Source organism: Schistocerca americana, chromosome 4 (assembly GCF_021461395.2).
Source record: "Schistocerca americana isolate TAMUIC-IGC-003095 chromosome 4, iqSchAmer2.1, whole genome shotgun sequence".
Lineage (NCBI taxonomy): Eukaryota > Metazoa > Arthropoda > Insecta > Orthoptera > Acrididae > Schistocerca > Schistocerca americana.
The window spans coordinates 612,013,086-612,301,443 of NC_060122.1; the positions used below are offsets into that span (position 1 = coordinate 612,013,086).

The window sequence follows — 288,358 nt, forward strand, 5'->3', positions numbered from 1 at the left end:
CCATTCACTGATTGAGAATCAATCCTGCCTAATGCCTCGTTTGTTGAACCCGTGGGGATTTCATCGGCCCACACATGCTGATTATGGACATTTACAATGCCATTTCTTGTAAATCATACCTAATCAGTAAACAAAAACTTGGAGGAAAATTGTGGATCTGCATCACAATGCCACAATAACCATTGGCGGAACTGCACTCTGGCAGAATGGTCTTGTGCCCTAAGGGCCTGGGCGTGGAGAACATGATACAACAACCGCTCATGAAGTACGGTCCAGACCAGAGGACGGATAACACCTTCAGCTGCTACTATTCGTCGCACACTGGTTCCAAGATCGCCGCCCATTGCACCTAGAACTCGTTCCTCCATTTCAGTCAAGCGAAATTAACGAGGCCTTCACTGCCTCATTTGTAGGGTGCTGCGGAACCTGTTTCTCCAAGACGCTAGAACAATCGACTGAACAGCTTAAAAGATGGTATCCTGCGTACTGGAAATCGTTCAGTGGACAGGTTACAGACTCTCAGACTAATTACATCTGCTGAAACATAGCAGTAAAACATGTCTGCCCATTCCCTTGCGGAATAAAAGGTTTCATTGCTAGGTTATGTCAGAGTATCTGCAAGAGAGAAAAAGTATTGTACCGCACCACAAATATCACAATAACATGTACATTAAAAGCGACCTGTAGGTAAGCCAAACAACACGGTACGCACTCAGAGTTAGGAGAAATATACGCGAACGTAAAATGCGAACGTAAACAGATGTAACAATACTACAGTACGACCACAGCAAGTAAACGGGACCACTTACTGCAGACCACTGTGCCAACTATTGTTTACATCGATACTGCACGGCTATAGCCCAGCACGCTGTTGACCCTGTTATGACACGGAGCTCCAATACAAGAACAATGCTTATATCCGCAACTACAAGTTCGTGACGCCTTCTTACCTCGCAGTATTCCATGTCAGGGTTCGTAATTAACGTGTATTATGGGGTAGTCGTCGTAGTAGGACAAGTATCTATTGCTATGGATGACATCACAAGAGCACCTCTTATGAACACATGTAAATATATCATACATTATGTCGGAACATATGCTTTATAGGACCCATGGTCATAAGACATCTTTGTCTTGTTCTGATGCATCCTACCATCCCCTGAAATATTGGATAGAGAGAATTTTTTAATTAGTCGGCTTAAAGAACTCTACCGTGACCCACTCTTCAGTACAGTTCGAGAGTTTGCGATCCACGACAGGCTGGATTAAAGGAAGAATCGCAGCAATTCGTAGGTGTGCTGCTACATTTGTTACCGATAGGTTCAGTCAGCAAGCGTTACGGGGATGTTTCATGAACTCAAATGGGAATGCCTGGAGGAAAGACGAGGCTCTTTTCACGATTCACTGTTGCGGAAATTTAGAGGTCGACTGCATATCGATTCTGCTATCGCCAACGTAAGGACCACGAAGATGCACAAAATTACGGCTCGTTTGGAAGCTTCTGAACAGGCCTTTTTCCCTCACTATATTTGCGAGTGGAGCAGGAAATGAGCTGACTGGTAGTGGTGCGTGGTACTGTAACGCCTCTAAATGGACAGAAATTTCTCTATAAAATCTTTGCTTATGAATACTGCATTGGACGGTGATAATTATTAGATTGATGATAATTCCCAAACATGAATTTTAATTCTATGAAAATCAAAGGTAGGATGTGATTGATCTAGTATTAGTATACTTTATAATGTCTTTGAAATACGGTAAAAAGCTAATGCCAACTATTGTTCTCTCCCTTTTGGCATCTTGAACTAAGGGTGCAAGCATCTGCTTTAATCCGCTAGTGTAATTTCAGTAGTTGAACAATAATTAGTTCATATAATCACTTGTTTTATTTCAAGGAGTATGACACTACATCATATTGATAAACATTAACAAGAATCCCTTTGAAGTTCATCAGTATTTGGTAGCATTATTTTGACTAGAATATTAGGTGTGTCAACAACGGCCACAGATCGAATCTTCTTAAATTATGAATCTTGTTCAAAAAGTAACTTTACTTTATATGCAGCAAATAATAATCAGATCTTTTCAAAGTCAATGCTCATTCATCACGGCAGATAAATTTTCCGCTCGTTGTCAATTACGTATTGATAAGGATATATTTTATGCCCGGGATGGCATAACTGGATAAAACTATAGAGACTTCTCATTCTAACTTCCAATGAAAATAATCAGCTGAAGAATCATTTTAAATTTTAGCGTTTCTGTGTCTAACTGAAGCGAAATTACATACTTTGAACTTACGTAACAGGACTGCTAATTATAACATTATTGTCCTCCCATATCTTAAATATAAATTTAAACATTGCTGAAAGAAAGGTTTATTTCTCCATTCTTCTACTTACCGAAACGTTAAAAGTGGCGCCCGAACGCGTAGCACCCTTGAGATAGGTAATTTTGTGTAATTATGTATGTATAAAGTTTTATCCGGTCTTTGTACTAAAACTTGCTCCCAATTTTCATGGTCTTCGACTGTAACCACAACCGGAGAAAATATTCACAGTATTGTTACAAGAATAGATAATAAGAAGCTGAGCAACTGACATAATTTTGACGGTTTGTAAGAGTTTGACTCAAACAGAAAATTTGTCGGGCTACAACATCGCGGCACACCGTGAAGGTAAGAATAAACTTTATCCTCGTTTTTCTTTGGTATCGCATTTGCTGCTTTTCCCGTCATGAGAATGTGTTAGAAAAATAATTTGTCAGTGCTTGTACTGTCTGTGTACAAAATTTTATTGTTTCAAAATATGTTTATTTTCCACAATATGGCGGAAATACTAATTTGCAGCAAGTGGTCAGAGATATTGTTTCTGTGCCCACCCAGAGAGTGTATTTCAGTAGTTGATTTTCATGTCGATAGAGGGGTAAATGTCTGTGAATTGGTTGACATACCAAACATGTAACCTGAAGTGATAAATATTTGTGTACTGGTGTTGTGTTTATGAGTACAGTAAGGACGCGTAGGCAATTAATAGCAACGGTGTCTCAAGTGTCGAATGTTGGTCATCTTGAAGCAACAGATGGTGAATTCACCGAAGATAGAAACGAAAACATGAACACTACCGACTGCGATCACGTAGCAATAGCAAACACCGATCTCAGTTTTGGCTTACCTGAAGATATTTCGAAGGCCGAACAGGCTTCTCCTTTGGTAATAGTCATGGGAATGATGAGACAGGAGTTGGATCAGATAAGACAGCAGCTGTACCATCTCAGAAATGGAAATAAACAGCAGGTGGATCATTTCAGAAATAAAAATAAACAGCACTTGGATCATTTTAAAACTGAAGTCTCTGCAAGTTTGGATTCTCAGTTGAACCAAATAAAAGATGAGCTAACCGAACTTGTAGCTAACCAGGTTACTGGATATCTACGTTCTGAACTGGTTCCAGTAACAGTCGAACAGAAAGGCAATTGTTATACACGGTTACATATGAAATCATACGAAAACCACAAGGTAACAGCTACCTGATGACTTTACCGAAAACCAAGAAAATAAAAGAGCTATATCACTTTCAGGATCGTAAGAGATATTTCTCAAAATATAATGCTAGGCATCTCATTAGCGGAAATTAACAAGGAACAACAGACTATATCAGCATAAACGACTTAAGCCTCAGAATTTGTCAGACTCACGGTCAGGGAAGATACAGTAGAAACTGATATGTGTAATTTCTAAGTTGCTTACCGTGAAGTTCCTGAAACAGAAAATTTTCAGAAGAGTGAGTACTATACAAACCGAACAACAATCGATGAAAACTAATATTCAGGAATGTAGCGACGCGCTAGAGCGGCTTGTTGCAATTGATGAACGAAAATTTAATCAATTCTTGACGCAGAAAGAAAAACAGTTCACGAGGTTGTTGCTTCAGAGGTAAAGCAAGCTGTATGCAATTCTGTTAATGACATACTCACAGAACAGAAAGAAGCACAGCAGTCACGTAGAACCGAACTCAATCACATTAGGCAAACTCGAAACAGATACTGGAATGGTCAGATAGAGTTAATATCAAACTCGGTAACTTACAAAAGGAATTATCCGGTGTTAGAGAAATAGGTCTGGATAGTCCCAATTTAGCAAATGTAAATGATCATGTGATACCAAGGGAGCGTTTTCCAAGGGGAACAGCAAACGATTACTATGTGGCCTCTGCTTTCTCTATATGTAGTATAGGGTCAGAGCCAACATTGTCTTCTTTGCTAAGGGAAGAAGTTCTTTTAAGAATCGACAATCACCGATTTTCATTCCGCAGTGTTCATATGATCGTTTAGGGGTATTTTACCAAATTCATGATCAGATCAACAAAAGATACACTACGTGGCTGGACTTATCCAAGGCGATGGGCCCTATGGGCAACTGAAACCATTGAATACTATCAAACATTTGAACAGTTTAGGCAAGCTGTTCTTGCTAAATACTGGACGCAAGGTATTCAGCAGCGATTGTATCAACAGGTTTTCAACCCTGAGAGCTACATTAGCAAGAATGATAATTTACGGAAATATTTTGAGCAGTATTTGAACAAGATGAAGTATTCATGTGAACCGGTTTCTCAACGAGATGTATTGGGGATACTAAAAAATAATTCTTCTTCTGCTATTAGGGAAAAGCTCATCAATGTACCCGTAACCAATGTGGAAAATGTTCTTTCTTTGCTTGATTGTCTTGATGGGTATTATAAAGATATCAGACCTGTTCACGATGGTGAATATACTAATGGCAATGGTTAAGGTTTCAAAATGTTCCATGCCCACCACGTAACAGCCAAGATAGGTCATCTTTCCCCAGTGTGAACGGTGGTGGATAAGTTTTCAATCCTGCGTGGGAAAATTCAGACCCCCTCAATTTAATCTAAGGGTTCCTAGGAAAAAACGTAAATCTCACATTAGATTTCAACCAGGATATCGCAACACTATGTTCATGGTATAGCAGTAGTAACAACAGTGATTACAGGTAAAAAGTTGGGTCTTCCTGGAGGAAATACACCATGTAACAACAATAATAGTAGAAATGTTCACCTGGTGCATAAGCCAGTGACGAGCAACAATTACAGTCACCAATGGTGGCAACCTCTCAGAGCGCCCGTGAACGTAATTGAAGTGTATGAGCAGTCATGTCTTCATGTGAGAAATTCGACAAACTAAGGTTGGCAACGTCTTGCCCTAACATGTTGGCCGAGGAATGGAGCGAGGGCGAAATTTTTAATGAAGCTAATCTTTTGCGATATAATGAATACCGATATGAGACAAGAATTACTGGAAGGATATGATGACTGTGTAGACAAACGCAAAAGTGTTGTGCAAGGAAAAATCAATGCAGTGGTAGGCAATATCCCTACAGCTGTCGTTCTCGATACAGATGCAGCTATCAGTGTAATTTCCTAGAGCCTATCTGACCAAATAAATAATATTAATGAAGTCCCTGAGTATTATGTACGGAACTGTCGAGTAGTTGGTGCTTTTGGCAGCAGGTCACAACCTATAAAGTGGAAAGCCTGGATCAAAATAGAACTTGGAGTAACTGAATGCCCATTCCTTGTAGTAGACAAACTGATTACAGGCTTGATTTTCTTCGAGAAAGAGATGGAAAAATTGACCTTTCTTCAGATAAATGCTACTTTTGGGCTTATGACCAAGAAATTGTAGTAGAACTTTTATGTACTGAGGCTTTACAAGGGGATTATTGTCAAGGTATGGAGACAATTTATAAAAACTGAAACGATATCACATGGGGATATAACTGGTGGCAGCTATGAGTTAGAGGACTTAAAAATGACTTTTATGTACTGAGGCTTTACAAGGGGATTATTGTCAAGGTATGAAGACAATTTATAAAAACTGAAACGATATCACATGGGGATATAACTGGTGGCAGCTATGAGTTAGAGGACTTAAAAATGACAATTAAAGGGAAAGTTTCCGAAATTGGAGAGATTGATAGGACCCAACAGAATGATTTAGAGCGCGTGTTGTTGAAATATTTGCAACTGTTTGAGAAAAAAAAACCGGCTGTCATCAAAACTTATGTGTATCATATATATGGAATTCCACAGCACGCATATTGGAAAACACACTACTACATTCCTTGGTCGAAAGGTGAAGAAGTAGGTAAAGAAATTAAACAAATGATAAGTAGCAATTATTATACACATTTCCATGTGAAATCATATGAAAATCACATCGTAACAGCTAACTGCTGGCTTTACCGAAAACCAATAAAATAAAAGAGCTATATCACTTTCAGGATCGTAAGAGATATTTCTCAAAAGATAGTGCCAAGCAATCAATATTTATTAATCTTATGTTTTGTATTTGTATTTTTTCAGTGATTTACATTGCTCCAAGTGAACTGTTTATCTATTCTAGTAATCAATGATGTGGCAGAAATAAGCCATAGTATGGAAATATTCCTTGTAGAATAGATTTTTTATTATGCGTGTAATAGCATTCTCTTTAGTCTTAAGATTTTTTTTTTCACAACAGTAGGGGAATATTCAGGAAAATCATGGTCCTCACTGGACGCTGTGTAGTAATTTTACAAAGTAGTCATAGATTTGAACATAACTCAAACTATGTCATAGAAGTCAATGTTCCTGAACTAGGTTATTTTGTATGCTTGAACCTTACTCTTAGGTATTCTGTAAAAGATACATACTTGAGAGGCTTAGTGAAAGAACACCATAATATTTTGTAAATATATACATGACAGGAGATTATTTTCCTTAGTTATTAAATGAATGTGAGGTGGATGTAGAGATGTATCTGATGAATTTAGCCATCTGCTGTCCATGCTTAGCACTACTGTGATAAGAAGTATTACTTCATGTCACAATGCGTTTGTTTGTGGTAGGCAGTTTGTTTGTAAGCAAATATCTGAGAGTGAAAGGGTCAAAGGCCAATCGGCATATAATCTTGGGGATACCAACATGAAGTTATTCTTGCCTTCCTCCAGCACAGCCCATGATTAATGCTGGCGAAAAACACCGATTACACTGATGAGTTTGATGATCATTAACGTCCTCTGTGAAGCTGATATAATAGAGAAAAATGAATCAGCACTGATCGCTATTTATAGAGTGAAATTGTATGTAAATATTGTTAATATGTAGGATTTTGCCTATAGCTTGATCACAAGTATGAAGACAGTAAACCAGTAATATACTGAACAGTAAACGATCTGGACCAGTTTGTGAGCGTGAGTAAAGTGAGACATTGTAGACGTGCTAGACAGAAGATAATATATGAGTACCCGACACATACAGTTAGTCTAATACCAGGTAAACGAATATGAAAATTGCTGCAACGACATTTTTCGTTCTAATGTGTCAGTGAGTATGTTATCTGTAGCGGTGCTTACAGCGCGCTACACTTTTGATGGGTATAAGCAGATGGTGACGAAGTACAGCGAAGTTTAAGTGATTGTTGGCGGACTGTTTCCGGAGAGCTCTAGGAGGAATAATTCAACTTCATGGCCAGCCCGCTGGGGATCGACTCACACTTTACGATATAACCTGATGTACATGTCTGGATGAGCGTGCATATTATCATGTAATGAAGTGTTCTTAATGCATAATTATATTTGTAATGCAGTCTAAAATATAGATAACTACGATCCTCAAGCTAGTACAGACTATGCCAGGAATTACGTAAATTAGTGATGTCATATATTGTGTCTATGGACTTAAGGTGATAGCACATGATCTCGTTCAGATTATAATATGTTGTAAAAATGTAGTACATACACTATTGCTCTTGCGTAATTTTACATGTATTCTACGGCTGATGGCGAGCAGTGATGGCAACTAGTCATAACCTGAATAAATATGCTGAGACGAGAGATTATGAGTGGGAGGAAAACCCATTGTAGCCCATGGTACGTGCAGATTCCTGAGCCTTCACCCCACTTGACTTCGGACGCCAGTTACCATGACGCACGGCTCCAAGCGACTATCAACATGCTCCATTCATTAGCCTGAGAAACTTTCCGTTCAGTGCAATCCAATTCAAAAAGGTAAACTGGTGAACGTATTATGTTAAAATTATGTACTCATAAGTGTATACACCTGAACAGAAGCTATTAGAGGATCGTTAATCATATAGATATTTGTAGAAATTTTCTGAACACTTTCCTGTGATGCAAATTTGATCTGTTTGGTGAACGAAATTGTTAAACACTTGTGGTAAATTTGGCTTTGCATAACCGTGTTATTAAAGTAAAATGCTTAATACCGAATTTCAGAAAGTTCTGGTCAAAACAGATCAATGAGATAAATTAACATGACTTTCAACTTATCAAAGTAAATTGATGAATGTGTAACGAATGAAATTAGTACTATCATATCTGGAAGAAACTTTACTGCTCTATAAAAATTGCTTCTTTAAATCTACCTATCTCTGTTGGTGAAAGCGCAATATGTAAAATTTTCCTTGAGTCCACAAGCTTAATTACTGTGTACAACCAGACCAAAATTCACTGATTTCTGTATGTTGTGATTATTATAAATGCACTAACTCACCCCATATAATCTAATGATCGGTGATGAATGATTTCTTACTTGGAGAAAGAAAAACGCTAACACAGTAAACCCTTGTGGATTTTATAAATAATTTTGGATAACAAAGATACTAAATTATTAAAATGAGCCACAGTTACATTTTCAGTATAGTATTGTACTGACTTTTACTTCAGCTGTAAGGGACTATAAAGGGACTATACCTATCGATATTTGTACACTTTTTTGAGCAAACCAATCGGCAAATTATAGTAACTGTCCCTTGTTAATTTGTAGTAAGTGTTACGATAACTTTTATGCCTCCAAACACTAGTAGAGAAGTGATGATATGTGCCAGGATGTACTCAGTTGGTTTTTCATATTGTGATTATGAAGCAGCTATCAGACTGTGACTTGTACAATGATAGTAATACAACTAGCAGCTCCAAAGACATTATGATCGTGTATAGTCGCTGCCATTCAGGGGGATGTGTAATGCCTCCAAACGGACTTAGAAATTTCTCTATGAAATCATGGTTTATGAATACTGCATTGGACAGTGATAATTATTAGTTCATTGATTTTTCCAAAAGATGAATTGCAGTTCTAAGAAAATGAAAGGAAGGATGTGATTGATGTGGTATCAGTGAACTTTCTAATATTTTTGAAGAGCGATAAAAAGCGTTACCGACTATTGTCCTCTTCACTTTGGTATCTTAAGTCAAGTATGTAAGCAACAGCTTTAATCCACCAACGTAATTTCATTGACTGAGTAATAATTAATTCATATAATAACTTGTTTTATATCAAGGAGTATGAAACTATATCATATTGATAAATGTTAACAAGAATCGCTTTGCAGCTCATCAGTATTTGGTAGCATTACATTGACTACAATATTCGGTCAGATGACAGCAGTCACAGATTGAAACTCATTAACCATAAATCTTGTTCAAAAAGTAACCTTGCTTCTTATGCAGCTGGTAATAATCAGATCTTTTCAAATCAATGTTCATACAGTGCAACAGTTTAAATTTCCCGCACGTAATTATTTACTGAAGCCTGCTAACAATGTATTTTACGCCCGGGCAGACATGGCTGGATGAAAGTGTACCGAGTTTCCACTCTACCTTTCAATGGAAATAATCCTGTGAAGAATCATTTTAATTTTAGCAGTTCTGTGTGTCTAACTGAAGCGAAATTAGGTACTTTGAACTTACGTAACGGGGTTGCTAAATATAATGTTTCTGCTGTCCCATCTTAAATGCTGATCCAAACGTTACTGAAAGAAAAATTTGTTTCCCCTTCTCCTACTTACGGAAATTTTATAGTTCCCTCCCCCATGCACCATACGGTAGCTTGCAGAGTATGTATGTAGATGTAGATGTAGGGATAATTTTCAACGTCGCACGACTTGGTCTCTCTCATTCGGGTTACTTTTAACGTGAACCGCGACGTTTATTTCAAAATTCTTGGTGTTGTCCCTTGTTCTGCATTCTCACAGGGATGTATGCATACGTTCACGGTTTGGAAAACACTCATACCTCCACTAACTGGCCCATCAAATAGCCTTATCTTAATTGCAAAAAAATATGGGGATATGCTAGATTGAGTACTGGGTGAAATGCAGCAATCAACATCCTCGCAGTCTGGTTGCTGTGCGGGATCGCATAGTCAGTGGTTGGCATCAGCTGGATATTGACATACCTGAAGAAAGTGGTAGACTCTCTCACTCACAGAACGCACATAATTATAAAGGCTTACGACAGTGTTGCGCGGTATTAGCAGCATGTCTCCTGGGTAGTGACTAGTTGTGTGACTGGCGTGCTTATGTGACTGGTTTTTTAATCATTTCGGACCAAGCTGATATTTGTCAAGATTTGACTGGATATTTTCTACAATTTATGGTATCACAGGCACATGTTTTACATTCACAGGTCATAACACTATAGAAAAAAGTACCAAGTTTAAAAGAACAAGAAATCTCCGAGACTGGAGAAGTTTTACCGAAGTCCGAAATTTAGCTCAGGTTTGAATGCGAGATTCTTTTAATAGCTTCCAAAACTTTGCCTCGAACACTGTCACTAAAGCGGAGTTACCAAACACGTTTTTTTTTAAATTCCTTCGCTAAAGAAGAGGAACTAAATATTCCAGAATTCGAACCAACAACAACAGCCAACATGAGTAACATAGAAGGAGATATCGTCAGTGTAGCAAAGCAGCTTAAAGCGCTTAATGAAGGCAAGTCTTCCAGTCTACACAACATACCAATTACGTTCCTTTCAGAGTATGCAGATACAATAGCCCCGTAGTTAGTAATCACGCTCGGCGAAAGATGCGTACCAAAAGAGTAGAAAGTTGCACAGCTCACACTAGTGTTCAGGAAAGGAAATAGGAGCACTTCGATAACAACTGACAGGCCCATGTTACTGACGTCGGTTTACAATAGGATTTTGAGAATATATTAATTATTTCGAAGGTAATGGTATATTGACACATAGTCAGCACGGATTCGAGAAATATCGCTCTTGTGGAACACAACAAGCTCTTTATTCGCTCGAAGTAATGACTGCTATCGATAGGAGACGTCAAATTGATTCCCTATTTTGGGATTTCCAGAAGGATTTTGACGCCATTCCTCACAAGAGACTCCTAAACAAAGTGCTTGTCTGTGGATCATCGTTTCAGTTGTGCGTCTGGATTAGTGATTTCCTGTCAGAAACGTTAAAGTACGTAGTAATCGATGGAAAATCCTCTAGTAAAACAGATATGATACCTGGCACTACTCAAGGAAGGTTATAGGCCTTTTACTGTTCCGTAATCTGTATAAACGACTTAGAAATCATAGTGAGCAGTCGTCTGAGATCGTTCGTATATGATGCTGTAAATTATCGTCTAGAAAAGTCATCAGAAGATCGAAACCAATTTCATAATGACTTAGAGACGATGTCTGTAAGGTGCGGATAGTGGCAATCGTCTCTGAACAAGATAAATCGTGAGATCACCCACATCAGTAAAAAAAAAAAAAAAAATAAAAAAATAAAAAAAAAAAAAAAAAATCCGTTAAATTTCGTGTTACACGATAAATCACATAAATTTAAATGCTGTCAATTCAACTAAATACCTGGGAATTGCATTAACGGCCAGCTTAAGTTAGAGTGATCACATAGATAATGTTATGGGGAAGCCAAACCAAAGACTGCGTTTTATTGGCAGAACACTTAGCAGATGCAACAGGTCTACTATAGTGACGTCCTACATTACGCTTGTTCGTCCTCTGATACAGTACTAGTGTCCGGAGTGGATCCTACCAGACATGATTGACGCAGTATATCGGAAAACTTCAGAGGAGGGCAGCTCGTTTCCGATTATAGCGACGTAATGGAAATTGTGTCAGGGATATAATGAGCAAGTTAAGGTGGCGATCATTGAAACAAAGGCGTTTTTCTTTGCGGCGAGGTCTTTTCACGAAATTTCAGTCGCTAACTTTCTTGTCTGAATATGAAAATATTTTACTATCAGCAGCCTACATAGGGAGAAATGAAGTAAGAGGAATTAGAGTTCGTAAAGAAAGATGTGAGTGTTCATTTTTCTCTCGCACTTTTAGATAGTGGAGCGGTAGTGATTATGGCGGTTGTTCGGAAAACCCTGTGCCAGGCAGTTAAGTGTGAATTACAGAGTACTGATGAACATGTAGATGCAGGTTCCGAGGAGTTCCATCCTCCTTGGAATCATCAAAATTCATTCAAATTAATGTAAACACATTCTACATATCCTACTACTTTCTCGATTCAAAAAACTTTGCCAACATCCGTATACTTTGGGTTATTTTATTTTATATATTAAATGCTACCAGTTTCGGCCACTCAATGTTTCCATCTTCAGACCCCTGCACAGTAAAGGAGTATACATGCAGCGATATAAGGGTGTAAAAGTCAAGTTTACAAGCGACAGGTAGTCATAATACCGCTTAAACTTAAATAATGGAAGTATTAGCGTTAAATCAATAACCATAAGCAAAGGAGCTTAGCATAGAGAGAAATAGACTCAATGTGCTATGCATCCCACGAACTAAAGTCGAAATTACTATTACCGAAATCCCATTCCAGTGTTGATTTCGTCACTAGATACCTCTTCGTTCTCTGTATTTGTATGAAGATTTAAATTTCCATATTATCAGTCGTGTACTTAGGGTTCAATACCGTAAACATGTACTCTCACCAACTGTCTCCTTCAGTTGCTTTGAAAAGTGTCAGCAGTAAAGACTTCAAGGTACACAAAAAGGAAATCCTTTTTGGAACGGGTATACCCCCCCCCCCCCCCAAAAAAAAAATCGTACTACAACACAACCGTGTAGCTGTGTTCCTCCTCGCTACACTCTTTCGTTGAAACATTTACAGCTTCAAACTACCGCAGACTTCCTCACAGTGCCACCCCCCCCCCCCCCCCCCCGCTCAACAGACATTGTTTTTCAATCTGATAATACCTGGCCATTTTCAGCTTACCTCACAACAGCCGCAGACTTCCATTCAAGCCTATGATAACATAACATTTGACCAGTTGGACATGTGTGTCCGACCAACATACACTGCCTGATAAAAAAAAGTGGAGCGCCCAGAAGCGGAGCATAAAACGAAATGAAAGGTTGAGAATAAGAGGCGTTATTTCATTTATTACAAAATCGTGTCAAATTTACTAACCACTAGGCAGCAGAAGCCCACTTAACAGTGTCGTTGCACCCCTTCTGGTTTGGATGCATGCACTGATTCTGTTGCGCAAAGGGTGTCATAAAGCCTTAAGGTGCCCGTTCATATTCATACGCCGACCTGCTGGCCGACCCATCCGAGAGTGTGTAGACATTGCAATTGCTCTGTGAACCATAATTGCCTGCACTGACAGATTGAAGGCTGGCAGGTAGCATTCGGGAAAGCAGGCAGAGATCCACCAGAATGAGATTTTCACTCCTTTCTTTCAGGAGTGCTACGAGGGGTGTCCAGAAAGTAGCTTCTTACTAAATAAATAGAGAAAAAATAAGAGTAGCAGCAGTTCTCTAAACTAGAGGTATATAGCAAATTATTTAACGTATCATTTAACTTGTTTGTTAACATTTACACTTATAAATCTGAAAGCATAAGAAAACCATAGAAATGATGGTTTATAAATAAACTATGGTAGACTAAAGAACACTAATAACAGCACAACATTTCTCGGAAAATTTCCGTTTGATCTGATGTATCACATGTGTATAAAAGGTTAAAATTACGAATTTCATGAATTTTCACGTTCAGTAGTTTAACTGACTTCAGTGGTGTTTGATCGAGCTATCCTGAGTGAACAGCGGCAATTTCTAAGGGAGTCTAGGTTCGGATACCGTTGGAGGCGGTCGGGGTGTCTCAGGAAAAAGTTTCATGTGATGAGCGGTGAGATAGCTACTAGTTCGCGTGTGTGAATTATTGAGATTACTTTCAGACATAGATATTTTTTGGCACCTGATGAAACTGTTACTTTTCGGGTTGTGAGTGATACAACCCGCACGTATGGTGATTGTCAATCCACAGCTCGTGGAAGTGTGCCTCAGAGCACACAGAAATAGGAAAAAGTAGGCGATACAACCATGGACTACCACATTATTATATTTCCTGAACGTTGGAAAAATTCTCCGTACGAAGACATGGACCTGCCACTAGGCAGAATACTACTTAGTAATAATAATAATAAATATACAACCATGATGGACATGCTTGGGTCATTCATGAGCGAGACTGGAAATCTGAGAACGGATTAAATGTGGAGAGATTAAAAGATGAACTGGGTGGTAAAATTGAGGCATTAACTTGTCAAGTGAAGGGTTTACCCATAAAATTTTGGTAGATGGAAAACAGTGTGTTCTCGAGAATTGATACAGTTGAGGCTGAATTGAGGGCTGAGATTGGTTCAGGCAGGCAGCTACGTAACGCAAGGATTGAGGAGAGAAGGCAAGCTCTTGTTGAGGTGGACAGAAAAATTGTGGCTGGCTGTGAGGAAACAAAAACTTTATTTGTGGTTTAATTGGGAGTCACACCTGGCAATCTGAGAAGAGAAAATGATGGAGAACTTAGTTGCTGCTAATAATAATGAAATTAAAAAGGTAAATAATAGGATAAGAAATTTATAATTATGTAGTGCATATGGAAATGTGGGGTGGCTTATGATGCAGGTACCCAGTGGTAAAACCTTTCCATGGAGAGTAAATACCATGATGTTTATTTTCTTGCAGCATGCAAAGACTGTTTCATACGTGGAGTGAGAGATAACAGTAGAAAATGGTTCAAATGGCTCTGAGCACTATGGGACTTAACTTTTGAGGTCATCAGTCCCCTAGAACTTAGAACTACTTAAACCTTACTAACCTAAGGACATCACACACGTCCATGCCAGAGGCAGGATTCGAACCTGCGACGCAGCGGTCGCGCACTTCCAAACTGTAGCGCCTAGAACCGCTCGGCCACCACGGCCAGCGATAACAGTAAAATTAAATTTATTAATAGACTGTTGGACGGTGCTACTCAGGCAAGGGCAAACCAGTCTGCTGAACCGTTCAACGCATATGAAATATTTGAACGAAAGTTTTTAAAGATACTGCAGCCAAGCAAGGCAGAGTAGGCTACAGAACGAATTTCCATATTGGACGAGTGTAAGAGGCTGGTAAATATACAACGAAGGAATTTTGTCAGGAAGAATTAAGGAAGTTAGTACATTTAGACAGTTCAATGGGAGTAACAACTGAAATCTCTACTTTAAGGAGGAGATTACCAGAGAACTTGCAGTGGAAACTTCCACTGATTCTATTGAAAACTTTCAGGATTTCATTGAAATGATGGATCAAGCCAGGCCCAGGGGGATATGATAAAGGAAATAATCATAGGGAGCATTGGGAGAAAAGAAACAATATGAGCTGGGCGTAACAATCACCAAAATTCAAACAGAGTAGAAATCAAAACGAAAACTGGAGGGAGTACAGTAATTGGGATAGAAATCAAAATGAAAATTGGGGAGAAAACAGATTAACATACAGTGATAAAAATAGGAACGAAAGGGACCCAGGGGGAGTGAACACCATAATGAACAAAGCCCAGTGTAGGAAGGTAGAGATAGGATACGGGAGATGAATAACAGAGGGCAACAGGAACAGAGTTCTTTAAACCAGGATATGTTTCAACTGGGGTCCAATTTGGAACAGGTCACAATGACAGTATCAGGAAAATACTTATAGGAAAAACAATGGGGGGATTTCAAAATAAGTAAGAAGTAAGGCAGTAAGGGAAGAAAGAATATGCGGTATGGAGGCCGTCTTAGGCCAAGAATAGCTATTGGGGGGGGGGGGGGGCGGTGTAATCAGTATGGTAAGAAATATTTTTAACAGAAAACCCAAGAATCTAGGAGTGGCGATTAATGTTGGAGGTTTGTTTAATGATCAAAATGTGGCAGACAGTGAAATAAATAGTGTTGGATTGGAGATATATTAAGTAATGAAAATGTATCAGCTGTGTAGCTAAACAAGGTGAATGTGTGCTGTGAGGAAGAGAATGAGTGTGTGAATGAAGACATGAAAGTCATTGAATTGGGTGAAGTTGAGATTACTCCAGTGGAAGGTGATATTCATTAAGTGAAGGCAGCAATGCCTGTTTCTGGTGTCGTTATGATTGAAAATGTGGAGGAAAGAACATGTATTAACAGTGTGAATGATGATAATGATGAGCATGCTGGAGACCCTGTATTAAATATGATCACTAATAGAGGCTATGATGTGCAGAATAGGACTGCAAAGGATAATGTTGTGATACGCGCTGTGAGTAGTTCTACTGATTCCAGTGACGTATTTCTGTTGCAATTGGTGTGAATGGAAAAGCGAAGCAGACAAATTCATTTGAAGAATCTTAGGAGAATAAAAAGGAAAGTGATTTTGATATAAATGATTGAGTAAGCAGGGCCAAGTGGTTTCAGAAGTGGGCACCTGAGGACTAGTCTCTAATCAAGCATGATTTTAGTAGGCAATTTAGGGAATTAAATGAAATGAATCATGAGCATAAAACTGCAATTAAGGAGATATTCAGTGGGGATAAAGATTTTGAGCTAGTGGGGAAAAATGTGTGTCTGTGATGGGAAAAGGCAGTGTGTGCAATGATGATCCGGAATGTAATGGTTTAATTAGTGTTAGTGGTCAGGATGAGGATGTAATTAAAGCTTTTCTCTTTCCTAGTGATAAACAGCAAACGGCTATAGATGATAATTGATGAGGAAGGGATGGGGAAGGGATGGGGAAGGGAGAGTGTGATTACGATGCTGATAACAGGACTAACTTCGCAAAATTTCATCAGCAGTTAATACCAGATATATTGGAGGAAGAGAAATATAGCGTTGCCATGAAGCTAGGGAGATTCAGTGAAGGACGTTTAAAATTTAGAGAGGCTTTTGAAGTAATATTTGTAGGGGTTTGATGATATAGAAGCTTTTAGTGAAGATCATATGTTTACTATGACTAAAGTCTGTATACATGAGATTGAGAAAGAGCCATTAGTTAAAACAGAATTGAAGCACAAGTTTATGTAAAAAGTACAGCCAAAAGTAAATACTAAATTAGAAGTGACCCGTGAAACTGCTCTAGTGGACACTGGTAGTTCTATATATGGGGTGACAGAGGGTATTTATGGACACATTAAGAATCAGAAAACTGTTGAATTTTCCGTCACAGGGGTGAGAACTAAAAATGACATGGGGAATCACAGTAAGCCTATAAGAAAAGAGGTGACGTCAAATGTAATTATCGGTGGAGAATTATTTAGTCCTTAATTTCTTGTGGCCCCAAATTTGAGTTTAAATCTGGTGTCTGAGACTAATTTTTTGAGTAAATATGAGACACATGTAGACTGTAAGGATCAGGTGTTGGAGCTGAAGTCTGTAGAGGTAAGAATAAGGGTAAAATTTAAAATTGCACTTGATGATGATTTAGTGGTTTGCATGGGGCATAGTGCTTAATGGATGAAATGGAGGTTGAGGAGGACAAGGAAAAAATCAGTAATACTAACAGGGTTTCTGAAATTGAGAAGGCAGCCGACCTGATAACTCAGGCAGTGAGTTTTCCGTCAGGCACATCATTCTCTGAACAGGAGAGTCGGAAATTAATCGTGGAGCAAATGGCAATTCCTGGTACATAATTTTGATCATAAATTGTATAAATTTAGGTTAATATTTAGGGTTATTTTGTCATGTGAATGTTCGTTTAATATTTTTGTGGTAGTCACTTTAGTGTATATATGTGTGTTTAGCTTAAGAATTTTGGAAGGTTCATTTTTCATATTGGTAACTGTTTGTTTATTAGAGGGATAATAATTACTGTCTAACCTAAATTTAAGGATTTTGGGATATATATGAGAACTGTGGGATAACAGATGAGATACAGCTAGTGAAGAGCTTAAGACTGGTTTGCTGCAACCTACAGCAATAGTGTTTACTGTGCAGCGTATGAGTATGATAGGATTTTCAGAAGGTGGAGGAACTTTGTAGATGAAGTTTTACTTACTGTTATTTTGGAATATGACACAAAGAGTTGCATTCTTGCATATATGGTTGTCTTAATCACACATACCTAGTTTCTTTTTGGTGCGTACGAGTGAAGTTCGTAGTTCAGATGGGATTGACTGGTCAGAGGATGGCAATGAACCAATGTACAATAAGTTATATTAATTTATGAAAATATTTTTGTAGTACATAGTTTTCTGTTCACTTGTTTGTAGGTTACTTTATTCAGTGAGGATAGAATGAGATACTGTACTGTGTTGTAATGGGATATTTATCACTTTTTACTTTTACACATTTGCATAAAATTTACGTCAAATAGTAACGAACAGCTGTCAACTTAATGTTTGCGAAAGGAGTAGCCAAGACTGTAGCTGACAACTATACCGTACTGTGTCTAGACATTCTGAGTACCGTAGTCGTCACATTTTCATTTCCCTTTGATTGGAGAAACTTTGTCACTGTGTTGTATAATTGCAATGATTTGGGCTTTTCTATCCTTGAATACAACAAATTGTCGCTACCGATATGAAAAATATCTACGTATCATGCATTTCTTGCACACTTGTTCATATGTTTTTCTGTGTTAGTTATCGCCTTGAAATTTAGTCTGATCGTGTCAAGGTTGGATGGCAAAGGGGCTCGGCCCTTAATCGGGCTGATCCTTGGTACCTACATGCTTTTGATGATAGGAAATTTATTGGGTGATTTACATTTTTAACTAGTGTTTTGCCAATTGGCTGGCAGGAGAGCTCGGAAAACTATATAAGCTGCATCACAGTTACGACGAAGCATATGTGAAGATAGTAAAAGGCGTTATGTGGTATTTGTGCAAATTGTTTACAATGAAATAAATAAGTGAAAATGCAACGTTAAACTGATGGTGGAACATTACATTTGTTCACTTATTGTTGGTCAGACAGTATAATGTTCTTCATATCTGTCCAGGATAATTATGACAAGATTAAGGTAGAAGGTGCTACCACATAATTTCGTTCATTGGTACATTTTCTTTTGGGTTCCGTGTGCGACTTTTTGGAGTAAATTATTTATAATAATACAGTACTGTGTTCGATACTACTTTCGTCACAGTTTACTATTATATGGTGTAGCCAGTGGGAGTATTGTAACACGACAGCCTATTGCAAAGTAAAGAGACACTTTATTCATTCACAAACACACGACTGCAGATGCACAGGCACCGGCTAATATCTGGTCACATTCGTGTTGGTAGCTCAAATCAGCTTGACAGGATCACGTGGAGGGCCAGTTACATACTGTGCTCCACAGATGGGGTGTCTCTGTACTTCCACCAGCCGCTAAGGTGACCGCGTGACCGGGAAAACTCGTCCGTGGGCAGCAGAATCGTTGCTCATTTCTCATGGCCGCTTTTTGAGTTGTTGTTGTTGTGGTATTCAGTCCTGAGACTGGTTTGATGCAACTCTCCATGCTACTCTATCCTGTGCAAGCTTTTTCATCTCCCAGTACCTACTGCAACCCACATCCTTCCGAATCTGCTTAGTGTATTCATCTCTTGGTCTCCCTCTACGATTTTTACCCTCCACGCTGCCCTCCAATACTAAATTGGTGATCCCTTGATGCCTCAGAACATGTCCTACCAACCGAACCTTTCTTCTGGTCAGGTTGTGCCACAAACTTCTCTTCTCCCCAATCCTATTCAATACTTCCTCATTGGGTATGTGATCTACCCATCTAATCTTCAGCATTCTTCTGTAGCACAACATTTCGAAAGCTTCTATTCTCTTCTTGTCCAAACTATTTATCGTCCATGTTTCACTTCCATACATGGCTACACTCCATACGAATACTTTCAGAAATGACTTCCTGACACTTAAATGAATACTGGATGTTAACAAATTTCTCTTCTTCAGAAACGCTATCCTTGCCATTGCCAGCCTACATTTTATATCCTCTCTACTTCGACCATCATCAGTTATTTTGCTCCCCAAATAGCAAAACTCCTTTACTACTTTAAGTGCCTCATTTCCTAATCTAATTCCCTCAGCATCACCCGACTTAATTAGACTACATTCCATTATTCTTGTTTTGCTTTTGTTGATGTTCATCTTATATCCTCCTTTCAAGACACTGTCCATTCCATTCAACTGCTCTTCCAAGTCCTTTGCTGTCTCTGACAGAATTACAATGTCATCGGCGAACCTCAAAGTTTTTATTTCTTCTCCATGAATTTTAATACCTACTCCGAATTTTTCCTTTGTTTCCTTTACTGCTTGCTCAATATACAGATTGAACAACATCGGGGAGAGGCTACAACCCTGTGTTACTCCCTTCCCAACCACTGCTTCCCTTTCATGTCCCTCGACTCTTATAAGTGCCATCTGATTTCTGTACAAATTGTAAATAGCCTTTCGCTCCCTGTATTTTACCCCTGCCACCTTTAGAATTTGAAAGAGAGTATTCCAGTCATCATTGTCAAAAGCTTTCTCTAAGTCTACAAATGCTAGAAACGTAGGTTTGCCTTTCCTTAATCTTTCTTCTAAGATAAGTTGTAAGGTCAGTATTGCCTCACGCGTTCCAGTGTTTCTACGGAATCCAAACTGATCTTCCCCGAGGTTGGCTTCTACTAGCTTTTCCATTCGTCTGTAAAGAATTCGTGTTAGTATTTTGCAGCTGTGACTTATTAAACTGATAGTTCGGTAATTTTCACATCTGTCAACACCTGCTTTCTTTGGGATTGGAATTATTACATTCTTCTTGAAGTCTGAGGGTATCTCGCCTGTTTCATACATCTTGCTCACCAGATGATAGAGTTTTGTCAGGACTGGCTCTCCCAAGGCCGTCAGTAGTTCCAATGGAATGTTGTCTACTCCGGGGGCCTTGTTTCGACTCAGGTCTTTCAGTGCTCTGTCAAACTCTTCACGCAGTATCATATCTCCCATTTCATGTTCATCTACATCCTCTTCCATTTCCATAATATTGTCCTCAAGTACATCGCCCTTGTATAGACCCTCTATGTACTCCTTCCACCTTTCTGCTTTCCCTTCTTTGCTTAGAACTGGGTTTCCATCTGAGCTCTTGATATTCGTACAAGTCGTTCTCTTATGTCCAAAGGTCTCTTTAATTTTCCTGTAGGCAGTATCTATCTTATCCCTAGTGAGATAGGCCTCTACATCCTTAGATTTGTCCTCTAGCCATCCCTGCTTAGCCATTTTGCACTTCCTGTCGATCTCATTTTATAGACGTTTGTATTCCTTTTTGCCTGCTTCATTTACTGCATTTTTATATTTTCTCCTTTCATCAATTAAATTCAATATTTCTTCTGTTACCCAAGTATTTCTACTAGCCCTCGTCTTTTTACCTACTTGATCCTCTGCTGCCTTCGCTACTTCATCCCTCAAAGCTACCCATTCTTCTTCTACTGTATTTATTTCCCCCATTCCTGTCAATTGTTCCCTTATGCTCTCCCTGAAACTCTGTACAACCTCTGGTTCTTTCAGTTTATCCAGGTCCCATCTCCTTAAATTCCCACCTTTTTACAGTTTCTTCAGTTTTAATCTACAGGTCATAACCAATAGATTGTGGTCAGAGTCCACATCTGCTCATGGAAATGTCTTACAATTCAAAACCTGGTTCCTAAATCTCTGTCTTACCATTATATAATCTATCTCATACCTTTTAGTATCTCCAGGGTTCTTCCATGTATACAACCTTCTTTCATGATTCTTAAACCAAGTGTTAGTCATGATTATGTTGTGCTCTGTGCAAAATTCTACCAGGCGGCTTCCTCTTTCATTTCTTAGCTCCAATCCATATTCACCTACTATGTTTCCTTCTCTCCCTTTTCCTGTACTCGAATTCCAGTCACCTATGACTATTAAATTTTCGTCTCCCTTCACAATCTGAATAATTTCTTTTATTTCATCATACATTTCTTCAATTTCTTCGTCATCTGCAGAGCCAGTTGGCACATAAACTTGTACTACTGTAGTAGGTGTGGGCTTCGTATCTATCTTGGCCACAATAATGCGTTCACTATGCTGTTTGTAGTAGCTTACCCGCATTCCTATTTTCCTATTCATTATTAAACCTACTCCTGCATTCCCCTATTTGATTTTGTGTTTATAACCCTGTAGTCACCTGACCAGAAGTCTTGTTCCTCCTGCCACCGAACTTCACTAATTCCCACTATATCTAACTTCAACCTATCCATTTCCCTTTTTAAATTTTCTAACCTACCTGCCCGATTAAGGGATCTGATATTCCACGCTCCGATCCGTAGAACGCCAGTTTTCTTTCTCCTGATAACGACATCCTCTTGAGTAGTCTCCGCCCGGAGATCCGAATGGGGGACTATTTTACCTCCGGAATATTTTACCCAAGAGGACGCCATCATCATTTAATCATACAGTAAAGCTGCATGCCCTCGGGAAAAATTACGGCTGTAGTTTCCTCTTGCTTTCAGCCGTTCGCAGTACCAGCACAGCAAGGCCGTTTTGGTTATTGTTACAAGGCCAGATCAGTCAATCATCCAGACTGTTGCCCTTGCAACTACTGAAAAGGCTGCTGCCCCTCTTCAGGAACCACACGTTTGTCTGGCCTCTAAACAGATACCCCTCCGTTGTGGTTGCACCTACGGTACGGCTATCTGTATCGCTGAGGCACGCAAGCCTGCCCACCAACGGCAAGGTCCATGATTCATGGGGGGGGGGGGGGGGGGCTTTTTGAGTCCAGTGCAAAATTAAATCTTACCTCAAAATTTATAAACAGTGAACCATATGTGTCACTGAAGAGCCAGTAGGCTCATCTGAAGCGGAAAAGATGGACAATTACGTGTGTTAACACGCGCTTTGGATATCCATATTAGTTTACAAGTAATTGTAAGTTAAGTGTTAAAATTAATGAAGTGAATATCTCGGCGTTCTGTTTCTTTTTTTTTTTTTTTGCTGTTATTTGTAATTTTTTCTTTCCTTTTCTTTAAATATTTGTGTTTTTCCTTTTTTCCTATTTTCATTAATTTTTAAATTTCTTATTCTTGTTCCTAAAAGTTTTATTCTTGCTTGTTTATTCAGTTTTTCTTTGTGTTATATGTAAGTTTTGTTAAACTAAATGTTCTTTTTGCTGTAATTTCATTTAATTATCAAGTGATTTTGGATTTTAAATTGATTTAGTATCGGCATAAAAATGTAATTGCAACAAACGAGGTGTCTGTTCCCGCGTAACACAAGCGCCGACACAGAGATAAAGAACGATTCAGCACAGAGGGCTGTGAGGCGACGTCAGCCATAGCACGCCTACTGGGACGTCATCACGATAGTAGCGGCCTCCACACGAAGAGAATAAAAGCGATGCGCCGCCTAGCCTTGGCCGCACTAGAAGACAGGCACCAGCAGACCCAAACTTGGAGAGTCACACTAGAAGAGCGGCACTAGAACAGCCGGATTAGAAGACGAACACTGAAATTAACGATAGCAGTGACCTATGAACTTGTGTGATTAGCTTGCATAGAAAATTTATATTCCGAAACATGCTGAATATTTGCATGTCGCCAATTGCTTGCAACCCAAAGTTAAGTATTGTCAATTCAATAACTTTAATAAACTGAATTAATGTGATTTTCTTGCATGCTGTCTAACTATCCGAGAAAACAGCTTCCTAGGCACCCTATAAGAGACGAGTAGGCAGGATTCCACAGTGTCTATAGATACAGCTAGTAAAACTGTATCGGACTGATATAGTCGATTCACTGAAATTATTCACATGTTTAAATGAGAGACCGAAAGGTGAATTTCGCGTAATTAAAAACAGCTTTTCTTACCAAATAAATAGAGAAACACTAAAAGTAGCGGTAGTACTGTAAACTTTAGATATATAGCTAGTTATTTAATGTATAATTTAAATCGTTTGATGATATTTACACTTATAAATCCAGACTCGCGTGTGACAGGATGGATCATATGAATATAAATGAAAGCTCCGTCAATGCAGTGCTGTTTTATGCCTTGTGAACGCTATACTGCCGCCATCTACATATCTTCATATCGCTATCCGACGACTTTTGTTACCTCAGTGTATACCAGGTATCTCTCCTAAGTCATCCTGTAAATCTACAGTGGTGTTTTGGCCTATATTTTAGATTTAGTTTTGCCATATGTAGATGGAGTGAGCCCAAACATATTGCACGCATCACTTCTTTTATGTGATGCCCAGTGTCGACGGAAAGTATTTGTTTGCTTACCATTAAAAAAAAAAAAAAAAAGAAAATTAAAGCGGAATCTCACGTGGCCAGTCGATAGCGCGATCCTTAGTTAGTCTACTGCGATATTCGGTTTAGCGATGTGTGGAAATGGGATAGTAAAACACAAAGAAGCTGTCCCACCTCACGTGCCGCCCTGCCCCTTGTTGTCTGCAACCCCCATAAAGCAGCATTACTCCGTCGTGGTTACTAGCTAACATCTGATTGTAATCAGGGGTAATGTTCTCAGAAAGGATGGAAATCACTGTGTTAGGTGGTTTGACATGACAACAACGTTGAATGTCGTAGAGAACACGTTGGTTAGTTATTTTCCCTTTATTCTACAGCTTTGATGGTGGTTCACGTTGAACCGAAACTACTCATTTCAAAAAACTCTAGCGCTCTAGATGGACAATAACAAATCTGTGTCACCATTTTCTCGAGATTCCTCTCTACAAGACTTTTCTTCCAAATCAGTTACCGATCTCCATCAACCTCAGCCACTTCTGAGAGCCTGCAATTAAGATGTAGTATTCCTCTTCTCCTACCAAACTTTTATAAATTACCTCTAAGCATCCTATTAGTACGCATCACTCCAAAGCCGCCATCTCCTGAATAACTTCCCGTCTTAATTCGATTTCCATATTAATGTATAAAATGGTCTCGAGGTTTCATCCGTCTCAATCTAGAATTTAAACTCAAGTTTTCCACGGTAGCTTCTGCCTTTTTCGCCTTAGAAAGTCGTCGCTGCTACAGAATTAAGAGTATTCAGATTGAATAAATGCTGATACCAAAGATTAACGTGCAAGAAGTTAGGTATGACTTTAGGGTTAATGATAAGCTTAACGCAGTAACGTCTAGCACAAGGTTCTCATAGCTGTTAGGCCATCATGATTTAACTTTTCAACCATTTCAGCAATAACTTCTACGACGCCTTCATTTTCATGGGCTGGAGATGAACTGCGCTTTGAGGGTCAAATATTAAAAAGACATAGGATGGTTTATGAAGGTTCCACTTTTATTACAGAGATGGCCGCATGACAATGAATCATCAGAGGCTGCATATTAACTGCAAACAAATATGCTATATTCAACTACAGTGTGTAGCAGTTAAGAGATGCCACTCCATCGACAACAGTTAACTATACTGAGGTAACGATTCGCGAAGTTATAGCACATAACATTATTTTAACAATTATGTCTCTGAATTTAGACGCCAACATTTCTTAAATTGAACTCTTTACATTTTTGTGGCCTTGCAAAGACTCTATGAAGATTTATTGAACAATGTAACAAGTACAGGACTTTATCAAATAGTAACAAGATAACAGCACCGCAAACCAGCATCATCAGCAGAATAGGTCTCACAAACGACCTCATCAAACGTTAGCAAATACGCAGTTCGGGTACGGTTGTACAGTTCGTGCGTTCATCTGTTCGCTTGAGTCACATCATTCTGTGCTCATGAGACTTTTAAGTGAGAACTTTTAACATTGCAGCGCGTCAGCAATCGTGAATAATTTAATGATCATGCCTCTTTAGGCATTTTGTAGTTTTAGTGTGCTTTGAAGAAGGCGTGGTTATCCGTGCCGAAACCTAGGTCAACATCCAGTTTCAATTTGCAATCGAGGCGGATTCCTTATAATCATTAGACTTTTAAGTCTTAAAATTCACTTTTTATTGGAGGGGGGGGGCGGGGGAGGGGCGAAGGATTCATCAGTCTTCTGACTAGTTTGATGCGATCTCCCACAAATTCCTCTCCTGCGCTAATCTCGTCATCTCACAGTAGCATTTGCTTCCTACGTCCTTAATTATTCGTTGGATCTATTCCTCTATTCCAATATCTGTATTCTCTTACAGTAGTTACACTTTACAAGTCCCTCTACCATCAGATAAGCTATTCTCTGATCTTTTTACACCGGTATTATCGTCCTGTCCGTTCTTCTTGACGCTCTTTTACATATGGCCCTTTCTTCACCGATCTCGTTGAGGACCTCCTCATTCCTTATCTTATCAGTCGAAATAATTTTCAACGTCCTTCTGTAGCATCACATCTCAAACGCTTCCTCTCTTCCTTTCTGCTTGCTCCAGAGTCAATGGTGTCGAAGTTAGCTTCGTGATATGACCACACCACACGAAATGCTAATTTATAGTCAGCAGTACCAGCACAAGCAATTTATGCGTAATTTTGGCCGCTTTCTGAGTAACAGATTTTTAGTAGTCATACAATGCTGTAGTGCTCTTCGGAGTCCCCGCCCATTCTGCACGCATAATTACAGGCCATCTAACAGAATATTTAAGGTCTTTGGATCAGTCGCAGGAAACAATGAAAAGTTTTGATGCTCAGCACCATTGACTATTATCTCTGTGGTAACACTGACAATATATCTACAAGGAAATACCGACGAGTCCCAGACGCATGAAATTCCACATAACACGGGGCTGAGCTGTTATACGTACAGATGAAGATCACCGTGCACTATTATCTGTCGGGAGTCGCTTTGTAGTATATACACTACTGGTCATTAAAATTGCTACACCACGAAGATGACGTGCTACAGACGCGAAATTTAACATATAGGGGGAAGATGCTGTGATAAGAAAATGATTAGCTTTTCAGAGCATTCACACTAGGTTGGCGCCGGTGGCGACACCTACAACGTGCTGACATGAGGAAAGTTTCCAACCGATTTCTCATACACAAACAGCAGTTGACCGGCGTTGCCTGGTGAAACGTTGTTGTGATGCCTCGTGTAAGGAGGTGAAATGCGTTCCATCACGTTTCCGACTTTGATAAAGGTCGGATTGTAGCCTATCGCGATTGCGGTTTATCGTATCGCGACATTGCTGCTCGCGTTGGTCGAGATCCAATGACTGTTAGCAGAATATGGAATCGGTGGGTTCAGGAGGGTAATACGGAACGCGTGCTGGATCCCAACGGCCTCGTTTCACTAGCAGTCGTGATGACAGGCATCTTATCCGCATGGCTGTAACGGATCGTGCAGCCACGTCTCGATCCCTGAGTCAACAGCTGGGGACGTTTGCAAGACAACAACCATCTGCACGAACAGTTCGACGACGTTTGCAGCAGCATGGTCTATCAGCTCGGAGACCATGGCTGCGGTTACCCTTGACGCTGCATCACAGACAGGAGCGACTGCGATGGTGTACTCAACGACGAACCTGGGTGCACGAATAGAGGAACGTCATTTTTCGGATGAATCCAGGTTTTGTTCACAGCATCATGATGGTAGCATCCGAGTTTGGCGACATCGCGGTGAATGCACATAAGAAGCGTGTATTTGTCATCGCCATACTGGCGTATCACCCGGCGTCATGGTATGGGGTGCGACTGATTACACGTCTCGGTCACCTCTTGTTCGCATTGACGGCACTTTGAACAGTGGACGCTACATTTCAGATGTGTTACGACGCGTGGCTCTACCCTTGATTCGATACCTTCGAAACCCTACATTTCTGCAGGATAATGCACGACCGCATATTGCAGGTCCTGTACGGGCCTTTCTTGGATACAGAAAATGTTCGACTGCTGCACTGGACAGCACATTCTCCAGATCTCTCACCAATTGAAAACGTCTTGTTAACGTTGGCCGAGCAACTGGCTCGTTACAATACGCCAGTCGCTATTCTTGATGAACTGTGGTATCGTGTTGAAGCTGCATGGGCAGCTGTACCTGTACACGCCACCCAAGCTCTGTCTGACTCAATGCCCAGGCGTATCAAGGCCATTATTACGGCCAGAGGTGGTTGTCCTGGGTACTGATTTCTCAGGATCCGTGCACCCAAACTGCGTGAAAATGTAATCACATGTCAGTTCTAGTACAGTATATCTGTCCAATGAATACCCGTTTATGATCTGCGTTTTTTTAATGGTGCAGCAATTTTAATGGCCAGTAGTAAATATATCGGTGCTGGAGGTCACACTTGATGTGACACTCAAAATAATAAACACCCGAACCGTACCATAAGTCAGACGTCTGTGTGGCCTCTTCTCCTGCTGGCGGGTCAGAGATATGCGGTGCTGTTATCTTGTTACTGTCTGATCATGTTTCACACATATTACCTTGTTGAACTCCCCTTTGAAGGACCTCTCCAAGGCCGCAGAACAAAGTATGTTCTTCCGTTTAAAAAATATCGACCTCGTAATTTGGGAATTACAAACGTTAAAAATTACTTCCTTACATTGTTAAATTCGTCATACAGTATCTGATCGACCGTATCCGGGAAATTATTAGTGGTCATTAACATGTGGTCATAAATACTGTTTGAACAAGCTGGGCACACCTTCATTGAGGTGTCGTAATACCTGTGGAGGAATGGCAGTCCCAGAGCAGAAAACGAAGAAGATACTGATTTTGGACGCTGATGTTTGGACCGAGGTCGACGTTCTAACTCATTCTAAAGGTGTTACATTGCGTGAAGTTGGGGACTCTGTGCATGCCAGACTGTTTCAGGAATGTTGCAGTCCACACATTGTCTCATAGATGCTTCTTTATTACAGTGTGCACTGTCGTGTAAATACGAGCAATAATTGTCTCTAAACTGTTTTTCACCTGTACACAGCAAACTTTGATGTGAAAAGTGTGTGTGTTTTTTTAAAAATTCAGTTCTTTTTAATCGTCAGTCTTTTCACTGGTTTGACCCACCACGAATTTCTCTCCTGTATCAACCTCTCCCTATCCCAGTAGCACTTGCACACAATATCTACAATTATTTGCTGGATTTATTCCAATCTCTATCTTCCCCTGCAGCTTTCACCACATACAGTTCCCTTTAGTACCAGTGAGGTTATTTCCTGATGCCTTAACACATGTTCTATAATCCTGTCCCTTCTACTTGTCAGTGTTTCCCATGTGTTATTACTTTCCCCAATTCTTCGCAGAACCTCCTCATTCCTTATGTTGTCGGTCCATCTGATTTTCAAAAGTCGTCTTCAGCACCACGTTTCTCTTCTGTTCCGGTTTTACCCACTGTCAATGATTCACTACCCTACAATGCAATGGTCCAAACGTACATTCTCAGAAACTTCTTCCCCAAATTAAAAACGTATGTCTCATACCAGTAGACTTCTCTAGTCCAGGAATGCCCTCTTTGCCTTCTTTTTATGTCGTCCTTGCTTCGTCTAGCATGGGTTGTTTTACTTACAAGGCAGAAAAATTTCTTAACTTCGTCGACTTCGTGACTACCAATTTTGATGTTAAATTTCTCGCTATTCTCATTTCTGCTTCTTCTTCTCTTTACGATTTACGAGGTGTGTAAGGAAAGTAAAGACACAGATTTTTTATCCAACAAAGTTTTTATTTGTTTCAAACAACAATATTCTATGCTTCAAAGTAGTTCCCTTCGGCAGCTGCATATCGGCGGAGTCGTTGTTCCCAGTCCTGGTAGCAGCACTGGCGTCAACTGGTAAGACGTTTAACATGTCGGTCATATTCTTTTGAATGTAATCCAGAGTCGCAAAATGAGGTTTTGTTGAGACTTTTTTCTGTTTCGAGAAAAGAAAAAAGTCACAACACTTAAATCAGGTGTAACAGGAGGCTGTGGAACAACAGAAATACCCGAATGAAATTTTCAGGTCACAGCGGAGTGTGCACTGATATGAAACTTCGTGGCGGATTGAAACTGTGTGCCGTGCCGAGACTCGAAATCGGGACCTTTGCCATTCGTGGACAAGTGCTCTACAAACTGAGCTGTCCAACCACGACATACGACCCCTCCTCACAGCTTTACTTCCACCAGTACCTCGTCTCCTACCTTCCAAACTTCACAGATTCTCTTCTGCGAAACTTGCAAAACTAGTACTCCTGGAAGAAAGGATATTGCGGAGACATGGCTTTGCCTCAGCCTGGGGGATCTGCCGGGGAGTTTCATGTCAGCGCACACTCCGCTGTAGAGTGAAAATTTCATTCTGGAAACATCCCCCACGCTGCGGCAAAGACATGTCTCCACAATATCCTTTCTTCCAGGAGTGCTAGTTTTGCAAGTTTCGCAGAAGAGATTCTGTTTTTGAAAGGTAGGAGACGAGGTACTGGCGAAAGTATAGCTGTGAGGAGGGATCGTGAGTCGTGCTTGGGCAGCTCAGTTGGTAGAGCACTTGCCTGTAAAAGGCAAAGGTACCAAGTTCGAGTCTCCGTTCAGCACACAGTTTTAATCTGGCAGGAAGTTTCATAACAGAAAAACATTTTGAGGTAAGAAATTCTGTGACAGAACTGGCCGCGTGACGTGGGGAATTGTCAAATGCAGATTCCACTTGTCTGCAATGTCTGGTCTCACTCTGTTCATACATTTCCTGAGTCTTTCTAGGACATCTTTGTAAAACATGTGGTTGAAAAATAATTTTTCCAGCGAAAAACTTGTGCTCTTGGCGAGGAGTGTTCCCCATAGAGCAACTTCTTCTTTTCAACGTTCACACTTGCCGATTCCTCAAGTTCAAAACGAAACTGAGTTACATAATGCCGTTCTTAACTCTGCTCTTCCTTTTTCGTAGCACACAACAAAAACACATCTTCACTGACGGCGCTCTCAAAAACGACGTGATGGCTGTATGGGGCTAAAACCAGGACTGAGGATCTCGAAGGGATGAACACACCGGTATACACAAGTAGAGCAATACAGCATTGCGAGATAGCTCGCGGTGTTGTCATTCTCATTACTTTTCTCACACAACTCGTACTCTCAATCCATATTCTGTGCTTATTAGCCTATTTATTCTATCGAATAGATCCTGAAATATTCTTCTTCATGTGCCCTGAGGATAGCGATGTCACCAGCAAATCCTAGCACTGACATCTTTTCACCTTGAATTTTAATCCTTCTCTCGTACCTTATTCTTATTTCTATCGTCACTTCTTCATTGTATAGAGTGAAGAGTTGGGGCGAAAGACTGCGTTCCTGTCTTAAATTCTTTTCAGTTCGAGCTCTTCACTTTTAGCTTTCCACCCTTATGGTTCCCTCTTGGGTCATGTACATATTGTGTATCACCTGTCATTCCCGGTAGCTTACGTCTATTTTTTCAGAATTTCGAACTCGCTGCATCATTTCACATTGTCTAACGCTTTTTCGATATCGACAAATCCTATCAGCAAACCTCAATTTTCCTTCAGCCTTGATTCCATTATAAAGGACATTGTCAGAACTGCCTCTCTGGTGCCTTTATCTTTCCTAGAGTCAAAACCATCGCCATGTAAAAGCTCCTGAACTTTTTTCCCTTCCTTCTGTATATTATTCCTGTCATCAGCTTGGATCCATGGGATGTTAAGCTAATTGTGCGGTAATTTTCTCACATAGCTGGCCGTACAATTTTTCCGAATATTTGATGGTACATCACCAGTCTCACAGATACTACACACCAACTTAAAGAGTCATTTGGTTGCCAATCTCCCCCCCCCCCCCCCCCATCAATGCTGTTAGAAATTCTGACGGAATTTCCTTCTGCTTTATTTAATCACATTTCGTCCAAATCTGTTTTGAATTTTGATTCTAATGTTTGAGTCCTATCCTCTTCCCTATCGACTCCTGTTTCTTCTTCTATCAAGTCCTTCGCTCACAGAGACCTTCGGTGTAGTCTTTCTACCTATCCTCTCTTTCCTCTACATTTGAAAGTGGAAATCCCATTGCATTCTTAATATTGCCACCCTTGCTTCTAATTTCACCAAAGGTTGTTTTGATTTTTCTATAAGGTGAGTTTGTCCTACCAACGACCATTTCCTCTTCGATTTTTTCACATTTTTCCTGCAACAATTTCTCCTGGGGTCTCCTGAACTTCCTGTTTATATTATTCCTACGTAATTTATATTTCTCTTTTCCTCCATTTTCCTGAACGTTTTTTTACTTGCTCCTTTCGTAGTCAATTCAAATATTTCTTCTGTTGCCCAATGTTTGACCGTCCAACGTCTGTGACTGACATTTTTACAGATGTCCGCGCCTTTTCAGCTGATCTACCTACCGTGATAATCCTTATCGCAGTATCCACATCTTTAGCGAAATTTAAACGTCTCTGATCGTTCCTCAGTACTTCAGTATACCACTTCCTTCCACGCTAATTCTTCCTAACGATTCTACTGTACGCCAGTCTACTTTTAAACATTACTAAATTATGATCTGAGTTTGTATCTCCTCCACTGGATGCCTTAAAATCCAAAAGCTGATTTCAGATTCTCTGTCCGACTATTAAGTAATCCAGCTGGAGTCTTCCGGTGTCTCCGGGTCTTTTCCAAGTATACCTCCTCCTCCTGACGTCCTTGAACAGTGTAGTTGCTGTTACCATCTCAAAGTTATTGCAGGAACTTTACCCTACCTCCTTTCCGTTGCTACTACCTAGCCCATACTCTCCCGTAATACTTTCTTCTATTTCTTTTCCTACAACCGCGTTCCAAAACGCCATGACGATTATGACATATACATACTAAATTACCCGTTCAACATCCTCATATACTTTCTCTGTGTCTTCGTCTTTTGCTTGCGACGTAGCTGTGTATACCTTAAATATCACTGATGGCGTTCGTTTCCTATCGAATCCGAAGAGAATATCCCCCTCGATGAACTGTTCCCGGTAAATTACTCGCTGCATTACTTTCCCACTCATAACAAATCCTCTTCCCGTTACACGATTTTCTTCTGCTATCGAATTTACCCTAGATTCGTCTGGTCAGAAGTCTTTGTCTTATTTTCATTTCGTTTTACTGACCCCAACTATATCTAGATTTTCTACTGGTTCCAGAATTCTGCCATTCCATGCTCTGACTCGTAGAACACTATTACTTCCTTGATTATTCCATATTTTTCTCCAATGGTTATCTCCCCCTCGGCTGTCGCTTCCCAAAATATCAGTATGGGGGACTAATTCGGAATCTTTTGCCAATACAGAGATCATCATGACACCTTTTCATTTACAAGCTACATGTCGTGTGAATACACATTATTTGCCTTTAATGCAGTGGTTTCCTTTGTCTTCTGAATCTCATGGCGTTGGTCGTTGCCGATTCTTCCACCTTTTTGGGGAAGGCAGTTTCGCGCCACAACAGCGACAGAGTGACCCGAACCTCTGGTAGCTCCTCAGTCGACTTTGACAAGGAAACTGGCAGAACGAGGGTGACTTCTTATGGTGGAAGTCTTCGTCACTGCTGATAATTTTTATTCAGGATTTAAGTAGCGATTAGGTTCGAACTCGAGCCCAAGGCGTTTTGTTTACTGGTCAAAGAAGTTACCACTTTTTTTCCGTGATTTGCACTCGGCATTTGGTGTGGGCGGATGTCACCTGTCCAAGTTGATCGTTGAATACTTCTCTTATTTTTTTATTACGGAGGGCACCCAGTCCTCTGACCGAACACGCGCAGATACCGTGCCGCCACCTATGTAACACTGGTGATGTGATCATATCCTTCACCATTTATCATTGTCGTAACTCAGTTCGGTGACGACATCCTAAGCAAGAAAAACTGCCCCTACTGTAACACCATCTCCTCCTTACTTCATCGTTGTTTCTACACATGAAGGCAGGTAGCGCTCTCCAGGCGTTTGCCAAACGCAAACGCTTCCACCGGATTGCCACAGGGTACGATTGTGGCAGTTTCAGCGCGTTTCCACTTCACACTCATATCACTAACAATCGATTTGGCTACCATGTGTCCGCAGCTCGTGGTCGTGCGGTAGCGTTCTCGCTTCCCACGCCCGGGTTCCCGGGTTCGATTCCCGGCGGGGTCAGGGATTTTCTCTGCCTCGTGATGAGTGGGTGTTGTGTGATGTCCTTAGGTTAGTTAGGTTTAAGTAGTTCTAAGTTCTAGGGGACTGATGACCATAGATGTTAAGTCCCATAGTGCTCAGAGCCATTTTGGCTACCATGAGAAAGACTGAGAAGCATTTTATACATTTGTCACTTAGGTTCATCCAATGATTAGTCCACGTTCGAAGTTACTGGTCTCTCCCGATCGACCCATTGTGGTGTCACTGCTTCTCTACTGGCTACACAGTACTCCCTGCCTCCTTTTATACAGACAGGCCGGACTCTCTTTACATCTGGTGGTCAATTATTCAGCATTTCATGTGGGTGTCTCAGATAGTGTATACAACTCAACGAAAACCGCAGTACATCCTATGTACATATTCAAGAGTAAGTTTTCCTCACTCACGTGCGAGCTGATGCCGATGATTGGAGAATAGATGAAAATAATTGTTTTACTTGTGTTATTCGACGAACGGGTGTTATATGACTAATTTTCACATATTCCTGAATAGCTTCCCAGATGACCAGTATGAAAGAATAAATAAATAATAACCTCCAAAATTTAAATGAGGCGTGACTTGTAAGTATAAAACAGTGTAACAACTTCAGCCTCATGCTATGATAGATCCATTGGCACACCATGATCGCTTAATTCGCCATCCTGCTTTAACTGACTATTTTCTGAACCATAATGAGCGCCATAACCTTCACTTCTTTCAGTAACGCCTCACCTCTCTGTATTATCCAACAGCTTGAGGTCTGTTTTGCTATAGAGGCGAAAGGCGAAAAATTTCAGTTGGTCTCTCAGGAGAAATTATCAAAGTACTGCTGTCTGAAGAACAATGTGGGAAAAATACGAATTTTATAATCATTGCAGATCCATGCTTTGATATTCTTCACTGTGTAATGTCATTCTCAGCTGTTGTGTACCATTGTCTTCAAGCGAATAAAGCTTGTTACCTGAGTTCACTTTCACACTCGTAGTATTTAAGGATTCAAACCTGTATCAGTTATTGAAATATTGGTGTTATTACGACAAAAAGGATAAACCTAGTGTCTCTGGTATGCATGGTGATCATTAGCGATCGAGCACTAGCTTAACTGGCCTACAACACGTGGGAGGTGAAAATGACTCGAGCTCGGACGCAACCATACAAAGTGTATGGTCGAGGTGGCGGCGGCGGTGGCGGTGGTGGTGGTGGTGGTATTTGCCTCTAGTGGAGCTCACAGCTTCCACCAGCTCCACGATGACTGGCCAGCGACGTCTGCGAGCTGTGCCAGTGGGTGGAAGGCGTGCGACGCGGGTAGTAGATGCTGCAGGGGATGTGCTATCGCGGCACGCGTTGCGTGCAGTAGAACTGGCTTTGGCTGTAAAATGTTGCCGCTGACGCGGCTGTTCAACACTTGTGTCGCCTACTAAGTTAATACTCACAGTCTACTGCTGTATTTATAAGCCATGTGTATCACTTTGGCGTGTATCTTGCGAATCAAAATAGGCGCCTAATACACCTTGTAGGGTACAATGTTAAAGAACTTCTTCAGTTGTAAATTAGGAATCGAATGCGGTTTAACGAGCCAGTAGCTCGCGTCGCCTGCAGAGGTGAACAGAATATTGGCCTGGACAGAAGTTGTATCGACTTCTAGTGAATACTGAATGTGGGATAAATGCTGACGGGAGTTAAGAAGCGGAAGTGCTTGAAAGGGAAGAACATTAATTAAGAAACCAGACAAAGCTTAACGGGAAGTCGTTAAAGAAGTTGCTTCCCGATAAAACTGGTTTAAGTATTTAAGGTTAACAATAAAGAGTGCATTACGAGAAACCGTAAATGCCCTGTTAGGGGCTTCATCAAAACTTCAGTAATTTTCATAGGGAAATTTTCAAAACGGCACTAACCTGTGTGAAATACTATTTTTGATAAAAAAAAAACAAACAGCCACAAGAGCGCATTAGTGATGTTTGTTTTCAGTATTGTTACCAAGCATGGTAGGGTTTACCAGGTAGGTGGAAAGCTTCAGATGTTGAGTGATCATTGTGAAAGGCAAAGACATGCCGCACACTCCTGTGAGATAACGTCATCAGCATCTGAAAGAGAAAGAAAAGTGCATCATTGTGGGTCTCCAGTATGACGGCTGGTCGAGTTGTGCAATATCCAGATTTTTGGGCAGGCATACTGGCAGGCATACTCTTTGTCAAGATTCTGACCGACCACGTCTGACCACCGGGGAAGAGGGATAGGGGATCCACAACATTGTGAACTAAGCATATCATAACCCCTTTGCATCTGCGCCTGCCATCCAAGATCAAATAATGGACTATACTCCCTGCGATATTCTGTCATACCGTATTGGACGGAGACTACCGATAACTGAACTAGGGAATTACCATCCCATGCGTAGGATGCTGTAAACAGTACAAAAAGAAACGGCTGCGTTTGAAGTGATGACATGATGGAGAAGCCTCGACTGCTGATGAGTAGTGTCGTATACTTCTGCACTGCCTCGAATGACAGTTGGCGAGTGTGGTGGCAACTTATTTTGCTAGTATCAGATCGAATGTAAGCACTCGATGACTATCTAATCGACTGTTTCAGGAAGAAAGCTCTCTATCGAAGATCACTAGTGTTTCATGTAATAGAAGTTATCTCTGATGTAACATGACAGACAGTTACGGCTACAGGATAAAATTGTCCATCCATATTCATACCCATATTTTACTGATTCTTAGTTGAGCAGCTCTCAATATGTGATTCACGTTATCGTTTTTCTCTTTATAAATTATGTCCATCACTAGTAACATACGTTGAAAGCCAGCTCCACCTTATTCGTAATGGCGTAATAAATTTTGTGGCAGTCAGACCAAGTACAAAGGTCTTTTTTTGCCTTTCCAGAATAAGTACGAAGCTACTCTAACCTTGGACTAAATACAAATAAAATTTACCAAATGTGCGGTATATGGTAATTACTATACACCACCTGTCGAAAGTTTAGAGACTGGAGTAATAAAAAATAGAGAACAATTAAGATGGCGGTTTTAATCATTCATGTGTTGTACATAGTCTCCTTCACTCGGGTACAATGCACGTAACAATCGTATAACCAAGTGAAAATCTCAGAAAAGTCGTTCTTTGGAATGTTGTACAGATCACGAATCACATCGGTAGCTTTTTCAGTTTTGCTGAACCATCTGAGATCCATTTTGCACTTTGTCCTTTTTTGGTAGGTTCGTATTTATAAGTGCAAGTCTCATTACCTGAGAAGATTTTTCCAAAAACGAATTGTCTGCATTTTTTATTTCAGTCAAATGACGCCAAGCATCAGTAATACGTCTAAGGTAACGTTGATACACATTTGAAGCGATTATCACTAATCAGTATTGTAGCTGCTCAAATCCGACATGATGGCGGCGAAAAATTAACAAATCCAGGTAGGTGGCGTTGTGAAATTTAGAAATGTAGCGTGGGACAGGTGGGAAATTTAAAAAAAAAAAGCAAGATAGTAGGGTTGGAAATTGAAAAATGCAAGATGGCGAAACTAGATCAGTTGTACTTTCTCTCCTCTCATCGCATCTACCCTCCTCCTCCCCCCTCACCTCAAGCCATACATAGAATAGTATTATAGTCGGTACTAAAGTGAGGCAGCCAATCACTTGAATTGCGTAAAAATGGCGTCATATTCAAAGACATGCAGTATTTACATATTAAAATATATGTGAGTTTGAAGCACACACACACACTCATTATGTATATATACGTATCTGCACAAAAAATGCTGCCAAAAACATGTCAACCCTCAGATGAAGTGCCCCAATGACATTCTCATACTTAAATATTTGCAAAATACATATGGGTAAAAAATGATGTGCTAAAAAGACAGTTGATATGCTTAGGTGAAAATGAGGTAAAGCATCAAAACATACCTTATGAAGCTTACAGCTGTCCAGAACACATGTTTGCTTAAGTACTACGCTAAGCAGCCAAGGACACGTACCAATAGGCAGTCTGAATTACTTCCAGCTACTGGAAGAAACTAATAAATTTCAATTTGAGGTCCACGCTAGGTGTATCGCAAAGGGGCCGCAAAAATTAGATACTTCCAAATCTAAATTGTTCTGTGTGGCTTATCAGGTGTGACAGTGTTAATTTAATTACTAAAATATCTGCAAAAATCGTCAGATTCGCAATGTTTGTGTCAATGTTCTTTCCTGATGACGTAGAAACGAAAAAAATATGTTAGCAATTAACAACTTTCGTGTCAAATGTTGCGGTTTTAAAGGTTTTCAGTAATGTTTCAAATGTGGAAGCAACATTTTAGGGGGAAAGAATTTAATGCATCATGTTCTGCACTTGAAAAATAAAATCGATGATATTAATACTTTAATATGCTTTTTATTTGCGTTTGATCTACATCTAGATAAGGTCGTGTGCAAAACGTACTTTTGAGGAAGGCTGCAATATTTGCCAACCAAGAACTATTGCTCAAAGGTTATCTAGAACGTCTACAGTCTGTATTTCTCATAATAAACTATTAAAAAACACCGAAAATTTAATCACCGAAATAAACAATGTTATTCCCACAGTAATCACAAAAATCAGTTTCATCTATTTCACAATTTATTCGTACATATTTTCATGTTTGGAGTGTATTTACAGCAGCATTGCAATATGATCATGTTGCCTAAAAATAGCAAATGATTTCGTTGATATGCCATGTCGATTATCCACATCAGTAACAAACACCCCTGTGAAAGTGGTGAGTTGAAACAATTTTCCCAGTATCGTGATTTTACACAGTCTTGGTTCAATGGGAAACTTAACAATGATCTGGCTGAATTATTTATCGAAGCACATCAATTTTCTAATTAGCACTTTAGTGATATAGCATAAGTAACGGTACTAACACACACCCTTTTAGGTAAAAAACGGGGGTTGCTGTATTTCCAAAGTCAGCCAAGCATTATAGCGACTCCATACTAGAGTATTAACATTATTCTGGAAAAGAAAACGTTTGCCATCTTCTGCTGATAATACCAGACACTACAGGAACCGAAATAAAATAATAGTTGGATCTTTTTACCGATCTCCCAATTCAGATGACACCACAGTTGAAAGATTCAAAGAAAACTTGAGTTTAATTTCGAACACGTATCCTACTCATACAATTATAGTTGATGGTGACTTTAATTTACCCTCGATACTTTGGTGAAAATACATGTTTAAATCCGGAGGTATGCATAAAACATAATCCGCAATTGTACTAATCGTATTCTCTGAAAATAATTTCGAGCATTCCGTTCATGAGCCCATGCAAATAGTAAACGATTGTGAAAACACACTTGATCTCTTAGCAACAGATAATCCTCCAAAAATAAACGAAAAATATACCTATTCAAAAAAGCAGATACAAATTCACTTGATGCCTTAAGAGACAATCTCCACTCCTTCGAAATTAATAATGTAGACCAAATTAAGTTGAATTTATAAAATTAAAATCGACAGCAATTGAGAGATTTATACCAAATAAAGCTGATCGCCCTTGGTACACAAAACGGGTCAGAATAATTTCGAAGAAACAGCGAAAAAAGCATGCTAAATTTAAACGAACGCAAAATCTTCAAAACTACCGATCTTTTGCACAAGCTCGAAATTTAGCGCGGACTTAAATGCGACATGCTTGTAATAGTTTCCAGAAAGAAACTTGTCCTCGAAATCTGGCAGAAAATCGAAAGAGATTCTAGTAGTATGTAAAGTATGCTAGTGGCAGGACACAATAGACGCATTCTCTGCTCGACAGAAGTGGAAATACTATCGACGACAGTGCTGCTAGAGCACAGTTACTAAAAACAGACTTCCGAAATTCCTTCACCACATGAGACGAAGTAAATAGTCCAGAATTCGAATCAAGAACAGCTGTCACCGTGATTGACTTAAAAGTAGATATCATCGGAGTAGTGAAGCAACTTTAAATCACTCAATAAAAGTAAGCCTTCCGGTTCAGACTGTATACCAATTAGGTTCCTTTCAGAGTATGCTGACACAATAGATCCATATTTAATCATAAAATAGTGCTCGTTACACGAAATATTCATACCCAAAGACTGGAAAGTTGCTCACATCACACCAAGAGTCAAGAAAGGTAGTAAGGGTAATCCGCTAAATTACAGACCCATATCATTAACGTCAATATGCAGCAGGATTTTGGAACATATATCGTTTTCGAACATTATGTGTTAATTCGAAGAGCACCGTCTATTGACACACAGTCAACATGTATTTAGAAAACATCGTTCTTGTGAAACACAGCTATCTCTTTCCTCAAACGAAGTGTTCAGTGCTATTGTCAAGGGATTTCAAATTGATTCTGTATTTCTAGATTTCCAGAAAGCTTTTGACACTGTACAACACAAGAGTCCTGTAGGGAAATAGCATGCTTATAGAATATTGTCTCAGTTATTCGATATCAGAAAGGTCATAATTCGTAGTAATTGACGGAAAGTAATTAAGTAAACCACTAGTGATTTCTGGCGTACCCCAAGGTAGTGTTATAGGCTCTATGCTGTTACTTATTATATAAACGATTTAGGAGACGAACTGAGCAGCCGTCTTAGGTTATTTTCAGATGATGCTGTCGTTTCTCGTCTCGTGAAGTTATCAGAAGATCAAAAATTTCAAACCGATTTAGAAAAGATACAGTATCTGTATGGTGCGAAACTTCGGTTACACGATAAATCAATCAAATCTAAAGGCCGTAAATTTAACTAAATACCTAGGAAAGAGCAGTAAGCTTTGTATTATCGCGAAATAGGGGAGAGAGTGCCACGGACACAATACAGGTTTTGGTGTGGACATCATTAAAAGAAAGACGGCTTTCGTTGCGGCAAAATCTTCTCACGAAATTTTGATCACCGACTTTCTCCTCCGAATGCGAAAATATATTTTTGACGCCGACTCACGAAGGGAGAAATGATCATCCTAATAAAATTGGATATCTGAGATCGCACGGAAAGATATTTGTGTTAGTTTTTTCTGCGCGCTGTTCGAGGTTCAGACAGAGAATTATTGTGAAAGTGGTTCAATGAACCCTCTGGCATTGGCTCATTCTTGGCATTCTGGCACGGTTTGACCCCTGAATTCCGTCATTGACCTTTTCAAGGACATCACATGATCATAAAGTTAATACATGATTATGAACCTGAATTCATGACATCATCTCTCTATGAGTGATATAATCCTAATCAGTTGAATGCCATCCCCCTTCCTTATCTCCAGCCAGTTATAGCGCAATATTAAAACTAGAAGAGCCTATGGAAGACCCAAGATGGCTAAAATGGCCCAACTGTGTCAGTGGAAAGTTGAAAGCCTCTCCCCTCCATATCTCCAGACAGTTACAGTGCTGTATCCTATAGTTCCAGTAAATCACACTGAAAAACACAGCCCAATTGACCTAGTGAAAAATTTAAAACCCTTTCCCGTTTCCCTTACCTCCTAATCTCCAAATAGTCACAGTATAGCGTTAAAAGTCGAAGCTGATGGAAAGATATTAAATGTGTGCTTTTTACTCCCTGCCCTCTTCCCTCTATCCCCAAATAATCAGAGTTTAGTATAAGAAAATAGCCCAGATGTGTAAATGGGAAAGCAAAAACCCTTTCCCCCTCCCTCTACCTACAGAAAATCATAGCACAGTATAAAATAACCAAGATGGCGGAAATAGCCCAGTTGTCTTACTGTTGAATTTAAAACACCAACCAACAGTATTAAAATTATGCGTAAAATGGTGCACGTTAGACAATTACCGAGCTCCACATCAATTATGCCCTCTCGTCTTCTCCCCTTTTTTTGTCTCCAGCCAATAAAAATTGTGGAAATGGATCAATTGTATGCTTTATATCTCCCTCCTGCCGATCAGAGCATATTATTAAAATGATGTGCTAGATATGCAGTAAGAAGTAAGATAACCCTCAATATAAAGTCAAAGTTGTTCACTACTTCTGTGAATGTCACATACCTCTGGCTGAACACTGAAGTGAAGCCAAGATCAAGTTATGCATTATATAGATACACATATGTACATCTACATTTCGTAAATCAAAAAAATTCTGTGCTCCTTAAATACATATGTGATAAAATAATAATTTTTCTCTGTTATCTCTGACTAAATATTAAAATTGACCAGGTCAGGGCAATGCATTATTCACCTACACATACATACCTCTGGCGTAACATTAAAATAATTCCAATGGCGAAAGATATGCATTATACACACAAAATGCTGCACACACACACACACACACACACACACACACACACACACATACACATACACACACACACACACACACACACACACACACACACACACACACACAAACACACACACAGCTCTGTATTTATTAAGTCAAATTCTGTACTCCTTATAAATATATGATCTCTCCATATTTTATACCTCATATTATATATTACTGACAAACATATGATCTGTCTCATGCAAAGGAAGCATTCTCCCTCTTTCACACCCACCTCCAAAAATGTGACCTCTCACACAAAAGTAAACATTTCTTCTCTCACACAAACATATCTCTGCATTTCGTTCGCCAAACACTGTAATCCTGAAACCCAAGTGTGATTCCAATTCTCAGCACATTAAAAAAATTCTTCAACAAATGGTTCAAATGGCTTTGAGCACTATGGGACTTAACATTGATGTCTTCAGTCCCCAGTCCCAGGATTCAAACCTACGACCGCAGCGGTCGCTCGGCTCCAGACTGTAGCGCCTAGAACCGCTCGGCCACAACGGCCGGGAATACTTCATCTTTTCTGTGTCATGTTTGAAATGTCAGTGGACGCCTCAGGATAAAGGAACAACTAAGCCGGCATGAAAAGTTGGCCGGCCGTTGTGGCCGAGCGGTTCTAGGCGTTTCGGTTCGGAACAGCTCAGCTGCTACGCTCACCAGTTCGAATCCTTCCTCGGGCATGGATGTGTGTGATGTCCTTAGGTTAGTAAGGTTTAAGTAGTTCTAAGTTCTAGGAGATTGATGACCTCAGATGTTGAGTCCCATAGTGCTCAGAGCCATTTCAACCATATTAGGCAAAACACGTTTCTTGTTCCATCTTATTACCATAAATATAGATCATTTCTCAAAAATAAATTGAAAAATGCAAACTCCTCAATTCAGATTTACACACAAAAGGTTCACTATAAATAAATAAAAAACAAAATTTCTTACAACCCTGGCCAAAGTGAATTTAAAAACATTCAATTAATTCAACCTACTGGCGTGGAATAATAATAAAATACTATTTAACAACTGAGTATTACATCAGTATTATACTTGTTATGTTAAAAACACCAAATTTCACACAGGGGAATCGTGGAAGGGGCAGATGCGGCAAGCCAGGTCTGAATAATAAAAAAAAATGGCTGAACTGGGTAAATTAACGCCCGATTGCTTCTAAAGAGGAACTCAACTTATATTGGATGCAGCAAACCAGGAGGCCGTTACGTCTCAGAGGCTACGGTGAAACGGGAAGCAACGCGCCGGCCGCGCCCACGCACACAGCCAACGGGAACGGTTGTGCCCGGTGGACCGGCAGTAATAAACTAGGCCTCGCAGCAGCGCCTCCAAACGCTACGAACAGCTCGGGAGGCCGAGAGAAAACAAACAAACATATAAATCATGCACAATAATTATGGAACATATGAAAATGCTCGGACCAAGACCAAAGCTCAACGTGAACGTGGCCCCAAGCCCTGACCAAACCTTACGTGTAACAACCAGAATTTTACGAAAGAATTATCTGTTATTAACTGTTTAATCTTACAATGATATACAACAACTTAAAGTAATAATCACTCACACAACCCTCAGTCACATCAACTTGAGTGGCTTAGAAGATAACAGGCAAATAATGACTGCTAGCACTCAAACAACTACATTGAAACAAATTTTAATTTTCTTGAAAGGGTAAATCCGACCAGAATGAAGGAAACCAATTACGCAAAGGGCCAAGATTCACTGGCCGCTGGCGTTTGCTTACCACATCTGTAGGCAATTTTATAATCACTACATCAGTCAGGGAAACAACAACTTCCATTACAAATCAGACATAATTTCGACCTCACTGGTCATTAACACACGTGGCGGCCCAGACCATATGACAACTTCAGACACAGGTGATAAATAAGCAGACATTGAACAAATTGTAATTAAAGGGAATTTGAAAACACGAATGTGGAGCTCAAATAATGTTAAACAGCGGTACCAAAACGTAACCTGAGTTGTTGAAACAGAGTGATGGAGAAACACAGGCAATCCAGCGTAGCGGTAGCAACTTCAACACGGGAGCGCATGCGGCAATCAAGTAACGAGCACCTTAAGCGCAAGGGCAGAATAGACGCCATTAGAAAATGAACAGCTCTCCAACACCCACATCAGCAACTATGCATCCTTAATGCATTAGACCCAAGTACAGCAGACCAACACGACTTTAGCGACGACCGGCCGCTTAGACACTCGTGCGCTCGTAGCCTGAGGCGACCAGGTAGAAAAGGATCGCGCCATTATCCAAGGATGTGAAACATAGAACCAGCCAACACGGCTCAATGTTCAGAAAAAACTATAAATAGTCCGATCTCTCAAGGTTTTTCGTCGTAGACATATACGGAATGTATAAGTCAGTGCAGTGTACTCCCGCTGTTGTGAGGCCGAGGAAGGCCCAGTTCTATGAGGCATCATGTCACGGACTGCGCCGCCCCTTCCGCCGAAGGTTCGAGTCCTCCCTCGGGCAAGGGTGTGTGTGTTGTCCTTAGCATAAGTTAGTTTAAGTAGTGTGTAAGTCTAGGGACCGATGACTTAACCAGTTTGGTCCCTTAGGAATTCACACACATCTGAACATTTTTGAAGGCCCAGTTCATGCGTCTCAACTAGCTGAATAAGACACAACTCAACCAAGAGACAGATAGACATTCACTAACGTTTTGTGTCAGCTACTTGTCACAAACCATAAAGAGAGTAGGAAAGATAACAAAAAAGAACTGAAACACAAAATATGATACACACCAAATGCAGTAAATTTTTTTCGCACAATGTTTGTGTGTATAATGTGATGACAAAAGCCATGGGGTAGCGATATGCGCTTGTACAGATCGTGGTAGTGTCTCGTACACAAGGTATAAAAGGGCTGTGCATTGATGGAGCTGTTATTTGTAATCAGTTGATTCATGTGAAAAGATTTCCGACGTGATTAGGGGAACACGATGGAAATTAACAGACTTTGACCGTGGAATGGTAGTTGGAGCTAGAACAACGGGACATTCCATTTGGAAATGGTTATGGAATTCAATATTCCACGATACACAGCGCCAAGAGTGTGGCGAGAATATCCAATTCCAGGCATTACCATTCACGATAGGCAATGCAGTGACAGACGGAATTAAATTGACGACTGAGTGCAGCAGTGCATGCGTCGAGCTATCAGTTCTACGTGAAATAAAATCAGAAATCAATGTGGGACGTACGACACACCACCCTTCAGGACAACCGGCAAAATTAAGTGCTAATGGGCTTCGGCAGAAACAACATGACAGCGCCTTCAGCGCATCTTTTGGGCTCGTCACCATATTGGCTGGACCGTAGATGGCTGGGAAACCGTGGTCTGGCCAGATGAGTCCCGATTTCAGTTGGTAAGACCGCAGACGCACGAAGCCATGGACACGTCAATTACGCACTGTGTAGGCTGGTGACCCCTGCATAATGCAGTGGGCTGTGTTCACATGGAACGGATGGTGTCCTCTGGTCCAACTGAATGGATTATTGACTGGAAAGGGTCTAGAAGTGGTTATGTTCGGCAACCTGGAGACAATTTTCAGCCATTCATGGACTTTATAGTCTCAAACGACAATGGAATTTTTATGGATGACAATACGGTATTTCACAGGACCACCATTGTTCTCGATTTGTTTGAAGAATAGTCTGAGCAGTTCGAGCGAATGAATTGGCCACCCATCGAAAACACACACATCAAAAAGAGTTTCGCATTATCTCCGTTCCGAGAGTTCAGGAACCTGTACAGAAAATTGGAATAGAGATAAACGTAAACATCATTTCTGCTCTTTTTATTGCTCATGAAAACCACGCGTTGAATGTTGTACCACCATACAGAGAGACCTTCAGATGTGATGGTCCAAACTGCTGTGCACACCAGTACCAGTAGCATGTCCTCTTGCATTGATGCATGCCTGTACTCGTCGTGGCATACTATCCACAAGTTCATCAAGGTGCTGTTGGTCCAGATTGTCGCACTACTCAACGGAGATTTGGCACACATCCCTAAGAGTGATTGGTGGGTCCCGTTGTACATAAACAGCCCTTTTCAGTCTGTCTCCGAAAAGTTCGATAGGATTCATGTCTAGAGAACATGCTGACCACTCTAGTTGAACGATGTCGCTATCCTGAAGGAAGTCATTCACAAAACGTGCACAATGGGGGCGTGAATTGTCGTCCATGACGACGAATGCCTCGCCATTATGTTGCCGATATGGTTGCATTATCGGTCGGAGGATGGCATTCACGTATCGTACAGCCGTTATGGCGCCTTCTATGACCACCAGCTGCGTACGTCGGCCGCACATAATGCCACCCCAAAACAGCAGGGAGCCTCCACCTTTCTGCACTTACTGGACAGTGTGTCTAAGGCGTTCAGCCTGACTGGGATGCCTCCAAATACATCTCCGACGATTTTCTGGTTGAAGGCCTAAGCGAAGAGAACGTGAGTGGTCCCTTCGGCATGTTGTTGAGACCATCTGTACCGCGCAGCATGGTGTCGTGGTTGCAAAGATGGACGTCGCCATGGACGTCGGGAGTGAAGATGTGAATCATGCAGCCTATTGCTCACAGTTTGAGTCGTAACGCGACGTCCTGTGGCTGCACGAGAAGCATTATTCAACACGGTGGCGTTGCTGTCAGTGTTCCTCCGAGCCATAATCCATAGGTAGCGGTCATCCAAAGCAATAGTAGCCCTTGGGCGGCCTGAGCGCGGCATGTCATCGACTATTCCTGTATCTTCTCCATGTCGGAACAACATCGCTTTGTTTCACTCCGAGACGCCTGGGGACTTCCCTTGGAGATCTGTGGTAATGTTTTACGTGACCAAATTCCTGAGGTCATCGGTCCCTAAGCTTACGCATTACTTAATCTAACTTAAACTAACTTACGCTAAGGAAAACACACACCCATGCCCGAGCGAGGATTCGAACCTCCGTCGCGGAGAGCCGCGCGGACCGTGACAATGCGCCTAAGACCAGGCGGCTACACCGCGAAGCCCTTGTTGAGAGCCCTTCCTGGCACAACGTAACAATGCTGACGTGATCGAACCGCGGTATTGACCGTCTAGGCATGGTTGAACTACAGACAACACGAGCCGTCTACTTCCTTTCTGGTGGAATGACTGGAACGGATCGGCTGTCGGATCCTCTCCGTCTAATTGGCGCTTCTCATGCATGGTTGTTTACATCTTTGGGCGGGTTTAGTGACATCTCTGAACAGTCAAAGAGACTGTGTCTGTGAAAAAAATATCCAAAGTCAACGTCTGTTTTCAGGAGTTCTGGGAACCTGGACGAGGCAAAACCTTTTTTGATGTTTGTGTATGGGACATAATCGAGAGGTTAGTTCGTCCACAAAATCCTCCACTGGCAAACTTTCGCAATTATGCCCGGCTATAAAGACAGCATACCTCAATATTTTTGCAGAGGACTTCTAACGGCTTGTTGAGTCCATTCCACGTCGAGTTGCTGCACTATGCCTTGCAAAAGGAGGTCCGACATGATATTAGGAGGCATCCCATGACTTTTGTCAACTCAGTGTTCACATTCAATGCTTTTATATTAAGTTGGTAGTGAGATTTTTTCTCGACAAATTGCGCATTTAAATTTCTTTGGAATAAAAATAGCGTAGCCAGTATTGCACATACTGATGAGTAGAAGCAATGATACTCCCTGTAACTTCGACAATTGTATGTGTAATAGAAATGACATGTCTTTTTATTATCAGTACCCTCCAAGATTAACACATTCACGTGAATATGGTGTTTTGTAATATACAGTGGTAAAATTAAAAACTCTTTTTCTCTTCTCTTATCTTCTATAGTCATCCATTCATAATTTGAACACTGGATGCTATAGACGTTTATAGAAACGTCTTCGTTCTGGTTTTCGAAAACACGAACATGTTCGAGCTATGAAGAGAACGGCATGTTGATAACGTTTAATCTGCCAGAGTATAGAATATATTTGGAAACACACTACTTTCAGGATATTATCCCGCTGAAATAGGCCTCTTGAAACGTGCATTATCCTTTTCCCAGATGTTTATTATTACGCTTTTATTTGCTGTTACCTTGGGCAGTTTGTACTCCTGTATAAAATCCCTCTTCTTCAGTAACTTTGGCGCACAGTAGAATTATTCCCTTCAGTGTACACCCAAAACCAGGAGTTTGGGAAGTTCTCAGTTTCTTCAAACGTCGCTCTGTGCCACTGGTTGATTACGAGTCACTGATGTCATCACAGGGTGACAGAAGCGTACTCTTTGTGTTCATCTATATTGCTCTGTTCTTACCAGTCTTTGGAAGAAGGTATCTATAGAGAAGACATTTATCTTAACTGATCGAATCATATCTCGCACTCTGTTGGTGAAAACTGGAAGACATGCGGCAATAAACGGTTTGGCATCTTTGGACCTATCGTAATTGACAATTACGCTAGTACATACTCACTTTTTAAAAGCTGAATCCACAGAAAAACTTTCTATACTTGTAATTGATTTTAACATGCTTTGTAGATGGCTCTCACATCGTTTATAGTTATACATAAAGTACTACTTTACTTGGTCTCAAGTTGAGGGTGACACCAGTGGCAATGTGGAGGATGTGATGTCCACAATGATCAGGTGGTCTTTTTCTTCATCTACATCTTTTTGCAGATTTTTCCACAGCTGCTCAATTAGAGCGCTGATTGTTTGCTGCTCGATCAGTAGGACCACAGATTCTGTAACATTCAAGGGAAAAAGAAACATGTACTCACAGATGTGACGAACAAATTATTTAAATGACAGAGTGGATAAACCGAAGACGAATATTAATATATTCAGTTTTTTTGTCGGGCTTCCAACTCTGCTCTCTCAACTCACAACTGATTCCACAATGTTGACAGTTGGACTGTCAAAACATAAATGATTTTTGCGAGTTTGAAGACCTCCCTGTTATACCCTTGCCTCACTGCTGAGTCAGCAGAGGTTTCTTATCTCGTGTGCTGAGTCTGAGATTGCGCTCTCACAATCTCAGAAATTCCAGTTTCCCACAAAGACCAACCTTGAGGAAATAGATATGTTTTCTCTGTCACAAGCGAGTTGATGCTTGCTCCAATAGGTTTTATAAGCCTTATTGTACTTAGATTCTTCTCCAAACTGCAGTGCTGTAGACAAACATAGGTGAAATTCTGCGTCAAAAACAAAAAAAGTGCCATCAACCAGTTTTAAAAGAAGAATATTTATTTTTATCGCCGAAAGGGGAATCCCATTAATACACACATAATAATTCAACGCAGCAGCTTGTGTCTCAGCAGCGAAAGTGAGCCCAGTGGCATCCTTGCAAGAGATAAGATTGCGTGGATCTGCAATCCTGCAGGCTGCCCTCTGGAGCACTCTTTCTTGCCTCGCCACACACTCTTAGAGTATTACTGACTCTAATACTTTTAATCGTTGTGTGAAGCCAATAATACAGTGTTTGCTATTCTGTCTGAATCAGTCGTTAGGTGGACTGTTTCTGAATATACTCTTTCACTCTAGTATTTTCGCCAGCCATCATAAAGTTTTAGGCAACAATCAAAGCTTCGCTAAATTCTTTTTTAATAGAGGATATATCATTTCGTGCGAATTTTTGCCCATTGCTTTCAAATCTAGCAACAATGTTAATCGCTCAACAAACTTATTCGGATTCAAATCTGCTGGTGATTTGTTGGATGGAAATCATGTCGCAGTAGTCAATTTCGTCATCTTCTTTTTCTTTTTTTCTTCTGCAACGTAATGTTCATCTTTCTTTCTTTTTCTTCTTTTCTTCGATGTACTCTTCGCCTTTCTTGTCAAAATAATATTCTTCTTATTAATATTCGTCTCTTTCTTCACTTTATCACTTCGTAAATCTACACAGATACTCTGCAAATCACATTTAAGTGCCTGGCAGAGGGTTCATGGATCCACGTTCACAATTTTCTATTATTTCAATATCGTCTTGCGCGCGGAAAGAAGGAACACCTATATCTTTCCGTACTAGCTCTGATTTGCCTTATTTTATCGTGGTGATAGTTTCTCCTTATGTAGGTCGCTGTCAACAAAATATGGTGACTGGAATTTCGTGAGAAGATTACATCGCAACGACGAACGCCTTTGCTTTAATTACGTCCAGCCCAAACCCTGTATCATTTCAATGACACTATCTCCCATATTTCGCGATAATACAAAACGTGCTGCCCTTCTTTGAACTTTTTCAATGTACTCCGTCAATCCTATCTGGTAAGGATGTCACACCGCGCAACAGTATTCTAAAAGAGGACGGACAAGCGTAGTGCAGGCAGTCTTCTTAGTAGGTCTCTTACATTTTCTAAGCGTACTGCCAATAAAACGCAGTCTTTGGTTAGCCTTCCCCACAACATTTTATGTGTGTTTCTTCCAATTTAAGTTGTTCGTAACTGTAATTCCTAGGTATATTACAGAGTTATCGTGTAAGCGAAGTTTAACGAATTCCTTTTGGCACTCATGTGGATGACCTCAGACTTTTCGTTATTTGGGGTCAACTGCCAATTTTCGCACCATTCAAATATCTTTTCTAAATCGTTTTTCAATTTGTTTTGATCTTCTGATGACTTTATTAGTCGATAAACGACAGCGTCCTTTGCAAACAACCTAAGACGGCTGCGCAGATTGTCTCCCAAATCGATTATATAGGTAAGGAACGGTAAAGGGGCTATAACACTACCCTGGAGAACGCTAGTAATCACTTCTGTTTTACTCGAAGACTGTCCGTCAGTTACTACGAACTGTGACCTCTCTGCCAGGAAATCACAAATCCAGAGAGTGCAATCTCAGACGATATTCCACAAGCACGCAGTTTCACTACAAGCCGCTTGTGTGGTACAGTGTCAAAAGCCTTCTGGAAATCCAGAAATACGGAATAAATCTGAAATCCCTTGTCAATAGCACCCAACACTTCATGCGAATAAAGAGCTAGTTGTGTTTGACAAGGACGATGTTTTCTAAATACTTGTTGACTGTGTGTCAATAGACCGTTTTCTTCGAGGTAACTTATAATGTTCGAACCCAATATATGTTCCAAAATCCTGCTGAATATCGACATTAATGATATGGGCCTGTAATTTAATGGATTACTCCTACTACCTTTCTTGAATATTAGTGTGATCTGTGCAACTTTTCAGTCCTTGTGCACGGATCTTTTGTCGAGCGAATGGTTGTATATGATTGTTAAGTATGGAGCTAATACATCAGCATACTCTGAAAGGAACCTAATTGGTACACAGTCTGGACCAGAAGACTTGCTTTTATTAAGTGATTTAAGTTGCTTCATTACTCTGAGGATATTTACTTCTACGTTATTCGTGTTGGCAGCTGTTCTCCATTCGAATTCTAGAATATTTACTTCTGACTGCTTTCAGCATAGGCGTCCCAATCTCTAAGAAATGGATCTGATGCGAAGTTGAAGTGTATGCTTGTTGATTTGCGTCTTCTTCTTCTTCATCTTCTCCTCTGACAACACATGGTGAGATATTATAGGCACAAATGTATTAGGGTCTGGAGTTGCGTTGTCTTCCATGCTGATATTGTCTAATGTAGCCTCAATGATGTGTTCGTATTTATAACTTGTGTTGGAATTCACTTGTCTGTAGGTGAGATAGCTTTCCTTATGAGTGTTGGTAGCCTTGGGAATTCTACCGAAATTTTGGAGATCTTGTGCTGTACGTTAATTCCCTGATATTTTACAATGTGAAGTACGAGGTGCGGCTAGAAAAAAACCGGACTGATGCTGGAAAAAACATTTATTTACAATTATTTACAATTTCATGTTATCTCCTTCAATGTACTCTCCTCCTCGGTCTCTACACCGCTCCATACGAATTTTCCACTGTTCATAGCAATGCTGCAGATCATTTTCGGTAAGTCCACACATTACTTCCGTCGCTTTTTCTTTTACTGCTTCAACAGTCTCAAATCTAGTTCCTTTCAAAGCTGACTTGACTTTAGGGAAAAGAAAAAAGTCACAGGGGGCCAAATCATGTGAGTAGGGTGGATGATCTAAGATGGGAATGTTGTGTTTTGCCAAAAAAAGTCTTCACTGACAACGCACTGTGAGCTGGGGCATTGTCTTGGTGAAGGATCCATGACTTTTTTCTCCACAAATCGTTCCGTTTTCTCCGTACTCGCTCACGTAGGGTAGCCAGGACGCTAATGTAGTAATGCTGATTCACTGTTTGTCCCTCTGGTACCCAATCAATGTGCACAATCCCTTTGATGTCAAAAAAAACAATCATCATTGCCTTGAATTTCGATTTTGACATTCGTGCTTTTTTTGTCGTGGAGAACCAGGAGTTTTCCAATGCATTGATTGGCGTTTAGTTTCGGGATCGTAAGTAAAAAACCACGATTCATCGCAAGTAATAACATTTTCTAAGAAGGTGGGATCACTTTCAATGTTTTCCAGGATGTCAGAACAAATCATTCTTCGGCGTTCCTTCTGTTCAATTGTGAGACACTTTGGAATCATTTTTGAACACACTTTGTTCATGTTGAAACTTTCATGAAGAATCTGCCTAACACTTTCCTTGTCAATTCCTGTTAACTCAGACACTGCTCTGATTGTTAAACGGCGATCTTGTCGAACAAGTTTACCGATTTTTTCAATGTTTGCATCAGTTTTTGCTGACAATGGTCTGCCAGTGCGGGTGTCATCACTGGTGTCTTCGCGGCCATCTTTAAATCGTTTAAACCACTCAAACACTTGTGTTCGCGATAAACAATCATCGCCGTACACTTGTTGTAACATTAAAAACGTTTCACTTGCAGATTTTCCTAGTTTGAAACAAAATTTGATGTTAACACGCTGTTCTTTCTGTACACTCAACATTTTCCGACGCACAGACAAAACGTCAACTACTTAAAACAGACGCCACAGGCAGACTGAGTGCAGGAGGCAGATGAAACTCGAGCAGTAGGCGGAGCGAGAGTCACGTGACAGGCCACGCGACTTTCAGCCTTATTGCATTCGTTTTATTGTTTCACCAGTACTAGTCCGGTTTTTTTCTAGCCACACCTCGTATGAAATTATCTACATTGACAGCTAACGGTGAATCGCCAATGGTATTCGATTTTCCTGTTGGTTAAAATCTAATGTAGTTTACAGTATTACATGTTTTGTCTTTTGGTCCAGCAAAAAGATGCTGTCAGTTATCCCTTTGTCTCTTCTTCACCTCTATCAGCATCCTCCACATCATATTCATCTTCTTTCTCTGCTTTCATAAAGATATTGTTTTCTTTGGCTTCAAAAAAAAAAATGGTTCAAATGGCCCCGAGCACTATGGGACTTAACATCTAGGTCATCAGTCCCCTAGAACTTAGAACTACTTAAACTCAACTAAACTAAGGACATCACACAACACCCAGTCATCACGAGGCAGAGAAAATCCCTGACCCCACCGGGAATCGAATCCGGGAACTTCTTTGGCTTCATCTTGGTCTTTTATCTTTCGGGAGAAACATTCCAATCTCTGTAACAGTTGAGAAACAGGTTTAAATACAGTTTCCAGTACAGACTTAGAAGCCTTGGCTTGTCTTCCTTGAAGCAATTCCAGTTTTCTTCGGATAATTCCTAGTGATTTCAACACCTGTCTGTTAAGACTAAGCTTTCGTCCAATCAAATTGTGAGACATTTTGAAAACTGCAGTTCTCAATCACAGCTTGACTGATTACAAACAAACATTTCAACTCATACCACCTCTTACAGAGTTAGACGTTAGGTGTTACTAGATCTTGAATGGTATTCTAACACCAAATGGATGTCAGCTAATGGAAGGGATATTTGTACCCTTCTATAATACATTATAATGTTGTTGCCTGGAGGCATTATGTGTTGAGCTGTACTCCCTATGTAATATAGTAGAATGTCGCCACCTGGAGAAATAATGTGTTCTGTATTAAGTGTTAGGTATTAGGTGTTATGTATAAGGTGTTAGTAAATCGTAAGAAGTATTCTAACATAAGATAGATGTCAGCTATGGAAGGAGCAGAAACTGTACTCCTTCTAAAGTAGGTTATAATTTTGTTGCCTGGGGGTGTAATGCTTATGTGTCAGTCATTAAGCATTAGATGTTACTGGTTCTTACAAACACTGGATGGATCTCAGTTACTGAGGGGGGGGGGGGAGAGAACATTGTATGTTATAATGTTGTTGCCTGAAGAAATTAAGCATTATGCATTACCCATTAAGCATCAGGTATTACTGGGTCTTAAATACTATTGTAACATGAGATATTTGTCAGTTACTGGAGGGAAAACTTCAGTCCCTCTGTAATATATTAGAATGCTGTTACCTTGAGGCATTATACATTAGTCATTAGGTATAGGCATTAGACAATAGGTATTAGATGCAGGTATCATAATGCTGTATGTGTGTGTTTGTGTTCATGTTCCATTAAAACATCTTCTAATTGCCTCATACACACCCATCTAAAATACAGCATATATATATATATATATATATATATATATATATATATATATATATATTTGTGTGTGTGTGTGTGTGTGTGTTTGTGTGTGCATGTGTGTTTGTGTCTGTGTCTGTGTGTGTGTGTGTGTGTGTGTGTGTGTGTGTGTGTGTGTGTGTGTGTGTGTTCGTGTTCGTGTATAAACGGTGATTTTTTCCACTGTATACAAACATACAAACTCCAGGGATTGATCGATGAGAGGACATGGTACAATAAACGTCTAATGCACTTATGTTCGGAAATGTATGGTTTCCATGCTGGAGACCATTTATTCAATCATACATTGTAATAGAAATTGCGGTCTAATAAGTGCTGTATGACGCAGGGATTGACACAGTATGTTTTGAAAATGGTTTCCATGTGCCTGAATGCATGCATGTACATGCCATAGAATGTTCTGTCTCACACATTCACACTGACCAAGCTGCATACGAACAGTGTCAAAGGCAGCTTGAATATGCTGCTCCACTGTCTCCACATCTGGAATGGTCTCTGCATATACGATACTTGTGCGATGGCCCCACAAACATAATTCGCACAGGTTGAGATCCAGTGAACGAGATGGCCATGTAACTGGATCCCCTTGTCTGACCTGTTGACTAGAGAAGCCACAATTGAGATGCATTCACACATTAACAGCGATGTGGGTTGGAGCACCATCATGTAGCAACCATAAAACCCTACGAATCATCAGTGTCACTTCTTTCAGCTGGGGATGCAAAGTCACCTGCAAGAAACGTCGAGAGTTCCGGCCTGTTAGACAATGTGGAAGGAAAACTAGCCCCAACTATTCCAGCCCACACGGTCTGGCTGCACCAATGGTGATGATTCGCTGTCACTACACCATGGGTGCTCTGCTTACTATCCCTTACATGACCGTTATGAAAGTTGAAGATACCATTCTGCACCAAGGTGGCCTCATCTGTGAGTAAGCTGGATGACACGAATCCCAGTACTGTGCTTGCCTGGTGAACAAACCAGTGACCAAACTACTCTTAATGAGGCAAGTCTGTCACTAGTAAGCCCTGCACGCACTATAAGTGATAAGGATAATAATGATTGTCATGGAGAATGTTCCACATGTTCATCTGGCCTACCCTGTACTGTCGGGCTAGCTGCCAGGTACTGACACAGCAGTGGCCTTCCACAGTGTTAACTAGATTTTCCTTCAAGGCTGGTGTCTGAACATTTCAGGTATGTCTTTCATGTTTTCCTGATTCCTAAAACGACCCCGTCTCAGACAAGTAGCGAAACACTATTGCAAACATAGAATGCTGTGGTTATTGTTAGTGGGGATAGGTCTCGTGGTACAACCTTGCTAACTGCCGGCCATTGCCATTTGCCTTTCCATAAATAAACATGTTGGCAAGCTCTCAATTCTAATTTGGAATCATTGTGTACAACGCTGTACCACATCAACTACAAGGTGGGTCAGCAAGAGAAATCAGTCTGACTTTACATAACCAACTACCACGGCAGGAGAGGGCGCTAGGGTATGATGTATGAGGAACACTACCACCCTCTAGGAGGAAACCATGCATACTGTAACTGTGGCTGCATTGTGCATCGCATATTAAACCACAGTCTCTGTAATAGATGGTCTATAGCGTGGAAACCAGTCACTAACTATTTCCACCTAGAATACCTCCGAAAGTATGATAGCGGCTGAAAAGTTTGTGGAATAAATGTTACGTGGGAGGATGGGGGCCATAATGCGACGTTGGTTTTTTGTTGTTAGGTGGGGTCGCATCAGAGATATGAAGGTCAACTTTGTTTTTTGTTTTTTTTTAATGGGATGCTATAGTTTGGTACTTATTTCCTGACAGCGGCTATCGAGACGAATCCAATGATGTGTAACAGTAAGGTATTTGAAGGTCAACGAAGGTAAAAAAGGCGGCATGAACTTCCATTTACAGAAGGTGTTCGAAGTGATGACCATCGGTATCAGTGCAGTGCTGAAACGTTCTTATCATGGATTGAGTGGTAGTCCTTATCACATCAGCACTTATCGAAGCACATGCTCTGACAATTCTCTCTAGCGTATCTTTAGGTGTAGTTGGAACGTCTTTATAAACAATGTCTTTTATGAATCCCCACAAGAAAAAATCCAGAGGCATTAAGTCTGGCGAACGAGCCGGCCACGTCACATCTCCTCCGCGTCCGATCCAACGATTTGGGAATTGTCTCTGAAATTCATTTCTAGCCATTAACGAAAAATGTGTTGGACACCCATCGTGTCGATACCACACTCTGTTCCTTGTTCCTAAAGGTATTTCTTCCAATAACAGACCTATTGTTTCTTGCGGGAATGTGGTGTACTTCCTACCATGAAGATTTCCTTTGATGAAACAGGGGTCTATAACTCTGTCCTCCAGAATCCCACTCCGTACATCCACCGACTATGGATTTCTGAGAGCAACCTGCCGCAGCCAGCATGGAGCCCAACAATGTATGTTATCCAAATTAACATTTCCATGGTATGTGAATGTAGCCTCGTCAGTAAATAAAATCAAATTAATAAATGTGTCATCCCTCTGAATCTGAAGTTGAGCCCATCGGCAGATTCAATGCAACACATACAATCCGTTCCAGTTACTTCTTGGTGGAGACTGATATGGTAAGGATAATATTTATGACGATGCAGAACACGAACAACACTACTCTGGCTTATGCCAGACTCCCTTACGATTCGATGCGAACTAACACAAGGATCTCGAACCACAGTGGCAAGAGTACCAATTTCCGTTTCCTCGTTAGTAACTTTCCTTTGCCGGATATGTTTCCGATGCGTTAAAGATCCATTTGTTCTCAATTTATCATACACGTATTTAAATGTATGACGTGTAGCGTGAGTACGTTGAGAATTTTTTTCAGTGTATAAGTCTGTAGCTCTCACTGAATTTCGTCGGTATTCTCTGTAAATGAGAAGCATATCGACTTGTTCTTTGAGGGAATATATCATTCAAATTCGCTTAATTCGACGATACTACTCTTACCATTCCTATTAGTGTTGTATTGCGAAACTGCCGAATGGTGTTTACATCTCAATGGCACGTTAGATGGATGCGACGTTTTCGGCGAATATTTACTACTTGCACGATATATGAGCAGATCGACGTGTATGTGTATGGAGAGAACCTCATGAATCCATAGATCTTGGATGTTAGCAGGGGACTGTTCAGGGTGGTGGAGGTTCTGTAATGGTGTGGAGCGTGTGCAGTTGGAGTGATATGGGACCCCTGATGCGTCTAGATACCACTCTGACAGGTGACACGTATGTACGTATCCTGTCTGATTACCTGCATCCATTCACGTCCATTGTGCATTCCTACGGATTTGGGGAATTCCAGCAGGACAATGAGACACCCCACACGTCTACAGAGTAGCTCCAGGAACACTATTCTGGGTTTAAACACTTCCGCTGGCCGCCAAACTCCCCAGACATGAACATTATAGAGCATATCTACGATGTCTTGCAACGTGCTGTTCAGAAGAGATCTCCAACCCCTCGCACTCTTACGGATTTATGGACAGCCCTGCAGGATCCATGGCACAGTTCCCACCATCACTACTTCAGACATTAGTTGAGTTCATACCACGTCGTGTTGCGATACTTTTGCGTGCTAGTGGGGGCCCTGCATGATATTACGCAGGTGTTCCAGTTTGTTTGGCTCTTCAGTTTATATTGTGGAGTAAGTTATGCTTCCTTAGCAACTGGTATACAAAGCCGAAGTTCCTGTCGCGAGGAATGAATGACGACTCCTGACGACGAAGTAGTGTTGTACGTTCTGAAACCGACTTGTGCCAGAGAAGCGCTCTAGGTCATTCATGGTTGTTTTCTGCCTCCCATAAATATCGAAGAACACTTTACAACATCGTGTGACTAACACCAATAATGGATTGCCCACAAGGTACCGAATTAGAGAGAAGAGAGAAAGTAAACAGGCGAGACAACTGTCTTCTGTGGCCATTGACATACATGCAAAAGTCCTCGGTCGTGGACTGAGACCCTTTCTCTGTGGTGTTACGAAACGGATGTATCGATTTCTCAGCTTTATGACCCTGAGAGCGAGTTCCTTTCGTTATACCACATCAGGTTAGGACCCTTCTGGCAATAACTCATTTTCCCGATTCGTGTAACAGAGGTCCTCTCAACAAGATCCAATTCGAATGTCACTGCCATCGAAGAAACGGATCGGTCGGTATTGGGGACTATATTCGGACACAACATCTAAATCGCTATCCGCATACGAAGAAGATGAGAAGAACCGTATTCTCCGAAGGAATAATTTAATTTTATTGCCCAGAATAGTCACCTGAAATTTTATGTTCATAAATCACAAATGGAGACCCGCGATTAACCAAGAACACCTTCAACATCACGAATGGGACTCGCCAAACTAAACTAAAATGGCTTACCAACTTCCACATGGATCGCTTTTGACCCACTGCTAACTTCTCGAACGACATACGGAGGCAATATCGCCTCTCCTGACAGACAGAAATTAGGAAATAAAAAAGGCACGGACACTAGAACGAGATTGTGAATCGAGGAAAACGTTTTGGGAAGAGAAGAAGACCAGGAATACTCAAGCAAGCTAGCGGTTACTCTTTAAAGAACCAAACGAAATAATTTTAAAATTTGGATAGGGACATGGAATGGACACATGGTCACAACTGTTAACCTTCGCGTCTTTACTTGAACCCCATCCTTCGAATAAATAAAGTCCGGTTGATTAAATTAAACTTGGGACAGCTGAGAACCTTGATTTACAGGATTTGGGTGGTCGTGGATGATACCATACAGCAGGAACAAATTACCGCACAATATCAGCGCACTGCTTTTATTACGGTCCAAACACTGGCAAGAACTAGGTTGTTTACAATTTATTTGGATCTTAGTTCAACAAATGTGACGCCTGTCATATTGTTAACTCTCTCTTAGATAATTAACCGTGCACAACATAATAGTCACCTCCTTCAGAAACTCCGATAGTCATCTCTGGCAGGCACCTAGAAGCAGCTATCGCCCCGTAATGCACTGTTGCACTTCCACTATGGTTCCACCAGTAATTACACTTTGGAGGAATCGTTCAAGAGAAGTCTGGCCACGTTTAAATACAGCCACTCATCTCTTAACGGTCAATGGTGAAGAATCTTCACTAACATCAATTGATTTTCATTTGGCGATAAAATTATTCAAAACCGAGTGTGCTAAAATGATATCGTATCCTAGTTCATCCCTTCTCATACAGTGAAGATCAAATTGACGCTTAACACCTGTAACTACACAGCTTTTACCAACACACTAAAAGCGAAATTACGTTAATATCAGCGCCCCCTGTGTGCCAAGGGGAGAGTTTTAACGTTGCCTTATTCCCCATGCTCTCTATCTATGTTTAGTGATTATGTCCATTTTATTACAGCTTGTTATACACACCATACAACCATGAGAACATTACACATGTAGTGCATTCAACGCCTGAAACAGATATATATAACTGTGTACTGTGGCAAAATTCTTGCGTATTAGTGTTCGTAAATGCTGTCTTATTATGGTTGTACACACGGCTTCCGTAAGCTGCGAAATTCGACGGACCAAGATATGCTTTGTGTTGCTAAAGTACTATTGACCCTGCCTATATAACTTCATCTCTCTGTCCTGTCCTACAAAAAATACATCCAACATGCAGCATGTGCAGTAACGTGAGCAGGAACTAATAAAAACGCCAAGGTCGTCACAGGATTTCCGACCTGGAATAAACAAAGGTAAATCTGGGTACGTATTAGAACTGTAACATATTAGAAATGTAACACCCCACGACAATATATTTAGATTAACATATCATAAAAATAATTTATCGCTGATGCTAATTATATACACTGAAACGGGTAGACCAAGAAATGCTTCTGGATAGAGAAAACCAATGACAACAATACGCATCGTCACTAAACTTACCTACCAGATCACGACTGTAGAGGAGAAAGTCTTGCACATCGGCCGCTCATAAGTGCCCAGGATGTAGTACCTTCTTCCAGGAGTATTGTTTCCAGAGCAGCTCGCGCAATGGATGTTTGTACCAGCTAATGAAGCCCCGATACCTTCTTCCTACCTACTATAGCTTTTAATGTCACTTTATATTTTCTGTGGCTTTAAAGGAATAATTAGTATTACCAGATGACTTGGATGGAGACCGATTCCTTTTGCCTATATGTCAAGAATTCTAGAAGCAGTTTTCATCAACAAAAACCACTTTGATTACAAGGTCCATCATTTCGAATAAAATACTCAACCTTTCGATAGCTGTCTCCGCCATCGTCATGAGGAGTTCACTAACACCTGGGCTGGCACGATGTTCTGCTTAAGTGGATGTAATGGCAGCGTCTGGAGCCTTCCAGAGAGCGTTAAAGCGGCCCATGCGCGGAAGGCAATTTGAGTATGTCCTAACGATTCTACATCTACATCTACATCTACATCTACATTGATACTCCGCAAGCCACCCAACGATGTGTGGCGGAGGGCACTTTACGTGCCACTGTCATTACCTCCCTTTCCTGTTCCAGTCGCGTATGCTTCGCGGGAAGAACGACTGTCTGAAAGCCTCCGTGCGTGCTCTAATCTCTCTAATTTTACATTCGTGATCTCCTCGGGAGGTATAAGTAGGGGGAAGCAATATATTCGATACCTCATCCAGAAACGCACCCTCTCGAAACCTGGACAGCAAGCTACACCGCGATGCAGAGAGCCTCTCTTGCAGAGTCTGCCACTTGAGTTTATTAAACATCTCCGTAACGCTATCACGGTTACCAAATAACCCGGTGACGAAACGCGCCGCTCTTCTTTGGATCTTTTCTATCTCCTCCGTCAACCCGACCTGGTACGGATCCCACACTGATGAGCAATACTCAAGTATAGGTCGAACGAGTGTTTTGTAAGCCACCTCCTTTGTTGATGGACTACATTTTCTAAGCACTCTCCCAATGAATCTCAACCTGGTACCCGCCTTACCAACAATTAATTTTATATGATCATTCCACTTCAAATCGTTCCGTACGCATACTCCCAGATATTTTACAGAAGTAACTGCTACCAGTGTTTGTTCCGCTATCATATAATCATACAATAAAGGATCCTTCTTTCTATGTATTCGCAATACATTACATTTGTCTATGTTAAGGGTCAGTTGCCACTCCCTGCACCAAGTGCCTATCCGCTGCAGATCTTCCTGTATTTCGCTACAATTTTCTAATGCAGCAACTTCTCTGTATACTACAGCATCATCCGCGAAAAGCCGCTGTTTTGCGTGCTCTGGCCTGGTTGGACTGTTTATTGCCTTCAAGACCGATAGACGTTTTCGTCTGTTCCTGCTCCGTCGGTAAAATCCGTTGGGCAACGTTCCACTTTCACTTTCACAAAGGGCTGTTGTGACCCTTGAAACCCCCGGCCAACCTGTCTGTTCGACTCTCCTGCTCCGTCGGTAAAATCCGTTGGGCAACGTTCCATCTCCACTTTCACAATGACGTCACATGACACGAGCGGGTGGTACCACGTTTGAAACTGTTGCTTCGCGTCCCTAAAAGAGTCAAGGCCACATACTTACGTTCCCTTCAACGTCCAAGCGCGGCGCCTGCCAATCGTGCTTTGTGACTTCACTAGGTACCGCGACGGGACGGAGCCGCTAGGAGCTTCCCAAATTGTCTTCTGTGCGTGCTCCACTCTGGCCCTCCTTGTAAGGTTCCAGACGATGCCATCACGTCTACATAAGTAGAGCACCGTGACAGCCTCGGCTATCAGGGACTTCAACTGATGACGATGGTGGAGACGGCTATCCCAGGCGCGAGTATTTTTTTCGAAATAACGGGGCTTGTGAACCGAGAAATTTTTATTGAAGATGTCATCGCGAAAGACTCCAAGAAAGCAGTTTACATATAAAATAACATGTATTCAATTTAAATACAAGGACTGATTCGTTGGTTCCGTTTCTGGCCGACTCTGGTTAATTGTTTTGCGTGCTCTGGCCTGGTTGAACTGTTTATTGCCTTCAGGACCGATAGACGTTTTCGTCTGTTCCTGCTCCGTCGGTAAAATCCGTTGGGCAACGTTCCACTTTCACTTTCACAAAGGGCTGTTGTGACCCTTGAAACCCCCGGCCAACCTGTCTGTTCGACTCTCCTGCTCCGTCGGTAAAATCCGTTGGGCAACGTTCCATCTCCACTTTCACAATGACGTCACATGACACGAGCGGGTGGTACCACGTTTGAAACTGTTGCTTCGCGTCCCTAAAAGAGTCAAGGCCACATACTTACGTTCCCTTCAACGTCCAAGCGCGGCGCCTGCCAATCGTGCTTTGTGACTTCACTAGGTACCGCGACGGGACGGAGCCGCTAGGAGCTTCCCAAATTGTCTTCTGTGCGTGCTCCACTCTGGCCCTCCTTGTAAGGTTCCAGACGATGCCATCACGTCTACATAAGTAGAGCACCGTGACAGCCTCGGCTATCAGGGACTTCAACTGATGACGATGGTGGAGACGGCTATCCCAGGCGCGAGTATTTTTTTCGAAATAACGGGGCTTGTGAACCGAGAAATTTTTATTGAAGATGTCATCGCGAAAGACTCCAAGAAAGCAGTTTACATATAAAATAACATGTATTCAATTTAAATACAAGGACTGATTCGTTGGTTCCGTTTCTGGCCGACTCTGGTTAATTGTTTTGCGTGCTCTGGCCTGGTTGAACTGTTTATTGCCTTCAGGACCGATAGACGTTTTCGTCTGTTCCTGCTCCGTCGGTAAAATCCGTTGGGCAACGTTCCACTTTCACTTTCACAAAGGGCTGTTGTGACCCTTGAAACCCCCGGCCAACCTGTCTGTTCGACTCTCCTGCTCCGTCGGTAAAATCCGTTGGGCAACGTTCCATCTCCACTTTCACAATGACGTCACATGACACGAGCGGGTGGTACCACGTTTGAAACTGTTGCTTCGCGTCCCTAAAAGAGTCAAGGCCACATACTTACGTTCCCTTCAACGTCCAAGCGCGGCGCCTGCCAATCGTGCTTTGTGACTTCACTAGGTACCGCGACGGGACGGAGCCGCTAGGAGCTTCCCAAATTGTCTTCTGTGCGTGCTCCACTCTGGCCCTCCTTGTAAGGTTCCAGACGATGCCATCACGTCTACATAAGTAGAGCACCGTGACAGCCTCGGCTATCAGGGACTTCAACTGATGACGATGGTGGAGACGGCTATCCCAGGCGCGAGTATTTTTTTCGAAATAACGGGGCTTGTGAACCGAGAAATTTTTATTGAAGATGTCATCGCGAAAGACTCCAAGAAAGCAGTTTACATATAAAATAACATGTATTCAATTTAAATACAAGGACTGATTCGTTGGTTCCGTTTCTGGCCGACTCTGGTTAATTGTTTTGCGTGCTCTGGCCTGGTTGAACTGTTTATTGCCTTCAGGACCGATAGACGTTTTCGTCTGTTCCTGCTCCGTCGGTAAAATCCGTTGGGCAACGTTCCACTTTCACTTTCACAAAGGGCTGTTGTGACCCTTGAAACCCCCGGCCAACCTGTCTGTTCGACTCTCCTGCTCCGTCGGTAAAATCCGTTGGGCAACGTTCCATCTCCACTTTCACAATGACGTCACATGACACGAGCGGGTGGTACCACGTTTGAAACTGTTGCTTCGCGTCCCTAAAAGAGTCAAGGCCACATACTTACGTTCCCTTCAACGTCCAAGCGCGGCGCCTGCCAATCGTGCTTTGTGACTTCACTAGGTACCGCGACGGGACGGAGCCGCTAGGAGCTTCCCAAATTGTCTTCTGTGCGTGCTCCACTCTGGCCCTCCTTGTAAGGTTCCAGACGATGCCATCACGTCTACATAAGTAGAGCACCGTGACAGCCTCGGCTATCAGGGACTTCAACTGATGACGATGGTGGAGACGGCTATCCCAGGCGCGAGTATTTTTTTCGAAATAACGGGGCTTGTGAACCGAGAAATTTTTATTGAAGATGTCATCGCGAAAGACTCCAAGAAAGCAGTTTACATATAAAATAACATGTATTCAATTTAAATACAAGTACTGATTCGTTGGTTCCGTTTTTGACCGACTCTGGTTAATTGTTTTGCGTGCTCTGGCCTGGTTGGACTGTTTATTGCCTTCAAGACCGATAGACGTTTTCGTCTGTTCCTGCTCCGTCGGTAAAATACGTTGGGCAACGTTCCACCTCCACTTTCACAACGGGCTGTTGTGACCCTTGAAACCCCCGGCCAACCTGTCTGTTCGACTCTCCTGCTCCGTCGGTAAAATCCGTTGGGCAACGTTCCATCTCCACTTTCACAATGACGTCACATGACACGAGCGGGTGGTACCACGTTTGAAACTGTTGCTTCGCGTCCCTAAAAGAGTCAAGGCCACATACTTACGTTCCCTTCAACGTCCAAGCGCGGCGCCTGCCAATCGTGCTTTGTGACTTCACTAGGTACCGCGACGGGACGGAGCCGCTAGGAGCTTCCCAAATTGTCTTCTGTGCGTGCTCCACTCTGGCCCTCCTTGTAAGGTTCCAGACGATGCCATCACGTCTACATAAGTAGAGCACCGTGACAGCCTCGGCTATCAGGGACTTCAACTGATGACGATGGTGGAGACGGCTATCCCAGGCGCGAGTATTTTTTTCGAAATAACGGGGCTTGTGAACCGAGAAATTTTTATTGAAGATGTCATCGCGAAAGACTCCAAGAAAGCAGTTTACATATAAAATAACATGTATTCAATTTAAATACAAGGACTGATTCGTTGGTTCCGTTTCTGGCCGACTCTGGTTAATTGTTTTGCGTGCTCTGGCCTGGTTGAACTGTTTATTACCTTCAGGACCGATAGACGTTTTCGTCTGTTCCTGCTCCGTCGGTAAAATCCGTTGGGCAACGTTCCACTTTCACTTTCACAAAGGGCTGTTGTGACCCTTGAAACCCCCGGCCAACCTGTCTGTTCGACTCTCCTGCTCCGTCGGTAAAATCCGTTGGGCAACGTTCCATCTCCACTTTCACAATGACGTCACATGACACGAGCGGGTGGTACCACGTTTGAAACTGTTGCTTCGCGTCCCTAAAAGAGTCAAGGCCACATACTTACGTTCCCTTCAACGTCCAAGCGCGGCGCCTGCCAATCGTGCTTTGTGACTTCACTAGGTACCGCGACGGGACGGAGCCGCTAGGAGCTTCCCAAATTGTCTTCTGTGCGTGCTCCACTCTGGCCCTCCTTGTAAGGTTCCAGACGATGCCATCACGTCTACATAAGTAGAGCACCGTGACAGCCTCGGCTATCAGGGACTTCAACTGATGACGATGGTGGAGACGGCTATCCCAGGCGCGAGTATTTTTTTCGAAATAACGGGGCTTGTGAACCGAGAAATTTTTATTGAAGATGTCATCGCGAAAGACTCCAAGAAAGCAGTTTACATATAAAATAACATGTATTCAATTTAAATACAAGGACTGATTCGTTGGTTCCGTTTTTGGCCGACTCTGGTTAATTGTTTTGCGTGCTCTGGCCTGGTTGAACTGTTTATTGCCTTCAAGACCGATAGACGTTTTCGTCTGTTCCTGCTCCGCCGGTAAAATCCGTTGGGCAACGTTCCACCTCCACTTTCACAAAGGGCTGTTGTGACCCTTGAAACCCCCGGCCAACCTGTCTGTTCGACTCTCCTCTTCTGCATCCACCCTCGGACTATATGTAAGCGTAACTATACGACCTGATACTAATCTCGTTATTTACTTAGATATATGCTACGTTCCTTTAGTGTTCAGAGCAAATAACAGCCGACAAAAGATCACAGTAACACATCAATATAACGGGTAGCAAATATCGTACTTGCACTCAATTGAGGCCAAAAGTGAAGAGCATTACAATTATCTAATTTGTTCTGGTGTGAAATTGCGACATCATCTTATAGTTGTACTGTGGCTTACGCAAGATGAAGAAACTAGGACTATAGAATATACAGCACTCAGCCACAAGCTTTTTTAAAAAATGATTTCATTGTACAATTACTAGTTTCGAGCCTGAGTCCATCGTCAGATAGTAGCGTTGACTTCTTTGCAGGTTTTACGTTTGCGTCCTAAAATATAACAACGTTTTTGTGATTCATAGTTTATAAAAGGGTTTACATTTGCGTCCTAACCTTTTGTAAACTAAGCACAACAAAAACTTTGTTATATTTTAGGACACAAAGTAAAACTTGCAAAAATGTCAACGCTCAACGCTACCATCTAACTATAGACTCAGGCCCGAAACTAATATTGGTACAATAAAATCATTTTAAAAACGCTTGTGATACGGTACAGTATTTCCTACAGCGAAATTTACGAAAACAACTGCGCTGTTCTTCAACAGAAATGGATAAAATAATGAAGAAACTTGCTTTAAACGAGAATTTTTATTTAGGCATTGCTGTTAATAGTTACAGTAAACTTGTTGTTCCATTGGAAGGAATTTGCCTTTCTTCCTGTCACCACCATGTGATCTTTGAATGAATAGATAAAAAATAGTTTAGAGTGTACTTCTTTGACTAGATATGAATAACTGAACATTCAGGCAGGACAAACTACTTACTGGAAATACCATTGTATTTATGGAAAAATCAGCTGGTATCGGATCAATAACTGTTGCACGGAAAAACTGTACTGTTCCACATTACGTCCGCTGAAGAAGTCTTTAATATAAAAAGTGAAATGCGTCAGGAAGATAAATAAGTATTAGGTTGCAGCTAGTACAAAGCATTTAGATTCATAAAAAAATTGGCCAGGTGCGAGAACGACTCACGCTCTGAGGGTTCCGTACAAACTTAGTTATGTATATAGATTGTTCATCCATCCTGGGAACCTAGAATCTCGACGATTTTTGCCTGTTACCGACGTTGATACTGGCAAGATACCGGTTTCGGAATTCCAAGACTTTCGAAAATGTTTTAATTATAAGTTTGAAGTCGGATAACAAATGACAGAATACATTTATTTTTCAAGCGATACAGTTACAATTTAACAATTTCGGGGTTTTCCCTTTGCTTGTACTATGAAACATTTCTTCCTGGTAAATATCGTGATTCTAGGCCAATGGGAAATACCCAAAAACTTTGGATCAGTCAGATTCCCGAGTACAAAAATATGTGTTGTAAATGGCACTATTTCTACCGCTCGGACTTAGAAGCTGAAATTTATTACACCGCCGAGGAACTACAGACATAAGTATGTGACATAAATTTCAATCTGACGTGTCCACCCATATCTGAGAAAAGGAGGTCTTGACAGACGGTCGGCCAGACATTCAGTCGGTTCCCAAATGACCAAAAATTTTGCTTCGTGTGATATAACTAGAAATTCGCAATTTTCGGATTTTTTCCTTTCGCTGTACTGCGAAACCTCGCTTCTTGCCAAACATATCATAATTCTAGGTCAAGGGGAAGTACCCCATGGGTTCTAATGAGTGAGTTTGCGAGTGTCAAAATATGTGACATAAATGGCCGTATCTTTTGTTTACCATAGACCCGCTGCTGAAAGAAAGAGTTTTTGAGAGTCGGACAGATAGACAGGGAGAAGAATAAGAAAGTAATCCTTTCAGGGTTCCTTTCTTACCGATTGACGTACAGAACCCTTAAGAGCGAATATTTATACTTGCTTCGTAATGTAGTCGCATCAGTTGACCTGTTATATGAAAGAGAATTTCCCGATGCTGAAAAATATGGCAGGTGGCGATGTAGCCTACTAAAAAAAAAAAAAGGTAATGCATTTAAGACGGAGAAACAATAACCGACATATTTGGTTTGTTCAATTGGTCAATGACTTATCCGTCATGTTGCTGTGTTAGGAAAGGACTTCTGTATTCGCTGTGTCGCTATCCTCCTCGCGCAAACACGTATTTTCGGTGCCCGCAGCTGCTACCGCAGCGCGTATTTCTCGGGGAACGTCGGGCGAAACCACACCTTTATCCATTCTGCAGACGGTCTGCGTTTATAGGACCCTGGGCATCGCCACTGAAATATTGCAGCAGCGCGCTGGTGGCAGCGCAAACTAGTTTGGTAACTTGATTAATGAAATGTGCTTTGTTCCATCTGATCCCCGTGGCGTAATTTCTTCCACCAAACGAACTGATTTCTATCCTAACAGTTGCAGCAGATAGAAATACGTATTTTCCTTCTAGATAAGAACAAATTTTACTCTACTTCCGCAAATGAATTTTTAACATCGTTTATACTCAGACATGTTTCATCCTTACTGATAAGCTTCTTCACTGGTCTACAAAGAAATGAAAGAGGCAATTGGTTGCTGAACTGTAAAAATTTTGTTTTCATGTACGTAGTGTTTTGCAATATCACTTATATGTTTACGTCATGATCAAGAATAAGATTATGGTTAAGCACTCACTTGTTGCTTTATGTGTGACCACAACATCGCGCCAATACCCCTGCACCTACTATCGTCTGCAGACCCCATGAATCCTCAGCTAATCTAGCAGCAAGATCAAATACAGTGTACAGAAAGACCATAGCAGAGATGTTATATGCTGGGAAGTGGTAAATAGTGAGGTGTTGATGAATCTAAAAATTGTACACAGAAATTAACAGACTCACAAATCCTATACTTGATGATACAATATATATCAACATACGTGGTATAAAAATGATGCCATGTGAGCACTATCTAAAAAAAAAAAGTATTTGTAGCCTAGGAAACGCTTATCTCTTTTACTTCTTTGTAGACTACCTAAAATGTCTAATACGGTTAGATAAAGCATGTCGCAATAAGAGAAATATTACGAGGGCATGCTGAAAAGTAATGCCTCCGAATTTTTTATTCTATTCTCAATATTGGTTGAGGTATTACGTCTCATGCATCTTACTCGGTGGCCTTTCCCGCTCCGCTAACGCAAGTTGCAACCCTTTGCCGCTAGAGGGCTCCAAATTGCAGTGTATAACACAGCTGTGTGTAACGTAACTACGTTGGCTAGTGAGATACGGCTCAGAAAACTGAAAGCGTTAATTCTAAGATTTCGTCTACACTTGGAACACCTTCTCCTTTAGCATGAGAATGCGAGACGACAAGCAAGCACTGCGACATCTGTAACAAAAGACGTCTGGTTCACTTCATCGATCATTTTCCATACAATGCCGACTTGGCCCCATCCCATTTTTATCTGTTTCCAAATCTTCAAGAACACATTCGACGAATTCAGTTTAATAGCGATGAAGCGATGCAAGTAGAGGTGAGATTGTGGTTTCGTCAAAAAAGTCAAAAATTTTACAGGGACGGTATCAACATATTGGTCTTTCATTGGGAAAAATCTGTTCGTCCCAGAGTGACTATGTAGAGAAATAATTATGTAGAGATGGAGACTGAAGGTGGAAAATTTAATGATTTTTTTAAAAAAAAGAGCTTCTAGAATTTTCACATAAACAACTCTGATTCATTTCTTTCAACACGGCCTCGAAATAATTAAGACGCAAAAGATAAGTAAAGATTACTACTTCTTACCATAAAAATAGCATTAAGTAGCAACTGAGGAAGTCTGTCAGTATTAACACTACACATAGTTGAACGTAAGCAAATCTGAAAGAAAAAAATAGATCACTATCGGCTATCCGTTGAAATTAAAAATTCCGTTGCAATATATACTGACGAAAATTGAAAGTATCCATTACGGTATGAAGTACGAGTCCAACGTCTGACAAACTTTACAAAACTGTTCAGCACATAACGGATATGAAATAATTAAACTTTCACTCCATTTTGAACTGAAGACCGTCATCAACGTCAGTATGAGATGTAACCCCAATGAGACCCGAATACACTCACATATTTTTTATGGCGTGGAGAAAAAGATTTTCTGAAAGCCATCGTGAGGAATTTCACGCCATTTCTTAAACACGTACGGTGCCCATTCACGCTACTTGTTGATGGAGACTGGTTTGGAAGTGTACGTATTTCAGTGGAATGGCGGACATTTTCTATGGAGGACAAATCAGGTGACCGAGCGGGCCAGTCAAGGATCGATGTGTTCGTCTAGCCGTTTTTGGTGTGAATTGCAGTGAGCTATGCATTATTCTGTTGGAATATGCAATTTAGCCGCCATGTTGTGAAGGGTATGACAACAAGAGTTGCCCTTCTTATCACATACTGACGAGTGTGCAGACTCCACTCACATATATTACCAAACCAGTGCTTTGGCCATATCAAATTGCTGCCTGCACCATTGTTCCAGTAGTTGGAGAGGTACGGGTCTCGACAAATGTTGCTTCTTATGACCTTTCATTAGGTCGTCTTTGGACACGCTGCGGCCTATCTGAGCTCCAAAAACTATAGCAAGACCCGTCGCTGAACAGCGTGGCATATTATGTCAGTTGAAGGAGGAGGCGCTAGAAAGGAGAGGAAAGGTAAGGGACTATTGATTGATGTCAGCTGCATCGGGACTTTATACAGAATCAGTGGCGACGGTGAAAGTGTTTGCCAGACTGGCATTCGAAGAAGGGATATCCTACTTACAGTTGAGTTAACCACTGCACCACCCGTACACAGTGTTTATTATATGAATGTGTGGTATCTGTTCGTTTGGAATACTGGTCGGCCGCGAGGCGTGCTGAGATAGTCCGCACAGCTGCCGTAATCATTAGGTCCAGGTGGCGGAGTGGTTAGCACAACTGCCTAGAAAGCGAGAGATCCCTGGTTTGAATCCCGGTCTGTAGTCGTCGCTGATTCCGAAAGAAGTCCTGATGCATCTGGGATCAATATTCCTTTCCCCTTTCTTTCCTTTCTCCTTCCTCCTCCCCAATTACATAACGTGTGTCACATCTACGGATTCCGCGTGGTGTATGTTTTTTGGACGTGTCCGAAAGAACAGAGACACTCATTCATATAATGCAAGATACCGCTTAATGTCCCTCTGAAACCCTGAAGCATTTTTTGTCGTTTATGGTGTGGTCTAAACAGTAAACGACGCATAAGAACTCGAAATCCAAACCGAGATTCAAATAATCCATTCCCAACGATCCGTAGTGACTGTTTCTGACCTCCAACCGGATTTCAGCTGTCGTCATCCTTCTATACAACAGATCCAACAGAACAATGCTACGATATTCTCGTCGTGTGGTCCTTTTGGAAGGACCGGTGCCTACTGTCCTTGCCACACTCTTGTCGAGTCCACCTCGTCACGACACGTTATCCATTCATCGACTACAGCCAACTGTCCGTGCCATCTGTCACCATAGTGCTACAATATCTGTCACGACAAAATTAGACTTTCTCAACCTCCTATAGATGGCAATGAGCTGAACGTGATGTCATCTGGGTGTGCTGTTTTGCCATCCCCATTTGATAAGTACCAGCAATATTAGACACAGTAAATAGCCTTCGAATACGCACGCCATTGTTCATCCGTAGGAAAGATTTTTTTCTGTACTACAGATCCTGAAAATAAGCTCGCATTAGCCATGGAAAACTGCAGCGTCAGTTTCGTAGCCTTCTTGCATACTGTTGATGGTGTATCTTCTCTACTTTGTTTTTACTTTTCTGACCCAATTACAAATCTCATATATCATTTTTACTGTCACATTTCCTCAGCAAAATCCCTTGGCATCGCCGGATTTATTTCGACAACATTCCATCGCCCTTTGGTTGATATTCATCTTATAATATCTTTTCAAGATGCTATTCATTCTTTCAACTGCTCTTCAAAGTCTGTTTGCAATACCTGACGGAATTACAATGATACTAGCAAAACTCAAAGTTTTTATTTCCTTTCTTCAGTTTTTATTTCCTATACCTTAACTTTAATTCCCTTTCCCAACGTCTTCTTTGTTTCCTTCACAACTTCCTCGATATACGGACTGAATTACATAGAGGATAACAACTCTCTCCCTTTTCAGGTACGGTTTCTCTTTCATGTCCTTAGACTCTTAGAATTACGGTCTCGGTCTGTGAATAACCTCTCAAACCTTGTACTTTATCGCTGCTTTCTTCAAAATGTCGTAGAGTATAATGCAGTCCATCAAAAAAGCTTTCCCTGAATTTGCAAATGTCTTAAATATAGGGTCGCCTTTCTTCAACCTATCTTCTAAGATAACTTGTAGGGTCAGTCAGTACAGCCTTGCGTGTTCCTCAATTTCTCCCGACACCAAACTGATCTTCCCCGAGGTTGGGCTCTATCGCTTTTTCCACTCTTCGTAAATAATTAGCGTCAATATTTTGTAATCATGACTTATTAAGCTGATAGGTCTGTAGTATTCACAATCTTCCTGAAGTCTTGTATCTTTCGCAGCAGTTGGAATAACTTTTGCATGACATACTCTCCCTAGGATCTCAAAAATTCTGAGAGAAAGTCGTCTCCTCCATGTGCCTTGTTCCGACTCATATCTTTCGACGTCTGTCAAATTCTTTTCGTATTATCATCCTTTCCATAACATGTACACATACTTCCTCTTCTGTTTATGTACTGTTCGCCTCAAGTTGATTTACCTAGACCCTCAATATATGCTTTTCACATTTCAGCTCTCTCATCTATAATTAGCAGTGGCTTTTCATCTAATCTTTTGATATTCATACAGCTGCTTCTCTTTTCTCTTTAATTTTCCTAAGACGACTTCTATCTTTTCCCTCCTTGTGCTTGCTTCTACAGCCCTGCATTTGTCCTCTAGCTATTCCCAATTAGCTGTTTTGCACTTTTTGTCAATCTATTTGTTTAGATATCTGTATTCACTTTCGCGTGTTTCATTTGCTGCTGTGTATTTCCTGCTTTTGTCAGTTAAAATCAATATCTCCTACGTTATCCAAAGACTTTTACATGGCGTTTTTCTTACGTGTGTGATCCTCCGATACCTCCGATAGCCCATAGTTAAAAGTTATCAGTTCGTCTTTTATTGTATTCCTCTCCCCTATTTAAGTCCAACATTATCTAATGTTCCCTTTCAAAAGTCTTTGGGTCTTTCAGCATATTTAGTTCCCATTTTCTTATATACAAAGCTTTCTGCAGTTCCTTCAGTTTTCATCTACAGTTCATAACAAATAAATTATAATCATAGTCCACTCCTGATCCTGGAAATGTCTTGTATCTCACCTCCGCATATTTAATAAGGTATCTAAAATGTAGAATCAATATTTTACAAATCAAGCAAAAATACATTTTCCAAGACGATCATGTTGCAATAAAAATTAAATGTATAATATTATTTCACTGTTTATTGAGACGGGATGGCCTCGTCCTTCCCAAGGCGTGTTCTGTCAGACAAACTGTTCAGATTTCTGCCCCTCTGCTTGTGAGCTCCAGAAAAAGTTCTGGCATTGTAAACTCCATTTCAGATCACCAACTTGGTCCTGCGTTCACTCGGACTGCTCGTCAGATAATATGTGAATTAGCATTCATCCGTTCGCCTACTACAATGGTTTTCTTGATGGTATACTAATCAAAATTTTCAATAGGCCTAATACTTCAATAATCAATCTAGAAGTTGAGGGTACTCAGAGTTTCATAAAAGTATGGGTGTGAAAAATAGCTGTAGGACTAACACACTATGTTGGAAAGAAATGCAACGGCGATGAGTGACACCATTTAGTGAAATGTATAATGTTAGTGACATGTTATCAAAGGTATAATTATGGGTTTAAGTTTTACAGCTTCAATTGAAATACTGTTCTTACAACTTTTATACAATATTTTCAGAACGTTTGTTAAACTTCTTATTGTTGCTGCATACAGGGCGTCCATAAATATTCTATACAACTCGAGTCTTTAACAGTAAAATTGTACTACATAATAACAACCGGTCTTGGATGTATGACAAAGTAATTCATATAGTTTGTTTATTTCCTAGGTGCAGTGTATTTTCTTACAAATGGAAAAAATGCAGATGCCACAGGAGGAAGTTCATTGGTTCATGGAAACAGAATTCGGTAATCAAGTGCAACCAAATTTTTTGACACAATATGCAAATGAACCACCATCTCGACCATTTATTCAGGCTTTGATACTCAAAATTTCAAAAATTTTATCGTTCTTTACTCTATAAACTGTCCTTTATCATCATTCGAAAACGGAGTTTACATTCTATTTCTGGTTATTCTGCCTGTAGGATACTGTTCTAACACCAAATTGAGGAGCAAAGCTTTTCAGTAATTCTCCTTTGTCCATCATATGCACTGTATCAAGCGTTTTGTTCATTCACATTGGGAGTAATGTAGTACGCGTAGCTCAAAACAATGTTAATGTTTCAACGTACACTGTTTTTGGCTGTATTACAATCGGATGATCGTTATCAGCGATTGCTGCAACTGCCGTTTCCTGAGTATCAAATGCCATATTGTTACTGTACTAAAACCAGTAAGTTGATCAGATGTACAGATTAATGAGGGCCGCATAAAAGAAGTTCCACTGTATTAAAATATAAAGCAGTGGAGATAATTATAGACACCTAACATTTAATGTAAATTCTATCTGAGAAACCTGGCGTTGCCCAGGTATTTACTGACAGCTGTGCTTGAAACTTTGTACGCGTGTAATTTAATTTTGACTTAAACGCCGATGAGCCAAAACATTATTAACACTTACTTAGTAGCTTGTCTGTCCATCTTTGGAACTAAATACATCACCGATTCTGCGTGTCAGGTATCCGACCGTTTATTGGTAGGTTTGTGAAAGTAATTAGATGTCTACGCACAGGTCATGTAAATCACATAATAACGGGCACCTGATTTGCGTACGCGTTGATGGCGCCCATAGCAACCCAGATGGGTTCCATAGGATTTAGATTAGGCGAATTTCTCAGCCGAGAGATCATCATGCATTAACTATAATTCCTCTCAAACCACTGTAGTACGGTTCTGGCTCCGAGACACGGACAATTACACTCCTGGAAGATGACATCGCCGCCTGGGAAGACATCAAGCTTGAAGGGATGCAGCTATCAGCGTGTCTTCGATTACTACCACAGGTCCCATACAAGCGCAGGAGAATGTCTCCCATAGCATAACATTGCTCCCACCAGCCTGCGTCCGTGGCGCGCTGCACGTTTCGAGCCGTCGTTCATCTCGATGACGGCGTTTGCGGAGACGACCATCAACCTAGTGTAGCAAAAATGTGATTCACCCGAAGAGCTGACACGTTTCCATTGATCGACGATCGAAACCCGATGGTCCCGTGCGCACTGCAGTCGTAATTGACAACGTCGTTGGGTCAACGTATGAACACGTAGGGGTGGTCTGCTGCGGAGCTCCATGTTCAACAACGTTCGATGAAGATGGACTGCCCTAGCCACAATACATCCACCATACAGCACTCAAAACTATCCTACGGCCACTCTCCACTTTCTGCCACCTGCTGCTCCCTCCCCACCTAATTTTCGAGTTTCGGCTGCTTCTTTGGAGGCACTGTCAGAGTGAAAAATTCAGAGTTCTACAGTTACTGTAGTGTTCGTCAATTTTCTGAAACGTTGGGTGAGCTTAGTTTATATTTGCTGCTGGAATCAGAGATGTTAAGGCATTCATTTTTAATTTCTTCACTTTTCGAGGCACAGTTCTACAATAGAATACCCTTATTGGTTTCTAAGCACAGACAGGAAAATCAGAACAATTACATACCTAATAGTTCATGACATATTTCGAAACCTACAACAGATCATGAAAAGAACACAGACACACAGCAAATTAGATGTCCAAAAGATTCTCCTTGAATTACAAACAATGTACTATAGCTAAGAAAAATGACTGGAACTCTCATGAATTTTCAATGTCCACAATGTTGGTCTGGAGAGGCTCTAAAGAAACAATGGCGGGTTGGGGAGTGCATGCTACATGTCCAAACCAGATGAGGTTGGTCTCCCTGAACTTGTCTCCGAGGGTCGGGCGTTGTGGCCGAGCGGTTCTAGGCGCTTCAGTCTGGACCCGCGCGACCGCTACGGTCGCAGATTCGAATCCTGTCTCGGGCGTGGATGTGTGTGATGTCCTTAGGCTACTTAGGTTTAAGTAGTTCTAAGTTCTAGGGGACTGATGACCTCAGATGTTAAGTCTCATAGCGCTCAGAGCCATTTGAACCATTTGAACTGGTCTCCGAACATTCGAATGAAAAAGACACCACGTGAATCTCTGACATCACAGAACTTTCAGTAGATACCTTCTTCTTCCCCTGTCTTAGACATTCCTACGCCCCCAACAAAGTATTCCTTTTGACACTCTGACGTTGCGGCACTTACTGTGAATGGAGCATGCTGATTGGTTCTTACCGAATTTACTCGCCAAAATGCTGCTTGCGGTGTCGGACCACTGTCTGCCACTTTCTACCCATGGACCAATTGCGAGAATGTCAGAGGAAAATTATGTCCCGATCGGAAAAAAAACATATAGCAGTCGCATTGCACTGACAGTTAAGCCCTGAAAAAGCGGTCTACGGATCATGAAATACGGAAACTATTGTCAAAGACACTTATTCAGTTACACTGCTCTGCTACTGTCGAGGAAAGTTCGAATTTTTCGACGTGAAATCGATCTATAATCATGTTATATCACCACAAATTATTGTACCATCACGCCAAATCACTACGTTGCTGTAGGAAACACAATCCATATCCTGCTCCATACAAAATCATCACCTCTGAATCCTGCATATAGTTACCGACCGCCACATATACCGTGAAGACACACAGGTCCAAAAACAGAAGCATATGTGCCATATATAATCGCAGTGGTAGACATGCCTGGTTGGTCATCCTCTGCGGGCAATGGTCAAGTGGCAACCCCTCCCCCTCTCCACCACGATCAGGACTGTTGCTTGATTGGGGCACACTACAGAGACAGTGGCCACTCTCCAAACACATGTACAAAGCCTATGATGGTTCCTCTGACTCAAAGGCGTCCGCTAATGTTACTGTTTTCTGGTTGGACCTGCTTGTTGCCGTGCTTTCAGCAACATGCCGCATCCGTCTCCAAACTCTGGGATTGCAAGAATATTTACTTTCTGAGCTACATCGATGATAAATGTTTCATAACTTCGAATTAAATTAACGATCTGAAACCAATATTAGCTGCAATATCCGATTTTACATGCCGAAAGACGACCATATTTGTGACACTTTTATGCTGAAATGTTCGAGTAGAATCTGAAAATTTTCAGAATTTGATTTATTTGCATATGTCTTGCCGAAATATCATACCATTTTCGCGACTATTCTCGATATCAATCACATAGTAGTATGCTAACGATCGACTAAACAGTATAATTCTAAAGATAAGAATTGGAAATTGTATCTATAGAGAGCCTAAACTTTAAAGAGGTGATTACGTAGGACGAGCTGCAAACTGTTGAGTAACTGCAAACTTATCTCGTCCACGAAGATTTTTACGTGAAAACTCGAAAATAGAGGAAACTGGCCATCCCATTCATTTTTTTTTTTTTTTTTTTTACGAGTACAAATGTCAATGGTACAACACATTCCAGATCATCTTTGTACTTTACAAAGTCAATTAAAGTTTTGATATTCATAATCATTTGTGTTTCTCACGTCTAGGGAATAGGAAAATGTCTATTCTGCTGGTGTTTCACCATCTCGATGCAAACAAGACTTCGCAATCTATGTTCTCTCAACCAAATGAAGATGGGAAATGTGTGGAATGCATTATACCTCACAGTCGAACAAGATGCTTCTGGAAGTTTCGAAGCAGCCAGACCGACGACACACAAAGACAGAGAAGAAAGAGGCTTCTAACTATTTGTCCCACTACAGTCCCGACAGAGAAGAGTGACGTCACTCACTACACCACCTCATAGTCGAACAAGAGGCTTCTGTTTCCAGTCTGCAGAAATCAGTCACAGATGAACAAAAGGCTCAAGAACTGGACACGTCCTACAAGCCATTAAACGTGTCTGTCGGGAAGACCACCCCCGGCCTCCTGAAATAATAGCGATATACCTGACTATTCGTCAAGGATAAAGAACTGAATGGTCAACAGTGGAATACTTTCAAACGTTATGAATGTGCGGGCACTGTCTGAAAGGTGCCCTCGGCTGAGTAAAATCAGGCTCATGCAGAAATAACATTAGGCTAGTCAAAGCTGCTGATACCTTCATACTTATAGTCGCTGGAACTTTGTAGCACTGCAATGTGGTCTCCTGTGTGGTATTCCATCAGAAGGCTTTTCCAGAACAGTTTCTCTGAACCTTGACACCTCTTTAGTTATCGTGTTAGACTGGTCAAAGCTAATCTTTGACGCTTCTCACTGCTGATACCTATATCCACTGGGTATTCTCCAATGACAGCTATCAAAAACCTCGGTTTTGTAACAAAGTTGTCACGATAAAATTCTTCGGAAAAACCGATCATCTACTCCACTAAACACTCTACAGCCCTGGTTCTCTAAATTGTGTTCTCTTGCGACTTCGTCCTGTTCCAATGTCCCAGAGGGCTCGTGGAGAGTTAGTTCACAATACAGCCTTCGAAAACCTCACCCACTAGGAAAAGCTCTAAAATTACAGACTCAAGAAAATTTAGAGCTAGAAACACATAGATTACGGAAAATGCACCATGAAGATCTTTTAAAACAACCACCTCTCTTAATTGTCATGAGAATCCATTCATATCATTATACGCACGGTTGATACCTGAAGTCGACAAAAACATAAAAAGTAACGAAAAATCACTTAATAAAAAAACAAACTTCAGCCTAAACAGACTCGGCGGCTGTGAGTGTTCACCTAGGCGTCAGAGGACCAACTAAGTATGTTCACAATTCGACCTGTAGAGGGCGCTGGGTGAAACAATCTCCCATCCTCCTCGGTCCCTCCACTGCACAAACCCTCCTGCTGGTTTCTCTGGTGACGTGGTCCATTCGGCAGGATCCGAACACAAAGATGCTCTTAGCCTCACGTGTATAGATGGACGAAAGCAAACAGCACCTGGCGCTGCTCGGGAACTGTAGCGTATTTCTACCTGTGTGTGAGGTATGTGGCCAATGGTACCAAACAGTTCTTTGTGAAGCAAATTTCTACCTATAATATCCCAAAAAACCTACAACCGTTTGGCTTCAAAGCCATTCGTCTTGGTTAAAGGGAAATGCTTTCTGTAAACGGAGACCTGCCTGCCTTGTGAACAACAGCAAAATATCTGTCTCCTGACTACCCGTTCCCAAAAAAACGTCTTCACATCGTTATAGTATCGTGAAAATCACATCTGTATGTGTATTCCACAAACCACTGCTCAGTGTGGACTACCTCGTAGCAGTATTATCAATTTCTTCGTTCCTTTTCCAGTCACATATGTAATTCTCGAGTACAAATCAATGGCTGTATGCCTCAGCATACACTCTAAATCTCGTTTACAATCACCATGGCATATATATGGATTTTAGTGACCAATAAAGCCTTACTGCTTCAGCTTTGGTGCACGAAGACTGCATGAAGAAAATGTAATACCTCTGCGATTCATCGATATCGAATGATTACTACTCTAGAAATACGACAGTGTAATGACGTCAGAGACTTACGAAACGCCTGTCAGGGCTATTTAAGGAAATTGTCGTACACGTTATCGGAGAGTAGCCACTGTCTGTGGAGGGTGCGTCAATCATGCATCAGTTCTGAACGTCGTGGGGGGGGGGGGGGGGGGGCATTGGCCTCGTGAACGTTGGCCACAATAGATGACTGACCATGGATATCTAGCACTGCGGCCATATAGGGCACATATGCTTCTGGTTTTCGATCTGTGTGTCTTCACGGTATATGCAGGAGTGTCTGGCGGTCGATAGCTATATGCAGGATGCGGAAGTGATGATTTTGTATGGTGCAGGATATGGATTGAGATAACTACAAAGACGTAGTGATATGGCATGACGGTACAATAGTTTGTGGTGATATAGTCTGTTTGGAGATCGGTTTCACGCCGAGAAATTCAAGAATTCCTCGACAATAGCAGAGCAGTGTAACTGACTAAGTGTCTTTGACAACAGTTTCCGTATTTCATGGTCTGTAGACTACTTTTGCAGAGTTCAACTGTCAGTGCAACATAACTGCTATGTGTGTTTTTTTCTCGATCGGCACAAATATATTTTTCCGCAGAAATTCTCGTAATTTGCCCATGTGTATAATGTGGCAGACAGTGTTCTGACACCACCACCAGCATTTTGGTGAGTAAATTTAGTAAGAACCAATCAGGATGCTCCATTCACAGAAAGTGCCATGGTGTCAGAGAGTCACAAGACAATCTCTGTGATGGAAGTCTCTAAGAGAGGCAGAAGAAGGCATCTACTGTGGTCAGAGAGTCACATGATGTCTTCTTCATTCGAGTGTTCGGAGATAAGTTCAGGCAGACCACCTCAACTGGTTTGGACAACTGGGATGGACTCCCACATCCGCCATTGTAGCTTTAGAGCATCTCCAGAGCAGCAGCTGTAGGACATCGAAAATTCAGTGAAAATTCCAGACATTTCTTTTCTGTAGGGCACTCCTTCGAATTCTAGGAGAATCTTTTAGACATCCGACCTGCTGTGTGTCTGAGTTTCTTTCACGATCTGTTGTGGGTCGTCAAATATGTCATTAACTTTCAGATATGCAAACTTTCTGCCTAGCCCATCTGTACTTAGACACCTATATGGGTCTTCCATTCCAGAACTGTGCTTCAAAAAGTGAATAAAATAAAAAATAAATACCGTATCATCTCTGGATCCAGCAGCAAATGTAAAATATGCTCACTCAGTGATTCAGAAATGTGATAAGCACCACAGTAACTATATAACTTTGAAGTTTTTCCCCTCTCTCATAGTACCCCGAAACCAGCAGCTGAAACTCGAAACCTGTGTGTCGTGTGTCTGTGTGCGTGTGTGTGGGAGGGGGGGGGGGGGAATTGGCAGCGGAAAGAGGGGTGGCTGCAGGATAGTTTCTAGCACTCTCTGGTGGCGGTATTGTCGACTGGGGCAGTTCGGATTCTAGATTTGAGGCCAACATACAGACGTGCCAATGGGAAAAGTGGAGGTGAAGGGTGGCGGAAAGTGGGGGTGAGTTCAGCAGGATAACACCACCCAGAACACGTTTCTCTCAACAACAAAATGAAGTACTCTCACCTAACCTCCTTGTCCAGCAGCTGGACAGAGACTGACCATTTCCTGCCATTTCCAGGGGCAGGCTGGTGTTGGAGGTTTGGAGTCAGAGGAGGGTTTGGAGGATTTAGTTTAGTGGAGATATCTCAATAGCACTATTTTCTGCCAAAATTTGATTTTCCCACCATGACATCAGTGCAATGTTACCGCATCTACGGCCGCCATATTGGACCCGACATCTGGTATAAATTTGGCAACAATGCAAGCTGTGCCAGGACCCACCCAGCTCCACTGTTCTCGCCTGTCGCCCTCCACCCTTCTTTCCATCTACATCTTTCCTTGTTTTAGTGAGAGTGCACAGTATTCCATCTTTTCTGTCATGTTCAGAAATTTTCAGATGTTTTTAACTATGCTGTCTGTTCAACTTTTTATCATTGTTTTTAAACAGTCCATGAGGAAGTCATTATATTATTCATATTTCTTCCAATTTATGTAACCTTTTAACATCATTTTAAATTCATAGTACATATGTCTCTTTCTTTTGTTTTAACATCTGAGGTACAGGAAAGTTCTACTGGCTGAAAAGCGGTTTTTTTTTACCTCTGTTAGCCCAAACCTCCACCAATAAGGGTTAAGAGGGCACGAAATATTAAAACCCCATGAAAATTAGTCTTGTAGTTACACACGACTGTGTTATAGTGCTGTCGTTAACATAGATATAGATGTGCGCAGAAAGATATTTAAATGTTCAAATGATCTAATAGCAATGAAGAAAGAATCAATTAGTAATGAAACAGCGCTTTAACAAACACAGCAGTATCTGTGCATAACGTCGGAATTAGCAATTTCAAACAGTACTGAAGTCTCAAGCTATTAGTTAAGCCAGCACAACCTGGACAGACACTCAGATCTGTTGGGGCCCTGTAGCTAATGGGTCGGGCAGCTTCCGTCCTCCGGGGACACTTGTGTCGAACCTCCAGTTTCAGCACTCCTGCTATCCTGGCCGCAAACTTCGCCCGTTAGTCTGTTGCTAAATCCGCCTAGCTGCCCTTAGGCACCAACAGTTGTCACTGCGAGTGCTCGACTTGAAACGCGACTCGGGAATATCGTCCAGACTGTCCTCAACTTGTGCGCTGTAGCAAATGGCCGAATGACTGTCTGTACGGAGGTGTGTGAAAAATTGGTGCTTTATTTACAGTATTTACGGAGGAAATATTAGGGGTATAAGAAGCTCTGTTCCGTCTAACAAGCCATTTTCCACTTTCACCTGTACACTAAAAAAATACACATAGATAAACACACTTTCGGCTCCACTATGCTCTCTGCATTTAGTCGGGGACATATTCTTCTAGAAATAAATTAAAAACAGTTCCTTTCTGCCTCCTATGCCCACGAATTATGAAAGGCTTCCCTTGGCAGTTAAGCAAATGGAGAACTGGAAATCTCTTCCCAAAAAATCTCAGTAACGCCTCTTTCTGCCACACTATCAGGCACCCTGGTTATTGACTGAAAATATCCTGACCCAACAGTGAATGAGAACCTGAACAGAGTATTCTGTCTTTAGAAAAGTACAAAAATATTTCATGAATATCATGAATGGTCTTACATCTAGCAGGGAATCCAATGCGTAGGAGATGGCACAGACTAAAAACAGTAACGCGCCAAAAAAATCGTACTTTTCTTCGTGAAAAGTGGAATACACAGTAGTAGTAGTAATTTTTAAAAATACAATCGACATGCCACTTATGACAGTTCCAGAACAACAAAAATAATGTAATTCATATGTACAGGCATTTCCATACTTAAAGGTCTAATTTCGCAAGGATGGGCTCTAAAGCAGAAACTATCCCGGCATTTGCACGCGTGAATAGGAGAAATCACGGAAAACCTTATTGGTGACAAACTACTGGAAACAGTAACCACGGTAAAAAATCTCGAAGTACCTACCCAGACACACCTTAAGTGGAATGACCACATGCACTATATGATCAAAATCATCAGGACACCCCCAGAAACATACATTTTTCATATTAGGTGCATTGTGATGCCACCTACTGACAGGTACTCCATATCAGCGACCTCAGTAGTCATTAGACATCGTGAGAGAGCACAATGGGGCGCTCTGCGAAACACACAGATTTCGAATCGAACGTGGTCAGGTGTCTGCGTGTCACTTGTGTCATAAGCCTGTACGCGTGATTTCCACACTCCTAAACATCCCCAGGTCCACTGTTTCCGATGTGATAGTGAAGTGGAAACATGAAGGGGCTCGTACAGCACAAAAGCGTACAGGCCGACCTCGTCTTTTGACTGACAGAGACCCCCGACAGTTGAAGAGGGTCGTTATGTGTAATAGGCAGACATCTATCTAGACCGTCACACAGGAATTCCAAATTGCTCCAGTCTCCACTGAAAGTACTATGACAGGTAGGCGGAAGGTGAGAAAACTACTCATAAGCCACACATCAGGCCGGTAAATGCTAACGACGCCTCGCTTGGTGTAAGGAGCGCAAACATTGGACGATTGAACAGTGGAAAACGTTGTGTGGAGTGACGAGTCACGGTACACAATCTGGCGATCCGATGGCATGGTGTGGATATGGCGATTGCCCAGTGAGGGTCGTCTGCCAGCGTGCGTAGTGCCAACAGTAAAAATCGGAGGTGGTGGTGTTATGTTGTGGTCATGTTTTTCATGGAGGGGGCTTGCACCCCTTGTTGTTTTGCGTGGCACTATCACAGCACAAGCGTACATTGATGTCTTAACCACCTTCTTGCTTCCCACTGTTGAAGAGCAACTCGGGTATGGCGATTGCATTTTTCAACACGATCGAGCACCTGTTGATAATGCACGGACTGTGGCGGAGTGGTTACACGACGATAACATCCCTGTAATGGACTTGCCTGCACAGAGTTCTGCCCTGAAACCTATAGAACACCGAATTCGTGCCAGGCCTCACCGACCGACATCGATACCTCTCTTCAGTGCAGCACTCCGTGAAGAATGGACTGCCATTCCCCAAGAACGTATGCCTGTGAGAGTGGAAGCTGTCATCAAGGCTATGGGTGGGCCAGTACCAATAAAATTCCAGCATTGCCGATGGAGGGCGCCATGAACTTGTAAGTCATTTTCTGCCAGGTGTCCGGATACTTTTGATCAGATTGTAAATAACTAATAGTAGTAAAAGCAGACACCAGACTGTGCTTCATACGAAGAATATTAAGGAAATGTAATTTATCCACTAAAAAAATGGCTTACAATCCGCTTATTCGACCGATCTTTGAGTACTGTTCGTCAATCTGTGACCCTTACACATAGACGTGACAGGCGAGATAGAAAAGGTCCAACGAACAGCTGCGCGTTTCGTCACGGTATCCTTTAGTCGGCGCTTGTACTTTGCAGAGATGCTCAACAATCTCCAGCGGCAAGCGCTACAAAGGAAGTGTTGGGCATCACAGAGGTATTTACTACTGACGTTTCGAGAGAATACTTTCAGAGAGGAGTCGGACAACATATTACTTCCTTCGACGTATGCCTCGTGATACGACCACAACGATAAAATTCGAGAAATTAGAATTAATACAGCGGTTTACTGACAATCATACTTCCCACGCGCCATTTGTGTGTGGAAGAAGGAAGGGGAGATAATTTATTGGTAACAGAAGAACCCTCCGCCACTCACCGTCAGGTCGCTTGCAGCATAATGGTGTAGATATAGACTTAAAAAGCGCAAATCAGAATGGGCGGATGAAGATTGGAGCGTCCACCCTCTCAAACTCAAGGGCAGTCTATTTAAAACAGTTCTATCTCATTCGTTTCTCCCTGGTATACAATAGTGTTCTACCAAGAAGTTACTTATTAATGTAAATGGCATCTATTTTGGAATTTTGTTTGTAGTTTTTCGTTTCACATATTTTGTTTATTTCTTTATTTAAGCCAAGGGTGGTCTGACAATGATATAGGAGTTCTCAAGGTAATAGAATGAAAATTAGTAGCTCAAAATACAGAGACCACTGGTATGGCCCGATTGGCAGATATTCTCCAGACCTGAAAACATGCGACTCCTTTTTTTGGGGGGGGGGGGCTATTTTAGAGACAATGTGTACAGCAATAACCCCAAAACCATAGCCGAGCTGAAAAAAGTCATTCAGGAGGTCATCGTCGGCATCGATATTCCGACACTTCAGCAGGTCATGCAGAATTTCGGTATTCGTCTGCGCCACATCATCGCTAATGATGGTAGGCATATCGAACATGTCAAACCTAAATCCGAATATCTGTAGTGACGTTTACGTGTTGAATAAAGTGTGTGCACGCTGTAGTCTGCAACTAATTTATGTGTCTTTTTTCTTTTTCTTAAGGCTCAATAATTGTCATCTCGTACATACTGCAATGCAGTTGAAAGTCAACCTGTCGCCCCATACCAACAAATGGTTCATCTGTGAAGATGGAATCGGAACCCTTCCACATTCAGAATGTTAACTTTTGTGTTTGAGTGTGTAGATGAGTATTTAGTTATAAATAGTGGATATGTATGTCTCTCTCTCTCTCTCTCTCTCTCTCTGTGTGTGTGTGTGTGTGTGTGTGTGTGTGTGTGTGTGTTGAGCAAGTATATGTGAAATAGATGGATTTACTGTTTGCCCCAAGTACCTGTGTGTACCTGTGTCTGAGTTCATTGATTACACAATAATTATGCATGCCAGTTGTCTATACTATTATGAGTACAAATCAAAGTTGCACACTATATAGTGTGCAAGGTTTCTTATGTTCACCTACCACAATAGATTTTCGCGGCACCTATTAATATGAAGTATATATATATATATATATACACTCCTGGAAATTGAAATAAGAACACCGTGAATTCATTGTTCCAGAAAGGGGAAACTTTATTGACACATTCCTGGGGTCAGATACATCACATGATCACACTGAGAGAACCACAGGCACATAGACACAGGCAACAGAGCATGCACAATGTCGGCACTAGTACAGTGTATATCCACCTTTTGCAGCAATGCAGGCTGCTATTCTCCCATGGAGACGATCGTAGAGATGCTGGATGTAATCCTGTGGAACGGCTTGCCATGCCATTTCCACCTGGCGCCTCAGTTGGACCAGCGTTCGTGCTGGACGTGCAGACCGCGTAAGACGACGCTTCGTCCAGTCCCAAACATGCTCAATGGGGGACAGATCCGGAGATCTTGCTGGCCAGGGTAGTTGACTTACACCTTCTAGAGCACGTTGGGTGGCACGGGATACAAGCGGACGTCTATTGTCCTGTTGGAACAGCAAGTTCCCTTGCCGGTCTAGGAATGGTAGAACGATGGGTTCGATGACGGTTTGGATGTACCGTGCACTATTCAGTGTCCTCTCGACGATCACCAGTGGTGTACGGCCAGTGTAGGAGATCGCTCCCCACACCATGATGCCGGGTGTTGGCCCTGTGTGCCTCGGTCGTATGCAGTCCTGATTGTGGCGCTCACCTGCACGGCGCCAAAACGCATACGACCATCATTGGCACCAAGGCAGAAGCGACTCTCATCGCTGAAGACGACACGTCTCCATTCGTCCCTCCATTCGCGCCTGTCGCGACACCACTGGAGGCGGGCTGCACGATGTTGGGGCGTGAGCGGAAGACGGCCTAACGGTGTGCGGGACTGTAGCCCAGCGTCATGGAGACGGTTGCGAATGGTCCTCGCCGATACCCCAGGAGCAACAGTGTCCCTAATTTGCTGGGAAGTGGCGGTGCGGTCCCCTACGGCACTGCGTAGGATCCTATGGTCTTGGCGTGCATCCGTGCGTCGCTGCGGTCCGGTCCCAGGTCGACGGGCACGTGCACCTTCCGCCGACCACTGGCGACAACATCGATGTACTGTGGAGACCTCACGCCCCACGTGTTGAGCAGTTCGGCGGTACGTCCACCCGGCCTCCCGCATGCCCACTATACGCCCTCGCTCAAAGTCCGTCAACTGCACATACGGTTCACGTCCACGCTGTCGCGGCATGCTACCAGTGTTAAAGACTGCGATGGAGCTCCGTATGCCACGGCAAACTGGCTGACACTGACGGCGGCGGTGCACAAATGCTGCGCAGCTAGCGTCATTCGACGGCCAACACCGCGGTTCCTGGTGTGTCCGCTGTGCCGTGCGTGTGATCATTGCTTGTACAGCCCTCTCGCAGTGTCCGGAGCAAGTATGGTGGGTCTGACACACCGGTGTCAATGTGTTCTTTTTTCCATTTCCAGGAGTATATATATATATATATATATATATATATATATATATATATATATATAGTGAATGTGTTCGCTTGTGTAACTTACAAAGAATAGGTGGCGGGAAAATTTATTTTGGTAGGTCAACATAAGAAACCTTAGACATTTTGCAGAGCTATGAACACAGTTCACTGTGTTATTTTCCAAAGAGTTACAGCAAAGAGATACAATTTTTTAAATGGAGAAATAGTTGTTTCAATTAAGCGATGAAATTATTTAAACCTATTGTCTACAAATCATTTTAGATCAAATTCTTATTACGTCTAGTTTCAGGAGAGGAGCGGATACCACCCGCTGTGCATAAAGCAGTGCTCCCTCTAAAGTGGTGCGAACGAGATGTAACGTTCTCGGTGTCACGAAGCGACAAGCTTCCTTGATGCGCTGTTGGACTGCGACTGTCGCCGTACACGGCCATATATGCGACAGGTTGAACCACACAAGCAAACGGTTCAGTATGCCCCAGTTACTGACATCGGATGAAGATGGCATGCTCGTATAACGATTACGTTGACATGTTGCTGGTGCTTGGTGGATGCCGACACGATGTCACTGAAACAGCCATCGCATATGCTGTGGGATATCCTAGTGAAGACCGTCGGCAGCCATTACCTTCTTACATGCTGAACAACAACTTCGGGAAACAGGTAGCTTGGGAGGGCGCAGCAGTAACAGACGAAGACCTGAAAGAAGTGTGGAGACGGAAGTGTTTGTTTTAGCTGCAATACACCACGATATCCATGTCAGTTTACGAGACGTTGCTGCAGTCGCTGGTATCAGACTTACATCTGTGTGACGTATAGCAGTAGGTCACACGTTTCACCCAGGAGCTACATGACAACGATTATAATTGGAGAGTTACTTTCTGCGAATGGGCCATGCGTAATTTCGCTCTGGCCTTCTTACAGAGTGTTATGTTCTCTGATGTGTCCACTTTCACAATTTATGGTACAGTGAAACGTCATAACATACACTACTGGTTCACAGGCAGTTCTCAGTGGGTAAGACCTGTCGAACATCTACGTCTGTAAATGTACGATGTGCAATCCTTGGGGCTGAAATTACCAGTCTACACTACAATCACAGGTGCACTGTCAGGTGAGATGCATCGGGCTTCTATAGCCGACAGCTTGGGCACTCTCCTTCAACATGTGTGTCCACATGTGGATGCAGAGCGATGGTCACCGAGCGCATTGTGCACATGCTGTTGTGGAATAACTGAACAATAGGTTCCCTGGAAGATGGTTGGGGCGCTGTGGTCCTCCCTCACGAATGGTCTGCACAGTCGCTCCATTTAACACTAGTAGATTTATTTTTTTGCAGATATGTAAAGGACCGTGTTTATGTCACTGAGCCCCAGATGACCTAAAATGGCGCGTCAAAGAAACATGTCGCTACGTGACACTGGCTAAGTTACATCCAGTCAGATGCTTTGGAAGGCGCATTGCATTATGCATTCAGGAAGATGGACGCACATTTGAACGCCACATTTAAATCAACATCCCGCCGCCAGGATATTCCATCACCACACATAATATACAGCACGTGGTATCCACCCCTGAAACTTTGAAGTGTTGTAGCTCCCAAACTAAATGTGACAGGAATTTGATTTGAACAGATTTGTACACAGCTGGTTTAAATGATTCCATTGCGCGATAGGGACAACTATAGTTCCTTTTAAAAAATTGTAAGTCTTTGGAAAATAACACAATGAACTACGTTCATAGCTCCATAGAAAGTATAACGTTTCTTATGTTTACCTACTGCAATATATTTTACCATCACCTACTACTTTGTAAATTAAAAGCAAACGCAATTACAGAAACGCCCTGCTGCTACTGCTAATCCCTGTGTCCTATGCATTTTAAATACAGTATGATAGATTGAGACCTGGATATAGAAAGGAAAACTGAACTGCATTATAAACAATCAGAAAGTAATGATTATACATAAATACTGCATAAAAATGAGCAAAAACCATGTAAAAAAAGATATTTGAATTGTAAAAAAATAAGAAAGGACTGATTGAATGGGAAACACCGTATACAGTTTCTTCTTCCTCTTCTTTACTAGTTTTAGCTTAAATAAGTAGCATTTCTGCATATATATCTGCACCTGACAGCATTTGTTCGAAAATTTTATCTGAAAGTTACAATGAAATGTAAATACTGTATGAAAAAATTAAAACTGAGTATAGAAACAATTTGAATTGTATAGAAAAAGGAAAATAATGATTAAGTGGGAAACTAGGAACTTCCGTCATGTCCAATGTTTCTCTTTGACTGTGTAAAGCAATTATATGTGGCACAGAAGAAGAACTCTCACTGCACTGGAGGGTGGAAGTGCGAATGGAATAACGACATTTCCGATGTGAGGAAACAGCACACCTGTTGGTAAGAAACAACTTTTAACGCACCTAATGTGGTATTTCTTCTTTCTCTTTTTTACTAGTTTTAGACTAAATAAATAGTATCTCTTTGTATATGTATCTTGTACCTGATATTAGCTTTAAACATGTAAAAATAAGAAAACATTAAAGTCAAAAAAACTTATTGTAAAAGAACCTTGCAAATGTTAGTAAACAAACCATGAGTATAAAAAATTTTTAAAAAGTTATTGTTACTAAATATACAAAAAATTATTAACAAAAAGAAAAAATATTGCCAATAAACCATAAATTGTTTTGTTGCATCAGTGTTAGTGGTTATGACAGAATCTGATCCTTTCACTATAATGTACAAAAGTGACTAGCCTTATACAATTGAACTACAGATAGAGAAGGTTGAATATTATTGTTAATAATCCAGAAATTAATTTGTTGTTTTTTATATAAAAAAACTGACATCTTTCATTGTGGTGAACAGACCTCGAATGGCAAGGTTCCTATAACTAAACTAGAGGGAAAAATGGGTCCTGAGAGGGATGGGGAGACAGAGGGTGACCTTTCTTTTACCGTCAGTTCTATGTCACACTCTTGCCTAAGATGTATTGGCGGGTTATCAGGTTACATACTGATCCTGTCTACATCACACACGGGAGTTCTGTATTCGGGGGCGATCAAGTAACCAGTATCAGGTTATATCCTGACCTCCAACGTACCAAATACAAATGCCTCGCGTGTGTGGGCAGGGCATAGGGTCCCCAGGGGAAGGGGGTGACCTGAAATACACTGACCTGAAATATACCTCATATAAGTGAATGAGGTGCGTGGGCAGGGTTCCCGGAAGCCTTATCGTGTCTTCGTTCCGTGCTATAAGAAACAATTTTGACTTTCATACACTCGAATAAACGTTTCCGGAAATTTGCGACAGATTTGATTCATATAGCTCGAAGTAGCGCCGCTGTGAAGCTTGCCTCATAACTTACATTTGCTCGAACAAGCCAGCTCACTGTCGATGCACACTTTGGCATCCTGGCACCAACTTACTTAGCTGAAAATCTAGGAAGCTCCAAGCATCTAGAACGGTCAGAATCCCTGTGCAGAATTACTCTACAGACGATTAAGCATAGCTGCACAAAGTCTTTGCACATGTATGCTTGTCAAGCTTGCCGTACAGGCAGCCACACATCTAAATGCAAGACTGATACGCATGCATGATAAAGCGCTGTATGCAAGCGTGTTGGATCGATCTTAGCGCAATTTTGTGCGAGCATTAGGTCTGTTTAAACCCCTTAACAACTGATCGATTTTCAATGACGCATGCTTGTGCATACATACTAAATTACGAAGGATCCGTTCCCTAAGAGGCATCTTCGTAGCACTCTTATGTAGAGCGATATGAAGCAAATCTATAGGAACTTTCTGGAGCTTATATACACTGACGGAAAAAAATCACAACACCAAAAAATAATTCATGAAGAGTGACGAAATTTCGGGAGTACATTTGTCCTGGTAATATATTAACACGTTACGTGATTAACATGTTAAGATTGTTGACTGCAAGAATGCAAGCGTGCCTTGGTGAATGCAAGCATCCAAATGTGCATTTCACTGGAAAGGCGCCGGATGACAGTTTATGGGATGGAATTCCATGTCTGTTGCACTTGGTCATTCAACATAGGGACAGTTAATGCTGTTTGGGGATGAAGCTAGAGTTGCCGTCCTATGATGTCTGATGTATCCTCTGTTGGAGACAGATCTGGCGATCGAGCAAGCCAACGCAAAATGTCGAGAAAGCAACAGCGGTACTTGGGCGAGCGTTATCCTATTGGAAAAGACCTTCTAGAATGCTGTTCATGAATGGCAGCACAACAGATCGAATCACCAGACTGACGTACAAATTTGCTGCGAAGGAAAATAACAACTCAGACAATTACTCCAGGTGTAGCTCCAGTGTGTCTAGCACTAACACAGGTTGGTTATAGGCCCTCAATTGGCCTCCTTTCAATCAACCACGGGAACGATGCAGAAACAGCTCTCATCAGAAAACACAACAGCCCTCCAACTTTCCCTCCAATGAGTTCTCCCTTGACACCACTGAAATCTCAAATGGTGGTGGTCTGGGGTAAGTGGAACGCACGCTACACGGTGTCTGGCTTGGAGCTGTCCTTTAAGTAACCAATCTGCAATAGTACGTTGTGTCACTGTTGTACCAACTGCTGCTCAGGTTGCTGCTGCAGATGCAGTACGATGCGCCAGAGCCATAGCCGAATAGAGCAGTCTTCCCTCTCGATAGTGCCACGTCTCCGTCCAGAGACCGGTCTTGTTGCGATCGTACATTCTCCCGACCACCGCTGCCAGCAATCATGTACAGTGGCCACGTTCCTGCCCACTCTTTCTACAGTGGGAACATCCAGCTTCTGGTAGCCGTACTACACGACGACGTTCTAACTCAGTGAGGTCTTTTCCGTGATTTATCTAAATCGCTTAAGGCAAATGCCGGGATGGCTCCTTCGAAAGGGCACGTCCTTCCCTAATCCGAGCGTGTGCTCCCACACTATTGAAGTTGTTGTCGACGGGACGTTAAACAATGATCTCCTCCTCGTCCTCCTCCTCCTCCTCCTCGAGTGAGCTCTTGATAGTGACGTCTTTGTCGCCTTAAGGCATTCTTGACTGACATCAACCCCTGTCTCCTGTCTCAAAGGTAACTAACGCTCTCGACCATTACAGCGTGTTTTTAAAGCAAACCTGATTTGCATCCTCATAGTGGCGCTACTAACGCCCTTCCTATGCGACTGACGTGAAATCTGAAAAAAATATCATTACAGACGTGTATACATGCGTATTTTAAATTGCCATAGCCCCTTCAGAGCAAGGAAAATCGTGATACTGCTGTCAGCCGTTCATGTGGAGTTACGGTTTCTCTCACAATTGTATCGAGCTTTTTAATCAAAGATGTCGCGAGTAATAGGAGTATCAAATACGTCCCTCTGTTTATCGCGAAATAATTATACCTATCACGTGAATACATCTACAGCTCAGAGTAACTTATCGTTAGAATACGCTTTTCGTTTCGTTAACCAGTCTTTATCCAAAACATCGCGTTTTCTCATGCATTTTTTTTTGCATCATTACATTAAATTACATTACATGTAACGCATCTTAAAGACAAAGCTGCCACAAGCAGCAAATCGTCTTCATTCGAAGTCCACATAGGCAAAACACGAACTGGTGCTTGTACAAGAATGGTTACACTGTTTGAGGGCGATGAGTATATGTACATGCTTGCACAAACCGCTTGATCATTGATCATACTTGCTTGTCGACCTTACTGGCCCACCTTAGTGCAGCATCGTAAGAGGCTTATGCCAGACAACTCTGTGCTATAAAGACGATCTGATTTGTTGCCACGATCGGGCAGATTTTCTCGGGTCAGGCTCAGTGGCGAGTCTTGTCGTATAGTTGCGCCATCCGACCGCCCGATCAGATGTGTTCGTCTGTGGCGCTGTCGGGTCGGAAAGCTCGTCAGTCGTGTTGTGGAAGTCCTACCGCAAAACATCACCAACTACTATCGTTGCAGACTGTGAACGTATGGTTGAGTTCGTAGAACTTTACAAATTTCTCAACTCTTTGTGAGATCCAAACGATAATGTGCTAGGAAGACTAGCAGCGAAGTTGGAGCAGTGAAACCTACTGCCAATGCATCAACAGAGATAAAGAAAATAGAAAATTTGAGGGTTGCATACAAGAGAGAATGGAGAAATATAATTAAAATTAAAATTGACTGATGTTGGTGTTTATTATCAGCAATAATGCTCCTTACAGTAGATATAAATGCTACAAAAGATTTTTCTATTCATGGTAGTTATAACAAAGTAAACTTTATGGAGCCGGTACCAATAATACATGGGTCCCATCCATATGGTACAATGAGTATTTGACTTTCTTATGTTGGAAGGACAGAATCGTCAGAGGTAATGAAGACACATGTGGTGGTGATGACGACGATGAGGTAAGAGAAATTTTATGCTCATATAACACCCAACTACTTACCAGTACCCAACAAATTCATCATCTTTTTCTTGGAAAGGTTTATTTCCAATGTCATTGAAGTATTCAGTAAATATTTGTTTAACATAATAGTCTGGTTTGCTTGCCGCCTATGTCCGTTCCGGAATGTTCTATTATCAATATCTTTGTAGTCTACACAATGACTTGTAATGTACACTATGTAATCAAAAGTGTCCAGACACCCTCAAAAACATACGTTTTTCATATTGGGTGCATTGTGCTGCCACCTACTTGCAGGTACTCCATAACAGCGACCTCAGTAGTCATTATACATCGCGAGAGAGAGGAAGCCATTGACTTCGAACGTGGTCAGGTGACTGGGTGTCACTTGTGTCATACGTCTGTAGGTGAGATTTCCACACTCCTAAACATCCCTAGGTCCACTGTTTCCGATGTGATAGTCAAATGGAAACGTGAAGGAACACGTACAACACAAAAGCGTGCAGGCCGAGCTGGTCTGTTGGCTGACAGAGACCGCTAACAGTTGAAGAGGGTCGTAATGTGTAATAGGCAGACATCTATCCAGATCATCACACAGGAATTCCAAATTGCTTGCGTAAACTATTATGTAAAATCACATGTATGCAAGCATTTGTATTCCTTACTGTATTTTTATATATTAGGTTATTGAAGGGTCAGTGCAAAGCCAAAATTTATTTAGTTATGTAATATTTACTTATTAATATCATCTTTTATTTTTGTCTGTGTTTTTTGGACGAATTTGGTGGCATTTTCACCTCCAGTGCTGGAAAAATACCACCAAATTCTAGCCCGTGGAGGAGGGGCATATGAAAGGTGGCTACACTGAGTCACAGCGCCTTGCGGCCGCCTCCACTGGCGCAGTGGTAGTTCAGAGGTTGCCGTGGGCGGTACTTGTTGAGAAGATGTCGAGGCCAGTACTAGTTCAGAGGATGTCGAGTGCAGTTGTTGTTCTGTTGGGCGAGAGGGTAGATGCTGTTCGGTTGGTGTAATGTATAGATGGAATATGTTGCAATGATCACAGTGTATTTTTCGTCAATATATATTGAGGTAAAAAAAATTATTTCACATTTCTTTAATGACAATGCCTCTTGGTCACAGGTTCAGTCAACAAAGCATCTGGCTCCTGTTCATGTATTAGACTTTTAATTCTGGTTTCTATGTGGAATTATAGTATTTCTGGTTTTTCAATTAGTTCATTGTAAATGGTGTTGAAAATATCTTGTCGTATTGAGGAAGAACCGTGCCAGATACACGTACGTTGAATCACACTACCACACACAGAACAGTTACACTTGTGCTTTGTTGTTTCGTAGCTTTTATAGTTGCAGGGGACTTAATTAATCAACTGTGTTAACGAAAATTTCTTGTCTTTCTTTATTGTTATTTTATGCAGTCAGATTGCGTACTAATACTACTCTAGGGCGAACTGGTTACGAGACTTCGTAACCGGACACACAGCTACTAAAATTATTGCATTTTAATTAAGCCCCCATGCAACAGTATAACATGATTCTGAAATACTCGTAAACGTGCAGACAAAATTTGGAACTTATTTTCCTCTACTGATGCTGCTCGTGACAAGCTGCAATTACAAATATTCATTTCGTGTTTTAACTTCGTCTGTGAAAATGGTTTCAATAGATGGTCACTCATTGCAGGCGCACTGCCGTCTAGGAAAATATTACGGGCTGTGACGTTTGTATCAGGCAATAACGATGGACTAGCAAACTTTAATGTTCCGGGCTGTAGTTTCGCATATAACGCTATTTCTTAGAACCCCACCACCAGAAATACTTCCTACCGCAAGAGTGTGAACGTACACGAATTCGTAATTAATAATAACCATTGAAAATAAAACTACACTAAACGTCACTTTATAATTACAATAAGAAACTCCTGTTCCTGGTGGTTTCTTTATTAATTCACGTTTACCATCCAGAGCGGTGGTGTCATTGTTGGGGTGCCACAATGCTTCGGAATGCTTTACTGTTTCTAGCCATTCATTCTCTGTTGCATGAATCTTTAACACAGAGACAGAGACCTGTCGTACGTGGCAGAAAGAGGTGCGCCGGAATTAATGAGGAAACAGGAGGAACTTATAGACGCAGCACACGCATTCCTCTCCATGGAAGAGAAGCCTGCTGATGCTTTCGCGTGGTGTGTGGGACAAGTTTTATTGCGAAAAAACTAGCATCCGACGTCATATTTTGATGGAATGTTCGGCAGTTTGACACTGCAGTCGTCAGTTACTAACATTAACTAGTGAAACTTTACTGAGCATTAGTTCACCAATTCCTCTTATTATTATCAATGCTTCCTTACAACGAGAAGATCAAGAAAATTAATAGGGAAGACACATACATATTCAGTGGAAGGAGGAGGAGATTAGTGTTTTACGTCCCGTCGACAACGAGGTCATTAGAGACGGGGTGCAAGCTCGGGTGGGGGAAGGATGGGGAAGGAAATCGGCCGTGCCCTTTCAAAGGAACCATCCCGGCATTTGCCTGAAGCGATTTAGGGAAATCACGGAAAACCTAAATCAGGATGGCCGGAGGCAGGATTGAACCGTCGTCCTCCCGAATGCGAGTCCATATTCAGTGGAAGAATAAAAATGTATAGCAACGTAATTTCAGATTTAATAAAATATTTTGGTTGCTGTATCACTTTTAATTGAAACATGTGTCTAAGTATCTAACCAAACTATTCTTACGTGGTTCTTCAGGACTTCACATATAGATTCACCCATATCTGTAATCATTTGGGAAAGTAACTGTGGTAAATCTACAGTCGAATGTATTATATCTACATAGTTACATCCAACAGCCAAAAATCTATTTTTTTAATTTTCACTTTTTCTTCTTAAGCGAGGAGTATCTTGCAATGCTACCACAACAATGTCGATTGTCATATGTTTCCATATATCATCAGCCATGGCGCTCGAGCTCATGTTTTTTCCACAGAAGCCAAGAGCCGACTGACAAACTCGATTGTTACGTCAGTTATTGCGGATGCCGCACGAGACTACATCGGATCCGCTGTCGAACCGACAAATCCGATCGTCTGGAGGCGCCTTACGCCCCTACACACCCACCAATTCATCGACCAATTTTGTGGGAGCCTGTACACGTCCCGACAGACTGCACTCAGTGATTACAGCGCAGTCCTGTTGTTGGGATTTGCTTCAGTTAATTAAGTTTACTATCACACCACGATATCATTGCACTCGGCCTCTTGTGGCCGTTATCGGAAACACGCGGTGACTTTACAGTAAAGAAGCATAGTAGTGGTGACTGGGGAAAACGCATTGCATTATCGATGATATCAAGGCAGTTGTGCAGGTACTATCACGTGTGTCAGCGAATCTTCGTTAAATATCGCCATAAAAACCCGCGATAAGCCGACAGAAGTGCCCTTACTCTCAGGTGCAATAATATCGTGGTCGATTAATATGTTCCCTGAGATCCTGCATGGGTTTACATAGAAACAAAAACTGGGGTTTGCGTTGGCTGTTTCGGACGTAACAACGTCAAAAAAATTCGAGAGAAAGCTGTGGGTAAAGAAATGGCTCTGTTACTTAAGGAGATGGGAGCCGATGATTTTCGTAATAACCTAAGAAGAGGTGAATCATGCATTTCAGAGCTGCTGAGCATCATCAAACCATTTTTAAGGAAAAAGAATACTCTTAAGAGAGAGGCTGTAGGTTGCAAGCAGAGGCTGTTAGTTACTTTACGGTTTCTAGACACTGACATAAATTCAGTGCTGTTGTATCATCACAATAATTACCTAAAATAATTCTTGAAACCTATAACGTGATTTATAGTTACCTGAGAAAATTTATCACAGTGAAAAAAATTAATAAAACAGAAGACCTTCATGTAAACTTTATTAATTTATTCATTTATGAAGGGTAAATGATTCCTCTGGAAGTTTAGGAAACTCATTTCTTGCCGAAGACCTTGCAGTTGGGGCAGCTGCAGCCTGGATACGTGATCATGAAGATCAAACCGCTTCATTTGTAAGTACTTTAGCCAGCCGGTGTGGCCGTGCGGTTCTAGGTGCTTCAGTCTGGAACCGCGTGTCCGCTACGGTCGCAGGTTCGAATCCTGCCTCGGGCATGGATGTGTGTGATGTCCCTAGGTTAGTTAGGTTTAAGTAGTTCTAAGTTCTAGGGGACTGATGACCACAGATGTTAAGTCCCATAGTGCTCAGAGCCATTTGAACCATGTTTTTTGTAAGTACTTTATTCATAAGCACTTTCGCAGCATTCCAGCTGCATCTCCAGGTAGAGTGAAATCAAGTCATATTCTGATCGAGAAAAGAAAATGGGACGACCAAGTGTTTATAGTCAGTAATTTCACGATAAGTAGTGGACACAAATTACAAAACAGCATAAAACAACATGGAACGCTCCCATGATACCAGGTGTACCACTCAGATGAGAAGAAGAAAGAGCGCAAACGGTGGTGGCGCACATCATCTAATAAATATAATAGATACAAATAAAGAAAACATTCAGCAACCAGAAAAAAATAAAAAATAATAAAACAACCACACTTTGCTCTTCGTAGCAGAAGGCTTGGGTATGTGGTTTTTTAATACTTATAACAATGAAACAATGATATTTTATGAAAAATCATCCACTGATGTCTGTATTTCGGTTTTTAGGTTTTACATCCAATGCATACTGGAAAAGAAATCTAAGACCTAATTCATCCGTATTTCGGATTTTAGATTTCATTTCCAATATGTATCAAAAATAAAACCTAATATTCGAAATACAGAAAGTCGACAGAGTGTTACATATATTTCACTCTCTATGAGCCACATGAAACCATTACGGATTTGTTAAAAATGAAAGAAGTGGTTCAAATGGCTCTGAGCACTATGGGACCTAACATCGATGGTCATCAGTCCCCTAGAACTTAGAACTACTTAAACCTAACTAACCTAAGGACATCACACAACACCCAGCCATCACGAGGCAGAGAAAATCCCTGACCCCGCCGGGAATCGAACCCGGGAACCCGGGCTCGGAAAGCGAGAACGCTACCGCACGACCACGAGATGCGGGCATGAAAGAAGTGCTTTATTTCTTGCATCTCTGTTGCTCTACTTCTCACATGACGAGTCCAAAATCATTTTCAGTATAAATTTCCCCACAAACACTGTCAAATAAGTTTCTCCACTCCCGGTCATGTTTTCTTAGAACAGCAGCTCATCCCGCGCATAGTGATATAAGGCGAACTTTTGTTGGTCGTTTGGCACGACAACGCTTCACACTACACCTACAAGTTGTTGGGTGGAGTGCTGGGGTGTTGTGTTGGCTGTCGGGTGGTAGTACCCTACTGACATTCCTACAAGGGAAATTGGTTGGTCTGTTGGATAAAGCACCTATACACGTCCAATTTGTCGGTATGTCGTTGGGTCGGTCGGTCGATCGCTATCTACGTAGGGGCATTTAGGCCAGGTACCTCCCTCATTCTCAGCCTATGGTGAGCGATCGATTGACCGACAAATAGTACCGGTGTAGGCGTTTTGGCCGACAGACCGACGAACCTTCCTTGTCGGGCGGTAGGACCACCCGACAGGAGACGCCCCCACCACTCCACCCAACAGTGTGCCGTGTGTAGCGCTGTTGGGCCAGCATCCCCACAAAATTCGCCTTCTGTCACTGTGCGAGAACTTAAATGCTGTTCTAATATAATATGACAGACTTCGAAGGACTGCAGATGTTTGTACGATACATCATGCGAGGAGTATAACTATATAGATGCGAGAAATGACGCACGTGTTTTAAAAATTCATAATGGTGTCGCATGGCCATAGAGAGAGCAAAAGTCCGTTGATCTTCTGTATTTCCGTTTTTATGTTTCATTTCCAATACTTATCCGAAATTCAATCTAAAAACCAAAAAGCGATCGGGAATTAACGTTCATTAGTAAAACATACTTTCTTCATTGTTATAAGTGTTAAAAAAAGTCCATCCTATATCCAAGCACTCTGATATGAAAAGTGTGGGATTGTTGTTCACAGTTCAGACAGCTGCTAAATGCTTCATTTCTTATGTATTTGATGTGTTTGTTAGGTGATGTGCACCACGACAATGTATAGTCTTTCTTCTTCGAATATGAAATGAGTTTCTTAAACTTATGCGTCAATATTTGTGCTGCGTACATAAATTGATAACATTTACTTATACGTCTTTTGTTTTATTTATTTTGTTTTGCAGTGACGTATTTCTTCAGTCAGCTATAAATCACGTTTCAGATTTCAGGAATATTTTAGTTAATAAATGTGGGGATACAGTAGCAATAAATTTAAGATTCTCTTAACGGCTAGAAATCATAATGTAGCTAACAACATCTCGCAGCTACAGCTTCTCTCATCACCGTATTCTCTTCCACTAAGAATTATTTGATGATATTCAGCAGCTCCGAAATCCACGATTCATCCACTCTTAGATAATTACGAAAATCATCGAATACCAGCTGCTGAAGTAACAGAACCTTAGTGAATTCCTTCCATTACATTAACCACTCCTTTACCCACACTTTTTCTCGGCTTTTTCGCCTTGTTACCTTTAAAGCAGCTAAGATAAACCCTCGTTTTTGTTGCTGTGTAGCCGGCCGGAGTGGCCGTGCGGTTCTAGGCGCTTCAGTCTGGAACCGCGTGACCGCTACGGTAGCAGGTTCGAATCCTGCCTCGGGCATGGATGTGTGTGATGTCCTTAGATTAGTTAGGTTTAAGTAGTCCTAAGTTCTAGGGGACTGATGACCATAGATGTTAAGTCCCATAGTGCTCAGAGCCATTTGAACCATTGTTACTGTGTAAAACCAAGCGGGATTTCGTAGAACATAAACACAATGAACTTAAGATAAACACATCACTGCCGGAGCTGCAACCGCTGATGGCTGTCGGTTGGGACGTGTGTAGGCTACGACGAAATTGGTCGGTCGGCCGATAAATTGGTGCGTGCGTAGTGGCCTGTAGAGTGAAGGAAGAGCTGCGGTTCCGCATTACGTGACGTCACGTGACCGCTGGCCAACCGCTTGTGCACCTACGCCACGCCCTCTTCTCTGCCCACTTGCTGTTAGTCAGGGCAGACTAGAGCAGAACATCCGCTCTACAGTGCTGTGGCCGAGTCCTCACCGTCTGGGTACGTAGAGCTAGGTTGGAGCTCATTAACTGTTTCCCACTCATAGATAAAGAATTCACTGCTACATCATTAATAGTGGTTTAGCTGGATCTGTATACATCATGTCCACCATCTCTTCCGAGCGGACGTTGACACCGAAGCGTAATGAGCAAGTAGTAGCGAAAAAAGTCGCGTTCGTTTAATTTGTGTAAATTTCACGCTTTCGCGGCATAAGAGCAAGAACATGTTTTTCAGGGGGTGATATGTGCCTAGCTGCAGTAAATACATTGACTGCTGGCAACTTTGTTCCACTCATAGGTTCACGCAAACTTTTCATTCTTTCCAGTTCCTACTATAGCTAATAAGTTTATAGCCTGTGTATTTCTTGAGGAAATTGTTGAAGAATGCTTGATTAAATGTTATGACATTGTCGAATAATATCATAAATAATCCCTAATTATTAAGCTTTGTCGAGTTTTCTGACTTAGGTTTAAACTGTTTTTTGTAATTCATAAAGCGAACTGTTGCTAGGTTACCGATACCAGACAGTTTGACTGCTGCTGTAATGGTACTACGTGACAATAATTTACTTGTATAGTTTCCGGATTATAGGTTGTGATGAGGCAAATGTGTAGCCTAGACAGCGGTGTAGATTAGGTTGGGAGTCACGTCTGGTAGTGATTTAGCGAATCTAATGCCACGAGAATAATCATTAGTGTTACAGCGCGTATTTTGCGCTTATTGGATTTAGAGAGGTGTTACTAACATTTTGACGACATGAGTTAAAGCAGACGAATCTATCTGTAGTCTCAATGCGTGTCACTTTTTTTCAATACGAAACTAAAACTTTCGAAAGTAAAATTTTGGGAGCTGAATTTAGTCTTCCACAGGTACGTGCACAAGGTGACGGGGGATCTAGGAATGAGTTATTAAATTTAGTATCTTCTGTTAAGGAATCTGTGGTTATGTGGACGTCTTTAAGTATTGCATTACAGAACTCTTCTGGTACTTCCCTGCTTAACTCAGTGAATAAGGCCCAAATAGGAAATAAGTAAATATCCATCGATCACAGACCGGCGGAAATTTCCCAGCGGGCGTTGCAGACTGTAAACTGAAAGCATACTGAAATCTGTTAAATAACCAGAATTCTTAGAGGTGGTGCACAGATTTCACTGTTTTCCTTACATTCCGTTTCCCGCCGATTATACGGTGAATCTCATTTCCTACCAGCCTACTTTGTCAGTTTTATGCGTAGCGTCTCAAAAACTTAAATTACCTTTACCGGGTTTTCCACAGTGCATGATTCATTTGCATGCAGTTGTGCTCCAGACAAATATCAGATACTTATTTTGCAAGTAAAGGTCACTTTTCTACGTTAATAAGCTGCTTTTGTCGAGAAATGCTTTGTTCCCTCTGCCAACAGGCATATTTCTCTTTGAAATTTGACTTTTAAGCATGTGTACCACAGAACAAGTATTTACAAAATATATCTTAAAGTTCTCTGCCGTCTAATAGTTTATAAAACTGCTTTCATTTAGTTTTCATCGGAAAAAGCTGTTGTAGTACCACCGGTAGGCGTTAAGCTAAGTACCGATAAGACGAATATCAAATTTTTTGAGATGTAATTCATAGTTTTTTGTAAGTTTTTTACTGTTATGTGGTTTACACATCTGCCTTTTATATTCGTAGATTTTAGTTTAATATTTCTAATTCCTTTTTCTGCTCCACCTTAATGTGCAAAAACGCTCTTCAAGTACCGGTCACCATATTCAAAGATACGAAATAAGTCTTTCAAAATGTTAGGCCGTCCCATTTCCACAAAATTTGTTCGTAAGAATTTAAATTTAAAATTTTGACTATGGCCTATTAATGCTTTAGCGTTCCCAGGGCAGTTATTTTATACAATTTCTACTTTATAAGTATGGAGGATACATTTGCTACTCCTGCCATTGGTAATGGCAACTGCGGAAAGCCTAGAATTAGTAGCTAACAGCATCCGCTGACTTGCGTGATCAGCAACAGTTCCACTGAACTTCCCTGGGGTGATAGTATAATATTGGTGTTTCCCTACTGTGTTGCACAGATCGCCACGCCACTTGTGTCACGTAAACAACTTCTGACGAATGGTATCATTAATTTGGGACTGTGACGGCTGTTCTCTGGAGGGCTAAGTTTGTGACGTTAATGTATCGTTCCCATTCACATTACCGTAGACTACCGCTTATACACTTAAGTTTTCATCTTCGACAGTTTCATTAAAATCAATGTATCATCGTCTGGCACTTACGTCTAGAGCAATTTGAAACCTAATGAAAAGTCCAGAGAGACGAGATAGAATATAATAATTTCTAAATGTGAAGTGTATTTTGAGTCTTTTAAAGCGGTTTAATTACCTTTCCAGAAAGCACCCAGTCAGCGACCAATCATGGACGCCTCTCCTCTCCAGCCTCAGGTTCCGAGAGCGGTAAGATACGGAGCGCTCGTACCGGCTCTGATGTTTGTGTACTAAGTCTTTCAGTTAGTAGAAAAGTATTAACTCTGCTTTCATAGTGTGATCTGTCGCGTGCTGGTGGCTATAGTATTTCCCTACATTTTAAGATTAAGTTACTTAACATAAAGTTCCTATGAAATGTAGGGTGATGAAGTAACAAATAGCATGGCATGTCATCAGCACAAAACCATTTAAATCTGAAGTTGTTAGCCGCTTGACTGCAGAGTGCTTTGGGATAAGATTCGGGTGTCTGTAATATACACGGAGTCGTATGAATGAAATTGAAGACTGTTGCGGAAAGGTACAGCCAAGTTACGGACAGTAGTTGTGGAATGAATTATTTCGCATCCAAGAAGGGGTATTAAAATTGCCAGTCGTAATGTGGCAAATGTGAACGGGTTAAAAGCATACTAGGGGGCACGAAGATACTCAGATAGACCAACCATTACGATCAGCAGTCTAAACTTCTCGTAAACCAACGGAAATTTAAAGATTTTCAAAGTAGCTAATTTTGACCCGCTAAGTAAAATAGTCAGTTTTTACCAATACAATATAGAAACCTTACGTAGCAATTAACTTTAAATGTGATCATTTCGGGTTATACTTCACCTTGATTTTTGATATGGCATGAAAAACGTTCTGTTAAAATACACTGCTTCATTCTTATCCACAACGCGTTTCGAAGCTTTTAATCTCCATCAGGTAATGGAGACTTAAACCTTCGAAATGTCTTGTGAGTATAAATAACTCAGCGACTGGTAACAGTACACATACTGTTTCATTCGTTTACGTACCACGTTAATGAAAAAGAACGAAAACGACGCACCCTCAGTGTTCCAAGGTTCTACGACCAAAGTTAAGTTTTCCTGGAGCAAATCATTTGACTCAGTATAAACAATAAACCAGGGAAAATCTATCAACTTTTGTCCTAGTCCTAAACAAATACGTAACACTGTTATTAGTAACATTTACACATCATGGGTAAGAGCCAAAATTCTTACAATCAAAAGCAAGCAAATTCACATGAAAACAGTACTACTGTTTGTTAGTAACGTATAGAAAATTAAGGTTCAGCTTATCTCGCGTAAACAAAATTGAACTATCGACCAGTCAGCAATATAGTAGGAATCCTCTCAGCAATTGTTTGCTCTTAAGCCAACTACATAATTCTTGTATCTCCTTCTTAAAGTGCATCTTTATTTTCTTGCAAATAAACGTTAGAATTCTAGTAGTGATTAATATAAATCTGATTGGCGTGAACGAAAACTGCCCCACTTTCAGGTCGTCCAGATCAAGGCAAAAGTTCGTCTAGCAAAAGCAGATAGGGTTCATTAAAACACACGTATGAAACCGAAGAGCTGGCGACACACACATCGCGCGGGGCATTTGAATATACAGAGGAACGTATGTCACCCCACACTACCTAGCAGCCATCGTAGCTCACTAAATAGACGGCAGGGGCATAAAACCTGCATCCACGGTGGAACTATGGCTCCCAATCTCGTCAGGGCCATTGCTTATTCTTTAGACAAGAGTTTCCTAGCTCTCGTTTATAATCAGGACATTTTGTCACATGACTATAGCGTATAACATGACAGTGGATCCTTTGAACTACATGCATGTGTCTACTAGTATTCGCACTGCACAATCACCATTGGTCCTATAAAGTTCATGTAGGGCGGCTACCCGATGGAGTGCACGATGAGTACATAAATATGCTTGTGTTACTGGGTGCATTCGGTAACAAAGTTGTTTTTCGTGCGTATGTTGAACGGTACCCTCGAAGGTGCCATCCTTATAAGAAAAGCAAAGTCTTTGGGAAACGGGAAATCTTCGTCCCCAAGTAATGAACAGACATCGTCCAAGGACTAGATATACTACACAGAGGACACGATTCTTGGTAGGAGGGACCATTCACTTCGGCGAAGCAAAACTGATATTGCAAGGGAGTTGCAAGTATCTGACGAATTTTTGAAATGTTGCACGATGAACAGCAAAAGTATCATTTCATTCTGATGCATCAGCTGCCAGAAGATCGCATTAGACAGGTACAGTTTTGTGAATGGTTCTTGCACCAAGTGGAAGATAACTTACATTTTATAAGTAACGTGACATGGACTGCCGAATCTAGCTTCACTCGTGAAGATATTTTCCACATTCACAGTATCCATTATTGGTCGGAACAAACTCACCTCACCCGTTAACGCCGCTTTCAGGCACGCTTTAGCATAAAACTGGGTTCGAGTCGTGGGAGGAGTGCCCTTGGGTCCTTAACTACTACCGGAGAAGTTGAAAGCAGCCTTGCATCGTAAGCGTCTAATACCTTGCCTTAAGCATTAGAAAACTCTTCACCTGATGGGTGATAGCTATGGTTTCAGCATGATGGTTCAGCACCACACTTCGGAATGAATGTGCGTGTTTCAGGGAAACGGGATGATCATGGAGGTCCAGCGTTCGGCCTCCACATTCCCTTGACCTTAAGCCACAAATTTTTGGTGGGGCGCTTAGAGCAACCAGTTTATAGTACTCTGCCCATCGGTGTACACGACCTAATAGCTCTCATGGCTACCTCTTCAGCGATCGTGGATGCACGTTGTAGCGTACGGTTCAGCACAGTACAAACCAGCGAGTGGCGAAGTGTTCGCTAATGCAAGGGGTCGCTTTGAACATCTTCCCTAATATGAACGTTGCTCGTACGTCAAACATACAGACCGGAATTATTGGGCGTAGCACATGTGAAATCCAGGGTAACCTTCCTATTATTTCTGTACCTCATTAGATAAAGATGTTATTTCATCCACAATTTTAGTCACGGACGAAACTGTGATTTCAATTTCATGTTATATCTTAATGTTTAAATAACGGTAACAGTAACAGAAATAGCAAGATGCCGCACTGTGGAGCTGTAAACTGGTTAAATTTTCATGCTTTAAGTGAAAAAGCTTTGGCACGAACGCGACTCGAGCTTCAGCGCGTCCGCATATCCGTTCCTCCCTAGCACTGCCCTGTCTCACTGAGCTGATGGGACAGCTCCGGTACAGTGCAGAGATCATGCTGCCTGTCCTCGATCACGTTGCACACAGTGACAGCGTTTCCAGGATCGATTTTCTATTATCTGTTGGCAGGATAAGGTTTTGCGAAAGACATGTTTGTCTTGAATTTGGAGGAGTCACCGACGGAAAATTGCGGCACTTTCTCTTAACTTTGCTTCTCACTTGTCTTTAATTTTCCTAAATATAATTATCTTTGGAAGGCTATTTTGCTAAACTCTAAAAGCGATCAAATTCGTGAATAATGAAGTATTAGGCTAATGTTTTTCCTTTTTATGTCTGATACATAAGTAATTTTGAGGAACTGCTTTAAATAAGACGGGGCTCCAGTTATCCTTTTTAAATATCCACGTAAAGATAGGTTTATTTGTAAAAAGCCACAGATAAATAATGCATCGCTGCGTAAGAGTGCCAGAGTTTCCGCAAACCTTACTTAGCTGTCCTATTTATATAGGAAAAAATACTAATTTCCACTTTGATCCTAAATTAAAGATTACGTTAAAACTGAGCCCCATCGGGTTATGTTTATATGGACACTCGCAGCAGATATTTTGTGATTACTAAAACTGTGCTTTAGGTAGTAGTTCAATATTACTCAGACAACAGGCTTAGATGTTCGCTAGTGGGCAGGCAATGCGGTATCACGGAGCCAAATTCCAGCGCTACTTACCTAGTGCCTACCAAATTCAACAGTTGTCATCCTGTCTCACGTCTACCATACACCATTACACTGAAGTAGCTAACGTAAAGTGCTGGTATAAAAAATTGTAAACCAGTAGGAAATGTTTTTACAATGACCATATGTGGTACACTTAGTCACTAAACGAAGCTTTTTATTCAATTGTATAGCAGATAACTTGTTTGAATTCTTCAGATCGAGGCGACGGAAGACTACAGATTGGTGCCGTCTGTGGTGCTGACTGGACACGGGAGGATGAAGAGAATAAAGGTACGACAGTGACATGTCGCTGAACGTAGTTCCCTTAATACTTAAAGGATAAACCATTTACCGGTAGTTGACTAACGAAAACAGTAAAAGTTACTGTAGTGCCACATACTTGATATTAACCAGGGATAGGGTAAATACCATACGTCCTCTTTACAGAAGAAAACTGTCGAAATGAAGACCAATAACTGTAATTACCATACACTGTTGCTATCTTCTCCCACACGTAACTAAGATATTGAAATGTCTCTTTAGTCTCCAGTAATTTGCTGTTAGCTCTGAAAAATTTGAGCTCCTTGCAATAAGACATTAGCGATGTCAAAATCTTTCTCTCAGAAAGCAATAACAATCTGTTGGAAAATAAAATACACACCCCATATAAAAACAAATAGTTTCTGTAGCTAGTTACCATCTTGGCTAAGACAGTCTTCGAAAATATTTCGGCCACAGTTTAATAATTGTCTGCTTGGATGGTTGTTTATATCAGTAAACTAATAATTTGTAACCTATTAAATCTAGAGTAATGTGCATTCAGTCTCCTATCTTCGCCACTTCATCTATTTCATATCCAGCTTCCTACAGATTAGAATCCCCCTCCAGGGGGTCCACAACTCTTTCGTGGATACGTGCGTGGCGAGCACGGGGCCCCGAGCCATTGCAGCCTTCTTTCTCTCCCGGGCTGCATTTCCTTTCCCTTCCCCTCCTTTCCCCTCCATACCCCTTTCCCCTCGCCATCACCTCTCCCTCTATTGGTGTCATTGCTTATGTTGGCCCCCGCTATCCTCCTGGTTCTGTTGGTTTTACACTCTGGCTTTGTTGCGTAATCATCTCCTCCTTTTGGCATTCCTTGGTCCCCCTCTGGGGTTTGACCTCCATTCCAAAATTTCTCTTCCGTAGTGTGAGCCATTTGGGGAAGAGCACCTTACCTAGTGTCTCCTAGTATATTCCACCTTTTCTTCTACGTCGTTGTCTGATGCTAGGGTGCATAGCCAGCACGGTAGCCAGCCCGTGTGGTGGGGTCGCTATGTACCCTTTTGGTTGAGCCCCCTGAACACACAGGGATCACACTTCTGATACCTGAGCTGTGACCTCCTCGTGCATGCCTTGGAGTGGTTGCTCGTCATCCTGGAGCATCGGAACTCCCGGCAATGGCCGCCGTGCCAGACGGCCCTTGCTGTGGCTGGGTGGCGCCCGTGAGGAGAGCCCCTGATCGGAGTGGGTGGTATCAGGGCGGACGCTATGCAGATGAAACGCATAAGGGTCCAAACCTCTGGCCGCTCTTCTGCGGCCGTCTCTCTGCGTGGTACTGATTCCTCAAGTGCTGCTTCTCTTGCCCTTTCGCCCTTCCCTTCCGTGGCTACCCCCTGGGAGGAGGGTCAGGCCCGTCGTCTAGGGGCAAAACCTTTCCCCCGTTATCTAGTTTGCACCAGGACTGATGGAGATACTTTCACCAGTGTCAAACCTTTATTCTTTGTGGAACATATTGAAGACAAGTTCGGCGAAGTGGACTCCCTGAGCAAGATGCGGTCGGGTTCATTACTGATAAAAACTGCTTCGGCTGCCCAATCTGCGGCCCTTCGTGCCTGTACCCATCTTGGCACAATTCCCGTGTCCATTACCCCTCACCAGTCTCTAAATATGGTACAAGGTGTGATTTTTCACAGAGACCTCATCCTTCAAACCGATGAGGAACTTCGGGACAATCTCGGACGGCGGGGTGTTCACTTTGTTCGGCGTGTTCAGAAGGGTCCTAAAGATAATCGTATTGATACTGGTGCCTTTATCCTGGCCTTTGAAGGGGATACCCTTCCTGAGAAAGTTAAGATTATGGTCTATCGCTGTGATGTGAAGCCGTACATCCCACCTCCTATGCGGTGTTTCAAGTGCTTGCGTTTTGGTCACATGTCTTCTCGCTGTACCCAGGACCCTCTCTGTGGTGACTGTGGACGTCCATTCCATGAGGGGAGTCCCTGTGTTCCCCCTCCTGTATGTGTAAATTGTCATGGTAGTCATTCTCCACGTTCAGCAGATTGCCCAGTCTATAAGAAAGAAAAAAAGATACAGGAGTATAAGTCTCTTGATCGTTTAAGCTACACAGAGGCCCGTAAGAAATATGCACGATTGCACCCTGTGTCCATGACATCTAGTTACGCCTTGGTTACATCTTCATCCCTTCCTCCCCCTTCCTTACCCCCATCCCGGACCCCTCTCCTTCCCCCCTCCCCTGCGGCTCCCACACCTTCTCCTCTGGGCGCCGCTCCCCCTCCCCAGCCGGAGAAGTGTCCCACTCCTTCGGCGTCTGCCGGTCAAGGGCGCCTCTCCCGGGATGCCCCTCCCCGGCACCTTCCAGGTCAAGGGTCTGCTGCAGCGCGGCGACCGCGAGAGCCGCGGTCTATCGGCCCCCAGGTCGCCCGGTCTCTTTCTGTTCCTGATCTTGCTGCAGCTGGCTCCATTATGCCACACAGCCCTCCTCGATCTCAGCCTGAAAAGAAGAAGAAACATAAGTCCCGGGACAGAGAGCCTCTGGTGTCACCGGAGGTCCCTTCCCCGGCTTCACAACCGGATTCTGACCTGTCGTTTATGGATGTCGCCCCCTCCTTGTCGGTGACGGGTGGGGACCCGGCGGTATGACTGGATTTAGCGTGTTCAGCCCTCATTTAAACCATCGTTCTGTGGTTCTCCAATGGAATTGTAATGGCTACTATCGTCACCTTCCGGAATTGAAATCCCTTCTTTCGTCCTACTCAGCAGCTTGTGTGGTTCTCCAGGAATCTCATTTTACTGATGCTCACTCACCGACCCTCCGTGGGTTCCGTGTTTTCTGTCGAAATCGGGTCGGACCCTTGCGGGCTTCTGGTGGCGTTTGTACGTTGGTCCGTACAGACATTGCTAGCACGTGGATTCCTCTCCAAACTACATTGGAAGCAGTTGCTGTTAGGGTCCACCTAGACTCTGCAGTCACAGTATGCAATCTTTATCTCCCTCCTGACAGGACTCTTACACCTGCTGCCTTAACCACCCTTCTTCAGCAACTTCCTCCTCCCTTCCTCCTCCTTGGGGATTTTAATGCTCATCATCCTTTGTGGGGCAGTGCCTTTCCATCTAGACGAGGTCTTCTTATCGACCAATTTATTGCAGACCACGACCTGTGCCTTCTTAATGATGGCTCCCCTACTCATTCCAGTGCTGGTTATGGTACCTTTTCTGCCATTGATCTTTCTCTTTCTTCTCCCTCTCTCCTCCCTTCATTACACTGGTCGCCACACGACGACCTTTGTGATAGTGACCATTTCCCGTTGATTATCACGCTCCCTTCCCGCTCCCCGATGGAGAGGTTACCTCGTTGGTCTTTCCACCGCGCCGATTGGCCTCTATATATTGCACAGGTCGAGTTTTCTCCCTCTTTGTCGGGTTGTATTGATGACGTCCTACGTGACGTGTCTGACGCGATTGTTCGCGCTGCTAACCTTGCTGTCCCGCGCTCATCTGGACAATTTCGTCGTCGGCAAGTCCCGTGGTGGAGTACGGCCATTGCCATTGCCATCCGTGATCGCCGTCGAGCTTTGCAACACTTTAAGAGGCACCCATCTGTAGCCAGCCTTTCTACCTTTAAGCGCCTTCGCGCTAAAGCCCGTTATTTAATCAAACAGAGCAAGCGGATATGTTGGGAACGATTCGTTTCTTCCCTTGGTTCCACTGTCTCTCTGTCACGGGTATGGGCTACACTTCGCTCTCTCCAAGGTTGCCATCGGCAGTCCACCCTCCCAGGCCTTCACCTCCCAGATGGCATTTGTACGGACCCATTAGTTCTCGCAGAACATCTTGCGACCCATTTTGCAGTGGCATCAGCGTCGGCCTCCTATCCAGCTGCTTTCCTTCATCAAAAACAGCAGGCTGAAGCTGTCACCTTATGTTTCACCACTTGTGAGTCAGAATCTTACAACGAACCTTTCACTGAATGGGAATTTCTTTCTGCTCTATCTGCTTCTCATGATACGGCTCCTGGCCCAGATTCCATTCATAACCAGCTGCTTCAACATCTCAGTGCTCCACAACGGCACCATCTTCTTCGGGTGTTTAACCGTATCTGGCTCCAGGGTGACTTCCCTTCTCAGTGGAGGGATAGCATTGTGGTTCCTGTCCTTAAGCCTGGCCAGAACCCCCTATCTGTTGACAGATTAGTTTGACCAATGTTGGTTGTAAGTTACTTGAACGGCTGGTAGCCCGTCGGCTCACTTGGGTCCTCAAATCTCGGGATCTATTGTCCCCTTACCAGTGTGGCTTTCGAGAGGGACGATCTCCAATCGATCATTTGCTTCGCTTGGAATCCGCAGTTCGGCAGGCTTTTTCCCAGCGCCGCCATTTGGTTGCAGTGTTTTTTGACCTTCGCAAGGCCTATGACACGGCCTGGCGCCATCACATCTTACTAACCCTTCATCAGTGGGGTCTTCGGGGCCCACTCCCGATTTTTATCCGCCAGTTCCTGATCCATCGGTCATTCAGAGTTCGAGTTGGTACTGCTTTTAGTTCTCCACGGCCCCAGGAGACGGGCATCCCACAGGGTTCTGTCTTGAGTGTCCTTCTTTTCCTCATTGCTATCGATGGACTTGTGGCCTCTGTCGGTCCCTTGTTCGCCCCTGCCCTGTATGTGGATGATTTCTGCATTTGGGTTAGTTCCTCCTCGATGCCATCTGCAGAACGGCAGCTCCAGGTGGCTATACGGCGTGCCTCTGCATGGACCCTCTCCCACGGGTTTCAATTCTCTCCTTTAAAATCGCGGGTGGTCCACTTCTGTCGCCGTACTACGGTCCACCCTGATCCAGAGCTCTATCTCGCTGCACAAAGATTGCCTGTGGTTCCACAGTTTCGTTTCCTAGGTCTTCTTTTCGACAACAAGCTCACTTGGCTGCCCCATATCAGACTCCTGAAGGTAGGATGTTTCTGTAAACTCAATGTCCTTCGCTTCCTTGCCCACTCCTCCTGGGGTGCGGACCGTTCCCTCCTCCTCCGTCTTTATCGTGCTCTAGTTCTGTCCCGTTTGGACTATGGTTGTCAAGTTTATGGTTCAGCTGCTCCTTCCACGCTGCACGTGCTGGATCCAGTCCACCATCGTGGTATCCGTTTGGCCACCGGTGCCTTCCCTACTAGCCCTGTTGATAGTCTCCTGGTTGAAGCTGGGATCCCCCCCTTTCTGTTCGGCGGTCCCAGCTTCTGGTGTCTTATGCCCTTACTATCCGTTCTTCTCCCGCTCATCCTTCCTATTCTATCCTATTCCCAGACCATGGACGTCGCCCGCCTGACTCCCGCCCTCGGGCGGGTTTACCGGTTGGGCTGCGCCTTGCGTCTCTTACCCGTGATTTTCGGCTTCCTTCTTTGTCCTGTCTTCCTCGCTCCCTCCCCTCCACCCCTCCTTGGTTAGTTCCTCGGCCTCGAATTCGGATGGATCTCCGCCGCGGTCCGAAAGATTCCATCCCCCCGGTGGTGTTCCGTTCCTTTTTCCGCCAAATTTTATGGGAGTTTCGGGATGCTGTTGTTTTTTACACTGATGGCTCTAAATCTGCTGATCATGTTGGGTATGCCTTCACGTCCTTTGTTGGAACGGAAAATCATCTACTGCCACCCTCATGTGGGGTGTTTACTGCGGAATTGATGGCAATTTCCCGGGCCCTTACCTTTATTAAACAATCCCAACACAACCGCGTTTTGTTATGTACGGACTCGATGAGTGGCCTTCTTGCTATTGACCGGTGTTTTTCGCGCCATCCCTTGGTCTCTGCCATCCATGACCATCTCGCTGATCTTCACCGTGCTGCTTGTTCCATTGACTTCCTATGGGTCCCGGGCCATGTGGGTATCCTGGGTAATGAGCTCGCTGATCGTTTGGCTGGGGGAGCAGTTACTTACCCCCCGTTTTCTGTAACCCCTCCTGCAGCGGATTTACGGCTTCACATCAAATCCCACTTTGCACAGTCATGGGCCAATTCTTGGGAGGCTACTCCACTGTCTAATAAACTTCGTGCCATTAAGGTGAATACAGGCCCATGGCGTTCTTCCTTTAGCCTCTCCCGCAAGGACTCGACCACACTGTGTCGTCTCCGCATTGGCCATACCAGGCTGACCCATGGTTTCCTTTTGCGTGATGAGCCACCCCCGCTATGTGGTTGTGGAGCCTTCCAGTCAGTGGCCCACATTTTGGTTGAATGCCCCCTTCTTTTGGCTCTGCGTGCTAAGTACAGACTCCCCCACACTTTACCTTTGATGTTGGCTGACGATTCCCGGATGGTCTCTCTGGTTCTAGGTTTCCTCCGGGAGAGTGGTTTTTATTCTCAGTTTTAAAGTTTTTAATCTCCCTCTGGTGTTGGGGCAGGGCGGTGAGTGTTTGGGTGTCTCCCACTGTAGGCAGTGTTCAGAGATTCCCGATTCACCTCCCTGACCGGAATCCTCTTTTCTTTCCCTTTTACTCTGTTTTCACCCCTTCTTTTTAAGGCTTGGTTAGTTTTTCTATTCCCATACGTACTTTCTGCATTATAGCAGTCGTACCTTTCAAGTCACAGGTGGTCTTGCCTATGCTGCTTCAGCATAGTGTTGGGTTCGTTCTCTTGCCAACTTCCCTCATTTGTTTTTACTAATGACAACGTGACTGCCATTTTACGTTTCCCCTTTATCCGTTTTATTTTTCTGACTATACTGAGATGTCCCGTTAGCAGAATGGAGTCTATTTGAAACAAGGGACTGATGACCTTGCTGTTTGGTCCCTTTAACCTCAAACAACCAACCAACCAACCAACCAACCAGATTAGAATCGTTAAACTTGACGTAACAGACCAGTTCCCGCCTTGAGAGAATGTTTTCGAGTAATTCATGTACATTCACGAGCGTGTGCGTCAAAACAATTCCGTCTGTGCACGGACTTTAAATTTGCCAAACCTGTACTTCCACTAAATAATCGTAGTTATTCAACTAAGGCGCTGTAAAATACATTACTTACGAACAGGACTGAGATACCTTTCGCTGGAACCAATGCCCAGTCAAGAGAGACAGTGCAGCTTTGACAATGCATTCATTCGGAGGGTCCCCGGTTTATACGTCTATCCAAATTTTTCTCCACTATCCCTAAATAATTTAAATACCAACATGGTTGCTTTGAGATATAGCTGGTCCCCTCGCTATGCTTAAATTGTCTGTCCCTGGCACTGTCGACGGGTGTTAACTCCTACTGTTGCTCCGTTAGTGTGTACTGTGTTCCCTGATGAAGTATATTTTCAGAATTAGCCATTAAATAGCGTCTAGGGTTACCTGCGTAGACCGTTACGTTTCGAAATTCATTCAAAATTGGAGAAGGCAGAAAATGACTCCAATAACTTAATAGCGACTGGATCCACACGTACAGATTAACACTCAGAAGTTAGCTGTTCATAGTTAGACGAACAGATTCAGAGCACACTCTTCATGTCAAGCAATATTTTACTTCGTCTCTCGTACACAAGGTGACTCAAAAAGAACAAATATCAGTTCTTTATTGCGAACTATAAAAGATGGAAACACGCTGCGCATGTCACTGGATAGAGTAGTTCAGATTTTGACGCAGCTGCGCTGTTCGTAGCAACATGCAGACTAAAACACAAGAGAAATTTTGTGTTCAAATTTATTCCGTCGTCGATTCAGCAAGTAGGCGCCAATGCAAAAAGATTTGAGTGGCACAAATAATGCTTGGAAGTTGGTCTGCATATGCAAAGGTAAGAGCACCAGTTAACCACACGTCGGATGAAAACTGAAGAGGCGACGGAAAGATGTTAACTGCTTTTGGCCACCAGACCTCAAGTGTTCCCCACTGCGGGCTCGGGGGTTGTAATAGGTCCGAGGTATTGCTGCTTGTCGTAAGAGGCGGCTAAAAGGTCTCACCTTTCGGCCTTTGTGTTGGTTCCCTGTAGGGTTCGACCCCATTTTTGAAAATTTTCCCGAAGAGCGAATCAATTGGGGAAGGGCGCCTTACAGAGTGCAGAGAGATCTTTAGCCCACTTCCTCGTCGTGGCATTGCAGTCCTGCTCATGACATTTTCTGCCCCGACGATGACCATGGAATTCTTGGCACCTCACATCCAGCACCATAGCCAGTCCGTTGTGGTGGGGCCACCATGTACCATGTTGGTTGTAGCCCCCAGACTACACAGGGATCGCTCTCCTGATGTCTGCGCCGTTAACTCCCCACATATGCCAAAGGGTAGATGCCTCTCATCCTGGGGCATCGGAACTCCTGGCAATGGCCATTCTGACAGGTGGCCTTTGCAGCGGCTGGGTGGCGCGTGTGGGGAGGGCCCCCAGTCAGTGGGTGGCATCAGGGTGGATGACCTGCAATGAAGTGTACCACTTCATAACTTACTGCTGATCAAACGCCAGCAGTCTCTAAGCGTACAAAGTCTCAGTACAACGCAAGGAAGTACGATCCTAAATCGTTCCCCTCCCTAGCCACACCGAGGGAGGAATGCCAGGCTAAGGATGGCAAGGAGCCTTTTACATCCTGGTACCTCGTATGTAAGAGAGTTGATTGGAACTCCTTTGTGTCGAAGTCTCCTTTTTGTAGAGCATTTAGAAGACAAGTTAGAGGAGGTGGAGGGCGTGTCCAAAATGCGGCCAGGGTCAGTCCTGATAAAAACAGCATCCTCTGCCCAGTAGTGAGCATTATCTGCATGTGACAAGCTGGGGGATATTTCTGTTGCTATCACGCCTCATAAGGGCTTAAATATGGTCCAGGGTATTATATTCCATAGAGACATTATTTTGCAGTGTGACGACGAGCTGCGCGCCACATAGGGCGATGAAGGGTTCATTTCGTCCAGCGTGTCCATCGGGATCTGAGGGATGATCATGTTGCCACTGGGGCCTTTATCTTGACCTTCGATGGTGGCACATTACCCAACAGTCATAGTGATGGTATACCACTGTAATGTCAAGCCATGTATCCTCCCCCCAGTGTGGTTCTTAAAGTGGTGGAAGTTCGGCCACATGTCTTCCCACGGTACTTCCAGCATCACACGTAGAGATAGCGGATATCCGTCCCATCCAAATACTCCATGCGCCACGCTTCCCATCTTTGCCAATTGCAGGTAGCATCATTCCCCTTGCTCACCAGACCACAGGATTTTACAGCGAGAGATCATGAAATAAGACACTGGACTGACATACACCGAGGCTAAGAGGACATATGAGCAAATCATGTGGCTATGACCAGCTCTTAGGCTGCTGCTATGAGAACAGTTGTAGCCCCATCAGTTCTGGGAGTTCCAGTTGGTTCTGAGCCAGAAGACTACACCTACTCCCTCGATGGTAGGGGCACTTCGCTCCATGTTGCTCCTGCACCACCTACCTTAGAAGCACTGTCTCCCCACCCCCATCCATCAGGGACACCAGTCCCCATTTATCACCTGGAGAAGCGTAAGTCTTCTTCGGTTCCTCTCGCTATGAAAGGGTCCCTTGGGTCACTCCCTTCCCAAGTTTCTGCTAGTGGAAAAGATGACATCTGCCAGTGGCTGAAGTGCCCAAAAGCAGCTGGTTGTAGGGTTTTATCATCCTCAGTCCTACAGACTGAATCAGTAAAGCCCTCCCAGCCAGAGAAACCCAATAATCAGAGAGAAATCCAGAAAGAAGACCTCAAGACCAAGGGAATTGCGGTGGCCCCCACACCACTGCTCCCTGTAAGATCTCTAAGGATGAAGATTCTGGCCTCTGCTGAGATCCTAGATCTCGCCAAACCCTCACACACAATGGATATAGCCTGGTCAGGAAATAAGTCGGTGGCAGCAGGTGACCGTGAGGCGTAGACTACCTCAGTGTTTCGTGCCTTCCCAGTCTGAGCAGGTCATCCTCCAGTGGAATTGCGGCGGTTTTTCCACCACTTGGCTGAGCTACAACAATTGTTAAGCTTTCCGCCTGCTTTCCACATTGCCCTAAAGGAACCTGGTTTACAGCAATGTGGACCCCTGCCCTTCAATGTCAGGAGTTTGATTTTGCCCTGAACTCAGTATGTATGTATGTATGTAGTGAACTTGTCTCCTCCTCCCCCCCCTACTCTTCAAGCTATGGCTGTCAGGAGACAGGCGATGGAGGAAATAACTGTTTGCAACGTAATCTCCCTCCAGAATGTGCAGTACCCCTGAATGTGTTGGCTGCACTGATTACCTCTCGAAACGTTTCCTACTTGTGGGATATTCAAACGCCCACAACACCTTGTGGGGTAGCAGCATTCTTGCTGGCTGTGGCAGAGGTCGAAAACTTACTGTCCCAACTCTACCTCTACCTCTTAAATACTGGGGCTGCCACACATTTTAGCGTGGGTCATGGTAGTTACTCGGCCATCGATTTATCAATTTGCAGCCCAGGGCTTCCCCCATCAATCCACTGGAGAGCACATGATCTGTGTGGTAGTGACCACTTCCCCATCTTCCTGCCACTCCCCTGGTGTCAAGCCCATGGGCGCCACCAGATGGGCTTTAAACAAGGCAGACTGCTGGGTAGCCTTCACCTCTGCTTTCGTCGTTGAATTTGCTCACGTGGTGCCATAGATGCTGTGATTGGGCAGGTCACAACGGTGATTTCTGCGGGGGAAAACGCGATCCCTCGTTCTCTAGGGTGCCCGCAGCGAAAGACAGTCCCTTGGTGGTAGCTGAAAGTTGCTGAGGGAATTAGAGCGTCGATGAGCTCTGCAGCGACATAAGTGGGACCCTTCCTTAGAGTTCCTAATAGCCTGTAAGCAGCTCTGTGCCCGTATTCGCGAGCTTATAGAACGACAGAAACAGGAGTGTTGGGAGAGGTAGATGTCAACCATTGGGTGCCATACGTCACCTTCCAAAGTCTGGACGAAGATCGGAAGTCCTTTTTGGTACAGACCGCAACAGATGTCCATGGCGTTAACATCAATGACGTGCTACCTACCGACGCAGACAAGAGTACCAAGAACTTTGCTGAGCACTATGCTGCAGCCTCTGCATCGGAGAGCTACCCCCAAGGCATCGCACCCTCCAATGGCGGATGGAAGCGTAAGTCCCCTCGTTCACTACACGCCACAGTGGACCCTGTAATGACCCATTTATAGAGTGGGAGCTACTCAGCGCCCTTGCGCATTGCCCTACACTGATCCTGGGCCAGATCAGGTCCATTGTCGGATTAAACATTTCTCGTCTGACTCCAAGCGATATCTCATCTTCAACCGGATCTAGTGCAGTAGCGTCTTCCCTGTGCAATGGCGGGAGAGCATCACCATTCCGGTGCTACAACCCGGTAACAATCCGCTTGATGTGGATGGCTATCAGCTCATCAGCCTCATCAACGTTCTCTGTAAGCTGCTGTAATGTATGGTGTGTTGGCGGTTGGGTTGGGTCTTGGAGTCACGTGGCTTACAGGCTCCATGTCAGGGCAGCTTTTTCCATTGTCTCTCTACCACTGATAATCGGGTATCCCTCAAGTCTGCCATCCGAACAGCCTTCTCCAGACGCCAACACCTTCTTGCTGTCTTTTTTGACTTACGTAAAGCATAGGACACGACCTGACATCGTATCCTTGCCACATAGTATGAGTGGCGTCTCCCAGCAGCAGCTTCCCTTCTCTGTATGCAGAGGACTTCTGCATTTTGTATTGCTGCTATAGTACCGGCGATGCTGAGCGACGCCTACAGGGAGTCATTCACAAGGTGCAGTCGTGACCTGAAGCATTCGGCTACCACTTTTCAGCCATGAAGTCGTGTCATGCACTTCTGTTGGAGTCGTACCGTTCATCTGGAACCTAAACTTCATCTTAATGACAATCCACTCACTGTAGTGGAGATCTATCGATTCTTAGGCCTGGTTTCCGATGCCCAATTCACTTGCCTACCTCACCTTCATCAGCTTAAGCGGGAGTGCTGGCAGCACCTCAATGCTCTCAGCTGCCTGAGCAACACCAACTGGGGTGCAGATAGCTCTACGCTACTGGTCTACAGAGCCCTTGTTTAATCCCGCCTTTACTATGGGAGTCTGGTTTACGGTTTGGAGGCGCCCTCAGCGTTGCTTTTTACTCGACCCAGTGCACCATTGTGGCGTTCGCCTAGCGATGATAGCTTTTAGCCGTGACCAGTGTTCTGGTGGAGGCAGGAGTCCCTCCATTGCGGATCTGACATGCATAAGTGCTCGCCAGTTACGTTGCACACATTAGTAGTTCTGAGCATCCGAACTGCCGTCACAATTTCCCACGCGTGACAGTTCATCTCTCGCATCGGCGGCCCAGGTCAAGGCTCGGGATTTCGGTTCGTGTGCGATCCCTTCTCTCCCAACTGGAATCTTTTCCTGTACCACCTACTTGAGGTCCGTTCACGTACACTTCCAAAGTGTACACCTCGGCCGAAGCTTCGTCTGGAATTTCTGCATGGCCCTAAGGACTCGGTTAAACCCGCCGCTCTGCTGTCCCTTCCTCTCAGTTCTTGACTTCTTCTGCGGCTCTGAAGTTGTTTACACCGGCGGCTCGATGGCTGATGGTAGTTTTGGCTTCGCCTATGTCCACAGAGTTCATATTGAACAGCATTCCTTAGCCGCTGGCTGCAGTGTATTCACTGCAGAGCTTGTGGCCATATCTCGTGCACATCAGTACATCCGTTCCTGTTCTGGTGAGTCGTTTCTTCTGTTCTGACTCCCTGAGCAGCTTACAAGCTATCGACTAGTGCTACCCTCGGCATCCTTGGGTAGCGAACACCCAGGAGTCCATCTCTGCCCTGGAACGGTCCAGCTGTTCGTTGGTGTTTGTGAGGACCGCAGGACATGTCTGAGTCCCAGGCAACGAACTTGACAGGCTGGCCAAACAGGCCACGCATAAACCGGTCATGAAGATGAGTGTCTGTGAAACTGACCTGTGTTCTGTCCTACGCCGCAGGGTTCTCTGGCTTTGGTAGATGGAGTGGTATAACAGTATACACAACAAACTGTCATTAAGGAGACTGTGAATGTGTGGATGTCTTCCCTGTAGGCTTCTTGTAGGGAATCAGTTGTCCTTTGTCGGCTCCGCATTGGCCATACGTGGCTTTAACATGGTTACCTCCTCTGTGGCGAGGACCCCCCTCAGTGTCGCTGTGGCTCTCAAATAAGTCGTCCACTTCTTGCTGGACTGTCCACTTCTAGCTGCTCTGCGGCGGCTTTTAACTTTCCCAGCACTCTACCTTCGGTGTTGGGTGACAATGCCTCAACAACATCTTTAGTTTTACGTTTAATTCGTGAGTCGGTTTTATCTCGTGTCGTCCCTCTGTGCTCCATCATAGGGCTTTTAGGGTGGAGGTTTTAATGTGTTGCAGGGAGGTTGTCTTCTTCATTCTCATGGTCAGCCAGCCATGGTAATATTTCTTGTTTTACTCTCTTCTTTGTTTCTCACGTCTCTGCGGTTTTCTTGTCCTGTTTTATCCACTGTATTGACCTGCCTTTGTGACCTGTCTTTGTTCTGGTTGTTCTGGTTGTTCATTTCTCCTGTTATTGTGCCATGTCTCCTTTGATTTCTATTTTCCCTTGGGTAGTTGTTCTACTGCAGTTCGCCAGTTTCCAATGCTCTCTCAGCACATTTACAATATGGAGAATGTACTTTCCGGTGTCCATTGCACTTTCTAAGTACAGATTTCCGTTGGTTTTATAGTGGAGGGTACATGGCTTAGTTCCTCTTCCTACTGCAGTCGAAATGCATGTGCTACGAAATGTCACAATCAAGCATTGTTCAAGAAACTCTGAAGTGGTAAGACTTCCACACATAAACCAACAGGTCGTCAGATCGGCCAGCGCAAAGATCGCCCGTTCAACCTCACCACATTCGCCTGCCCACTCTATGGCTCACCCTTCATCGGGTTCTGCTAAATCTCGAGCCCAAAAGTCAGACACCCGGACTTCCAAAAAAGCATAATCTTGAAGATTTTTTAAGTACCCCAACTTCACAACCATCGGTTCCTCCTCCATCTAAACATCATATTTCCAAGAAGACTACTAAGAAACCCAGTTCATCTCCTTCTCCGCCAAGGCGTGTCTCATCTACAGCACCACCTGGCGCAAATCGCCCTCGGCCGTCTTCTGTGTCGCCAAGGTGCACTGCTGGCGGCCGATCTACCGGCCGATCGCTGGTGGCAGGAGCTGCTCCAGAACAACCTATGGATCAGGATCTTCTGCCTTCGGCTGAATGCCATTCCATGCTGTCGGTCGCAAGCTCTGAGCAGTCGATGAGTTGACAGCAACCTTGATCACATTCCTCCATTTTCTGTTCACCCTATGTCCATTATTCACTGGAATATCCGCGGCATTCGAGCCAATCAGGATGAATTGTCGATCCTCTTACGTTCCTACTCGCCGGTCATCTTCTGTCTTCAGGAAATAAAGCTGTGTCCCCATGACCACTTTCTTCTCCCACATTTTCAGTCTGTCCGATTTGATCTCCCTTCTGTTGAAGGCACTCCAGCCCATAGAGGACTCATGATTCTTCTCCATGATACTCTCCATTATCACCCAATGCACTTAACTTCCTTCCAAGCTGTTGCTGTCCGTCTTTCCCTTTCTGGATATACCTTTTCTCTTTGTACTGTATACATTCCATCGTCCACACCAATGGCACGAGCTGATCTCCTTCATCTTCCTGGTCATCTTCCACTCCCCTATTTGCTGGTTGGGGACTTCAATGCCCACCACCCGCTTTGGGGATCTCCACATCCTTGTCCACGTGGTTCACTATTGCTAGACGTCTTCCACCAAGCGGATCTAGTTTGCCTCAACACTGGGGCCCCTACATTTTTGTCTGCCTCCACGACAAATTTCTCTCACTTGGACGTATCGGTCGGTACTGTTCCGCTAGCTCGGCGCTTCGAATGGTACGCCCTTGGCGATACACATTCGAGTGACCACTTTCCATGTGTCCTTAGATTGCAGCGTCAACTGCCATATATGCTCCGACGACGCTGGAAGTTTGCCCAAGCCGATTGGACACTTTTTTCGTCTCTAGCGACATTCGATGACCGTCGCTTTCCCAGCGACGACGATGTCATACATACTAGCGACGGTATTCTTACAGCTGCGGAACGTTCAATAGCACGCACCTCCGAATTGCCACGGCGCCCCTCCAGTTCCTTGGTGGAACGAGGCGTGCCGTGACACAATACGCGAGCGGCGACGTGCTCTTCGCTTTTTCCGCCACCATCCTACTTTGGCCAACTGTACCCGCTATAAGCAGTTCCGTGCGCGATGCTGTCGCGTCATCAGCGATAGCAAGAAGGCAAGCTGGAAATTCTTTATTAGCTCATTTAACACCTTCACTCCCTCCTCAGAAGTTTGGAGTCGAATTCGCCGGTTATTTTGCGCGCCTAGTTTCTCCCTGGTCTCTGGGCTCACTGTCGCACGTGATACGTTAGTGGACCCCGTCGCAATTTCTAACTCCTTGGGTAAACACTTTGCTGAGATTTCGAGCTCTTCAAATTGCCCGCCAGCGTTTCTCCCGAAGAAACGTGCAGCGGAAGTGCAACCTCTTGCTTTCTCCTCCCAAAATCGCGAAAGCTATTATACTCTTTTCTCCATGCAGGAACTCAAACATGCACTCTTCTTCTCGCTCCTACGCCCAAGGACCGGATGGTATCCACATCCAAATGTTGCTGCATTTATCAATCCATAGTCTGCGTTACCTCCTTCGCCTTTATAAACTAATTTGGACCGACAGTACTTTTCCCAGACGATGGCGGGAAGCTATCGTCGTTCCTGTTCCAAAACCTGGAAAGGACAAACGTCTCCCCTGTAGTTATCGCCCCATTTCTCTCACGAGTAGTGTATGTAAGGTTTTGGAGCATATGGTGAACTGCCGTTTAGCTTGGTGGCTGGAGTCCCGCAGTCTTTTAACGCCTGCCGAATGCGGTTTCCGAAAGCATCGTTCTGCAGTTGACCATCTTGTTGCTATCTCCACTTATATCACGAACAACTCTCTCCGGAAACGCCAAACAGTAGCAATATTTTTTGATCTGGAGAGAGCATACGATACCTGTTGGAGGACAGGCATCCTCCGCACACTATTCTCTTGGGGCTTTCGAGGTCGGCTGCCCCTTTTTCTTCGCCAATTTATGGCAGAGCGCACATCTAGAGTGCGGGTGAACACTACTCTCTCCCGTACTTACTCCCAAGAAAACGGGGTACCCCAGGGATCTGTGCGGAGTGTTGTACTGTTTGCCATTGCCACAAATCCAATTATGGATTGTCTCCTTCCTGATGTCTCGGGCTCCCTCTTTGTGGACGATTTTGTGATCTACTACAGCTCTCAACGGACCAGCCTTCTTGAACGACGTCTTCATAGACGTCTCGATCGCCTCCACTCTTGGAGCATTGCAACAGGCTTCCGCTTTTCTCCCAGTAAGACCGTTCGTGTTAATTTTTGGCGTCGTACGGAGTTTCTTCCACCTTCCCTAAATCTAGAACCTGTCAACCTTCCGTTTTCGGACGTCGCTAAATTCTTGGGTCTTATGTTTGACAGAAAACTGTGCTGGTCCTCCCACGTTTCCTATCTTTCGGCTCGCTGTCTGTGATCCCTCAACACCCTCAGTGTCCTGAATGGTACCTCCTGGGGAGAGAGGACCGAGTGGTCCTTCTCCGGCTCTATTTCGCCTTAGTGCGCTCGAAATTGGACTATGGAAGCATAGTTTACTCCTCTGCTCGGGCGTCTATTCTTCGGCGTCTCGACTCTATCTACCACTGTGAATTATGTTTAGTGTCTGGAGCTTTTTACACAAGCCCTGTGGAAAGCCTTTATGATGAGACTGCTGAACCTCCGCTGTCCAATCGGCGAGCAGTTCTGAGTCGTTATGCTAGGCATCTGTCTACTATGCCTACTAGTCCAGCCCATGACATTTTTTTCGACGCCTCCTTTGATGTAGGGTATGCAGCCCGCTCCTCCTCCCTACTACCACCGGCAGTCCGCTTCCGTCAACTGCTCCATTCTCCTTCCTTCCGCTTTCCTAAAACCTTCTTGACAACTTGGGGTATAGCACTGCCTTGGCTCCGTCCCCAGATCTGCCTGCTCCGTGACCTTTGTCAGTTTCCCAAGGATGGTACCCCTTCACTTGTTTATCGTCGGGCATTTTCTGCTCTGTGCACAAATGACGGAAGCCACATTTATTTACACTGATTGCTCAAAAACATCGTTTGGTGTAGGGAGTGCCTATATTGTTGGCGACACCCCAAATCAATTTCGGCTTCCCGACCAGTGTTCAGTGTATACTGCGGAGCTTTACGCTGTTCTTCAGGCTGTTCACTTCATCCACCGCCATCAGCGGATACAGTATGTTATCTGCTCAGATTCTCTAAGCTCTCTCCTCAGTCTCCAAGCTCTTTACTCTGTCCACCCTCTGGTCCACCGGATTCAGGACTGTCTGCGCTTGCTCCACCTGGGGGGCCTCTCGGTGGCGTTCCTCTGGCTCCCGGGACACGTTGGTATATGTGGAAATGAGGCGGCCGATATGGCTTCCAAGTCTGCAGTCTCTTCTTCAGCCAGCTATTCAATCGATTCCCTTCGCCGATCTACGGAGCGTTTTATGTCGTCGTGTTGTTCTTCTATGGCACGCACATTGGTAGACACTTACCCGTAATAAATTGCGGGACGTGAAAGCTCTTCCTTGTGCTTCGACCTCTTCCTCCCGAACGCGTCGTCGGGAGGAGGTAATTTTAACTCGACTCCGGATAGGGCACCGTCGTTTTAGCCATCGACATCTATTGCTCTGCGATCCTCCCCCACTCTGTCCCCACTGCTCTCAGCTGTGGACGGTAAGACACCTTTTGAGTGCCCCTATTTTACTCCGTTACGCGCCCGTCTACAGCTGTCGCCTGATATATCGTCAATTTTAGCAGATGACACGCGCTCGGCCGATCGCGTTCTCGAGTTTATTAGTGCCAGTGAAATGTCAGTCATTTGAAGCTTTTTTTGGGGACAACCAACCCCTTTCTGTAGTGGATTTTTAAGCCTTCCTTCTGCTTTTAGTTTCTCAAATTTTTTGAGTTTCGTTCCCATTGCTGCTAGTTTCCATTTTCGGTTTTTTACTGTTTCCTAAGTCACTGTCCGGGCGCTAATGACCATAGCAGTTTTGCGCCCTAAAACCAAAACAAAAAAAGACAGTGCAGCGAAATTTCTCACTGACGCTATGACGACAGACAACCGAAGCGAATGCCTTTGCTAACAGCACGACATCGCCTGCAGCTCTACTCTGGGCTCGTAAATATAACGGCTGGATCCGAGAAGACTAAAAGACCGCGACCTACTCGGATTAGTCCAGATTTCAGTGCGTAAGCGCTGGTAGTAGGGTCAGTGTGTGGCGGTATCCACAAGGCACTGTGAAAGCTGGTGGTGGCTCCATGATGGTGCGGCTGCATTTACATGGAATGAACTGGATTTTCTGGTCTAACTGAACCGATCATTGACTGCAAATGGTAAATACTTGGTAAGCGAACCGATATGGAGAAGACTCCGCTTGAAAAACGAGCCCTCGTGAGCGGCGGACCCACAGAACTCTCATCGATAGGTTCACTGAGGCGTATATCAAATACGTTGATCGTCTGGCCTTCGGTCCTGACCATTCACCGTAAATAATTAGAAAATGAATTGGCAAATCAATATAGCGTTGTAAATGGGGTGTAAGTACCGTAATAATTTCTTAATAATTAATATATGTTTATTCTGTGTTAGGACTGGTAGTGATTTTGGCAATTCAACAGTTGCACCTGCTGTAAGCAGGATTGAGTGAATACATTGAACGTAGAAACTGGGAACACTTCGAAGCATTACAAAGCAGATGTGTCCAATGGGTTCCGCAGTTGTCGAAATGACTGTATCCACTAGCACATTTGGCGTTTCGCATCCCGCAATGCTAATCTCAAAATACACACTGTAGCAATATCAGACTATTCAGAATTGTATTCACTGTGCTGGAGCCACCTGCTGCCTTACAGTGGTATTTTAGATTGCCAAAAGGCTTTAGATATCGTCCCTTACAAGCGGATTCTAATCAAATTGATTGCTTACGGAGAATCGCTTCAACTGCTGCTGAATTCCCGATTTCCTCTCCGAAAGGTCACGGTTCGTAATAGCTGACGTGACTCCTCGCACTGCCCGAGGAATTATAGGTTGTCAGCTGCTCGTGTAAACGGTTTAGGAAGATGTTTTATTGTCGGAACCCTTAAAAGATGCAGCATACGTACTATAGAGGTTGTATACACTACGCTTGTCAGTCTCTTACTAAATACTGCTGTATGGTATGTGACGCTTACCAAGTAAGACTGATGTTGGATACCGCAAAAAGTTAAAAGGGCAGCTCTTTGTGTATAACTGGCGAAATACGGGAGTGTACCATAAAGAGGTAGGGGTGCAATCATTAAAACAAGGGCGTTTCTCGTTGCAGAGATTTTTCGCGAAATTTCTGTATCCAATGTTCTCCGAATGCGAAAACAATTTGAAACCCACATACATAGCAAGAAGTAGACACCCTATTGCAATACATCAGAGCTCGTACTGAAGCATTTCTTTTTAACCGTACAACGCTTGTATGGAACGGTAGAGAAATAACGTTAAAATTATTCGATGAATCCTCTCCAAGGCACTTACGAATTGCATGGTAGTAACGCCGATCTAGACACTGTAGGAACGACCAGGCACTTCAGAACCGACGGTACTGTTGATAGGTACTTTGATCGGTAAATAGCCGATGTGAATGACAATGTAAAACCAAACACGAACATAGTTCAGAGCATGAAAATCAATACGCGACACAGCTGAATTCCCTTCTAACCACAAGGAGTTGCCTTACTGATTAGGCTGATAGATACTTCATTGTTACTAAAGTTTGCACCATTGGTTTTAGAGTAAGAGGTTCTCCAAAGGTGTAGGAATAGAAGTAACGGATGTAGATGATCGTGGCCTATCCGATCACAAGGACATCAAACAGATTTGTTAAAATGAACTCGATGTAGCAACAGAGGTGCAATCAGTAAAAAAAGGGCACTACACTGTAGATCCAGCGTTTCCACTCATGTAATTGGAGTTCGATTTATTGAACCGTTCGAACCTCTTAAACACGACACGCTCAGACTTCCATTTCTACATACGAAAAGAAATATTGAGAAGCAGTGAGTAGTTCATGCCAGTCATTGATAGGTACTCAGACTGAATTCGCCCTTAAGTGTATCGTGCGTTGTTTTGAAACTTTCTGGCAGATTAAAACTGTCGGACCAGAATACTTGCAACCTTTCATTTTGAGGGGAAACACCTTACAGACTCAAGTCTACCTAAGACATTCCATCCCCCCCCCTCCCCCCCCCCCCCCCCCCCACACACACCCTGCCCCACAATAGCCTTTCCACTTACAGCTTTACTGCGTGGAACAAATCGCCTGGGCTTTGGCTAAGCCATTTGTCAGATATACTCGTTCTTCGTAGAATGCTGGTTCAGCAAGATACGCAGGAGAACTTCTGTTAGTTTAGTCGTGTAGGAGAGGTAATGGCGGAAGCAATGCTGAGGGTCGCGTCTGGTATGGGGGCCGTAAACGCTGTGCCAGCGTTCCCTGGCAGTATTTCCTGGAGTAAGATACTTCAAGAAAGCGCAAGGAGCATAACACAAAAGATCTTCAGAATGTATCGACCTTCAGATTTAACACCGTCAAATTATATCGATCCAGAGTACAAAATTTAGATGTCTGCATCTACTACACAGAAACAAATAACCAATTTGTTCACAAGCAGAATAGCGAATTCTGAGAGGAGTGCGAGGAGCGGAACAAGGAACACTCTCTCAGCACTTTGTCTGCTCAGGGGTGAGGGGTAGTGCAGGGTGAAGTCTGTGCCAACGTAATGTGCAGGTAACACACGTTCGTTTACAATTCTTGCCTTATGGCGTCGGCACACGGACCGTGCATCCGAGCGTTGAGCGTGCCGAGTTTCTGACGTCATAGCGTGCAACAGCACATTCGGGCGTCTTTCCGAACGTGCAGAGCAATATCTGGCATGTCAGATATTCTGAGCGTGCGTCTGAGTGTTGACCAATGAGATGGCACAACGCCACCTAAGTCACACGCACGCCGTCTCCCTTCAGTACGGAGTTGTGAGGCGCCATATTGGCATTCATTTCAATCCTACATGTATATATGCCGTTTCTGAGCACCAGCTAATTGAGAATCACTGGAAAACCCGTTGTTAATTGTGATTCGTTCCAATAAAACAATGAGAAACATACCCGTGGAAAATAATTATTGTAACTTGCGTAATATGAGAGTAGGCTATTTGAAGGCAGCGCCACACTGAAGATCCACCCAAAACGCATTGTTCTTGGTACAATTTGTTATAATTAAATTTCAATTCGTAACGTATCTACGATTAAGGTTTTCAGAAAGGCGCAAAAATATGAATAGATAAAAGCGCTGTGGTGTTGGTTTAGCGCAATTAGTAGTGTCACTGTCGTGCGTTAAGTTGTTTGTTGGGGCGGAGGTTCGCGACTTTACACGTCCAAATTTTTTTCCTGACATTCGCGTTTTTATTAGGTTCTGATTCTTTATTACTAGTTTAATATAAGTATATACTATAATAGTTATGTGAATATAAGTTCACCTTTTTTTGAGAGGTGACTTTGTTCGATTGGCTTAATCTAAAGGACAGCTTGCGCTACTTGTATAACAATATTTTGCTCATTTTTCTTTTACGCTTCATAATTCACATGTTGCAAAGATTCTGCTACTGGCCAGGAACAGTGAACAAGTAAGGCTGACCTTTCTTTTTACTAAAATGTGGGAATGATGAAATGTTTCTTATGCGGAGAAGTATTCCAAATTTGTTCCGCACTGTTTGTAATGGAACTTCTATAAGTCTCTGTCCTTGTTGATTGGACATGGTACTTTCCTTGCGTTTTAATAGAGGTAACGTGGGAATTTTACGCGCACCCGTTGAGTAAATAGTGTGATTTACGAACTAGAAACATCCCTCAACTGCAGCTGGTGTGCGTTGCGATCGCGTATACCACGTTGGGTCCCACGTACCGTATGCACAAGTAGCATCGTTCCTGAGCGTTCAGCAGCACGTTGAACTTGGTACGCTCAACGTTAACGTTAGACAGTACGGTCAGTGTGCCGACGGCTTTAGGCAGCGCTGACAGCCATCTATTAGCCGCCGCCGTAACCGCTGTCAACTGCAATATTTTGCATCTCTAAGAAAGGAGAAACTGAGATCAGCGTAATAACAGTTAGCAAGATTCGTGGGACAGAAATTGACAATTTCGTGTTCAATGATAGTGCTTATGACTACTAACTCTGTATCAGTTCTCAGACATTACAGAATTAAAGACGCTGTAGTAAAACTCACATTTTCACAACAAAAATACAGTAAAATTTTGAGCATTTATCCACATGTGTAATGCTGAATTGTATGTTCACATAAATCACTCCTGAAATACTTCGTTCGTGCATGATGCATTATTGTTGCTTCTGTCTGATTCAGCAGTAAGGGTATAATTTTTGTCTGAGAGTTCGACGACACCGTCGCGCCTCCAGTTGCTGGGCCTTCTCGCAGTACCCTTTCCAGTCATCGGCAGTTTGACAGAAAGGATTCACCCCCCAGGGGGTCCACAACTCTTTTGTGGATACGTGCGTAGCGAGCACGGGACCCCAAGCTAATGTGTCCTTCCTTCCTTTCTGGGCTGCATACCTTCCTTTTCCGCATCCTTCCCCATCCTCCATCTTTGCCCCCCCCCCCCCTCACCTCCGTCTATTTCGTTCCCTTTCTCCCCCTCTGGGAGTATGTTTTGTGCCTACGTCCGGAGACGGACGCTCAAAAATGTAACGCATTCTTCGCTTTCTCTGGTTGTAAGTCCTCGTCCTCCCTTTGTCCTTCTCTTTTCGTTACCTCTTCTCTTTACCCTTTCTCCGCTGCGGCATTTGAGACCGCTCTTCTTTCCTTTCCCTTTCTTTGTTTTTCCCTTTCTTTGTTTTTCCTCTCTGTGCGTGTCGGAAGGCGGATCCACGCATTTCCATGTGTAGCCAGTGACTGGGTAATGCGTAATGCCCCACACCGGGTAGACAGGTAGAACGCATACATACACCCTGGTAACGGCCAGGCCCAGGGAGGGGCGATTACCCGAGCTGATAACTTCCGAAAGCGCCGATTGGTCCCTCTGTCCGTTTCTCGGGAGGTGTGGCCTGAGGTGTGAACAATCACCTAAGGCGGGAGTGCCCTCAGAGAGGGCCCCCCAAAGAAGGAACGCGCCATCGGAGACGCCGGTAATCATGGGGGGATACTTTTGTAGTGGTTTCCTCATCTTCTACTATGTCTGCTCACAAGGGTAAGTTAAGAGTCTCAGCCACACAGTTCTTCCATCGTTGCCACAGTTCCTTGTTGTTTCTCAGTCTGACGAAGGTCACGACTTCTCCACAGTCAACCCTTTCATTATTCAGTAAGGTGTCAATGCAATTGCAGGTCCTGTAAAGTCTTGTTCCAGATTACGAAATGGCACCTTGTTAGAAACAGTGCCCTCCAGGCGCACAAATTGCTGCATACTTAACTGCTACACACCTTCCCTGTCTGGGTGCAAGCACACCGCACTTTAAATTCCTCACGTGGGGTTGTTTATACACGTTCCCTCGACGGATTGTCTGATGAGGAAATTAAACACTACCTGTCTGACTAGGGTGTAACGGCTGTTCATAGTCATGAAAAGGGTTGACACAAACATCGTTCCAACCCGTACTGTCTTATTGACATTTGACAAAGTTCAACTCCCATCGAAAATCAAAGTGGGCTATGAGACAATTTCCGTTCGCCCTTACATCCCAAACCCTATGCGTTGCTATCGGTGTCAGCGGTTCAATCACACCAGCCAGTCCTGTTCCAATCCGGCCAAATGTGTTACGTGTGGCAAGGATGCCCATGAAGGTGCTTGTCCACCTCCATCCCCTCATTGTATCAACTGTATGGGTGACCACGCTGGTTCCTCTGGAGATTGCCCCATTTTTAAAGACGGAAAGCTCATCCAGGAAATCAGAGTGAAGGAAAAGGTGTTGACCTTTGCTGCTCGAAAATTATTCGCCAGTCGAAAGCCCACTGTGCCTCAGACCGGAAAATACAGCACTGTCCTTGCCTCTCCTCGGCCAACAAATGAGGTGGCCATGCAGACTTGTGATCTCACCTTTTCTGCCACAGTCGTCAGATCGGCCAGCGCAAAGATCGCCCGTTCAACCTCACCACTTTCGCCTGCCCACTCTGTGGCTCACCCTTCGTCGGGTTCTGCTAAATCTCGGGCTCAAAAGTCAGACGCCATGTCTTCGAAAAAAGAGCATTCTCGTGAAGAGTTTTTACGTACCGCAACTTCACAACCATCGGTTCCTCCTTCATCTAAACATCATACTTCCAAGAAGGCTACGAAAAAACACAGCTCTTCTCCTTCTCCACCAAGGCGTGTCTCATCTACAGCAAAACCTGGTGGTAACTGCCCTAGGCCATCTTCTGTGTCGCCGAGGCGCACTGCTGGCGGCCGATCAACCAGCCGATCGCTGGTGGCAGGAGCTACTCCTGAGCAACTCCCCTATGGATCAGGATCTTCTCCCTTCGTCTGAATGCCCTCCATGCTGTCGGTCGCAAGCTCTAAGCAGTCGTTGAGTTAACGGCAACCTTGGTCACATTCCTCCCTTTTCTGTTCACCCTAAGTCCATTATCCACTGGAATATCCGCGGCATTCGAGCCAATCGGGATGAATTGTCGAGCCTCTTACGATCCTACTCGCCAGTCATCTTCTGTCTTCAGGAAACAAAGCTGCGTCCCCATGACCGCTTTGTTCTCCCCCATTTTCAGTCTGTCCGATTTGATCTCCCCTATGTTGAATGCACTCCAGCACATGAGGGACTCATGATTCTTCTCCATGATACTCTCCATTATCACTCAATCCCCTTAAACAGTTCCTTCCAAGCTGTCGCCGTCCGTCTTTCACTTTGTGGATACACCTTCTCTCTTTGTACTGTATAAATTCCATCGTCCACACCAATGGCACGAGCTGATCTCCATGTTCTTGGTCAGCTTCCACCCCCCTATTTGCTGGTTGGGGTCTTTAATGCCCACCACCCGCTTTGGGGCTCTCCCCATCCTTGTCAGCATGGCTCACTATTGATAGAAGTCTTCCACCAAGTGGATCTTGTTTGCCTCAACACTGGGGTCCCCACATTCTTGTCTGCCTCCACGACAAATTTCTCATTTGGATCTTTCGGTCGGTACTGTTCCGCTAGCTCGGCGCTTAGAATAGTTCGCCCTTGATGATACACACTCGAGTGACCACTTTCCGTGTATCCTTACACTGCAGCCTCAACTGCCATATATGCGCCCGCGACGCTGGAAGTTTGCCCAAGCCGATTGGACACTTTTTTCGTCTCTAGCGACATTCGATGACCGTCACTTTCTTAGCGTCGACGATGAGGTCACTCATATTACAGACGTTATTCCTACAGCTGCGGAACGTTGAATACCTCGCACCTCCGAATTGTCCCGGCGCAACCCAGCTCCTTGGTGGAACGAGGCATGCCATGACGCAATACGTGAGCGGCGACGTGCTCTTGGCGTTTTCCGCCACCATCCTACTTTGGCCAACTGTATCCGCTATAAGCAGTTCCGTGCGCGATGCCGTCGCGTCATCCGCGATAGCAAGAAGGCAAGCTGGGACTTCTTTATTAGCTCATTTAACACCTTCACTCCCTCCTCGGAAGTTTGGAGTCTGATTCGACGGTTATCTGGCGCGCCTAGTTTCTCCCCGGTTTCTGGGCTCTGTCGCGCATGATACATTAGTGGACCCCGTCGCTATTTCTAACTCATTGGGTCAGCACTTTGCTGAGATTTCGAGCTCTTCAAATTACCCGCCAGCGCTTCTCCCGAAGAAACGTGCAGCGGAAGTGCAACCTCTTGCTTTCTCCTCCCAAAATCGCGAAAGCTATAATACTCTTTTGGCCATGCGGGAACTCCAACATGCACTCTTCTCGCTCCTACGCCCCAGGACCGGATGGTATCCACATCCAAATGTTGCTGCTTTTATCAACCCATAGTCTGCGTTAACTCCTTCGCCTTTATAATCTAATTTGGACGGACAGTACTTTCCCAGACGATGGCGGGAAGCTATCGTCGTTCTTGTTCCAAAACCTGGAAAGGACAAACGTCTCCCCTCTAGTTATCGCCCCATTTCTCTCAAGAGTAGTGTATGTAAGATTTTGGAGCGTATGGTGAACTGCCGTTTAGCTTGGTGGCTGGAGTTCCGCAGCCTTTTAACGCCTGCCGAATGCGGTTTCCGAAAGCATCGTTCTGCAGTTGACCATCTTGTTGCTCTCTCCACTTATATCATGAACAATTTTCTCCGGAAACGCCAAACAGTAGCAATATTTTTTGATCTAGAGAGAGCATACGATACCTGTTGGAGGACAGGCATCCTCCGCACACTATTCTCTTGGGGCTTTCGAGGTCGGCTGTCCCTTTTTCTTCGCGAATTTGTGGCAGAGCGCACGTTTAGAGTGCGGGTGAACACTACTCTCTCCCGTACTTACTCCCAAGAAAACGGGGTACCCGAGGGCTCCGTGCTAAGTGTTGTACTGTTTGCCATTGCCATAAATCCAATTATGGGCTGTCTCCTTCCCGATGTCTCGGGCTCCCTCTTTGTGGACGATTTTGCGATCTACTACAGCTCTCAACGGACAAGCCTTCTTGAACGTCGTCTTCATAGACGTCTCGATCGCCTCCACTCTTGGAGCATTGCAACAGGCTTCCGCTTTTCTCTCAGTAAGACCGTTTGTGTTAATTTTTGGCGTCGTACGGAGTTTCTTCCACCTTCCCTAAATCTAGGACCTGTCAACCTTCCGTTTTCGGACGTCGCTAAATTCTTGGGTCTTATGTTTGACAGAAAACTGTGCTGGTCCTCCCACGTTTCCTATCTTTCGGCTCGCTGTCTGCGATCCCTCAACACCCTCCGTGTCCTGAATGGTATCTCCTGGGGAGAGAGGACCGAGTGGTCCTTCTCCGGCTCTATTTCGCCTTAGTGCGCTCGAAATTGGACTATGGAAGCATAGTTTACTCCTCTGCTCGGGCGTCTATTCTTTGGCGTCTCGACTCTATCTACCACTGTGAATTATGTTTAGTGTCTGGAGCTTTTTACACCAGCCCTGTGGAAAGCCTTTATGCTGAGACTGCTGAACCTCCGCTGTCCAATCGGCGAGCTGTCCTGAGTCGTTATGCTAGCCATCTCTTCCATGCCTGCTAATCCGGCCCATGACATTCTCTTTCCTTCCGCTTTCCTAAAATCTTCTTGACAACTTGGGGTACAGCACCGCCTTGGCTCCGTCCTCGGACCTGCCTGCTCCGTGACCTTTGTCAGTTTCCTAAGGATGGTACCCCTTCTCTTGTTTATCGTCGGACATTTGCTGCTCTAAGTGCACAAATGAAGGAAGCCACATTTATTTACACTGATGGCTTGAAAACATCGTTAGGTATAGGGAGTGCCTATATTGTTGGCAACACCCCAAATCGATTTTGTCTTCCCGACCAGTGATCGGTTTATACTGCGGAGCTTTACGCTGTTCTCCAGGCTGTCCAATACATCCGTCGCCATCAGCGGATACAGTATGTTTGTGTTCAGATTCTCTCAGCTCTCTCCTCAGTCTCCAAGCTCTTTACCCTGTCCACCCTCTGGTCCACCGGTTTCAGGGCTGCCTCCACTTGCTCCACTTGGAGGACGTCTCGGTGGCGTTCCTCTGGATCCCAGGACACGTTGGTATCTGTGGAAATGAGGCGGTCGATATAGCGGCCAAGGCTGCAGTCACTTCTTCAGCCAGCTATTCAATCGATTCCCTTCGCCGATCTACGGAGCGTTTTATGTTGTCGTGTTCTTTTATGGCACGCACATTCGTCGACACTTCCCAATAATAAATTGCGGGACGTGAAAGCTCTTCCCTGTGCTTGGACATCTTCCTCCCGAACGCGTCGTCGGGAGGAGGTAATTTTAACTAGACTCTGGATAGGGCACTGCCTTTTTAGCCATCGACATCTTTTAAGTGGTGATCCTCCCCCACTCTGTCCCCACTGCTCTCAGCTGTGGACGGTAGGACACCTTTTACTTGAGTGTCCCTATTTTACTCCGTTACGCGTCCGACTACAGCTGTCGTCTGATAAACCTTCCATTTTAGCAGATGACACGCTCTCAGCCGATCGCGTTGCCAGTGAGATGTCAGTCATTTGAAGCTCTTTTTGGGGACAACCAACCCCCTTCTATAGGGGCTTTTAAGCTTTCCTTCTATTTTAGTTTCTGAAATTTTTTGAGTTTCGTTCCCATTTCTGCTGGTTTCCAGTTTCGTTTTTTACCTTTTCCTCGTCACAGACCGGGCGCTAATGACCGTAGCAGTTTTGCGCCCTAAAACCATAACAAAAAGAAAGGATTCAATTACAATCTTACAGATTAGTTATGGACATGATCCCTGAAGTGATGCCCTCTTACGTTCGCCCAAACCATTTGTATCGCACTAGAATCAGAAATACTTGATGGCAAATGAACAACTATATGGCATTTTTCTTTCGCCATTTCGTAGATTTCACACTTCGAAGGTCCGTGTTCTTGGATTACAGGGAATAGACTACTTACCCATGCTCTCATTACAGGCAACACGCCTGTTGGAGCCATTCCAACATCCTCGCTTTGGTACATGTATGGATGTTATTTCCCCATCTGTCATGGTGTTGTCCATCGCAGCGACTTACTTTAGAGGAAGAATTTTGAAGAACTATATTTGGAAACCACCTTCAAAAGTTTACATAACTCATTTCACCATAGCAATCGCTTTTTGTGGATCTAGACCAGAATTTATGGACCTCCCTGACGAACAGCTACATCGATCCGACACTTCTTATTGGAAGCTCTTTAGAGGAGAGTCCTCTCCACAACGCTGACATCATGCATCTAACATTTACCAACCGTTGTATTACTGCCTATCCAAGTTAAATTTAGATAGAATATTTCTGTGGCTACTTCCCGAATATTTTTCAGCTATGAAAGGCGGCCTTAATTCTGTTGCAGTAAGCACCTCTTATTCTGCACTTTTTCCGTGTAAATGCCATTGATAACAAAACATTCCGTAGAGGTGTAATAACCAGTCCACCCAATTTGTCGAGTAAACGAAGTTTTCGCAAACTGAGAGAAATCTTCAGCACCACGTAGAAGTCGCAGCTTCTGTTTAGACAATCGTGTCGAAGTTACACTAGAATTTCTCAGATCTTGACCTAAGTAAAAGCGAATTTTAAAAAATAAAGTAAAATTAAATTTTATGTGGAATATTACGCCAAAAGTATCAAGGGCAGGACCCAACGGAAAGGAATGATTTTTTAATCACTTGCACAGTAGTGTAGGTTATGGTTCATGTGATCATCCCACAATTGACAATAGTAGCAGTCATTTGTTAGAACAGATCAAATAGGGCGATCACAGCCGTGAATCTGCATCTTGGAAAATAGAAAACCACTTCAGTTGAGCGAATCCTTTTTCACTGGACTCATATACTCCACTGGGCAGTCACACATCTGCTAAGTCATAACCGATTAATCATTTGATGGTATCGAAATACTTAGTTACTGTGAACACAAATGCAGTTGTTCATAAGTACCTACAGGGTTTCAGAAGACTCTGAAAACTGAGACGTACAGAAAATACCGCAAGTGGACAGTGTCCCTCCAATCCTTCAACACAACACAGGTGCTCAGTACTGACGTCACTTCTGACACGCAATGCGCACGACTAATATGCAGTTCACAATTAAGTGCCCGGCAGAGGGTTCACTCAACCACATTCAACCTACTTCTCTACCGTTCTACTCGCGAACAGCTCGCGAGAGAAAACAACACTTCAATCTTTCCGTGTGAGCTCTGATTTCTCTTTATCATTTCTCTATGTACGTGAACGCCAATGAAATGTTTTCGCATACGGAGGAGAAAGTAGGTGACTGAAATTTCGGGAGAAGATTCTGTCGCAACGAAAAACGCCTGTTTTAATGATTGCCGTCCCAACTCCCATATCACTTACGTGATATTCTTCTGTATTTCGAGATAGTAATAAACAAGCTGCCCTTTGAACTTTTTCGATGTTCCCAGTTAGCCACATCTTATGCGGATCCCACACCACACTGCAGTGTTCCAGTAGAGAGCGAACAAACGTATTGTAAGCAGTCGCTTTAGTAGGCCTGTTGCATTTTCAAAGTGTTCTGCCAAGAAAACGGTCTTCGATTTGCTTTCCGCCACACATTGACAGATAGTTACAAATTAACTCGTAATCCTAATCCCTAAGTATTTAGTTGAATTTACAGCAGTGAGATTGGTGATTCGTGTAACCGAAACATAACGAGTTCCTCTTAGAACTCCTGTGAATGACCTCACGCTTTACACTATTTAAACTGCCACTTTAGCTGAATGTAGATCTTTCCTGAATCATTTTACAACTGATTTGATCTGAAGTCTTAAGAAGACGGCAGATAAGCCTTATCTGCAAGCAGTCTGAGAGCTGCTCACTTCCTCTCTTAAATCGTTTGTATAGCTTACGAACACCAGAAGACCAGTAGCATTTCCTTGAGGACTTTCCGTCAGCTACTACGAACATTTAACTTCGACAGAGAATCTCGAATCCAATCGTACAGCTGAGACGATAGTCCATCACGTAATTTTATCAGGCGTCGCACGCCAAATACGAAATTGCCCAGTAAGGCATGACAATAGTAAGATTTTGAAATGTGTAGCCGTGAACTAATTACACAGTATGTAACGGCTGATATGTGTAAATATTATGGCATGCCTGTCCTAGTGCAACTACACCGCGCAGTTTTAGAAATAGGTTTGAGATGTTCTGTCATCCGATGGGCCTGTTACCGGTATGTCTTAGTTCTCGTGCAGTTTGCATTCACTCGTAACCCATTACATTTAACATGTTTCATAAATTCCATTTGCACTCCTGTGTATTAAGATTCGTGGAAACTTACGTACAGGTTATATCATGGGTTTTCCGCTTTTGGTATGTAGTATGAGACGTACCTTTAGAGAAATTTAGGAATGTTTCTCGATTTTCAATAGCAACAATGCAAACCAGCCACAGACAGCACACAGCACAGCCAGTGATTTTCATACAGAGCGCTACGTGGCGTTACATAACTTAAACAGCCTACTTACTGTAGAAGTCGCACGACACTGGAAGTTTGTACAGTGAAACTCACCCCCCCCTGCGGGTCCGAGGTAAGAATAGGCCCGAGGTATTCCTGCCTCTCACCCTGCGGCTCCGGGGTAAGAATAGGCCCGAGGTATTCCTGCCTCTCACCCTGCGGCTCCGGGGTAAGAATAGGCCCGAGGTATTCCTGCCTCTCACCCTGCGGCTCCGGGGTAAGAATAGGCCCGAGGTATTCCTGCCTCTCACCCTGCGGCTCCGGGGTAAGAACAGGCCCGAGGTATTCCTGCCTCTCACCCTGCGGCTCCGGGGTAAGAACAGGCCCGAGGTATTCCTGCCTCTCACCCTGCGGCTCCGGGGTAAGAACAGGCCCGAGGTATTCCTGCCTCTCACCCTGCGGCTCCGGGGTAAGAACAGGCCCGAGGTATTCCTGCCTCTCACCCTGCGGCTCCGGGGTAAGAACAGGCCCGAGGTATTCCTGCCTCTCACCCTGCGGCTCCGGGGTAAGAACAGGCCCGAGGTATTCCTGCCTCTCACCCTGCGGCTCCGGGGTAAGAATAGGCCCGAGGTATTCCTGCCTCTCACCCTGCGGCTCCGGGGTAAGAATAGGCCCGAGGTATTCCTGCCTCTCACCCTGCGGCTCCGGGGTAAGAATAGGCCCGAGGTATTCCTGCCTCTCACCCTGCGGCTCCGGGGTAAGAATAGGCCCGAGGTATTCCTGCCTCTCACCCTGCGGCTCCGGGGTAAGAATAGGCCCGAGGTATTTCTGCCTCTCACCCTGCGGCTCCGGGGTAAGAATAGGCCCGAGGTATTCCTGCCTCTCACCCTGCGGCTCCGGGGTAAGAATAGGCCCGAGGTATTCCTGCCTCTCACCCTGCGGCTCCGGGGTAAGAATAGGCCCGAGGTATTCCTGCCTCTCACCCTGCGGCTCCGGGGTAAGAATAGGCCCGAGGTATTCCTGCCTCTCACCCTGCGGCTCCGGGGTAAGAACAGGCCCGAGGTATTCCTGCCTCTCACCCTGCGGCTCCGGGGTAAGAACAGGCCCGAGGTATTCCTGCCTCTCACCCTGCGGCTCCGGGGTAAGAACAGGCCCGAGGTATTCCTGCCTCTCACCCTGCGGCTCCGGGGTAAGAACAGGCCCGAGGTATTCCTGCCTCTCACCCTGCGGCTCCGGGGTAAGAACAGGCCAGAGGTATTCCTGCCTCTCACCCTGCGGCTCCGGGGTAAGAATAGGCCCGAGGTATTCCTGCCTCTCACCCTGCGGCTCCGGGGTAAGAATAGGCCCGAGGTATTCCTGCCTGTCGTAAGAGGCGACTAAAAGGAGTTTCAACCGTTTTGGCCTTCCATGCGATGGTCCCCCTTGAGGTTTGACCTCCACTTTTCAAAATTCTACACAAGTACGAGCCTTTTGGGGAAGGTAACCTTATGTGGTGTACCACTGGTCCTAAGTGCACTAAGACCTTGGCACTCAGCATTGTACCGGCGTTGTAACCATACCCACTATTCCTCAAATTGGGCCTAATCGCCTGATGGGTTGTACAAGTTACGCCCAGAGTGTCCCATCCGCACCAGCGATCATCCCCCCCAGGGGGTCCTCAACTCTTTTGTGGATACGTGCGTGGCGAGCACGAGGCCCCCATACCCCTTTCCCCTCGCCCTCTCCTCTCCCTCTATTGGTGTCATTGCTTATGTTGGCGCCCGCTATCCTCCTGGTTCTGTTGGTTTTACACTCCGGCTTTGTTGCGTAATCATCTCCTCCTTTTGGCATTCCTTGGTCCCCCTCTGGGGTTTGACCTCCATACCAAAATTTCTCTTCCGTAGTGTGAGCCATTTGGGGAAGAGCACCTTACCTAGTGTCTCCGACGTACGCCCTCCTAGTACATTCCACCTTTTCTTTTACGTCGTTGTCTGATGCTAGGGTGCATAGCCAGCACGGTAGCCAGCCTGTGTGGTGGGGTCGCTATGTACCCTTTTGGTTGAGCCCCCTGAACACACAGGGATCACACTTCTGATACCTGAGCTGTGACCACCTCATGCATGCCTTGGAGTGGTTGCTCGTCATCCTGGAGCATCGGAACTCCCGACAATGGCCGCCGTGCCAGACGGCCATTGCTGTGGCTGGGTGGCGCCCGTGAGGAGAGCCCCTGATCGGAGTGGGTGGTATCAGGGCGGATGCTATGCAGATGAAACGCATACGTGTCCAAAACTCTGGCCGCTCTTCTGCGGCCATCTCTCTGCGTGGTACTGATTCCTCAAGTGCTGCTTCTCTTGCCCCTTCGGCCTTCCCTTCCATGGCTACCCCCTGGGAGGAGGGTCAGGCCCGTCGTCTAGGGGCAAAACCTTTCCCCCGTTATCTAGTTTGCACCAGGACTGATGGAGATACTTTCACCAGTGTCAAACCTTTATTCTTTGTGGAACACATTGAAGACAAGTTCGGCGAAGTGGACTCCTTGAGCAATATGCGGGCAGGTTCGTTGCTGATAAAAACTGCTTCGGCTGCCCAATCTGCGGCCCTTCGTGCCTGTACCCATCTTGGCACAATTCCCGTGTCCATTACCCCTCACCAGTCTCTAAATATGGTGCAAGGTGTGATTTTTCACAGGGACCTCATCCTTCAAACTGATGAGGAACTTCGGGACAATCTCGGATGGCGGGGTGTTCACTTTGTTCGGCGTGTTCAGAAGGGTCCTGAAGATAATCGTATTGATAATGGTGCCTTTATCCTGGCCTTTGAAGGGGATACCCTTCCTGAGAAAGTTAAGATTATGGTCTATCACTGTGATATGAAGCCGTACATCCCACCTCATATGCGGTGTTTTAAGTGCTTGCGTTTTGGCCACATGTCTTCTCGCTGTTCCCAGAACCCTCTCTGTGGTGACTGTGGACGTCCACTCCATGAGGGGAGTCCCTGTGTTCCCCCTCCTGTATGTGTAAATTGTCATGGTAGTCATTCTCCACGTTCAGCAGATTGCCCAGTCTATAAGAAAGAAAAAAAGATACAGGAGTATAAGTCTCTTGATCGTTTAAGCTACACAGAGGCCCGTAAGAAATATGTACGATTGCACCCTGTGTCCATGACATCTAGTTACGCCTTGGTTACATCTTCATCCCTTCCTCCCCCTTCCTTACCCCCATCCCGGACCCCTCTCCTCTCCCCCTCCCCAGCGGCTCCCACACCTTCTCTGGGCGCTGCTCCCCCTCCCCAGCCGGAGAAGTGTCCCACTCCTTCGGCGTCTGCTGGTCAAGGGCACCTCTCCCGGGATGCCCCTTCCCGGCACCTTCCAGGTCAAAAGTCTGCTGCCGCGCGGCGACCGCGAGAGCCGCGGTCTCTCGGCCCCCAGGTCGCCCAGTTTCTTTCTGTTCCTGATCTTGCTGCAGCTGGCTCCTTTATGCCACACAGCCCTCCTCGATCTCAGCCTGAAAAGAAGAAGAAACATAAGTCCCGGGACAAAGAGCCTCTGGTGTCACTGGAGGTCCCTTCCCCGACTTCACAACCGCACTCTGCCCTGTCGTTTATGGATGTCGCCCCCTCCTTGTCGGTGACGGGTGGGGACCCGGCGGTATGACTGGATTTAGCGTGTTCAGCCCTCATTTAAACCATCGTTCTGTGGTTCTCCAATGGAATTGTAATGGCTACTATCGTCACCTTCCGGAATTGAAATCCCTTCTTTCGTCCTACTCAGCAGCTTTTGTGGTTCTCCAGGAATCTCATTTTACTGATGCTCACTCACCGACCCTCCGTGGGTTCCGTGTTTTCTGTCGAAATCGGGTCGGACCCTTGTGGGCTCCTGGTGGCGTTTGTACGTTGGTCCGTACAGACATTGCTAGCACGTGGATTCCTCTCCAAACTACATTGGAAGCGGTTGCTGTTAGGGCCCACTTAGACTCTGCAGTCACAGTTTGCAATCTTTATCTCCCTCCTGACAGGACTCTTACACCTGCTGCCTTAGCCACCCTTCTTCAGCAACTTCCTCCTCCCTTCCTCCTCCTTGGGGATTTTAATGCTCATCATCCTTTGTGGGGCAGTGCTTTTCCATCTAGATGAGGTCTTCTTATAGACCAGTTTATTGCAGACCACGACTAGTGCCTACTTAATGATGGCTCCCCTACTCATTTCAGTGCCGGTCATGGTACCTTTTCTGCCATTGATCTTTCTCTTTCTTCTCCCTCTCTCCTCCCTTCATTACACTGGTCGCCACACGACGACCTTTGTGATAGTGACCATTTCCCGTTGGTTATCACGCTCCCTTCCCGCTCCCCGATGGACAGGTTACCTCGTTGGTCTTTCCACCGCGCCGATTGGCCTCTATATACTGGACAGGTCGAGTTTTCTCCCTCTTTGTCGGGTTGTATTGATGACGACCTACGTGACGTGTCTGACGCGATTGTTCGCGCTGCTAACCTTGCTGTCCCGCGCTCATCTGGACAATTTCGTCGTCGGCAAGTCCCGTGGTGGAGTACGGCCATTGCCATTGCCATCCGTGATCGCCGTCGAGCTTTGCAACACTTTGAGGCACCCATCCGTAGCCAGCCTTTCTACCTTTAAGCGCCTTCGCGCTAAAGCCCGTTATTTAATCAAACAGAGCAAGCGGATATGTTGGGAACGATTCGTTTCTTCCCTTGGTTCCACTGTCCCTCTGTCACGGGTATGGGCTACACTTCGCTCTCTCCAAGGTTGCCATCGGCAGTCCACCCTCCCAGGCCTTCACCTCCCAGATGGCATTTGTACGGACCCATTAGTTCTCGCAGAACATCTTGCGACCCATTTTGCAGTGGCATCAGCGTCGGCCTCCTATCCAGCTGCTTTCCTTCATCAAAAACAGCAGGCTGAAGCTGTCACCTTATGTTTCACCACTTGTGAGTCAGAATCTTACAACGAACCTTTCACTGAATGGGAATTTCTTTCTGCTCTATCTTCTTCTCATGATACGGCCCCTGGCCCAGATTCCATTCATAACCAGCTGCTTCAACATCTCAGTGCTCCACAACGGCACCATCTTCTTCGGGTGTTTAACTGTATCTGGCTCCAGGGTGACTTCCCTTCTCGGTGGAGGGATAGCATTGTGGTTCCAGTCCTTAAGCCTGGTCAGAACCCCCTATCTGTTGACAGCTATCGGCCAATTAGTTTGACCAATGTTGGTTGTAAGTTACTTGAACGGCTGGTAGCCCGTCGGCTCACTTGGGTCCTCGAATCTCGGGATCTATTGTCCCCTTACCAGTGTGACTTTCGAGAGGGACGATCTCCAATCGATCATTTACTTCGCTTGGAATCCGCAGTTCGGCAGGCTTTTTCCCAGCGCTGCCATTTGGTTGCAGTGTTTTTTGACCTTCGCAAGGCCTATGACACGGCCTGGCACCATCACATCTTACTAACCCTTCATCAGTGGGGTCTTCGGGGCCCACTCCCGATTTTTATCCGCCAGTCCCTGATCCATCGGTCATTCAGAGTTCGAGTTGGTACTGCTTTTAGTTCTCCATGGAGCCAGGAGACGGGCATCCCACAGGGTTCTGTCTTGAGTGTCCTTCTTTTCCTCATTGCTATCGATGGACTTGTGGCCTCTGTCGGTCCCTTGGTCACCCCTGCCCTGTATGTGGATGATTTCTGCATTTGGGTTAGTTCCTCCTCGATGGCATCTGCAGAACGGCAGCTCCAGGTAGCTATACGGCGTGCCTCTGCAGGGACCCACTCACACGGGTTTCAATTCTCTCCTTTAACATCGCGGGTGGTCCACTTCTGTCGCCGTACTACGGTCCACCCTGATCCAGAGCTCTATCTCGCTGCACAAAGATTGCCTGTGGTTCCACAGTTTCGTTTCCTGGGTCTTCTTTTCGACAACAAGCTCACTTGGCTGCCCCATATCAGACTCCTGAAGGTAGGATGTTTCTGTAAACTCAATGTCCTTCGCTTCCTTGCCCACTCCTCTTGGGGTGCGGACTGATCCCTCCTCCTCCGTCTTTATCGTGCTCTAGTTCTGTCACGTTTGGACTATGGTTGTCAAGTTTATGGTTCAGCTGCTGCTTCCACACTGCACATGCTGGATCCAGTCCACCATCGTGGTATCCGTTTGGCCACCGGTGCCTTCCCTACTAGCCCTGTTGATAGTCTCCTGGTTGAAGCTGGGATCCCCCCCCTTTCTGTTCGGCGGTCCCAGCTTCTGGTGTCTTATGCCCTTACTATCCGTTCTTCTCCCACTCATCCTTCCTATTCTATCCTATTCCCAGACCATGGACGTCGCCCGCCCGACTCCCGCCCTCGGGCGGGTTTACCGGTTGGGCTGCGCCTTGCGTCCCTTAACCGTGATTTTCAGCTTCCTTCTTTGTCCTGTCTTCCTCGCTCCCTCCCCTTCACCCCTCCTTGGTTAGTTCCTCGGCCTCGAATTCGGATGGATCTCCGCCGCGGTCCGAAAGATTCCATCCCCCCCGGTGGTGTTCCGTTCCTTTTTCCGCCAAATTTTATGGGAGTTTGGGGATGCTGTTGTTTTTTACACTGATGGCTCTAAATCTGCTGATCATGTGGGGTATGCCTTCACGTCCTTTGTTGGAACGGAAAATCATCTGCTGCCACCCTCATGTGGGGTGTTTACTGCGGAATTGATGGCAATTTCCCGGGCCCTTACCTTTATTAAACAATCCCAACACAACCGCGTTTTGTTATGTACAGACTCGATGAGTGGCCTTCTTGCTATTGACCGGTGTTTTTCGCGCCATCCCTTGGTCTCTGCCATCCATGACCATCTCGCTGATCTTCACCGTGCTGCTTGTTCCATTGATTTCCTATGGGTCCCGGGCCATGTGGGTATCCCGGGTAATGAGCTCGCTGATCGTTTGGCTGGGGGAGCAGTTACTTACCCCCCGTTTTCTGTAACCCCTCCTGCAGCGGATTTACGGCTTCACATCAAATCCCACGTTGCACAGTCATGGGCCAATTCTTGGGAGGCTACTCCACTGTCTAATAAACTTCGTGCAATTAAGGTGAATCCAGGCCCATGGCGTTCTTCCTTTCGCCTCTCCCGCAAGGACTCGACCACACTGTGTCGTCTCCGCATTGGCCATACCAGGCTGACCCATGGTTTCCTTTTGCGTGATGAGCCACCCCCGCTATGTGGTTGTGGAGCCTTCCAGTCAGTGGCCCACATTTTGGTTGAATGCCCCCTTCTTTTGGCTCTGCGTGCTAAGTACAGACTCCCCCACACTTTACCTTTGATGTTGGCTGACGATTCCCGGATGGTCTCTCTGGTTCTCGGTTTCCTCCGGGAGAGTGGTTTTTATTCTCAGTTTTAAAGTTTTTAATCTCTCTCTGGTGTTGGGGCAGGGCGGTGAGTGTTTGGGTGTCTCCCACTGTAGGCAGTGTACAGAGATTCCCGATTCACCTCCCTGACCAGAATCCTCTTTTCTTCCCCTTTTACTCTGTTTTTACCCCTTCTTTTTAAGGCTTGGTTAGTTTTTCTATTCCCATACGTACTTTCTGCATTATAGCAGTTGTACCTTTTAAGTCACAGGTGGTATTGCCTATGCTGCTTCAGCATAGTGTTGGGTTCGTTCTCTTGCCAACTTCCCTCATTTGTTTTTACTAATGACAACGTGACCGCCCTTTTACGTTTCCCCTTTTTCCGATTTATTGTTCTGACTTTTCTGAGATGTCCCGTTAGCAGAATGGAGTCTATTTGAAACAAGGGACTGATGACCTTGCTGTTTGGTCCCTTTAACCTCAAACAACCAACCAACCTCCTCTCCCCCCGCCACCTGAGAAGCGATCCTCTTCTCAGGCGTCCATCGGGGAAATGTTCCGGACCGAAGATTCCGAGGTCCGGCGTTCCAAAACGGACCCCGCATGTGAGGACCTTCTTCGGGTCCAGCCCACCATCCCTGTGCCTCCTCGGCCTTCCAAGAAGGCCTCCAAGAAGTAGTCTCTATCCCCCTCTCCACCCTGGCGCGTTTCGTCTGACGCTCCATCCGTGAGTCGCTGCTCCCGGCCGTCCTCAGTTTTGCCGGGACTCTCTGCTGCAAGACGCTCAGCTGGCCTCTCGTCGGCAAATGATGCTGCCCCTCCTACACAACCAGGGACAGCAGCTGCAGCTGGCGACGACTCGATGGAACCGGATCCGCCTCCAGCCGGTTGTAGCGTTGTTCCCTCGCAACTTGGCCCACTGCAGCCGTCGAGGTGACCAGCTCTTCCCCGTCTCGTTCCCCAAACTTTTTGACTAGCGATGGCCTTGTTACATTGGAACATAAGAGGTATTCGATCTAATCGGGAGGAATTAAAACTGCTCCTCTGCCTGCACTGTCCGCTCGTCCTTGGTCTCCAGGAAACAAAGTTGCGCCCGACTGACTGTATTGCCTTTACCCACTATACATCGAAGCGGTATGACCTCACCCCTGTGGACGGTATCCCAGCTCATGGTGGGGTCATGTTGCTCGTTCGGGACGATGTCTATTACCATCCCATCCCATTGACCACCCCACTCCAAGCAATAGCTGTCTGTATTACTCTTTCTGCTTTTACTTTTTCAGTTTGTACCATCTACACTCCACCGTCATCTGCTGTTAGTCGGGCTGACATGATGCACTTGATCGTTCAGCTTCCCCCGCCGTTTTTGTTGTTTGGCGACTTCAATGCCCATCATCCCCTTTGGGGCTCTCCTGCATCCTGTCAAAGAGGCTCACTCTTGGCGGATGTCTTCAACCATCTCAATCTTGTCTGCCACAATACCGGCGCCCCGACTTTCCTCTCGAACTCTACTCAAACCTACTCCCACTTGGACCTCTCGATCTGTTCTACCACTCTTGCCTGTCGGTTCGAGTGTTATGTCCTTTCTGACACCTATTCGAGCGACCACTTCCCCTGTGTCGTTCGTCTCCTGCACCACACCCCATCCCCACGTCCTTCACGCTGGAACATACCGAAAGCTGACTGGGGACTTTACTCCTCCCTGGCGACCTTTCCGGACCACGATTTTCTCAGTTGTGACAGTCAGGTCGAATACCTCACGGCTGTTATCATCAATGCTGCCGAACATTCCATTTCTCGTACTACCTCTTCTTCACGTCGCGTTTCCGTCCCCTGGTGGAACGAGGCTTGTAGGGACGCTATCCGTGCTCGACGACGTGCTTTACGCACCTTTCGCCGCCATCCTACGTTGGCGAATTGTATTGAATACAAACGACTCCGAGCGCAATGCCGTAGAGTCATCAAAGACAGCAAAAAAGCTTGTTGGGCCTCTTTCACCAGCTCCTTTAACAGTTTTACTCCGTCTTCTGTCGTTTGGGGTGGCCTGCGCCGGCTGTCGGGCATTAAGGCCCACTCCTCGGTACCTGGCCTGACCTCAGGTAATGGGGTCCTTGTTGATCCTGTGGCTGTCTCCGACGCCTTGAATCAGTACTCAGCTTTGCAGCTAGCACGTGGGCACGTAGACTGAACGTGGTCACCAACAAAGCATCCGTCAGACGAGGGCAGAGAAGTGTCCTACTTAGGCTATCTGGAGCCTTCGGTACCACCTCAGCAGATGCACTGTGTGTGGTGCTTGGAATATGCCCCATAGATATCACGATCAAATACAGAGCTGCAAGGTACTGGTTAAAGGTGGGGAGACTAGATAAGGTACACACAATAACCGGTGTGCCCATAGAGACGATACGTCACCTTAAAAGTTGGCGTTTGGATACATGGCAAGGTGAGTGGGATGTAAGTGATAAGGGACGTAGACTGCACAACTTCCTCCCTGACATAAGGGAGCGGTTGAGAATGAGACATATCGATCCCAGCCGCGGTATGGTACATTTCTTAACCGGGCACGGACCTTATCCCACGCACTTAAACCGCGTGAGTCTGAGGCAGACACCTACATGCACATGCGGGGAAGAAGGTTCCCCAGAACACACTGTCTTTTTCTGCGGGCAATACGCGAAGAATAGACATACACTACACTTAGATTACACAGATACAGGCATAGATATATACACAGCAATAAGAGACGAAGAACAATGGGCACAATTAAACGCACTAACAAACAGTATTTCAAAAACAACACATGAGGAGTACATGCGGACACGACATCACAGACATGCCTATGTGCAGCGTAACAGAAATCTCCAGAGGATGGACAGCGATACCCACAGTGACAGCGAAAATAGTGACAATGAGGAGGAACAGGAGGAGGAAGCTGAGATGTGACAGTAAATAAGCAAATTGCTGGCAATCTAGCCAAGAAAACACCAAATGCTGTACACGGATGCGCACCTAATGTAGTTAATACATAGGATTAGTAACAAATAGGATAAGAAACATTTCTCTACTAATAACCATTTGTGTGTGTGTGTGTGTGTGTGTGTGTGTGTGTGTGTGTGTGTGTGTGTGTGTGTGTGTGTGACAGGCGGTCAACGGCTCGGTGAAACCATTCCGAGGTATTCACCGTCAGTCACACTCGGTGATGGTGCTAACAAATCTCTCATCTATACTATCTTCTTTTTATATTCTTCTTAAAAACAACAAAATTTTATTTATATTTCAACCTCAAATTATTTTTATTTTGAATAATTCTTTATAAATTTTGTAGATAAAACAAAAGGAAAGAAAACTGTAAAAAGATGAAAAACGAAAATTGTAAGATGTACGACCTGTTTTAAACATCAGGTAACAGGTCTATAATTTGGCAATAAATAAATAAATAAATAAATAAATTAAGTGTCTCCGACGCCTTCGGCCGCTTTTTCGCGGAGGTTTCAAGCTCCGCCCATTACCACCCTGCCTTCCCTCCCAGGAAAGAGGCAGAAGAGGCTCGGCGACCTTCCTTCCACTCGCTGAATCTGGAAACTTATAATGTCCCCTTCACTATGCGGGAACTCGAACGTGCGCTTGGTCTGTCCCGGTCCTCTGCTCCGGAGCCAGATGCCATTCACGTTCAGATGCTGGCACACCTATCTCCGGCGGGCAAAAGCTTCCTTCTTCGTACCTACAATCGCGTCTGGACCGGAGGTCAGGTCCCCATGCGTTGGCGTGACGCCGTCGTTGTTCGTACACCCAAACCCGGGAAGGATAGACACCTTCCTTCTAGTTACCGCCCCATTTCTCTTACAAGCTGTGTCTGTAAGGTGATGGAGCGCATGGTTATGCTCGGTTAGTCTGGATTCTTGAATCTCGACGGCTGCTTACTAATGTCCAATGCGGCTTTCGTCGCCGCCGCTCCGCTGTTGACCACCTTGTGACCTTGTCGACATTTATCGTGAACAACTTTTTGCGAAGGCGCCAAACGGTAGCCGTGTTCTTCGACTTGGAGAAGGCTTATGATGCCTGTTGGAGAGGAGGTGTCCTCCGCACTATGCACAGGTGGGGCCTACGCGGTCGCCTGCCCCTTTTTATTGATTCCTTTCTAACGGATCGAAAGTTTAGGGTACGTGTGGGTTCTGTATTGTCCGACGTCTTCCTCCAGGAGAACGGAGTGCCTCAGGGCTCCGTCTTGAGCGTAGCCCTTTTTGCCATCGCGATCAATCCAATTATGGATTGTATTCCACCTAACGTCTCAGGCTCTCTCTTTGTCGATGACTTCGCTATCTACTGCAGTGCCCAGAGAACATGCCTCCTGGAGCGCTGCCTTCAGCGTTGTCTAGACAGCCTCTACTCATGGAGTGTGGCAAATGGCTTCCGGTTCTCTGAAGAGAAGACGGTTTGTATCAACTTTTGGCGATATAAAGCGTTCCTTCCGCCATCCTTACATTTAGGTCCCGTTGTTCTCCCATTCGTGGAAACAATTAAGTTTCTAGGGCTCACGTTGGACAGGAAACTGTGTTGCTCTCCACATGTCTCTTATTTGGCGGCTCGTTGTACACGTTCCCTTAATGTCCTCAGTTCTTAGCGGTTCATCTTGGGGAGCGGATCGCACTGTCCTGCTTCGCTTGTATCGGTCCATAGTCCGATCGAAGCTGGATTATGGGAGCTTCGTCTACTCGTCCACTCGGCCATCCCTCTTACGCCGGCTCAACTCCATCCACCATCGGGGGATACGTCTTGCGACCGGAGCCTTCTACACTAGCTGCCGAATTACCATTGACCTACCGGCGCGACGTACTGCTGTGTTGGTATGCCTGCCGGCTGTTGTCTATGCCCGACCACCCCTCTTACCAGTCCTTCTTAGCCGATTCTCTCGACCGTCAGTACGGGTTGTATGTGTCTGCCCTGCTGCCCCCCGGAGTCCGCTTCCGTCGCCTGCTTCGACAATTGGATTTTGCCCTCCCTACCACCTTCAGAGAGGGTGAGAGCCCGACACCACCTTGGCTCCAGGCTCCGGTTCATATTTATCTCGACCTCAGCTCACTCCCGAAGGAGGGTACTCCGGCTGCAGTGTATTGCTCACGGTTTGTCGAACTTCGTGCTCGACTTGCCGGTCACACCTTTATTTACACCGATGGCTCCAAAACTGACGATGGTGCCGCCACCTTTAAATACCGGCTCCTCGACCAATGTTCGAGCTTTACGGCCGAGCTTTTTGCTCTCCATCAGGCCGTTCAGTATGCCCGCCGCCACCGCCATTCATCGTATGTACTCTGCTCTGACTCACTCAGTGCTCTTAAGAGCCTTGGAGCTCCCTATCCGGTTCATCCCTTGATTCAACGGATACAGCAGTCCCTCCATTCTTTCGCTGATAATGGTTCTCCTGTCAGCTTTCTGTGGGTTCCCGGACATGTAGGAGTGCCTGGGAATGAGGCTGCGGATGCTGCAGCCAAGGCTGCAGTCCTCCTTCCTCGGCCAGCCTCCTATTGTCCCGTCATCTGACGTTCGTGGGGATGTATGTAAGAGGCTTGTGTCGTTGTGGTGGGATGCTTGGTCATCCCTCCAAGGAAACAAGCTCCGGGCAGTAAAACCGCTCCCAACTGCTTGGACAACCTCCTCCCGACCATCTCGGCGCGAGGAGGTCCTTCTGACCAGGTTGCGGATTTGGCATTGCCGGTTTAGCCACCGCTACCTGCTCTCGGTGACCCAACCCCGCAATGCCCTTGTGGTCAGGCATTAACAGTGCGCCATGTTTTATTGTGTCCCCGCTTTAGTCAATCTCGTGTTGTCCTGTCCCTGCCATCTACTTTACCGGATATTTTAGCTGATGACGCTCGAGCAGCAGCTCGTGTTCTTAGTTTCATTGCTTTGACTGGCTTCTCCAAAGACATCTAACTCCTTCACTTATTTTATCTGCATCTTTGTAAGAACTTTCTGCCCCCCACCCTCTTGAGTTTTACTAGATTCTGTGTGTTCTAACAATTGACTGGGCGCTAATGACCTCAGTAGTTGAGCGCCCTTAAACCCCAAACAAAAAAAGTGGAACTCACTATTTCAGGTCATCGTCGACATCAAAACGATTTCCCTGTAACTTGTCTTTCCAGGTTGTGAATACACCGCTGCCACAAGCCCTGAAAGACGACCACGTCGAAGTGGAGGTTTTTTACTGCGGCCTTAATTTTACGGATAATTACCTGAGACTGGGCATCATCAGAAGCGAGGCCTTTCCAATCGTCATGGGAAGCGAGTGTTGCGGGGTAGTCAGGCGAGTGGGTGCTGGAGTGGACGATCTCGAGGTAAGAGGACTGTAACTTTAGGAGAATGTCGTGCTGCTTGTAAACCCAGAGCACTGAGGTAGCGCGCTGGCTGCGGCAGGCGGGCCGCAAGGTGCTGTGCCTTTGGATGCAGGGCGGGCTGTTCCGGCGCGTGGTGCAGGTGCCGCGCGGCCACTGCTTCGCGCTGCCCGCCAGCGCCACCCTCACGCACTCCGCCGCGCTCGGCCTCGACTGCCTCGTCGCCTACCTCTGCCTGTTCGACCTGGGCAGGCTGCGCAAGGCGGGCGTCGTCTTCATGCAGTCTCTCGCAGGTACAGTACGGCAGCCGTAAATGCTAGCAGCAAGTTTCGATACGTGCCTGTGGCTTGCACACCACAAACATCGATAAACTGTAAAAGCAGTACTACTAAACCCTACCCCAGAACCTCGTATCCGTTGCTGGTTGCCTCTATAACTGCTTCCAGGGCAATAAAAATCTGATTTTCAGAGTTTCGTGTAACTATTGCTTCAATTAAAATTTTGGTAATATAATTAAACCTTTCAGTACCAGGTGTGTCTGAAACTTTTCAAAATGATCAATGCCTTTAGGATGAGACCGATGCTATGGTAAGACAGTACACCGAGGGACCTTTACGAATGAACTGGACTGCAGCAATTACTGCGTTCGAAGCAACAGTAGGCGTGAAGCTGTGCTCCGTGATTGTAAGAGACTGACTGTCTATCACTGCTGTCAAGTGGCTTCGAAATGTAACCATTGGAGCAGTATGTACCTTTCGTATGAATTTATATTTTAGACCCATATTTGGGTACTACGAGGGTGAGCCAAATGAAAACCTTAAACTCGTAATTCATTGAAATCTCGCGCCGTTATCCTGTAAGTTCGTAAGCGTGCTGCAAACAGCGTGCAGAATGGCCTGTAGGTGGCAGCATAGTGCAGATGCACACATACCGCCGCAGTATCAGTATAGCGACTTTCACCAGGCAAATGCATGACGTGTCTGCAAGATGGGTGCCACGGCAGCTCGCTCCTGAAATGACAGAACGACGTGTTGATGCTTGTGAAAAACTTCTTCGGCGCTTTGAACGAGAAGGTGACGGATTCCTTGCAAGAATCGTTACTGGGGACGAAATCTGGATTCACTTCCACCAACCGGAAACGAAGAGGAATGGCGCCTTTCTTTAAGACCAAAACCAAAGTAGTTTCGAACAGAACCATCAGCAGGGAAGGTTATAGTGACTCTTTTGAGACGAAAAAGGCGTCATTTTGGAGCATTACATGCCTAGAGGGACCACTGTCACCAGTGCATCATACACAGATATCTTACAAAAAAATTTGCGCCCTTCAATCAAATCAAAGCGACGTTGATTGCCGTCAGCAGGCGTCCTTCTGCAACATGACAATGCACGGCCCCACACTGCCCGTACAACAGTTGCAATATTCACACACGTGCATTTTGAGTGTCTTCCTCAATCACCATACCCACCAGACCTTGCCCCCCAAGTGATTCCCATATGTTTGGACGATTCAGAGACGCAATGGGGGGAAAAAAGATCCATTCTGATAAAGAGGTACGACACGCGGTGCACGAGTGGTTGCGCGCACTACCAAAAGAATTTTTTTCCAAAAAAATTTATTCATTTCGTAAGCGCTGGAGGACTTGCATTGAGCGTGGGGAGATCATGTTGAAAAATGATACAGCTTTATACCACTTCTGCACAATAAATTTTCAAAAAAAAATTTAAGGTTTTCATTTGACTCACAACTACAACCACTACACTACACTTTACCACTACAACTTAAGACCTCACGGAAGTTGAAATATGGGACAAGGTATAGAGAAATTGCGAAATTTGTAAAATATATTTCACAAAAGATGACTGTTGGAAATTTTATAACCCTGTGGTTCCAAAGTGAAGCCGTGACTGTAAAAAGATGGATTGTTCAATTTTTGCCAGCTTCCTGTATTCGTTGCTTACTACGATAAAGGTCAATTCTGCGAAAATTTTTAAAATGGTTTTATATTGTTGGAACTCAAAGCATTAAAATGTTCACACACTGACGCGTTTTACCGTCAGAAACAATTCTTCCCAAGTGGCGATGTGCAAATAACAGGATTACATTCCTCAAGTATTAAAAGATGGCACTTAGCGAGTCCTAGATAACTTCACACAGCATTTCACAGCTGTACTGAACTTGTCTCTCACTCACCCTCCCAAATGAAAGCAAAAGGGTTATCGCTTACTACATTTCTGCTGTTACTGCAGGCATACTTAAACATCGGGCATGCCAGATAAATTACTGCTTCACCGATTATTCTCAACACAACTGGCAGTGTCCAGATATCACTAACTCTTCAAAATTGTCACTGTTCCATGTATAGTTAGGGAGATAGGAAGTCACAAACGTTCAGATGCGTGAAAAACTAAAGTTTCTTCAAATTGCAGGCAAATTACCCAGACTACATTCATGAAATATTTCATTACAGCAATTTGCGACTTTCAAAAAATTTAAATCATAATTTCAAAACTTATCTACACGTTTCATCGCTTACAGGCTTCGTCAAATATTTGACAAACATCGGAAATTCGGTGTTGAAACTGCTTTATACATGGGAGGTAGATTCTTTAAGTAATCGGGGGTAAAACCTAAAACCTAAGTCAGCTTCTCTTCAAATGCAAAACCTTCGTCTACACTAACAATAAAATTTTAAAGCTCGCGTGTCTGAACACACTACTCTCCAACACTGCTAGAGGACTTTCATGGGGTTTTCACAGGTAACAGCATCGCCTAGTAATATATGGGCTTTTTTATGAAAATCGAAACACGTTAAAGCAAACGGCATAATATAAAGTTCTATCTAAAATCGTCTCCTCGTCTTCGTAGTTCGGATGTTTAATCACAGCATGGTATTCTAAAGAACCAGAGGGAGCTCTTTCGTAATACGTTAAAGAATTAACAGGTGGAGGTATTTGTTTCTTAATCCAGTGACGTATTTTCAGAAGTTTACGCCAGTAAACAGAATTTAGCACCACAAGCTTATCTTCATGAATGTTAAGAGCGAATTTACTTGGCTAGTATCTACGGATGTACTGATTCCGCCTTGAGTATTACAAATATGTTCTTCTTTCGATAACTTTTATTTTTATTCTTTGCTAGGAAAACGAATTCATGAAGTTTGATTTAAAATTTGGGTGCCTACTGATTAAATTTTCGTTTCGTTTGCGAATATAAATGCCTAGAAAACTTTCTGGTCCTTTCGAAAAAACCAGAATGGCTAAAAAGTCTGAAGACTATGGTCTCTGCAATCGATGAAGGTAACGAGGCAACTTACTGTGATCCCATCATCAGGCGTCCTCGCTCTTCAGGAAGTCCTCCCAAAAGCTAGGCGCAATATAGCTCCCAAGTGTCGTACATTATCTCGCTCCTCAGAACCCTTCTCGGTTACTTCTAACTCCATAAAAACGGAAATTATGACGAGAGGTGGCAAAGGAGAGTTTTAATAGGCTGAATTCTAACAATTTACCATTTCGCTTTAAGCTTGTAATATTTCCGGTGAAGTTATGACTACACGCACAGCACAATACCAGATGTGTGTTATGTACGTGGATTATAGTATCAGCTGCTTTTCATACATCCAGTTCTACGTGGATCTCCCGCGTTAGTGAAGCAAATAACCCTTTCCTTCATGTCACCAATCACACTACTAACGCTTCAAGTATTCCATATGCATGAAGTGCTGGGCAAAGCTAAAAATAACCGGACAACGCCGGTTTTCTCAGATTGTTTCAAATAAAACCACCAGATGCCGTAAAATTAAATGTGGACAACAAATAACACCATAAAAGACAATTATCTTGAACTGATTGCAGATATTAAATATCGTGGAGTCTAAATCAACATGCGTCTGTCCCGATGGCTAACCAAAATTCGACGCAGAATCAAGAATCGCAAGAATCGGCTAAAACACGTAACACACTCTCCAAACAACGCAATATGAAACATCTAATGAGACACTTAAAACTCACAGCACTTATTGGTAAAATCGAGCTGAAGACAACGTATAAAATCCTTGACGGATCTATTACAGGATGAAAGAACTTTAAATTGTGCAAGACTTCGTAAGTCAGATACAGTTCAGTGCACAAAGGAACAGGCGAATAATGCAACGAAAGAGAATTGCAAGCCAGGAGTATCAATCACCTCTCACAAGAAACACGAACTAGGAAATGTCTATCAAACAGTTACAGGTGAGGTGCCTTGGAGAGCTTTACTTTCTCTGGCAGATAAATGCCGGGGCTATAATGTTCGCTTCTCCCACCACCACCACCACCACCACCACCAAAATCCAAACCAACCGGATCTAGAATAGAAAATATCCCGTCCATTTTTGGTAGTCTAAAACTATTGCCAAGACAGAAAAAATTAAGGCCTGAAAAGAACATAATGACTAGCCGCACATTCTGTATTCAGTAGAAATCATATGAGAAAAGCCACCTAGCCTGCACCTTAGTATCGTGTAGGTTACACCAGAAACGACACGTGGTTGGAATTCCACGTTAAACAGTAGGTCCTGTCTCCCAATAGTGTTACTAGGGTTTCTTACAGTTGTAAAAGTTACCCAGGAGGAACACATTTGCCATTTTACGGAAGTTTCCAGCTCTTCACACTATCACCCTCGCTTCCTCCATCGGAAACGAGCGGAGGCGGCTTGGGTAATTCTCTTCCCTTATCCGAATCAGTAGAGCAAAGCCGCCTTTACTGTGGGAGGGGGGGGGGGGGCTGGATCATGCTCTCAGTTCATCCCGATCCTCAGCAGCCACAGGGCCAGATGCCATCCACATTCTGATGTTGCAGCACCTTTCTCTTGTGGGTACGCATTTTCCACTTAACCACATCTGGGCAGAATGCACATTTACTGAACGCTAGCGTGAAGCAACCGTCATACCCATCCCCAAGCCCGGTAAGGACAAAAACCTTCCTTCTAGCTAGCGCCCAATCTCTCACCAGCTGCGTTTGCAAGGTGGTAGAACGTATGATTCATGCCTGGCTGGTGTGGTGGCTCGAGTCTCGCCATTCACTCACGAAAGCACAGTGTAGATTGAGTGCGGCGTTCTGCAGTTGTACACCTCGTTACTTTGTCCACCCATGTCATGAATAGTTTTCTGCGGAAATACCAAACTGTAGCCGTGTTTTTTCGATTTGCAGAAACCATAAGACACCTGCTGGAGAACTGGTATCCTCCGTACTCCTTACACATGGGGCTTCTATCGGCGCCTGTCCCGTTTCCTTTGGTCAGTTTTAAGACAGTTTTCAAGGTGCGTGTTTCTTACACCTTGTCGGACGCCTTCATTCAGGAAAATGGTGTGCCTCAGCGTTCTGTCCTGAGTGTCATCAGCTCTATCCCCCCCTGCGGGTCCGGGGATTAGAATAGGCCCGAGGTATTCCTGCCTGTCGTAAGAGGCGACTAAAAGGAGTCCCACCCCCTCAAGGGGGTCGTTAGCGCCTGCGTCCGGAGACGGACGGTTCCACGACCTCTATTTGCGGTCATTTTGCTTTTTCACTTCATTTCTTCCTTCCTTTGGTTGGTTCCTTTCTTTGCTCTTCTCCACCTCACTGTCTTCCTTACTCTTTCCCTTCTCTTCTTCTCCTTGCCTTCTCATTGCCTTCTTCTCCCTGCCTTCTCTGGTCTCCGCCTCGGCGTTTGAGACAGTCTGTCCTCTCTCTCCCTCTCTCTCCCTCTCCCTCTCTCTCTTCTTTTTTCTCTTCTTCCTTCATCCCTGTGCGTGCCTGAAGGCCGACCCACGCGTTCGCACGCGTAGCCGGTGACGGGGTAACGCGTAATTCCCCGCCCTGGGTAGACATGTAAGGCACGCACGTACCCCCTGGTAAAGGCCAGGCCCAGGGAGGGGTGATTGCCTGAGCTGATACCTTCTGACCATGCCGATTGGTCCCTCCGTCTGTTTCTCGGGAGGTGTGACCTGAGGTGTAAACATTCACCTAAGGCGGGAGTGCCCTCTGAGAGGGTCCCCACAAGGAAGGAGCGCGCCATCGGAGACGCTGGCAATCATGGGGGAGTCCTCCGCAATGGATTTCACTCGATCTCTCTCGACTTCTGCCCAAAAACGGAAACATGACCAGCCACCAGTGACAAAAGTACTACCGCCTGCCCCACAGTTCCTCGTAGTTTCTCGAACTGAGGACGGAAAGGATTTTTCCTCTGTCAACCCTTTCGTTATCCAGAAGGGCGTAGATGCCATAGCCGGATCTGTCAAATCTTGTACCAGGTTGCGTAACGGTACCTTATTACTAGAAACTGAGAGCACCTTTCAGGCACAAAAACTGCTTCAGGCCACACTCCTGTACACGTTCCCCGTCCGGGTGGAGGCTCACCGAACTTTGAATTCGTCTCGTGGTGTAGTCTATACTAGCTCCCTCGACGGATTGACTGACGAGGAGATTCAATCTTTCCTCGCTGAGCAGGGCGTGACGGCTGTCCATAGGGTCATGAAAAAGGTCAACAATGACCTTGTACCGACCCGGACACTTTTCTTGACCTTCAATAGTGTTAAGCTGCCATCGCGCATCAAGGCGGGCTACGAGGTTATTTCTGTTCGCCCCTATGTCCCGACACCTACGCGCTGCTACCAGTGTCAGCGTTTCAATCACACTCGACAGTCTTGTTCCAATGCGGATAAATGTCACTTGTGGCAGGGATGCCCATGAGGGTCACTGTCCACCTCTCTCTCCTCGTTGTGTGAACTGTCAGGGTGACCATGCCGCATCCTCCCGCGACTGTCCTGTCTATAAGGAAGAACACTGTATCCAAGAAATTTGGGTCAAAGAGAAAGTGTCCACCTCGGCTGCTCGCAAGCTATTGGCTAGTAGGAAGCCCACGCTGTTCCCAGTGGGGAAATACAGTACTGTCCTCGCCTCTCCTCGGACTACCAGGGAGGTGGCAACCCAGACATGCGATCTGACCTTCAGCATCACGGTCGTCCGTTCGGCCAGTGCTAAGATGGCGCGGTCGACGTCTCCTCTCCCTCCCATCACCCCAGTCACCAGCCCCTTCATCAGCTTCTGCTAAGACGAAGACCCAGAAGTCAGATGCACGGGCTTTCAAGAAGGAACCGTCCCGTGCAGACTTCCTACGTACCTCGACCTCCCAGCCTTCGACCGGTACTTCCACCAAACGTCCTTCCAAGAAGGCTCATAGGAAGCACAGTTCTCCTTCTCCGCCACGGCGCATTTCTTCTCCTGCGCCACCCAGCGGTTGCCGCCCCAGGCCGTCATCCGTTTCGCCTGGCCGCACCGCTGGTAGCCGAACATCTGGCCGTTCACCGGCGGAGGAAGCTCCCCCTCCCGGCCATCTTCCCAAGATGGCCGATGAACCTATAGACCGAATGGACGATGACTGTCCGCCTACTGATAGCGGCGGCAGTGCTCGCTCGAAGCCAGGCCCTCAGCGGCCTTCGAGGTGACCCCTTCTTTCATCTTCCTTTTTTTTCTTACGATGGCACTTACTCATTGGAACATTCGCAGCATTCGCTCCAACCGAGAGGACTTGAAGTTGCTGCTCCGCTTGCACCGTCCGCTCGTCGTAGCCCTCCAGGAAACGAAGCTACGCCCATGCGATCAAATTGCCTTGGCACACTACACCTCTGTGCGTTTTGACCTACCCCCTGTGGCAGGTATCGCGGCTCATGGAGGGGTTATGTTGCTGGTCCGGGATGATATTTACTACGATCCCATCACGTTGCACACCGGCCTTCAGGCAGTTGCCATCCGCATTACTCTCCCCACTTTTACATTTTCCATTTGTACCGTTTACACTCCATCGTCATCTGCCGTTACCAGGGCAGACATGATGCAACTTATTGCTCACCTACCTTTGGGGCTCTCCAGCATCCTGCCTGAGGGGCTCCCTGTTAGCAGCTCAATCTTGTCTGCTTCAATACTGGCGCCCCTACTTTTCTTTCGGACACATCTCACACCTATTCCCATTTAGACCTCTCTATATGTACTACCCAACTTGCACGCCGGTTTGAGTGGTATGCACTTTCTGATACATATTCGAGCGACCACTTCCCGTGTGTTATCCATCTCCTGCAGCATACCCCCTCTCTGTGCTCAACTAGTTGGACCATCTCCAAAGCAAACTGGGGGCTCTTCTCTTCCAGGGCGAAGTTTCAGGATCAAACCTTCACAAGCTGCGATCTTCAGGTCGCACACCTCACGGAAGTCATTCTCGCTGCTGCTGAATATTCCATCCCTCACCCTACTTCTTCTCCACGTCGCGTACCGGTCCCCTGGTGGACCGCAGCATGTAGAGACGCTTTACGTGCTCGTCGACGTGCTTTACGCACCTTTAAATGCCAACCTACAGTGGCGAATTGTATCAATTATAAACGATTACGTGCACAGTGTCGTCGTATTATTAAAGAAAGCAAGAAAGCCAGCTGGGCTGCTTTCACAAGCACCTTCAACAGGTTCACTCCTTCTGTTGTCTGGGGTAGCCTGCGCCGGCTATCTGGCACTAAGGTCCACTCACCAGTTTCTGGCTTGACGGTCGCGAATGACGTCCTTGTGGCTCCTGAGGATGTCTCCAATGCCTTCGGCCGCTTTTTCGCCGAGGTTTCGAGCTCCGCTCATTACCACCCTGCCTTCCTCCCCCGCAAACAGGCAGAGGAGGCTAGGCCACCTAACTTCCGCTCCTCGAATCGTGAAAGTTATAATGCCCCATTCACCATGCGGGAACTCGAAAACGCACTTGGCCGATCACGGTCCTCCGCTCCAGGGCCTGATTCTATTCATATTCAGATGCTGAAGAACCTTTCTCCTGCGGGTAAAGGTTTTCTTCTTCGTACTTACAATCGTATCTGGATTGAGGGACATGTTCCCGCATGCTGGCGCGAGTCTATTGTTGTCCCGATTCCTAAACCAGGGAAGGACAAGCACTTGCCTTCCAGTTAACGACCCATCTCGCTTACCAGCTGTGTCTGTAAAGTGATGGAGCGAATGGTTAACTCTCGATTGGTTTGGCTGCTCGAGTCTCGACGCCTACTTACCAATGTACAATGTGGATTTCGTAGGCGCCGCTCTGCTGTTGACCATCTGGTTACCTTGTCGACCTTCATTATGAATAACTTCTTGCGGAAGCGCCCGACCGCGGCTGTGTTCTTTGATTTGGAGAAGGCTTACGACACCTGTTGGAGGGCGGGCATTCTCCGCACCATGCATACATGGGGCCTTGGCGGTCGCCTCCCTCTTTTTATTGGTTCCTTTTTAATGGATCGACAGTTCAGGGTACGTGTGGGTTCTGTCCTGTCAGACACCTTTCACCAGGAGAATGGGGTGCCACAGGGCTCAGTTTTGAGCGTCGCTCTCTTCGCCATCGCGATCAATCCAATGATGGATTGCCTCCCAGCTGATGTATCAGGCTCCTTTTTCGTGGACGATTTTACCATCTATTGCAGCGCGCAGTGTACACGTGTCCTGGAGCGCTGTCTTCAGCGTTCTCTTGACCGTCTTTATTCCTGGAGTGTCGCCAATGGCTTCCGTTTTTCTGCCGAGAAGACGGTCTGTATTAACTTCTGGCGCTACAAAGAGTTTCTCCCACCGTCCTTACGACTCGGTCCTGTTGCTCTCCCAATCGTGGAGACAACAATTTTTAGGTCTTACATTTGACAGGAAACTTAGCTGGTCTCCACATGTCATATTTGGCTGCCCGTTGTACCCGTTCTTTAAATGTCCTCCGTGTTCTCAGTGGTATGTCGTGGGGAGCGGATCGAACCGTGCTGCTTCGTCTATATCGGTCGATCGTCCGCTCGAAGCTGGATTATGGGAGCTTCGTATACTCCACTGCACGGCCATCTATCTTACGCCGCCTCAACCTCATTCAACATCGGGGTTTACGACTTGCGATCGGAGCGTTTTATACTAGTCCCGTAGTCTTCATGCTGACGCTGGCGAATTGCCACTCACCTACTGGCGCGATATACTGCTTTGTCGGTATGTCTGTCAGCTACTGTCAATGCCCGACCACCCGTCTTATCGTTCCTTTTTTGACGACTCTCTCGACTGTCAATACGGGTTGTATGTCTCTGCCCTGCTACCCCCTGGAGTTCGCTTTCGTCGCCTCCTTCAACACCTTAATTTTTCACTCCCTGCAACCTTTAGAGTGGGCGAGAGCCACACGCCACCTTGGCTCCAGGCTCAGGTCCGCGTTCACCTTGACCTCAGCTCGCTCCCAAAAGAGGTTACCCCTGGTTCGGTCTACCACTCCCGTTTTGTTGAACTTCGTTCGAAGTTCATCAATATGACCTTCATTTATACAGATGGCTCAAAGACCAATGACGGGGTCGGGTGTTATTTTATTGTCGGGGCAATACCGGCTCCATGACCATTGTTCGGTCTTCACAGCTGAGCTCTTTGCCCTCTACCAGGCTGTTCTTTACATCTGCCGCCACAGACATTCTGCTTATGTCATCTGCTCCGATTCCCTGAGCGCCATCCACAGCCTCAGTGATCCGTATCCGGTTCACCCTTTCGTGCACCGGATCCAACGCTCTCTTCAGCAGCTGGTGGACGTCGGTTCTCCAGTTAGCTTATGTGGGTCCCTGGCCATGTCGGTATCCCTGGGAACGGAGCTGCAGATGCCGCGGCCAAGGCTGCGGTCCTCCAGCCTCGGACAGCTTCTTGTTGTGTCCCTTCGTCAGATTGTAGCAGGGTAATTTGTCGGCGCATTTTATCGCTGTGGCATGCCGATTGGGCTGCACTTAGACAACAAGCTTCGGGCCTTGAAACCTCTTCCCGCGGCTTGGACGTCGTCCTCCCACCCTACTCGGCGGGAGGAGGTCGTTTCGGCCCGGTTACGCATTGGACACTGCCGGTTCAGCCATCGCCATCTGCTGACGGCTGCGCCGGCGCCGTTCTGCCCATGTGGGCAATTGCTGACGGTCCGGCACATTTTAATGTCCTGTCCGGATTTTAACACACTGCGTCTAGATCTTAACCTGCCATGTACTCTAGATGCCATTTTAGCGGATGACCCACGAGCAGCTGCTCGCGTTCTTCGTTTTATCAATTTGACAAACCTCTCTAAGTACATTTGATGATGCTGTTTTTAATCCTATGCCTGTCAGTCTCTTTCATCGTGTTTTCCCTTTTAGTTGTTGTTTTAGACTTCTGCCTCGCGGTGCATTCTTAACGTAGTCAGGGCGCTAATGACCAATGAAGTTGTGCGCCCTAAAACCACAAAAAAACAACTCTGCAATCGCCATCAACCCTATAATGGTCTGTCCCCCGTCGGGCATATCCGGCTCGCTTTCTCTCCACGGGCCTGTCTCACTGGGTGGCGTCTTCAGCGCAGTCTTGGTCTTCACTCCTGGAGCATCGCCAATGACTTTAGCTTTTCCACTGACAAAACTGTATGAATTTCTGGCTGCGCAAATAGTTTCCTCCACCATCTCATCTTGAGCCTGTTACGCTTCCATTCGTTCACACTGCGAAATGCACTATAGGAAACACTCTTGATCCTCCCATGTCTCGTATCTGGCAGGCCACTGTATGCAGTCCCTCAGTGTCTTAGGTGTCCTCAATGGTACTTACTGGGGTGCCGATTGAACCACCCTCCTCCGTTTGTACCGGTCCCTTGTCAGTTCTAAACTCGACTATGGGTACTTCATTTATGCATCTGCACGCCCATCAACACTATACATCATGGCATCTGTTTGGTCATGGGCGCCTTTTACACCAGTCTGGTTGAGTCTGTATGCTAAAGCAGCTGAACTACCACTGTCCTACCGCCGTCACTTTCTCCTCAGCAGGTATGCATGCCGTTTGTATAAAATGCGTAGCCACCCGTCGTAAGCCGCCTTCTTTGGTGATTCCTTAGATCGTCTGTTACCTCTTGGAGTCCACTTTCGCCACTTGATACGGCGGCTTAACTTCACGCTACCTGCAACCTTCCCAGTGGGTGTGAACCCTTCACGACTTGGCTTCGTGAAGCGGCCCATGTTAACCTTGGCCTCTATTCGCTTCCTAAGAACACTACTCCAGGCTCGGTCTATTACCTTCAGTTTCACGACCTTCGCATGGAACTTAGGGATAGTACCTTCGTGTTCACTAATGGCTCTGACTGTGGGATCGGGTGTGCTTTCGCCATTGGCCCCCGTGTCTTTCAATACCGGCTTCAGGCACACTCCTTAGTTCTTACAGCCAAGGTTTCCGCCTTGTATCAGGCCAAGGAGTACATCCGGCGACACAGCCTTCCCAATTGTGTTCTCTGCTCAGACGCACTCAAGCGCCCTCCAAAGTATCTTTGCTGTACACTGCTCATCCCTTAGTGCAGCGGGTCCAGGAAAACTGTCAGTTGCTCACTCTTCGTGGAGCCAATGTCATGGTTCTGTGGCGTCCCTGGTCATGTTGGTCTGAAAGGAAACGAGGCTGCTGACGTTACTGTCAATGCAGCAGTCCTCGTACCTCTGCCCGTGAGTTCCTCTATTTCCTCCTATGATCTCTGCGTTGCGTCTATCAGGAGGTAGTGTCCCTTTGGCACATCGCCAATGGTTCCACCTTCACGGAAAGAAGCTTCGGCTTATTAAGCCTCTCCCGTCGCCTTGCAGGAACTCCTCTCGGCTCTCCCCGCTGGGAGGAGATTTTAACTCGGCTGGGTATTGGGCACTGCCTTTTTAGCCATCATTTGCTCATTGGCGCTGCCCCACCACTTTGTACGCATTGCACCCAAACTTTCACTGTCCGCAACTTCCTGCTGGAATGCCTTTTTACCAAATTACGTTCTAGCTTGGGTTTTCCATAGGATTTCAGACGTTTTAGCAAATGACGCGCGGGCTGTCCACCGCATTTTATCTGCCGAAGCAATATGGCGAAGACCAATCAATGTTTAGTTTTGGGCCTCCATTTTCGTATGGTATTTCTTACCTTTTTCCATGTGCCTTGTTTAGCTCTCCTATTCTGTCCGTTGGGAATGAAGTATAGTCGTTTCCCTCTCTAATTTTGACTTTGGCGCGTATGACTCCAGTTGTTTTTTGCGCCCTAAAACAAAATAAACTAAAGGCCTTTTTTGAGGGACCAAACGTGTGATAGGATTGACAGAGCTGCGCAGTGGATGCTCGAGCCGTCTCCCACTTGAACTGCACAGCTTGCACATAACGTTTTCTACATGGGGATGTGCATTATCATGAAGCAGCGCACTTGCTGCAATTTTCTCGGAATTGCCGCCATAACTGCTAGCAGTGATGTATTCTGCGTTCCCCAGTAATGGCGACACCTGGTTCTTTGAAATTAATAAGCAATGGGCTCTGATAATCGAACAGGATGAGAATCACCTTAGCAGCGAGTGGCTTGCTCTTGAACTCGTTGGGATGAAGGGACGATGGACGACACCCCTACATCGTCATTGGATTAGGCTGATTCACAGTGGTGGCACCAGGTTTCACCGCCGGAAAAAAATTCACTCGAGGACCTTGTTGCGTTCAAAACTTACATATCTGGTGCTTCAGTCACACAGCTGTAAGGTTTGCTTTTTGTTAGATGTTCAACACTCCGGGTATCCACTGGCTGCAAACCTGATGGCATCCTAACATCTGTTGGGTACAGTATTGCACGCTACCGACGCTGATGTGAGGATCCTCTGCTAGCGCACGAATGGTTACGCGTCGGTCAACCCTAATCGCTCTATCAACCGTCAGATCGTTTTTCGTAATGGATGACGCTGACCACCCAGTTCGGCTGGCGTCTTGTCTGTGACCAGCATGGAATTGGCGCACCATTTCACAACAGTGGTTTCAGACACAGTGAACACAGTCTTCATTCTCTGGTGTTTGCCCTTCGGCAGCCAAGAACAGAATAACAGTAAGCTGATCCTGTTTCAAAGCATTTGGTAATAACGTCGCCGTAGTTGATTTCCGCATTATGGTATCTGTACTGACACCGCAGTCGCAATACGTTGTATACACGCTGCAATGACGCTCTCAAACGGAAACTTATTGGTCGTCCCTTACCTCTAGTAAGCCACACCCTGAGCAACTCCGTCTTTTACCTTTTCATGCTTACTGTTTTTGTCGTTATTGCGCTGTCAAAACCCTTTCTACTATCCAAGGTTTGCAACACGAATTTCATCGTTAATATCTGCACCAAAATTTCTTCGCCAATAATTCCAGAATAAACCTTAATACCTTTGAGAATTCCTAGCAAATTAACTGTTGCACTGGGACTAGAATCTGGAGCTCACCATTCTATCACTGGTCTTACTGACTGCTCTATTCAGGCCAGACGAAGAGCTCACTCACAGCTCCAGCTGCTATATCATATCCAAACTCGAGTACCTTCTGGTATGTTTTGCTAGACTAGCGCTTCCGAAAAAAAGATAGTCGCATCCTATGGCGTTCCAAACGCAATAAGTCACGCCTCCACTTCTTACTGGAGAGATTAATCCAACGACGTGTGGAAAAGAGCTTCACTGATCTGCAGGAAGGAAGGGGAGGTATTGGCAACAGTGAAACTGAGAGGGTGGTTTGTCATTTATGCCTTCAGAACTCTCAGTATCATTGTCTGCAAAAGGCAAGGTTACCAGTCAGATCTGGTCTAGCACACAGTTTCAAATGATTTTTCACGATAATTACTACTTACCGAGAGCCTTGTAAGCCGAAAACCGGTTCACAAGATTAGCAATGATGCCGGTCGTCCACCTTCCACTTCCGTACAGCGCTAAATTCCAGACAAAATCTTTAGTCATCCCTGCTCTTCAATTTGCTTCGTCCACACGGGGGTGTACTCGTTCCTAACACCGCAATGAAGGGCATTTAGGGATGTTTGTGTACCAGGTTTGTGACACTCGAGCTGTTCCCAAGTTTCGTCGGTATCCGATTTGTGTTCTAGATGTAGGACTGATATTTAATCGAATCAGCTCTCCTCACGGTAAGCAGTGGGATTCGGGTACTTCTTACAACTGGGATTGATAGTCAAATTTCTAGAATTACCGGGAGCCCCTAGAAGATCCTTCCTATAGCTTGCACGGGTGTGCCTGTTGCTCCACGTGTAAAGGAGGTTACGTCAGGTGTCAGAACTGTTGGGCTCTTATAACTGTTATCTGGTTTGTGTAAGAGTTGTAAAAAAACCTTTCGGTTTGCTGCGTTTTATCTCTAACATCAAAATGTCTGTTTCAAAATCAACATTGTCAAAAGCCTTTCTCTAAATCTACAATTGACAGACTTAGAATCGCCTTTAATCAATCTATCTTCTAAGATAAGTCGGTGGATCAGTATTGCCTTGGATGTTAGTGTATTATTACGAAACCCAAATTGATCTCAAAGGCAGTCTCTAAAGTTTTATTCTTCTATGAATGATTCGTGTTACAAAATAGTGACTGACTGATACATAAAACTAATGGTTAGATAATATTCACACAAGTCAGTATTTGCTTTAGTTTGAACTGGAATTACTACACCATTTTACCTGTCTCACATGTACTGCGCAGCACCTGGAATACACTTATCATACGTGGCTCTCCCAAGGATTATAATTATTGCCCATTAGGTCTTAGAATACTCTGTCAAATACTTCTTGCAGTATCATCTCATCTTTACCTTCTTCGTTTCTTCTCATTTTATGATTCTGTCCTTAGTTTTCCCTTATAGCGACGCTTTATATTTCCTTCAACCTATTTTCCGCTTTGCTTAGTACTGGCTTACCATCTGAGCTTTTGATATTCATGAAGTTACTTGTTTCCATCAACGGGCTCTTTAATTTTCGTGTAAACGGAGTTTCTTTTCGTTAGTTATGCATGCTTTTGTGGCCTATCATTCCTCCTCTATCCATTCCTGCTTAACTGTTTTGCACTGGATACCATTTTGGGCGACCTAACAGGAACTGAATAATCGACTAAAATTTTTAGACAGGAAGAAATTGTCAGCGGTATAAAATCTGTTGAAAATGTGCTTAAGTGAAAAACACCATCTACCGTTACTATCATATGTCTGGGTAGATCGCCTCCGTCAGAAGTTCTCATCTTGCCATCAATTTCTCCAGTTCATTTAAATGAAGATAGTTTTCTTCTATTGTACACGTCTTCCCTACAATTTCTTTCAGCGGGTGTCATTCGTGCATCAGATTCTTCAGAAGATTTATGTCGATATTTACTGACCTCAGGCAATGATTCTCTATTAACTTGCGTTGGAACTGAAGGTAAGCAGTAGTTTACAAAAAAGTTCCACAGGCATTGCTCATTGAAGACCTCGTGATACCTGAGACATCAATCTCCCTTCCCTTAAAGTTCCTTTACAGCCCTCTTCCGTCTGTATAGTTTCCACCCTCAAGCCTTGGATCACCGTATGTAGTGCTAGAGACGCGCAGCCTGAAGACAACCAGGCACCAGTTAAATTTGCGCGTTGATGGGTTTTTTGCCTGTTGTTTCCCCTAGCGTGAGAGTTTCACGCAAACAGTAATTTACTCTTAATTGTACTTAGTCACAGAAATGTCTCTTAACATAGCAAGCAGTGAATTGTCATTCTCGAGACTGAGGGAGAGTGACACGCTTCGTAGGTGGCGTGGGCACGGCCGTGGCGCAGCTGGCTCGGACGGTGCCGCTGGTCACGGTGCTGGGGACGGCCTCTGAGTCAAAGCACGACAAGCTGTGGCGCCTGGGGGTGAACGGCGTGTACCGCCACGAGGAGGACTACGTGGAGCGCATCCTGAGCCTCTACCCTGAGGGCGTCGATGTCGCCATCGTCCGCAGTGGAGGGGCGGAGACCGAAAAATTCCTGAGGCTGCTCAAGCCTTGCGGAAGACTGATCACTATCGGTGAGTACGCGAATTGCTGGTCTGTCACTAAATTGTTCTTAAGACAGTTCTAAGATGTTAATCCACTTAATCGTTTACTCTGGCAAGATTTAAACACCATTTTAACACTGTTACTCCATTGCAAAACGGCAGTTCATGCCTCACTGATTGGTCTGTAAAGTCGAATCATTTGTGCTAATTTTTGAACGAAATCTTAACAATGTAATTACTCTCGCGTCAGTATTAGGTTGGTGTGTAAGTTCCTAGCGTTTTTGTATTGAACACTGGTATTCTGGTTACAATGTCTTATCGATCACTTTTTATTTGCGCTTCACTTTTTATTTGCGCTTCACTTTTTATTTGCGCTTCACTTTTTATTTGCGCTTCACTTTTTATTTGCGCTTCACTTTTTATTTGCGCTTCACTTTTTATTTGCGCTTCACTTTTTATTTGCGCTTCACTTTTTATTTGCGCTTCACTTTTTATTTGCGCTTCACTTTTTATTTGCGCTTCACTTTTTATTTGCGCTTCACTTTTTATTTGCGCTTCACTTTTTATTTGCGCTTCACTTTTTATTTGCGCTTCACTTTTTATTTGCGCCTCACTTTTTATTTGCGCCTCACTTTTTATTTGCTCCTCACTTTTTATTTGCGCCTCACTTTTTATTTGCGCCTCACTTTTTATTTGCGCCTCACTTTTTATTTGCGCCTCACTTTTTATTTGCGCCTCACTTTTTATTTGCGCCTCACTTTTTATTTGCGCCTCACTTTTTATTTGCGCCTCACTTTTTATTTGCGCCTCACTTTTTATTTGCGCCTCACTTTTTATTTGCGCCTCACTTTTTATTTGCGCCTCACTTTTTATTTGCGCCTCACTTTTTATTTGCGCCTCACTTTTTATTTGCGCCTCACTTTTTATTTGCGCCTCACTTTTTATTTGCGCCTCACTTTTTATTTGCGCCTCACTTTTTATTTGCGCCTCACTTTTTATTTGCGCCTCACTTTTTATTTGCGCCTCACTTTTTATTTGCGCCTCACTTTTTATTTGCGCCTCACTTTTTATTTGCGCCTCACTTTTTATTTGCGCCTCACTTTTTATTTGCGCCTCACTTTTTATTTGCGCCTCACTTTTTATTTGCGCCTCACTTTTTATTTGCGCCTCACTTTTTATTTGCGCCTCACTTTTTATTTGCGCCTCACTTTTTATTTGCGCCTCACTCTTGATATTTGAGTTTATATTTTGGCATTTCCACTTAGAGGTATAATGGAGGTGTGGAAGCTACAAAATGGAGTGTCAAAAGAAGATATTGGAACATTTTAGACATATTCTTCTGTTTTCCAATAGATAGATGATAGCAGTTAAGGGAGCCAGAAACATTCGTAACGTGTATGGGGATAATTCCATTGGACAGGGCAGGGCGAGAAAATGGATTCCTCGTTTTGAGGAGGGGCATTTCGATCTCCCTAGACATGCAAGACGACTTCAAAAGATATCAAGATCGTTCAAACGCATTAATCTACAATGATCCACATCAGTCTATTCCAAAAGTAGCAAATGTGATGAACTACGATCATTCCACTATCGTGCGATGTGTGCATGCTTTGGGGTCCATAAATCGGGCGTATGGATACCGCATGTTCTAAGCCAAAATCACAAAAATCACTGGATATGTGAATCTGCTCTTAAGCCACAGACCGTCCCTATCCTGTATAGTTACTGGTGGCAAGAAATGTCTTCATGCCGACATAAGGAAAGGAATAATTGAGGCCAAAGCAGCAACTCCTCGTACAAAGAACTGCGCACATGCACAAAAAATGTAATCTAGTGGAACAGGTGCAGTGTGGTTTACTAAGAGTTGCTTCCACAAGGTATAGACGTCTTTCACACGCTATCTGAGAACAGCCAGGAAGACTGTGTCGAGTGATGCTACCCCACGTAAACGCCCGCCCGCATTCTGCTACACTGACAAACTCTATAGAGGAGTTGGCTTGGGAAGTCATACCGCGCTCACCTTATTCACTGATCTTGCGACCTCGAATTTTCACATTTCCGGCTTTCTATCGAACAGCCTTCCTTTCCGGATGGATATGCGCTCCGAACATGGCTCAACGAGTTCTTCATACCTAAAGCATGTGACATCTACAGTCGCAGAATAGGAAAATGATACCAGCGTTAGCAAACTATGATAAATAGTGAAAGAGTATGTTAAGAGTAAAGTCTCTGTTGTGTATCTGTCAACTTACGGAAAAAACGCTACGAATTTATGCACCAACCCAATACTTACGGCAGTGCAGAAGTCACGTTTCGACTGGATTAAAACTGTATAGATGGCAACAATTTTTCGGTAGTGATCTGTTCAGACTTTACGTAGTCATCTTAAGGAAATGAGCGTCTGGCTGCTACTGCTGGCGGCTCCTCGGATGCTCAGGCGGCAACAAGATCGTAAGGATCGCTTCTACATAAAGTCTAAAACTGTTATTAATAAAATATTTTTGCTTCTTAGAATGTTAGTTTAACCCATCTGTGTCAACATATCGCTGTTACTCCCCCGGACCATGTTGACCAAAGTTACATTAAGGTTTGACTAGCACACAAATGGTCGCAAATGATAAGTCATATTTTTAGGCTGAATTTCTTACACTGCCGTGAGCCCTTGACTCCTCTTTGGTCACTAAATTCGTTTCTCACGGATAGCCAAAACTACATACACCCTAGACTTTGGGATCAAGGTGAAATCACACTTCCATTTAATTTCCTCTGGCCGTTTTCAATTGCTGATTTAGATTCACATCTCATTTAAAACCAAACTGTCATAAAAGTTGGATGGAATTTGTTCACGACAAGTCCGAATTCCTCGTTCAATACTGGTGTTACCCCAAGTTGCAATGGGATCCTGAAATAATTCATAGAAAAACCCTGCTGTTGATACTGCTGCAACTGATGTCTAATTTACCTTCATATAGCAGATATATGTATTGGTTTCAGGCTCGGACAGCACGGCTACATACCCAAGAACTATTACGATGACACTGCAAAGACCAACTTGGGACACAAAATACGTATCTTCCGCTGAGTTAGTGAACAAGAATGTTATCGTGGCTGGTCTGAACGTTGGAGATATGATTAAGAATCATTCATACGATGTACAAATAATGCTGGACAATGTATTTGACTTATATTTCCAGGAGAAGATAAAACCTCAAATTCATTCCGTTTTACCATTTGAGAAGGTGAGTAACTCCGAAATGAAACAACCAATTTGCGTTAAACGTTATTGCATGAAAAGCCCTGAAACAGGTGGGATAAAATAAAATGGGTTAATGTTAAGAAATTTTATTATTGTTACTATTCTCACCGTTAAATTACTGGTAACATTTAAAAATAACCTCAAAAATTGTAGCTAAGACAGTCAGCAGTTGCACGCGCACGCGCTCACGCGCGCACACGCGCACAAGTTTGAGGCTCATAACGAATTGCTAACGACTGCAAGCGACATTTTGTGTGCATTTTAAAGTCTTGGATTTCTATGTGTTTGTTTCTTCCCCTTTACCTCTCCTTTCAGTGGGCAGGATATTATTCACTGATGATGCTTTAACAGATGTCCTGTCATCCTGTTCTAAGCTTTATCCGCAAGTTTCTTCCTCCACAGATTCTGCTTAGAGCCACCGCATTCCTTACCTTAACAATCTACCCGATACTAAAGATCCTTCTGTAGCAATACATCTCAGTGCTTGGATTCTCTGCTGTTCCGGTTTTTCCCAATTTCCGTGATCCCCTACCATAAAATTCTGTGTTCAGAACGTATGTTCTCACAAGGGAACCTTCCCATCGCGCCCCCCCCCCCCCCCCCCCCTCAGATTTTAGTTGTAAGTTGGCACAGTGGATAGGCCTTCAAAAACTGAACACAGATCACTCGAGAAAACAGGAAGTTGTGTGTAACTATGAAAAAATACGCAAAATATACAAACTGAGTAGTCCATGAGCAAGATACGTAACAGCAAGGAGTATTTCACCTCAAAAGTGCCATGGTTCCGTGGTTAGTGTGAGCAGCTGCGGATCGAAAGGTGCTCAGTTCAAGTCTTCCCTCATGTGAGAATTTTAACTTTTTTATTTTCGCAAAATTCTGATTTGTCCGTTCATTGACGTCTCTGTTCACTGAAATAAGTTTCGTGTCTGTGTTTTGCGACCGCACCGCAAAACTGTGCGATTAGTAGACGAAAGAACGTGCCTCTCCAAAGGGAACCGAAAACATTTGATCGCAAGGTCATAGGTCAACCTATTCCTCAACTGGAAAACGTCTGATATATTCTATACGACACTGGTGACAGCATGTGTGTCACATGACAGGAATATGTCGACCCACCTAACTTGTACACTTGGCGAATGCGTAAAAAGATTCTTCTACCTTGCCCGATTTCGGTTGTCTTGTGGATGTGATAATCACTCCCAAAAAGTGATGAAAACATAAGAGTTTGTCACATAAACTGCAACAAATGAATGAAACAGTTTGTCTTCCCTGTGCTCTGTCAAAACATACGTTTTTAACGTTTTCAAATATTTTCGTGTGTAGACCGTCAAATCCTGCATATGTCCAAGCAAATCTGAAAATGTCCTGGAATTTTGGAGGGCGAAGTTGATTGTGTCAGTGCCTGAACTTTGATAGTTGACACACGATCACGTAAACAATACTGCTCTGTGTACCTGTGCAGCTTCGCAAAATAACTGTCTGAAAATAAAAAATTAAACTTGTCACTCGAGGGAATACTTGAACCAAAGACCTCGATTCGCAGCTGCTCACGCTAACTACGGGACCACGGCCCTCCTTAGGGCAGGTTCTCCTTGATGTTGCCAATCATGCGCATGGACTACTCAGTTTGTATATTTTGCTTATTTTTTCATAGTTCCACACAACTTCTTCCTGTTTTCTCGAGTGATCAGTGTTCAGTTTTTCGAGGCCTGTCCACTGTGCCAACTTACAACTAAATCTGAGAGGGGTGCGATGGGGAGGTTCCCTTGTAAGAAATTTCTTCCGCAAATTAAGGCCTATGTTTGATAATGGTATTTTCTTGGCGGAATGCCTCTTTGCCTGTGCTAGTCCGCCTTTTGTCCTTGCATTGCCCGTCATAAGTAATTCTGCTTCCAGGGTACAATAATTCCTGAACCTCTATTTCATGACCCAGTTTCGTGTTCAGCTTTTGCTATTCTCGTCACTTGTTAGCAACATCGGGGACTATCACAATTATTCCTCTCGTCCTAAATTTTAATCCCGCTCTTGAACCCTTCTATTTACGTAATTACTACTTCGATGTACGGAAGTAGGGGGCGAAAGACTGTGCTCATTTCTAAGCCCAGCACTTCGTTTTTGGTCTGTCGCGTTATTACCTTTTGTTTCGTGTACATACCGGTACCCGTCTTTCCCCATAGCTTCCTCCTATTCTCAGAATTTCGAGCATCTTGCTGAATTTTACTATGTAGGGCGCTTTTACTAGGTTGACAAATGCAATGAACGTGTTGATATTTTTCTTCAGTCTCGCTCCCATTATCAACCGCAACGTCAGAACTTCCTCCCTTGCCATTACCTTTCCTAAATCCAAACTGATGATTTAAGAGATCACTTTTCTTTTTCCATTCTGTTTATTGCTCTTCTCAGCAGCTTGGACGTTTGAGATGTTAAGCTGATAGTGCGATAGTTTTCGTACTTAACAGCCCATGCTGCCTACGGAACTTCGTAGATATTTTCAGAGAGTATGACGGTACATCGCAGGTCTCATAGATTCTACACACTAACTAGAATAGTTATATAGTTGCCACTTCCCTTAATGAGTTCAGAAATTCCAATAGAATGTTACCTAACACATTTGCTTGGAGCTGAAGTTGCCCCGAGCTCCTTCAAATTCTAACTCCAACACCCGATACCCTTGTCATCCACATAATCTCCAATTTCTTCCTCTGTCACGACATCAAAGTCCCCATAGAGGAGACGGAGGAGAAATACAGAATTGGGGGAATGTGCTCCACCCGGGGAACAGCTCAGGTCCCACAGGGGAAAAGTTTCCGTGTATTTATGATGCAGCTCCAAATAATTCTGTAGCTGTCTCGCAATGCAAATTGTGTAGAAAGTTACTTATTCGGGAACCCAGAGGATTAGATTAGTTGTTCCACAGATCATGAATAACACACTTCGGAATGATGTGGAACGTGTCGGGTTAATAAAAGGTGTCTATACAAGATATTAAATTACAAAAAAATATTACATGACCCTTGACTTTTTGGGGGGGGGGGGGGGGGTTGGGGAAATGACCCACTTACTATATCCAAAATTCATCTAATGAGTAAGAGTTAACATTAAATTCTTTAAATTTCCTTTTAAATGCTATATGGCTACAAGACTTTTGATACTATTAGGTAAGTGACCAAAGACTTTTGTAGCAGCATAATTTACCCCCTTCTGAGCCAAAGTTACATTTAACCTTGAGTAGTGAAGATCATCCTTTCTCCTAGTGTTGTAGCCATTTTAAGACGCGTTTGTAAATTGACCAGCAGTTCCCTCACTCCATAAGAATTCGAAAGAGGACGAAAACTTACAGGGAGCCAAGTGTGTGGTAACTTGTGCTAAGGACATGAGGCCATTCAGTAGTATACAGGCTTTATGAATTCAGGGCAAACATTGATTGATTGTATTTTAATCCATCGCCAATTGTCGGAAGTGTATGGTGAGTCGTGTATGGATGTCAAAAATGTTCGTAAGTGGTGTAGTGTTTGCAGCTGGTCGGACCGAAATTCACGGACAAAGGAGCGGGAGACCGTCAATTTCTGAGGAGACAGTGTTGAAAGTTGAGCAAAGCATGCGTGAAGATAGGCGGATCACCCTGGTTGATCTTTGCACGTTAATTCCTGGTGTTTCCCGAAACACCGGTCACACAATTTTAACGGAAACATTGAACTACCGGAAGGTGTGCGCAAGATGGGTGCCACACATGCTTGACTTTCTGAACAGCATGGCGGCGAGCTGGTATGACATGGGCATACAAAAACTGCCACAGCGCCTACAAAAATGCGTCGACAGAAATGACTGTCGAAAAATAGCTAAATATTGAAGCTGTAAACTGATGTAAACCATTGTCGAAATAAACAGGTCTATGTACTTACAAAAATAGACCTTACTTATGGGATTACCCTCGTATATTTGGCTGAAACACTAAAACGTACATAAACCAGAATTCTAAGACCTTACTTTACTTGCTGTTGCAGTGTAATAGAGGTCTTTAGGTTCTTAGGAGCAAAGGGTCTCGACTTTGGTGATTCTGGTTACTACAGAAAGCATATATTACAGATGATCTGATAACAGTTCGAAATGGGAATAGCGAGTATGTCGAAAGAGTTAAGTTGCAGAAAAAACCGTTCATATCGAAATAAACTCCAAATAAGCGGAAAAGGAGACTAATAAAATCCACTATTTTACTGCCTACAATCACCCAAAATTGTTTTCCATAAACGTGCGAATCCTACTCATGACACTATGATGAAAGCGTACAGGATAAACTGTCATGTAGTGAAGCGGTGCGGGTAGACAGGCAGTCCATAAGGACTCTCTTGTCCTGCTTGGGTTAGGACATAGCGTGGATTGGATGGGATTAAAACAGCCTGCCCATTCTGCTGCTAATGTGCAGCAACTTGCCTGCCTGGCTAACATAAACACGGACAGGTTAAAAGCTGACTGCTGACTGCGATTATAGCGCTGTCGTGGAAAGAAACTGCTACCTCGTATCATCTAATCATTTTATTGCGTGTTCTGGCAATGAAGGTGGAAGACCATTTACGTACGAGGCGTTTTTTAAGTACCGTTTTGAAATTAAGAACAAGACCTGCTAAAATATCTCAATTTTATTTTTACATAGTAGCCTGTGCCTTAATCTACGCACTGACTCCATTGCAGTCTGATTCTTCCTTGTTTACGTTGTGTACTGAGTGTCAAGATGCCTCCGATAACCGTGAGTCCCGCAGACTGAAGTACTGGCTGTTATAAGGTTTCTTAGTGCTAAAGGCCTAAAAACGATCGATATTCATTGAGATCTGTGCAGTTTACGGAGAAAACATTGAGTGATGGAATGGTAAGAAAGTGGGTGAGGGCATTTAAAGATACCCAAACAAATGTGCATGATGAACAAAGGAGTGGGCGTCCTTCGGTTAATGGGTTTGGTGCGGGAAGTGGACAAGGTGAGAGAAAACTGACGCTTTATGATTTCCACCTTGCGGGATGACTTTCCTAATGTTTCTCGTAGTATTTTGTATGGCATTGTGACCGAGCATTTGAATTACCGAAAATTGCGCGCACGTTGGGTACCGAAAATGCTGGCGGATGCGCACAAAACCAAACGCTTAGACAGTGCATTGACTCTTTTTGAGCGGTACCGCAACGACGGTGATTATTTCGTAAGCGAAATTGTTACGGGCGATGAAACGTGGGTGGCCTACGTCACACCAGAATCAGAGCAGCAGCCCATGGAAGTTGAGCAAGACAATGTCCGTCCGCATGTGGCGAGTCAGACCAAAGATCTCATCACATCTTTTCGATGGGAAACTAGATCATCCTCCGTAAAGCCCCGATCTTTCGCCCAGTGACTACCATCTGTGCATTTAAAGAAACACCTGGGCGGTCAGCATCTTACACGATGACGAAGTCAAAACAGTGATTATGCAGTGGTTAACAAGTCAGGCGGCAGACTTGTAGGAGGAGAATATTCAAAAACTGGTACAACTTTGACAAGTGCCTCAGTATTGGCGGAAATTACATAGAAAAGTAGATTAAGGTACAGGCTTCGAAGCACCCCCGTTTTGTGGGGTGTTGGGTTTTGTGTGATTTACCGAAGCCGCCAAACAGTTAATTATGATTATATGACCGTGTGCTTAATGGATGAAAGGCTATCGGTTTTTCTTCTGTGGTTTCGGTGGTATTTCAACAGAGTGCGGCTGTTCTGAGATGAAATAGTTAATGACTGAAAGTTTGTCTATTATTAAAGACCATAACTGTTGCGATGTACAAACACATAGGTATTTTCTACTAACACAAATTCTGAGGCAGTTGCTACCTTCGCCTTACAGTCTAATTACGGTTATCCTTTTATTGGTTGCTGATTTTAAGTACTTCGTCACACGCAATGATGGTTAAGTCACAACAATCTTCACTGCAATCCATAGTTGTTTCTGGCCGACGCGGTTGACGCGAAACACGTAAATCGGCACTTGTCACTTTCGGTTTCATATCACTCGCGAATCGGTATTAGTGAGGGTCAAACCCACAACGATCAGGGGGACGCGGTCACTCGTCATACTCCGGTGAACGTACCCTTTACTACTCACTCGACAGCCATTCTTGCTCGTCTCTCCAGTACCATACTCACTAGACACTCGTCTCACTGCCTCCTGCAGCGCTCGACAATCGACTCCTGTGCACTATCGACCTGGATGTCGGATACTAATATCTGTGGGATCACAGATCCCTTACAGCTTTCATGTAAAAATTATATTATTGATACCTTAGCACGTCTATTTTGATTTCAAAACGTTACTTATTTAAAAAAACACGCCTCGTATATTAACAGAAGACCCAAAATAGAATCCAGTGGAGTAGAGCAGTAGTATTCGGTTCCGGCCGCACATCGACTGCTCTGTTCTCAGATGACGGACGGCCTCGAGCTGCTGTGCAGAAGGGAGAACTTCGGGAAGGTCCTGCTGGTCGTCCAGGACGAGCCGGACCAGCCGGCGGCGCTCGGCTGGCGGGTGCCCAGTCCCCCGAAACCTATCCCCGGCGCCTTGACGTGGGACAGACTCCAGCGGAGGGTCGAGGCGAAAGTAATCTGCAAGAGGAAGCTGAAGTACTGGGAGAGGCAAGCGGAGATGGCAGCCGCTGGGGCGCTGGAGGAGACGGAGGAAGAGGATGCTGGCGATAAAGACGACGACGACGAGGACGACGACTCTATGTTCACGGAGCTGGAGGCGAGTGTGGCCGCAGAAATGGTTAAAGCGATCAGCGAGTCTGAAGCTGAAGGGAACGCGAGTTTCTGAAATTTTAGTCTCTTCCAGTAGAGCCTTTCGCGAAATCGTACAGAGATCTCCGGAATATTTTATTTTACGACATTAGTAAGTCTTTTATTGTTAGATAAGGAGATAATAAAAATGTACCTTAAGCATCTCTGCCAAATGTTACCATTCAGTATTTCGTTTTAAATGTTGCTTGTATGGTTTTTATGAGCATGCAACAAATAAAATATTTTGCATGCTGTAATGCATTCGTCCATTACTTTCATATTTTCTGGCTCCTTAAAAGTACTACTTAATACCTTACAGAAGAAGCTTGTGGCTAGTTTCGTATCTACAGCCAAACACTTTGAGCGTGCAGAGTGTATAGTGAGGCGACATTCTCTTTGCATGGTGCACGTAGCAAAAGCACGTTTTCGAGAAGCAACTCTTACCCAGAAATGGATAATTAGGCCTGCTCACCGTACCGTAGGTTCACTATTCATATTAAGCATTGTTCACACAGGCAACAGGTGATGTCACAGCGATTGCCGTGACAGTTAATACGGAAGTGGCGCAGTGGCCCGCTGTTGACTCGCGTTCCTTCAGTCCTCCAGTGGCAAAGCGTGTAAGACGGTGTCACTGTATTAATTCGTAGCTCAAATTGTAGCTCAAGAACTCAGTGCACCATTCACAAAACATGCTGTTCATTTTTGGAACACAACCTACGACCAGCTTAGAGACAGAAGTGACACTTTCTGCAGGACCTGACCATTTTGCAGGACAATGCTCAAGCATGTACAGTGCAAGTTGTTACTGATTCTATTGACTTATGGGGCTGCCAAGTGTTATACCACGTACTGCACATCCCCTGACTTAAGCCCATGAGTTCGGCTCGACTTCTAAACTGAAGAAAACACTTCACGGCATTCGCTTCAGAACTGCTGCAAATTCGTCGGGCAATAGACCGCGTCGCTCGAACTGTCAACACGACTGGCACTGCTGAGAGATGTGTTAAGACTTCGACATCGCTGGCAACGGGTTATACACAATACTGGTGACTACTTTGAAGGTCAGGAAAACTTTGAAACACGTATCTACACTCCTGGAAATGGAAAAAAGAACACATTCACACCGGTGTGTCAGACCCACCATACTTGCTCCGGACACTGCGAGAGGGCTGTACAAGCAATGATCACACGCACGGCACAGCGGACACACCAGGAACCGCGGTGTTGGCCGTCGAATGGCGCTAGCTGCGCAGCATTTGTGCACCGCCGCCGTCAGTGTCAGCCAGTTTGCCGTGGCATACGGAGCTCCATCGCAGTCTTTAACACTGGTAGCATGCCGCGACAGCGTGGACGTGAACCGTATGTGCAGTTGACGGACTTTGAGCGAGGGCGTATAGTGGGCATGCGGGAGGCCGGGTGGACGTACCGCCGAATTGCTCAACACGTGGGGCGTGAGGTCTCCACAGTACATCGATGTTGTCGCCAGTGGTCGGCGGAAGGTGCACGTGCCCGTCGACCTGGGACCGGACCGCAGCGACGCACGGATGCACGCCAAGACCGTAGGATCCTACGCAGTGCCGTAGGGGACCGCACCGCCACTTCCCAGCAAATTAGGGACGCTGTTGCTCCTGGAGTATCGGCGAGGACCATTCGCAACCGTCTCCATGAAGCTGGGCTACGGTCCCGCACACCGTTAGGCCGTCTTCCGCTCACGCCCCAACATCGTGCAGCCCGCCTCCAGTGGTGTCGCGATAGGCGTGAATGGAGGGACGAATGGAGACGTGTCGTCTTCAGCGATGAGAGTCGCTTCTGCCTTGGTGCCAATGATGGTCGTATGCGTGTTTGGCGCCGTGCAGGTGAGCGCCACAATCAGGACTGCATACGACAGAGGCACACAGGGCCAACACCCGGCATCATGGTGTGGGGAGCGATCTCCTACACTGGCCGTACACCACTGGTGACCGTCGAGGGGACACTGAATAGTGCACGGTACATCCAAACCGTCATCGAACCCATCGTTCTACCATTCCTAGACCGGCAAGGGAACTTGCTGTTCCAACAGGGCAATGCACGTCCGAATGTATCCCGTGCCACCCAACGTGCTCTAGAAGGTGTAAGTCAACTACCCTGGCCAGCAAGATCTCCGGATCTGTCCCCCATTGAGCATGTTTGGGACTGGATGAAGCGTCGTCTCACGCGGTCTGCACGTCCAGCACGAACGCTGGTCCCACTGAGGCGCCAGGTGGAAATGGCATGGCAAGCCGTTCCACAGGACTACATCCAACATCTCTACGATCGTCTCCATGGGAGAATAGCAGCCTGCATTGCTGCGAAAGGTGGATATACACTGTACTAGTGCCGACATTGTGCATGCTCTGTTGCCTGTGTCTATGTGCCTGTGGTTCTGTCAGTGTGATCATGTGATGTATCTGACCCCAGGAATGTGTCAATAAAGTTTCCCCTTCCTGGGACAATGAATTCACGGTGTTCTTATTTCAATTTCCAGGAGTGTATTTTGTACGAGCTGTAAATGAATAGTTGCCAGTATTAGTTACAACCCTCGTATATGTTAGGAAAAATGAAAATTATAAATTTTTGTTATAAAGGTTCATTTTTCCTCTAAGTATGACTTCATAATTATAATACATACAGGATGGTAAAATGTTAATTTTTGGTGTTCACAACTGTGAAGCGAAATTTCTAACTATCCGAAAGTTCTTTAACAGTGAGATGGTTGATGTCTATATCCGGAACTCGATAAAATGCAAACAAATACAGTTGGTGCCAGAGATACCTATTAACACACTCACTTATAAGCGTTTCCGCGAGCAAGAAGCCAGTGCGGGTAACGTTTACAAGCGGCGCGTTCGCTGGCTGAGTATTCAGTTTAGTTTGTTGCGCTGTGCACTCGTGTTAGTACAAGTAACCAACGAAATATCACGTAACGGTTTCCTGCCTGCAGTTGTATTTCTTTTCTTTAGTCGTCTGTGTTGTGGACTGTTTGCAGCGGCGGCGAATCAACCGACAGCGGGGCCTTCTAACCCGAAAAGAATACGAAGAGCGAACTTCGTCACGTACAAGGTGTAATTAAATGAACGACGAACACTCACTTCACTTAACAAAGGTTTATTCAGCACTTGCACATACAAGAGCGCGGAGCGAACTGCCTCCGACCAGAACACACACGGCGTGTGTGTGTGTGTGTGTGTGTGTGTGTGTGTGTGTGTGTGTGTGTGTGTGTGTGTGTGTCAGTCAGAACATTGGAATGCCATGATTCTTGACGTTTTGGATACTTCTAGAATGTACTCGAACCTAATACACAAATTAAAATTTTAGATTTCAGGTGAGTTTTGAACTCACGACCCCCTCGCATCCGTCGGCCGTCGTAATTTAATATGTTGTTGTTGATGCCAACTTACGTGGTGGGCCTAAATAAAAATATTTTATTTTGATTTACAATTAAATGCTTTTGTGAAGGTCTCCTTTTTAACAATATTAATCTTAAATTATTTGTTACGTTAATGAATGTTATTCGCTGAATCTTAAAACATGAGCATATAAGTTGAGCATTGGAATAAACTCTTCATATTTTCTCGGCTAGTCAGCTCACTTTAAAGCAAAAATCTTTAGTTATTAAAATTGCGGCCCACACACGCGCGAGAGTATTTCTTCTTACCTCCGTTAACCATTGCATTGTAGTAGTAGTCCTGGCTCGTTCTCGGCTGTTGTAGTGAAAATAGGAATCTTAGTTACGTATTTTCTGCAGCGTCGGGTGGCTGGAGAGAAAAATAAATATTACGTTAATAGCAGGCGAGTTTTCTCTTCAGCTAATTTTTTATAAGTTAATATCGCCACGTAATGGCGTCGTTGGCTGCATCGGCCCCTGCGATTGTTGCACTGTAAATTACTCGAATGCAGGTTAATTCAAGGAAGGCGGACATGAAATCCGGATCACTTCTTACAAATTAAGTGAACAATAATATTAAATCAATATATTATCCGCTTAATTAGTACAAATATGCTTACATTTGCCAGCACTCGCAAGATGTCTGTCTACACGCAACCAAGACAAGAGAAGTGAAGAAAACTAAAAAATTAACAAAAGTGCGTATCTTGTCTCTTTAGATCATTCTGTTATATTTCTTTGCCCTCGAAACTTAGAGAAATTATTATAATACGGGTACATGATAAAAATGTATATTATTCAATTTTAAAATGTCTCTTTATAAACACTGTTTTTAAGTCTCTAATTATTATTTCGTTGGGGACGCTATAGACCCTCCATGCAACAGTCTAGCATCATAACCACTTTTTAATCTCATTTTGTTCGTTTTCGTTCGTTGCATCTGCTCGTGACGGACGTCGCAAGATTTCCGTTTCAGTTCGTCGTTATCCATTAACTCGTGACCGAACACGCTGAGTTACCGTGCCGGTATGATTAAAACGTGGTGAGCGCTACTCGGCTTCTTCTGCGACAATATACTGACCATGAGTACTGCGTCTGTTAGACACTGATGTTGAGTTCAGAGGGGACGAAGCAGAGGAGGGTGGCTGGAATTCGGAGACTTCAGAAACATACCATAGTGACGACAGCGTGGAAGCAGAAATGTCGAATATGTTTCGCGACAGTTCGGAATCGGACGATACGGACGACGATGAGGAGGAAATCGCCGACGACAAAGGAACACGCGCTCGCGGAAGCAAGCAAACCAGGTGCGACTTGGCTTGAAGAACCACATGGGATGCAGTATCATCAGTTTAACAAAGCAAAATGATTCTCAGATAAATCCTGCTGGTAATACACCAATGGGTTTTTTCAGGCTACTGGTTGCAGATGACATACTGCAGCTCGTAGTTGATAAAACGAATGCTAACGCACGCAATATATTTGCGAGTGAAAATACGAAAGCAAGCTCTAGGATTAGTAATTGGAAACCTTTAAGCACAGGAGAAATACTAGTCTTCCTGGATATTTCATTACATATGAGTAATGTCAAATGTGCTCGATTACAAGACTACTGGAAGAAAGAAACGCAGTTGGAAAATAGGACTAAGGTCGAGTATGGGCAGAGACAGGTATTTTCTCATCTTAGGTTCACAGCATTTTGCGAAAAATCCGGTCAGGAAACCCGAAAACAGATGATCGACTATACAGGGTACGACCTATATTGAATTCTTTTAATAACAGGATGTCAGGTGTATTATCCAGGTAGCGATACATCTTTAGATGAATCAATTATTTTTTGGAGCGGACGAGTCATTTAGAGAATATATACAAAAGGAATAAATATGGCATCAAATTGTACATGCTAAATAATCCAGACGGTTTCGTAAATAAATCCGCTGTGTACACGGGGATGCGTGGTATGGGGGAAAGGGTATGCTGAAAAGGTTGTAGTACATTTGTTGGAAGAGAAGCTGCATGTTGGCCATCACGTATACACGGAAAATTTTTACAAGAGTTTTGCTTTAGCTAAAACCCTGTTTAATGCAAAAACATTGCACCAGGTCACTAAGGGTAAAAAGATAAATACTCCGTAAGACGTGGTATGCGCAAAACTGGGGAAAGGAGGCGCTATTACACGATATTGAGACGGTGTAATGATAGGCAGATGGAAGGATAAACGAGAAGTCTCCTACATTTCCGCAGAAAGTCCTAATACGATGGGATGTTTGCCGAATGCACGCCAGCAAATAGCCTCGAAACCATTGCCTATCATCAAATATAGTAGTTATGTCTGGGACCGATCGGCAGGACCAGTTGTTTATGTGAACGAAAAAATATCCGATGGTCAAAGAAACTATTCTTCCATGTAGCTGACATGCTAATGTTAAATTAACATTCACTATATAATACTCAGGGCATAAAATAACGTAAAATGATGTAGAATACAATTAATAAAGTATTTCCACCAATGGGCGTTACAAAAGGTGTGCGTCACAAACATTGTAAAGACCCACATGTTGTGCAAAAGCGGGACGCAACTGAAGGTAAGAAGCAAGTTACGAGGAAGCGATGAACGTGTGCGGAACGGGGCAAGCTTACGGCTACACCATACGTGTGCATAACGTGTCCAATCAAACCTGGATTCTGTTTGAACTGCTGCACAATTACGCATCTGTAATGTAATGGAATATCGTACCTTCAGAGGAAGACCTGTTCGTGTTTGATTTGTAAAGTGTTTTATTTGATAGCCAAGTAAAATGTTACATTGATTGTTCAGAACATAAGTTTTCTGTACAGTATATGGACTTACTTGTGGTTTGCTGTAAAAAAAAAATCACATCTACACCTTGCAAACTTGTTATATGGGATTTGGTTTCCATAGCACATTGCAGATGAGTCTTGTTCCTTTTTCTCTGTTTCATAAATCTGTCGGTGTTGTCAGACTCCAATTCTTTCTCAGTGGGGCGGATTTATCGCTTGTTTTCATTGCATTTTCTTTCCAGTTTGCAATAAAATCAATAAATCAGAGGCGTTGTTAGAACTGTTTGCAATAAATGCATATAACGCTTAAAAGCGTCAGAGCATGCAGCATTTATCACGTGATCGGCATGCAGCTAAAACGTAGTTGTATCTCTATACTAGCACCGCCTTAGGCGCAGACGTTATATTCCCTGTTAATATTACCTACGTGCACAGCATGAACTTACAGGTTTCGCAGGGTTATGATTTCAGCTCTCAGCTCACGTGCGCTTACAAGCGTCCGCTTAAAGCGGTAGCGGCCCGCACTGGGGACCGCAGCGAACGCGTTAAGCTACAATGCACAGTTAAAATAACTAGATAATTGAGTTTGGTAAAGAGCGATCAGAAAGTAAAAAATTAAAACAATTCCATAAATTACAAAGTATAAAGCATTTTTACACTGGCTGATCAATTCATTTCATTAAATGGGATATCTCGTGTTTCTGCTTCAATTAAGCCCAACGATCTTGAAAATGTTTGTTATGCTTGAATGTACAAAAAATAGATGGAGACGAACGCAGTTCAGTGTCAATTTGAATAGCTCTTGCTGGTGGGCCGCGCGTGTTTATCTTTAGTCGGCGGCGGTAGTGGCGGCTGTCGTCGCGGGATGTGAACCTGAGAATCTCTCTCTCGACTGTGGAACACCAGTCTGATACTTTCCCTATGTCTACGGCGAAGCTGACACTCCGTTACTCCCTAGCTACTTTTTTTGGCTGGACTAGTGCGTACGTTGTTTCCCTCAAATCTCTGAAGTGTTAACTGTCAACGCTGGGTGCAATTCTCAATACTAAAGTCTGCATCACGTTGAAAGACGGCCCAGTTTTCAGCCGTTCTGCGCATCCATCACCACTAGCCACTGGCAGCCAATAATATTCATTCTCTTTCCGAGCGGCTAGCAGAGAGTTAGAGCGAGACAGCGAGAATCTCGCTCCTACATGCTGCTGCTGTTGTTGTGGTCTTCAGTCCTGAGACTGGTTTGATGCAGCTCTCCATGCTACTCTATCCTGTGCAAGCTCCTTCACCTTCTAGTACCTACTGCAACCTACATCCTTCTGAATCTGCTCAGTGTATTCATCTCTTGGTCTCCCTCCATGATTTTTACCCTCCACGCTGCCCTCCAATACTAAATTGGTGATCCCTCGATGTCTCAAACATGTCCCACCACCCAATCCCTTCTTCTAGTCAAGTTGGGCCACAAACTTCTCTTCTCCCCAATCCTATTCAGTACCTCATTAGTTACATGATCTACCCATCTAATCTTCAGCATTCTTCTGTAGCACCACATTTCGAAAGCTTCTATCCGCTTCTTGTCCAAACTGGTTATCATCGATGTTTCACTTCCATACATGGCTACGCTCCATACAAATACTTTCAGAAACGACTTCCTGACACTTGACTCTATACTCGATGTTAACAAATATCTTTTCTTCAGAAACGCTTTCCTTGCCATTCCCAGTCTACATTTTATATCCTCTCTGCTTCCACAATCATCAATTATTTTGCTCCCTAAATAGCAAAACTCCTTTACTACTTTGTCTCATTTCCTAATCTAATTCCCTCAGCATCACCCGGCTTAATTCGACCAAATTCCATTATCCTCGTTTTGCTTTTGTTGATGTTCGTCTTATACCCTCCTTTCAAGACAATGTCCATTCCGTTCAACTGCTCTTCCAAGTCCACTAATGTCTGACAGAATTACAATGTCATCGGCGAACCTCAAAGTTTCTATTTCTTCTCCATGGATTTTAATACCTACTCCGAACTTTTCTTTTGTTTCCTTAACTGCTTGCTCAATATACAGATTGAATAACATCAGGGAGAGACTACAACCCTGTCTCACTCTCTTCCCAACCGCTACTTCCCTTTCAAGCCCCTCTACTCTCATAACTGCCATCTGGTTTCTGTACAAATTGTAAATAGCCTTTCGCTCCCTGTATTTTACCCCTGCCACCTTCAGAATTTGAAAGAGAGTATTCCAATCAACATTGTCAAAAGCTTTCTCTAAGTCTACACATGCTAGAAACGTAGGTTTGCCTTTTCTTAATCTTTCTTCTAAGATAAGTAGTAGGGTCAGTATTGCCTCACGTGTTCCAGTGTTTCTACGGAATCCAAACTGATCTTCCTCGAGGTCAGCTTCTACCAGTTTTTCCATTCGTCTGTAAAGAATTAGCGTTAGTATTTTGCAGCTGTGACTTAGTAAACTGATAGTTCGGTAATTTTCACATCTGTCAACACCTGCTTTCTTTGGGATTGGAATTATTATATTCTTCTTGAAGTCTGAGGGTATTTCGCCTGTCTCATACATCTTGCTCACCAGATGGTAGAGTTTCGTCAGGACTGGCTGTCCCAAGGCCATCAGTAGTTCTAATGGAATGTTGTCTACTCCCGGGGCCTTGTTTCGACTCAGGTCTTTCAGTGCTGTGTCAAACTCTTCACACAGTATTGTATCTCCCATTTCATCTTCATCTACATCCTCTTCCATTTCCATAATATTGTCCTCAAGTACATCGCCCCTGTATAGACCCTCTATATTCTCCTTCCACCTTTCTGCTTTCCCTTCTTTGCTTAGAACTGGGTTTCCATCTGAGCTCTTGATATTCATACAAGTGGTTCTCTGTTCTCCAAAGGTCTCTTTAATGTTCCTGTAGGCAGTATCTATCTTACCCCTAGTGAGACAAGCCTCTACATCCCTACATTTGTCCTCTACCCATCCCTGTTAGCCATTTTGCACTTTCTGTCGATGTCATTTTTGAGACGTTTGTATTCCTTTTTGCCTGAATCATTTACATGCTGCACTGATGCCATATTTCATAACCGAATTATTCAACTGTCACTTTTTTCTTGTGACAGTATGGGTGTAAATGTGTATCTGTACATGTTTAAGTGTGATCAAAAAATCCAGGTGACAGCAATAAATGTGATTTACAAGCATGGAAGAGGATTATTTACCGCATTTATAACTTTTTGAAACCTGAATTGGAAAGCAGGCCTATTACTATTGACATATGAAGACACAAGAACGGACTCTAGAACCATAAGGTGTCGGCAAGAGAACTGTAAAGACAATTGTTAACGAAAGTGCCAGAGCTGTAGGAACAGTCTAAAAAGCTGGTTTCGTGTCGCCTGGAAAGTATAGAAATCGCAAGGAAGGTTTTAACGACGATGATTTGGAGTGTCTCATGTGAATGCTGAATGCCCAACATCAAAAAAACGTTACAGTTATGCAGGAGAAATAGTTTCAATGGTGATTCGTCAATGTAAAGAATTAATTTTAAAACGTTGGTTCCTGAAATGTTAAGAGGAGAGATTTTAGTTCAAATAAGTGACATAAGTGTAGCACGAACTACATCCCATATAGATTCAAGACAGAAGAGCGTGTAGTTCAACCTTGATGAAACATGTCAATTAGAATCATTCCAGGAAGGTCTGCTGGAAAATTAGTGATGGTACGGTGATTTTAAAGTTTCCATAGGAATCGGTTCATGGATAATTATGCTGCACGCTGACTATTCTTCTGGTTTTCCTTCTGAGAGTAAACTAGTATTTACGTGTAAGAAAAACAGTGACTACCATTCGGAAACGAATGCTGTCAGTTTCGTGACGTGATTCACAGTTCTTGTCATATCTTGCTTCTAAATCGGTCATTGCCAGTTATAACTCAACTGTTATAGAGAAAACACAAAGTATAAACACCAGAGAAGCGGATATTTCTCCCAGGCTTAAAAATAAAAATGTTAGGCACAGCGTAAAGCCGACTTGTGATCTCCTGCAGTTCGTTAATTTATACGTCACATGATAGAACTTACAAACTTGACTTCCTTGCATGTGAATGGGGTCACACAGTTTTGCGTTTACTGACGTGTCAGTCTAGCCCTACTGAATTAATTTGGGTAAAGGATAAGGCCACGTGGGAGAGGAAAAACATTCAAGACAACGTTCACTGAATCGCTTGTGCATCAGGCAGTAAGCAACAACCCACCTGTAGCGTGGGCACAGTCTGTGTGGCGTGCTCAAAAGCTTCAGAAAGAATAATTTGACAGGGTAATGATGGATATAAGCCTTGAATCTACCATTGTAAATTTACAATCAAGTTGTTCGGAAACACATCCAAGTGGAAGTGACGGTATCGTGATGTAGACTTTGGAACAAAGTAATATTTCTTAGTTTTAAAGACTCGTGGTGTAAAAAAAGTGGCCAGCCGGTGTAGCAGAGCGGTTCTAGGCGCTACGGTCCCAGGTTCGAATGCTGGCTCGGGCATGGATGTGTGATTTCCTTAGGTTGGTTAGGTTTAATTAGTTCTAAGATCTAGGGGACCGATGACCTCAGATATTAAGTCCCATAGTGCTCAGAGCCATTTGAACCATTTTTTGTAAAAAAAGTTCCTGTCAACGTCAGTTGCGCACTGAGTAATGAGAACTTCCTCGCCTTTTTGATTAGGACTTTGAACTGTGCTGACCATAATGTTAAACGTATTGCCCAAGGAGAAGTTAAGTTTCTCTCAACATGTTGTACGCTCTAATAATACACGAGAATGTAGCGGGATAAATTCGTCAGAAGTCCTAATTTCCACATGTAAACCCTTGTCATTTTCAAGGTACGAAATGGATACGACCCTAAAATGACAGTACCTGTTACTTGTCTAGATACCAGTGATTTTCGATGGTATCGGTCATCATTCCCCGGAGTCACTAGCAGATGTTTAATTGTTTGCTTGTCCAATGGATTATAAGTGCGGTCTCTGACAGTAATGTCGAACGAGTTAGTTTTTTTGCTCAGTGACAATACACAAATACATATTTTTACACTATTGGCCATTAAAATTGCTACACCACGAAGATGACGTGCAAGAGACGCGAAATTTAACCGACAGGAAGTAGATGCTGTGATACGCAAATGATTAGCTTTTCAGAGCATTCACACAAGGCTGACGCCGGTGGCGACACCTACAACGTGCTGACATGAGGAAAGTTTCCAACCGATTTCTCATACACAAACAGCAGCTGACCGGCGTTGTCCGGTGAAACGTTATGATGCCTCGTGTGAGGAGGAGATATGCGAACCATCACGTTTCCGACTTTGATAAAGGTCGGATTGTAGCCTATCGCGATTGCGGTTTATCGTATCGCGACATTGATGCTCGCGTTGGTTGAGATCCAATGACTGTTAGCGGAATATGGAATCGGTGGGTTGAGGAGGGTAATACGGAACGCCGTGCTGGATCCCAACGGCCTCGTATCACTAGCACTCGGGATGACAGGCATGTTATCCGCATGGCTGTAACGAATCGTACAGCCGCGTCTCGATCCCTGAGTCAAAAGATGGGGACGTGTGCAAGAAAACAACGAACAGTTGGACGACATTTGCCGCAGCATGGACTATCAGCTCGGAGACCATGGCTGCAGGATAATATGCACGACCGCATGTTGCAGGTCCCGTACGGGCCTTTCTGGATACAGAAAATGTTCGACCACTACTCTTGATGAACTGTGGTATCGTGTTGAAGCTGCATGGTCAACTGTACCTGTACACGCCATCCAAGCTTTGTTTGACTCAATGCCCAGGCATATCAAGGCCGTTATTACGGCCAGAGGTGGTTGTTCTAGGTACTGATTTCTCAGAATCTATGCACCCAAATTGCGTGAAAATGTAATCACATGTCAGTTCTAGTGTAATATCTGTCCAATGAATACCCATTTATCATCTGCATTTCTTTTTGGTGTAGTAATTTTAATGGCCAGTAGTGTAATAGTTGTCGACTAGAAGCAGTTGTCAAGCAAATATGATTTCGGTTAGTGCTTGAAGTCAATTTTGTAGTTCTAAATTTTTACTGATAATACGGTTCAAATTGCAATAAGCGAAAATTATTGCAAGCAGTTCCAGTGATCTTACCGTTAGACAATTGTCATTTTGAGAAAAATTGTACTTCATGTCTTCACAAAGCTGTGTCAGCTGTTCGCCTCCCGACTTCACATAAGAGTAAATCTGTGAAGCAGTGGACACAACGTCGTGAAGACCAGAATTGATATTTCTCTCATGACTGATCGAAATGGGTTTTAATATTTACTATCCCCCTTACATATTTGAACGTGTAATACGATGTACCGTAAGCGAATGCGCCTGGCTGTTGTCCGCAGCAACGCAGTTCGGCAACGTGGACTTCGTTTGCCAGCTCTCTGCTGCGGCGCATGCGTAGTTCTCATCCCTTCACTGCTCCGTCTCTATGCGTGGAAGCACCGTACTTCGAACATGGATACTAGTAGACTGGCCTTGCTGTGCAGAAGCTATAGGGCTGGTGTGGCTCAAACATAAACCACGTGACTGTTGGCAAAACGTGGCGGGATTTCAAATCAGCGGTCTGCCATTCTATGTATCGTATTTTACCCACTTTTCTCAGTTGGCTGTCAAACGCTTCCCACAAAAATTACTTTTTTATTTGCGAAAAACTGTCAGAACTACATTTGACCTTGATTTGTTCACAGTACCATTTATAAAATCTAACAAATACATCGAACGCCCCTCTGGTGGGCAGCGGGACGAAATTACTATAAACTATCAATTAAAGCAAAATGTCGTTAAAATTCTTTTAAAGAGTAAGAGTGGGCTCGTGTCAAAACTTTCAACATTGGATTCGCCGCGTTTTGAGCTCTAGTCACTTACAAAAGAAAATGGGATTTGGGAATTATGTGAACTATAGGTGCCAAAATTGTCGACTTCAGGAGCAGGTCCATTTTAGAGTATCAGTTTTAGGTGCACTTCAAAGGTTGTTGCAACTATTTTTACAAAAGTTTAAACTATCAGTTTAAAAAAATATTTTAGATGAAAGATGAGACTTTGAAGTTTCAGAAAACAATTTTGGAGCCTACATTTAATAGTATTGGAAGGTAGAAAAAAATCTCTTCATGTGTCGACTATAGGTGCTCTTACCTTATTATAATTTCACTTGTATGTACAGAACGCGCGTATGTGCAGATGGCTTAAAGTTTTTCCGTTTCAGGGCCTGTATCCAAAGCTGCCTTCGGTTTTCATCCTTGGGGAATCTGAGTAGGAACGAGAAAGTTATACTTACCTCTGTAACCGAATTATCACAGATACTCTCCAAAATGTAATATGAGTCTGACTTTACAGGCATCACTTTTAACACGATCATAGAAACACTTATAAGTGAAATGTAATGCTATTTCCTCCGACAAAACGCTGAGTACAGCCATAAGCGCAATACGAAACAACCATGTTTTGCCAACATTCACGTGACTTTAGCCCAGAGATGTTGGAGCCACGAAAATGACGTCAGGGCCAGTCTATTAAATTTATGGTCGAAGGCACCGTATTACCTGAGGCGAGCTTTAGAAGACTCCTCACGAGTTAAGACTAGCCTGTGAAGAAGTCTTCACATAAGGACTCTCGCAATCGTCTCAGCGCAGCACGAGTCGCTTTGCTCAAACACTCGACTATTTGCTGCTAGAGAAGGAGCGAATTCTTCTCTCTACATTTGCCTATAGCAAAGCTGGTGGCCACGCCTTTTCTTTTTTGCCAATCAGAGCATTCGTACCTGTTAAACGCCACTCACTTTTTGTAGCCCATTACAGGAATCGTGTCTTTCGTGGGGCAGAGTTTAATTTCTGCTGTATAATACTGAGATAAACAGCTTTTCTTTTCGTGTTAGTTTAAACACAGGTGGCTATAGTGAATCACCAATGTTCTGAGTAGGGTTTCTTCAGACGTTTACCTGCCATCTCCAGCCATGTTACTGTGGAAAGGCTTTCCGAAGGTTCGTCGTTAAAAGCGTGGACAAGGGCGGCGTTTGCTGCCGGCTGTCTGTGCAATGACTCTGGTGTAGCGTATCCTTTCTTACACAAGGTACGTTGATGATATTCTAGTCATCTATAACGGACCCGCCGATTGCATTGATCATATATTTAAAGTTTTTAACGACCTCCATGAAAAATTTTTTTTCACTATTGAACTCGAAACGAAAACCGGCAATTACATTATTTAGACTTGACACTTACAACAGAAGACAATAACATCACTTTCAATATTTTTCGGAAAGAAACGTATACTGACCAAATCGTGCCCGCTTCCTCTTTTCATCCACAGTCTCAAAAAATGGCCTTTTTTCACTCTGCCATCCACCGAGCAACGTCTATACCACTTTAAACAGAAAAGTTTAATGAGGAGATTAATTTACTTAAAACCATAGCAGTCAATAATGAATATACTCATAACACAGTGGACGATATCCTCAAAAAGAAAACTGCAAGAACTACTACGCTCAACACCTCACGCGCTGAAGTTGTCCCAAAAAAAGTTTTTCTATTCCTTTCGTAGGACCCATTTCCTATCAGATTCAGCGCATGCTTCGCAACAAATACAACTGCACTGTTGCATTCTCTACTGACAACAATCTGAAGAGAAACATCATTCATTATTTTAAATCCATTCGCTCCCCTACAGAAAGTTCTGGCGTTTATAAGAGCATCTGTGATACCTACTCCTATTATATAGGGCAAACTGGACATGATTTCATCATCAGGTATAAAGAACATCTTTTGAGAAAAATCGGCCACAGCCCCCTAAATTCATCCTTTGACTACCGTCTCTTGATTATTGGACACGTGCCTAAAGCCATTGGCGATAGCAATATTCTGCATACCGAAACGAAGGAGCGTAGGTTAGATGTTTTAGAAGAATTGGAGATTTTCAAACATCTCGTCATGATGGCCTCATTCTCAACGAACAGCTGCAGCTGCGAAATTAAAACTTTTTCGACTGTATAAAACCGTGGCTTGATCTTTGAGTCAGACTTCCTCATGCGTTTCACCGAAATGTTATTTTCCTGTTACGTCTTTGCTGTTTTCTTATATGTCATAACTGACTATTTTTACGTTACAAAATTTATCTCTGTTTAACGCAGATAAATATGTAACTTCATATTATTATTAGTGCTTACGTTATGCCCGAATCAGCTTCATTACAATTTCATGTGTCTAATTTTGAACGTACAGTAGCCTAGATGTTTTTGCGGTTACTAGATGGCGCTCGTAGCAACACCACGTTTACTAGCCTACACTTTCTAACGTGGGCACCTCAGTTTTGTTGCAACCCGTGTTCACTCAGGTACGAGCAGCCCTTAGCGGCCCGCCATCTTATCTTATTTACAACTTCTCATAACGTCGCCTTTCCGGCTTAGATTTTTTTTTTTAAGAATGTGACTTTTAAGTACTGCAGCTCTTTCCAGTCAGTACACACTTTAGTTTATTAATGTCTTATATACCTATTATGTTTTAGAACAGTTAGTTTAATTCTGAAGACGACGCTCATAGTAGCGTCGAAACCTGGTCAATTTCTGACGTAATATTTGTGACCGAGGGCTTATTTGTTCTGATATAGTATTTATTGAGATGATGGTGTATAATATGTTGTTCATCGTTTTGAACTTCTGCAGCTTTACACCACCGTGCAAAGATAAACCACACAAAAGGTGTTGCGTGCGTGCGCGCGCCCCGGCCTATCAGGAGTCAGCATGATAAAGCTAGCTCGTTTGTCCACGCTTACTCTCACCTAAACACCATTTACTCCTTTATTCGTTGACTCTTTGTTCGACTTGACAGAAATGATAGCGTAATCTTTAAATAGGGCTGACTCAGTCTCCCGAGTTAAATTAAATGGAAGATGATAAAGGTGAAACAAGAACAGTATTGGGCAAGTGATCGAACCTTGTCAGCTCCAATTGAAATTTCATACAGATACGTCGCCCAGGTTAATTTTCTACAATTTTTTTCCTTAAATAAGAGGAAAACTGGACATGTACTGAAGTAAATCTTCCACAAAAATTTCACTTTTGTAATCACGTACTATTACTAACACAATCAAATGCCTTCCATGAGTCACATGATCCCAACTGGTTCAAAAATGGTTCAAATGGCTCTGAGCACTATGGGACTCAACTACTGAGGTCATTAGTCCCCTAGAACTTAGAACTAGTTAAACCTAACTAACCGAAGGACATCACAAACATCCATGCCCGAGGCAGGATTCGAACCTGCGACCGTAGCGGTCCTGCGGTTCCAGACTGCAGCGCCTTTAACCGCACGGCCACTTCGGCCGGCCGATCCCAACTGGTGATATATAACTTAGACTTCTTTCTCTCAGTAAATGTATAAATACCTGATCCCATAGAATGGACCTTCTGAAACACTAGCTGTGATAGGCTAAGTATCCCTTTACCTTATAGGTAGGGGACACACGTCGAGTACATTTCCTTCCAAAAGTTTCAGGAAATGATGTAAGGAGTGGCATCTGTGAAGTCACTATTCTTTCAAAGAGACTTAACAGTGGCGTATTTCAGACTGTCTAGTAAAACATCTTGAATTAATGATGCATTACTTAAGTGAGTAAGAACATTAAATGCTGTAGTTGTTGTGGTCTTCAGTCCAGAGACTGGTTTGATGCAGCTCTCCATGCTACTCTATCCTGTGCAAGCTTCGTCATCTCCCAGTACATACTGCAACCTACATCCTTCTGAATCTGTTTAGTGTATTCATCTCTTGGTCTCCCTCTAAGATTTTTTCCCTCCACGCTGCCCTCCAGCACTAAATTGGTGATCCCTTGATGCCTCAGAATATGTCCTACCAACCGATCCCGTCTTCTAGTCAAGTTGTCACAAATTTCTCTTCTCTCCATTTCTATTCAATACCTCCCCATTAGTTTTATGATCTACCCATCTAATCTTCAGCATTCTTCTGTATCACCACATTTCGAAAGCTTCTATTCTCTTCTCGTCTAAACTATTTATCGTCCATGTTTCACTTCCATACATGGCTACACTCCATACAAATACTTTCAGAAATGACTCCCGGACACTTAAATGTATACTCGACGTTAACAAATTTCTCTTCTTCAGAAACGCTTTCCTCGCCATTGCCAGTCTACATTTTATATCCTCTCTACTTCGGCCAACATCAGTTACTTTGCTCCCAAAATAGCAAAACTCATTTACTAATTTAAGGATCTCATTTTCTGAACTAATTCCCTCAGCATCACCTGATTTAATTCGACTACATTCAATTATTCTTGTTTTGCTCTTGTTGATGTTCAACTTATATCCTCCTTTCAAGACAATGTCCATTCCGTTCAACTGCTCTTCCAAGTCCTTTGCTGTCTCTGACAGAATTACAATGTCATCGGCAAACCTCCAAGTTTTTATTTCTTCTCCAAGGATTTTAATTCCTATTCCGAATTTTTCTTTTTGTTTCCGTTACTGCTTGCTCAATATACAGATTGAATAACATCGGGGATAACCCTGTCTCATTCCCTTCCCAACCAATGTTTCGCTTTCATGCCCCTCGACTCTTATAACTGCCATCTGGTTTCTGTACAAATGTAAATAGCCTTTTGCTCCCTGTATTTTACCCCTCTCACCTTCAGAAATCGAAAGAGAGTATTCCAGTCAACATTTTCAAAAGCTTTCTCTAAGTCTACAAGTGCTAGAAACGTAGGTTTGCCTTTCATTCATCCCTTTTCTAAGATAAGTCGTAGGGTCATTATTGTCTCACGTGTTCCAAAATTTCTACGGAATCCAAACTGATCTTTCCCGGGGTCGGCTTATACCAGCTTTACCATTCGTCTGTAAAGATTTCGCGTTAGTATTTTGCGTCCGTGACTTATTAAACTGATAGTCCGGTAATTTTCACATTTTTCAGCACCTGCTTTCTTTGGGATTGGAATTATTATATTCTTCTTGAAGTCTGAGGGTATTTCGCCTGTCTCATACATCTTGCTCACCAGATGGTAGAGTTTTGTCAGGACTGGCTTTCCCAAGGCAGTCAGTAGTTCTAATGGAATGTTGTCTACTCCCGGGGCCTTGTTTCGACTCAGGTCTTTCAGTGCTGTGTCAAACTCTTCACGCAGTATCGTATCTCCCATCATTTCGTCTTCATCTACATCCTCTTCCATCTCCATAATATTGTCCTCAAGTACGTCGCCCTTGTATAGACCCTCTATATACTCCTTCCACCTTTCTGCTTTCCCTTCTTTGCTTAGAACTGGGTTTCCATCTGAGCTCTTGATATTCATACAAGTGGTTCTCTTTTTTCCAAAGGTCTCTTTAATTTTCCTGTAAGCAGTATCTATCTCACCCCTCGTGAGATAAGCCTCTGCATCCTTACATTTGTCTTCTAGCCATCCCTGTTAGCCATTTTGCACTCCCTGTCGATCTCATTTTTGAGACGTTTGTAATCCGTTTTGCCAGCATCATTTACTGCATTTTTGTGTTTTCTCCTTTCAGCAGTTAAATTCAATATCTCTTCTGTTACCCAGGGATTTCTATTAGCCCTCGTCTTTTTACCTACTTGATCCTTTGCTGCCTTCACTATTTCATCTCTCAAAGGTACCCTTTCTTCTTCTTCTTCTGTATTTCTCTCCCCCGTTCTTGTCAATCGTTCCCTAATGCTCTCACTGAAACTCTCTACAACCTCTGGTTCTTTCAGTTTATCCAGGACCCATCTCCTTAAATTCCAACATTTTTGCAGTTTTTTTCAGTTTTAATCTACAGTTCATAACCAGTAGATTGTGGCCAGAGTCCACATCTGCCCCTGGAAATGTATTACAATTTAAAACTTGGTTCCTAAATCTCTGTCTTACCATTATATAATCCATCGGAAACCTTCCAGTATCTCCAGGCTTCTTTCATATATACAACCTTCTTTCATGATTCTTGAACCAAGTGTTAGCTATGATTATTTCCGCCAATTTTCGTAACTGTTTTTAAAAATTAATAAAGGTTTGTGTGTGAACTATCTTTTGTGGTACGCAGGTTGTCTTTAATATCTGTTGATTCTTTCCCTTTGTTTTAACCATGTTCCATATTGCTTTGGTTTAATCTGACTTGTTAATTTCAGACGAGATGCAAATACACCAGGAGTTTTAGCAATGTTTAATATGCTTCTTTACTGTTTACAATGTGAAAGTATTTCTGGATCATTACTTGTTCTGACTATTTTGTGAATGTCCTTTTGTGGTGAGGAAACATACCTTTAGTGATTCATGGTGTCTTTAACGACTGCAGACTACAACGTTGAATTATATTTTCCTGAAAACTACTTACAAAAATGAATATACGCTCATTAGGAATGGTGAATTTAGATTTCATTGCAAACTTCACCGCCGACTACATTGATTTTGCAAATGGTGCTCATTTTTATGTGTTATCAGTATAAACAATGGGTAATTTAGCAAAAGTTCCGGGGGATCCGGTGATGCGCGTAATATACTGGATCCACAGCGTCTGAAATACAATTTCTGGTGTCACTCATATTATTAAAATAATAATCTATCAGCAAGAATAGCCATCGTGAGAAACTATGGACTTACTATGACACTGTTCGATAGACTATATCTGATGTAGGTGAAGAACATGAGGTGGTGGTAAGAAAAATGAGAATGCCAGTCACTCACGTAGACTTACTTGTTGAAGTGGGCAGCAGTCGAGAAACCACTGTAACAGGATTTAAGGTGATCTTTTTTGGAAACTTAGTCCAAGAATTTGTTGTTTGTGTCTTGGGGGGCCGTTGAAGTTCGAGGAAATTTAGAAATTTGTGGTAAGTTCCTATAGGACCAAACTGCTGAGGTCATCGGTCCCTACTACTTAATCTAACTTACGCTAAGGGTAACACACACACACACACACACACACACACACACACACACACACACACACACACACACACTCACACACGAGGAAGGACTCTAACTGCCGACGGGGCGAGCGGCGCGAACCGTGGCAACGCGCCTGACACCACGCGGCTGAAGTTCGAGGAAGGAGAGGTCAGAGCATATTCCGACTGATATCATAATTAGTTAAGCAACTTGTTAATCATGAGTGTCAATTAGACGAGCAAACAGAGTAACGAAATTTCTGTATGGTTAGTGGATTACAAACAATTTCAACAAGAAGTGGACGTCCGAAAACTCAGTTTGGACACTGCAGGAGCGGCAGAGCCTAAGAACGGTTACTATGCGATAATGGAACGGTGATCAACGGCGTCAAAGAAGAGTATCAAAATGTCTGCTAAATTACCAAAGGCGCTGCAAGTATTGACCTCCAACGTATATATACATTATCAGTGTCCACAAGCCCGCGTCCGTCATATCTCACGGCACAATTTTAGTTCCGTTTAAATAACGCCACTTGCGTGCACTTGATGCGACCATAATACTATCCTTGGTATAACAGCTATAGAGTCGGCTTAAAATTACTCAGTAGTTGACACTTCACGCGTTGGACCTGGTTTCCTAGCGTCACGCCCGAATCTTTCACCGTTACCGAATTGGCACAACAATTGGTTAGTTGATTTCCAATTCTTCGTCCTGATCTCTCTTTGTTGACGTATTTTGATCCCAAATAGTGGGTACGGCCCTTTTATTTCATATTTCATCAAACATGAGAACCACACCGAAAACACGCACACACAGTGACGAAACGATGCTAACGAAATACAATTTTGACACACAGCACTAACCAAACACTACTGGACCCATCTACACAAGGCGCGACTCAGCTTCACATATATGATTATTATAATCACAGAGATCGGCTTAATTTACGTCAGCTTCGCACAAATTTGCTTGACCCCTATTTTTTAAGGCAGCACTTCATCGTTGCGACTGCGCCACAAAAGCTTTACAATCAATAATGTCACATAGTGCAGCGGCATAGCAAAGTCGTTAGCGCACAAGCTTCCCGTGTATAATGTTGTAGGTTCGAATCTTGTGATTACCATTTTTATTTCCTTAAATGCTTTAAATGTATTTTTTTTATTTTCAGAACTATTTCACGTCATTTTCATCATCATATTGATGTTTCATTTGCTGTTGTTTTTCTTCCTATCATTCATTTTTCGTTTGGAATCTGCCTGTATCGCCTATAATCTGCAGCCAAGTGCCAACGAGGACTGCTCATCGGTTGGTAACGCGGAAACTCGTGTAGCCAGTGTGAGGGTAGTTTCAGATAACCATCGGTAGGAGCAATTAGTTTTCTTTTAGTGCTGAGACAAACTTTACTGCTTTGAGTTTGCTCGTAGACGTAAGCTTTAATTGCCGTGAACAAAGCGATCGTGATTTTAGTTCTGCTACAAATGTCAACCGCCGTTTAGTCGGATACATTGCCCATCACGAGGTGGTTGTTAGGTTAGGACATGGGTTTAAATTCAGGGCTACAAAACACGTCGTTTGCTGCAGTTCAGCATTTGGTCACTTAAAATAAGCTGTCGGCAGAGCATCTCTCATTTCCGTCGTACCTCACTGTGACGGCTTCCAACATTACTCCGCGTTACCTATGAACAGCGTTTGTAAAGTGATCTGCCGTGTTTGTGTGTCAAAATGGTTCAAATGGCTCTGAGCACTATGGGACTTAATTGCTGAGGTCATCAGTCCACTAGAACTTAGAACTACTTAAACCGAACTAACCTAAGGACATCACACACATCCAAGCCCGAGGCAGGATTCTAACCCGCGACCGTAGCGGTCATGCAGTTCCAGACTGTAGCGCCTAGAACCGATCGGCCACTCCGGCCGGCTGTGTCGCCTGTAACCGAGCGGTAGCCGATGTGGGAACACTTATTGTGGCAAGTGACAGACATCAACCGTAAAAAAATTTTAATCTGACTATAGTTTGGCCTGACGTTGTGGCCGAGCGGTTCTAGGCGCTACAGTCTGGAATCGCGCGACCGCTACGGTCGCAGGTTCGAATCCTGCCTTGGGCATGGATGTGCGTGATGTCATTAGGTTAGTTAGGTTTAAGTAGTTCTAAGCTCTAGGGGGCTGAAGACCTCTTAAGTCCCATAGTGCTCAGAGCCATTTGACTATAGTTTGCAGCATGCATCACATGCAAGTAAGTCCACCCACATCTGTTAGTTGCCTGGTATTGTGACAGTAGGTCGATGCGATAATCCCTGCTGCCCAAGAGCGCAGTCTGGCCAAAGAGATACACAAGACAATTCACGATACCAGTATGTCTACGTCCTGCCTCTCTGAATAAGACACGATAGCTCAATGTTAACCTAACGCTGGAGTGGGTTGACGTGGTTGCCTTCTTCACCTAACGTTGCCACAAATGTATTTGGTGTGGTCGCAATATGCATTTGACTTAAGCAAAGTACTAAAAACTGATATGGTTGCATTCTTACACAGAGAAATTGCCTAATGTCGCGGGTATGAGCATCAAATTCTGAAAGGAAGTAGAACTTAGTTCTTTGTGGACTGGGCTATCCGTACCTTGGTTTCGTTTTTTTATATATAGTCCTTGCTGCTAGCACAACAGCTTGACATACACATAAATGTGATCCAGTTACTGTAGATTATCAGCCTGTGTTTACAATGATCACATACACTATACATATATATTTCTAAACATATCATGGCATTATGCTTCTATGAAAAAGATATTGACGTTTGATAAACCAACATTAAGTAAGTTTCTGTAACATACTATTTATACTTCACCTAAATGAACAGCCAATATCTAAAGGTTTATAATATCTCCAATTTTGTAGAATTTTGAAGACATCAAATTAATTTGTCGAACTGGTAGGGTGTAACAGAAATGTATTTTGAACTGACAAGTGAATTTTGTTCTGAAAAATATCCGTACCATCTGTCATCAATGATCTTACTAGATACTAAATCCCTCTATCATTCAGTAAGAAGTAGATTTGACATATTTTATGTATCTTGTAAAGTGATCTATTTCTTTTGTACTTAGTTTGAATTTGGATTCAGATTCATGAACTTCAATGCACACCTACCTACCCTGTAAATAAAATGAACTAAGGCAGTATGTAATTAGCAAACATGATTTTACGTAACTTGCTCGCAGATTTTTGCACCTTCTCCTACTCCATAAGTATCATTAAATATCTTCTAGGTCAGTACTGATACAAAGTAAAGGAGACTGGCGGTAAGCACAGTCAGTATTCGCTATAGATCATGCTCAGAGGTTCGATCTTAATTCACAGATTGGTGGTTGAGGCGAACCAACGTTCTGAGGCCTAACGAATTGTCCATGCAATACACATGTTTGTGCGATTTGTATACTTTCATATAACCGCAGTTGCACGTTAGATTTTGTGTGTGACATTTTATATTACTCGTAAACACATTGTTGTGGCAACAATGGTGTAATTCACCAAAATATTAGGGCACGTAGCATGTGTGCTACATCAGGGCTCAAATAACTTTTCTGTATACAATATAAATTTTTTTCAGGTGTTGGTTTGGTGCATTTTATTTACAAACTGAGAACTGGCATACAAAAATGTTTCTCATGTACCACATAATGTAATTTTATTAGTGAAAATACAATGAATTTTGGAATTGTATTTTTTACGGAATTACAAATAAATCCTTTTCCTGGGCAACACAGACATAATTCGAACTTGGTTCATTGTCCAACTGTAAACCCTTAAATCCAGGAAACTTCCACCTGTAGCGACTTTTCTGGGTTTGATTCGTCTTCTCAGTCACATGAAAGGCATGACACCAGTTTGCTGGTGATGGTAGGGTCTCTCCTGTTCTGGGGCGGTCCCTCATTGGAACTGGATCGTATTTGTCATCACATCCCTCTCCTCTTCCTCTTGCATTCTGTTTTGTAAAGGTTAAAGTATAGGTCTTCGTCGAATATACACCCAGTGCTACATCTGAAAGGTAACTCCGTATCATGTAGAAATAATAAAATCGTATTCGATAATATAAGATATTACCATATTACAGCTAATTATATATATTCTGATTCAAAATTACCCAAATCAGAAATTACCTCTATTTCTCGAAACCAAGCTGCCACTGCTTGAATAGCTTTCATCACGGGAATGCTGCCACCTACTGGGAACTTGCAGAAACGAAAAAAGTGATGCACACAAATAAAAGTGTAATGCGTATGCTACAAGCAGGCATATCAAGTTATTTAATTCCTTGAGTTACAAAAAGTTGGGCGTAGCACGTAATCTACATAATGACTTACATCGCTTTAGGCTAAATATTCGGAGCCTATAGTTTCTTTATTATCAGTTATCAGTAATCGTGTAACTTCCCTCTGATACTCAAGAGTGAGTTCCCTAGCGCTTGGAAAGGTTAATTGTAATCGCTAAACGAAATAAGGCAGATGCGTCTTTACACGAGCTTGCCGAAAATACTGCTGTAAACAACAGATATAGTTGAAATTTTGTTTCGAATGGTTAAATAATGAAAGCTACTGTCGGCTTTCACCTGCTAGTATGAATGTGGTTGCTATTTGTCTATATCCCTTTCCGATCTTCCAAAAATTTTACCTATACGTTCAGATGAGGTATACAACTTCTGTTTGGATACGATAGAAACAGGCAGGTCACAGTGTATTCTCCTGAACTATTGGTCTGCCAAATTGCCTTGTACTACCATTACCAATGTGATGAAATGCAAGTGTACTGTGCTCAGATTCGGCATACACGGATATTTATTCACAGAAATTACGAATCGAAAAGAAACGGACACGAGTGAAATTTGAACAATTGCTGATGTTAAGCAATTTGTTTAATGAGTGTGACGTTGTGAATCGTCCCCTTAAAAAAAATTAGTCAATTACTGTGCTGATAAACCTCTTACGTTATTTGATTTTCGAACAGCTGAGCAGAACTGAATGTACTCAGACATTTCTCTCTTTACTTATTCTGATCAACACTAAACTGACACTATATTTTTAGCGCAACGCAATCTGACATTCAATAATCCCTACAAAAGAATGGCCCTAACTGACAATAACCTATACCTTTCATGAATCACCTACCTCACAAAAATCTTCGTTACTCGAACTACTGCAATACAGCGAGCGCCAATACTGCCAGCTAAATAAAAGATTCTAACTACTGAAGGCACTAACTACTGATACGCATAGTTAGCAAATGAAAGATTTTGATAGAGAACAATCAATGTATTTACAATAATAATGTTCAAAAGTCATAATATACATATCAGTTCATGATATCCAGTATTACAAATTTACTCTCTCTGATGGACAGACGTCCAGATCATCCGCTCTCAAAACTCCTACATCTCTCTCCCCACACCCACCACTGCTGGCGGCTCACCTCCAACTGCGCAACGCTACGCCCTGTTCACATCCAGCTGCCCAACACTAAAATAGCGAATATTCCAACAATGCCAACCAGCCACAGACTGCACAGCCAGTGATTTTCATACAGAGCGCTACGTGGCGTTACCAATATAAAAACCTAAACAGCCTACTTACAGTTGGTAGTGCGAACCTGAAGCTTGGATCTAATAACTACCTATGAATGCGACTACATAGAAATAATTGTGGCTGATCACATTGAAATACTGGTAGTAATATAAAATTGCAAACTAGTACGATACTGGAAACAGTTGTCCACTTTCTCTTACTAACATGCACTTGTATGAAACCTCTCTCTCTCTCTCTCTCTCTCTCTCTCTCTCTCTCTCTCTCTCTCTCTCTCTCTCTCTCTCTCTCTCTCTCTCTCTCTCTTCCAGTTTAGTTTGTAAGTGCAGTCTAAATGCAGTAGAACGACAATAACGTTGGCACAATGCAGGCGTATGCATTACAGTGCACAGTGTGCGGGCGACCATCAACGATTAGCACCACAACGAGACTTCAGGGGAAGCCATGGGGTCTTTCCCAAATGCACGTAACCCCCCTCCCGCCATCCCAATTGCGAATTAAACAGCCACAGAGAGGTGTGTAATGTGCTACTCGCAACACCTCCCGCCGGAGGTTCGAGTCCTCCCTTGGGCATGGATATATGTGTTTCATCCCTTAGGAATTCATACACACTTTAACAATGTGCCACTCATGAGGAAAAATAAGTGAAAGTGCATGCCAGTGTAAAAAGTGAGATGATGCTCTACATTTAGAACAGGGGCGGCGAATATTGCGGCTCGCGGCTCGCCAGCCTGGCTGGCACACTGCTCCCACCGCCACCCCACGCTGTCGGAGGGCGAGGGAGGGAGGGAGGCAGAAGAGGGGAAACTTGAGAATGCGCTGCATTAAAATAGCAATGCACCGCACTGTATACGACTTGGTTTTACATTTCATATTTCTCAACAACACAGGTCCCAAAGAAAGAAATTTTGAGTATTATTTAATTACTGTTTGAGCACGGAAGAATATAATTCTTGTCTGATGCAAACTGCCGGCATATGGACAAACAATTTCACGGAGCTTCGCGCTCAAGTGGCCACATAATCATGATTCCTGTAGTTTCATAATAGGAAACGGTCCTTCATACAAATACTGTTCAAAATATTATAGAACTTTTGCAACCTCATTAAGTAGACCTTCACTTAAAACTTCCGGGCTGATAGGCCGTGGTCGAAGTATAAAACTCTCTCCTGACGTTTCGTCTCCGACTGCGAAGAGAACTCGACGAAGCGCTGATTATATGGGCAGTACAGAGGGCGCCACAGTCGATCACGTGGCGTCGGCTATGAGATTGTCTCTGGTAATGCCAACATTCTCATTTGAAAGTAATCGATCGTCACGCTTGCGGTGCAACACTGACATCCAAATTTTATCCAGTTTAACACCATCGTCTTTCCTGTTAAAATTATTACGATGTTTATCAATCTCGATAGCCTCTCTATAGAAGCGTGCATAATTATGTGAAGTTTTTGATATGACGCTCGTCTCGCTGAATTTAAAATATGAGATTCAACATCTATGGTCAACGTTCGTGAAGAATGGCTATTCTAGCAAGGATATAGATCGAGCACTTAGCTCTAGGCAGAGAATCAGGAGTAACGACGAACAACAGTCGTCCAAGGGCAAAGTTTTTCTTCTGTTCATTAGTAAGGTCACAGACCGCATTGGGAAAGTTTTAGGCAAGTATGGGGCGGAAACTATTTTCAGACCCACCAGAAATATAAAAGAAATTTTAAGGTCGGCAAAAGATGCACGAGACCCTTTGGCTACACCGGAGGTATATAAAATTCCTTGTAGTTGTGGACAGGTTTACATGGGCACCACAAAGAGAAGTGTGAACACCCGTCTTGTTGAACATAAGAGGAATTGCCGCCTGGGTCACACGGATAAATCGGCCGTAGCGGAACATGTTTACCAGGAAGGTGATCATGAAATAAAATTCAGCGAGACGAGCGTCATATCAAAAACCTCACATTATTATGCACGCTTGTATAGAGAGGCTATCGAGATTGATAAACATCGTAATAATTTTAACAGGAAAGTCGAAGGTGTTAAACTGGATAAAATTTGGATGTCAGCGTTGCACCGCAAGCTTGACGATCGATTACTTTCAATCGTGAATGTTGGCATTACCAGAGACAATCTCATAGCCGACGCCACGTGATCGACCGTGGCGCCCTCTGTACTGCCTATATAATCAGCGCTTCGTCGAGTTCTCTTCACAGTTCGCCACTTTACCTCCGAGGATGTCTCCCGCAGTCGGAGACGAAACGTCAGGAGAGAGTTTTATACTTCGACCACGGCCTATCAGCCCGGAAGTTTTAAGTGAAGACAATACCGGCCGTGAAAGCTTACTCCTTAAGTAGAATTGGAAACTATATCCGAGAGAACAATGTAAACGTCCTGAATTGTTTTAACTTACAAGGATTTGTCATTAAAATGGAAATTACGTTGTTGGTCTATCAGTTAAATCTGTAGGTGCACAGGGGCACTTTCAACTGAAACGGAAAACCACCTCAAAAACGGTTGTAAGATAGACACTGTCTTGAAAGCGTTTGCGAAACTATCCTTTTAATTCTTTCAAAGCTATAATGAATTCCTGAGCTTTGTGTTTCCGTTAGACACAGATTAGGGAACTGGACTGTCTTTATCGGAATGAGTCCGCTCTATATTGCGATTTTCTTTTCAAATGCGTCCCCATCAAATAAGAAAGAAGTTACCTTGCAAAGTCTTCCTGTTGGCAGTGCACAGTCAAATCGTCTTAAAATACGAAGTCTGCTTTCGTTTCTAGATGTTCTGTTTTTCGTTCCTGCACTCCTTTTTCCTCCATAAATGAAGCAGTAGAGAGTAAAAATCTAAAAATCGTCCCAGGCCTGCCCCCCCTTGGCTTAACCTAAATTCTTTTCAGTAACCTATGAAGAGTATTTTCTTCATTCAGTTCCACTGAAAAATGTTGCAAACAATTATGGAATAATACGTGCGACTACAGAAATTTTACTATTCCTACCACCAATTTCTTGACTTGCTCCAGGCCTGCAAATTTAGCTGAAAGTGCTTTTTGGTGTACTTGACAATGAATACCGTCTGCCGGTCGTTATAATTTTCTGCTGTTCCATTGTCAACTAAATCATTAAATTCTTCCTCCATGGGATTGGAACGTCGTGTCATAGGTAATATGAATTACCTGTCATTTATATGATTTGAGAAGTGTCATCCCTCTCTTCTGCAACTTCTGTTCATTTTAAATGAGTTTCTACTTTATCTCTTGTGTGTTGATGTTTAAATTGTCATGCAGAACTCTGAATTATTTTGAGCCTGCGAATATTTTGTTATTGTGATCACGAAAAGGTTTTCCGTACGTCTTGGATGAATATTAACATAGAGATTCTGCTACAATTCTTGTAACTCAAACTTTTTATGGTGCAGTGAAGATGCACTGTCTTTCCGATTGTTTTGTATCTGGTAATTGTAGGACCTTTTTCACTTTGAGAGTACTTACATGAATAAAAAACATACAAAATAGTTCTCTGGTGTCATCCATACCAATTTAAGACGTTAATATTTCTGATTATTCATTTGCAATTCTAGCTAGTGCGTAAAGCATTTGCAGGATCACAGGTAGATATGATTTGCAGCAAGTTACACTGCAGGACCTGAAAACATGTATACGGCTCGGCTCGGCTCGACTCTACGGCTTTATCGAGCCGTACTTTTTAATTCGACCCGTGCATAGCCCAATTGGTTGGTTATATCAATACGAAGCTGAAGTCGCAGATTGAAGCCATGTGTGAGGTAAAAAGTATTAAATTTGCTGTGGGAGTCAAATATTTAGTTGTGTTGTAGTACTGGAATTCCATAGCAGGAAAAAGTGAAAGAAAAAGTAGTTTAAATTCCTCCACTGTGCTGGAGGAGGAATAAAATAAGAATTCGCCACTGACATTTTTTCATTCTTTGGAAAATACAGATACTGCGTCAATGACAATTTCTTACACTGCTTTCAAAATAAAGTCGGGCCCGTTTGTTTATTTCATGTGACAAGACGAGGATCTTTATGCCACCTCTCACATTGAACGAGACGATCTTACTGAATCAACATTACAATGTGCGTAGTACAGAAAAACTTATGACGATAACAAAATATGGTTCAAATGGCTCTAAGCACCATGGTAGTTAACATCTGAGGTCATCAGTCCCCTAGACTTAGAACTACTTAAACCAAACTAACCTAAGGACATCACACACACACACACACACACACACACACACACACACACACACACACACACAGCCAGGCCCGAGGCAGGATTCCAACCTACGACCGTAGCAGCAGAGCGGTTCCGGACTGAAGCGCCTAGAACCGCGGCCGGCGACGATAACGACAGATGTCAGATTTAAGACATGTCACTCTTAACATAGTGTAAGCAATCCGGGTTCCTAATTATGTCCTCGGTGAAGGTGAGTAGACAGGCAGTACATATGGAATCTGTGTGTAGAAACTGCGGCGGTCTGACAATTGGGAGGCTGAGTCACAGTCTGAGTGGTTTCATGCCACCCACCATGAATTATTTTCCTATGCCAACCTTTTCATCTTACTATAGCAATAGCACACGACCCGTCCTCAGTTATTTACCGGATGTATTCCAATCTCTGTCTTCCTCTGCAGCTTTTGCTCTCTACAGCTCCCTTTAGTACAATGGAAGTTATCCCGTGATGCCTTAACATATGTCCTACAATTCTGTGCCTACTTTTTGTCAGTGTTTTCTATATATTCCTTTTATTCCTTTTATTTTCCATTCTATGGAAAACCTGTTACTTACCTTAACAGCCCACCCACTTTTCAACATTCTTCTGTAGCACCACATCTCAAAGGCATCGCTTCTCTCTTCTGGTTTTCCCGCAGTACATGTCTTACTCCCATACAATGCTGTGCTCCAGACGTACATTCTACGAAATTTCTTCAAGTTAACACCTTCGTTTGATAGTATCAGTTTCCTTGACCAGGAATACCTTTCTCGCCAGCGCTGGTCAGCTTTTTATGTCCTCCTAGCTCCGTCAGTCTTAGATTACTTTGCTGCGTAGCTAACAGAATTCCTTAACTTCGTCTTCTTCGTGATACCAATTGTAATGTTGAGTTTCTTGCTGTTCTGATTTCTGCCACTTCTCATTAATTTGGTCTTTCTTAGATTTACTCTAAATCCATATTTACTGATTACACTGTTCATTACGATAGATACGGCCTGCAATTCTTCTTCAATTTCACTCAGGATAGCAATGTCATCGGCTAATATTATCAACGACATCCTTTCACCTCGAATTATAGCCACATTCTCGAATCATTCTTTTGTTTCCGTCATTTCTTCTTCGATACACAGATTGAACAGTAGGGGCGTAAGGGAACATCCTTGTCTTACACCATTTTTAATTCGAAAATTTCGTTCTTGGTCTTCCAGTTTTATTGTTCCCTCTTGGGTCTTGTACATATTTTATATTACCTGCCATTCCCTGCAGCTTACCCGTGTTTTTCTCAGGCTTTCATACATGTTCCACCGCAACACTTTTTCTAGGCCAACAAATCCTATGATCGCATCTTGATCTTTCTTCAGTCTTGCTTCCATTGTCAATCACATCGTGAGAGATGCCTCTGTGGTGCCTTTACCTTTCGTCAAGACAAACTAATTGTTATGTAACAGATCCCCAGTCTTTTCCAGTCTTCTGCACATTATTCTTGTCAGGAACTTTGACCCATGAGCTGTTAAGCTGATAGTGCATGTAATTCTCATTCTTGTCAGCTCTTGTCATCTTCGGAATTGTGTGGATGACGTTTTCCCAAAAGTCAGATGGTATGTCGCCATTCTCACAGTGTCTACACACCGATGTGAATAGTCGTTTTGTTGCCATTTCCGCAAAAGATTTTAGAAATTCCGATGGAATATTATCTACACCTTCTGCCTTATTTGACCTTAAGCCTTCTAAAGCTCTTAACGGCTGATTCTGATACTGCATCCGCTCTCCCTTCCCTGACGACTGGTTATTATTCTATAATGTCATCAGACAAGTCTTCCCCCTCGTTGACCTTCCAGTGTACTCTTTCCACTTATCCACTCTCTTCTCTGCATTTAACAGTGGAATTCCTGTTGTACTATTAATGGTACCGCCCTTACTTTTAACTTCACAGAAGGTTGTTTGACTTTTCTATTAGCTGAATACGTCCTTTCGACAATCATTTCTTTCTCAGTTTCTTTACATTTTGCATTAGCTTCCGTAGGCTTCCTATTTATTTCGTCCCTAAGTGACCTGTATTTTTGTATTCCTCAATTTCCCTCAACATTTTTGTACTTCCTTCTTTCGTCGATCAGCTGAAATACTTTCTTTGTTATCCATGGTTTCAACGCTGCTGCCTTTCTTGTAATTGCAGTTTGGTTTTCGACTTCCGTCATTGCCCTCTTTAGAGATGTCCAATCCTCTTAGACTGTAGTGCCTACTGAGTTGTTCATTATCGCGGTGTCTATAGCTTCAGATAACTTCCAGCGTAACTCTTCATTTCTCAGCACTTCCGTATCTCATTTCTTTGCGCACTGATTTTCCTGTCTAGTCTCCTAAGCTTCAGTCTACTCTTCATCTATACTAAATTGTAATCTGAGTGCGTATGTGCTTCTGTGTAGGCCTTACAATACAGTATCTGATTTCGGAATCTATGCCTGACCATGATGTATTTTCGTATCCTCCGGCCGTTTCCAATATACCCCCTCCTCTTGTGATTCTTTAACAGAGTATTCGCTATTAGTAACATATTTATTGCAGAACTCAGTCTTTCTCCTCTAGTTTCCACTGCCAATAACATATTCTCCTACAACCCTTTATTCTACTCCCTCCTCTATAACCGCATTCCAATCCCTCATGACCATTAGATTTTCATCTCCCTTTATGTACTGAAAGGTCTTTTCGATATACTCATACTTTATATCTTCATCCTCTGCTTGTGACAACGGAATGTATGCCTGAACTATTTTTGTCGATGTTGATCTGCTGTCGATTCTGATGAGAACAATCCTGTCACTGAACTGTTCACAGTACCTCACTGTGCCTACCTTCCTATTCATAACGAATGCTACGCCCGTTATACCATTTTCTGTCGCTGTTGACATTACCGTTACTCATCTGACCAGAAATCCTTGTATTACTTCACTTCACTGACCGACTACATCTGGACTGAGCCTTAGCAATACACTTTTCAGATTTTCTAGCTTCCCTACCACGTTAAAACAGATTCCACGCCCCCAACCTGTAGAACGTTATCCTTTCGTGGTTCATTTCTCATAGTCACCTTCCCCTCCCGAAGATTCAAAGGGGGTTTAGTCCTTAACCTTTTATCAAAGGGGAGAGCATCATAACACTTTCTCAATTACATGGCACATGTCCTATGACTACAAGTTGTGTGTGTGTCTTGTGCAGTGGTTTCGATTCCTTTTTGCATCAGTGGCAGTTTCCTACCCCAAGGACAAGAGAGTTCCCTAAGCATTCATCTGCTCCTCCACACTCTTTGACAAAGCCGTTAATGTTATAGCCGGTGTTACTGAGTCATTTCTCATTCCCACCTGCCAGAATCTGTAAGCGCAAAGATTGTAAAACTTTATCCACTTGCAGTGCCAGCTAAGGAAGCCTAAACTACATCCCTTGATAATGCGCAATAATTAGTAATTACTGTAGTCCTGATAGGACTTGTAACTCTGTGAATTCAACTTGGAAGACCGAACTACTCACAGTTAATAGAAGTTCAACTCACAGAAATTCTAGTAGTTCTACGAACTACCACCTGTTACTTCTTCGTAATTAATTTAAATTGAATCACAATGCTTCACATAACTGGATTCATTTCGTGAATGAAACAACGATTTTTACTTCGAACCAAAATTAGCCACAAATCCTAACGATGAGAATCTCTGTAATGCATAACGAATATATTCTTGAACCACGTTTGTGCCCTAAAAATCCCTGTTCAACATTAAATTCGATATCAAATACAGCCATCGCATGGAGGATCGATCTTTTTCGGTATATGTTCCAAATAAGAACTGAGCGTCGATATATTGCATACTGTTTCATTTTCGCCAGCCGAGGCTACTTTGCGCCCTTTAACTGTCGGCAGATTGTAGCCGCCCTGTTACTAGCCACAAACGATTCATTCCACCAAAGACAGCCGAAACAGTGGCGTGTACAAATTCAGAACTTCAGCAGTTTTGTTATTCCAACCATTAGTACAAGCAAATCCCATCGCCTGCATCAATTTTGTGCGCCCACAATGATTACGTTCAATATTCTCCTATACTTGAAATTTTGAGGATTTAAATTTAATGTTAAATGTCTTGACCTAAATTACTGAGCTGCATCAACCACATATAATGAAAAGTCTGTTAAAAGTTGACGGTCATAAAATATTCCCTTCTTTGCAGCGTAACTATTAGTTTGAGACTGTGGTACACTGCATTATTATAGATACGATCCGTTTACACTGTTGCATATCATGAACTTCCAACAATTTCTCCTATCTATGGCTTCTTTAATTACTCGGTACCTCCTTGTTTTGCAGTACTGTTGTCCTGCTTTACTTGTAATCATAAAATATAACAACTTTCTTCATTTCCTCCACACGTAATTCCCTTCAAGTAATCTTAGTAAAATAAATATCTTAGCATATCCCACACAAACCAGCACTCCCACCCCCAACATTTTCTTCCTGTAAGTTTCCCTCACATTTATAAATTAAGTCCAAAAAGCCCTTACTCCATATATATATATATATATATATATATATATATATATATATATATATATATATATATATATATATATATATATATATATATAATATATAATGTAAATAGCGTTAATTATTCCTCCCCCTTAGTGTGAGTACATTATTTTTACTTCAATGTGTGTTCTCCATATCCCTGATAGTAAACCATTCTATAGTTAATTACTTTCTAGCTACACTTTATACAGGATACAACTTAGCTCGTGTGGATATAAAAATATTCCTTAGCTTTACCTTTCAATAGATGGAGTCCACACTGACTTGCTCAGTTAACTACTGCTTTCTACATAATAGTGTTATGTCTCACGTCAGTAACAAGATAAAGCTTACGACCCTCATACAGAGATTGCGTTATGTGTACACACTCTTAATTACATGCTTTCAGGCAAGAGATTGAACACTCAATGCACAGACCGATACGGCAATTCTTCCGTTTGAAAATAGTGTTTTATACTTGACAATTCCTTAATATTCTATTTGGCAGTTTGTCACTCCTTGTAGATTTCACAAGCAGTTTTCAAGCTTACTGATACAGCCAATCAATTTATTACACTGTATACAAACAACTGAGAATTTCCTGAGTTAGTTATTAAATTCGTTCACACCAAATCCGTAACATTGATTACTTAACTACGTGTAATTGAAACACTGTTTCTCTTCCTTTACTGTAACTAAACAAAAAATAAACCTAAATCTGACAGTGTAAAAATATGCATCCCACACGTATCACTAACAGTAATGAGCTCAAAGTAAAAGGCTTGTCATGTATTTTATTAATAATCACATAAACCGAAATAACGTTTTAAATTAGTCTTTTAACGTTTAGCCATGTTTAAAAAGCGCATAGTCGGGATCTCTTTAACATTGCACTTACGCTGTATCGTGGAAACAGCGATTATATTTAACACTTAAATTTTCTGAAGCAGCAGACAAACCAACTGAATGCCCAAGAACACTACTAACATTACGTAATGACAAATCACATGCACAAAGATACTTTTTGACTTCGTTCTTTCTGTAAACAATAAACAAGAAATCATTAGATCTCACCTGAGGCAAGTAAAAAAAATAACTAAAGAAATGTTTCCGACTTGCTAACTAGCTTTTAAAATAATTAGACGTTCTACAAGCTCCGTATCTGGTCAGTATCAGATACATCGCATCCATAAAGTTTCATGAGGCCCTCACTAAATCAATGAGGCCTCCATCTCTGAGATCTGGACAATACACAAATCCACGCACGTCGATCCTTCAACAAACAGTACGCTTCTCGCTATTCAGCGCAAACCACCTACACGAAGTAGCATGCCTGACCTTTTGCAGCATACGGTATCGATAACCCTTAATCTTTCCATAAATAAATTACGTGATAGCTTAGTAAAGGTTTTCATAGAATTATGCTCCATTCAAATACTTTTCACAAAAACAATGGAACCACAATAGGCCTTGGTATCTCCACTCATATTGAACCAACTCCTCCTCAGCCTGCGCTCAAGGCTTAAGTCTTCATAAACATAGTCATTACAGGTTAAGTATTATCCATACTAACGTTTCCAATTATTGTATTTGCTAGTGCAGTAGTTCTCAAACCTCAATCGTCCAGCCACCCCCGCCCCCTCTCCAAAATCCCTTTAAGATGTATCATCGAACAGCATATTATTTTATGAAAGTAGTCCTTTTTTATATTTTCTTCGCCTTATTCTGTTTCACTGAATTCTGCTTCGAAGGCTTTACCAACAGAAAGAAAAACTACTTCAATTATTCTAACGAAAATACGAAATAAATTGTTTGTGTGTATCTCATTTTCATTTGCTAAAAAATATGAAGTGAACACTATTTACAATTCAGCGAACGATTACTGGAGCACTACAACTTTGTAATTTTAGGTTGAGTGTGATGTATGAGCAAGCTTTTAAGAATAAAGTTTCTAAAGACTCTAATAGATACAGCCACTCTCAGTTCTTTCCTTACATTTAGCTTTGAACGGTAATTTGACTTCATGGCTCCCAAAGCTGTGAAGTCAGTCTCATACAAGTATGTTGTTGCAAACGTAATTCGGATCTGCACTGGATGATGATGATGAGACATCGATCTCCATTGGAGGTAGCGGATTATCTGTACTTTAACAGTGACGCTAGAGTAGAGAATATATCGAGCGTGCTACTTTTTATTCTGTTTTGCCACAGCTCTAATTTTTGCATGGACGTCTTCGCTTTTCATTCCAAGATGGTACAGTTGTCCGATTAACTTACAGTCAAGTGTTAAGAACACTGTGTCAAAAATATCAGCTAGGTAATCCATTTTCAATTTCAAATCTACGTTGCTATAAATAGACTGCCGCAGCTTCCCCTGTAAGACACAGAATAATTCATTCTATTGTTCGTACGCTCTTTAGTCACATTTTCGAAAACATTGAGAAAAAGTGCGACCTATTGTCACAATTCCACTTAGAAAGAGAGTCTAGATCGCACAAGTAACACTCACTGGTGAACGGTTTCAGTCCAATGGCGGACCTTCTTCAGACTCTTCTGAGATACAGAAAACTACAAATGTAGAGCGACATACAATGTAATAATGTAAATTTGTAGTATAGGACAAATCAGTCCGCAATAAATGTAATTTGTGCGATCTAGACTTCAAGTAGAATTCTTTAGTATTTCACCCCTTGAAAGCATAGATCATTACTAAAGAAACAGCAACTCAGTGTTCACCTCACACAGCACTTTAAAATGCTTTGACTCTATAGATCTTTACCTTAGTAATATTAACTGTTTATAATGGTTGGACTAAGTGTTTTAGCGGCCAGAGCCTACTGTTTTATCAAACAGTGAGTTCATACTGCATCAGGAGCTACAGCTACATTCCAGACATTGAGCTAGCTGCATCCGCGCGTACACCAATGCATCTATTCGATGATATCCCGTTTACATTCAAGAAAGTATTGGTCATGTCAAAAAGGCATTGAACTGTAGCTGTTTTCCTTATCGGCTCACAGAAAAGCAAATCCTCCGAAATGTTAAACTCATCAACGAAGGGAACAAAAGCAACCAAATGAGCATCTTTATGAATATCAGTCGCTTCATCTACGGGAATTGCAAAGCCCTGGTTACGCAATTTATTGACTAACTGCTGGACCAAATCGTCAGAAATATCAAATTCTTCTACAGGGTGTTACAAAAAGGTACGGCCAAACTTTCAGGAAACATTCCTCACACACAAAGAAAAGATGTTATATGGACATGTTTCCGCACACGCTTAATTTCCATGTTAGCTCATTTTCGTTTCGTCAGTATGTACTGTACTTCCTCGATTCACCGCCAGTTGGCCCAATTGAAGGAAGGTAATGTTGACTTCGGTGCTTGTGTTGACATGCGAATCCTTTCTGTGAACGTTTGGGCAGGCATTGTTGGTGATGTCTTGATTGGGCTCCATGTTCTTCCACCTACGCTCAATGGATCACGTTATCCTGATTTCAGACGGGATACTCTACCTGTGCTGCTAGAACATGTGCCTTTACAAGTACGACACAACATGTGGTTCATGCACGATTGAGCTCCTGCACATTTCAGTCGAAGTATTCGTACCCTTAACAACAGATTCGGTGACCGATGGATAGGTAGAGGCGGACCAATTCCATGGCCTCCACGCTCTCCTGACCTCAACCCTCTTGACTTTCATTTATGGGGGCATTTGAAAGCTCTTGTCTACGTAACCCCGGTACCAAATATAGAGACTCTTGGTGCTCGTATTGTGGACGGCTGTGATACAATACGCCATTCTCCAGGGCTGCATCAGCGCATCAGGGATTCCATGGGATGGAGGGTGGATACATGTATCCTCGCTAACGGAGGACATTTTGAACATTTCCTGTAACAAAGTGTTTGAAGTCACACTGGTACGTTCTGTTGCTGTGTATTTCCATTCCATGATTAATGTGATTTGAAGAGAGGTAATAAAATGAGCTGTAACATGGAAAGTAAGCGTTTCCGGACACATGTCCACATCACATTTTCTTTCTTTGTGTGTGAGGAATGTTTCCTGAAAGTTTGGCCATACCTTTTTGTAACACCCTGTATACACTGTGTGATCAGAGATAGGAATACTTTTTCAACTGTTGAGTTACTGACTCACCAGATATGATTAACGCCATATTAATCGCTGCTGGTAAAACATGAGTTTCTATAACCGTGTATGGTTTCTCGCGTTTAGCGAAATCTGGTAAAAGATTAAAAGGGTCTTAGACGTCACATTTGGCGTTTTAGCAAAGTAGTTCTGGGTAGAGAGTAAAACATTTAGTTTCCCACTACTTCAGGATGTTTGGTTTCAAGACGTGACTAATTTGTTAGGCTTCATGCTGTCAGGATTAGACATATTACACACTGGTCATTCTTCATAATTGATTGTAGTGTATGTGAAACCTAGCAATTATCATACCTTCTCGCTTTCGTCTTTGGTGTGTGTCCCTCCCTTCCGCCAGTTTATAGCATTGGTGCGTTACAGCGTGTTACTAACCAGGAACCGCTTCATACTGTATCTGTAGTGAAGTCTTCCTCGCAGCCTAAAAGACTGTAAGAAGTCGTCGAGTTACACGGTCAAGGCCTGAACTGTGCCCAATGGCTGAGGATACAGCCACAGTGCAGCAGGCAATATGCAATTCTGCCGACGGCCAACGCCGCCCAGCTCACCCGATAATTTCAAATAATGGTAAACATGATAGTTCCTCTGTCTTCGACCTCGTCTGGCGTAACGTCGACGTCGGGCGAAATTAAATCCTGATCAACGGCTTTATCTTTGTTCAGAGGAAAATATATGTCATAGGTTATTACTACCAATGTTTTGATACACCGCGCTCCCCTTGCACCCTATCCTCCTCTACACACCACCCACCCCCTTCTCCATCGGGGTTTTGCGCCCCAGTTTGAGAACATTACGCAGAGTGCACTCCCTTGGAGATACAAATGCTTTCTGAGAAGCTAATTGGAACTGACACAATGCTTTAATTTTGTTATGATATAGAGAACCTCATTCTGATGTTTTTCCTCTTTAACATCCGGCGACAAGTTTTAATGCTCATTACATTAGACCTACCACTGCGGGACAGTCTCTCAAATTAGTTTCAAAATACAGCCGGGCGAATGTTGTCCACTGGATGATATGGAAGCAACTCATTCCGGTTCATTGTTACTCTCTGACTTTCTCAATAAAAGGGCTACTCATAAATCCGTTCAAGTCTCTTTCGCTTACTTGGGTCATTAATAACGTGCTCCATGTATCTTAGTTTCATGCAGATGATATTTACGTCTTACAATGTTCAAGAATTTTTAGGCAGTTTAGCTCAGAATATGTAGCGAACATATTTTCCCAGTTCACTCACATCTGTTATTGGTGATACACCACTAATCCCTACTCCCTACTGCCTACTGCTATCCTCTTTTCCTTGTGCCTTTGTCCAGCAGTTTCGCAGGGTCGGCACAGTTAGGGTCAGATTTGGCATGGTTCATTTAAGGGGTGGCCTTACTGTCGCCACCGCGTGACACGAAATGAGAATGATGAAACGGTGATTACAACAGAGGACAACACAACCACCCAGTCCGCGCGCAGAGGAAAAATTCCCAACCTGGCCGGGAACCGAACCCGGTACCCCGTGAACCAGATGCAGCAGCGCTAGCCACTAGACCACGAGCTGCGGACACTAATCCCTACTGCTATATTATTATTAAATACACATCACTCAATCCTATTACATAAATTGCCTATTGGCTTAAGTATTATTGTTGGATTGACTGGTATCTCCTCATTACTGAGCTTACAGTCCATTACTATCTCTCGTCTGGGCTACTGAGAAGTGTCTTGACGGAGATTAATTTCTGTTCTACCAACTGTCTAGTAAGACTACGTTTACATTTCACAGTTTCTTTACATTTAGTGAATTCATTTTTGACATTAAATCTTAAATCTTTTTGCTTAGTATCTAGCTTCCCAACACTAGCTATTAGTCACAATGTGATAAGTCTGATTTTTCACCTAATTTACCACTCTTGGATTTCAATTCATTGCAACTAGCTCTCACTTCTGACAGAAGTCGCTGTTTATCACCTTTCATCTCTAACACTAGATTCTAACTTAGCCAATACGCCCTATACAGTACAATGTAAACTGTGTTCCTCTTTATCCCCAGAATTATCAGCATTGCTATTTTTCTTTTCCTGTGAGTTCCAGGTACCACTAAGCTTCTTATCGTTTCGGTATGTGTTACAAATTCGTCTATAAATGTCTTCTTCCACTATCATCCAGCCGAATTATTAATACAATTTCTTTGATCTTATCTCAAAAATAAGCAGCACGAAGTGCAGTGTAGTCAATGAACGCACGAAGTATGGAGTGCACTGTTGTGACTTGGCAAGACAACCAAGCCACTCTGAGGAAGCCGAAAGGCACGCGTTTAAGCTCACGCAGGCCAGCGTGAGGTCTGGAACAGTTAAAGAAATAGAGACTAGAAAAAAGGTATGTAGCTGCTGGAATACTTAACTTTAATCCGTAATTGGTGAACATCGGTCTGACGGTACATGCATCACAAGATAAATAGCAATTGATAATTGCGCCTTGCTAGGTCGTAGCAAATGACGTAGCTGACGGCTATGCTAACTATCGTCTCGGCAAATGAGAGCGTAATTTGTCAGTGAACCATTGCTAGCAAAGTCGGCTGTACAACTGGAGCGAGTGCTAGGAAGTCTCTAGACCTGCCGTGTGGCGGCGCTCGGTCTGCAATCACTGATAGTGGCGACACGCGGGTCCGACGTATACTAACGGACAGCGGCCGATTTAAAGGCTACCACCTAGCAAGTGTGGTGTCTGGCGGTGACACCACATGCACTTGTTGATTCTGAGTGTAACAGTGTACAGCTACCTCTCAGTTTCGCAGCACCTTGACACGTTACTCAACGGCGCCGCCACTACTGGTCTAACACCAGCTCCCCCTTCGTCTGTCCGCTGCGCATACGTTCTAAGTGCCTGATCGCTGCCGCACGACTCAGTCGTATAGCAGAACCAAAGTGAGCACGCAAACGCGCACGCAGCCCTTAGTGACTCCTTTGCCGCACCACCGAGGGGCCCGCGGAGACGGACCTCTAACTCAGCTGACCACTGTTCTTCAGCCCCAGACACCGCAAGGAATATGTATGATTGCATCCAGAGACGAGATGAACATTAAAGCCACAGCATGTTGTCTAGTCAACTGGAATGCACATATCACTGGCGATCTTGATCTAAAAAACGTAAAACTTTGAACGTAGCTGCTAAGGTTCAGTGACTGTCAGAATTATATTTGAACAAATAAGCCCTCGGTAACAAATATTAAGTCAAAACTCACCAGGTTTCGACGCTACTATGAGCGTCGTCTTCAGAATTAGACTATTAATATGTGACTTAACTACTGCATCTTTTTCCAGTCAGTACAAATTTTCATTTTATTAATGTATGATATACTTAATATGTTTTAGAACAGTTAGTCAAATTCTGAAGACGACGCACATAGTAGCGTCGAAATCTGGTCAATTTTGACTTAATATTTGTGACCGAGGGCTTATTTGTTCTAATATGATGTTAATTTAGTTAATATCAAAAACTATCCTGGCAGGTCAACATTGCAGCGGTCTGCCCCCTGGGGAAGTTAATATTACCAACGTTATTCACTTTCCTGAATCTGGATGCCCAAGATTCCAAACCCCAAGCGAGGTGGAGTGTCACCTAAAGGGGCTTAAACTAAATTCCCTAATAATGCACAATGATTAACGGTTATTACGACCCTGACAAATGTGGAGCTGAAGTCTTAACTTCCGACAGCTGATGCAAGTCCGAGACACGAAGATTCTAATGTTTCCCTGGAACAATTCACTAGTACCTCTTTGTAATTACTATCAATTCAGTCATAATGGTCCAGGTTTCACTTCATCGATGATAAATAACGACTTTCACTCTGAAGCAACGTCAGTTACAAATCGTAATGTGGGAGCTTCTGTAATGTATGACTAATGTATTCTTGAATAAAAAATTACAAGCCACGCGCAGTAAAAACAAACATTAACTTGGCGTCAACTACAGCACTGGCATGGCCTGTCGATCTTTTTAGAAAACAATCCAAACGAGAACTCGAGATTAACACACAACGTATAGTGTTTCAACTATTGGGCGCTCTTAATCCGCCGGTAGATTGTAGCCGCGATGTCGCAGCTCGCGCTGCCAGCTGCCATGTACTGTTCATTCCAACACAATGTGAAACTGTCTCGTACAGATACATAACATCTGTAACGTTGATATTCCACCCATTACTACAAATTAGTCCGCTCAGTCGTAGATCACTTGTCCGCCCTGCGCTGACGATGGAGGCCTATCCCGTGACTTACAAGAAAATCTTTTTCGCTTCATTGGCTGGCTGGTACGGCAACCGCTACGGATTATTTCAAGAAGAAATAGTCTTGGATGCAAATCTTTATTATTTAACAACGCATTTCAGTCTTTTAGGGCAACATGAGATTATCTACAAAGATAGGGAAAAAGAAAAAAGGAAATGGAACAGGGTTCTATCCTGCACCTCTACAACAAGCAAATAATTTATTAACTAATAAAAGCGCAGAGGTTTGTAGGCGTGGCCGTATTTCCCGCGATTGTACGTCTGCACGTGCTAGTGTGTTCAAGGTCAAGTTTGTTGCTTCTGTGTTATGGCGTCTTGGTACTTTTTTCCTCTTTTACCTACTACTTCCAAAATTTCTTACAGATATATTGGTCTTGTAGGTCCACGCCTTATCTCTCAAATTTCGGGCTGCAAGTAGTAGCCGCGCGGATAGAGGCGACATGTCACGTATTGTGCGGCCCCGCCCGCAGGAAGTTCGAGTCCTCCCTCGGGCATGGGTGTGTGTGTTGTTCTTAGCATAAGGAAAGTAGTAAGTAAGTCTAGGGACCGATAACCTCAGCAGTTTGGTCCCATAGGAATTCACACACTTTTTTCACACATTTCGGACGAATGCTTATTTGCTAATTACTACGTCAGTTTTCCCTTACACAGTTTTTCAGTAAATTTTACTCATTGTAACGGCGAATGATAGAACCCTGCCTCCTTTTCTTACTAATACTTTTCTTCTTTCCTTTCTTTTGTAGAGAATCTGATGGCAAAAATTGTGAAATGCATTGTTAAAAATTCTTTGCAATCAAGGTTGTTTTCTTTTTGAAATAATTTGAAATTTTGGTGAGAGAGAGAGACCGCAAACTGCTGAGGTCATCGGTCCTTGGACTTACACTTTCACAGTACGTGAACTAACTAATGCTAAGAACGACACACACACACACACACACACACACACACACACACACACACACACACACACACACACCAATGGAGGACTCGAACCTCCGGCGGGAGGTGCCGCGCAGTCCGTGACATGGCTCCTCTGCCCTCGCGGCCTACTCAATTTAAAATTCTATACTAACGATATATTTTCAAGATTAAAAATGAACATGGGTGTTCGCACTAGGCGATCCGTCCCAAAACTGACTGGCCAGAGGAAAAGCAAGAAAGAACAAGGAAAGATTATCGGATGAGATGGAGGGAAGAGAGAAATGGAAGTGGATGAGAAAAGCATGGATAGATAGTAGTGTTAAAGGATGTCTTAGCTTCATGTCTGACGGAAGGAAAACAGCTATGAAATGCTGAATGGGAAGCTATGCTAATGACAATAGATAATCCTTTAATGTCATCTTGAATAACCGTCAACAGTATTATTTTCAGGTCATATCTGTTAACAATTAATATGCGTCGCGTGTGTGTGTGTGTGTGTGTGTGTGTGTGTGTGTGTGTGTGTGTGTGTGTGTGTGTGTGTGTGTGTGTGTTCGTCCTGACATAGCTACGCCCGTAATAAGGGCTACATGCATCGCCCCTCTTGTCCAGCATTTGACTTTAATAAAGACCACCTTTCATGGTGTATGATTATATTTGACACAAATAACGATATTGTTTAAAACAACAATAGATAACAACGTGCCATAAAGGTTGAACATTCAGAGCAATATTCATCAATTTGGAGTATATAAATAAGTGCAAATGCAGTATATATAAATCTTATATATAACGATACGGATCCAACTGAAAATCCACGCTTGTCGATGACATTCAGTGTGTTCTCCCGTCGCGTTTTAATCACACTTTGGAACGCTGTGACTTCGACGACTCCTGCCTGTCCCATTCTAGTCTCCCGATTTGTCGCAGCCCTACCTAGCCCTTCGTGGGGGATTCAGGACGTATTCCGGCACCTCCAATCGGGCAGCCTCGTCCTGCACAGACAGGATTACTTTGCCGCAGTTCTCTCGACTGCACAGCTGCCTCATACCGTCGACAACCTGGAAAACAAAATAGAAAATAAAACACTGTCAAAAGTTACCTAAAACCGTGTCACTAGTCGTTATACGGAAGAAAATCACCTTCTCGAACTCTAAAATGGAATGAATTTGAGGGTGAATTTGCTCCCTCGTATAAAGCTGGAACACTGTCGTCAGTATTTTTTGCACTTTCTTCGTGTCATTTTCCAGGTAGTCTCCGACGTTTAGACCTATCACAGCGCAATTCCTCTTGATCATATGTGTTGTGGATATCTGTCTGGTATCCCATGATGGCATCTTCAATCCCCAAAACTTAGTTTTTGGATATATAGCCGTGCTGTTTGAACCTGAAAATGTTCAACGATTTCTTAGTTTATAGAACATGTATGTCAATACATAAATAACAGCGATGTCAGACTTCAGCTTTGGTTCACATTCGATACTTTAAAAATATTCCTTAGTAACTAATACAGATTTTGCCTCATTCTTCTCTTGCTGATGAGAATTTTTTCATACGTACTCAAGATGTATATTATTCATTTAACGCCATCCACGTCTTTCTTACATCAAACCAGAAGTTTAGCTTTTTACGATGCAAGTCTACGTAATCAGCTATATGTGAGCACATTTCCAACATCTAACGGCTATGTTGAAACAAATAAGTAATGAACATTTAGTAAGAAGGGTGTACGTTTTCCCAGTGTTAATTTAATCTTCGCTCGATTCTTTTCGAGTAAGAAGCACTTACATCTACAGAACAACGTCAAAGATTAGCTTTGACGAAATATTTCATCCGCCCAGAGACAATTTTACTCACCAATGTTGATTAATCTTCCGCACGCTTTTACCAGCTTCAAGCATTTTTCAGTATCTACCCCGCCGTTCGTGTTTATGACAATATCTGCGCCTCCAGGGTATTCTTCCAAAATTTGTCCCACGTAATTTTCATCGTGGCGGAAGACGCGGTTTACACCGAGAGCGCGCAGTTTTTCATGCTTGGTTACGGAAGCCGTCCCCAAGATCTTGACCAAAGGGACCAGTCGAGCAAGCTGCACAACGGCAGTGCCTACACCACCTGAAAACAAAAAGTTTCTGGTATTTGTTCCTTTACGAAAATTAGGAAGCTTATAATGTTAAACTACATCACTCTGCAAAACTAAAGGACGAGATAGTTAACTTCTTATGTTACTTTAACTAGTTCGACCGTCAAAACCACCTTTTACATCGCGCCAAGCCCCTTCCGTTGCGGAGGGACTTCCCTACGTTTTTTATATTTTGCAATACAAGTGCCCGAAGCATGAGTCAGTTCACAATATACAAAGTTTTTCTTTATAAACTTACATATAAAATTTCAATATATATGACCTTGAGACAACATTTTGAAGACTTCACACGGGCAAGATTCATTGGGAAGAAGCAGTAGTTGTAACGAGTATAACTCAGGAGGTGATATTTCTCGCGGCGTTCTTTCACATGCATGGGCAGCGTTCCGAAACAGTCTCTGCTGTCCAAATAAGAGGGGTTGCTCGAATACGGTCAACTACATCAGCAAATGGCACTGTAATAAGGTAACAACGGACCCACGTCAATCAGAGGGTGCTACTACAACGATACTTACCAGGACATGGCTCGCAATTCCAAGCAGGACTGTGACACGCCGACAGCGAAGGACTGGTCTCTGTCTATCCGACGAACAGTAAGTTGTGTCCCGTTAACACCCGGACATTGGCGGCGTCGTATGCCATGATCCGTGCTCTTCTCGCATGAGAGCAGAATCAGTCAGTGCTGATGCTAGACGTGCCTTATTACGACGAGAGGTGGTCCGGGTGCCACGGTGTGGGGTGGCGTAATGTAGCATGGTGTGCTGACCTCTGAGTTCTTTAACATGATAAAGTCCCCCATCAACTTTATTTGACGCATTACTCCTTCCCAATGTGAGTTTTCAGTGGTTCATTCGGCTCCGACGCAGGTTTTATGGATGACACTGCGCGACCGCATCAAAAAACGTAATTAGAGCAGCTCCTGGGATGACAGGATTTCGGTGAATGAATTGCCCCCCCCCCCCCCGAAATAAACCCAATGAAGCGCGTGCGGGATGCGTTGGGTAGACGTATCATAGCAAATCCACATACATCAACGACTATCCAGCCGTTCTAAAGCACTCTGATGAAGGTTTGGAGCGCCCTACGGGAACAACTTAGCGACCTTGTTGCAAGCATGGGAGGAGATTGCAGAACATTCACTGTTCTCCCTGGTGAGCACACATTCTACAAAGAGCCATGCCCCACCTTTTGTAATGTCCAAGAAACCACCACGAATCGCGGTGATTTCATTGCAATTATGGTCTTTGAATAAAAGCGACGTTCTGCTGGTCTCATTACGTATTCCTTGCAGCAACCTTGTACTATACCGTAGCAGTTCATTCTGCAAATGGCCCAAGTTTCTTCAAGATATGTTACTTCCGTCCTTAAATTTTGCCGGCCAGCGTTTTATCATAGTACTTTACTTCTATACGGCCTAGATTGTAGACTGTGCAGTGAAGCAGTAATTCTCAATTCTTCTTCCAGTTTTTTCATTCGCTACACTTAGGGGGGCAGGCAGAAAACTTCATAAACTATTCTTCCACTTTCCGATAATTGACTTCTAATTTTAAGGGCCATGTGCTTTAAAGAACAACATTTCGATGATATCATGCGGGCAAGAATCATCGGGACAAATTACCGGTGACTGGAATGGGAGGAGGGGGTGGGGCGAGGGGGAGCGTTATATGTGGGAGTCGCGGGTAGTAAGACTTTTTGGACAAGAATCCTATTTCGGAAACGCCAAGAAGTACTGACGAAACAAATCCTCCTTAACTACCAGTTTATCATCTGATTACCCTCAGGTACCATAAAAGTGACAACAGCCTATTTGGCAACGTTCTTTCTGTGGTGCTAAATAAAATAACTACTCTGGTTTACTTTCGACAATAGCAATATGCTATGCACCGTCAGCTTACGATTTTGTTTCTTCATCTTTTACCGAGCATTCAGCCAATGTATAGCGGGGTCGAATGTACTCATTATTTGGGAATTCGTTTTATTTAACTTATCGGTCGGATGTCTACTTTCGTTACAGCAGCGTCAATGAACCTAACTAAGGCAGTGAAGTAGTGAGCACCACCTGTGTATGAACTGTGTGAACTTAGTTCTGTGTGTGGTGTCTGCATTTCGTATTTTCTAAGACAGATATTGGAAACCTCCCAGCAGTTCCTTAAAGAAGTGTGGAAAAACGCCTAAAAACCACACTGAAGCTGGCCGGTGGACCATATACAGTCGCTAATCCATCGCGCCGACTGTACTCTGCCCTGACTCACTAGTGTCCCGCAAGCTACCGCGCTGCGCGTTACGCCGTAAGAACAAGTAGATTCCGACTTTTTTCTGTTCTTATATTTACCACCCTTCTCAAAAATCCATCTTGTAGACAGAAACCCTTCTTCCAAAATGCGTACAGTATTTCAACGAAAGGTTACTTAAATCTGCTGACATGCATTTTTTAATTGCTTTTCGATTATTAGGTAGGAAAAATCATGCTGTAACATCCCCACGACGAAGAACAAGTGGGTCATTTGAAACGAAGCACTATCTAGGATTGTAACACTATGCAATACTATTGCAAAGAATAGTCTAGCCTTATTTCTGAACTTCAGAATGTTTTGCACGAACTCTGAAAGCACAAATTTCTAAATATTGATGACATCAATTAACACTCATGAGCTATAAGTCAGGACAGAGGAATGAGAAAGAGTTTTCCAACATTTAAAATGAAGTTCAAGAAACTCGGGATATTGTACAAGTTTTTAGAAAGGGTAATTATTGCTCTTCTTCCGAATAAACCTAAGAAGAGGCAAAAATTAACCTGTAATCAGTTTGGTATTACACGCTTGAAAAATTCAGGACTTGCCGAAGAAACGAAGAGAAAATCGAAACTAAATTAGGATGATTATCGACGTTTCCTTATTTGGAGTAGTGCTCCAGTTTTGCAAACACGGTTAATATTAGAAGGTAGAGTTAGGAAAAAAGGAAACATTTTACACGTTTCTTGTAGTGGCCATTTTAGATTACCTATATTACAATGATTTTGGTAACGTCGAAGGGAATAATTTGTCCCATTGCTAGCCACTGTATTAACTGCAGGCATGAAAGGGTGACCCACTGCTTTTAGCTGAAAGACAGGAGTAGTAAGGACCTACACAATGATGCAACAGGCGTCTATCTCGAAATGGAAGTGGGACAGAAAATCACTGATGACATAAAGATCGTCGAAAGTGTCATGAGCGAAGTCGGATGCTTAATGAAAAGTGTGCGAGCTGTTGCTTATAATATACACAGAAACTTTAAGAATATCTAAGCCAGCCGGGTGAGCAGCAGGTGCGTAAGTCTAAGGACTGAATGTTGTCTGACAACTGATTGTTCAGAGGTGGGCGGATTACGGTATCTCTGTAGGACTGATAAAGGAGTTGCATCGGGACCAGAAAGAAATAATAAAACGAATGAAAGCATGTGAAATTTAGTGTTAGCAGAGAAATGTTACTCAAAGTACAACAGAATAAGGACTGAATACATACTGGAAAGTGTCATGAAAAGAAAGGATCGAATGAAATACCTAATTGATAGAAGAGAGAATAATTCAGTTCGTACTGAGACAGGGTGATTATTACTGCAATTGAAGGGATGGGGAAAGGAAAGGAGCACTTCAGAGCCGGCCGGGGTGGCTGAGCGGTTCTAGGCGCCACAGTCTGGAGCCGCGCGACCGCTACTGTCGCAGGTTCGAATCCTGCCTCGTGCATGGATGTGTGTGACGTCCATAGGTTAGTTAGGTTTAAGTAGTTCTAAGTTCAAGGGGACTGATGACCTCAGAAGTTAAGTCCCATAGTGCTCAGAGCCATTTGGACTTCGGCAGATAGGCGATGTGAGATGCAGCCGCGGTGCTCGTCTTTGAGCATAGTTGACGAGAACTGCTGTGTCATAACCGGAACTAACAATATGAACAAAATATTTCCCATGGTTTCGTGTACCAGTGTTGAGAGAAGTGGACTTAAAGCATTATTTGTAAGTACCTCCGAAGTTTCAGAAGGTAACTGTGCAGAAATCACACACAGAAAGTACACATACATTAGTGGATAGAGCACCTATCCAAACTTTCAATTCACATTACAGGTGCTCAGTATGAGCACCATTTGTCATCCGGCAAATGTCAATACATGCGTGCACTCCAGTAACTGGAATTATACGGGAAAGCCTCCCGCTTTTTATATCTGTTCATTGGGTTGAGAACTAATTCTACGTGACAATGCTGAACAGATGGTTAAACTTGAAGGCAGCACCAGCTACATGTGCTATCTGTAATTGTAAGAATTCTGCCTATCATTAGCAGGCCACCCTTACCGATGAGAGACTGACAGAGCAGAAACATGCAGCAGATTTCTACTGGTTCTCTGGGACGTATGTGGTAAGGAAAGGGTTTAGGGGACAGTCGTATTGTCTATTCATAAACTAACCACTACTACTGCTCTTCGAGTGCTGTGTTAGGTAAGAGATTTGCCAATTTATCTGGCACACAGCGGTGAACCTTTTAGAAACGGTGAGGATATATAAACTGCCAGGTAACCCACGTGACATTTTGGTTCTACATAGTTTTCCTGCTGTCTGTTACTTAAGAATAAACAGCATTTATAGCTAAACTGAAATTATAAACGTCTAATGCAGTTTTTGTTTGGAAAGTTTTTATTTGTAATGTGAAACAGAGGAATGTTGTACAAACAAAAACAATACATATTTATGATATATATAATTCACTAAACAAAAACGTAAAATTAAAATCGCAAAAAATTTATCAATCATCGATTCAATATTTTGTCGAAGTTGTGTAAATCATGTTTCTGTTACTGCGCAGCAACTTTCGACTTTATCAGTAACAACAGCAGAGTCTCGCTGTTGATCATGAAGACCAAGATTTTACTGAGTGTAAACAATACTTTTGCAGGGTGTTTCCATAAGAGCGTGCAAAAGTTTAACAGGACAGACGATGCTCCACTGAATAATTTTAGGTAGGGAATCTAAGGTTGGAGAAGCTATCTTAAGGAGATAGTGGGACTAAAATCACATTACTGTGTTTCTCTTGTTTACATTAGTTACAGTTAACTGCAACCATCATCACTGACAATGAATGTACCATTTGAACTGCATCTTACAAAATGTGCTGAAACGGAAGGCCATGAACCTGAATGCTAGCACGACATCGGTGACCAAGATTCTGACGTATCCTGTCAAATAACCCTGGTGTGTTGCAAATCTCATCATAGACAGCTGCAATTATGGCAACTAATTCCATCTTCGTATCTACTGGGGACTCATTCACGACTTTAAACTTCCTCTTAGGAAATAATCAATGGGATTCAGGCCACTTGACATCGCAGGCCAAGGAATAGGACCTCTACGCCCAATCCAGGGACCAGGAAATACTGTACAGATTGTTGCAGACATCCACACTAAAGTGAGGCGGTGCACCGTTATGTTGTACCCACATCCTCTCACAAATAGCCAAGGGTACGTTCTCCAACAGCTGAGGTACAACTCTGTACACGAATCTCAAGTACAGGTGGCCATTCAGATGGCTAGAAGAAGATATGACCCAGTGAGGTTGTGGCCTACAAGACCGACCCAGACATTCATTCACAGCAAAACGTACCTGATGGTCTGACTACTACAGCGTGTTTTCCTCATCCCACACATGGCTATTCCTGCTATGCAACATGCCATCACGATCAAATGAGACCTCGTCAGTAAGCAGTACGATTTAGAGGAAATCTGGTCGATCAGTCCATTGTTGGAGCAAACCACTGTCACAATGCGACCGTTGGTACTAAGTTCCAAGCATTGCATGGACTACTACTGGGTGATATGGGTGTAATTGCTGTTCGTGGAGTACGCGCCACGCGCTGATACGTGGAGCGTCCATTTCACGTGTAATACTAGTAGTACTTTTAGTGGGGTCCGCTGGAACACGTTTGAGCACCTCTTCAAAATCTGGTGTGCGAGTGGTGCTCGTGTTGCCAGATCTCTCGTTTCTTCTTTCCAGTTAACCAGTCTCCCACATTCGTCGATCGAGAGAAATGCACACTCGTAGTGACTGATAATGCCTGTTAGGAAAACGCTCCCTGCACAACCTTCCAACAGCGAGTGCGTTGCAACGTACTTCTGTCATTAGACGTATGTCAGTGAGTTCTGCGAAGCTTTACTGGTACTGCTCCATCGTTTAATACTGTAAGTCTCTGAATAGTACTGTGCAATGAATGGGCCCTTCGTCGATTCATAGCACGTTCTGTCATGGGACAATGTAAATACGATACAACAAAGCCACCTTACGGACACAAAGTAAACAAAACCTTCATCACGACTTACTAGTAATCAGGCTCGTCCGTGTTCCCTTGCAGGCAATAAAGAATGTACATGTAAATAAACAGCACAGTACGTGTAAATTTGTGTGCATGTTAGTTGTACATTCGCTGGGAAAGAGTAATACTAAACAAAGCGCTGGACTAGCTGCTTACTTCCATATCTCGTTAAGGTGGCTTCTCCGACCCCAGTTTCCTATCTCTAATTGTTCAGGGAAACATTCTCTACATCCTGTTACATTTTCGGGGATTCTTACGGAAACGTTATATATATATATATATTTGTGTGTTGATGCATGTGAACTGCACGTACATTGAAAGTAATCGCTTTGACTACACAAAAGTGCAGAAATTGCTTGTTGAACTATTTTTATTACTTATAAAATGCAAATTATATTCTGAAAAGAATATTAAACACACAAGACTAATGCTGAATGATGTGCGATTCTAACTATATGCAAAACAACCAACCAAACAACAAAGCAAAAAGAGTAGACACGTGGGTTCCCATTTTCTCTTACACATTAATATATATTTATTTCCCAACCAATTCTACCAATACTACCGGTAATTCTACCATCTACTACGTCATTTATACAGCATGCTGAATGTACCGAACTGTAGTTTTGGTACAGCGCAACTCAAATTGTAGTAATATACATGCGTAGCTTGCCATCTGCATAGGATTCATCTTCATTTTATTTTATCTATGTTAATTTCATGTACTGTCCCGTTACGTGACAGTGGAGATTTGCTCTTCAGTTTCGTCCTACGGAACTATGTAAAATATAACGTGGAATACTGCATTCGAATGGCGGAAAAGACATTGGGATTTTCAAACCAACCATTCCTTTAATTACCGGGTTCACATAGCGCTCAGTCTCTAACGATACTCTTTCCCCTTAACCATCACTCAAAATGTCGTGCGGAAGCAGGCGAACCAAAAAATACGTGTTATTGGTGGGAGACCTAAAATGCAATGAATATACTAAAGAGGCTGCCTATACTACTTTTGCCCGTCCTCTTCCGTATTGTTAGTTTGTATTTTTTTAGGGCGCAAAAACAACTGTGGTCATACGCGCCCAAGTCAAAATTATAGAACACTAACACAGAGGAGTTAAACGACTATACGTCAGTCCCAATTGACGTAAGATAAGACAGCTAAAAACAGGGACGTGGAGAAAGGGCTACAAGAGACACCATACAGAAACTGAGGTCAAAAACTAAAAATTAAATGACCTTCGCCATATAGCTTTGGCGGATAAAAAGTAAAACACGGTCAACAGCCCGAGCGTCATTTGCTAAAACGGCCGATAAATCAGACGGCAAACCCAAGCGGGAACGTAAACTATTAAAAAATGGACATTCCTTCACGAAGCGGCGGACAGTTAAAACTTGGGCGCAATGTGTACAACGCGGTAGGAGAGAGCCATTTTTCAAATGACTATGGCTAAAAAGTCAGTGTTCAATACGCCACCTAGTTGTTCCTGGTGGGAGGGCCGAGAGGTCGTCCAATCCGCAAGGAGAGGCTTAATAGTCTGTAGTTTATTCCCATGAAGGGAGGACCAATGGCAATGCCAAAGGGACACCACCTCCGGGTAGACGGCAACGCAGAGATCATTGGAGGTAATGTAGGAACTAGTGGGCTGAGGTACAAGGATTTCAGCCTTGGTAGTAGCGTCAGCAGCTTCGTTTCCTGGCAGACCGGCAAGACCAAGAACCCACATAAACATCACTGTAGCTCCACCAACAGAGGGCAAGTGGCAATTTTCCAGGGCCCGCTTCACTAAGATATGCGCAGACACACTTTGAAGGGCGCTGAAGGAGTCTGAGCAGAGGAATCAAGGAGGTAACAGAAGAGGGACGCCCCCATAGCAATCAAAAGAATCATCGAAGGAGGCGGCACAAGATGTGTGACCACGCGTGGCAGACAAACGCCATGCATACCTCCCGAGGAGAAAGTCACGGCGGTAAGACAGTAGTAGTTCAGCAGCTTCAGCATACAGACTCTCAACGAGGGTAGTGTAAAAGACGCCAGTGGCCAAACGGATGCCACGATGGTGGATAGTGTTGAGATGGCGTAAGAGGGACAGACGTGCAGACGCACAAATTGAGCACCCATCGTCAAGTTTCGAACAGACAAGTGAACGGTACAAACGGAATAGGCTGTTTCGATGTGCATCCCAGGAAGTGCCATTGAAGACACGTAGAACATTGAGGGACCGAATACAGTTGGCTGCCAGGTACGATACATGGGAGGACCAAGAGTGCTTTCTATTGAACATAAGCCCCAGGAATTTCGTAGTTTCAACGAATGGAAGAGCAACACGCCCAAGATGTAAAGATGGCGGGAGAAATCAACTGCGCTGCCAGATATTCATACAGACGGTTTTGTCATTGGAGAAACTAAAGCCATTGTCAACGCTCCAGCAGTAAAGACGATCAAGACGTCGTCGAAGACTTCGCTCAGTGAGATAGGTCCGTGGAGGATTGCAATAGATGGCAAAATAGTTAACAAAAAGGGAGCCAGAGATGCCCCTTCGGAGACATGCCATTATAGGGGTTAATAGCGATAACAGACGATGACGCCAAGGACGGAACCCTGAAGCACGCCAGTTTCCTGGATAAAGGTGTCGAATAAGACAGAACCCACACGCACCTTGAAAACTTGGTCCTTTAAAAATTCCCAAAGGAAACAGAGCAGGCGGCCACGAAAGCCTCACGTGTAAAGACTGTGTGTGATACCAGTTCACCTGCAGTTGTAGGCTTTCTCCGAATCGAGAAACATGGGCAGTCTCGGATTTCCGCAGAAAACCCTTCATGACATGGGTGGACAAAGTAACGAGATGGTCAAATGGAGAACGGCGCGCTCGAAATCCACGTTGTGCAGTCGTTAGTAAATTGCGATACTCGAGCCACCAAACCAGCTGCGCATGAATCGTACGTTCCATCACCTTATGAACACGGCTGGTGATAGAGATGGGGCGGTAGCTAGAAGGACTGTTTTAGTGCTTACTGGGCTTAGGTATGGGTGTGATGCTGGCGTCACGGCAACGTCCGGGAAATGTGCCCTCTGTCCAGACACGGTTGTACGTATTAAGCAGAAAGTGCTTTCCCACAGGAGTAAGGTGATGCAACATCTGAATGTTGACAGGGCCTAACCCTGGGGCGGAGGATCGGGATGAACTGAGAGCATGATCTAGCTCCATCATAGTAAAGGCGGCGTTTTAGATCTAACGATTCGGAGATGAGAAGGGCATCGCCCGAGCCCCCCGAGCCTCCTCCCCTCGTTTCCGATGGAGGAAGGCAGGGTGACAGTGGAAGGAGCCCGAAATTTCCGCATAATGGCGGTCCAAGGTGTTGGAGATAGCAATAGGGTCCTCGATGACGTCTCGTACCGTCAGGCCGGAAATTGGCAAATGGATCTTGGTCCCAGAGAGCCGTAGGAAGTCAGCCCATACGACAGAGGAAGGAGTGGAACTGTTAAAAGAACTAGTTAATGAAATCCAGTAGCTTTCTTGCTATCCCAAAGAATGCGACGACACTTTGCGCGCATCTGTTTATAATGAATGCAGTTATCCAGTGCAGGAAGGCGGCTAAAAAACCGCAGGAGGGGGGCGCACGTCTCCCCATGCGAATGGGGTCGCGGCATACCTCAGTCCACCAAGGGCCTTAGACACGACATGGTAAAGAGGTAGTATGAGGAATTCTGCATTCGGCAGCAGTAAGGATAAATTTTGTGAGAATCCACCTGGTCATCACAACTGGGAAAATCTGTTCTTCGAATGTCACCGTTTTGGTGTGCAAACAGGTGGTGGAGGAGTCAATAAACTGACAGCACATGGGAAAAGGTCACTCGAGTATACGTCAAGAAGGACGGACCACTCAAGACGATGGGAAAGATGGACAGAAGGATAGGTTCGAACGGTAATATGTGTGCGAGGAGTCGGAAAGGATTTTGGGTGATCCTGTGTTAAGGGAGAAGAGGTTGAGCTGATTGAGAAGATCAGCCAAGAGGGCACGTTTCAGAGGTTCTGGGAAAACCCCAAAGGGGATGATACCCATTAAAGTCACCAAGTAGCAGAAATCGGAGAAGTAGCAGTCCAATAAGCCGAACGAAGTTTTCCCTGGTAATATCGAATGACTGTGGGCCAACATAAATAGTACAGCGGGAAAAAGGTGAGAAGGGAAAGGCGAACTGCAACAGCTTGAAGATGGGTAATCAGCTAGATGGGTTGACTGAATGTCGTCCCGTATGAGCAACATGACGCCCCTTTGAGCTGGAACACTGACCTCAGGGGAAGGTCAAAACCAGCTGGGAAGAAACGTGAAAGCTCAAAGCAGTCGTGAGGACGCAATTTTGAATTCTGAAAGCAAAGTATAAGGGGATGCTGCATAAATCCTCTTCGTGGGATCGAAGGAAGTGAACATTCCATTGGAGGAGTCATGATGAAGAAATGAAGGCGGTGTCACTTGCCGGCGGCTGTGTGACAACCTGCGAAGACACGCTGCTACAAGTCACAAATGAAGGAGGATCCTACTCCATGAGGTCCACAGAAGCATCGGCTTGTTTGCGCTGTCTGTATGTGACGTTCAACGCAGAGAAACTGTTGGTGGTGCGCACCGGCGACACGGAGGCCACCTGGGCTAATGTATTACGTGGCAACACCATCAAAGACGATCTTCGAGCCGGCGAAGGAAAAGTGCATTTGCCTTTGTTGGACTTATTTGTGCGTTTCCGGTTAGTAGAGGAAGAGACAGGTGTTGTTTGACTGGAGGCACGTAGGATTTCTTCATGTGAGTATTCCTTGGGTCCTTTCTGGCCTACCGGTTGTGTAGCTGGTGGCTTCGCCCGATGAGGCGAGAGTTCGATGGCTTGTTGCACAGCTGGACTGGGGAATGGCAATACTACCTTGACACACTGCGATTTCACAACCTCAGAGCTGAATTTGAGGTCGCATGTCTGCATGGTCATGTCCTTCATGGAGAGAGGTAACAAGAACAGAACTACAAATGCCAGACGGGATAATGCATTGTTTGCGACCAGCCAATAACTTATATCTTCTGGACAGCCCGCCTATCAAAATACATAGGACAATCCCGAGAGGACGCGGCGTGGCCACCATTGCAGGTTACACAGTGCAGGGAAAGAGACAGAATCGCCCTCATATGCATCCCTACCACAGGTTGCACATTTGTCTGGGTGCCGACAAGACATTCTAGTGTGGTTGAAATGATGACACTGGTAGCAGTGCATCAGTTTCGGAACATATGGTCTGATTGTGGTAATTTCATAGCCTCCTTTGATCTTGGACAGAAAAACCACTCTTAAGATGAGAACAAGAGTGTAGGTGACACTATGGAGTAATCCACCTTTTTCATCACCTGATGACGGCTATGAAACCCTGACCAGAAAGACTGGATTTCCACTTCTGTCAGACTGTCGAGCAGCCTAGTGTAAATAACACCATGGGAGGAATTCAGTTTCTATCGGCCTCGACGCGAACAGGACAGCCAAGGATAAGCGAACCGGCAAGCAGTTGGGCTTGAGAATCAGAAGTGGTCTCCAAAAGCAAAGTGTCATTCCATAAACGAGAGAAGGATTTGACAAGGCCAATTTCATCAACACCTGTCTGAATAATAAACGGGTTTACCATTGCAAAGGACAGTCTTCAGTATGGGATACCATAAGGAACCGTGCTGCAGCTTGAATGGTCTTTGAATCGTTAGCAACATTCCGTTTAAGTTTTGTAGACGTTGATTGAGAAGATGATTAACTCATTGCGAGAAAATTCCATGATTACCAGTGTCTCCAGTGGCACACTCCTTCCAACTGGGGCCCCCTTGAGAAGGGAGCGCACCTGCCTTAGGGGTCACACCTGAGGTCACACCTCCCCAACAGCTGATAGAGGAACCAATCGGCAATTTGGTAAGGTAGCAACTCAGGCCATCATCCCTCCCTGGGCCTAGCCTGTACCAGGGGGGTACATGGGAACCCTACCTGTTGGCTGGGAATTACGCGTTACCCAGACACCTGTTACGCGTCAGACGCGTGGACCGGCCGTCAGGAGCGCACAGGGAGGAAGAAGGAAAAAGTGTATCCTCAAACGTCGAAGCAGAGGAACGAGAGGAGAAGGGAAACAAAGAAAGGAAAAGGGAACGAAAAACAGTGGTGGGACTGTTCATATGTCAGCGAGACAATGCGGAACGTTCCCGGTAAAACCGCAGACATGTTCCCCAACGGAGGGGAAAACGAATAGCAAGAGGATAGACATGCAGAACGGAAGGGAAGAGATGCTGCAAAGTCTGGGGCCCCGTGATAGCCAAACGCAAACCTGCCAAAGATGGCGAGCCCCCTGGGAAGCTCTTTGGTATTGCTGCACAGTATGGTATCCATTCCAGGTACGTAAATCTGAATCAGGATGTCGATAGGGTTCAAAGACAGGTAGGTAGTTTAGTATAACAGCAAAATAGGGAAGGGGCAGTCACGGATGTGATACGCAAGATGGAGTGGCAAATATTAAAACAAAGGTGTGTGTCGTTGGGGCGGGACCATTTTACGAAGTTTGTCACCAGCTTACTCCGCCAAATTCAATAATATTTTGTTGTGTACAGCCTACGTAGAAAGAAAAAGGGCATCGTAATTAAATATGAGCACGCACTAAGAGGTCTAGGTCTTCGTTTTTCCAAGTTTTTATTGGGAATGAAACAGCAGAGAATGTCAAAATGGACCTAGAAAGCTCCTGCCAAGCACTTAATCGGGAACTTCAACGTATCCCTTTGCTGTAGCTAAATACATGACGTGTCCGCAGAATGGGGGCGCTAGCACAATGATTACTGTAGTTTTCTACTTGTGCTCACTGCAACGAGCAAATATCACGCTGCAAAAATAGTTTGGAAGAAAATAACTTGCTTTTAGCCGCAAGTGACTAGACGAAAGGGCAGGTGACTTCGGTATGTAAGGAAGGTGAAAGAACGGACCTGCAAAATTACAGACCAATATCCCTAACTTCTGTTTGCTGCAGAATCGTTGAACATATTCTTACTTCGAATACAATAAACTTTGTTGAGACTAAGAAGCTTACGTCCACAAATCAGCATGGTTTTAAAACGCATCGCTTGTGCCAAACTCAGCTTGCCCTTTTCTCAGGTGATATACTGAAAGCCGTGAATTAAGGGCAACAGACAGGATCCATATTTCTGGATATCCGGAAAGCATGGCACGCTGCCTCTTTGCAGGCTATTAAAGCAAGTACGAGTATATAGAATCAGTTCACCGATATGTGAGTGGCTCGAAGACTTCTGAAGTAATAGAACACAATATTTTGTCATCGAGGGCGAGTTTTCATAAGAGGCAATGGTATAGTCAGAAGCGGCCCAGGGAAGTGTGACAGGACCGCTGTTTTTCTCTATAGACACAAATGATCTGGCGGTCAGGATAGGCAGCAATCTGCGGTTGATTCCTGATGACGCCGTGGTGTACGTATGGTCTCGAAGTTTAGTGACTGTAGGAAGATAGAAGACAACTTACACATGGAATTCCAGTTGGTGTGATGAATGGCAGCTAGCTCTAAATGTGGAAAAATGTAAGTCAGTGCTGATGAGTATGAAAAAAAAACCTGTATCGTTCGGATACAGTATTACTAGTATCCTGCTTGACTCAGTCAAGTCATTTAACGGCGTAATGTCTCAGAGCGATATTAAATGGAACGAGCGTGTGGGAAGTGTGATAGGTAAGATGAATGGCCGACTTGGGTTTATTGGGAGAATTTTAAGGGAGACCGCATTTCGAACGCTGGTATGACCTATTCCTGAGTACTGATCCAGTGGATAGGATGCGTACCAGGTCGGATTGAAGGAAGACATCGAAGCTATTCAGAGGTGGGATCGACCAATACTTAAGTGTTATGGAGACGCCTCTAGAATCAAATGGGCATCCCTGGAGCGAAGGCCATGTTCTGGAGAGAGACTATTAAGAAAATTTGGAGAACCAGCGTTTGAAGCTGACTGCCAAACGATTCTACATTGCGCTTAAGGACCATGAAGATAAGATACGAGAAATTAGGGCTCATACGGAGGCATGCAGACTTTCTTCCCCTCGCTCTTTTTGCGGAGATGTAGATGTATTTCACCCCCAGGTTACACAAAAGTTCTCATTACAGGTTATGACTTCTTATCAAGTCACCATCAGATGATCTGATCTATTAGAAAAAAATAGTAAAATATATGGAAGCTCCGTAACAAATGAAAATAATTCCAACGCCCAACTATACGTACTTAAATGCGCTACACAGTAACATGAGGACATAAATCAAGATGCATAGATCAATATCCTGATAGCTGAAAGTTCCTGGTAGATTAAAACTGGGTGCCGACTCGAGCTCGGAACTTCTTTCTTTCGAGGCCAAGCCTTCTTCCGACTGAACTACCCTATTATGACTCACGTCCCGTCCTCGCAGCTTTACTTCCTCCAGTAATTCGTATCCTACATTTCAAACTTGCCCGCGTATGGCAATGGCCCCGAATTTGAGTCTCGGTCCGGCATACAGTTTAAATCTGCCAGGAACTTTCATATCAGCACGAACTCCACAGCAGAGTGAAAATTTCGTTCTGATCATGATACCTCTCAGTATGTTCCTAAAGAGTAATAACAGAATTTAAGAGCTATCAATGTTTACTGATATACATTGACGTAAAAAAGTCTACACAAAAATTAATGCAGAGTAATGAAATTTTGGGAATACGTTTGACTAGGCAACATGTAGAAGTGATTAACACTTTAAGATCACAGGTTAATGTAAGCGCGAGGTAAGCATTTGCAAATGCGATACGCTGGTCATCAATAGCCGGTGTAACTTCCAGACTTGAATGCAAGCGCGAAAAACGTACGTACATTGTACAGTTGAGGTGCCGGGTATCAATTTGTGAGCTGCAGTTCCGTGCCTTTTGCACTTGGTCAGTGAATACAGGGACGTAGTCGTGGATGATGCTGCAGCTGTCACCCGATGTTCTCCTGTGTGTGCTCCATTGGGGACAGATCTGTTGATGGTGCAGGCGAAGACAACATGTCCACACACTATAGAGAATGCTGGGTTACAATAACGGCATGTGGGCGAGCGTTATCTCACTGGAAAACAACCTGTGGAATGCTGTTCATGATTAGCAGCACAATAGGTCGAATCACCAGATACACTACAAATTTGCCACCAGGGTGCATGGGATAACCACGAGAGTGCTACTGCTGTCATATGAAATCGCAGCATAGACCACAACTTCAGGTGTCGGTCCAGTGTGTCTAGGAGAGACAAATTGGTTTGCAGGCCCCCAACTGCCCCCTCCCAACCAACACTCGGCCGTTACTGGCACCGAGGCAGGATCAGCTTACATCAGGAAACAAGACACTTCTCTCTCCCCTCAAATGGGCTTACGCTTGACACCTCAGAAGTCGCGAAAGGCGCTGGTTTCGGGTCAGCGACATGCATGCTACTGGGAGTTTGTCTCTGAGCAGTGCTTGAAGTAGGCTATTTTTAACAGTTCGTTGTGTCACCGTAGTGCCAGCTTCTGCAGATACTGTATCATGTCCCTGAGCCATACACCGAACACTATTGCCCTTCTGGGAACCGCCATGTTATCTGGAGTGGTCTTCTTGTGACCATATTTCCGTGACCGCAGCTGTTAGCAATCATGTACAGAGGCTACATTCCTGACTGATCTCTCTGCAGTATTGCAGAAGAAACAATCTGCTTCTAGTAGCTTTATCACAAGACCTTGTTCTAGTTCAGACTCAGAGGTGTTGATAATGGCGTCTTTGTTGCCTTAAAGCTCGTGGTCTCGCGGTCGCGGGGTCTCGGGTTCGATTCCCGACGGGGTCAGGGATTTTCACCTACCTCGAGATGACTGGGTGTGTGTTACCATTTCATCATCATTCATGAAAGTGGCGAGATTGGGCTGAGCAAAGGCTGGGAATTTGTACGGGCGCTGATAACCACGCAGTTGAGTGCCCCACAAACCAAACATCATCATTTGTCGCCTTAAAGGCATACTTGACTGTCAAGAAATCATCACGACCAATCTAAAAAGTAATGTTCGCAACTGTTACGGGGCGATCCTCAATGACGCTACTAGGGCCACTCCTAACGCCTAGTATGAAATTTAAAGAGACTTCTTTCATATGTACAAACACACCTACCAACTTTCGTTTATGTCGCCCAATTACTACTTGGCATTATGATTTTTTCGGTCGGTGTACATACACGATTGGTCGGTTGAGTCCACCAATGATACATAACATTAAATAAAACTGTCAGTTTAGGTGTGTGAAATTAGATTTAGTGAAATCATAATTAGAAATCCGGCAATGTGGATGAGGTCATGAGCCTAGTTGGACGCACAACACATACATTTAAGCAATAAACATGAATGTTTAAAGTTACACGCTTATGGGTGAATCACAGCTTCTGTGTATGCTGCAGTACGACACAGTCTCGTCCTCACGCTCACAGGTTATCTGTCGTCTGTTGGATGGGATGCTCTCCTAATATCTCGCCCAACCATTAACTAGAGGCTGCGCTAGCTTTGACGCTCTGTACGATAAATTTAATATCCTGTGGGCTGAAATGGGCCACAAATGCTGCAGGAGGATGGCGTGGTGTTATTGCTAGGGTACTGGGTATTATTCTTTTTTACTGTCCCTGTTAATACATGTCGATAAAAGTAGTATTGCAAAACTTAAGTTTGGGGCGTCCATCGAATTGGCACGTAAAATTGTGCTTTAAAAATCATTTTGTTCTTAACGGGAAACAAACCAACGCTTTCCTTCTGTAATAGGTGTCGTATGAAAGACATGGAGATGCACTAATTGTCTATGGTGACATCAATTACACATTGCAAAAATAAAATTCCAAATATTTGCCAAAACACCAGAGAAAATGCATCTAACGATTGTTAGGAGGGACACCATCTATAGAGTTGTTCTTTGTTTGTGTCCATTTATCTAGTGGCTCACATTTCTTGCATACTTTTAATCTCATAGCCTTCTGTTCCAAGATAGATATGTTTCAACAATGAACAGCTCTTCAGGCTAATTCAGTTGACGTTTGGTTTGTGGGGCGCTCAACTGCACGGTAATCAGCACCCGTACTAATTCCCAGCCTTTGTTCAGTCCAATATAGCCACTTTCATGAATGATGAAACGATGAGGACAACACAGACACCCAGTAATCTCGAGGTAGGTGAAAATCCCTGACCCCGCCGGGAATCGAACTCGGGACCCCGCGCTCGGGAAACGAGAAGGCGACCGCAAGACAACGAGCTGCGGACTTTCAGTTGAGTTACGAAGCACCGGACTCAAGTACGTATATTTGTATGTGGACGTTAGTTGAGTTTGTAATTTAGTTCCCCAATATTTTAGTATCCCTTTATTTTTAAAGCAGATCTGACGGTTACTTCGTGATACAGCGTAACCCATAACACCGTTTATTTGATTTGATGCCGAAATTCTACTTAAATACTTTACGAGACAATGTGTTTCCCTAAGGCAACACGCCTGCTTTGTGGAACCTCTTTTTTATTGTAAAGATACGCTGTGACAAGAGTGCGTCACAATGGCTACATGTAAGGTATCCACTGATGACACAAAAATCCGTTGTTACCTGCGATGGACTGCATGAACACAGTCTGACCGGTCCTGAGGCGTGCCAAGTCGAACAGACACAGGTAAGCCACCAAGAAGTTCAGACCGAGACCGACCGCATCTATCAGCCTGATGTTGTCCGGCACTGGGAAGCAGTTCTTCCGCGGCACTTGGGCGATGCCGTGGAAAAGACCACCTTGCATTTTCAGACACAAAACCCGCTGCCCTTCCTGAAACGAAGAAAAACACACTAATGAATGTCTCCCTTAAAACTGTTACTGAAGCAATTACTTGACATAACCTCACCTCTATGTCACGGACTTCAAATCCGCTAGCTGGTGCGATTCCAGAGCACTCACTGCCCATGATGACCGGAAAGTCTGTGTTTCTTATTATGCCCAGGCGCAGGTAATTGTCCATGAAATTTAGACCGCAGTAAAAAACCTCCACTTCAACGAGATCATCCTCAATGAATTCTGGTACCGGTGCGTCCTCAACCTGCATGTATAGATATACGTTAACAAGGATACAGATTAATATTTGTCCTCAGATATCCTAACTAGAAATTCCGAACTCATTTCATCAAAAATTGTCAGTAAACCTTAAGAGAGATCGAAAGACGTTTTCTACATCTATTTATGTACTAGGTCCCGTTACAATGTGTAGCAGGGACAACTTGATACTAACATTAGCTATTTTCAGCCGTTTTCCATTCTCGTTTTGATGAATGGTAGAAAGACTTTCTGATGACTATGCAAGTGTTCTGATTTTTCCAGCTGCTGTAATGGTGCCTGAAGTATGTATGCAAGGGTGGTTTGTAATGTATGGTGGGTGGTTTGTCATGCATGTCTGGTGGGTGGTTTGTCATGTCTGGTGAATCTGCATGAAACAATGGAACATTTTTATTGCACCTTTATTGTTGTAAATTTTATTATTAGAATGATCGTATAGAGAATTTCAAGAATGTATTGCATATAGTTTATTGTCGACAGCCGTCTGAATTTTTGGTGCTCGACTGCAATTGAGAACGGAGAAAACCGAGTTTCATGCTGTTACTAACATTTTCATTCGAAAGGTTGGACTGCCGCCCAAGTCAAAACAGAATTAGATGAAGTTGATCTGGACTTTACACCATCACTGAAGATCATTTACTTTTGGATTGATTAGTTTTATTGTGGCCAGATACAATTAAAGCTGAGCGCGCTCCAGCCGTCCAATTGAAGTCACCAAAAATGAAACCATTGACAATATTCATGATATGGTAACGCAATACTTTAGGAACAGACCGAAAGAGGTCATTGTTCACAAAGTTCAAAATGTGTGTGATGTGGGGTCTGCGTGGGGTAAGATCAAGTGGGAGGTGCACCAATAATCAGTGTTGGGGCCACTCGTGTTCCTTATTTATATAAATGATACGTACTCTAGTACTACGGGTAACAAAGATTTCTGTTTGCCGATGACACTAGCTTGGTAGTGAAGGATGTTGTGTCCAACACCGGCTCGCTTTCAAATAGTGCAGTTCATGACCTAAGTTCACGGCTTGTAGAAAATAAACGCTAAATCACAGTAACTAAATTTTTACAGTTTCTGAAACAATTCATGAAAACCCAACGTTTTAATTTCACAGAATGGGCATATGATTAGTGAAACTTGACAGTTCAAATTTCTAGGTGTTCAGATAGTAAACTGTCACGGAAAGTCCAAGTTCAGAATCTTGTTCAAAGACTTAATACTGTCATTTTTACTAATCGAACGGTATCTGAAGTGATAGTTAGACACGAAAATTAGTCTACTTTGCTTATCATTCGCTTATGTTTTATGTTATTATATTTTGTGGTAACGCTTCCCATTCCAAAAGGATATTTCTGGCTTAGGAACGGGCGTTTCGGACAATAGGTGGTTTAAGTCCACGAAGCTGTTGTAGATACCTGTTCAAGAGTCTGGGTATTTTGACATTTGACTCAATAAATAAATAAATAAATCCCTTACTGTCATTTATTGTTGACAATATTAGCTTACCCCCGAGAATAAGTAACTTTCCCTGAGTTAATACTCCGCAGAAATGAAACCTGCATTTGGATCGGACTATCTGAATTCTTGTGCAGAAAGTTTAGCAGTATACTGCTGCACCCATTTTCAATAAGCTACCACTCGAATTCAAAAATCTTAGCAGTAATGCACGCACTATCAAATCTAAACTGAAGAATTTCCTCAAGGGTCACTCCTATTTTGCCAAGGAATTCCTTGAAAAATTAGGCTGGGTCGTCTTGTATTGTGGATTGCGTTTAGTCAAACTTATGGGTTGACTTTATTCGGTTTCATAAACATTTGATTTTTATCTGTTATTACTTTTATGTTGTAATTTCATGTACTGACACGTTCCTTGACCTTGGAGATTTGCTCCTCAATTTGGTCCTGCGGAACTTTACGTGTAAATAAAGAAATTAGTTAAATTATGAAGACTGTGGGCATTGTCAGCTGAGTGAGTGCATAATATCCTGAACCAATTTGCTATGAAGGAGCTGTGTGCGGGGTGAATGCCGCGATTGCTCACAGTCGACCAAAAGCGCATCCGGCACAAGCTTTGAATGCAATGTCTGTCGATGTTTAATCACAATCCCCAGTAGTTTCTGGGCCGATTTATGATTCGATGAAACCTGAATCCATCATTACATACCAGAGTCAAAATGGCAGTCAAAACAATGGGAAAGGGCTGGTGAAAGTGCACCAAAGAAGGAAAGGACCACTTTGTCAGCTGTTAAGGTGATAGCCACTGTCTTTTGGGATTCTCAAGGAATAATCCACATCATTAGTCGGAAAAATGCTGAACGATAGCTGGCTTTTACTATGCTTCATTGCTGGATAGTTTGAAACGAGTTGTCTGAAAAGAAGACCAAGGTTGGCATGCAGAAATAGTTCTTTCTCCAGAATAACGCACCTGCCCACTAATCAGTGGTAGCAATGGCGAAAGTGCATGAACTGGGCTTTGAACTGGTTCATAATCCACGCTGTTCACCAGATTTAGCCCCACGTGACTTCTTCCTGTCCCCTAACTTAACACTTTGACTCGCCCGGTAGAAATTTTCATCAACTGGCAGGTGATCGTTGCAGTCAAAGATCATTTTGCAGAGCTTGTCATAACCTATTTATCCACAGTGATAAACGATGGAAGATAAGTGGGCCAAGTGCATGTCCCTCAAAGAAGAAATAAACATTTTCTTGCCCTCTCACCACACTTCTGAAACCGCCTTAGTATGATTGTGCCAGTAGGGAAGTGGAATATCTCTCCTCTAATACGGGTTCTCTGAATTTATCGACTGGAGTTCACGACAGTTATGTCACCTCCTTCCAGGTAATCCCACTTCAGTCCCCTCAACATTTCTGTTACGCTCTGGAATGGCCTATACCCACCAGTTAAAAACAATGTTGTCTGTCATTGTTGGCTGGGAGATCCCACAGCGTGCGTTCAGAAGCCTAATCGTAAAGGGAGTTGTTCTCCCGTGCGAATGGTCCTCTTTTCCCTGTGGGTATGTGACATGTCTCGTGTGCGCATTTGTGAAGTGTAGGTGAGGGTATGTGTAACCGGACCACGGTATTATTGCTCTTGGCATCCGGTGGCCGTTGTCGGCAATACACTGTGTTCATGTAGTAAGTACCGTGGTGACTTAAGTAAGAACATTGTGCCAATTGGTTCAGTGTGTCCTCGTGGAATATAGCGATACAGTATCACGATAAGCCGACGGTGCGCGCGCGCGAGAGAGAGAGTGTGTGAGTGAGTGAGTGTGTGTGTGTGTGTGTGTGTAACACTTCGCCGACGGAAAGCCTCCCCCCTAATAGCAGCAGGGTGGTGGCCGAGCTTGACGTCCCCATCTGACGACGTTATCACTATGAACAGTGCCCCATGTCGTCACATAACGAGACACTGCGTAGAGGTCTGAAATTTAACCCAGGCCACTGGCGCAAAAGACTTGCATTCAAGAGCTTTATGTCAACAACCCTCCTGCCATTGCCGACCGAATACTGGCAGCAAAAATCTCGTCCAACACCAGGATTCGAGTCGGCTGATCTCCGTGTCGAGAACCACGAAACAGGCATCCTTCCCTGTTCTGAGATGTGAAATGAGAAAGAGGTAATGGAGCACGGGATGTGTAGTCTGTATCTTTTTAATAATGTTTTGAATTTCTGAATTCATTATAAATTCACTATTACTAATAATCACAAATACCATTAGCAAGATTATGTACTGCTATGTAAGCAAAAATCTATAGGTCGCTGGAGAAGCTGCTTGAGGATGTTCGGATATGAATTTTTCACACTTCACACTTCCGTACGATAATCACTTATTTCTCTTAACTGCAATTCCCAGAACTTTATCTCATGTGGTAGAAATTACCTCCAATCTTGTCTACAGACCAACAGTTTTCGATCACGTAGCAGGGAGGACTCAGGTTTTTTGTTAACTAATCAACGTGTTGGTGTCAGTTCAGTTTACAATGTGTATGGGTAACTAGGAACTTCAGGCGTAGAGCCTTAGCTAGCGAAATCAAATTATAGGGAATCGTGCCTTCTTTTTGGTTTCCGATTAATCACGCAAGAAAGAAAAGCAAGTAACGTAGATTAATACGAGTACTTTTTTTCACACTCGTCTTCGACTGGTCTGATGCGGTTCACCAAGAATTCCTCTCTTGTAACCAACCTCTTCGTCTCAGATTAGCATGTGCATCCTCAATCATTTGTTGGATGTATTCCAGTCTCTGGGTTCCTCTACAGTTTTTACACTCTACAGCTCTCTCTAGTACCATGAAAGTTATTTCGTGATGCCTTATCCGATGTTCTACAGTCCTGCCCCCCCCCCCCCCCCTTCTTGTCAATGTTGTCCATGTATTCCTCTCCCCGCCGACTCTGCACAGAACGTCCCTAGTCCTTTCCTTACCAGGCCATCTGATTTTCAACATTCTTCTGTAGCACTATATCTCAAATGCTTCGATTCTCTTCTGTTCTGGTTTTCCCACAGTTCATGTTTCACTACCAAATAATGCCCTGCTCCAAAAGTAAATCCTCAGAAATTTTTTCCTCAAGTTAAGTGATATGTTTGATGCTCGTAGACTTCACTTTGCCAGCAGTGCCTTTCTTGACGCTACTAGCCTGCTTTTTTGTGTCCGCCTTGCTCCGTCCATCAGGGGTTATTTTGTTGTCTAGCTAGCAGAATTCCTTAACTCCGTCTACTTCGTGATCCCATTTCTGATAGGTTTCTCGCCGTTCTTATTTTTGCTGGTTCTCATTACTTTCGTCTTTCTTCAGTTTACTCTCAATCCATAGTCTGTACTCACTAGACTTCATTCCATGCAGCAGATCCTGTCCTTCACTTTCATTATGAATAGCATTGTCATCAGCGAATCTAATCTTTGCTATCCATTCACCTTGATTTTTAGTCCTACTCTTGTGCCTTTCTTTTATTTCAGTCATTACTCTTTCGATGTATGCGTTGAACAGTAGGGGGTGCAAAACCACATTCCTGCCTTGCACCCTTTTCAATCCGAGCACTTCACTTCATTCTTGGCCTTCCATTCTTATAGATCCCTCTTGGCTCTTTTACATATGATATATTGCACGTGTTTCCCTATAGCTTACCAGTATTTTTCTCAGAACCTGAAACATCTTGCGCCATTTGCCATTGTCTAACGCGCTTTCAGCTCGAAAAATCCTACGACTGTGCCTTGATTTTTCATTAGTCGTGCCTCCATTATACTTCTTTCCGAAAGCCAAACTGATCGTCATTTAAAACACGAAGTTTTCTTTTCCACTCTCCTAAATGTTATTCTTGACACACTGTCTTAATTCTCACACTTGTCGGCTCTAGCACACTTCGGAACCGTGTGGATGATGATTTTCCGAAAGTCACAAAGTAAATTTCCAGACACGTTCTACTAACCATCATGAATAGTCATCTTGTCACTTCAACGATTTTAGAAACCACCCCTTCTGATTTATTCGATCTTAAGTCTTCTAAAGCTCTTAAATTCTGATTCAAATACTGGATGCCTAATCTCATTTCTTCTATCACGTCATCAGAAAAATGTTACCCCCATAGAGGCCTGCAATGTATTCTTTCCATCTATACGCTCTTTCCTCTGAATTTGATGGTGAAATTCCAGCTGCAGTCTTAATTTTACTATCCTTGCTTTAAATTTCACTGAAGGGTGTTTTGACTTTTCTGTAGTAGTCCGTCTTTCCGACGATCGTTCCTTTTTCGATATATTCAGATTTTTCTTTCAGCCATTTCTCATAAGCTTTCCTGCACTTCCTATTTATTTCATTCCTAAGTGACTTATTTCTACATTCCTGAACATTTTTGTACTTATTTCACTGATAACCTGACATTTCCTCAGCCACCAATGGCTTCTCCCGACTTATGTTCATTGTACCTATATGTTTTCTTTCCAAGTTGTCATTTCCTCCTTCAGCGATGTCCATTACTCTTTAAATGAACTGCCTACTGACCTATTCGCATCACAATATCTATAGCCTTAGATAACATTAAGCGTATCTCTTCATCCCTTAGTACTTCCGTATCCCACTTTGCGCATTGGTTCTTCCTACCTTAACCTATTCTTCATCACTGCTAAAATGTGATCCGAGTCTATATCTGCTCTTGGATATGCCTTACAATCCGGTATGTTATTTCGGTATCTCTGCCTGACCATGCTGTAATCTCACCGAAATCTTCACGTATCTTCTGGTCTTTCCCAGTATACCACCACCTCACAGGTTTCATTAACAGAATTTCCGCTGTTACTATCTGAAATTTATAACAGAACTCAGTCTTCTACTCTCTCATTCCTGTTACCAGGCCCATATTCGTCCGTGTCCGTTTCTTCTACTCCTTCCCCCACAACTGCATTCCAATACCCCACGACAGATTTTTATCTCCCTTACGCACTATAATACCCGTTCAATATCCTCATACTATATCTGTTCATTTTCAGATTGCGACGTCGGCATATATATCTAAATTACCGTTGTTGGTATCGGTTTGCCGTTGACTGTTGAGAATAAACCTCTCATTGAACTGTTCTCAGTAACTAATTCTTTGTTCAATCTTCCTATTCACCATGAATCCTACCCTGTTATACCATTTCCTGCATCTGACCATGAAGTCTTTTCTCCTTACCATTTCATTTCAGTGACCCGCACTATATCTAGACTGAGCCTTAACATTTCCCTTTACAGAATTTCTAGCTTTTCCACCATATTCAAACTTCTGACCAGTACATGGAAGTACTTACGTTTTTCCTAACAACCCCGTATAACTGAATTTATCGCTCGTGTTAAGTAAGCGATGACGATTCTATATGGTTTTAGTCACTGCACCAGATACAAAGGACGTTCTTGTAAGCAACGGAAGTCTTCACACCCTGACTTTTTACTTGATCGTGACGGCTCCAATGCAACCCGTTTCTTCGTGAAGAAAAATGGGGATTTCAAAAATGAGAGACCAACAAATTGGCGACCAAGCTCTGCCTGCTGTGACAAGGCACACTGTATGGAGATTTGAGGTGAGAGAGAGTTAAAATACTATGACATCAGCCTTAAGTTCGTGTGTCCACCTGCGACACACCATGGAGGCAACAATTTTAATTGATAGTTGTACCCTCACGTCCTTAACAGAGTTATGAGAAGGGGTTAATTTAGATCGTGCCTCACAAAGTTACTCGGCATCAAATAGCCCAAAGCCTCAGCTTGTGCGACGAAGCTGAAGACATACGCCAGAAAGCGTTGGATAGGATACGATCACAGTAACCAGTGCTGAATGGAAGATAAGCTGTTCAACCGCGTCTCCTGGGCGTGGTGCTGTTGTGAGATCCACTATGGACTACACAGCTATCGCCTCTGGCTAAGAAATTTAAACACACAGCACTTGTGTCCGGTATATATAAAATTCGGCACTCAATTAGGTCCTGCGTCTACCTCCAGATTTGTCGGCCTAATATCTACATAAGATTAAAGTTCAGCTACTGCTCCCGTAGTTTCAGACAATTCGACGCGACTTCTACGAGATGAACCGGCGGTCTTCAAACTAGAAAACAGCACCCTGAGAAGACTGATCGATTGAACTACACGTAGGCCTAACATGCCAGTAGCTGTTGTGTGTGATGGCTACGATGAGTAATGTACGCAAATTACGCAAATGCAAAACCGTCTGGCAAGTTCGAAGGTGTCATCCTTTCCACCACATTGTTTGAGTAAAGTAAGTGCTTTATAGAGCACTGATGCTCAATTTCAAACATTTACACTTAGCATGGTCGTCAACGGACATTAAAATCAACAGATATTAAGACGACAAAACAAAACTAGGATTGAAACTGCGAACTTGAGAGAAGTGTATTCCATAACGAATGAAAGCGGAGCACAACTGAAATGCTTGATCTCCACTGCACCCCATTTAAAACATCCGAAGACGTAGCTCATAACCGAATAGTGATTGATTGTTGGGAAGAGAGATCTTAGTATCTAGGCGTGTGATTACCGGTCATTCTGTATCTCTTGGCTACGAGATGTTAAACTTCCACTGTCTCTGGTTGGTGTGCGGTAGAACAGTTTGGGTGTACTAAACTTCAACAGTTACAACAACTGTTCTTGTAACTTAAATTTTAAAACTTAAGTCTGAATGCAGTGAAGGTTTTTTGTCCTTTAATTTAAAAATATTTATAGTTTCTGGACACTTTCAACTCAGGCGATGTAGGAAACTATTTTATAGTCTAACCCATTACACTGAAGTACTGTCTAAAGTCAAAACAGCATTTTGGTACTATTAATAATGATGCACTATTATTCATCAAATTTGAGCAGGTCGTGTGCATTTTGTAAACTTATGCATATCTAAAATAAGTTTTCTGGTCCACACTCATAGATCCACTTCTTGGTAGAAAGTTAATATGAGGGTCTATAATCCACCCCTACGAGAAATATGACTAACGAATTTACATGAAAGACCACACCTTAGTACAGTGTCTCTTTTCCCTGACAATCAGAAATTTGAAACACCTGAGCATCTACAGCTGTTACTTGCTAGAAGACGAAGTAAATTTTAAGATAGAACGTTTGTGACGCAATATGTGGATACTCCACCATGAACTTTATTCAAAGCCTTTATAGTTCCTTCGAAACACCAAAAATTTACAATAAATTTGTTTACGTCAAGACAAAGGGATGGTGACATTCAGGGGAGGCAAGGGCACTAACTATCAGATCATCTACTTCAATTGCCACATTAGGTTTACAACATGAGCCCTACAGTTTTTTTCAACAGGTAAGATGAAGGCATAATGGCAGCATTTAAAAACGAATTATAGTCGGAAAGAAATAAAAATTAAGAGTGACACTTAGTATATTCTAGACATTATTGAACAAATAACTACTTAGAAAAAATCTGTAGATTCTTACCTTGATTCTGTTGAAGTCCCCATGCCCATTCAACGTAATTGCTTGCTCCATGTAAGTTTCATGGATGGATGGCTCCTTCTGAAAATAGAAATCGTCTCTTATTACTGAATCAAAGAGAAAGAGAGAGAGAGAGAGAGAGAGAGAGAGAGAGAGAGAGAGAGAGAGAGATTTCGAAGTAGCATAAGTGAAACTGTAGATTGAAAGGTTCATTCTCTTATTTGTAATTTTTGCTGAAGTCAGAAGTCTGCCGGAACCTTTTGATGAGATGTAATCACCTAGGTGTCCTACCGAAGAGGAGCACGCCGTTTTCCAAGAAATTAATGAAAACGTACGAAGGAAAATTCAGATGTGGTTTGGAGGCTTGTTGTGAAGTTCTGTAACACCGGATTGCAACTACGAGCGGACGATGAGTTACACTCTGATATTTTAATATATAAGCTCGGCTCTCCATATGCAGAGAGAAGAGTTCGACACGTAAGCGAGAGGCAATTCCTTGATAATAAACATTGCAAAGCACATTGTGTGTGTTTTTCCAATGTTATTAGTCTAATGATGACCTCAGCGTATATTGTATCTCACTTGATAGTATCTCACTAGGCAAATTCCTGGAACCAAGAATTTTAACAAAGAGAACAACCACACTTTTATGAAGATATGTACCATTCATTCAATCACCATCATTAGTACATCAGCGTGTGCGATACATTCTTACTAACTTTTTTAAATGAATTGTACAGTATGCGCATATTTAATCATCTCGTACAGTGGGCTTTCGATTGTTGTAATTTGTTTCCTACCAGCGGATGACCGAACCGGCATTCAACGCTGAACTGTACTTCCTTCCATGAAAGCTATGACAATTGACAATTACTAATTTACTTCTTAAAACTGACAATCATCACACACTATTGCAAAAGAATTGTTTAAAAATAACAAATCTAATAATGTTTGTACCGTGAACTACAAAGGGATAGACAACTTGAATTTAAAAGATGAAACAAATTAGACAAATATTTCATAATCACGCCTCTCGTATGTGTATCTTGCCTGTCGTTACGTAGTAGAGTACACCACATATTTGTTCCATTCTCTTACTTTATTCGATTTCTCTCCTGTTTGATTCTCCCTTCTGTTTATGCAATACGTTTCATTAACAAAATAATCCTATTGATTGTTACAATTTTTATTATACTTTTCTTGGAACGGCTTGTCGCAGGGTACGTGAGATTTTCTGGTGGTTAATTTCCTCCGACATCTCACGTATGCTGCATTCTGGCGGCTTCATATCACTGACTACTTATTTAGGTCGTTTTCAACCTTTTTCGCTTCTTTCCCTGGTTTTCTATCAACTTCATGTTAATTAGCTCCATAAGCTTGTTCTTGTGTATGTTAGCATTTTATCTTAAAAGGAGTAACAAAGTTTCAGTTACAGCCAGTCATTTATTTAACCGGCCACTTCATTTAACTTTCCTAAATTTACGTTCAAAATTTTGAATTTCAGGATAAGTAACTGCAAAATCAGTCTTTCTGATTCATTTATTTTCTCGTGAACTGTTGTGTTGCGGAAAAGCGTGATTTCCTTTCGTTGCCACGCCAATTAGTATCTGCTTGATAGCTATTATCTTTCTTAGGATTTAGGATATTCATTACCCAAGGGGGCTGGCGACTGTTTAATTATGCTTTTTTTGCTAATCAGTAGTTTTTGTATTAAATGTACGTGGTATCGTTTTCCCCTACGTGGTTCGTTACAAAATGAATTTCAGGCTCTGTTGAATGGAATGAACAGCCTAATGAGTACGTAATATGGATAGAGTAAATCGAAGAAAGACCAAAGTAGTGAGAGGTAGCAGATATAAGAACACCGAGGAACTTAGCAGGAATGGGGATCACGAAGTAGACAAAGTTAACGAATTCTGCTGGATAAAAAGCAAAATAACCTCTGATGGAAGGGCCAAGGAGGACACACAAAGTAGACTAGCAGAAACAAAATGGGCTTTCCCGATAAGAGAAGTCTGCTGATATCAAACATAGGTCTTAATTTCATGAAGAAATTTCTTAGATGGTACTTTTACATCACACCATTTTACGGTAGTAAGATATCGACTGCAGGAAAACCTGAACAGAATAGAATTGAAGTCTTTGAGATGTGCTGCTACAGAAGAATGTTGGACATTAGGTGGACTGGAAAGGTAAGAAATGAGGATGTTCTCTTCAGAATCGGCGAGGAAAGGACTATATGGGAAACACTGACAAGAACAAGGGACAGGATGATAGGACTTCGTAAGACATCAGAGAGTAACTTCTGTTTTACTAGAGGGAGCCGTAGAGGGCAAGAACTTCAGAGGAAGACAGAGTGAAATACATCCAGCAGATCATTAAGGCCATAGATTGCAAGTGCTATTCTGAGCTCAAGTTGGCACAGGAGAGGAATTCGTGGAGGGCCGCATGAAACAAGTCAGAAGATGGAAAAAAACGTACATTGCTCCCCGTTGTTCGCATTTCTTTCTTACTTGATCTATCTGAAACCCCTATGCCTTGTAAAATGATTCGGTGACAGGCTCTATGCGTTAACTTCTTGGTCCTCCGTGTAGATAATAAACTGAACTGAAACCAACACGTTGATCAGTTAATCAGGAAGCTTTGTTCTGCTTGCTCTGTAGTCGGGAAAAAAGGAAGGATTCCTCGAGATGGCCCGTGAACATGTTGGCCTGTGCCTTACTGATGACCCTCGCCGTACACGGGTTTGTTTGTGGGTGATGCATTAAAAGCAGAAGAAATTCTCACAAAACTTAATTCTCTTATCAGGAACACACTCGTTCAGAGCATGAAAAACGTTTAATTTAAGGCTGCCATTTCTAAGTAGGAAAAAGTTCTGTCATCACTCATGTTATTGTGTTGAGCCCAGTCTCACGGGACCATTGCGTCACAGACAATTTTTGGAATTGTGAGCGCGTTCCTGAGTCATTGCATAAATACTTTCGTTGCCGATTGAGCACCTACCTTCCTGTACGTCCCTTCTTCGGACTACGCACCGTTCCGTCAACTCTAAGCTGTCTTGCGTTCTCCCAGTTTTTTACCGTGAAGGTGGTGGTGTGTCAAATTTAACTCTCCAACGTTGTATAACCTATTACATCCTTTGTTTACCAATAAGACTTCAGCACCCACTTCCGTCATTTCGTACTACAAATTGTAGCATTGCCAAGGTTCTCTCTGGTTCTGAATTACTACCCACAAAAAATTATTTCTGGCGGCTGTGCCTAAGAGCTTCAGTTTCAGTGTAAGGAAGTTAACATTTATAATTACGAACGTTTTAACTAGACTACCAGTCGTCTAGGCGTAGCCGGCACGGTAGCTCAGCGTGTTCGGTCAGTGTGTTAGCTGCCCTCTGTAATAAACTGAGTGAATGGATCAACAACTAACTACAACGGGTGTCATGGGATGTCCGACCCGAACAAACGCAACGAACAAAAATGAGAAAGAAAAGGAGGTAGTGTCTTTAATTAGTAATCAAAACGTCCTCAGTCTCGGGTTCTAACCCTGCCACTCCTTAAATTTTAAATAAAAATCATCATCAAAGGCGGCTGAACACCTCCGGCATAAGAAGTCACCCTCATTGTGTCAACGGCCTTATCAAATAGGGTGAAGGAGCAGATAGAGGTTCAGAGCACTCTTGACCTTGGGTTGGAAACTGGCCACGAAAGGCGTAAGAAGCAGCAATGATCAACGGTATTAAAACGCAGAAGACGATGGAAATCCCTGTATTACAAAATAACTTGTATCCGCAGGACATGTGGCCCGTAACTGGAAAAGTGTCATTGTGATCTCTCCATTGGCAAAAGATTCCGGTCTTAACTAGTGGAAGCATAAAATTCTACGAGTCACACGGATTTGCGCGAGTCCACCCACGGGCGTGTGTGTGTGTGTGTGTGTGTGTGTGTGTGTGTGTGTGTGTGTGTGTGTGTGTGTGTGTGTGTGTATGTGTATGTGTATGTGTATGTGTATGTGTGTGTGTGTGTGTTCCTTAGCATAAGTTAGTTTAAGTAGTTTGTAAGTCTAGGGACCGATGACCTCAGCAGTTTGGTCCCTTAGGTACACAGCTACGAGTCTAGACTTGAAATGTCTAAGTTTGAACGTGGTAGGGAAGCTAGAAAATTTAAAATGGGGAATGCTGAAGCTTAGTCTAGATATAGTGAGGCTCAGTGAAAGAAAATGGAAAGAAGACAAGGATTTCTGGTCAGATCAGTATACAGTAGTATCAGCAGCAGCATAAAATAGTGTAACGGGACCACAATGCGTCATGAATAGTAAGACGACAGATAGTATTACTGTTGACACTTCTCATCAGACTTACGGCAACACCGACAACCATAATTTAGGTATACGTGCTGACGTCGAAAGGTGAAGATTACGAGATAGCGAGAGAATATACGAGAATATTGAGTGGGTAGTTCAGTACGTAAGGAGAAATGAAAATGTAATTGCCATTGGGAACTGGAATGGGATTTTATGGGAAGGAATAGAAGAAAGGATTATGGGACAATATGGGCTTGGTAGTACGAATAAGAGAGGAATAAGGCAAATTGTCTTCTGCAATAAATTTCAGCTGGTAGTAGCTAATATTCACGAGAGCAGCAGGTATAATTGGAAAACGCCTGGAGATATGGAAGTTTTCAGTTAGAGATTCCGAAATCAGGTATTGTAAGGCGTACCGAAGGACAAATAGGGACCCAGATGACATTTTAATAGTGGTGAAGAGTGGGTTGAAGTTTGAGGCGAGTCAGGAAGAATCAATGCGAAAGGAATTGGAATACGGAAGTACTAATGAATCACGAGATACGCTTGAAGGTCTATGAGGTTATAGATGCAGTAATGAGGAGCAGCTCGGTAGGCAGTTCACTAAGAGGAAATGACATCGCTAAAAAAGGCAATGACAAGCTGGGAAGAAAAACATAGGTACAAAGTAACCGCGAAGAAACCATGGGTAATAGAAGAAATATTCCAATTCATCGGCCAAAGAAGGACGTACAAAAATAAAATTTTTGAAAATGAAATTATCGTAAGTACAAAAATCTTCAAGGAAATTCAGGGTTACAGAGATAAAAGTCACTTAGGAATGAAATAATTTGAAATTTCAGGGAAGTTACCGCGATGTGGCTACATAAAAAACATGAAGAAATGTAACAGTAAATGAAGAGCATATGGAAAAGTCGAAAGAACCTTCGGTGAAACTAAAAGCGAAGGTGATAACGTTAGGAGTGCAATGGGAACTCCATTGTTAAATACAGAGAAGAGGGCGGATGGGTGGAAAGAGTACATTGGGCTCCTCTATGAGGGCGGGGGGAGGGGGTGGGGCGACACGGCACTTGTTTGATGACGTGATAGAAGAAACAGAAGCCGACAGGGAACAGGCAGGGGATCCTGTATTAGAATTTAATTTAGGAGAGCTGCCTAAGAATTAAAATTAAATAAGACAAGGGACAGATAACCTTCCATCGTAATTTCTCGAATCATTGAGGAGCGTGGCAACTACAGTTTGTCATGTTTGTGTCTAGAATGTGTGACTGGCAATGTACTATCCGATTTCCAGAAAACATCATCCACACAATTACCAAGATTGCAAGAGCCCATAAGCGCGAGAATAATCGCACTATCTGTGTAACAGCTCGTGCATCCAAGTTGCTGACAAGTATAGTGCACAGAAGAATGGAAAAGAAAATCAGGGATCTGTTAGTTGATCTCACTGACTTTAGGAAAGATAAAGGCACTAGAAAGGCAGCTCCGACGTTGTTCAGAATGGAAGCAAAACTGAAGACGGTACATCGACCTGTAGAAAGCTTTCGACGATGTCAAATGGTGCTGGATGTTCGAAGTTCCGATAAAAATAGGAGTAAGATACAGGGAAAGACGAGTAATGTCCAATACATACAACGACGAAAAGGGAAAAATATTGGAAGAACAAGAACGAAGTACTCATTAAAATAATGATTTATGGCTGAGGGCGTAAAAAGCATGGTCAACAGTGCCTTTGCATTAATGATAGGATTAAAACGGGTGTAAGACAGGGATGTAGTTCTTCGGCGCTGCTGTTCAAACTATGCATCGAGGAATCAATGACGGAAATAAAAGAGGTTCAACAGTGGGATTAAAGTTCAAGCTGAGTGGGTATCAATGATAAGGTTCACTCATACTGCTATCCCCAGTGAAACTGAAGAAAAATTACAGGGTGTGTTGAATAAAGTCTTCAGTACAGAATATGGATTGAGAGAAAATCGAAGAAAGAGATAAGTAATGAGAAGTAGCAGAAGTAGAACAGGGAGAAACTTATCAGGGTGGTGATCATGAAATAAATTAAGTTAATGAATTTTGCTACCCAGACAGCAAAATAACACTTGACTGAAGCAGTAAGGACGACATCAATAGCATACAACTGACAAAAGCGGTATTCCTGGCAAAGAGAAGTCTACTAGTATCGAACATAAACCATACTTTCAGAAATAAATTTCGGAGAGTGTACGTTTGGAGCACAGCATTATAAGTTAGTACATCGAGGAATGTGTAAGAACCGGAAGAGAATCGAAGCATTTGAGATGTAGTGCTACAGAAGAACGTTGGAACTTAGGTGGAGTGACGACGTTCTGCGGAAAATTGGCCAGGAAATTAATACACTCCTGGAAATTGAAATCAGAACACCGTGAATTCATTGTCCCAGGAAGGGAAAACTTTATTGACACATTCCTGGGATCAGATACATCACATGATCACACTGACATAACAACAGGCACATAGACACAGGCAACAGAGCATGCACAATGTCGGCACTAGTACAGTGTATATCCACCTTTCGCAGCAATGCAGGCTGCTATTCTCCCATGGAGACGATCGTAGAGATGCTGGATGTAGTCCTGTGGAACGGCTTGCCATGCCATTTCCACCTGGCGCCTCAGTTGGACCAGCGTTCGTGCTGGACGTGCAGACCGCGTGAGACGACGCTTCATCCAGTCCCAAACATGCTCAATGGGGGACAGATCCGGAGATCTTGCTGGCCAAGGTAGTTGACTTACACCTTCTAGAGCACGTTGGGTGGCACGGGGTACATGCGGACGTGCATTGTCCTGTTGGAACAGCAAGTTCCCTTGCCGGTCTAGGAATGGTAGAACGATGGGTTCGATGACGGTTTGGATGTACCGTGCACTATTCAGTGTCCCCTCGACGATCACCAGTGGTGTACGGCTAGTGTAGGAGATCGCTCCCCACACCATGATGCCGGGTGTTGGCCCTGTGTGCCTCGGTCGTGTGCAGTCCTGATTGTGGCGCTCACCTGCACGGCGCCAAACACGCATACGACCATCATTGGCACCAAGGTAGAAGCGACTCTCATCGCTGAAGACGACACGTCTCCATTCGTCCCTCCATTCACGCCTGTCGCGACACCACTGGAGGCGGGCTGCACGATGTTGGAGCGTGAGCGGAAGACGGCCTAACGGCGTGCGGGACCGTAGCCCAGCTTCATGGAGACGGTTGCGAATGGTCCTCGCCGATACCCCAGGAGCAACAGTGTCCCTAATTTGCTGGGAAGTGGCGGTGCGGTCCCCCACGGCACTGCGTAGGATCCTACGGTCTTGGCGTGCATCCGTGCGTCGCTGCGGTCCGGTCCCAGGTCGACGGGCACGTGCACCTTCCGCCGACCACTGGCAACAACATCGATGTACTGTGGAGACCTCACGCCCCACGTGTTGAGCAATTCGGCGGTACGTCCACCCGGCCTCCCGCATGCCCACTATACGCCCTCGCTCAAAGTCCGTCAACTGCACATATGGTTCACGTCCACGCTGTCGCGGCATGCTACCAGTGTTAAAAACTGCGATGGAGCTCCGTATGCCACGGCAAACTGGCTGACACTGACGGCGGCGGTGCACAAATGCTGCGCAGCTAGCGCCATTCGACGGCCAACACCGCGGTTCCTGGTGTGTCCGCTGTGCCGTGCGTGTGATCATTGCTTGTACAGCCCTCTCGCAGTGTCCGGAGCAAGTATGATGGGTCTGACACACCGGGGCCAATGTGTTCTTTTTTCCATTTCCAGGAGTGTATATTGAAGACACCGACGGGAAGAAGGTATAGGATGGAAGGATACGTATTAAGACATCAGAGAATGACTTCCATGGTGCTACAGGGACCTGTGGTGAGTAAAAACTGTAGAGGAAACAGACTGGAAAGCATCCAGCAAATAATTGAAGACATAGGTTGCAAGCGCTACAGTCAGATGAGAGAGTTGGCGCATGAGAGGCTTTTGTTAGTTTAAACTTAACTAAACTCCAGTTCCTACTTCGCACTAGCTTCTGGCATCTCGGTAACCCGAAATTCAGTCGAAGGCGTACTTGATTATTTTCCGTTTCATGTGTAATATGAAGGGTACAGAAGATTTACTACCCATTTGTCTCGGTTTCGTGTCCAAGGACAAGCTTAATATTTATTAGGTTTATTTTCCTTAATTAGGTTAGTTCCTGTCTCGGTAAAGAGCCTTTCGCTTCCAACATGGCACCTCGTGTTATTCTACCTTAGCTAGTCACTCCCATTTTCACGTCTGCAGTAACTGCGAGCACAATGTTTAGGAAGCTCAATTTTGCGTCGCCATACAATGCCCCGTAGAGAGAAGTGTCTTGAACCTTCTGTCTGTCCTATCGTGAAAGACATTACAGTAGGACACTGTCAGTACCCAAATCGCAGCTGGATTGGTCCGTTCTTCTGACTATATCGATAGTCGGGCTAGCCACCAATTCCTTTCAAATATTGAACACGGCTAGCGGTTGTTTTAGCGTGAATCTTGTGTGTTGCCTCTCTCCCTCTCCCACCCTCCCCCGTCGACTAGACATTAATGAACCCTAAACAGAAAGACGGGACTGTGTGGGGTTCTTAACGTGGTGGCCTATTCAGCTAGAACATCACACGTGCTGGGTGCCGAGGGCAGATAAGACGCTGACCGAAATAAAAAAAAGTGTGTGTAGTTGTGTGAAAAGGTAGGTAACACATTTGCCGCGCGAGTACAAACCTCGGTGACGAAACTTTCCTTAGTGTGGTACTAAGTCATTATTTAAAACCTATGTTGGGGAATTCTGGACCTACCAGTGTGTTGTTGTAGTACAGAGCCGCTGAGCTAAGTTTTGTCATTACTGCTCACAGAGGATGATATTACATCGCAATTTTTAAAGACGATTGTTATAATTGGTCTTTTAAGATGGAAGGGGTGGGAAATTATTTTGTAATATTACAGCGATGGAATGTGTCTGCTGTTATTTAGCGCTTCTTGCACTGTGTGCTATGATTGGCTGTCGTCGGCGTATGAGGAGTGGGCTATTTCCTCCTGCTGGACGCAGGCTGTGCGGTGGCAGGTACTGACCGGCAGCGCTCACGTCTCGTGTTGTTGGTTTTGGTGGTGGTGGTACCTGTTGGTCTCAGAGCTGGAAGCCAGGATAGGGCAAGCCTGAGTCCATCCTTTGTTCATATGGTTGGGGTGTTTTGGTGTGGCTTATCTGGCTTTCGAGCATCACTTGGGCGATGTGCGCAGATAGCCTAAGAACAGGTAACAGTTGCTCTGCGCTAGGTAGAGATGGCGTTCGGTGCGCGAAACGTGACAGGAGCTCAAAATGCTGTGTACACAGTCTTAATGGTTACAAACATAAATCGAATCCCGTAACCACGGTGATGAACAAAACAAGGTAGGCAAAAAATCGACGAACTGTAGCCCACCCCGATATGAACGTGTTTCGTCGCGTTTCCCAACCAAAAAATCCAGAAGGATAAAAAAGGCCTCATCTCCCATTAAGAACAAGGACACTGATTTGTGGAACACGGAATTTTCAGGAGTTACCAGGAAAAATTGAGAATGTGATCAAAGAAATGGAAGTACTGAAAATGAATGATTTGGTAATGACAGAGACGGAAAAGAACGTTTGTGGACCAGAAGTACTAGAAGATTTTTGTTTTCGAGTTGAGTGTAAAAACAAGGAGCAAAATCAGCAGTAGCAATTCTTATGAAAGAAAATGAAAATAAGAAGGAATTAAATGGAAGTGGATGAACGAATAATCAGTGTAAGAATAAAAATTCATTAAATTAAACTGGAATTAAAGGTGTACGGCACTAACGAAGATGGGCCTGATGAAAAGGGGATTTCTTCGATGACTTTATAATGACTGGTTGATGAATGTCCAGACGGACGTGAACTGTTATTCATGGGGGACTTAAAATGTCGAATTGGAACAGATTACATAATGACGTTGTAGGACCACGGAGAGAGGGTGTAGAAGAAGACAACGGAAGAAGGTTGAATAATTTCTTTAAGGTTCACAAGTATACAGTTATGAATGAACAATTCCAGCACAAATATTTAAGGACGCCTGGGCCAATACGTCAAGGAACCTACAATCAGTTATAGACTATGTAATAGTGCGGAGGCAGTGGGTAATTAAGTGCAAGATGTAAGGGTAAGAAAGGATGACTGTGGCTCCTTTCATTCTATTGTTACTTCAAAAAACGCTTTTCGGATTAAGATAAAACACGAGGAGAAAGATGAGGAATAACGAACTATGGAGGATCCAAAATATAGGCTACATCTGTTACATGAAAAAGGTATGAGACTTTTTGTCAGTAAAGATTAAAACTAAGGTTGGATGCCTTGGAGAAGGAATGGAGTGCTAATAAACTATGTCTCCTGCAACGATCAGTTAAGGAAGCTATGTAGGAGGCTTTAGGAAATTAAAGGGAAGTGAGAGTAGGATTGAATGGAAGACCATGGAGTAGGTGCAGGTGGTTGAGGGAAAGGAGAAACTATATCACGTTTGATTAAGCTCTGAAAGTGAAGAGGACTAGAATAGGCACAACGTATATGAAAAGAGGGCTAAGTAACAACGAAGTGTAATGAAGACGAAAGGGAAGAGTATGTGGAGAAATATAGAAATCGCTTGGACACAGGAGATCTACACAGACAAGTAGGATTAGGAAGACGCAAATGGCTAGCAACCCCGCATCTACAATACAATTTACATCTATTGGACATTGGAAAAAAATATTTTGTATTTTCAACTTCCGGCAGGAAAAAGAGGTGGTCACATGATAGAAGTCTACAAGGAAAGCAGTGAATTAGGTATTACATTACATATGCTAGAGGGAGAAGTAAAACGAGATGCTGAAAAAGGGAAGAAACGGAGAGGCAAGTGGACCACGAGGGGTTGTTTTGGAATTATGGAAATGTGAGCCCTACCAAATGCTGAAAATTAGGTGTAGGTTGCTTAGATTATGGAGTGAGAGGAAATACCAAAAGAGTGATGTGTGATACGCATCAGCTAACTACAAAAAAGTGCAACTTTGAACATGCCTGACATTTGCAGCAACCGTATACACAAATTTGAAAAATATGTAAAAATCTGCCTACCGGTTGCATAGATTTTCTATATACCTTGACCAGGTTTCGTCACCTCTAAGGGTGACTTCATCAGAAGGTAAGGTAATTACCTAAAATGAATGTCAGAATTAAATATATTATCTAATGAAAGTTTACGTTAATGTAAACGAGTGTAAAACAAATCGTACTTACATGAACATATCGTCAAAGATGTATAGTGATTTAAGAGCTGAGTTGCTCAAGTCATACATTGAAGTAAGACAACTTTCTTCAAAAAGTCAAACAATAAAACATAAGTAACACCGGTGTGGTGTGAGGAAACTGTGTGGCAACTAGTCGCGCTGCCAAATAAACGTAATCTAGGGCGCGCCACAAGCGGGCCACTAGTAGTGTGAGAAACGATTTTGTATATTACACATTTTCTGAAGTAAATCATACGTATAGCCGATATTGCTGTTAATAAATATTTTACAAATTATTGAGTAACATTTATAAATGAACTTCAAACGGGATAAAATAGTACAAAGTTCGCTACGTTTTATGTAGCACAGGTAGAACCAGAGCTAAATACGACTGGAGTTACATACGTAATGAAGACCATCAGTTCATTATATAACACAAAATTTGAAAAGAAAGCTTGCACAACTAGGGCACAGAGGTCATCTGGTGTGTTAGTAATGAGCGTAACTTAACAGAGGCAAAATAATGTTTCTGAGGAGGAGGAGAGAACCTGGATTATAAGTATCATAAAACAGAGCACTGGTTTAAAATCATTAAAGAAATTTCTATTTTTCAACTGTACTTGTTCATTCAACATATCTTTATTTGTTGTGTGCCTGAAAATTTCAAGTTCTTCCAAGACATCAAGTTTTCTCCGTTTCTTTTCTCCATGCAGAATTGTCATTCGTTTATTTGGGGTTATGCCCTGTTATGAAAATATGTTCTGCAAATGTTAAATCACTGTACATCTTTGACGATATGTTCTTCATGTAAGTACTATGTGTTTTACACTCGTTTACATTAATGTAAACTTTTATTAGATAAGATATTTAATTCTGACATTCATTACCTTCTGACGAAGTCATCCTTAGATGTGACGAAACCTGATCAAGGTATATAGAAAATCTATGCAACCGGTTGGCAGATTTTTACATATTTTTCAAATACAAAAAGAGAAAAAAAGAGGTACCAAAATATATGGGAATTAGTGTTGAGACATCAATGAGCAGACGTTTTAGCGCTATGCTGAGCAGTAGGTTGGAAAATGAGGGGAAGATGCGACGGGAACAGGCAAATTTTACAGCTGGATGGCTTTGTATGGATCATACTTACACAGAAAACTGAAGAGGCGTATTGTGTCAGGAAGCACCCCTTATATTTGTGGATTTCGAGTAAGTGTTAGATACTGTACCCATCAACTGACTATGGAAAGTGATTGAATGTCTAACTGTAGAAACAACGAATATCCATAATTGTCTGAATATACTACCAATCGTATGCCGTAGTTTAAGTACACACAAAGTGACCCATTCGGAACATCTAGAGGACTTACACAGGGCTGCAGCACTGGTATGTCACCGACTCTGTTTAAAATGACTGGAGTGAGAAAGAAACTGGTATAGGCACGCGTATTCAAACACATATGTAAACAGGCACAATAAGGCGCTGCGGTCGACAACGCATATAGAAGAAAACAAATGTCTGGCGCAGTTCTTAGATCACTTACTGTTGCTACAATGGAAGGTTATCAATGTTTAAGTGAGTTTGAATGTGTTGTTACAGACGGCGCATGAGCGATTGGACAAACCATCTCCGAGGTAGCGATGAAGTGGGGATTTTCCCATACGACTATTTCAGGAGTGTACAGCGAATATCAGGAATCCGGTAAAATATCAAATCGCCGACATAGCTGCGGCCGAAAAAAGATCCTGCAAGAACGGGACCAACGATAACTGAAGAGAATAGTTCAACGTGACAGAAGTGCAACCCTTCCGTAAATTACTGCAGATTTCAATGCTGGGCCTTCAAAAACTATCAGCGTGCGAACCATTCAACGAAACATCATCGATATGGGCTTTCGGAGCCGAAGGCCCATTCGTGTACGCTTGATGACTGCACGACACAAAGCTTTACGTCTGGCCTGGGCCTGTAAACTGCAGCATTGGACTGTTGATGACTGGAAACATGTTACCTGGTAGGACTCATCTCGTTTCAGATTGTACAGAATTGATGGACGTGTACAGGTATGGCGACAACTTCATGAATCCATGGGCCCTGCATTTCAGCAGGGGACTGTTGAAGTTGGCGGAGGCTGTGTAATGGTGTGAGTGTGCAGTTGGACTGACATGGGACATGGGACGCCTGATACGTCTAGATACGATCTAGTAGGGGACACGTATGTAAACATCCTGTGATCACCAGCACCGATTCATGTCCGTTGTGCATTCCGACGAACTTGGGCAATGTCATACTCCATACTTCCAGAATTGCTACAGAGTGGCTTCAGATATACTCTTCGGAGTTTAAAGATTTCCTCTGGCCACTGAACTTCCCAGACATGAACATTACTGAACATATCTGGGATGAAACTTCCTGGGTGATGTTTCCAGAATGCAGCGGAGTGTGCGCTGATATGAAACTTCCTGGCAGATTAAAACTGTGTGCCCGACCGAGACTCGAACTCGGGACCTTTGCCTTTCGCGGGCAAGTGCTCTACCATGTGAGCTACCGAAGCACGACTCACGCCCGGTCCTCACAGCTTTACTTCTGCCAGTACCTCGTCTCCTACCTTCCAAACTTTACAGAAGCTCTCCTGCGAACCTTGCAGAACTAGCACTCCAGTTTTAATCTGCCACATATCATATCAGCGCACACTCCGCTGCAGAGTGAAAATCTCATTCTGGAAACATCCCCCAGGCTGTGGCTAAGCCATGTCTCCGCACTATCCTTTCTTTCAGGAGTGCTAGTTCTGCAAGGTTCGCAGGAGATCTTCCGTAAAGTTTGGAGGGTAGGATACGAGATACTGGCAGAAGTAAAGCTGTGAGCACCAGGCGTGAGTCGTGCTTCGGTAGCTCAGATGGTAGAGCACTTGCCCGCGAAAGGCAAAGGTCCCGAGTTCGAATCTCGGTCGGGCACACAGTTTTAATCTGCCAGGAAGTTTCATATCAGCGCACACTCCGCTGCAGAGTGAAAATCTCATTCTGGATATCTGGGATGCCTGGCAATGTGCTCTTCAGAACTGAATTCCACCCCCTCGTACTCTTACGGATTTTTGGACAGACCTGCGGGATTCATGGTGTCAGTTCCCTCTAGCACTACATCAGACTTTACACTGTCGATGCCACGTCGTTTTGTGGCACTTCTGCTCCCGCGCGGGGGTCCTACACGATATTAGGCAGGTGTACTAGTTTATTTTGCTCTTCGGTGTATATAGACGTTGTGTATTGGAACGGTGGAGTCAGTTATGTGGAGGTACGGCAATTCGTTTCCAGCATGGTACTATCTACCCATTACCTTTTGCTGATGATCAAGTACTCACAGTACATTGTAGAGAAGATGTTAGATTTATGATAAAGAAATTGAAGCATATGAACGAGGCAGGCTTAGCAAAAATAGGAGCGTGGCAGAATATCTAGTAGTGGGAGGAGATGGAGGAGAGGTAGTAGTGCCGCGAAGAACTATTATAGCAGCTTAAATACTTAGGACCCATTATCCATTCCTCGGGAAGTTGTGGGGCAGATGAACTCAGGATCCAGTACGCAAGAGGAGCAATTAATATTCTGGATGGAGTTATTTCCAGATTATTCCTCTTTCTTTTTAATATTGACTGGTTCCAAACAGTAGTGTAGAAAGATGGACCCTGGGGGAGAAGCAGTAGACATGGATGGAACAAGAAGTTCAGCCAAGGTATCAGCAACATGGCGGAGAAGAAATGAGTAAATTAAGGTTATACTAGATACGGAACAACCAGTCAGGAAATAACTGAGAATACAACTCATCAGTGGCTTAGCCATTTAATGAAAACGGGTCAAGGACGATGGCCAAAAGTTATTCTGGAATGGTCGCCGCCAAGAGTGAGGAAACGTGGACGGCCAACATTAATATGGAGAGCGGAAGTAGCGACAATGATAAGGAAGAGATCTGGAGGACGAAGACTGCCTTGATCGTGAAAGCTGGCGAATGGGAATACAGGTCAACTGTTTAACAGTGGTGGAGCCCTTGAAAGTAAGTTCGTGAGGCTCTGGAACAAAGAGGATTTTGTAACTTATACTGGGAACTTTGATCGGTGTCTGGGAAGTATTCATTTGGTTGACAGGCACACGGAAATCTTCAGACGGTGCTCACGTTCAGCATCTCAGAAGCTGTGCATGGCAAGACACTGAATGCATTCGATGCTGCAGCGGAGAGAAAATATTCCAAGTTCTTGTGCCAAGCGGAAAGGGAGATAAACATCAGGAGAATTTAGGCGGATTTCTCTAACTTAATGGGATATTGTTTGTTCCTTAAGTAATTGGTGGTTCACTAATGATTCAGGCACTTTGTGGATTCGTATGCAATATGCTACAGCTGATGGCATATCGAAGCAATTATGTCTTTAGCACGATGTGTAATGGCTCCTTTCTTGGTGAATTACGAATTATTAATCTGATTCCTTTCTTTATCCAAAATTCGCGGTCTTTGTCTTACTACAGCCGTATCAACTGAATGTTCGAAGATGTAATATTTTGAGTGGCTGAGTATCCGGCATTACCAGGGTATTTTCTGTATTTAATCCATTCTGTTTGTGTGTCTCTCCTCTTCCCTTTCTCTGACCATCTCCCCCTATCCTCCTTTCTCTGAACATCTATTAAACCCCCCTCTCTCCCTCTGCCCCTCCTCATTTCTGCATCATCACGTTGTCATCCCATCCATAATTCGAAATTGCCGGTTTTCACAGCCACAGCATTTGTTTGCAGATAGTAAGTGGCATGTGTACCAACTTTGGTTGAAACCGATCCGGCACTTTAGGAGCAGCTTTTCATCCGCAGTCTTGTTCAGCTTCGCACATGACATTTCACCTATATTTAACATATTTCATAAGTATTTGTACGCATTTCATCTGTATATCTAAACAATTTCGCCCTGCTGGTTCTTTATCACGAATCTCAATGGTTATGACGTCATGTACCCTGAAGCTTGCGTCTTACATTGTGCAGCATACCGGCCATACATGGGCACATTAGTGTGAAGCTGAATAGTGTAATGCAGCAGTGCTAACAGCAAGCGACCGCAGGATGTTCTGACTGTAATAATTCAAAAAGGCCGACACAGTTGTGAGGCAGGTTAGGGTTACCACAGCAACGAACTCACCAGTATTACACACCCTCGTGCAGCAAGGAGCAAGGCAGATTTCTACACTGATAGTGGCAGTGGTGTATAAGGATACGTGACGAATTGGCGTGTATGCTCAGTAAGAGTGCCGCTGCCGCCTACTACTGGACATTTTATAACGAAATTTTTCTCTGCCTGGCAGTCCTACCAGGAGAACGCGGCTGTGCTGGATGAGAATGCCACAGGGAGCTGCCAGTTGAAGTCACCAGTTCGAGGCCACAGCATGGTAACAGCTCTACGCACGTAGCGTTCGGTAGTTCCATGCCATCAAGGGACAACACCGATTATTCCCTGACCGGACACTGCACACCACAAAATCACCCGTTGGGGTAGAGACTTAGATCGCGAAATGCGGATTCTCAGTCCCCCAGACGCGCCAACTTTGCTTATTGACGAACGCAACCAAATAAAAGTATGCTTCGTCGTTAAACCAAACCATGCTTGCCCATATTAATTCCAATCATGCCCCGCGGCTAAACGTGCAGTTTGAACGTTTTAAGGCAAACCGCTCAGAAGAAGTGACGATTTTATTTCATATACTTCAATAATTGTCGCCCTGTACGTTTTGGTAATATGTATGAATTTGTACGAATCTTTACTGTGCCGTAATCAAATCGTGTTTTCACATAGTACACATCGGTCCATTTCAAACACTAATTTCAGTAGCTACATTAACCACATAGCTTCTCATTCTTATATTTTGTAAGGACCACACCCTAGACTGATTTGTTAGAGCCTTGAATTTTCTAACGTTTCCATTACGCGACCATCTCATTTGACTTCAGTATTTGGGGAGCCACCTGCCACCTGCACTTCGGTAGCGTTCACTCGACGCAAATCTCAGTGGCAGCCACTGTACTCCAATTAAAATTACTTTACTATTGGCGTTTCTACTAGGCGAGCGATAGGGGCCAGCCACATGCCCTTCATGTATTTTTACATCAATGCTTGGCGTCTGTTGTATCGCACATGTCCGAAAGAACAACTTATTGATTTGCCTCGATAGTCAATGAACCCACTGCCATCAGTGTGGATGCACAATGTCGTTCTAACTCTGGGGGAATCTCAAAGTAACGAGCGTAGAAGACATGGGCGGGGACTGCGGCTTGGTAGCGTTGGGTAGGAATGTGGGTGGACAGGGCAGCGTACCGAGCTAGTCCGTGAAGTTGTGATGAACACTGTGTCTGGATGGCGCAGTAGTTAACACAGCTGCCTAGCGAGCAGCAAATCCCGGTTTCGAGTCCCGGTCCGGCACACATTTTCACTCGTCACCGCCAATTCCACATTAAGCCCTGATGTAGCTGGTATCATCAGTTCCCTCCCTGTCCTTTCCTTTCCCGTTTCTCCACTTTCAAAGTAAATAATAATCCTTTCTTTTTCATGCGCCACTCGCTCACTGCGTTGCCTGTTTTGTATGTTACATGAAACACTTGCGATGTGTGGCTAGTTGTACTCGGCAGCGCTGAACCCGCCACAGCCATTTACAAGTCACAAAGTTACTTTAATGAGAGTGTAATAAGCCGTAAGCTCGCTGGGCATCTTACAATATCTCACCACTTTTGGCGCTGTGAACTGCAGGGGGAAGGAGGCCATGTCTCGACTGTAGTTCCTGAAAAAGAAATAATTATCACTTATTAGTCGAAGATACATGAAATAAAATATTGCTCGGATAGGTTTGTTATTTTCGTATCAGGCAAACTTTTATACCATAACCTACTATAAGTTCTAAAATTACCCACAAAATAAACAAGCTTACGTCTAGTTTCTGGAGACTGTCGTGGTCGAGGCATCATGCCATTTCAAAAAGTCACTAAAAGCACTTGTCACGATTACTGGTCCTTCCTAACACCTGTCTCGTAATCACTGTACCGTCTCACTAATGGACTAAATGAAACTTTCTCAACAAAGTTACCAAAATTTCGTTTAACTGTGGCATGTAAATAACATAATGGAAAGACGTGAGGTGATTAGTTTTACAACCACTGTCAGCTGCTCGACGTCGACAAAAACCAACCAAGATTAAATTTATTAATACCAATATGCAGTTGGTGGGATACAATATATTGTCAGCCGTCATAAAAACGAGTTGTGCCATTTAGCATAGAAATCCAAACTCAGCCTTTTGAACTGTCCAGCCAATACAGTCATCAGACTTCTACTGTGGGCAGTTGCTTAAATTCTCTTCATAAGCAATGGAGTGAGTACTTGATTCAGTACACAACAATGGTTTTATCGAAGTTTAACAGCAATGCTATGTAATGGTTTTTGGTAGGTGTATCCATACATACCGAAGTTTTAAAGCAATTGTGCTTTGAACATTACAATGTGCAGCTACTGAAATATAGGTGGTTGTCAAAAGTAACACTGAAATCGCAGAACAGAGGATATACAACTGGATCTGTCGGGATACCAATTCGATTCTACACAAAATATGCAGAATAACTTTCTCCTCTTCTAGCAGCAGGGTACCATGGGGGTACAGAGGACCAAAGTGTTTTGGGAAAAGCACCGGTCATTGCCGTATTCAACATGAGTTGCCGAACTGCCACACTAAACTATAGGGCTACACCACTGATACAGATCTGTTGAATTTTGGAACTTTTATGCCCTCTTATGACGTTTCTGCAGCCCGAAAAAAATCGGGTCTGAAGTAATCGACATGGGTTCCAAAAACAACGATCGTTTGAAAACCAGCTCGCTTTATTCGACATAGAGGCCAGAAAATTGTAGACGTAGGCACCGATATAGTATCCATAGACGTGAAATGCGTTCGATAGTGTTGTACATTGCCGCCTAATGAACGAAATGCGAGAGGACAGAATGTAGTACCTGTAATATATAAATGACCTGTAGGTAACATCTGGAGTTCCATTTGGCGTTTTGTGGATAATGTTGTATACAAAGAAGTCGCAGAGCTGGAAAATTGTACAAAAATACAGGAAGACTTGCAGATTATCTACGCTCGGTGCAGAGTGTGGCAACTCACGTTCAACATAAGCAAATGTAGCTGTTTGTAATACGCTGACAGAACCATTATTGTATGGTTACACAATTGCAGAACAGTCGTTGGAAGCGGCTATTTCCATAAAATACCTATGAGTAGGCCAATACACACGTGGAGGTATGAAGTGGAACTTACAGATAAAAGTATACGCGAGTAAGACAAATGCATATTGGTACAGTGGAAGAAACCCTATGAAATTTAGTCCATTAACGAAACGAAACACTCGTCCGACCAATACTTGAATATCGCTCGTCAGTGTTGAATCCGCACCAGAGGACTGGAAGACGAGATAGAGGATTTCAAAAGAGGAGCAGTGCCTTTCGCCATGGGTTCATTCAGTAAGCGTCAAAGCGTCATGGAGATGCTAAGTCAACTCCAGTGGTAGGCACTGCAATATAGAAGCTCCACATTATGGTTGGTCTACGGTTAAAGTTGCAAAGGCGTACGCTTTAGAAGAGCCAACAAATATGTTGCTTCCTCCTATCTATATCTCGCTAAATGACTGCTAGAACTGGAGAGATTAGAGCCCATACTGAGGCTTACCAGCAATCGTTCTTCCAGCGAACCATTGGTAACTGGAACAGGGAAAGGCGGAATTGACAGCGGTATACAAAGTACCTCCGCCACACACCCTAAGGTCACTTGCGTAGTATAGATGTAGAAAGAAAGTAGGAGTAATGTGGAGCTTTACCGACAGACATTCCTACATACTGTTCTTAAAGGGAACAAGAAAAACGAACCGGAAGTACGCATTGCCGTGAAACGTGAGATTACTCGCGGGGTGAGGATGTAGATGTAAGCTCCTAATTTCATTATTCGAAGCACCCATGTTTGATAAGCGCCACTGCCAAACTAGATACCGAACATTGACCCCAAAGCACGTTTGATATCGACGAAAAACCATTATGTCTGTCAGTGTATAACATGTGATTTGCTATGAACTGAAGACAGATTAGCAGTAATCGAAACATTCTTTTAAAACGATGATTTGCCTGTTTAGAATGTAGTATTTAATGGCAACATTATTACACTACTGCATTCGTTGTATCTCTGAAAGCAGTTCGGAGAGCACAGGCATAGCCTGCAGGGGAACAATGATCGTTAGAAATTAGAACCGCACGCTTCTCTGCCATTTTAATTATCATACAATTCACAGTGAGAATTATGGCACTGCTGAAAGGTCGGGCTGTTTCAGATCTCTGTCTTACAGCTACACTGTTTTCAGCCAGTTTCCAGTGAACAAAGAATTAGTAACGATTTTCCTTCAGCTGTAATTCATTATTGTATGTACCATCTTTTAAATTCGGCAACACAGCTTGTAAGGTATCAGCCAATCCAACACCTTCCATGAAAACCCTGGCATGATAGCAAATCCGGCAGTATGTCACATAGCTCCGAATAAATCCTGACATTAAATTAACCAAAGTAATACGATCAACGAATGAGCAAATAGAATACGCCTAAATGCATGTCATACCTTCCCACCGTGAAACAGACGCAGTTCCGAGGGGAGAAACGAGAACAGAAGCTGAGAGCAGAACCGTTTTAAGCTAGAAGGCCCTACGATAAGGGACAGACACCCACATCGCCGGCCGACCGCCAAGACCACCCCCAGCCCATGTTAAAAGATAGAGCCCTCCAGAAGAACAGTATAGTTGTTACGATAACACCAGAAGGGTCACACCATCTGCAAGTTTTAGCGTGAGACTATACGCGTCTCTCACATTGCAGACGATAAAAATATTGCCCCACCACGAAAAGTATAACGTTTCTCATTGGATAGACAATTCTTGTAGGCGGAGCTTAAGGTTAACATTGAGAGCCTGATTGTTCAGCTGAAAACACAGTCAGATAGCTTTTCTTAAACCAACTTCGGTAAATTGTTGTAAGGAGAGGTTAGAGAGGAGTTGCTTCCGAGATGGCGAGGTGTGTGGAGCTGCGCCGCCCGCCGCCCCCTGAAGCTGACTAACCACCGACAAGGTAATGAATGGACGCGATGCCAAATAAGAGTCATAAGGCTTCACTCAGAACTGCAGAAGTCTCATCTGTTACATCCCCTTTTTTACGTATTACTAGTTTCGATCGTCAATTAAACTTCGTGGTATTCACATTTCCTACTTTAAAATCTGAAACGCGATGATTTTTCTGTTACAGAATTATTGAGAAGCCACATCAGCCACTGCAATTTACGACAAGTTAAATAAGTAATTAAAGATAATTGAGGGTCACTGTAGACCATTTTTTGATAGTTTTCTCTTATGAAATTTAATTTAAACGTAGATAATATATGTGAAATGGCATAGGTCATCCTTCGAGCCATTGTAAAACTTTGAAACCAATTCAGAGAATATTCGTTCACATTTTTGTTGAACGCAGTTGGTTTTTATCATCCTGTATTAAAATATTTCCTTTTATCAACAGTGCAATTTATAAACAATGTTTTGTGAGTAGAATAAAATTTCCAATGGTAAACTTAACTGCTTTTTCGACGTTATTTTACCAGCTAACTAAAAATAGGAAAGCCTTGAACCCCTTCCACTAAATTTAGTTAGTATTAAGATTCTTTTACAGGGAGCTGACGCTGAAATCATTAAGTATTTGATTATATCATCGCTAGTCTCACTGAACTCTTCTGATATCTACATGTCATGTGTGGTCTGGCGGCTCCTTACCAGCAACAGGTCCCAGGTTCAAACTAGTCAATTCCCTAAAAAACACGCTCAGAGCGTCGTTGCACGAAAGTGGTAGGGAGACACGACTTAGAACAGACACAGACCATGCAGAACGTTAGAAACTACTGAAACATGATTAGCTACGTTCGCACGTTCTGTCTTCCCGTATTTACGAAAGGCGTTCGACATGGTACCAGAAGGCCGACTATCAACTATGATACTATCAGACGACATATCTTAAAAAAGGAGCGACTGTTTTCATGAAATTTTGACTAAGAGCCCAGTACGTTTCAATGGACAGTGGATTCCAATATAAACTGAAGTAATATTGGATGTACCCCAAAGCCGCTTAACAGGATGTCTAAAGATGCCAATATGCGGGGGTATGTGATCCACTAATCAAATAAGGTCAGCAGCACCAGCATACTTTATGATGCTATTGCCTACACCAGCGGTCGACAAAAACCGTTGGTCAACAAAGCGAAATATAATCGAACGACTGAAATTTCTTTCCCGAACCAATTTTTTAAGACAAACTTCATAGGTAGGTACATTCTTTTAGCTTCTACTCCTGAGCAAATCTTTGTTAAAAATGTGTTCAATTTGAGGTATGTTCACCGAGGTCGACCCCTTCCAACGCTCAAATACACATTCCTCTTGTATACATGTTTCGCTCCTCCTCTCTGTATGTCCAGACCAACTCAACATATCTGTCTCAGTATTCGACACTACATCTGTTTCTCTACAAGCTCACTGAAGTTAACTTATTTAGTATCTAAGTTTTAAATCTTAGAAAGCAATATTGGTACCTTGAATATATAATTTAGGTGCCTATAAAATTGTATCGTGACAATGACTGAGAAACACTAACGTAAATAATGGTATTGCATCCCCTTTGACAGTTCAGGTAAGTCGACTTCGTTGTTTTTAATTTTAGGCCCTATTCTTGGTTCTCATCAGACGAATATTGCTAGTTTACGCTTAAAAATGGTTCATGCTTGCAACTGATTGTACGCATGAATCTAAACACCCGAATGAGGAAAGAACATCAGTTTTTTCACCTGATGAGTCAGGAATACTTTTCCAGGTGTTAGAAACCTACGTATCTTCCTTCTCCCATTCTTTCAAAGCAGACCACCTGTGATGTGAACCAACAAGGGAACCTCCCCATCGCACCCCCCTCAGATTTAGTTATAAGTTGGCACAGTGGATAGGCCTTGAAAAACTGAACACAGATCAATCGAGAAAACAGGAAGAAGTTGTGTGGAACTATGAAAAAAATAAGCAAAATATACAAACTGAGTAGTCCACGAGCAACATATGCAAATCAAGGAGAGCGTGAGCTCAGGAGCGCCGTGGTCCCGTGGTTAGCGTCAGTGGCTGCGGAACGAGAGGTCCTTGGTTCAAGTCTTCCCTCGAGTGAAAAGTTTAATTTCTTTATTTTCGCAAAGTTATGATCTATCCGTTCGTTCATTGACGTCTCTGTTCACTGTAAAAAGTTTAGTGTCTGTATTTTGCGACCGCACCGCAAAAACATGCGATTAGTAGGCGAAAGGACGTGCCTCTCCAATGGGAACCGAAAACATTTGATCGCAAGGTCATAGATCAACCGATTCCTCCACAGGAAAACACGTCTGATATATTCTATACGACACTGGTGACGGCATGTGCGTTACATGACAGGAACATGTTGTCGACCCACCTAACTTGTTCACTTGGCGAATGGGTAAAAAGATTCTTCTACCTTGCCCGATTTAGGTTTTTTTGTGGATGTGATAATCACTCCCAAAAAAGTGATCGCATCAGACGGACGAACGGACGTACAGATAATTGTCTGAAAATAAAAAAATTAAACTTTACAACTCAAGGTAAGACTGGAACCAAGCATCTCCCGTTCCGCTGCTGCTCAATCTAACCACGAGACCACGGCGCGCCTGAGCTCACGCTCTCCTTGATTTGCCTATGTTGCGCATGGACTACTCAGTTTGTATATTTTGCTTATTTTTCATACTTCCACACAACTTCTTCCTGTTTTCTCGATTGATCTGTGTTCAGTTTTTCCAGGCCTATCCAATGTGCCAACTTATAACTAAATCTGAGGGGGGGGGGGGGGGGGGTGCGAGGGGGAGGTTCCCTTATAAGTTGCTATTTGTTTCCTCCATTATCTCCACATCAGCACAAAGGCGTTCAAATTTCTAGCTTCACAAATGTTTTTTAAACCCAACCACTTTGTTTAAAAGTCGCCAATGTCAATACTGAAGGGAGAAAAACTTAACTGTTACAACAGCATAAATAGGCTTGTTAGCAGTCTACTGTCGCTATGCTGTTTCCGAATTCGTGAAACATGTGGAAAAGAGCTCCCCTCATATTTTTGTGTTTTGAAATAGCAAATGTCATTATCACAATTATTACCATAGCGATGTTTCAGCAGACAGAGTGAATGAAAGTTTATCTTTCAAAACAATTAGCGAAAAGGATAATTTATATTTAAACAATCTCTTCTAACAGTGAAAAAACTTTTGTTTTCCCTGTAGCTTGTGGTTAAGCTGATGTAGATGAGACGTAACGTCTACCATGAAATACAATTGTTGGGTCCACTGAGCATTCGTTAGTCCTGCATACTGAATACACTTCTCAAGGAGGGTTTCCTTTACTATGGAAGCGAAACGTATCAGGAAGTTCTCTCTTGATAACCAACGTACCTTCTCATGCAGCGTAAGATCTTCGTAGTCTTTGTCCATTTCACATAACAGCTCTTTACACAGGAGATTAAGAGTTTTAGCTATAATTGAATTTACAATCTTAATTATCAATTCTAAAACTTCGCGGTTTACTTCCTGGAAACGCCTGCATACAAAGCGCTTGTTGATGTTTTACGTTGTGGTAAGTAATATCTCGTAATTAATTTTTTTCTTTAAAAATAGCAACAAATCTGTGTCTTACACCTCACACTTTTCGCCCCGTCTTTTGAAACTCAGACAATGTATCAAATGGAATATAATGTTTGTCAATGAACTCGATTATACCGTTTGCTGTAACATTTGCACCTGTCCGAGCTTTGAGGGCAATTCTGAAAGTTCTTCCTTATGACCTGTAGACGAAATAAATAACAGGAAGTGAAAGTTGCGCTGTATCAGCTATGTCGTAAGATTCGTCAACTGCTATTGATAAAAGTGAAATCATTTTAAGGTCTCCGACTTGCTGGTTGGTTATATCGGTAGACATTTTGATTGTTCTATCTTCCACTGTTTCGGAGTATTAATTTCTTTTAGACTTGTTCTTAAAATCAGGAAATAAATATTTGGATACATTTATAAAAGAACAAACTATTCGCCTTGTGTACATTTTTTCCCGTCTTTTCGCGACCTCTTGTCTAACTATGGAATCTGTAGTGTTAGCATCATTGGGAGATCGCATTCTGTAATTAAATGCAGAACTCTGTTCTCTTGACTTGCGAAGTTCCTTATCTGATTTCTTCCTTGCATCACCGATAGGATATTTAGTACTGAATTACACGAGTTCAGTTGTAAAGTGTGTCTCAGAATCTGATTTCTTGTTGAGAGCAATTTCATTCTTGACAAAGAGCAACAGTTCGTTTCGATTTTGAATAAACGCGGAAATCTCTGTTTATTCAACTTTCAATTTGCAGGTTCCATCCTCCTATTTTCTTTGCTGCTTCTTCGCAGCCATGTTAAACATGACACCTAAAAAGGTTTCATTTTGTAATAATGGAGCTACCAAGAATATAATAATTACAGCTCTTCAGTTGACTACAAAAAGGCTGTAGAATTCGCTCTTGGTTAGAAAAATACAAGCAACTTCATTTTTTGAGAAGGCGCTTTAGTCGCCCGCGCCATTATCCACCCTCTCCCATTTCCGAAGACATTGTCACAAGCAGTAAATACTGCGAGGATGGCAGCAAGAGTGCTTACTCCGAGTCCCGAGAGAGAATAGCAGTAACACCTACAATCCCGCCTAACGCCACTTCTTGAAAAGACTCGTCCAAGCCGAGAACAGACTTCTGAAAGTAGGCCATGACTCTTCAATCGTACTGAACGAGAGCGCTTGCACGTGGTATTTTGTGGAAGAGGGGCCTAAGTGCCGCATGTGGGCCGCGAGCCACGGTTTTCCGACCACTGGTCTAGAGGAATGTAAAGTGGATGAATACCAGATAATATCTAGGAAAAGAGATCCTGTAGCATACGATAGTTTGGCGGCGAATAGGCAATACCTGTAATAGGTAAGGCGTTGGAGGGACTCTCGAGACGTTTAGTACATCTGTAAGTGGCATACATGGGGCAAGTTTGACCAAGTCTGGAAAACTGCTGCAGAGTTTGGAGTCATTAGAAATAAGTAAGGCGGCAGGCATCTAGTTTGAAGACGTGCTATTGGGATGGCAGAAGGTCGGTGTAGCCTACACGTACGAATGGAGGGTTTAAATGGTAATTTGTCGAAGAAAGAAAACTTATTCCTTGCAAACTCATATGTAAACTTATAGAATCTGTATCTGAGGGACTATGCGAGGATTCTGCTGTCACCATCGTATACCCCGTTTAGTAATATGAAAATAAGAGGGATTAGAACACATACATAAAAGTAGTCATTTTTCCGCTGCTCAATACGCAAATAGCCTAGGGCAGAAAATCGCTAATATTGTTACGAAGCACCCTCCACCATTCACTGCACAGTGGCGTACAGAGTGGAAATATAATTGTAGATCTAACTTGACCTAAGTGAAATTGTAACTAGCGTGGGGGAGACCAATATCTGATTGCCGCAGAGCGTCCCCTTCCATTCGTAAAAGTGTTTAATTTAGAAATGTGAGCCAGTAATCGAGTCGGAAAATCTACAGAACTATTTAAAAGAAGTCGTGAAACTTTTGTTACAAAAACTTCTACAGTGGGGAAATGTTTACTGATGTTTTAGGAATCTTGATGTGATGTTAACTATACGTCCATCAGTTCTCGCACTATGGTAAGCGTGCCTCACGTGGAAACTATTGTTGGCACCTAATTCGCCTTCATGTAGCAACAGAGGTAAGTGGAATCACATCATCGCCAGTTAGTGGCGCCCATACCTGGTGGGCGGGGAGGGGGGAGGGGAGGGAGCAGGGGCGCGCGCAAGAGAAGGTGACTGACCCCTTCCCAAGCACTCAGGGAAAGGGAAAAAATAGTGTAATCAGGTGTTTTTCTTATAAGAAAATGATTTAAAAGTCGTTATTTTGCAGGTTTTTAGCAAGGTTGGAACTGCAACTTTCCTGATGGCTACTTAAAAGTAGCCATTTGTCTTCCAAAATGTTAAAAATATTTTATGACCCTAGTTTGCCGCCCCCTCCCTCCCATAAAAACTACTGTATGGACACTTATCGCCGGTAAAAACTATTTCGTGCTACTCTTAAATTGCCTCAAATGAAAGCGTTATATCGCTTCCCAGACAACGCTTAGACATTAGACCTTTTTCATTAAAAAGTGCTAAGTAATAATAATGCCTGTTTTGGACCAAGTGCTGTATCATTACTAATTTTAGTGGGTTTCACGCACAAAAATTTGCATTCCACATATGAACAATGAAATTCTTAGAATATGACAGTTTCATTCGGAGTTCAATTACAGCTTTCATTTGCTACATAGTGTTTCATTTTCCAAATAGTTCGTTCGAAGTCTGGTAACGAAACTATTTGGTACCTCCAAAGGCGAAGATGTGTCACGAAATCGCTAAGGCTTTTCTGCAACTTTGCCACCACCGAGTGGCTGCCGTGTATAAACCCATTGCTAAATGATTTTATGTTCCTTCCAAGTGAACCGCACGCACGATGTTAGTTAATTCACTGTCGGATTGCGAATTCATGGAGATTAAGATTACATCGGCACTTCATAATCCCTTAATATCTCTTAAACTATAAGCAATGAAGGTTGTAATGCAACTGGTTGTTCTGTAGCATCTACTAATGAAAGAAAGATGCAGCTCTCTAACACCAGCCGGCCCCGGTGACCGTGCGGTTCTAGACGCTTCAGTCCGGAACCCCGCGACTGCTACGGTCGCAGGTTCGAATCCTGCCTCGGGCATGGATGTGTGTGATGTCCTTAGGTTAGTTAGGTTTAAGTAGTTATAAGTTCTAGGGGACTGATGACCTCAGAAGTTAAGTCCCATAGTGCTCAGAGCCATTTGAACCATTTTTTTTCTCTAAGACCCTTTCACAGTAAACAGCCTAGTATCTCAAAAAATACATCATGTTGAAAAATCTTAGGGCTTATCAGACAATCACGCTAACTGACGGTTTTCAGTCAAGTGAATCTTGTTGAGAGTAAAACGAGTCGGCCTACTTCTGTTGCGACATCTGGATTAACAACAAATTGCCAAAAAACACTGCTTGATGACACGAATTTTAATGCATTTACATACCGCACTTTTGGACTATTTTTCGGCGCTGCCTCTTTTTCCGCAATCTCTCTTAACACTACTCACGCTCAGATGTTCCCTTCTGGTTGCGATACAATCTTGAGAAATTTCTCCAAAGGAACGAAATAGAGTAAAACCTGTGGAGAGCAAAGATCTGCAGCCTAGATATTTTGTAGTATAACTTAAGTGCTGTGTGCATAGCTGAGTAGATACTCAATTTTGCACTCCCCATACGACACATATTTAACGACCGATTGTCAGATTGAGGGGGTTCCAATAGCATGGCCTCCCTATTCAGCTGACGTTCATTTTCTTTGATTTCTGGATATAGGTATATTTAAAGGCATTGGTATACTTTAGACACACTGATATACACTATGATGGCACTTTCTAAAAATTTTAAATATCGGTGAGTTACCATCCAGTTTGGTTCCATTCCATGTAAAAAACGGTTCAAATGGCTCTGAGCACTATGGGACTTAACATCTGTGGTCATCAGTCCCCTAGAACTTAGAACTACTTAAACCTAACTAACCTAAGGACATCACACACATCCACGCCCGAGGCAGGATTCGAACCTGCGACCGTAGCAGTCGCGCGGTTCCGGACTGAGCGCCTTAACCGCGAGACCACCGCGGCCGGCTCCATGTAAAAATGTGTGAAATTTTCGTGCAGCAGGACAAGGAGGAGGTCATCCTTTAATATCCGAAGGCAGAAAATCAATAAAAATTTAAAACATTAAGTTTTGCAAAACATGTCACGATGACAAATTTATTCATAACCTAACGTAAGTTGTTTATCCAACTACCTCAAAAGAACGCACTCCTATGTTAAATAGCGTTTACCAGCTGTTACAGTTGAATGATTAACAATCTTCAAAGACTTTCCAGATGAAAGGGTGCTCCGAACATGGCTCTACGAGTTCTGCGTCTCAAAATCACGTGATTTCTACAGTCGCGAAATCTAAAAGTTATCCCAGAGTTGGAACGCTGTTGTAAATAGTGAAGGAAAATATATTATTGATGACAAGTATCTGTTATGCGTGTGTTTTTATTAAACTTATGGAGATACGCTACGAACTTTTGCACCAATCCAATATACGCCACGATGGATCATTCCTTTCTTGGACACACAATGGAATAGCCGACAGTTCTTGTTACCTCTGAATATTTTTATCAGTATATTTTCTGCTGTGTAGTTGCATATAATTGGCATTTGACGCAAGTTTTTCTTATGCAGCTGCCCATTTTCCTTCTTTACTACCTACATCTCTCGAGACTATAGTTTACAACCTAGCTCGCTCTAGGTGTTTTTAACGACATCTTGTTCCAGTCTCTGTGACTTACTAGTGATCATATTTTGCAGTTCATATTTAACTTGCTTTTGCGATTTGATGCACCTGAAGGTTTTTGTTTAAAACAACCTAAACTAGTGACCAAGCTTAAATTGTGTATGTAAACTGGTATATGCAGTAAAAGCTTTTTATATTAAGTTTTTGTGCTCAGTGCATTGCTATTTAGCGAAAATGTTAGGTAACTCAGTATGAAAAATTAAAACCGAAATACGAAGCACTAGAAGAATAATGAATTCAAAGATCCACGAAATAAAAAGGACATACGGAACAGAAAAAATGTTTTCTACACAGAGTGCAAAGGCAATGAATTGCAGCACAGTATGCCTAACACGGAATTGTGAACTTATCTAGAAAAATTAGAACTATCAAGGGTAAAATTGTAAGTCCAACAAGAGTATAAGCGGCCTGGAAATCAAGACGATGATTAAATGTCAAAATAAACAAAACGGATAAGAGGTCTGTCGTTCATACATAATGAATTTTAAACACACAAGATTATGTAGCAGTTCATTTTTATTCTTATTTACAATTATGATCTATGTTTTTGGTTCCATGCTTTATCAAATCAAGTACTCGTTAACATTTTTCCTATTACTTCTGTTTTTACTAGAAAGTGTAGGACACGTATAAAACTTTACCTATATTTTCGAGGCAAGTTGGCCCAAGTAGCAGGAAAAAACCTTTCACCAATTTTAAGAACCCATCAAGGCATTGCAGAATATAGCGTTAGCTAAGTTGGTATGCCATTGGCTTCTATTCAGTACAGAACCAAGTCCCCCACGAGTTTGAAGAAAGTAATTTCAATACAATTTGTTTTCTCGTATATAAGAAACTTTACCAGAAAAGCTCTTTAAAAAGTTTCAAAAGAATCTTTCATATCGAATTCAGTAGTTTGGGTCTGTAGCGTAACAGCTTATTAACTACCAATTCGCACGCCTAGTGGCTTGTTAAGCACGAGTTCAATGTTATTCGTGAAAAGGGAAATGCAACCAGAAATAACGATGTCCATATGCTTGCAGGAATGTACAGTGATTGTAAGAAACGATTCATACTTTCGGTGGTTCATTGTATATTCAATACGTCCTACGATGAATACCTTCCAAGTATGAGGGCTTGGGTGTCTGCCAGCTATACATCAACTCCTCGCTATTTGCTAAGCAACAATAGTAATATGCTAGCGTGAGTTACTATTCTCAACGTTATTAATCTCTCCGGGTAGTTATCTGGATGAGATTATCAAAACCAGCGTTCTTACTCTTCATTTGCTCTTTGCTTCCAGTATTTGATTCATTTCCTTTTTATAAATTACGAAAAAAAGGATATAGTGAGCACAGTCATACTGCCTTTTTGTATAAACATTTTTACTAAAGTGTACGGTTACAGCTATAGAGTAGTTCCAGGCTTAGAGAACTGGATGATTGTAGTTTGCATGCGAGCTCGCGAATCTAATCAATGTTTCATGGTAATACTTTTGTTATATTCCTTCGTTATATTTACCTGACGGCTACCAACCCCTATTTCCCCACAGCTGACTTACATTTCCAAGTTCTAAATATGTTTGAAGACGGTATTGAAACCCCATAAAACCTCTGTAGTCCTAAATGCATCACAATACATTTAGAATACGTGTGGTCCCACGTCATCGTCGCTATAGTAGTTACGTAAAGTTGATGTAAGGTCTCTCGTTTACAGAGTCATTGACCAAAGCTTCCTTTTTCTTTAGCTTTGAGGGACAAAATGGCTGTGTCGTAGACACGAATTCGATAAACGGGCCGCTTTCTTAGTAAAGCACTCCTTTACGTCAGTTAACATACAGGAGCCAAAACGGCGCTAGTAGGTGAGTAAAACTAAGGACCAGTAAAGTTGGTAACGCTATGTAAAAAGGAATGAATATAGTGGAGAACTTAAATGAACAATTACAACGAGTCACGCTCGTAGTAGTATGCTAAAGGTTAAAAGACAACCGGCGTCCACTGCTCAAAGCAAATGGAGGGTCTCATTGCTCACCATTTGCGAATAAGCTACCCAGCTGACTACCAGCTTCTTTATATAATAAAAACTCCAAGAACTCTAAACTGTGCTCTTGACTAACAGAAAATAGTACTAAATCCAAATTTTATCTCATGCAATTATTTAATTAGTAAAGAAGTTTAAATACAGCGTACAATTTGCTGCAATGGAAAAATTCATTCTGAAATCCGTAATTTGTTTATATTTCAGCTTACCTCCTTTCTTAGTTTCAACACCGTACGTAAATATTCGCAGCTTGGCCGATAATATGAACACGTTAAGCTGTTAATGGAAGAGATAAGCTACTACACTTTGGTGTCTACTTAATACCTGTATTCTCCTCAGAGGAGCAGTCTTTGTGCCTGTCAAAATGTCGGAGTAACATTGAAAAGAATTATTCGCCTAACAGTGCGATGATCTTCCTGCGAGCAGTCTGGTATTCTACGGCTGCAAGGTATTCCAAGATAGGAGTTTCGCTCGTAACAAAATTTGCGTCGTATATTTCTCTATTACGCAGTTCAATCATTGATATTTCCTTTGCAATTTTATTCATATTTAACGAAAAACGCGTTAAATGTAGTGCGGGTGTTGACTTCCAAGGATTTTTACGAAACAAACTGGCTGAACTAGTTACAATGTAGGGTTCCTAAGTCACCATAACAACATGTTAAAGAGTGACGAATGTCTACCTCAAGCTACGTTGTATATCTCTTAGCACAAGCCGTAATTTTCAGTCACATTCGCTGGCTTCGCCATCCCTCAAACAAATTCGCCTTTCAATCTAACCTAGAGGTCGGTCTACGCTGCGGATCATTTCGTTATCACATTGAAGATTCCAAGATTTTAATGGTGGCGGTGTAAGGGGAGAGAGAACCAACTAATCAGATTCCTAAGATTATGTAGCAGTCCATACTTGTTATTAACATTTTTCTTTTTACTTTTTTTTATTAGAAACTGCAGGACACGTATAAAAACTTTCTGGCAGATTAAAACTGTGTGCCCGACCGAGACTCGAACTTTTGTTAAATCTCAATTTGTTCGGTGCATCTGCTCGGGGCGGACGTCGTAAGATATCCGTTTAAGTTCGTTGTTGATCGAGTAACTTTTTTTTTATTACGCTGATCTACCGTGCCGGCGTAACTCGGGACCTTTCCCTTTCGTAGGCAAGTGCTCTACCATTGAGCTACCGAAGCACGACTCACGCCCGGTACTCACAGCTTTACTTCTGCCAGTATCTCGTCTCCTACCTTCCGAACTCCACGGCAGAGTGAAAATCTCATTCTGGAAACGCGTATAAAACTTTGCCTCTATTTTCGACTTTCATCTAGAAGTAATCGTACAGACTATCACGAAAGTGTGTGTTCGACGAAAATCAGTGTATTTCATACTTTGCTAGAATCAAAGTCATTGTATTTGCGCGTGCGCGTGCGCGTGCGCGTCTATAAAGTCAAATTTCCGGAAAAACTGATTTTTTGTTTTCAGTTACTGATAACTTCATGCAAGATGTTGTGCACCGAACGGGTTGCCATTGCTTCTGCATAGGCATAGGGGTGTCATATGAAGTTACCAGAGCGGAATTTACCTGTAAAATCCACAAACCTGCCCCACTGACGACAGTTTGCTTGTGAACGAATTTAAACGTACCGGCAGGGTTTGTGATGAGACATGTGGTGGACGACCATGCGTATCGGCAGAAACGGTGTAGCAGGTTCAAATTGCCACTGATAGTCCACAGGCATCTCGACGCCTCATTAAGGGAACTGAATGCCCCTCGCAACAGTGTGGGAAGTTCTCCTTTTCACTCTACGAAATCGTCCTTATCACATTCACGTTCTGCTCAATCTTGAGGACGAGGATTTCGCCTCTCATCGGGCTGTGTGTTATGGACTCCTGGAATCTGTACAGAACGAGAATTCAATAGACAACTTGTTAGTTTCCAATGAAGCCACATGCCACGTCTATGGGAAAATGGACAGACAACAGCCGAATATAGGCATATGAAGAATCACATGAGTGGGAACGTGATACGCCGAAGGTCAATGTTTGGGTATAACTAAAGCAAAACCCTATGGCCCACTTTTCTTTACCGATAGGTCAATGACATAACATGTTAGAACTGTCCCTTGAACTGCAGCTTCAGGATGAAGGTATACGGGGTACAGTAGGGTTTCAGCAACATGTTGCCCCTCCATATTTTGCACACTTCGTCCGTGATTGCCTGAACAGAACCTTTCCAGTGAAGTGAGTAGGCTGTGGACTTCCCGTTCATCGGGCCTTACCACTTTAGACCTTTTTTTGCATAGGGGTACATCAAGTCCGAAGTGTACACTAGCAAAGTGAGTGGTCTACCTGATCTAAGGAATTGTATCAGGCCACATTACGGTTGAAATGTTAAGGTCTACACTTCGTTCCATTACTGATTGAGTATGAGCTTCGACCTAGATGGCGGTCACGTAGAAGGGCAGTAGAACACATGTAAAACATCACAACAAAATTGATTTTTCAATACTGTCTTCCTTCACTGAAATTGATAGCCGGTTTAGACATACCCTGTATATACCTTAATATCAACAAGAAAATGTACGAAGTGTTAGCGAGAATGATTCAGACGTCTTTTATTAGCGAAAAAGTACCAAATGTGGCGAGATATGAAGTGGCCAGCACTAAGTCGTGCATATATTACAAAGAACTGCATACTGGACGATAACCGATTTTCTGGACATTACATTGGTGTTTTATCAAATGCAGTACACACAGCTTCATCGGCGGCAGAATTGATAGAGTCCTCGAATTACAGCCCTCCCAAAGCAACAAGTAGATTTTCTCCAACGGAAGAAATTTTAAATTGCTGGTAAATTATCCTAACTCACGCATTTTATAGTGATTTGTTGAACATATTTGCTGAACACAGCAAAAGTTTGAGAAAATTCCATTTGGTTGCATAAACTGAATATACTGTAT

General features: G+C 43.4%; 3 protein-coding genes across 3 annotated transcripts; 1 reads left to right on the forward strand and 2 right to left on the reverse strand.

Annotated features, from left to right (window-relative positions):
- Positions 1-35,141: 35,141 nt before the first annotated feature.
- LOC124613652 (retinitis pigmentosa 1-like 1 protein) lies at positions 35,142-142,598 on the reverse strand. The gene is made up of 4 exons (XM_047142367.1): positions 142,593-142,598; positions 140,282-140,721; positions 139,569-140,185; positions 35,142-35,431 (listed from the first exon to the last, which is right to left on the reverse strand). The coding sequence occupies exons 1-4, from the start codon at positions 142,596-142,598 to the stop codon at positions 35,142-35,144; spliced, it is 1,353 nt and encodes a 450-aa protein (XP_046998323.1).
- A 10,365-nt stretch (positions 142,599-152,963) lies between these two features.
- Positions 152,964-179,865, forward strand: LOC124613653 (synaptic vesicle membrane protein VAT-1 homolog). The gene is made up of 5 exons (XM_047142368.1): positions 152,964-153,023; positions 153,073-153,313; positions 169,564-169,821; positions 172,786-173,030; positions 179,479-179,865. The coding sequence occupies exons 1-5, from the start codon at positions 152,964-152,966 to the stop codon at positions 179,863-179,865; spliced, it is 1,191 nt and encodes a 396-aa protein (XP_046998324.1).
- Positions 179,866-224,573: 44,708 nt separating this feature from the next.
- Positions 224,574-244,252, reverse strand: LOC124613654 (synaptic vesicle membrane protein VAT-1 homolog). The gene is made up of 5 exons (XM_047142369.1): positions 244,055-244,252; positions 243,768-243,978; positions 225,499-225,756; positions 224,784-225,028; positions 224,574-224,702 (listed from the first exon to the last, which is right to left on the reverse strand). The coding sequence occupies exons 1-5, from the start codon at positions 244,250-244,252 to the stop codon at positions 224,574-224,576; spliced, it is 1,041 nt and encodes a 346-aa protein (XP_046998325.1).
- Positions 244,253-288,358: the final 44,106 nt, after the last annotated feature.

Excerpts from the sequence above, each read along its gene's own strand:
- LOC124613653 (XM_047142368.1), top strand. The coding sequence starts at position 152,964 with ATGGGAAGCGAGTGTTGCGGGGTAGTCAGGCGAGTGGGTGCTGGAGTG. Across the intron at positions 153,024-153,072 it reads CTGGAGTGGACGATCTCGAG|AGCACTGAGGTAGCGCGCTG; the intron begins GTAAGAGGACTG and ends TTGTAAACCCAG. Across the intron at positions 153,314-169,563 it reads CTTCATGCAGTCTCTCGCAG|GTGGCGTGGGCACGGCCGTG; the intron begins GTACAGTACGGC and ends CACGCTTCGTAG.
- LOC124613652 (XM_047142367.1), bottom strand. Across the intron at positions 140,186-140,281 it reads CCGGAGCCGCAGGGTGAGAG|GCAGGAATACCTCGGGCCTA; the intron begins GCAGGAATACCT and ends GCAGGGTGAGAG. Across the intron at positions 35,432-139,568 it reads TCTTACCCCGGAGCCGCAGG|CCAAAGCCAGTTCTACTGCA; the intron begins GTGAGAGGCAGG and ends AACATTTTACAG.
- LOC124613654 (XM_047142369.1), bottom strand. The coding sequence starts at position 244,252 with ATGCAGGTTGAGGACGCACCGGTACCAGAATTCATTGAGGATGATCTC. Across the intron at positions 243,979-244,054 it reads TTGAAGTCCGTGACATAGAG|GAAGGGCAGCGGGTTTTGTG; the intron begins GTGAGGTTATGT and ends TCTTCGTTTCAG. Across the intron at positions 225,029-225,498 it reads CGGAAGATTAATCAACATTG|GTTCAAACAGCACGGCTATA; the intron begins GTGAGTAAAATT and ends GAACATTTTCAG.